The sequence below is a fragment of the Schistocerca cancellata genome, chromosome 1, assembly GCF_023864275.1.
Source record: "Schistocerca cancellata isolate TAMUIC-IGC-003103 chromosome 1, iqSchCanc2.1, whole genome shotgun sequence".
NCBI classification, from domain to species: Eukaryota; Metazoa; Arthropoda; class Insecta; order Orthoptera; family Acrididae; genus Schistocerca; species Schistocerca cancellata.
In genome coordinates this window covers 772,436,772-772,725,129 of record NC_064626.1, presented here as the reverse complement: position 1 = coordinate 772,725,129, position 288,358 = coordinate 772,436,772, and the positions used below count along the sequence as shown (strand labels likewise).

At 40.3% G+C, this 288,358-nt stretch overlaps 2 protein-coding genes across 3 annotated transcripts; one reads left to right on the top strand and one right to left on the bottom strand.

Moving 5' to 3' along the window:
• Positions 1 to 60,205: 60,205 nt before the first annotated feature.
• Positions 60,206 to 225,934, bottom strand: LOC126187120 (synaptonemal complex protein 3-like). 2 transcript variants are annotated; one of them, XM_049928270.1, is made up of 5 exons: positions 225,510 to 225,934; positions 158,448 to 158,593; positions 158,235 to 158,348; positions 60,571 to 60,715; positions 60,206 to 60,452 (listed from the first exon to the last, which is right to left on the bottom strand). In XM_049928270.1, the coding sequence occupies exons 1-5, from the start codon at positions 225,814 to 225,816 to the stop codon at positions 60,439 to 60,441; spliced, it is 726 nt and encodes a 241-aa protein (XP_049784227.1). In that variant the 5' UTR covers positions 225,817 to 225,934; the 3' UTR covers positions 60,206 to 60,438. The 2 variants fall into 2 exon arrangements, with proteins under 2 accessions (XP_049784227.1, XP_049784225.1); XM_049928268.1 differs by having other exon boundaries at positions 60,206 to 60,715.
• Positions 225,935 to 226,084: 150 nt separating this feature from the next.
• LOC126187146 (CCHC-type zinc finger nucleic acid binding protein-like) lies at positions 226,085 to 245,371 on the top strand. Its single transcript, XM_049928271.1, has 3 exons — positions 226,085 to 226,315; positions 231,737 to 231,882; positions 244,212 to 245,371. Exon 3 carries the CDS (start codon positions 244,225 to 244,227, stop codon positions 244,657 to 244,659), a length of 435 nt encoding a protein of 144 aa, XP_049784228.1. The 5' UTR covers positions 226,085 to 226,315; positions 231,737 to 231,882; positions 244,212 to 244,224; the 3' UTR covers positions 244,660 to 245,371.
• The last annotated feature ends 42,987 nt before the right edge of the window (positions 245,372 to 288,358 follow it).

Genomic DNA, 288,358 nt, shown 5'->3' with positions numbered 1-288,358 from the left:
AAAAGTGAAATACAAGAAATCTGAATAATATATGCTTTTAAGCTGACTTTTTCATCTATTGGAATTTTTGCCCATGAATAAATTTCATTATAGCAACATGATTGGTCTTCATTTGCTAAGCAATTAAACAGCGATGTAATTACAAGAATACATCATACACTGAGAGCTCATTTATTAAAAGTGAAGACAGAATTGGAAACACAATGAGTAATATATATTTGAACTGGTTATATTGATAATTTCAACCAAGTTATCCAGCAACGATAAAAATTTTTGGCTACATCTCCTGAGATATGGACAACCAAAGCACCCATGATGAATGGCACTACATGTCATTCAGAGTATAGAAGGTTGGCAGTTGTCATTGAGGTTGCAGGCCGATGAACTGCATGAAGCAGCATGCAGTATCAACAGTAACATGATGCTAGACAGCAAGCAGCTTTACAGCCATCCACAAAGATGTGCAAAACACTGCAACTCAGTGGGTTCAGATTTTTTTCTTCTTCTTTTCAAAGTGCGGAGATGTGACCACATGAATACAGTGATTAAAATTAAGTATTTTATTATGATGACCTCTGTGAATAAAGTTGATTACAATCAGGTCACTGTAACATTCATAAGTTTTATAATTCCATTGAGTGCTGTTACATACAGTAAATTACAACTAGGTCATTACAGCAAACATACTTACATCCATTCCACTATTATGAAAACTTACATAGGATATAGTTCACTACAGATACATTATTACTGCACATAGATATAAATTTGCTTTAGTTTGGGAGTAATATAATCACCCATGTAGACTGCAGAATGACAACTGAAGAGTTAATGCCATCAGTTTTACAACAGTTGGCTCACTTAAATGACATAGTTATGCAAATGGATGATGAGTTCACCCAAGTTCAAATCAGTCTTACAAAGCTGACACCAGCCTCATGAATTAAGAAACATAGTTTAATGAATTCAGATACATTGGAAACAAGATTGAACATGGGCTTTGATCTTATTTCTGAAATAGATAGGTGGTTAGACATAAGGGAAATTAAAAAAGATGTTACCTTAGAGTGTATATGTGTTATCGAGGTACAAAATGACAAATTAGGATGAAGGATTTTGAGATGTTAGTAAAAGAACTGATAAATACTAAAACAGTGTTTCATATTTATACTAACAAAAATATTGATGTTTTCTCAGTAATAATCAAGGAATTATGACTGGAGTTACAAAATCTTGAATTAAGTAAGGATGTACATTGGACTGGAGTACATGCTAAAACTACAGAATTTGTAGATAAGGAATCTACATCTACAATGACTACATGTTCATTGTCAGGAATACCAGCAGTTCACAGCAGCAATAGTTTTAGTACAAACATGACACCAAATAACACACTGAGCTTAAAGGAGGCAAGGAAAGAATTAATAAAAGAGGTAGAAGACCTGTTACTAAAGAACAAGATAGTACCTAACAACTGTGATGATTTTATCACAATACTAAACACAGGATTAAATCAGAAATTCCCCATATTTTTGCCTTCAAGTTTTATTCATCCAGTTTTATTTCTAAAATAATTTAAGGGAATGTTACCCAATTCCTGGTCAGATTCTAATGAGATACAATTTGTGATAAGTCACTTGACAGGCAATGCTGCACAATGGGGGTATATTCCAACTAGAAGAGTTTACAACTTACATTGATTTCAAAACAGTATTTAAGTCCAACTATTGGAGTGAAGGAGCTCAAAGGAAGCTAAAATTTGAAGTTTTAGGATCCAAACCCTTACAATAACAGTTCATTGAATGTTTATAGAGATTCTGGGGAGTGGAATCTTAACAAACCAAAATATCTAGATGATCCTTTGAGAGATGAACATTTATTGGAAGTTACCATTAGGCGATTACTATGGCATATAAGGGACAAATTATTAGGAAATAGTTGGGGAAAAGTGGACAACTTATTGGAATATCTACAACAGGTGGGCACAGTGGAAAAGGAAGCAAAATATGACACACAGGCAGTGCTATGAGCAATAACAACCAACACATTAATGATAACAGAGGATCTTGTACTGCTAGAGAGGTGCTACAAATAGAGGAAACAGGGCACACAACTGACATGATTATGATCATTCAGGTAATACATACAGAAATGGGGACAGTAACAGAAATTACTAAAACAACACATTTAACGGTGCTACTACCATGGAGAGGGAAACCATTATGTTTCTGGGAGGGACTTGATACTCTGAAGCAACAAATCTTTTCTAGCTTAATTAGGTATGTTTATATCCACATTTTGACAGATGTCTTACTACAAGAAGATGATAGGCAAACAATAGTACATATGAAGCTGAAATTGACATGCATTATCAGTAATGTACCTGTGGAAGTTATTTTAGATTTTGGTAATGACATATCAGTGGTAGATTACTACTTTGTACAGTGAATTAATTTGTTGGATGCAATCCTTTGGTTACCAGCCACAGGCATAAATATAACTGGAGTAACAGGCATGACAGGAAAACCAGTGTAATTATGCAGAATTGTTCATTAAATTTACATTAAACACACACACATTCTAGCAAGCAATGTTTATAGTGGGATGTTTAAATGTACCTATGATTTCAGTCATAGATTGGTTGTTTGACATTAATGTGTTGTTAAACTTCCAAAATGGGACAGCAACATTCACATGCAGCAGACAAGAGGACTTGGCTGTCATACATTTTGAACAAAGCAACACAGCCAGCTTAGGGCTCACCTGCCAATGTGATTAGAACTTTTACAATCAGAACCTTCCAGAAGCTGTGCTAGAACAGGATGGCAGGCTCCAATTAGGTGCAGACCAGACATAGAACAAATGAATGAAACAGATATAACTGATAACATTAACAAATCAAATAATCTAAGCTTTAATGAAAAGAAGAGTACGATTTCTTTATTATCTAGACATGTAAAAGTATTTTCAACGTGCCCAGACATTATTGAAGACTTTGTTTGCAGGCTGAAGATTTTTTTTCCGTTTTACATCAGACTCTACTCGATATAGGTACTGACAAAATCATTAGAACAAAAAGAAATGGAAAGAATATTACAGTAGAATATTACAAAAATGTCTGATAGCTTTTAGAGCAATCCCTTAGTTGCTATTAAAAAAACAGAATAACAATGTGCATATATTGTTACATGCATGAACTGTAAATAGAATAACAGAGCCAGAGAGGGATAGGTCCCCTATAATAAAGGAACTGCTACTGAAGTTCGTAGGATTTAAGTACCAGATAGTTATAATTAAACTTTCCTTATTTAACACATTATAAGATGGAAACTAATTTCCATATGAGTACCAAACTTGGTAGCATTGATGTCCAGAGTATGGAGTGCATGTTTTCCATGCATCACAACTCCACTGTTGATTTTTAACTATGGCCACCAGGTGCCATGATCAGTCAACGTGATTTATAGTCTCACACACATGACCAGTCGCAGTACACTTGTTGACATGTCAACATGAGCTTGGACAAAAGGACAGGGCATTTTTCATGAAGCTCTATTACCAAAACAACAGTAATGCTGCAGCTGAACTTCGAGAATATCATTGGCTGAATGAATTGTGGAAGGGTCCTCTTTCTCCAACTGCTGTGCAGAGCAAGATGAAGAAGTTCGGATCAACTAGAGAAATGGGCATTGCTACAGGAGGAGACCAATGACCAGTTGCACCACAGATGGTTGATGAAATCGCTACTGGTATGGTAGACAATGCTGCGCGCAATTCCTGATCATCAGGCAGTGCGCGTACTGTGCCATGTCAGTTGAACATCCCATGGTCCACTGCACAGAATGTGCTTCGGCCCATTCTTAAATGGTATCCATACAAGAGCCATATTGTACAATAGTTTGTACCATAAGATGCACAATGAAGGATTGAAGTTGATGAGGGCTAGACAGACAAAGCTCATTTTTCTCTGACAGGTGAGGTGAAGACACAGAAATGCTGAGTATGGGGATTCTCACTGTGCATAATGTTCCTCTGTATGGTGAACATGTCACCATATGGTGTGGCTTCATGTCTATGTTCATCATTGGCCCATTCTTGTGTGACTGGCCAACATTACTGTGATACTCTTCACCAGCTAGTCATACTCGCCCTACAGGAGAGAGATGCATTGAACTCAACAGTTTTCACGCAAGAAGGACCCCACTGCACATCAGTTGGGAAATTCATCTACTTCTCCAAGGCATATTTGGAAAAGAGTGAATTATCAGCCAATCATTTCCAAATGCTTGGCCGGCATAGTCACCTGATCTCACTCGTGATTTCTAGTTGTGGGGCTGCCTGAAGGACAGGGTTTATGAGGGGAACATTCACACTTGTGCTGATCTGAAGCGCAGCATATCAAGAAAAGTAGCCTGCATACCTATGGACATGTTTTGTTCTGCTTTGCAGAATGCAATCCAACATTTGAAAAACACCAGCAAACATTGGATGAATTTTTCATGAGATTAGGTTACCAGTCACAATGTGCCGAGAACCTGTTAATAAAACACAACTCTGATCATTTGTTGGGATGGTGAGATACTACAGAAAATTCCTTGCCAAATCAGTGCTTAATCCACCAAATGTGACAAGTTTATTAAAACGGAACACAGCATGGAGATGTGATATGAATTGCCATGAAGAATTTTCAAAAATGAAAGAAGCATTGGCAGCATGCCAACTGCAGATTCACCTGAATTTTGCTACTCCTTTTCATATGGCAGTGGATGAACTGGATTATGGGTTGGGCTGTCACATATTGCAAGAGTATGTGACTAATGGTCTTGTGATATGAACAAAATTATAGCATTACAGAAAAGAAAACAATATCAGAAGTGTGGGCATTCGAGATATTTCAATACCTACTAGCAGGACACATAACAGTAATATACTGAAGAGCCAAAGACACTGGTACATGTGCCTAATATCATGTAGGGCCCTCGTGAGCATGCAAAAATGCTGCAACACAGAGTGGCATGGACTCGATTAATGTTTGAAGTAGTGCTGGAGGGAAATGATACCATGAAACCTGCAGAAGAAATTTAAATACCTACTAGCGGGACACAAAAAAGTAATACACTGAAGGACCAAAGAAATAGGTACACCTGTTTAATATCGTGTAGGTCCCCTGCAAGCACACAGAAGTGCCAAAACATGATGTGGCATGGACTTGATTAAAGTCTAAAGTAGTGCTGGAGGGAAATGACAACATGAATCCTGCGGGGGTGTCCATTATTCCGTAAGAGTATGAGGGGATGGAGATCTCTTCTGAACAGCATGTTGCAAGGTATCCCGGATATGCTGAATAATTTTTATGTCTGGGAGTTTAGTGGCCAGCTCAGAGGAGTGTTCCTGGGGCCACTCTGTAGCAATTCTGAATGTGTGGGTTGTCACGTGGTCCTGCTGGAATTTCCCAAGTCTGTTGGAAGGCACAGCGGACGTGAGTGGATGCAGGTGATCAGACAGGATGCTGATGTAATGATCACCTGTCAGAGCCATATGTAGATGTATCAGGAGTTCCATATCACTTCAGCTGCACATGTGTCACACCATTACAGAGCTTCCACCAGCTTTAACAGTCCCCTGTTGACATGCAGAATCCATGGATTCATGAGGTTGCTCCATACCTGTACACATCCATCGACACAATACAATTTGAAACGAGACTCGTCCGACAAGGCATCATGTTTCCAGACATCAACAGTCGCCCCAGGCTAGGTGTAAAGCTTTGTGTTGTGCAGTCATCAAGGGTACACGAGTGGGCCTTTGGTTCCAAAAGCACATGTCAATGATGTTTCATTGAATGGTTCATATGCTGATATTTGTTGATGGCCCTGCATTGAAATCAGCAGCAGTTAGCAGAAGGGCTGCACCACTGTACTGTTGTACAGTCATCACTGGTCTGTTCTCGCAGGATCTTTTTCGGCCATAGCAAAGTTGGAGATTTGATGTTTTACCAGATTCCTGATATTCATGATACATTTGTGACATGGTCGTACTGGAAAATCACAACTTCATCACAACTTCAGAGATGCTGTGTTCCATCACTCATGTGTCAACTACAACACCACACTCAGACTCACTTAAATCTTTATAACCTGCCATTGTAGCAGCAATAACTGATCTAACAACTGTGCCAGACACTTGTTGACTTATACAGACGTTGCCAAATGCGGCACCGTATTCTGCCTGTTTACAAATCTCTGTATTGGAATACGCATGCCTAAACCAGTTTCTTTGATGCTTCAGTGTACATAAAGACCATAACACACTGGTATTTCTACTAAAGAGCAAACTTCAACACATTAGGCTGACACAATGGACTCCCTTTCCACAGGAATTTCACTTTACTATAAAATGTATGAAGAGGGAAATATAATACCTGATGCACTGCCTTGACTTCCTGTAGTTCTTCAGTCAAACAAAAATGTAAAGGAAAGGGGCAAATTTGCTGTTTCTTTTCTGAAGGTAAATGAAACACAGCTTACAGAGATGGTTACTATGCATCATACAAAATAACATAAATTTAATAACTTGGTATATACATTCAGGATATATCTATTTTGGCCTAAAAAAGTGTATCATGCACATGAAAAAATTTTACACTTCAGGAATGTGAATCATCTAGTTATAAAAACCCTGAGATCCTGTGAGATGTGTCAGAAAATTAAGGTACATGCTGTTGGCATGCACACTATGTTGCATCCTACCATTCCACTTAATTTGTGGGATTTATTGGCTGTGGACCTTTATGGTCCTCTGGCTGGGGGTTGGGGAGGAGTGATATACCGTATTTACTCGAATCTAAGCCGCACTTTTTTTCCAAAACCGCCTGCGGCTTAGAATCAAGTGCAAAGTAAGCGGAAGTTCTGAAAAATGTTGGTAGGTGCCGCCACAATGATTTCCATCGTCAGATATATGTAGCGCTGCATAGGCATGCTTTGCCGGCACAAAGATAAATACTAGCGCCAAAACCTCTGCGTCAGTAAATAAATTAAAAAAAAAAAGGATGGAAGACGAGCCTTCTTCTCCACCCCAAGTTTCGATCACTGCATTTTATACATTATCCACGAAGTAAATACAAATTCCGAATTGTTCATCTTCGAATGTAGCAGCATTTCAATGTTGAATGTACTGCGAAAATCCGACTGACAAGACTGTGATGATTTGTCAATATGGTCAACCCTACGTTCTGAATTTTTTCCTACCTGTGAGAAGAGATGGTTGCTAATAGAAACTTTTATGAATTGTGAATCACATACAGTATTCTCTTCACCATAAGAATAATACAAATATAAATATTTTGCCGTGTATTCTTTCGTGTTTGCTGCTATCTCATTTAAATCCTGTCTGCCTAATAAACTACGAAACTAGGGTGAAACAACAGCAAACGCGGAAGAATATACATATCATGTCATGTTTATATTCGTATTATTCTTATGCCTAATAGTGATACAGTCAGAAATGAAGCACGGCAATTGACTCGATTTTTAAATCTAGGATGACTAATTTCTGTGCAGAATGTAATGTACTAAAGAGGCGTCTGCAAAGATTTTCAAACGGAGAAAAATTTTCGCTAAACTCTCGTTCAGAACGCCTTCTATCAAAAGCAGTCTATTATTTGGTTCTTGTTGATCATTATCGAAGAAAGCAGCAGTGTAAGTAACAACAACTAGCAGTCTCTTGCTATTGTTTCGCTAATGAGACAATTCCTCTCTTTTTTTTTTATTGTAAGCGGTGTTAGCGCACACCAAAGCAAGCCATGCCGCGAGCGGTGACAGACCGTAAACACGCACTATCAGAATGCGACAAACAACTCATGACACAGTACAGTAATGCATTTTCAGCTTAGAGTGACGTAAACACCTATAACAAAGAGAACAGCACTTACCAGATCAAAGCAAAATAAGCAATCAATTCAAACCAGACGAAGCACGTGAAAAAGGAAACGTACCCGTATAAATACGGACAGAGCACGTGACGCACAGCAATGGCTACCTAGTAAAGCTTAACTGCTAAGCTTACAACTCGAACCTACTGTAGCTGTATCGTCATTCATTCGACCTAAACTGTGTCTCATATTACAATGGACCAACTTTGTTTCGATTTGGAGGTGTGGCCTAAAACTTTTCTCTCCCCTTGAATTTCGAGTCTCAAATTTCAGGTGCGGTTTAGATTCGGGATTTTTTTTTTTCTTGATTTCGAGTCTCATTTTTCAGGTGCGACTTAGATTCGAGTGCGGCTTAGATTCGAGTAAATACGGTATGTATTTGTGGTACTGAAATGCTGGGCCACACTAGTAAAACTATGCCCATTAAGAAAGGTAACATGTCATAATGATATAATGAAATTAAGAGATCATTTTTCAAATGTGGGTAAACCAAGAACTTTGCTATCGGATAATGGAACACAGTTTCTAACTAAAAAGTTAAAGAATTTTTGACATGGGAAAGCATGAACCATATGTTAATTTCTAAATTTCACTCTCAAAGTAATCAAGCAGTATGGGTCAAGCATGAATTACCCAGGCATTGGCAGACTTATTGAGCAGATAAATGTTTGAAATGGCCACACATGGTGATACAGTATGAAAAGGTGTTAAACTAGTTGCCACATTCAGGTACATTGGTTTCCCCAATGAAAATAGTGGGGGAGTGAATAGAAGGAGAATCACTCCCCAAGTGGATGGAATGGCAACAGGGGGATGCTGGTGCACAGAAATTACTGACTAATGCTGTGAATAAGAGAGATTAAGAGAAGGAAAAAAGAGATGGGGAAAGGATACACCCAGCAAGTACAAACATGGGATATAGTTTTAGTTAAGAGTCATAAAAAGAGTGGAACAAGTGAAAAAAATTATAAGCAAATTTAAATCTTTATATGGGAGGCCATTCTTAACCACTAAGATGCTGCACCCAAAAGCAGCCCTATTAACTGACCCAGAGACAAGAAAGGACAAGAGCATATACAATGTTCAAGACTTCAGACCATTCACTAGTAAATAAGAGAAAAGTGATGATAATCCACATAGTTTCAAAGTTTTCTACTATAATTAGTATTTATATTAGTATTAGTATTAATATTAGATATTAGATACTAGAAGGTATCAGATAAATTATATAATGGTAAGACAGAGATTTAGGAACCAGGTTTTAAATTGTAAGACATTTCCAGGGGCAGATGTGGACTCTGACCACAATCTATTGGTTATGAACTGTAGATTAAAACTGAAGAAACTGCAAAAAGGTGGAAATTTAAGGAGATGGGACCTAGATAAACTAACTAAACCAGAGGTTGTACAGAGTTTCAGGGAGAGCATAAGGGAACAATTGACAGGAATGGGGGAAAGAAATACAGTAGAGGAAGAATGGGTAGCTCTGAGAGATGAAGTAGTGAAGATAACAGAGGATCAAGTAGGTAAAACAACGACGGCTAGTAGAAATCCTTGGGTAACAGAAGAAATATTGAATTTAATTGATGAAAGGAGAAAATATAAAAATGCAGTAAATGAAGCAGGCAAAAGGGAATACAAATGTCTCAAAAATGAGATCGACAGGAAGTGCAAAATGGCTAAGCAGGGATGGCTAGAGGACATATGTAAGGATGTAGAGGCTTACCTCACTAGGGTTAAGATAGATACTGCCTACAGGAAAATTAAAGAGACCTTTGGAGAAAAGAGAGCCACTTGTATGAATATCAAGAGCTCAGATGGAAACCCAGTTCTAAGCAAAGAAGGGAAAGCAGAAAGGTGGAAGGAGTATATAGAGGGTCTATACAAGGGTGATGTACTTGAGGACAATATTATGGAGATGGAAGAGGATGTAGATGAAGATTGTAGATTGTAGATTGTATTTTATTGGTCCTGTTGTCTACATAGCAGCTTATGTATAAGACATTGGACAAGTCAAGTTATAACTATACAGGCTGAAAGTAATTTCAAGACATACATATTTAAGCTTACAATAATACACTTTACACACAAGTATTTATATAACACATTTCATAAATTTAAATATTCTTCAATGGAATAAAAGCAGTGATGCTGTAAATATGACTTTAGAGATTTTCCAAATGTATTGACCTCAGTGATAGCTTTTATGTTTTCAGGAAGTTTGTTATAAAGCTTAACTCCCATGTGAAAAGTACCTTTTTGGCACAGTGTTGTGCTGATTTGAGTCATATGTAAGTTCCTGTTTTGTCTGGTAAAGTGCTCATGTATATCACAGTTTTTTTGTAGCCTCTGGTCCTTGCCTATTACATTTAATTTAAAGAACAAAAGGGTTTCCATAATGTATACACACGGTAATGGGGGAATACCAGATATCTTAAACAGGGGTTTACAAGAGTCTCTAGGCTTGCACCCAAACAAAATTCTAATGGCCCTTTTTTGTAGTTTAAAAGTGCTATTAGCTATTTTACAGTTTCCCCAGAAGGTGACCCCATATCTAAGACGAGAATGAAAGTACGCATGATATGCATTCAATACTGTTTTCTCACTACAGCATGATTTTAATGAACAAAGAAGATAACATGTTCTGCTCAGTTCTGCATTGAAACATTCAATATGTTTATTCCATCTGATGTTACTCTGCAGCCAAAGTCCTAAGAATTTGGTTTCAGTACTGTTACCAACTGGTTCGTCATTGATAGAGACTGATGGGATAAACATGTCCTTGTTTGGAACATTGTGGAATTTTAGAGCAACAGTTTTCTTACTGTTTATTACAAGCTGATTACTCTGTGCCCAGGTGCTAAGTTGTTTCGTTACCGTGTTTACTGTCTGCTGTAACTGTTCATCGTCGTCTCCTTTTAGTAGAATCGTGGTGTCATCTGCAAATATGATTGATTTGTGTGCATCAATATTTAAGCTTAGATCATTTATGTACAGAAGAAACAGAAGGGGTCCCAATACGGATCCTTGGGGTACACCACATTTTATTTCTTTATAGTCAGATAAGTGATTAGATACAGTTTTTAGTTCAATATTTGTGTGCTTGACGCACACTGCCTGCATACGATTTGTCAGGAAGGAACTGATCCACTTGTTGGACAGACCTCGAATACCATATCTTTCTAGCTTTGATAGCAGAATTTTATGGTCCACCATGTCAAAAGCTTTTGACAAGTCAATAAAGACTCCTATTGTTTCCTGTTTTTTGTCCATCAGGTTTAGGATGGAATTGATGCACTCATAGACAGCAGTTGTCGTTGACCTCTTATTTCTGAATCCATGTTGTTCATTACATAGGATGCTGTTTTTATTTATAAATTTCATAAGTTTCTCATACATAACTTTTTCCAGTACTTTAGAGATGCAGGAGGAAATTGTGATGGGTCTGTAGTTATTTACATTGTCTTTATCCCCTTTTTTATATACAGGAATAACTTTTGATGTTTTTAACACATCAGGGAAAGTGCCTGCCTGAAGTGAGCAGTCGCATAAATGTGTGAGTACTTCAATTAGGTTTGATGCGCTCTTCTTTAACATTGTTGCAGGTATACCATCAATACCTGCCGATTTGGAATTTTTTAGTCCTTTTATTGCTTTAGCTACTTCATCTTGTGAAACAGAACTGATGTACATTGATCCTCTACATGTACTTATTTTATATTCATTTGCCTGAATGCTCTTAAAGTTTGATTGCAACATATTTTCAGGAACACCTGTGAAAAAGTTGTTAAATGTGTTAGCTACTTCTAAGGGGTTCGTTACTTTTTTATTTTTATGTGATAGTGTTATATTTTTCCAAGGTTGTCTGTATTCTCCACATTCTTTTTTTATAACACTCCACATAGCCTTTGATTTATTAGCTGAATTATAAATGATTTCATCATTATGCATTATTTTTGCTGCTTTTATTACTTTTCTTAATATTTTGGAGTATTTTTTATAGTATGCGCGTACTACAGGTGAGGAATTTTTTGAGTTACATATTTCATGAAGTAGTCTCTTCTTCTGGCATGAAACCCTTATTCCCTTTGTGATCCAGCTGTTTGTTCTAGAGTTTCCCTGTATGGTTAATGTTTTCAGTGGGAATGCAAGTTCAAAGAAATGGGTTAATGTATCAATGAAAGTGTCGAATTTTTCATTTATATCGTTCATTTTGTACACTCCTAGCCATTTTTCTTTCTGTAATAAGTTGTTGAAGTAGTTCACATTATGCTGATTATAGCTTCGATATGCTGTTCTAAAAGACATGTTGTTAATAATACTGCCTTGTACTTTTATGCTTAATATTTGAGCAAGATGATCACTAAAACCTGCATTGAAAATTTTTAGTGAGGTGTTGTATAAACTCTTCTTTACTAGAAACTGATCAAGAGCTGTTTGACAAGTTTCTGATACTCGGGTAGCTGCTTTTACTTCAGCCTTTAAATTGTAGGACGTTGCAAGGTTCAAAATGGTCTCCCTATTTCCACTATTAGTGAGGAAGTCAATATTGAAGTCACCACAGATTATCAATTCACAATCCATTTTATTTACTTTATTTAGCAATGACTCCATTTTGTTTAAGAAAAGTTCAAAATTCCCGGACGGTGATCGGTAAACTGTAGCAATAACCAGGTTGAACTGAGTAATTTTTATAGCTGCAATTTCATAATCCTTTTCGACATTTGCCCTAGTTAAGTCAGGTAGTGTAATAAAATCTACATTATCCTTTGTGTAAATTGCTACCCCACCCTGTTTGCTGTTTTTCCTGCAGTAGTAAGCAGCCAAGACAAATTTGTTTATTTTCGTATTCTGGATTAATTCTGGGTTAAGCCAGTGCTCTGAAATGCATAACACTGAGATATCATTAAGTTCATGTGTTAATAGAACGTTAATTTCATCGATCTTATTACGCAGGGATTGCACATTATGGTGATAAATTTTTAGTTCGGGCGTATTCACGATTTGGTAATTGGGAATCATATTTACAGCATCACATACCTCTAGTTTAAATTAGGAACGTCAGCAGCGTTGTGTTTTCGTTCTTCTTTCTTGTTTATTTTGTTTTCCTCGCTGTTGGAAGGATGTTCAGGAAGCTGATAAATTGTTCTATCCCTTACAAGTCTTTCTTTGATTATTTCACTAACACGATCACAAACAAATCTTTTCCCATCATAGTTCAAATGCATTCCATGCTTCGTGTGCAGATTCCCATGTAGCTTGCTTATATCCAATACATCGCACTTAGTGTATTGAGAACACAGTTTCCTTATTTTAATGTTTGTTTTCCGAATTTCTTTGTTTACACACAAATTATAAATCAGATCATGCCTATGAGGAAGTGTGGCAACAACTGTGTTTCTGCATTTATTGGCTTGTAAAAAATTCTGTAGCGTTTTCACGCAAACCTCTGCTTCATTTTTTGCCACATCGTTTGAACCCATTATACAGACGATAAAGTCATTTTCTTGCATTAATTTCGTCTGAGAGTTAATGTCTACAACATTTTTACATCCCGCTCCCGGTTTCACTACACTAGTCACTGCTATGTCGCGATTTTTCTCACGGAGCATGCTGGATAGATTCCTGCCATGACTGTCTGTTAGTAATAGTACACTACTCTTTTTCCCTGATGATCTGTGTTTGTTGTTGACATTATTTGAAAAAAACGCTATTCATTTTCAGTTCACTGTCTTTTTCGAGTTCGCGATCATTTGGAGAGTCGTTATCACAGTCACTTGTTTGCAAAACATGATATTTGTTTTTCTCCGAAAATGTGACATTTTTAGCAGACTTTGTTGTTCTTTTTGTAGTTGGAACACTATTTTTGTACGGCACTTTTACCCACTCGGACGATATATTACTTTTGTCTTGCATCACTTCACTTAGTGTTGGCTTCGATCGCAGATCCCGATTTTCTTTCTTGAGTGAGTCAATATCGCTTCTTAAGGAACTGACTATGAATTGTAAGCTAGCAATTCATTCTTTTAGCGTTGTTATTGCAGTGTTACAATTCTTACAAACACCCTTTTTAACAGCATAACTATAACTATTTCTCAAGTTAGATTCACACACTTCTACACTCGCGGCCATCTTGAATCATTTTGATACTGCGTGAAGAGCTTGACAGAGCACTGAAAGACCTGAGCTGAAACAAGGCCCTGGGAGTAGACAATATTCCATCGGAACTACTGACGGCCTTGGGAGAGCCAGTCCTGACAAAACTCTACCATCTGGTGAGCAAGATGTATGAGACAGGCGAAATACCCTCAGACTACAAGAAGAATATAATTATTCCAATCCCAAAGAAAGCAGGTGTTGACAGATGTGAAAATTGTTGTGGTTGGCAGGAGAGCCAACACCGTGTTACTAGGGGAAGCCAAAAGGCACGCGTTTTAGCTCACGCAGACTGGCGTGAGGTCTGGAACAGGACAAGGAAATTAGAATTTAGAAAAAACGGACGTAGCTGGTGGAATACTTCACTTTAATCCGTTAATGGTGAATGTCGCACTTGACATTACATTATTCACAGTATCAATAGTAACTGGTAGTGGCGCCTTGCTAGGTCGTAGCAAATGACGTAGCTGAAGGCTATGCTAACTATCGTCTCGGCAAATGAGAGCATATTTTGTCAGTGAACCATCGCTAGCAAAGTCGGTTGTACAACTGGGGTGAGTGCTAGGAAGTCTCTCTAGACCTGCCGTGTGGCGGCGCTCGGTCTGCAATCACTGATAGTGGCGACACGTGGGTCTGACGTATACTAACGGACCGCGGCCAATTTAAAGGCTACCACCTAGCAAGTCTGGTGTCTGGCGGTGACACCACATTCCTCCCCCGCAAATCGGCATACGGTTGTGGTATAAGGCTTCCGCCCACTGTGGGGAGGCCCCATGTTGACGTATGCGACAAGGTGGGGAGCCTAACAATAGGCGAGGCTGTGCCACCTGCACCCTGCCATTCGGAACGCGGGGAGCTAGGAAACACTTGAAAACCTGCTCCAGGGTGCACGCCAACATGCGGTGTATGCGCCCGAAGAGAGACAGGAGGGGCCAAAGGGTCAACATCCATCGGGCCGGGGCACCCGACGGGCGAAGACGACATACTGTCCGGAGTGGGCAAGAGTTCCATGTCGGAGGACAACTGGTCACAGGAAGCGATTGGTGGTGCATGACCCAGGGAGGCGCCCAGCGGTTGCAGCGACATGTCCACTGCGGGCATCGCCGGTGGGAGAACAGGCGGCGGCGCGTCATCATGGGGCAGAATGGAAGGCAGTGTCGGTAACACCTGGGGCCGAGGCGAGCCAGTAGATGGGTCCCCAGGGCGCTGACCAGACGGCACTGTCACTGAAAGCAGACGGGGAGCGGCAGATATCCCGTGGGACGACAGAGGCGCAGCTGATGGAGATGTCGACGCACCTCACCAGAGGCCCCCAAAACCAGATACATAGCGTGGCCGAGGCAGCGAAGAATGCGCCCTTCGAGCCAACGCCGTGAACCTCGATAGTGGCAGTAGTAGACAACGTCGCCTGGGGCAAAAGCAGGTGTCTGCTGCTGCACAGGAACCTGATGTGGCGGATGTAGCAAAGACATCAAGGTTCAATGAGGGTGACCGTGGAGCAACTCAGCTGGTGAGTGACCATCTTGGGACTGAGAGCGATACGAGGACAAAAAGAGCAATAATGCGTCCTCTCAAGAATGCGACTCTTTCAACTTCAACATCTGTGACTTGAAAGTCCTGACCAATCGTTCAGCGGCACCGTTTGACTGTGGCGAAAACGGCGCGGACGTCAGATGTTGAATATCATTGGCCTTGCAGAATGACTGAAATTCTGCGGACATGAATTGTGAGCCATTGTCAGAAACAATAGTCTGTGGAAGACCTTCAATGCAAAAGATAGCAGATAACGCTTGGATGGCGGCAGATGACGTCATGGAAGACATCCGGACAACAAAAGGAAAATTACTGAATGAATCTACCACAACCATTCATCGAGCATTCCAGAATGGACCAGCAAAATCGATGTGTAAGCGTTGCCAAGGGGAAGTGGCTTTTGGCCATGCAAAGAATTTCCGCAGTGGTGCTGATTGTTGTCCGGCACACACCATGCAAGAAGAGCACATATTCGTAATCGCAGCATCGATTCCGAACCAAGTACAGTGCTGACGAGCAAGTTGTTTCGTTCTCACTATACCTCAATGTCCTTGGTGGAGAAGCTGTAAGACAGAGGACTGTAACGAACGTGGGACCACGACCCTGGACTGATCATTATTAGAACGCAACAGCAAAACACCACGTCGTACAAAAAGTCTCTCCTGGTGAGCAAAAATTCGGTGAACCAACGGATCCCTGATCCATGACTTTGACAAGGGCCATTGCGTAGCAACAAAACACAGAATGGTAGCAAGGACAGGGTCAGCAGCTGTGGCTGTAGCTACACAATGAAAATCAATTGGAAATGATTCGACCACGTCATCGGTTTCCGAATCAATGGGCATGCAAGCAAGTTCGGAGGGATCGAATGCTCTATCCTCAGCAACAGGCAAACGGGACAACACATCGGCGTTTCCGTGCTTAGCAGTGGACCGATACAAGATATCGTAGCGGTACTGCGAGAGGAAAATAGACCAGCAAATGAATTTCTGCACTGTATGTGGAGGTACAGGCTTGGTCAGATGAAAAAGCGATGTCAAAGGTTTGTGGTCTGTGATGATGGTAAAGTGACGACCATACAAGAAATCATGAAACTTTGTAACACCAAATACGAGAGCCAATGCTTCTTTCTTGATCTGCGAATAATTTCTTTGCACAGACAAGAGCAATTTGGACGCAAAGGCAATAGGGCGATGGTGTGATCCATCTTTGTGCGCAAGCACAGCACCGATCCCGAAATCCGATGCATCCACCATCAACAAAAGGGGCTTCTGGGATCGAATGGCGTAAGGCAAGTATTGGAAAGCAACGCCAATTTCAACTGGCGAAAGGCGCGTTCGCATGCCGTCGTCCAGACGAACGGAACACCTTTATGGCATAAGCGATGAAGCGGAGCTGAAATGGAAGAGGCATGCGGCACATATCTGTGATAATAGTTAATTTTTCCCAGCACACTCTGTAGCTGCTTCAAATTCTGCAGCGAAAGCAAGTCTTGTATGACACGGAGGTGCTCAGGACTGGGATGTATGCCTTGGGCATTGAGTACATGTCCCAGGTAGGGCACGTCACGAGCAAAGAACACACATTTGTCCTTCTGCAAGCGAGGACCACTTTGTCGCAAGACCTGAAATAATGTTCTGAGATAGGCTAAATGTTCTTCTTCCGTCTTTCCGGAGATCACAAAATCGTCCAGATAGTTTACTGCAGTAGGGACCGACGCACAAACAGTTTGTAGATATTGCTGAAACAATGCAGGGGCGGATGCACACCCGAATGGCAGTCATTTGAATCGATATAAACCAAGATGCGTGTTAACCACCAGAACGCGCTGGGATTCTTCGTCCACCGGTATTTGCAAGTACGCATCTGCTAGGTCCAACTTCAAAAAATATTTACCCGGGCACAGTTTGTCAAAAAGATCTTCCAGGCAGGGTAAAGGAAAAGTTGCAATCACTAGTTGTGGATTCACTGTTGCCTTGAAGTCCACACAAAGTCTCAATTGTCCCGAAGGTTTTGGCAAAATTACTAAGGGTGATGCCCAGAGAGAAGCCTGCACACGTTCAATTACACCTTGTGATTCCAAATCGTGTAATGTTTTTGCGACCTCATCACACAATGCATGGGGAACATTGCGCGCTCTAAAAAATTTTGGTTGCGCATTTACTTTCAGTTCCAAGTGTGCTTTATAGTTCTTAGCGCAACCGAGGCCCGGTGCAAAAATGTCTGCAAATTCTTCACATAGACGAGAAACACTGTCGGAAGGCACAGTCTGGTTCACTGATAGGACCTGATTTACTATAGACAAGTTAAATAACTGAAATAAATCGAAACCAAACAAGTTCACTGCAGAAGAAGAATGATGGACGTAAAATGACACAAGTTTTGTTTGTCCTTTGTATGTTGCAAGAAGGCTGCACTGTCCTAACACAGGGATCGCCTGACCTGAATAGCTAGTTAACTTAACATTTGCGGCACACAATGGAGGTGTGCCCAGTAGTTTGTAAGTGTCTTGATTGATCAGTGAAACTGCAGTCCTGGTATCGAGCTGGAATGGTATCACTTTGCCGTTAATATCTAAGTCCACAAAAAGTTTATTGCCCTGCTGACGACAAGAGCGACTGTCTCGTGCAACATGAACTAACACTGGTACAAAATCACTTGCGACTTGACAGGAGTTCTGGCGATGTCGATGCACACTATTTGTGGGACGAACACAGTCACTGTAAGAGAGAGTGGCACTGGGCGGAGTGGAATGAACTATATGAATTTCCATGGGCAAAGTTTTGTGACCCTGAGTATCCTTGGTTTGATTCCGATTCTGGCACGAAGCAAAGGGCCTGGAATGATTTTGAGTTTCCGATCTGAGCTTTTTCTGGCAAACACTTTGAACATGTCCTTTTTTATTACAGTAAAAGCAAATAGCTTGGCGTGATGGGCAATTCTCACGTGAATGTCTAGTAGCACACTGCGGGCATGATTTTAGCACTGCATTTGCTTGCCAGCACGGTACACATGGCTGAGAGCCTGGCAGCAGCGGCGCGGCCGGGCGCGAGGTCTGTTTACTGTTCCGTGCAGCTCGCCCGGTGGGCCGGTTAACCTGACACACGGGTGGCGAAGTTTCAAATGAGTCCTAAGCAAAGTCAAGTGTGTCCTGCCGATACAATATGTCCATCACTTGTTGAAGGGAGGGATTGACTAGTTTCAAAATCTGTTCCCTTATATGAACATCAGAAACGTTCTGTGCAATTGCATCATGTACCATAGTATCTGAATAAGGGAGTCCACATTGACACTCAAAAGCACAATCCTAGTAAGGCCTTGCAAGGTTGCAACCCACTCCCAATTAGTCTGACCTGCCATACATTTTGTACGAAAGAAGGTATACCGTTTGCCAACTACATTGACTGAGTCTTTGAAATATGCATCTAATGCAGACAAAATTTCGTCGTAGGACAGAGTTGCTACGTCGCGTTGGGGAAATAATTTGACTATCATACGGTATGTTTGTACGCCGACCAAAGACAACAAAAATGACTGCCGCTTGTTACCTTGAATTCTGTAGGTGGCGAGACAGAATCCAAATTGGCGTCCAGCTTTCCAGTGCAGCATCAAAAGGACGAAAAGTTGGTGCAACCGCGTGTTGTGGCTGCGTTAGCGGTGGAGTGCCCACTGCCGCATCGTTTTGCATCGCACGTTGACCATGGACGAGCTGTTCAAGGGCATCCAGTAAGGCCTGCGTCTGCTGATTCTGTAAGCGATAAAATTCGGACAGTACATCTGGAGATGGTGGCAAAGCCATTACACAAGTAAATCAGGACAGTATAGTTAAGAACGAGGTATTCCATCCTCGTCGCCAATGTTGTGGTTGGCAGGAGAGCCAACACTGTGTTACTAGAGGAAGCTGAAAGGCACGCGTTTTAGCTCATGCCGGCTGGCGTGAGGTCTGGAACAGGACAAGGAAATTAGAATTTAGAAAAAACGGATGTAGCTGGTGGAATACTTAACTTTAATCCATTAATGGTGAACGTCGCTCTTGACATTACATTATTCACAGTATCAATAGTAACTGGTAATGGCGCCTTGTTAGGTCGTAGCAAATGACGTAGCTGAAGGCTATGCTAACTATCGTCTCAGCAAATGAGAGCATATTTTGTCAGTGAACCATCGCTATCAGAGTCAGTTGTACAACTGGGGCGAGTGATAGGAAGTCTCTCTAGACCTGCCGTGTGGCGGCGCTCGGTCTGCAATCACTGATAGTGGCGACACGCGGGTCCGACGTATACTAACGGACCGCGGCTGATTTAAAGGCTACCACCTAGCAAGTGTGGTGTCTGGCGGTGACTTAGAGAAAGCTTTTGACAATGTTGACTGGAATACTCTCTTTCAAATTTTAAAGGTGGCAGGGGTAAAATACAGGGAGCGAAAGGCTATTTACCATTAGTACAGAAACCAGATGGCAGTTATAAGAGTCGAGGGGCATGAAAGGGAAGCAGTGGTTGGGAAGCGAGTGAGACAGGGTTGTAGCCTGTCCCCGATGTTATTCAATCTGTATATTGAGCAAGCAGTAAAGGAAACAAAAGAAAAATTTGGAGTAGGTATTAAAGTCCATGGAGAAGAAATAAAAACGTTGAGGTTCACTGATGACATTGTAATTCTGTCAGAGACAGCAAAGGACTTGGAAGAGCAGTTGAACGGAATGGACAGTGTCTTGAAAGAAGGATATAAGATGAACATCAACAAAAGCAAAACGAGGATAATGGAATGTAGTTGAATTAAGTTGGGTGATGCTGAGGGAATTAGATTAGGAAATGAGACACTTAAAGTAGTAAAGGAGTTTTGCTATTTGGGGAGCAAAATAACGGATGATGGTCGAAGTAGAGAGGATATAAAATGTAGACTGGCAATTTTAAGGAAAGGGTTTCTGAAGAAGAGAAATTTGTTAACATCGAGAATAGATTTAAGTGTCAGGAAGTCGTTTCTGAAAGTATTTGTATGGAGTGTAGCCATGTATGAAAGTGAAACATGGACAATAAATAGTTTGGACAAGAAGAGAATAGAAGCTTTCGAAATGTGGTGCTACAGAAGAATGCTGAAGATTAGATGGGTAGATCACATAACTAATGAGGAGGTATTGAATAGAATTGGGGAGAAGAGGAGTTTGTGGCACAACTTGACAAGAAGAAGGGACCGGTTGGTAGGACATTTTCTGAGGCATCAAGGGATCACAAATTTAGCATTGGAGGGCAGCGTGGAGGGTAAAAATTGTAGAGGGAGACCAATAGATGAATACACTAAGCAGATTCAGAAGGATGTAGGTTGCATTAAGTACTGGGAGATGAAGAATCTTGCACAGGATAGTGTAGCATGGAGAGCTGCATCAAACCAGTCTCAGGACTGAAGACAACAACAACAGTAGTATTTATTAATTGTGGGAGGATACATTTACTATTCGGCCAAGTCAAAAGATTTTGTAAGATCATAAATATTCTCACATTGTGCTATATGGAAGTACTATAAGAGAAAGATAACCATAGGAAAGAGACAATCAATAATATCATCACTGTTTTAGGGCTATGAAGAAGGAATATATTTTGAGAGGAGACCCAGGGAAAGGAGCAGCATGTGGTTTATGCTTACAATATTTAAGGTGCTAATGTTGGTGTTAGTAGGCAGCTTTCAAATGTTATGTTGTGTTGTTGAGTGAACTAATTGAGTTTACTTTAAAATTTGGTTTAAAAGGTTGGTGTGCCCAAAAAGTAATAATTGGTTGTAAGTTTAAGCAAGCATGGTGATAGCAACACTAGGGAGAGATGCTGTCTGTTGAGTTGAAAATGTTTGAATTTTTCATCCATACATTAAAAATGCTAAAGGTGCAGATAGTGATGTGGAGTGTTAATGCACACTGTAAGGATCCAGGTAACAAGGAATAACAGAGCTGTCATTAAGAATCATGAGCAACGAAAATGAATAAAACTTTAACCTTTCTATGGTCTCTTAGCTAAGCAAGACCTACTAATATATCATCAGAAAAAATAATTTTTTTGTATAACGTTTAAGTTTGTAAAATTATGAGTTATAGGGGATTGTTTAGCTCTTTATCAAATCCTGGGGAATGGTTTGAGTCATTTAAAGGTTGCGTTTATGGAACATCGTAATAAGTAAACCTCATTTACCAAATTTCACTAACTGTCAATTCATAATATAGTTTACATTGTACTTATCATGATGTCTCACTTAATAACTGCTGTTATCACATATAGAAGCAATGCAGTACACCAACCTACATTATTATGCATTTTTATTATGTCAACAATGTAGTCAAAATGACTACTGTATCGTAAACTAACTATATTTACCACTGTCCTATATCACACATACAAACAATGTACAAAACTGATTCTTGGACCAATAAATAAATAAATAAATCGAAGTAATTTTAATTTGAATATGCTTCATATGCAAATAGTATTGGTTAAATTTCAATGGTCAAGCAAGTAATATGTCTTCTGATATAATATGGAACAACTACAGTACATTGGGGAAAAGGACTGCATATTACTAACCATTGCATTGGTGATTTACTGGGTTCATTCACCAATGCTAGACAATAATAAATCCACTGATGGTTATAATGATTTTGTGTATGCTGGATACAGACTTTTGATTAGTCTAAAAGGGAGAAACGAGACATTGGCCAGAATAAAATTTATAGAGTGTAATATAATTAATTACAGTTATTTCCATGTTAGGTTATTATAGGTGGAAATTGTTTAATAGTCAAATTCTTATTAATTAATAAGGGGTTTGCAGGTGTGAGGGTACAAGATTTTCCAGAAGTGTTGTAGACAATGATTTGGAAATAAATAATTTTGTTGATTGAGGGTTAAGTCTCCTATTAATTTTGAATATAAATGAACAAGCTTTATTAGCAGAAAATCTATTTGTTTGTTCATTCAGAAAAATTGCCCAGAACTTAAAAGTTTAATTATTATGTAAGAGGCTTCCTTAAGAAGCAATGTCTTCTTTTGTAAGTTCTATTATTTGTCTGAGGTATTCCACAAGGGGATCCATGCCATTATAAGAGCATTAGAGCTGTACATGACATCATGCCATACAAAGTAATTGGAGGTGGCGAAAAATCTTCTGTGAAAACCATAGGTTCAAGGAATACCAATGACCAGATGATTATAACAATAATGTACAATACATGCTGATGAACTGACACTATTGTTTTCCTTCAGAAGTTTGAAGTTTGTTAAAAATGAGTTGTACCTAGATGAGTAACTTCTGATCATGTTTTGTAATGAAAGGCACAATAAAAGCCTTCCTATAAAGCTAAGTGGAAGAGTCCTGGTTTTGGTAGAATCTGAGTTCTACAGACATAAGAAGAATTGAATCAGTCAGTGGAGAAAGGAACTATGTCAGTATTTTTTACTTTTCAGGAGAGACAAGAAACTGTCTTATTGTGAAATTATTTGACAGATTGCATTGAAATTTTCAACATTTGTTGCATGCTAATCATACATACTGAGAATTAAAGTAATTTTCATGTATTCTAAAAAGTATCCTCTGGAAAAAAAACTGAAGATTTATAACATAGTTCCTTTCTCCAGTCAACTATGGAATTCAGTACTTTTTGAGAGTATAACTCATTCAAAATTACACATTTCTGGACTATATCTCGAATTTATTGATTAACTTGTGGAAAATTATCTTCAACTGAACATGAAAACAACTACTTTATAGAATTCAAAGTTCTGGATAATTAATAATTTATCATAGTGAGTTATCACTTGTAGTCGGCCATTTCAATATCTCATCATAAAAAATCTGTGTCTTCTCCATGGATGTACATAAACAATTTCTGAATATTTTCAGTTTTCTTTTTATTGATTCTAACCTTTCCCATCACATAGGCTTTGCAGCCCAATTTGAAACAAGGCAAGTTTAGTTTTTGCCAGATTAAAGGAGTGACTGACAGCTATTTATTAAAGGGTATGCTGTTATGACTTCTTGCTTTGTTGCTTCATAATGAAATTCTTTGAACATTGTCACAAAAAAATTTTGTTTTTCTTGACCCGGTTTCTTGAGACGTCCTGTTTTCCTAGGTTGTATGGTTTATTTGTAATGACAAAGCCGCCATGTGTCAAAGTCCATTAGGTCTTCACTTTCCACAATAATGACTGTAATTCAGAAGTACTGTTTGCTATGATTTCCACATACTCTTTAGAGCTGCAAACTCAGTCACGTTTCCATATTTGTCTCTTCAATGTTGTAAACACATGGTCACAATGGAGAAACAAGTGACCTCTTTCTGGAAATCTGTGGGTTATTTTTTTTAATTTTTCAGTGTCTGTCAATGCAAGGCACATCCTTACTATGGTATTATTTTTATTTTGACCAGGTGCTCTGTCTGAGAACAGGTGTACTTCTATAACATTCTTCGATACATAGTTTTCGATGTAGTGGTACTGGTATGAACAGACCTCATTTGCTCCCTTTTTCACTTCACCTTCAGGACACAAGCACACTTGGAATGCCTGGACTTTATATCATAAATGCAGAAACAGTTAACCCACAGTTTGCCTACCTGCACTGGGATGTTTGGCAGAGCCAAGTTTTGCATGAAGTCAAAAGCTAGTCCAACAATGTCATCCCAGCTCATACATTCTTGCTCAGTTATTTTAATGAATTTATAAAGTGTCCTACTGTGCAACTTGTGAAAGTCCAACTCAAGTATGCAGCTCTTTTACTAATGAAGTTCTTCACATTACCCACATACATCAATTTGGGGATGACCAAAGGAAAACTGTAATTTTCACAAAAATGTTTCCCATAGAAGTTGTACTTCACATTTACTCCTGGATACTTCATAAGGAACATTTTGTGCATAGCTTTCAGATCCAAGCGTGTGTCTAGGTATTTCATTTCCTTCCCAGCCTAGTGATTTTCTCTGAGTGGGAAAGATGTGATGTGGGTGTCTATTTATCAAAAGTATTACATTTTCCAAAGTTTTGGTTGTCCAGTGATTTGTTCCATGCATGTCCTTTGGAATTTGACCTTTAACTGGTAAGTGGCAAATGAAAAATCACGTTTCTTTAATACAGCATGAAGACTGAAAAAAGCACGTTTGCAGACACGAACTCTTTTACCGCAGACAATGGCATGGTAAACAAAGGAATGTTGTTTCTTGATGCTATAGATGCCACTGTCAACTTTTCTTGGCCTTCTTTTTGCAAGGTCACATGTCACAATTACCCCTGTAGATAAATATCCTGACTATTGTTTTTTCCATGTTTAAAAAGTTTGAAAGTATCTTGATGCAATCATCCTCACTGATATGTTGGAAACATTCCATTCAGTATCTGGTATTTATTAAGTAATCACAAAGCACATAGCACATGCTATGGAATTTAAATTACACTGGAATTGTTGAACAGGTAAATGTCAGTACCGATACCTTACTTGCAATCAGCACTGATAGATTTTCCAGGAACTGCTTTCTCACTGTAGTTATTATATGGCAACCCATGAACCCTAGCTTGCTTGATCCTCTTCCTCTTGTGCTCACTTTCATTTGGGAGATGTTTTGAAAGATGGCATTCAATAACTTACAACAACAATCAACACTAACAACAATATTGGCACTAAGTTAGGGTTTCGTTATGCTTTCTGCACCTGTACGCTACAAGCCAACATCCTAGTTTGAAGGTGGTGTAGTAAAATCTCACCAACAGTACAGTCTGTTAGCAGGACACAATGTGTGGCAGAGAAAAGAACTAAGTCACTGACTTGATTCCTTTCTTTCAGCATGTAGCAAATCAACCTCATGTTATTCCCACACCATGAAGCCAAACATAGTTCATTTCATGACAGTAAGGTGCATCTTGATCTGTTTAACACATTTATGTAAAAAAAATGTAAATCACCAAAAAGTGACTTAATTCCTTTCTCCACTGATCGATTCAACTATCTATCAGTTGGGGGACTGCAGACTTCTCAGACCTGAACACCAGCATCTAAGTAATTTATAAATTAACTAAACCTCCATAACTTAAGTTCTCAAACCATAAAACCCACTATAAACTATCAAGTTAATTAATGATAATATTCATTAAGGATGTGTTCAAAGTAGTAAATCTCCCATACAATCACCAACAATTATATAAAAGCTATATAAAAACTATCAAAATTTTCCTTAAAGAAATGTCAAACACATTTTATATTATAATCTTTGTTGGGATGATGGGGGGAGTGGGGAGGGGGGGGGGAGGTGGATGGGAGATTCTCTCCTTTACTTTGGATTCCAATATTATGTATAATTATTCAGTTATACTTTGTTATAAAAGGTCATAAATCTAGAATATTATACATTTATACATACCTTTCCTCTTTCATGTAGCTGGATCACTCATTGTTTTAGAAATCTTGTAATTATAAAAGGTTCTTCAGACAGTGGATAGAACTTACTTATGATGTTCTTGCTCTTAGAGCTAAGTTTACATTTCTTCATCAAAACCAGATCCCCTGTCACAATATTCCATTTCTTTTTCCTTTTTTCTCATTCTGTACTTATAATTCTTTCATATAGTTCATCACCACACTCTGTGAGGATTCATTTACCTCAGGCCATTCTATATATTTTGATGTAGATTCTCTCTCTACTGTTTTAGTAACCAGGTGGAACATCTCATTCAACATTGTTCTTGAAGTCCTCCACCAAATCTCTGCACTTAGACTGCTGGGTTGCGCAAAATGCAACATATCCTGTGTAATTCACATGCAGTTCTTACATATGGATTTACTGGAGGGTGATATTTGGAAATAAATATATGATTTTTCATCTTGCGTGCAAAAAATTCTTTAAATTCTTGGCTGCAAATTGGGTACCATTGGCTGATAGCAAATTGTTCTGTTTCCCCACAAGTTTAACGTAATCACTCTTCAGCTTTGACACAGTGCAGGTGGTTGTGGATCTTCTCAGTGGATACAACTTAACTACCTTTGAGCAATATTCAACCACATGAAAGGAAAGACATATACCATTAGTCCGCATCATTGAGGCAGTGGACAATAAATATCCACAGCCATTAAATCAACAATGCTTTTGGTATTATGGGGTACAGCTTAGTGTGGATCTTCAAAGTCTATACTTTGACTTTCTGTCACATACTACATGACTTCAGGAACTTTCGAACTTGCCCGGACATGTTAATACAATAATAATAATTTCTCATGTGCATTATTCAGTTCTTCCGCCCAAAGCGAATAAACCCCAAATTTATATACCGTGTTAATAGATCTGCTTTACTGTTAGGTACACGTGGTAACCAGTTGTAAAGTGAGACAGGTAAGTTGTCTGGGTGTGGGCTGGGTTCTCTGTGAAAGACAGGGGATGTGGACAGCAGCAGAAGCTGGTTGTGGTGAAGATACGACAACTCTTTATTACTTCTTTTTTAACTGGCACAGTTCAGACATTCTTCTGTTTGTGCTCCATTCTCTGGCATGGTCTGAAGTTCCCTTGTAATATTCCAGCAACATAGCTGCAGGTGTATATGTACAGCAGGTGGCATGCCCAAGCAACTCAGGAGACAGTGCAGTGTGTTATTGTCTCCAGTACACAAGGCGAGCTGGGATGGCAGGATGTGGCTAGCTGCACAGTTACGGACAGCCACTACATCTTCTCTAATGCAGAAGTTTGTGTCATTTCAGTGGCGCAGTCATGGCTTTGCCTGGAGTCAAAGTTTGGAGCAATGGTGAGGAGCGGAGCCAGGAGGATGAAACATGGCAGGTGCTGTGCATGGCTGTGCCTTGCCAAACATGGCATACTCAGCCAAGCCAGAATTTAAATGTTGATGTTTGGTGCTGAATTGCCAGAAGGGCTGCATTTGTGAGCCACTGCAAACTGTCTGGAGCAGGACAATGATCAGGCTCCAGTATAATCATCAACAATGTGGAAGTCAATCAAGCTGGAGTGCTTCTCAAAGGCTTGTACTAGGACATTGACACCAAGGATTGTGTCATGGAAGTCTTGCTGCTAATGAGGGATGCTGATCATACAGGGATGTGGGCCAGTCACAGCCAATGTTGTGGCTTTTGACCGGATTTTGGCACTTGTGGTTCAATGACATGGGAGCTGAAAATATAGTTCAATGACCAGCACCTGCTGCCTGGCTATGGCCCCGTTCCAGTTCTAGGCTCTGACTTCTGCTCCAAGTATTCCTATAATTTTGTCCCATTACAAAGTTGTTAATCATTAATTTATTTTTATGTAAAAGTAGCATTTTATGGAGCTTCCAGTTGTTACTACTGTCATTTGGATTTTGTTCTCAGTAATTAATATAGTTACACAACACATGATCCTTTCATCATTCTGTTTTTAAACTTTCATAAAGTAATCTAATACCTTGTTCACATCTGTTCATGTCTGTTCACTTTTAGTAAATAAATCACAAAGTTACCTCTTTCTTTGAAGTTTACAGTAGGCTTTAATCCTACTGGTAATGTTGGTAGTGTGTCTAACATAATAATTTCTGCACCCTTTAGACAGTGTATCAAAAATTGAAACTCTTTAAACTTCCTGGCAGATTAAAACTGTGTTCCGGACCGAGACTCGAACTTGGGACATTTGCCTTTCGCGAGCAAGTGCTCTACCAACTGAGCTACCCAAGCTCGACTCACAACCTGTCCTCACAGTTTTAATTCAGCCAGTACCTCGTCTCCTACCTTCCAAACTTCACAGAAGCTCTCCTGCATACCTTGCAGAACTAGCACTCCTGGAAGACAGGAGTGCTAGTTCTGCAAGGTATGCAGGAGAGCTTCTGTGAAGCATTTCTTTATTCACATAATTTACAGTACTTTGATGGGTGCAGCATAGTGTCAGCATGCTGCCCGCAGCGTTGTCCCATGAGTCCAGCTGGCTCAGCAACTCCTGGTATGCTGATGCCGCTGCTCCATCATCAAGGCCTCTCAGCTGGAAGTTGGTTGTGCTCGTCCGGTCATCGTTTGCCGAGGCATCGCATCTTGCGCCGCGCAGCTGCCTGTGATTCCAGAGATGGCTACAGTTCCTGGTCCCTGCCGCCCTCCTCCCCCTTTGGCTTGCTCTGTCTGACCATAGGACAAATGTGGATGGGCTGGTCACCCGTGGGCCTCGGGCCACCACTGCATCCAGCACAGGACTGGACTCAAACCTGCACCCTCCTGGACACTGTGCTGCAACCTGCCGCTAGTGGTGCTTGCCGGATGGCAACACCTGCCACCGCCTCTGATGCTGCTGCAGTGCTGCCACATCCCCCGCAGTGTACACCTCCCCCTGGACCCTGATATGCCAGGTGGAAAGTGAACATGGCCCTTCCTGGACCCACTGCAGACTGCTCTCACTGCCCTCCTTCAGGCAGATGTGCAATCTCCAAGTATCCGGCTGCCGTTCCATCCCATCCCGGTGTTGCATCCCCGGAGGTGGAATACAGCCCAAACAAGTACATCGAAATAAAGTACAGGTTTACATAGAATATTTACAACATAGCTGCCAGAGTGGCCCCTATAAGCGTAGACCAACACAGGTCTGACCCGACTCTCAACTGAACTGGTACACCTCTCAAGCCAAAAGTGACTGACTAGTTATACTGCTTTTCCCCTCATTTCTGACATAGTGTCAGAGAGAGACAGAAACTATGGCAGGGGTGAATTCCCATACGTCAGCCACTTACACATCACCCTCCTGGGTCTGGCCTACTGTCTCGCCTCATACATTGCAATAACTTAAAGCAATGCTGCAGTTCCTTGCCTCGCTGTTGCTCCACGCCATGTTTACTCTGCCTGGCCTACTGGCTGCCAACTATTACTACACACTGCCAGTGGCCCCAGACTTCATCGGCCAGCTGCACCTTTACTGAATTTTTAACAAAATTCCCCTTTCCTACAACTAAGACTAATACTAGCACACCACACCCCCCTCCCTTTAACAAGATTCATCCCGAATATATAACAGACATGGCCTGTGGCTGCGTAAACATACCTTGTTCAAAAAATTTATATGCTACAGACTAAAACTAATGAGGAAATAAAAACATTAATGCTACCCCTATAAACTGTTCACACAGGTTACCCATTCTGTAGGCAACTGATGTGTTGGACTTCCTCTACTGGTGCACATTTCCACACTCTCCACAAAGCTATGCTCAAGAAAAATAGAAAAACGGCACACCCTGTGGCTGAAATGCCCACTCATTATTCTATCGGTGTGATGCTGTGGTAACATTCAAACGTTTTCCAATACTTTATTAACCGAGATAGATCCTTCCTGTGCATTAATAAAGGAATGCAACATTTCCAAAAACTCTGGGGTTAATGTGGAGTTTAAATATGTCAGATTCTAAATTGGTAATATCTACATAACCCCTTCCCACTACAAGCCACTACAACATCATATGGCATCCTCAAAAATTCCCGACAGTTCATACTGCCCCTATCAAATTCTCTGTGACCGTAATGCACACGGAACATTATGTGCCCACTGTTGTCCCTCTGCCACAACCTTCTTCTGTTTGCTTTGCCTAGCCTCTGCAATTGGGTAACTTCCTTGTAATTGAGGTAATCCATCCACCATTCCTTTAAAAGGCTTTACTCTACTTATGTGGATAATGGATTTTTTTTTGGCAGCTGCACTCTAACATTTACAGGTGAAGTCATCTCCATAACCTGATATGGTCTGTGGTATTTCATCAAGAATTTTTTCGTCTTTCCCTTAGGTGTATATGGATTTGTGATCAGTACCCATTGACCTACCCTGTACTGTGGTAAAGGTCCCAACTGCTTATTCTGTTCATCATGCCTTTCCAATGCTTTCATATTGGCCTTCTGTGCCCTCTTCCAGACTTCCTGTATTGTCTGTGCAAATTTCCTCACTGCATCCCCTTTTGCTCCAGATTTCGGACATAGAACATCAAATGGTGATTGCATCTTTCTTCCATAGACCCACCTCGAACGGTGACATTCCAACGACTCCCCCCCCACCCGAATGTATTTTGGTGTTGTAACTTGATACCACGTGCAGAAGATAAACATTCCAATTATCATGGTTTCCATTCACATAATAACTCAGCATTTTTGAAATTGTCTTATGTAATAGCTCCGTTCTCCCATTCACCTGCAAATGAAATGGACTGGTCCATAATTTTTTAATTCTTAATAACCGAGACAACTGTGACATTAATTCAGACATGAAGTTCGTTCCCTGATCTGTAATTACGGTACCAGGCACCCCAAACTTCAATAAACAGTTATTGACTAAAGCTTGTGCTACCACACTTGCTGTTGGTCTGGTATTGCAACCATAGCTAGAAACCATGTAAAGTGATCAATTATAGTTAAAATGTAACGATTCCCTGCAGGTGTTTTGTTATATGGTCCGCAGACATCTAGCCCGATAAACTCGAAAGATTCTGAAGTCTCTGGTAACTGTTGCAATGGAATTCTTGAGTGCGTCACATCTGCTTGCTGTGCACACGGTACACAATTTGCTACATATTGTTCCACATCCCTTCTCTGAGTGCACCACCAAAATCATTCTGCTACTCGTCTTTCCATTGCTCAATGAGCCCCATGCCCTAAAAGCACAGGATCATGGGCCTGCTTTAAGATTTCCTCTCTCAAACTCTTTGGTACCACTACGTGTGGTCCACGCCTGGTGACTCTACACAACAAATTTCCCTCCACAATGAGATGTGGATGATTTCTAAAACCCTGGCACTCCTCATCCACTGCTTGTGCCCTTTGCCATTCTGTGACAGTCTTACCCATTACTTCTAATGCATCTAACTTGTGACTTAATGCATCTGCATTCCCGTGTTTCTTCCCTGGCTTATGAATTACTTCAAATTCAAACTCACTTAATTTTAGAGCCCACGGTGTTAACCAACTAGAAGGATCCTTGAGTCCCAGTAACCATCTCAACACTGCATGATCTGTCATGACCTTAAACTTCCTACCATAAAGGTAACAACGAAAATACGTTACTCCATATATTACAGCCAACATCTCCTTTTCCATAGTGGAATAATTCCGCTCTGCCCTATTTAACTGTCTGGAAACATATGCCACCAGATGCTCCTGTCCCTATACCATTTGCCCCAAAATAGGTCCTACTGTGCCATTTGAAGCATCACATGATAAGACGAAGTCTTCTTCAAAATTCAGAAACACCAACACCGGACCAGAAACTAATCTCATTTTTAATTCATCAAAAGCTTGCTGGCATTCCTCTGTCCATTGAAATTTAACCCCTTTCTTTAAAAGCTTTGTTAACAGCTCAGCTATTTGAGCAAAATCCTCTACAAATTTACAATCATATGAGCATAACCCAATATACGATTGTAATTGCTTCATTGTATTTGGTGTCGGAAAATTTTGAACTGCCTCTGTTAACCGAGGATCAGTTTGAACCCCTTGTTCACTGATTACATGTCCTAAATATTTGACCTGCATCTGCACAAAATTACATTTTTCTAAACTTAATGTTAAGTGTGCCGACTGCAATCTTCTAAGAACTTCTTTTAAATGCAGTACATGTTCTGGTATATCCTTTGAAAATACTATAATGTCATCTAGGTAAACCATACATGTCTTTGCTTTCCATCCCCTTAAAATCCCATCTAACAACTGCTGAAAAGTTGCCAGTGCATTCTTCAACCCGAACAGCATACGTCTATACTGATAGTGCCCCCAGGAACAGTAAAAACTGTCTTTGCCATATCCTCTGGTGCTACTTCCAACTGATGGTATCCATCATTGTAAAATACTTACAATGTCCCAGATTATCCAATGTGTCCACCCTACTCTCGACTGACCTGGCACATCTCTCAAGCTGAAAGTGCCTGACTATTTATATATGCTTTCCCCTCGCTTCTGACATAGTGTCAGAGAGAGACAGAAACTATGGCAGGGGTAAATTCCCATTCTTATGACTAAGAATAATACTAGCGCAGCATTGTGAATACACAAGGATACTGTTAGCACTTTGTTTCCTGTTATTAAAATTTATTTCTCATGGACCTACTCCTTGTTGAATACTAATTATCAAACCTTCTCATTCTTATGTTAACTCTTAAGATCTTGCTTCTTATTTGGTTATGAACGTTGGCATGCCATCGGTTTGTCTCACCTTCCATCTCTTACTCTTCTCCCATAAAATGTGGGGTGTGACTAACATGCATCATTTACTTAACCCTAAAAGAATACTGTTGGTCTATTTTCATCTTTACAAGTTTTATATCACTGAATTAAGGATCTTCTTTCACATCTTGTTTTATCCTTGAAGACTAGAGCCCTTATGTCATTGTTGGTGTAGTAGATTAATCCCAAAAAATTGATGGCAAAAATCATTCCCAGTCCTTTACTTCATTTAATATTGCTCATACCTAATGGTAATCATGATACTGCATCAGGAACTATATTGATTCTTTTCTATAGTTAATTTTTACGTGATATTCTTGTAAAAACACAGCCCAATGCACAAGTTTTTGACGCAATAACTTGCTTTCTATCCAAAATGACAATGCTTGATGGTCCGCACAGATAATAATCTATCATCCCCATATCAGGCTCTGGAATTTTTTATTACTCCATACTATCACTAATAGTTCTATCTCTGTGGCTGTATGATTCATTTCATGCTTTATTAAACTTCTGCTGGCAAAGGCTATCATTCTATGTTCCCCCACTTTGGGATTCCACTCCTCCTGCAATAATTCAGTTGCAGTTCCATAGTCCAAGGCATCTGTGGCCAGCTTAAACAGCTCATTCATTACAGGAAGACTGAGAACAGGGGCATCTACCAGTGCCTGTTTAATATTTGTAAATCCTTCCACTGCACCCTCATCCCATGACCATGCAGACTGTTGCTTTAAAATATGTAGTAACCGTTGATCACTCAATTCTTGTTCCTCAATTTTTGATGATGGAATCTCAGTAATCCCACGAATGATTTCAACTGTATTACTCTTAGAGGTTCTGAACACTCCTTCATAGCTTTTATTCTGTCTTGGTCTGGTTTTATGCCCTTAATCCAAACTAAATGTCCCACCTCACTTGCTTAATGTGATGTGATTTTGACAATTTTATGATTATTCCCTTTTCATTCAACTCTGCGAGGTTTTTGTGAGTAAATGATGATGGTCTTCCCAAGCTTTTGATACCAGCAAAACTTCATCTACACTCACGCTCATAAATTACGAATAATGCTGATACATGGTGAAACAGTGCTCTGGTGGGTGGTTTGTGGGTTTAAATCACTTTGGGGTAGGACCATGCGGTACATTTGACCTGCGGTCATTGCACTGTGGTGCTGGCAGCAGTCCTCATATGCAGAGGTGTGTTGGTTCATGTCAGAGTACAGTGCAGCGAGTAAGTGTGCAAACGTTTTCAGACGTGCTAATGGTGACTGTGTGTTGAAAATGGCTCAAAGAACACATATTGGTGACATTATGAGGGGTAGAATACTAGGGCAACTGGAGGCGGGTCAAACACAGCAGGTCATAGCACGGGCCCTCCATGTGCCACAAAGTGTGATCTCAAGATTATGGCAACAATTGCAGCAGACAGGAAACATGTCCAGGTGCTACAGTATGGGACGTCCACAGTGTACAGCACCACAAGAAGACCCATATCTCACCATCAGTGCTCGCAGACGGCCACGGAGTACTGCAGGTAGCCTTGCTCGGGACCCTACCGCAGCCACTGGAACAGTTGTCTCCATACTCACCATCTACAGACGACTGAAAAGACATGGTTTATTCACCGGAGACGTGCGAGGTGCATTCCACCGGCCCCTCATCACAGGAGAGTCCGTAAAGCCTGGTGTCAAAAACGCAGTACATGGTCATTGTAACAGTGGTCCCAGGTTATGTTCACGAAGGGGTCCAGGTATATGCTGAACAATGATTCTCACCGGGTTTTCATCTGGCGTGAACCAGGAACCAGATACAAGCCCTTTAATGTCCTTGAAACGGGCCTATATGGAGGTCGTGGTTTGATGCTGTGGGGTGGGATTGTGATTGGTGCACGTACATCCCTGCATGTCTTTGACAGAGGCACTGTAACAGGTTAGGTGTATTGGGATGTCATTTTGCACCAGTATGTCCGCCTTTTCAGGGGTGCAATGGGTCTTGCCTTCCTCCTGATGGACGATTAAGCAAGGCCCCACCGAGCTGTGATCATGAAGGAGTACCTTGAAACAGAAGATATCAGTTGAATGGAGTGGCCTGCTTGTTCTCCAGACCTAAACCCCATCGAGCACATCTGGGATGCTCACGGTCGATGTATCATTGCACGTCTTCAAATCCCTATGACACTTCAGGAGCTCTGAGAGGCACTGGTGCAAGAATGGGAGGCTATACCCCAGCAGCTGCTCAACCACCTGATCCAGAGTATGACAACCCATTGTATGGCCTGTGTACATCTGCATGGTGATCATATCCCATATTGATGTCGGGGTACATGAGCAGGAAACAGTGGTGATTTGTAGCACGTGTGTTTTGTGACAGTTTTCTCAACTTATCACCAATAACGTGGACTTACAGATCTGTGTTGTGTGTGTTCCCTATGTGCCTATGCTACTAGCACCAGTTTTGTGTAGTGCCATATTGTGTGGCACCACATTCTGCAATTATCCTTAATTTATGATCATGAGTGTACATAAATACTGAGTTCTTGCAACAGTTCTTTACCCAGCACTCCGTTGAGTGCCTGTATGAAAACTGACACTGAAATATTCATACCAAATGGTAATACTCTAAACTCGTAAGATTTTCTATCAAATAAAAATGCGATATCGTGTATCTTGATCTGCCAATAACCCCTACGAGATCCATGGAGGTGAAATATTTGGCCTGTCTGAATTTGGTTGATAATTCCTCTGTACTAACAGGTCTGTCCCTCTCAGTTTCTGTATGATTATTTAATGTACAATCATTCAACACCAAATTATGCCCCCCCCCCCCCCCCCCCCCCACTTTGTAGCCTTTTTCACTGCAAGGAATTTCAGACAATACTTTGATAAATTCATACTACCTCCCAACTGCAACTTCAGACAATACTTTGATAAATTCATACTACCTCCCAACTGCAACTTCTCTAATAAACTGTGCTTAGTACTCTCAGTAGCCTCCCATTGTCTTGTTAATTTTTTTTATGTTCTTCAGCACCTCCCTTAGGAAGAGCATTAGTACGAGGGCAGTTCAATAAGTAATGCAACACATTTTTTTTCTGAAACAGGGGTTGTTTTATTCAGCATTGAAATACACCAGGTTATTCCCCAATCTTTTAGCTACACAACACTATTTTTCAACGTAATCTCCATTCAATGCTACGGCCTTACGCCACCTTGAAGTGAGGGCCTGTATGCCTGCACGGTACCATTCCACTGGTCGATGTCGGAGCCAACGTCGTACTGCATCAATAACTTCTTCATCATCCGCGTAGTGCCTCCCACGGATTGCGTCCTTCATTGGGCCAAACATATGGAAATCCGACGGTGCGAGATCGGGGCTGTAGGGTGCATGAGGAAGAACAGTCCACTGAAGTTTTGTGAGCTCCTCTCGGGTGCGAAGACTTGTGTGAGGTCTTGCGTTGTCATGAAGAAGGAGAAGTTCGTTCAGATTTTTGTGCCTACGAACACGCTGAAGTCGTTTCTTCAATTTCTGAAGAGTAGCACAATACACTTCAGAGTTGATCGTTTGACCATGGAGAAGGACATCGAACAGAATAACCCCTTCAGCGTCCCAGAAGACTGTAACCGTGACTTTACCGGCTGAGGGTATGGCTTTAAACTTTTTCTTGGTAGGGGAGTGGGTGTGGCGCCACTCCATTGATTGCCATTTTGTTTCAGGTTCGAAGTGACGAACTCATGTTTCATCGCCTGTAACAATCTTTGACAAGAAATTGTCACCCTCAGCCACATGACGAGCAAGCAATTCCGCACAGATGGTTCTCCTTTGCTCTTTATGGTGTATGGTTAGACAACGAGGGACCCAGCGGGAACAGACCTTTGAATATCCTAACTGGTGAACAATTGTGACAGCACTATCAACAGAGATGTCAAGTTGAGCACTGAGTTGTTTGATGGTGATCCGTCGATCATCTCGAATGAGTGTGTTCGCACGCTCCGCCATTGCAGGAGTCACAGCTGTGCACGGCCGGCCCGCACGCGGGAGATCAGACAGTCTCGCTTGACCTTGCGGTGATGATGACACACGCTTTGCCCAATGACTCACCATGCTTTTGTCCACTGCCAGATCACCGTAGACATTCTGCAAGCGTCTATGAATATCTGAGATGCCCTGGTTTTCCGCCAAAAGAAACTCGATCACTGCCCGTTGTTTGCAACGCACATCTGTTACAGACGCCATTTTAACAGCTCCGTACAGCGCTGCCACCTGTCGGAAGTCAATGAAACTATACGAGACGAAGCAGGAATGTTTGAAAATATTCCTCAAGAAATTTCCAGTTTTTTCAACCAAAATTGGCCGAGAAAAAAAATGTGTTGCATTACTTATTGAACTGCCCTCGTATTAAATGATTCTAATTTCTCTCTTGTATGGTAGAATTTACAAATTCATGTAACTGTCTCTCCAAATTACATAGCATTTCAGGTTACTTCTGTAAATTCTTTGCATTGTTCTAAAACCTTTACACACTCTTTTGCTTCTGAGATTTGCTCTTTACCTTGGTTGATTTCTCTAATGGCAAGTTGACCTACTTTGTTAATGTTACCATACAATTCTTTGAATTTCTGTTTACTTCCTCACAAACTAAATCACATCGGTTATTGCTTTCATCTGCCTACTCCTGAGGCAGCTGGATCAAAGTATTTGCAGTGTTACTTAATTATCTTCTATTTCCTGTTTGATGTGTTGTGTTATTTCTAATTTTAGTTCTTCTTTCATATTTTCTACCTTGGCAGATAGTTCATTACTTTTAGACTCTACTTTGTCAGATAATTCCTTCCTAGTGTCACATAATTCATTCCTAATGTCAGAGAGTTTCTTATTTCTTGAATCTGTTTTGTCAGATAATTTCTTAAAATTAGAATTTATTTCATCAGACATTTGTTGTAATAAAACTTTAAACCATTCTAGAGCCTATGTGGCCATTTTTCTAGAAATAACAGACATACATTGCAAATATTCTCTATTATATTCCCTCTAATATGCTAATAAATGGTTACTGCACATTTTTCTTGAGCATGACAACTCTAAAACAATGTATCATGGTCTAGTTGAAAAAAAGTTTTCAAAGTGGATTTCTGCATTTTCTGAACAGCTCACCCTTTCCAGTGAACTACACTCTCTCATTGAGTAGCCGATGCAACCATGTGTACATGGCAATTTAGCACAATGATTTGCACTGCCCAGAAAAGCTGATGTCTCAAACACAGCAATAGGTGGACTGCACTGTGTCATACAGCAGCATCCTTGCAGAGTTGCTCAGCTACTACTGCATCCCCGCTGATGTCAGGATTTGAAATCTTCTCTGAACCCACTGAAAAATTCTTCTTCTGCAAACCCACCAAGAAAGTACTCTGTCATAATTACAACATATTTTTATTCATATGTCAATGTTGTTTAATGGACACATAAATTTAATTGAAGTTGCCATAATAATTGTACCACAATTGTATAAGTATGGTTTGTCTTCAGATTTCATAAATTGTTCGAATATTTCCTTCTGCTTTCTTGTTAATGGATTTGAGGAGGATTACTGGGTTGGTTGCACCAATAATCACACCCATTTTGCAATAGTTCATTTATTAACCTTAACACATACAAGGATCACAAAGAACTGAACTGAACATGATGGAACAGCCAAAGATAATCCTTAGAGTCCAAAGATGAATGCATAACGATGTTGGTGTCGATTTCATTGGCGCCACGGAGTATGGAGTACTCTTGAGAGGCGGGGGGGGGGGGGGGGGGGGGGGGGGGCGGGGGGGGATCGGGGGGTGATTATGGCATTGGCAGGGGTGGTCTGCAGGAGCCGGACCACGGTCAGCTTGACAGCATCGTCGGGGAGCTGTGTGGGTAGATGTCATGAAGGAAGGTTCAGTCATTGAACGTGGAAGTTGTTGAAGCGAGCCGGGCATCGTACTGGGCATGCTGGTCATGCGGCAACAGGTAGGCCGGTGGTTTGCAGGTGGAACGGAGTGACAACGACGATGTCTCCGGTGGGCGTGGCAAGGGGAGTGGGAGGGGAACACATTTCACTAGGTGGCAGGGAGTGGCGGAGGTTGTGACATGAGCACTGGATGAAGAGAAACACACGACAAACAGTATATAATTGTGCAGTATTATTGAGACGACGAGGATTATGTCCGGGGGGGACAGGCACAAACACATTGAGTGAGGGCACGTTCAAGACCGGGGGGTGTAAGAAACCTCGACAGGGTGAGGCAGGCGATGGTGGAGAGATCGAAGGGACCGGCGAAGGGCCCGGCAGCGAGGGTGTGATTGTAGGTAAGCTCGACATGGGGAGCATTTGGTCACTCGACGGACTGCATGAGACTGGAGTACAGGGTGAGGTCCGAGGAGAGCTCGATGATTGGAGCTGCAAGTTACTCGACGGAGTGTGTGAGACCGGGGTAGAGGGCAAGGTCAGAGGAGAGCTTGATGATTGGAGCTGGAAGTCCCTCGATTGAGTGTGTAAGTCCGACATGGAGGGAGTGGTCGGAGCGTTGTGAGCCATGCCCGGAATGGCGTGGTCGTGGCCTGAAGGGGGTAGAAGAAAGCTCAACATGAGCAGGCTTAAGTCTGTTGAGAGAGACTGTAACAGCTGAATCTTTCATCTGGATGTCATAGGTGTTGGCTGAGTGCCGGAGAACTTGGTACGGGCCTGTATATTGGGGTTGGAGGGGATCACGGACAGTGTCATCTCGGAGCATGACGTACTCCAGAGATTTCGGGATGTGAACCTTAAGGCAGGAGTGGTTGGCGGGCGGAGGGATATGGAGGTTGACGAAGTGGCGTCTGACGCAGTGAAAGGTGACTCGTGAAAGGAAATCAGCAAATATATTGTCAGCACCCTTTCTGTGTCTGACATCGGTGGTGAATTGAGATATGAAGTCCATGTATCTGAAGCGGCGAGGAGGCGGGGCAGCTGGCGGGTTTGTAATGGTCGCAGCCAGGGGTTTGTGGGCCGTTAAAACATAGAAAGGGCATCCCGCAATGTCAGTCTTAAAATGCTTGATTGTTTTGTAGACCATGAGCAACTCCCTATCAAACACAGAATATTTCCGTTGTGCTTTGGTGAGCTTGCGCGAGAAGAACTGCAGAGGTGAAGTTTGCCCCTCGATTGTCTGGCTATGGACAGTGCCGATGGCAGTATCGCTCGTGTCTGTAGTGATAAAAAGCTGCACATTGGGATGAGAATGCGTGATGGTGCAGGCCTTGGCAAGAAGATTTTTGAGGGCAGTGGAAGAGTCAGTCATAGCAGGGGTCCATGGAACAGGCCGAGATCCAGAAGTGTTGGTGCCTGCCAAGGCGTCCGTCAGCGGAGCCTGATCTCCGCAGCCCGAGGTAGATGTTGGCGATAATAATTAACCATCCCCAGAAAGCGCCAGAGCTCTTTGAGTGACGAAGGTATGGGTAGGTTTAGTATTTTTAGTACTTTCTCAGGGGGCAGAGAAGTGCCATCGGCAGAGACCCAAAACCAAGAAAAGTGACAGCGGGTTGATGTAGCTGCTATTTGTCTTGGTTGGTCTCAATGCCTGCTGCCGAGAGAGTGTTCATAATAGTTTGCACAAGTCGAATGTTGTCCTCAATGGAGGAGCTGAACACAAGAATGTCATCAAGATATGCAAAGCAGAATTTTAGGTCGAATAGCACTTCGTTGATGAAGCGTTGCCAGGTCTGGGTTGTGTTTTTCAGACCAAAGGGCATGAATCTAAACTGAAATAATCTGATCAGGTTGGGGATTGCTCTCTTCTGGATGTCTTCAGGTGCCATGGGGATCTGGTGGTAGGCCTGTTCGCAATCAACGACAGAGACTGTGGTCGCACCTGCGAGGGAACTGGTAAAGTTGCCAATGTTGGGTATGGGGTAGGTGTCTTAATTGTTCGTGCATTTAGTCGATGGTAGTCTCGTACATGTGCCAGGACCCGTCTTTCTTGGGTGTCATATGTATGGGCATAGACCAGCTACTGGCAGAGGGTTCAATGACGCCAGAGCTTAGTAGTTCAGAAATCTGCTTTTTAAGGTCAGAGAGGCGCTCAGGACAAAGTCGACGTGGTTTACTGTAGATCTGGGGACATGGCGTGAGGCAAAGCTTGTGAACCGTGCTGTTGGTGATGATGGAAATGTTGCCAGCAGCATGGGAGGCAGTTTGTTTACAATGTGTGGTGGGCAGAGCAGGCAAGGCATGGTCGTGGTGTTCGGAACCACTCGGCGGATCTGAAGGGAGTCAAGGCAGCGAGATGTCCCAGGAGTCAATGTGACAAGATGGCCACTGACCCAAAGCAGTGGCACCGTGGTCAGGTGAGCTCAGTAAAGCTCTTGAGCCATTAGTGAGTCCATTGCCCGAGGGCTCGGCCTGTGGCAGCACAGTCACAGGCGAACCGCTTGGCGCGACTGCACTGTTTGTGTTGACAGTGGCAGTTCCACAGCGATGCGCAGGAGCTGAAATTGCATAGTTTGAGGTGCTGTCCACGAGGGGCAGGGTAGGAGCCGTCTGTTTGGGAACACTTGACTCTCGTCACGCATGCGCACTTGTGTTCGGCCGACTGTCAAACACTGCCATGTTAGGAGGGTGTGGCCCTGCAGAACTGTCAGTACACATTATGGCAGTCTTGATAGCACAGTTACGAGGGCTAGTGGCAAGTAAACACACGGAGGCTGGATTGCTGGGATTTCAAGCAATTCGGCACACTTACTGACCTTGTTTTGTCCTATCTGTGGTGTCTGTAATTCCTTTGATGCATCGGAGAGCTGGAACTGTGTTTTGTGGAGCCAGAGGAAGAGCTCAAAGTTTTCCTTGTGTAGGCGAGTGACATCTTCAAACTCGACAAGGCACTTGTGCATGGTTTCTTGAAAGTGTGTGGTGTCACAAAAAGTCAATGCCTCGTATAGGTTCGTCAATTTCACACACAAAAATAGTCCACTCGAGTCTGCAGTTTGCGGAGAGTGAGACGACGTGGGAAGCTGAGCATTATAGTTTAGTTGAATTCACGGCTTGCAGTGAAATATGATGTGGGTGGATGCCTGGCATGCCGGACAACAGATTCCTGTGGCATTGATTTTGGATTGTACGTCTCAGTTTTGTTAGCATTTCACAATATAAGTCAACTTTAATTGTTGAGCCACAGTCCATGAAATCAATCAAAAGGTTTGTCAATTTGAGAACAGAGATTGCCTAAACTATTTGGTTTGGGTGAATCTGAATGGTGCCACTGCGTTGACCGTTGTTTCGATTCTTCATTGTTGTGTGAAATCCATGTCTTGTTACCCATAACATTATGTAGAAACATATCATCTCCATCTTCTCTATAGAACTCCAAAAAACTGTCATGCACTATGAATTCTTTTCTCTTTGTACTGATCAGAGAGCATGTTTGAAACCCACCTAGCACACAGTTTGTGATATCCAAGCTGTTCAGTGACAATCCTATAAATTGAGGTCCAAGCAACATTTTGGAATTCATTAGTCAGACCACCAATCATCAGTCATCAATTGCTTTGAAGTTTTTGGTTCACTTGATCAACAAACTCGGCCTGAATACTGGGCCTGCCACTCTGCTGTTGTTTGTGAACATTTGTGTGGCCATTTTGAAATTCTTGACACCATTTTTGAACTTGCTGGTCACTTATTATTTTATGTCCATACACTAGGCGTAATTCACAATTGCTTTCAGTAGCTGAAGATCATTTTGCTAGCAAAAATCTAATCATACTGTGCACTTTACAACTGCCAGGATCTATGATTGTCTTGACCATTGTGATCTGCTCTTACCAACTGGCAAACGATTACTGAATCAAATCAACACTGCAGTAGTTTCCTAAATAGTTGGTTGATAGTGCTGCATTTGTGAAACTCCATTCAGGCCTACATAAATACTGATCATTAGACCGTAGTTTTGGAAAATGCCTTGTATATTGGTGGCAGTAGAATTGTTCTGCAGTCAGTTTTACTTGCTGTTTCTCTATATTTCCTCAGTAGTGTTCCTCAAAAAGGACGTACGTTGCAGTAGGTACTGATAGATGAAGAAGCTTGCACAGGATAGAGTAGCATGGAGAGCTGCATCAAACCAGTCTCTGGACTGAAGACCACAACAACAACAAAAACAACAGTAATAATAATAATGTGATTACAAAAGTTTCTTTCAAAATTAAACTGAACAAAACTTTTCATATTTTGAAACATTTCCTTATTATACATCTCAGTATATTCATATCTAAGTGCAATAATTTTCTGTATTTTATGTAATCACAGCTAAAACTAAAATTTATGTGATTTCTGAAGTACGAGTATTTTTGTATATCGGGTAGTCTGGTGTTCCAAGTGTATCTAGTACTGTACGTATTTATGTTTACTGAGTGCTTCAATTGCTTGTGTGAATCACATGTTCCAATTTGCGGTGAAAATAGGCTCATTGAGCTGTTCCGTTTGAGCATGCATCTAGATTTGTTGTTGGTAGATTCAATCAACATGCAAGTATTACTCAGAAGCTCCATGAACTCAAATGTGAGTCTCTGGAGGGAAGACAACATTCTTTTCATGAAACAATAACCTGTAGATTTAAAGAACTGGCAATTGGAGTTGGTTGCTGAACGATTATCCTGCTGCTAATATACATTTTGTTTAACAACCAATGAAAGTAAGGGAAGAGAAATTAGGGCTTCTATGGAGGCATATAGACAGTAGTTTTTTCCTCACTCTATTTGCAGGTGGAATAGGAGAGGAATGACTAACAGTAATACAAGGTGCCCTTCACTATGCTTTGTGTGGTGGCTTGCAACATATGTATGCAATAGTAAATGTAGATGTGTACAACAATGAACAACATTATGCCCATACAGCAGTTCAAACAGTACCATACAGCAAAAAATGGTGCAAATAGTAACTTTATCTCCAACACAATTGCAGATAATAATGGATAAATTTTTTCACAAAGTCCCAGAGTTTCATTACCAAGACAAAAGTTATGCATGTGGTGTGCCGTGTCTCAACCATCCTGCAAAGCAAATTATATATCCGCCATATTTACCAAGCAACCACCATTATTGTTAATGTGTTGTAACTTAACTTTTGCTGAACATGATGTTGTACATGATGAAATGCAGTTTATACTGACAATTAATACCTTAGACTCTCATACATTGGTTTTAGTGTCAGACATTATTATAAATACACCAGTGCAAGACAGATACTAAACTCAAAGCACTACCTTATTCAAAGGGGCCTGCAAATTGCTAGAACAACACATTCAGGGTGTGTTAAACAGTGAGCATGTTGGTGATAAAGCACCATATGATTACCAGTGCCAGATACATGCTATTGTTGACAAGTCAGAGATGACAGATATAATGTTACATCACATCTGCTGAAACAGCAGTTATAACATGGAACGAAAAAAATATTCATTCACTGGTAGAAATTACAGAGAAGATCTGCTGCTTTCTTCAGCATGAAAAAGTGTGGATGGTGACACGGTCCCAAGATTGTGTCACCATCGAACAGGAATATCAATTGATAGTTTATGAGCAACTTCAGACTCTGCAACACAGTTTCGATGCATGAAAATAACAAATTACTGAGCATGAAGACAAGGCAAGAGCCTGTGCCACAAAGGAAGACAGCCACATTTCACAATTCAACCATACCAAGTTCCATGAAGGTAAGAAAAGTTATGTGAAGCAATGCTTGCCCTTGTGCTAGTGCCAAGGCCACTTTGGCACACAGGTTAGTGAGTGTGTCACACCTTGCATTAACCCATAAGCATGGCTGCCACAAGAAAGCCTACAAGCACCTACTGGTAAAATGTAAATGTTGTGTGACTAGGGCCTCCCGTTGCGTAGACCATTTGCCAGGTGCAAGATTTTCGATTTGACACCACTTCAGCGACTTGCGCATCGATCGGGATGTAATGATGATGATAATGATGATGAGAACAACAAAACACCTAGTCCCTGAGCGGAGAAAATCTCTGACCCAGCCGGGAATCAAACTCGGGCCCTTAGGATTGTCATTCAGTCGTGCTGACCATTCAGCTACCGGGGGCAGACAGTCACTGCACACAATGCTACCAGTGACACCAGTGATAACCACTTCAAAACCACCATCCTATCGTCCATCAAAATGAAGTAGCAGCCAATTAGCAATTTTTTTGAGCAGCATCTATCAAACAACAATGACCAGTCTGAATGTGGCTGCTTGTCCAGGCTGGTGTTATTAAGGATCCAGACTATTGTATGTACATGACAAACAATTGCCTTGTACGTATCTAGTGGACTGCAGTTCTGACATGACCATATTGCTGGCAGTGCAGCATCAACTTATGAAAGACTCTGGCATACAGGTTACCTACAACAGCTAACATTTCACCAATTCGCAAAACTACAGCGGACTTGGATTTTTGTCGGTCCTTAAAATACCCTTTTGCACTGGTTTATTTTTCTGAGCCTATATTGGGTGTGGTGTCATCTGAAGAGTGAGGTCCCATGTTAAAGTTGGAACCCCATGATGGAACCACAAGCTAATGGCAGTCACTGTGAGACAAAACCACACATGAGATGTCAACAAAGACCTGCCCTGAAGAGGTTCCATAGCCACAATTCTGGAAGTCTACTTATGTCAGAGTGCAGCACTGCTCACCTCACTCTTCAACAGCCCACTTTGATAGCCACTCTGATATCAGCATCATTGTAATTAAGATGCAGGAGCAAGCATCTCTCATTAGTCAGGCTGTGTGTCAAAGTTCATAGTTAAATGTAAAGTGATATTTGACTGTCATTCAGTGCAAGAACTAAACTGTTATCATTGTGCTCTGCAAGTGTATCAAATGTATATAGTCCCTCATATGAATGTCGGATGTCTACCAAAGTTAAGTATCCCATATTAAAATGTTTTACTGAAAACCAAGTTAATGTTTCTTATATATTCTAGCAACTAGTTGACCTCCTCCAGAAACAAAACTATTGAACTGTCATCTAGGCTTGCTACAATGTATAAAAAGGCAAGCATATTCTGATGTGTGTTCAAGTGTGTGTCCTCTCGTCCATCATACCTACATAAATACATACATGATGATGAATAATTTGGCATAAACTTCTGCCCTTACCTGCCTATGAGGATGTGCTTGTCATACCACAGCCACACCAGCAATGTTTTGTATTATTGTATCTGATACAAAGTAGAGTTTTTAACCATGTCTGAGTCCCCAACATGAACTACCCTTATACAAAGCTGCTCAGTTTCAGGTGTAACAGATTTAATGCCTGCTACTCATTGTTCAACAGATGATGAACTTAACTGTCACAATGAGCAGCTCCACATCCAGTATGTGCGCACCAGTTTCACCAGTTTAATTACAAGAAATAATATTGGTTGGAATACTGCACTCAACTGAAATCTCATTTCACCACTTAAAGCATTAAAAGTATAGCGTGCATTGCATTCTTTCTGTCCACTGTCAGAGCCACTGTCCATTGTCTGTGTCCCAAATTGTTTTCTGGCTCTTGTCTGTAAGATGTTGATTATGACAGACTTGTTAGGAAAACCAAGTAGCATTATGAGGCACAGCTTCATGCCACTGTGGCGAGATTTTAATTTTTTCATCTTAAAAATCACCCTGAACAGTCATTAAAACCATGGATTGCTGGACTTAAAGGGCTAACAAGATATTGCACGTTCAAGTGTTCTTGTGGACAAAATTATGGTGATGTTACGCTGTATGATGCAGTGATACAAAACAGGTCAGATCTGGGTCTGAAATACACTCCTAGAATTGAAATAAGAACACCGTGAATTCATTGTCCCAGGAAGGGGAAACTTTATTGACACATTCCTGGGGTCAGATACATCACATGATCACACTGACAGAACCACAGGCACATAGACACAGGCAACAGAGCATAACAATGTCGGCACTAGTACAGTGTATATCCATCTTTTGCAGCAATGCAGGCTGCTATTCTCCCATTGAGACGATCGTAGAGATGCTGGATGTAGTCCTGTGGAACGGCTTGCCATGCCATTTCCACCTGGCACCTCAGTTGGACCAGCGTTCGTGCTGGACGTGCAGACCGCGTGAGACGACGCTTCATCCAGTCCCAAACATGCTCAATGGGGGACAGATCCGGAGATCTTGCTGGCCAGGGTAGTTGACTTACACCTTCTAGAGCACGTTGGGTGGCACGGGATACATGCGGATGTGCATTGTCCTGTTGGAACAGCAAGTTCCCTTGCCGGTCTAGGAATGGTAGAACGATGGGTTCGATGACGGTTTGGATGTACCGTGCACTATTCAGTGTCCCCTCGACGATCACCAGTGGTGTACGGCTAGTGTAGGAGATCGCTCCCCACACCATGATGTCGGGTGTTGGCCCTGTGTGCCTCGGTCGTATGCAGTCCTGATTGTGGCGCTCACCTGCACGGCGCCAAACACGCATACGACCATCATTGGCACCAAGGCAGAAGCGACTCTCATCGCTGAAGACGACACGTCTCCATTCGTCCCTCCATTCACGCCTGTCGCGACACCACTGGAGGCGGGCTGCACGATGTTGGGGCGTGAGCGGAAGACGGCCTAACAGTGTGCGGGACCGTAGCCCAGCTTCATGGAGACGGTTGCGAATGGTCCTCGCCGATACCCCAGGAGCAACAGTGTCCCTAATTTGCTGGGAAGTGGCGGTGCGGTCCCCTACGGCACTGCGTAGGATCCTAAGGTCTTGGCGTGCATCCGTGCGTCGCTGCGGTCCGGTCCCAGGTCGACGGGCACGTGCACCTTCTGCCGACCACTGGCGACAACATCGATGTACTGTGGAGACCTCACGCCCCACGTGTTGAGCAATTCGGCGGTACGTCCACCCGGCCTCCCGCATGCCCACTATACGCCCTCGCTCAAAGTCCGTCAACTGCACATACGGTTCACGTCCACGCTGTCGCGGCATGCTACCAGTGTTAAAGACTGCGATGGAGCTCCGTGCCACGGCAAACTGGCTGACACTGACGGCGGCGGTGCACAAATGCTGCGCAGCTAGCGCCATTCGACGGCCAACACCGCGGTTCCTGGTGTGTCCGCTGTACCGTGCGTGTGATCATTGCTTGTACAGCCCTCTCGCAGTGTCCGGAGCAAGTATGGTGTGCCTGACACACCGGTGTCAATGTGTTCTTTTTTCCATTTCCAGGAGTGTAGTTCTGTGAATTTTAGAGTGTCAAAAATGTTGTGGACACTACATAAGTTGATTTGGAAGCTCCATCTATTTCTCTTGTTCAAAACACATTAGGCAATTAGGCTGCAGTTAATGCTAAAGTGAATAAAAACAGAGCTGCATTAAAGGTAAAATCTTTTGGTCATGGGGAACATGAGGTGTGCTTCCATATAATGTGCAGAAGTCTTGTCTGCAGTGTTTTTCTATTCATGATATGAAAGTATATCCTTGTCACAAAACACAGTGCTTCAAGTGTGGTAAGCAAAGTCAGACTGTCTGTTTACAATGCCCCCAGGCACAGTGCCAGTCAGGCAAAGCCACAGAGCAGTTATCAGCATGTGAATGTCACAGCCTGGCCAGTACATCTAGCACAAATAAAGTCTCACTTTTCAGCTTCACAGAAACCTTACACTGTAGACCACAGAAAGAAAAACAAACTTTCTGTCCTTGTAAGTGTGACTCATAACACAATGAAATGTCAATTGAACACAGGATGTCTGCTTCCATAATCAATAAAGATATCTATTATATGATTGGTAACCATGGCTACAAAAGCCTATTTCCATTTTGTCTGCTTATAATGGACATAAAATACCAGTATTTGGCATGTGCAGTTTGCTGGCAACTTTTTGTGATGTTACAAAAGTGTTTCTTTCCAGAGCAAACATTTTTGGTTTTGATTTGTTTGACCTCTGAATAAAAAGACAATGTGTTACAAATCGGTGGGGAAGTGCCTCATACTCATGTTCCTGACTTGTGTAGTAAGTACATTGAAGTTTTGCAACCAGGATTAGGAAGGCTAATGATTTTGAGGCACAAATTACTGTTAAAGTCAATATGCAACCATGATTTTATCATGCTAGACCTGTACGCCTTGCTGTTCTTGATATGGTTGCAAAGGAATTGCACTGGTGGAAAGACAATGGGATGGGACAACCTACTTCTAGAAGCCAATGGGTGACCCTCCTGGTAATACTTAAAAATCTGTCAGGAGTCATATGTCTGTGTGCTGTTTTCAAAGTCACAGTAAACCTACAAACTGTCATGGATTCTTTTCCTCTCCAAAACCTGGAGGAATTAATGGACAGGATGGAATAGGGCAAATACTTTTTGAAGACTGATTTACATGATACATATTTACACTTACCACTGGACAAGCAGTCCAAGCAATATTTTGAGATCAATCCTCACCTGGGATTGATCCAGTTTCAAAAACACTGCCATTCAGGAGTGCTTCAGTTTCTGCTACTTTCCAACATTTCCTGTAACAATTAGCAGGTAAAGTCCTTCATGTACGAACTATTTTAATGATACAGATGTTGTGGATCATCTACCTGTTGAGAATTTGACAAATAAAGAGCGTTTATTTCAAATTCTCACTGAGGCTGACTTAAAGAGTAACAGGTAGAAGTGCTTCTTCTTCCATGAATGACCTGAATATTTAGGAAATGTCATAAATGCACAAGGCACACATCATGCTCTTTCACATTTGTCTGTGATTAAAGAATTGCAGCAGCCCATAACATCAAGGAGTTAAGGGCTGTCATGGGGAAATTATATTAAGCTTATTGCAAAAACCGTGCAAATTGCTGCTCCACTGAACCATTTGTGCCAGAGAGGTGTTCCCTTTGGGTGCTCCCAAGAGTGTCAGCATGCATTTCCACAGTTTAAGGACTTTTGTTAAGTTGTCATTGTTTAATTCATTTTGATCCTGCTAAACATATTATGTTAGCTGTAAATGCACATTCTTACTGGACTGGAGAAGTACTCTCCTACAGAATTGATTCCCCTGATGGGCCAATTGATTTTGTCTTACAAACTTTCAACAAAGCACAATGCAATTATAGTAAACTTAAAAAGGAGGCACTCCACCAATATTTGTATGGCTGGAAGTTCTATTTGATTACAGATCATTGGCCCACTGCACAACATTCGGATGCTGACTTGTTGTCTCACTTACCATTTGGTACCAACACAGCATTTGATTTGTCTCAGGAATCATAGCAAATGCATGCCATTAGGAGTCCCGCTCAACAGTAGATGAAGATACATCTGCTTAATGAACCCACCGATACCATTCATTTTTTATCTATGTTTCTTCCAAATTTGTGTATTTTATGTTCATTGACGGTGCCTTTGGGATTGGTTTGATGTTTGGGAACATTTATTTGAAATTTCTTTGCTTTTTTATTTATCTGTAACTTTTAAGAAACCCATTCTTTTAACTTTTAAAAATATTAACTATTCTATAAAATTGCATCTTCTTCTTTTGTCAGTAACTGGCAGGTATTTATGTATTTAAAGTTATTTACATACCAAAACTTCACTACAAAAATGTGTAAAAGATCATTTTATTAAATTGTGACTATAAAATTTGTTTATCTCTTGATTATAATTTTCCAGGTATATGTGAACTTCAACTTACTGTAACAATACATCACTGACACACTGCATCAATGAGGCATAATGCCTTTGTTTACTGCATGATTATGGAAGTCTTTGTAGAGTCATTGTTGTGAACAGACACAGAGAAGGAAGGAGTAGGACACGTTTTTATGTAGAAGCAGAAACATTGTTTCTCGTGCAGTAGAAGTGGTCAGAATGACATTTAAATGAAAATTTTAACTTCTGTGGTGAGAAGAAATACAAATTTGTAATTGTGTAACCACTGTTTATTTCAAAAGTGATCCTTTACATCAAGTCTATTGTATGTTAATTATGGGAAGTGGGTGCATACTTACGTTGAAGCTAAAATTATTCATCAACAGTTCAGTTGGAACACAAAAATATTTCTCCTGAAACACATAACAATCATTTCTCAATGTGTACTGGACAATGAGCTGAGCCACCAGTTTCACTGAATTAACTATTAACTATCATCATCATCATCATCTTGTATGTCATGCAACAAACAACTCAGGAGCATCTGTAGATTAAATGAGCACATTTACATGTCTGATGGTCTGGATGAAGAAAAGCTGCTACAAAACTTAAATTTTAGTATTTTATTATCTTTGGATTGTTAAAACTGAGGGGTCAGGTGTATTTGATTTGGAATCTCAAATCGTGATCTTTTGTTGTTGGAAAGATATTAATTATGCTTTGTTTTGCAGATGTGATAACGAGAAACATTTTGTTTTAAAATGTCTCTTAAAAAAAAAAAAAAAGAGGGAGAGGGGGGAGAGAGAGAGAGAGAGAGAGAGAGAGAGAGAGAGAGAGAGAGAGAGAGAGAGAGAGAGAGAGAGAGAATGATTGGATTCTGGAACACTGTGGACAATGCTGGTTTCAAGAATAATCAAGATGATGAACAAAAATTAAAAAGTTAACAGGCTGCTTGGAAACAATGAATCAGGGCAGAAATCAAGATAAGTACAGCAAAAAGATCAAATCATCACATTTCTGGCTAAAGTGGTCGTAATTAAGTTATCATAAATGACAATTAACGACGACTATGTGAACCATGCATTTGGGGTGGGGGGTGGGGATTTGAGGAGGCAGAGTTTAGACAATTCGCAAGTTGACAAAAAACGTATGGGCAATTTTAAGTCCATTAAGAGAAACAAAAACCAACAATGTCCAAATGGAATCTAGAATGTGGGTGGGAGAGGGGCTTAGAATCAGTAGTGAAAGCTGACAATGAAGCTTTAAAATTGTAACTGATAGGTACCATGAAATCAGCCATGAAAACCAAGAGTGGACTTTAAAAATCTGAAATGCTAAAGAACAATGAGCAAATCAATACTCAAAACACAGAGCTAAAAAACAAAATAGAAGCTGGCTTCCAGCATATGAATTGCAGAATAGATATAGTTAAGAGCAGAGTCATAGTTTTAGAAAATAAGTTTGTCAAAGAAAGTTCAAGGCAGGGAAAGGATATTGAAGAATTAAAATCTGTTAAAAAATCAGTAGAAGCGAATGTTACAGTGGTGGTTCTGTTACTGGCAGGGGCGGGTTCAAATTCAAAAGTAGCAGTAACCCAAGATCAGAGTTGCCCTGTGACATGATGCTTCACTCCTTGTGTTAGCACTAGAATGGTGGTGTAATGTGCTATGCTACTTGTGAAGCCCAGTGTGGCAAGCACTAGCTAGATGGTGCGAGAATGTGATATTGGCAATTGCTCAGTTTGGTATGATGTGCACTGTCCGTTTGGTTGTGTTCCTCACTGACAGGTGGATACCACATGTACCATGGGTTTTGCTAAGAATGGAGGGTAAAACGGGTGGGAAAATCATGGGAACAATGTAACAAAAAAATGTCGGGATACTAAACAGTTCCTTTATTGGGATGTTAATATGCACAGTTAATTGCAGAACATATTTACAAAGTAAGTTGCCACAAAAATGTCTATGAACACAAATTCTCAATTGAGTTGGTCCTGTAATCCCCATCACTCCATGAAGGTGTTATTAGCACATATGAGGGGTAACCACCGTCTGTGTGTGAGCAATCAGTTTAGACAAAGTTCTAGACAACATGAGAAACATTGTTAGTGTTTTTGAGGTATGGTCAACAGGGGTAACCTAACAGAGTGATCAAGGAAATATGAAAATACAAATAAGTGAACTTGGAGGTACCATGAGTGTAAGTAAACTAACAAAGTTATCAAAGCAAAACAAATACACAAGTAAATGTACTTGATGAACCATAAGTGAAGATAATCTACCAGAGTGACTAAAGCAAATATAAAATACAAATTAACAACCTTGAGGTACTGTAGGTGAAGTTACTCTAACTCAGTTGTGAATTTCAGTCTTTAACAGCCATAGGTGCGATGCTGCAGTTTCACTAAAAGAAATTGGATGCTGACACCCTCAATACAATTTAACAGGCTCTGTAAAGTGGATGCTCCATGCAAGCTCAGGACATGAGAGCTGAATAATGTTGCACTGAAGTATGGCATCAGCCTCACTTACAAGTTCTCCATACGTGTTGTAGGAGCCTGCAGTACTGTTCATATTGTAGACACACAAAACGGGTGAAAACAGTCATGCAGCACCTCAGCATCGGCATGGGAACTGCCAGGAGTTGGGGATGCTCCCTGAAGCTTCTTTTTTCCCGGGCTGCTCATCTGCAGACATATGGTGGGCACAAACATGTAGACATATAGTAGTGTGTCACCACACTATTCCCTCCATGGGAGAAGGAGAGGGCAGGTTGAACGGATGCAGGGGCATGGATTAGCAGACTGCAACAGGCAGTGGTAGGGTATCAGTGGCGACGGGGACAGTACGGCAGCATTGATGGCATGATATGCAGCGACCTCTGGGGCATCACATCATGATCTCAGTATAGGGGTAATGTCCTACCACACCACCAGCTGAGGTGAGGTGTGATGATGCACTGTGGTCAACAGGCAAAGTTGGGTGTGCTGTGGTGCAGGGGGATCTGGCAGAGGGCATGACAGTGTGCTGGTGCTCAGGCAGGTCACGCACAGTGTGTGACACACAGTGTGCCCCACACATGTTGCATAACGTGTGCTGTCCTGAGCCAGCAACATAGGTGGCACTCAAGGTTACACATCGCAGCTTAGGCATTTGCACTGAAAGACTCGCTGATAGCATAGCTGGAGCATCAGAAATGCAGTGCACATGTTCACTATTTTCATTGGAGGAATGCACTGACGTGCGGGCCTTGCAACTCCTCCAGCACCTCTGTGCACTTGCTAAACCAATGATAATTTCTGGAATGCTGCTACTCGCCTATTGGTTTGCGCATCTGCTTACCACACACCACATGGCATTAGCTATGAACTAATATACAAACAATGATGTGGCAGCTTTACTCCACACTGCAACCATCACTGCTGGCGCACAGTGTCATGCTGTCCCATCACATAATCTCCCACACGTACAGCCAGTCCCATCACCCACACCTTCCATGCCCCACAAACCCTCCACGAACATAGTGCAGCTCATAAACTGCATAACTGGCAAGATGTGCAGGCTCACCTCCAACCTGGAGCATGCACAACCTCTGCCCCCAAGCCAAACCAATCCCTCCCCAGCCCTGTAATGCCTACAATAGCCAGGGTGCATGCCCACACAGGCACACACCACTCCAACCAGCTAGTGGCAGCCAGGACTTTCGGGTTACAGGTGACCTTCACTGGTATCACAAGTGTTTTCAGCAGCAATGTTGCAAACTGCCAGGCACTGTGTTCATGATCTCCAAACATAGATGGCTGCTGACAGTAGATGCGCCTGGCTGCTGCGCTATTTCTGAGTGAATGTTTGTGTATGATCATCAGAACCCCTCCTTCCCAACAACCTACCTGCTTGACAGTGACTCTGATCTCTCCATCTACCCCTGTGACCTGTTGCCCTTTTCTGCCCCCCCCCCCCCCCCCACCATCCTCATGGTGGCAAATGGCTTTGTAACCAGGCTCTATTGCTCCCATGCCAGTTCGTTAACCTGGGTCAGACTCGGAAGACATGTCATTTGGACCTTTCAGCAGCAACACCACAAACTGCCAGGAACCATGTGTATGGTCCCCAAACACAGGCAGTTATCAGTAGTAGGTGCGCCTGTCTGCTCTGCTATTCCTCCATGCCTGTTTGTGTACTGTCATTGGAATCCCTCCTCCCCAACAGCCTACCTGCTTGACAATGGCTCCTCTCTTCCATCTGTCCCCACTAAATGTTACCCTCCTCTGCACTCCCCACATCCCCACTCCTCCTCAGTGTGGCAAATGGCTCTGTAAACAGAAACTACTGCTTCCACATCTGGTCCACTGACCTTGGCATTGGCAGAGATTTGGCATGGACCTTTACCATGGCTAACATTACATATGCTATCTTTGGTACTGACTTCATTGTCCACTATGGCCTCCACCTTGACTTGACAGATTGGCATATCATTGATGGCACATCCCTCCATTCTATTCCTTGTTAGATCCCACACTGTCACCCATTTTGCCATCAGGAATCATCACATTCTAGCTCCTTTGCTGATCACCTTCCAAAATCTTCACTCCTCACTGACCCTTCCAGAAACATCCAATCTCACCCCCTCACCTGAGAGGTACACCATGATATATTACATTACAGCCCAATGATGTCACCCCCCCCCCCCCCCCTCCCCCGTTATCAGCCACCTCTGCCACCTTCCCCAGGTAAGCAAAGAGCAGCGCAGACCAAAATTGAGGCAGCAATCACCGCCAGTGTGTGTCACCCTTTGAAGTGCCTCGAGTCCATGGGATTCCACCCTACAGCTCATCCCCAAAAAAGATGGCACTTTCAGGACCTCAGTACCAGGATAGTCCCTGACTGCTACCCAGTGTCCCTCTCATTCAGCTACAGTGATGACCCGTCCAGCGCAATTGTCTTCAGGAATGTAGACTGTGCAAAAGCATTTATGCAGATTCCAGTCATAAAGGACATGTAGAAGACGGCAATATTCAACCCATTTGGTCTTTTTGAAAGTATCTTTCCTATGCTGCACCTAGTATTGTTCCACCTACCTGGATGATATCTTCATCTACTTGTGTGATGTCTTGGAGCTCCACTGGTGCCTCCAGGAGGTATTTTCCTGCTTCCAAGAGGTGGAAGTTATCATCAAACTTGAAAAGTGTATCTTCTGTGTTTTGGAGATCGACTTCCTTGGACAGAGGATATCATCTGCAGGCTCCCACCCTCTGGATGAGAAGGTCCAGGTTGTTGCTGAATTCCTACAACTCACAACTCTCAAAGAGGTGCACAGGTTCCTCAGGATGATGAATTTTTTCTGGCACCAATTGCAAATGTGCAAGTACAGCTTACTGCTGCAGTCCAGCGTGACTATACTAAAGGTAGCAGTCCATTCTCTGGGCAACACAAAGGACAGAGAGTTTTGAACAAATGAAATGTGAACCCTTGCACGCTGCCCTCCTCACCCAACCCTATCTGACCAACCTACTCATGATCATTACTGACGCCAACCAGTCTGCCCTAGGTATCATACTTCAATAATGGACTGAAAGTCCCTGGCAGCTACTAGTGTTCTTTTCTGTGAAGCTCTCTGTGGCACATCAGAATTGGGCCATGTATGACAATGAGCTTCTAGCCACCTGCAAGGCGGCGAAGTACTGCTGCCCCTTGGTGGAAGGCCACACCATTGCGGCCTTCACTGACCAACACCCCCTTACAACAGGATTTTGTCAAAAGGAAGGCACACAGATATCCCCTACACAGTTCCAGCAGCAGCAATACAGAGAAATCCACAGTTGACATATACCATGTGGCACACATTCAGAATATCATCACGGATTGCCTCAGCCACTCCTATGCCCTCAGCACCCGCCCTTGACTGCACTTCACTGGCTGCGTTGTGGACACCAGCCAGCTACCACTCTGCCTGCAGTACTCAGACCACACCTAACGCTCAAGCACAGGGAAAGACCTTTCCTGCATGGCTCTATAGAGTTGCCACCATAGTACCCATTGATCAGTTGAACCCAGTATATATTAGAGATGGATCGTTCGCAAACTAACGGGTCCAAAGGAACGGTTCACCAAGATGAACGGAATGAGCGATGAATGAATTCTAAGGCACAGTCTTTCATAGTTCACTTCGGTCGCGGCTTTCTACTTATAGCTTCTGGGAACAGCAAACGGTCGGTCTCATTCACGCAACGGCACGTTGGCCAGTCTCGTTCCAGCCTCGGTCCCGCTCCCGTCGCTCTCGGTTATGGCTTTCTACTTATAGTTCCCGCAAATGGGAAACAGTTGGTCTTGTTCCCACAACGATACATCAGCCGGTCTCGTTCCAGCCTCGGTCCCATTCCCATCTGTCTTGGTCTCGCTCGGCCGGACTTGACCTCCTTCGCATGGCCACTCATTGCAGTTCCACTGCCGACTGCTCATAGTTCAGTATAGAGTTGTTCATTTCATTTGCTGGGCACACCAATTCGAGGTCTTTTTCAACCTTGAATGAGATTTTCACTCTGCAGTGGAGTGTGCACTGATATGAAACTTCCTGGCAGGTTAAAACTGTGTGCTGGACTGAGACTCGAACTCGGGACCTTTGCCTTTCGCAGGCAAGTGCTCTGCCATCTGAGCTACCCAAGCATGACTCACACCCCATCCTCACAGCTTTACTTCTGCCAGTACCTCATCTCCTACCTTCCAAACTTTAAAGAAGCTCTCCTGCAAAACCTTGCAGAACTAGCATTTCTGAAAGAAAGGATATTGTGGAGACATGGCTTAGCCACAGCCTAGGGGATGTTTCCAGAATGAGATTTTCACTCTGCAGCAGAGAGTGCACTGATATGAAACTTCCTGGCAGATTAAAACTGTGTGCCGGACCGAGACTCAAACTTGGGACCTTTGCCTTTCGCGGGCAAGTGCTCTGCAATCTGAGCTACCCAAGCACAACTCACACCCCATTCTCACAGCTTTACTTCTGCCAGTACCTCATCTCCTACCTTCAAAACTTTACAGAAGCTCTCTTGCAGTTCGCAGGAGACGAGGTACTGGCAGAAGTAAAGCTGTGAGGACCGGGTGTGTTTCAACCTTGTCTGAACTCTGAACTTCTGGTTCTTCTCGTATTCTATTCAGTGTCCATGACCAGTAATTAAAATGTATTTTATAATTACATAAAATTATGTGGTATGTAATACACACGTCTTTTCAGGTAACAAAATGGCATATCAGCTTGCTTCACTATTTTGATAAACAGCAGAAGAAATACTTGTAAAAAGGCAAGATTTTTTTGTTATTGCACATGCAAAGGAAGTTGGCACAGCACACAGGAGTGGCCATTTTATGTCTTTTTTGGATCCAAGGTAAAAGAGCATGTTAATTCTTATGGAAGGCAGACCGAATTACAACCAAAAGAAGCCCGTGCTCCATAATCGAGTGTCTGGTCTCATATTTTGTAAAGAGAACATGATAACTTCTACAATATTATATCAGTGGTACAGGGTGGAGCACGAAAAATCAGCTCCAAGTCTTAGACTGCTCAGTCTCACGTACCAATCGTTATCTGTTGTTTCGAAGTAGTTGTTTGCATTAGCTTATTTGTTATTTATTCACTGCCTAATTATTATGTGTTTATCTATTCTGCTCATAGTGGTCAGCAAACCCTGCATAATTGGTGAGCAGTCTGTACTTGGGGCCAGTTTTTCATGTGCTACTTTATATTATTTCACTGTGATCAGCCACATAACGTTACAGTTGGCTAAATGAGAGGTTTTGCAGAATCACGAAAATTACAAGTGTGTGAGAATTTTGTTATGAATAAAAACTATGTACTTCAGGGCAGAGGCAAGTGCTCCCTCTTGGTGCCTTCCATCTTCAGTCACCTATGCTACTAATTTTCAATTTTTCATAAGAACCATATACCAAGCACAAATGAACGATGAACGAGTAAAAATGAACAGTTCCCAAAAAAGAGCGATCACCAGTGAACTAGTTCCCAAGGGTGAACAAATTTGCCCATCTCTAGTATATATGCTCATCCAACCGAGCCCTTGCAAGCTGCCAATCATTGAAATAAAGGTGACAGGGAGCAATGAAATCGGTGCCCTGAATGATGATGCCAACCCAGCAGGCAGCACTCATGACCTGACAGCAAAGGCTGCCCCAACATCCACAACACCACCTGCTCCAGCAGTTGCTCATGACACCCACCACCTCGCCCCTCCACTGGACCCGTCCTCTGGTGCCATGTCCAATTCACAAGGTGCCAACATTACATGTTCGACACTGAGGCCTCTGTCACCACCTTTGTGCTCTGTGCCTTTGGTGGCATGGTCTGGTGAGCAGTTGTTCCGTGATAGGGAAATGAGACATAAGTGTGGCTGGCCATGGTTTGGAATGTGGCATGGGGAGGGGATACCATTTCCTTTATTGGAATGTTAACAGGCACAGTTAATTGAAAAATGCATTTAGAAAGTCACCACAAAGATATCTATGAACAAAAATTCTCAGTTGAGTCAGTCTGGTAATCCTCACCACTCATGAACGTGTTACAAGTACAGTCGAGGAGTGCCCATTGTCCATTTGTGGTGGATCAGTTTACACAGACAATGTGAGAAAAATTGTTAATGTCCATGAGGTATGGTACACAGGGATAATCTAATACAGTGATCAAGGATATGTGCAAATCCAAATGAATTAACTTGGAGGTACTATGAGTGTATCTAATCTAATACAGCAATCAAATCAAACTGCAATTACAAATAAATGAACTTGAGGTACTGTGGATGAAGCTAATCTAACACAGTGATTAAAGCAAATATAAAACACAAATAAATGAACTTGAGGTAGTATAGGTGAGGCTAATCTAACACAGTTGTGGGTTTCAGTCTTCAACAGCCACTGGCATGGCATCACAGTGGTCTGTGTACAGTGCTGAATAATGTACCCTGATGTAAGGTACCAATCTCGCCTACTAGTTCTCCATAAGCATTGCAGGAGCTTGCAGTGCTAGTCACTCTATAGACACACAAAACTGACACACTATTAATGCCTTCATGGGTTGCATACTTCCACTTACCTGGTAGCACTATGGCAAGCTATTAATTTCTGATAATGAAATAACTTGAAAATAAACTTAACCCCGCAGGAATGTTAAAGTAATATGGACTAGTAACTGACTGTGCTATAAGGACACACATCACGTTTTTTTAAGGTTTTATGATGAAATGTCTAATAGTACAAGACACATAAATCACATGTTGTAATTGGGGTCTTCAGTCAGAAAACTAACTTCATGTTACTTTATTCTGTGCAAGCATCACTATATCTGCATAACTGCTGCAACCTACATCTATTTGAATCTGTTTGCTGTCCTCAAGCTTTGGTCTCCCTCTATAGTTTTAGCCCCGACATTTCCTTCCATTGCCAAACTGGCTATTTCTTGATGCTTCAGAGATCATCCTGTCAACCAACACACATTAAATAAAGTGCTTTAAAAACCCCTTATAGTCATATTTGCAGTACCATAAGAAGATTCAGTTACTTCTTTTTATGTTTTGACTGTACTAATCATATACTGTTTTGATGTATAAGCTAAGATTTATACAGTATCTGAAATTTAATTCACTTACACACTAGATGCATAAATACATTAAAATCTAGTATTCTCTATATTTTTAGAATGAACAGCAAAAAGTCTTTACACTAATTTCACAAAGTTTGTATTTAATAACCATATTCAAATACACAGAAAAAACAATTGCACTTTTGAGCACTATTCTAAATTAAACCAATAATACATTGTTTTACCTTAGATTATAGTAACACAGAATATATACATTTTTTATAATTTTTTTCCTGTAGGTATCTACATGAATTTATTTTGGGATTGTTGAGAGATCGCTGTGACATTATTTCACTGATGCATTACTGTACTGTTTGCAATTCATGGACTTCACTTCTATTAACTTACACCAGTCAATGTGACTAACTCGGACAGAAATTAATCTTAAACTATAGGAACTAGAAAGTTGTAGGAAAATGCATTAATGACATGACAGGCTTATGATGTGATTCACTTCACAGTTTCATTTAGCACATATATTCAGTGACTAAAGTTACATTTAAAGAAATAACATACTTTTTAGTGAGTTTTGCATGTTTGCAATTTCATCTTGCTGAGTTTTCAGTAACATTTTATTCTGCAAGTCAATTAATTCTTTCTCAATTTGCACATATACTTCATTGCAAGTCTCTTGATCCTTTTCGTCTTGTTCATGAGTGCCCTGAAAATCAATTATAAATTATTAAATGGTCACTGGTTTGATCAATGATGCAAGTAAACCCTTCTTTGGAGTTACATTAAGCGCAAGCAGACAGAATTATTTTCTAAGCTTCAAATGTCCATGATTCTGGACTATTTTAAGGACACACAGCTAGTTGTATTGTTTTTACTCTAAGTTATGATTTAAACATTTGCATAATTTACTCATAAAGCAGTGTATCTCAAATAAATAATTAGTAACACACATTCCCTTTGGCTTTACCTAACATTAGTGAGGCCGGACAGCAGTTAAAATTCTGGACAGATATCACAAGGAGTAGGGTTCAAATCTCTGTCCAACCATCTTGATTTGGGTTTTCTACATTTATATTCTGTGAATTACAGTGTGTGGTGAAATGTACTTTTTATTATGCTATGAAATATGGTTTATTTCTATTCTACTTATAGATGGAGTGTTGGGAAGAAAGACTGAGAAATTGCTTGCATACCTCTCTACAAGCTGATGTCAGTTCAAATTTTTCTTTATAACCTCTGTGGGTTCGCCACGTAGGGACCTACAGATACTGAGTTTCCCTGCTGAAAGCTAATTGTTGGCATTTTTGAAGCAGTTTTCACAGGATATACAATGTCTTCTGTCTAGGTTCTATTAGTCAAATGCCATACCATTCATACTGTCATTCTTCACCTACATTCAGTGTTCTCTGTTAATCTGACTTGATATGGATCCCACCTACACAGTGGAACAATATTCCAATACGGATCATGCCTGTATTTTGTCGGTGATCACTTTGAAAGTCAGACTAAAGTTTCCCAGCAGCATACCACTAAATTAGAACCTTCCATATATGTCACCTACATTGTAACTTATTTGGCTGCTTAACATCATATCTCTACACATTGTAACACACAAATATTTGTATAACATGACAGATTCTAGCTGCAACACAATAATCATTCAATCAGAGGGTACTATATTTTATTTTGTGAAATGCACAGTTTTACAGTTCTGTACATTAAGAGCTAGTTGCCAGACTTCCCACAAAGCTGATATTATAACACAATCTAATTTTATATTGCTACACTTTTTATTAGATGCAATTTATTTATATTTTTATTTTATTTATTTATTCATCCGTAGACAACTTGTGTTGTATGGATGTCGTCAACTGTATACATGGAATGAGTATATACATAATAGTACTTCTGGTAGTACATATTTCTATGGTGCAACTTAATCGTTTGTACACAAAACAAATACACACCAATCTTAGTTACAAAGAAATATAAATTTACAAATGTATTCTTGCATGGATTAAAAAAAAAAAAAAAATACACACGAATCTTAATTACAGATAAATATAAATTTACAAAGGTACTCTTGCATGAATTGAGGTGAGCACGTCATTTACAGTATTCTTTGACAGTATAGTAACATTTATCTGCTAAATAACATTTTGCAGCTTTCCTAAAGGCATGTATTCCAGTTTCAGCTTTGATCTCCTCTGGAAGTCTATTATACATTTTTATTCCATTAAATAATAAACTATTTTGGGTTTTTGTTCTGTTTTTTCGTATGAGATGCAAATGGTGGCAGGATCTAGTCCAGTGTTGGTGTATAGATCTGTTTTGTGTGTACTGGTCAATGTGTTTCTTTATATATATCACACTCTGAAAGATGTATTCACATGGTACTGTCAAGATTCCCATGGTTTTGAATAAATCAGTACAGTGAGCTCTCTTGCTGCTTTTTGTTATTATTCGTACAGCTCTCTTTTGCAGCTTGAAAATTGCTTGTATGTTCTGCACATTTGTACCCCAGAAGGTTATGCCATAACTAATTATTGAATGCACATATGCAAAGTATGTAGTCTTACCACATGAACTATTACATACTGACGTAATTATCCGGAGTGCATAGCAAGCAGTAGCAATTTTCTTTTCTAGTGCTGCAATATGGTCAGTCCAGTTAAGCTGTGAGTCAACATGCATTCCTAGGAATTTTGTGTTTGTGACACGATCTATAAGTTCATCTTTAACTTTTAGGCCTATGCTATTATGTTTTTTATTTATGTGGAAATTAATACTGTTTGTTTTTTTAATATTGAGGCTTAATTTGTTGCTTACTACCCACTTGCATACATGATCGAGAGTTTCTTCAGCTTTGTCTCTCAATTTGTCTGGTGACTCATCACTGATAAGGATGCTGCTATCATCTGCAAATAGTATTGGTTCCCCGTATTTGACACTCTGGGGAAAATCATTGACATATATTAGGAAGAGTATTGGCCCTAACACGCTTCCCTGAGGGACTCCTATGTTAATATGTTCTGGTTTGGAAATGTGTTTTGTCAATCTGCTGAACTTCGTTTGTGAGATCTCTACACACTGTACCCTATTTTCCAAGTACGATTGAAACCAATTATTTACTGTTCCCCTTATTCCTAGTGCCTCCATTTTGTTTAGTAGTATTTTGTGGTCTACCGTGTCAAATGCTTTGCTAAGGTCAAGGAATATGCCTGTTACATGTTCACCTTCGTCAAGAGCTGCTAAGACAAAATTTGTGAAGTGAGCTACTGCTGAACCTGTGCTTCTTCCTGGCCTGAAACCAAACTGTTCTTTACACAATAGGTTGTACTTGTTTAGGAAATCCATTAGTCTCTTTTTCATTATATTTTCTATTACCTTGGAAAAGGATGAGAGTAATGAGATGGGCCTATAGTTTTCTATATTTTCTGGATCGCCTTTCTTAAATAGAGGCAGGACTTTTGCACATTTTAAGTACTCTGGGAAGCAGCCTGCAGTGAAAGATTCATTTATGATGTGTGCCAAAGGATGTTGTATGCTGTCAGTGCAGTCCTTCAGTAAGCACACTGGCACTTCATCTAAACCTGCTGATGTTTTATTCTTTAGATTCTTCACAACCATCCTTACTTCTTCTGTAGAAGTTGGTAACAGTAACATTGAGTTATCCATATAGTTCAATTTTTGTTCAGGCTGTTTTTTGCCAAACTTTTGCTGTAGCTTGGTAGCAACACTGCTGAAGTACTCATTTACGGTATTTACTAGTGTGTTTGGGTTATGTATAATAGCACCATTATGTTTAATTTGAATGTTTACTGCTTTTAATTTATTATTGTTTGTTTCCTGTTTGGTAACAGTCCAGGCTGCTTTAATTTTATTTTCTGCCTTTTCTATAATACTGTCATTGTGGGCTTTCTTTGCGTCTCGTAATACTCTTCTGTATATTCTTTTGTATGTTTGGTAGTAGTTTAGGAAACCAGGATCACTATGGTAGTTTTTTAACCTGTTCAGTTGTTTGAGTGTTGCAGAGGATTTCCTTATTCCTTTGGTCACCCAGGTATTTCTTTTCTGTGAGTGTACTGCAGTTTGCACCATTGGGAATGCTTCATCAAATCTGAGTTTAAATAGTGACATGAATTTAGAAAATTTCTTATTTACACTAGTTTCGGCATACACTTCTTCCCAAGTTATACTGTTTATTTGCTTGGCAAATTCTAATCTGTTTGGTTTGGAGAAAACCCTTCTGTATGTGTATGTTTTAGATGTGTTGTCTATATTTATGTTTAATTTTAGGATTTGACAGGAGTGATCAGAAAGGCCAAGGTTATCTACAATAATTTCACAACTTTCTTTGTCTATGTCTGTGATGATGTGATCAATTGTTGATGATGAGTTCTTGGCTATCCTCGTGGCTCTGTTAACTATTGGTGATAAATTATAACAACACAATATATTCAAGAATGAGTTACAGAATTTATCTGGGTTTTGTGTGTTTATATTTAAGTCTCCACAAATGAGAACCTTCCCTTTAGAATTCGAAGCCATGTCTAGAATCTGGATTAGTTTTGCAGTGAAAGTATCTATATCACCACTGTGCCTCATCTGTCTTGCTTATCTCTATGGCTGATATTTCTATGTGTTTTTCCTCACTTACAGAATTAATATCATTTCTAATTTTATAGGCAATTCCTTGCTTAACATATATACATGATCCACCACCTCTAATGGTGGTTCTACTATAATGACATGCTAGTATATATGAGTTTAAATTTATTAGTGTTATTTCAGTTCCTCTACACCAATGTTCAGTAATGCATGTGACTGAACTGTTTAAAGTTTGTAGTTCCACTTCTAACTGTTGCACTTTGTTTCTGATAGATTGTATATTTTGATGAAAGACTGAGAAATGAGCACAGCTTACCTTGCCTGTATCTTTTGTTTGCATTTTGTTGACAGTGACTGATGCTTTGTGCCGGTTTGTCCCAGTTTTTTTCTCCTCTTGGTGCTGAACCATAAAAAATTCTCCTTTGGAGTGATGTACTTTCTTGTCCTCTGGCTCCTTCTGATGGGGTGTGGTTTAGCTGGTGGCTTCTCCATTGGTACTGTCGTTTCTGGTGCTACTGCTGTTGTTGGCTTTGCTGTTGTCTGTCCCACTGTTGCTGTGTCTCCTGTTCTTATTGTTGGTGGTGGTGGTGAAGGTTCTGCCAATGTCAGTTCTGCTGCTGATGAGATGACTGCCTTTGTTGATTTTTCTTGTACTGTGGAATGTTCTATTACTGATAGTGGTATAACAGTTGTTTTTGAGTTGAAGGTGTTTTGAAGTAGTTTTAATTCCTTCATTATCATGTTCGCCAGATATTCTTTCCCAATACTGTTTAAGTGTAGTCCATGTTGTGTATGGAATCTACGACCTATATTATTTATATTAACACATTTAACATTTTTAAAACGTCTACAGATTTTGGCAAACTGATAGTTGGCTTTTTGTATTTCTGTATTTACACATGATTGGTCATCCAGATCGTGTCGATGTGGTGTATTCACGATTATCACGTTTGTATGCGTGAGGTTCTTCAGACACTGTTTCAGATAACGTGTAGCATTTGCAGTTTCATTTTTATATACATCGTTTGAACTTCCGATGAGTATTACACAGTCTTTATCGTGTAGATTTTTAACCTCTCTAGATTCAGTCGTTTTTATTATTTCCGCTAGTGGGGCTCCCGGTTTTACTATGCTACACAAACTTCTATTAGTTTTCTCTTTAATTTTCTTTGCGAGTCCACGGCCATGACTATCTGAAAGCATGAGTATTTTATTATGCGAGTTATCTGTTACAATGTAATTTTCGCGCACAGGAATATTATGAACACTTGAACCTGTCGCCATGTTGTATTCTACTATCCTTGTTGATAATAGCATCATCTTAAAAAATGCTGAGACTGTGAGTAATACTGTCAACTATGTCATTAATGTATAATATTAATGGTGGTACAGCAGAGTCCCACTAATCCGAACACTCGTAATCTGGACTTTCGGTTAACCCGAATATGAAAATGTTAGTCTAAGTATGGATAACTGTGTGGTAAACTGCTGTACATACACACTATTTTAATTTACGCAGTACAGTAAACATGTATTAGAAAAATTGGCAAGAAAACATTAGGTTTAAACAATGCATAATAATGAAAGAAAATCTGTCAAACTTACTAAAATACAGTGGACATTTTATCCCTACTTTTTAGATGACAAAAATTCAGTCATTGTTTTTTTGCATAATGAAGTCAGCCTGTTATATGACACATAGTTGCGTCATCATCTCATAAACATCAAATCAGCATGTGTAGCTGTGGCCTGTTGCTCAAAATAACGTAGTGTGCAGTCAAGGGCTTCTGCTGCATCACTGTGTGGTACCAGCTCTTCTTTGTCGCTTTCAGACTTATTATCACTTCCGTCAAAGCAGTCCACTTCTTCCTGGTCTTGAGTCACAGCAGCAACTAAATCAGTGTCAGTGAGGTTCTCCACATATGCCCCATCCACTGCCATCCACTCATCTACATCTCCTTCACTAGCTTCTTCACATCTATGGATTTTCTGTGTCATTTGTAGTAGATTTTCCTCTTCATTTTCAACTAGGTTGTCTTGAAATTCAAGAGATGTCCACAGTTTTCTCCACAATTTTCTCAGAGTATTTTTTGAAATATTGTGCCATGCCTCAGTGATGCAATAAACAACATCCTTCACATTGGTCTTTTTTATTTTCTCATCCACAAAGACCTAAGCTGTAGGGAAGGGACCGTTTGATATGGAACGGGTGGCAGCTGTCATAATGGAGATACTGTTGCTTGTTGGTCGGTTTGATGTGGAAGGATGTGTGAAGCTGTACCAAACATTGGGTTGGCAGGCAACTATCCTCCTGACCTGGTACAGAAGCAAATAACCAGAGCCACTTCCTCATCCCCTCAAACCCAGAACCTCCCACAGAAGAATCCCAAAAGTGGCCCACTTGTGACAGGATACTTTCCGGGACTAGATCAGACTCTGAATGTGGCTCTCCAGCAGGGATACGACTTCCTCAAATCCTGCCCTGAAATGAGATCCATCCTTCATGAAATCCTCCCCTCTCCACCAAGAGTGTCTTTCCGTTGTCCACCTAACCTCCGTAACGTCTTAGATCATCCCTATGAAATCCCCAAACCACCTTCCCTACCCTCTGGCTCCCACCCTTGTAACCGCCCCCGGTGTAAAACCTGTCCCATGCACCCTCCCACCACCACCTACTCCAGTCCTGTAACCCAGAAGGTGTACACGAACAAAGGCAGAGCCACGTGTGAAAGCACCCATGTGATTTACCAACTGACATGCCTACACTGTGAAGCCTTCTATGTGGGAATGACCAGCAACAAACTGTCCATTCGCATGAATGGACACAGGCAGACAGTGTTTGTTGGTAATGAGGATCACCCTGTGGCTAAACATGCCTTGGTGCACGGTCAGCACATCTTGGCACAGTGTTACACCATCGGGTTATCTGGATACTTCCCACTGACACCAACCTATCAGAACTCCGGAGATGGGAACTTGCCCTTCAATATATTCTCTCTTCCCGTTACCCACCAGGCCTCAACCTCCGCTAATTTCAAGTTGCCGCCTCTCGTACATCAACTGTCATTCAACAACATCTTTGCCTCTGTACTTCTGCCTCAACTGACATCTCTGCCCAACCTCTTTGCATTTACATATGTCTGCCTGTGTCTGTATATGTGCGGATGGATGTGTGTGTGTGTGTGTGTGTGTGTGTGTGTGTGTGTGTGTGTGTGTGTGTGTGTGTGTGTGTGTGTGTGTGGGCGCGCGCGCGCGCGTGTATACCTGTCCCTTTTTTCCCCCTAAGGTAAGTCTTCCCGCTCCCGAGATTGGCATGACTCCTTACCCTCTCCCTTAAAACCCACATCCTTTCATCTTTTCCTCTCCTTCCCTCTTTCCTGATGAAGCAACCTTGGGTTGCAAAGGCTTGAAATTTATGTGTGTGTTTTTTATTGTGTCTATCTACCAGCGATTTCTCGTTTGGTAAGTCACAGCTTCTTTATGGAATGTTTCCCTCTCTCTCTCTCTCTCTCTCTCTCTCTCTCTCTTGCTGAGTCTACGAGTAGTCAGCATTAAATATCCAGTGCTGAGGATGAAGATATGGGGCACCAATAGATAAAATCCAAGAACATAATCCAATATGCCATAGACAAGTATGTTACAAGCAAAGTGTTGGGTGATGGGAAAGACCCATCATGGTTTAAGAGATGTTTTAGAAAACTGTTACATAAACAATGTTTTAGAAAACTGTTACATAAACAATGTTTTAGAAAACTGTTACATAAACAAAAACAGCTTCATGTCAAAACTAAGTTGACAAACAAAAGCCAAACAAAGTGAAAATGAGCATAAGGAGAGCAACGAGAGTAGTAGACAGTGACTTTGAAAGTAAAATTTGCCCAATTTATCTGACTAAAAACCCTAAGAAGTTTTGGTCTAACATAAAAATCAATAAGCAGACCAAAATAATCTCTTCAGTCTCTCATTGACAGTAATGACACTGAAATGGAAAATGACAGAGAAAAGACTGAAATACTGAATTTTGTATTCCAAAATTGTTTCCCCATGGAAGACTGTACAATGGCACTCAGGTATGTTATCTCCCCCCTCCTTCCTATTATTCCAGTTATTGTCTGCAATAAGTAAAGTCTTTTCTGATGATTTGAGAGGAGTAAGATTACAATAAACTTTTTAGTTTTCTTAGCTTTTCTTATAGTGTTGGCTCCGGTTCTTGTTTAGGGGTCTGATTCTTGAAGCTAAAATTCTCACATTTTAGGTCCTCATGGCTGAACTGACCTAAATAATCTTAAAGATTGTTGTTGCAGAATTTTTTATGCTAGTATATTTTGGCACATTTTAGTATAACATAAAGTCTGTTGAATTTTCACATTAACAAAGCCAAAATTACATTGTTCACCCAAAATACAAAAATACATCCAATCACATCAGAGACATACTTACTACTCCTTCACTCTGCAGTAATAACCATATTCCACAGGGTTCACAGATTTTCTTTACAAGCGAATTTCTATTAATTTTGATTATTACTCCATAAATGAATCCAGAAATAAACATAGTAAACAGTACTAGACTGTGTAATTAATAATAGAAATTTAAAGTGTGCCAAATAATACGTCATTTCAAATGTTTCTAATAAAAATAATTTTAACTGTACATTCAGAGCTAGTACTTATTGATTGTAACATCAAAAATAAAGTAATTCCTTTTCTTAAATTTTAGCTTGAAATACAACATATTGTGTATAAAATTATGCAAAAAATTTCAGAAAAGCAGCTGTGATAATACTGACTTGTTCAAAATTTGAAGAATATTACTGGTATCAACAACTTCTGTTGAGAAAATGTCATACCATAGGAAGACGTCCCATTAAAATAACTCCTCCCATAATAAGGAAACAACGTGTTTGCAATATTTTGTGACCTACTATAAGGTTTGCCAAATGGTGTACAAAATGATACCAAAAGATAGAATACAGATGTACAGAAGTATCTGATACATAACATATCTACTATACAAGTCAAAATCTGTACACCTATGAAGACATGACATTCAGATTTTGAGATCTGTGGAACATTCTGTCTCGAGACAAATGATACAAAGTCAAAACCCTAATATTGCAGCACTAAACTACAGAAATAACTGCAGAGGCAATGTAAATTACTAGAATTAAAAATTGCAAGTTTACACCTATAAAGTCACACCTTCAAAATCATCAAAAGAGAAGAAAAAAATGCAGAGCCTAAATGTACAGTGAGTGAGCTGACTCGAAAAACTCACGATGACAGTTACAGACCAGAAAAATATATACAATTACTAGTAGGAGCATAGCACAAAATCAATCAGCCACATGAACCAGAGTATGTACAGATATGTTGACTGATGAAAGGAGAAAATATGTGGGGACCGATCCATGAATCCAAACCACACTGGATACACACCAGCAGAAATGTTTTGACACAGCAAAATAGATATGAAGTTTGAAAGGCGGGAGCCAAGGTACTGGTGGAAGTGAAGCTGTGAGGACAGGTCATGAGTCGTGCTTGGGTGGCTCAATCGGTAGAGCACTTGCCTGCGAAAGGCAAGGGTCCCGAGTTCGAGTCTCGGTCCAGCACACAATTTTAACCTGCCAGGAAGTTTCAGAATGAATAAAGTTCATAATCATACATCAATAAGTTCAATCATATGAAAAGAATAGTTAGAGGAAGCATCTAGCCTCAATCAATAGTTGCACACTCTCATTGAGTGCACACACACAGTCGCGATGACCACGAGTACCCGAAACAGATTTAAGCATGAGTTTGTATACAATTCAAGTTCCAATGAGATACAGTAATGCAGTACTTGGGATAAATACAGGTAATCAGAGTCATAAATAGCTTTGAATGATGACATAATCGAGTAGGTAGAGAACCAAAATCAGTGTGTGAAATCAGAAAAGTATGCATCTTGTTATTCAGTATATACTCAATTTGTGATCACAATCATAAATGTCTTCCACACTATTTGCTGAATGTTCATTCAAACTAACCTATGTACATAGAAGCCTAGAATATTCATTTACAATTGATAAAAAAAACATACTGAGCTTTGAGATAATGAAATTCATTAAAATGTATGACTACTAACCTAATAGTGCCTAATTTTATCAGATTCTGATAATTATTTGCAACATGGTTCATAGAATGTGCTCTTGAACTTTTTAAGGTTTCCTATTTCTGTGTTGAACATAACAAATCATCAGTCAGAGAACATCAACCTTCCACAGCATTATTTAACGTTACATAATGTATTGGGAAGTTAATCCTCCAACTTAAAAAAAAATTACATTTATGTTGAATAACACTGTCCATAGCAGTGACTACTTTTCTAAACAAATACATGGTGTACATGCGGGGGGAAAAAATAATCCCAGACTTTTCCCGGTTCTCCCTGTTAAAAACACAGTTTTTCCCACATGAAAATACACAATTTTTTCTCAGAGCTCTAAAAACTTCAATCCTTTGAATGGTAAATGTTTTATACACCAGCAAGAACTTCCCAGCACGAGACTCGGAGGGGGAGGGGGGTGCACCAAACACAGCACATTAGTTTCCAAAGCACTGAAACAGAGACTGCAATGCACTATTGTAAGCCAATCATAGCTCATGTTACATGATCTCATCAGCCAATCACAGCAGATATTCAGCGCATAGAACATGTGATGTAGTCAGCCAATAGCAACATCACTGTTAAGTAAGTGAATGCACAAATAGGAAAAGTTAATGGTTTAAATTAATGTACATAGTGTAGCTACAGGTAAAGCTAAGCTTTTGCATATAATACTGGTCTTTAAGAGTAATAAGCTATGAGAAAAGTTAAGCTTGCAACTTGGTCTTTTAAGATACATCACACAAATGTGCCAGTCAAATTTTAAAAGTGACATTAATGTCTAGTCTTCTGGGCTCGAAATTATTCCAAGTGGCCGATACTGAAAGTTTTAAGTTTTAAATGAGAGTCAAATGCTCTGTGATTTAAGAAATTCATTGCACATTCTCATATGTAACATAGTTTATCTTGCGTAAAAGAAATTTTCCTTTCAAAATAACACTTTTTCAGGAACCATTCGTAATATTTTCCTGTCACCTCTTAGACATGGGTTCATTTCAGCAGCTGCCAGAGAGCACCAGAAAACAGGCCCTACTGCGCGTGGGCAGCTACGATGACATAGGAAGCCTGTATGTCCATACATATACAGCATTAAGATATCTCACACGATGTCATAAAAGAAATAGGACATCAGAGGATACTCCAAGGGCATAGGAATTTCGCAAACCATACTAAAATGCATAATTTGGCTTAAAGAACACATTTATATGTCTGGATTTGCAATGACATAGGGGCCAATCTGATATTAAGCTTTTTAGTGCTCCTTTCGGGATGCAGATTTTCTTGGAGTACCAGTACTATATTGTTTCATGTTTGATTCTTTATTATGGCATAATGCCATCCATGCATGCCACAAAATGTAAAGGTGCACTTGAAATTCAGTGAACAGTTGAAACTAGCCAACAGTATGGAATGAAACACTTATTTCTATTAATTAATTCTAGAAAATTACTGGGTTTCTTATAAATTGATTGCATCTGCAGAAATGATTAATAAAAGCCACATTTATTTAGCAAACCGACAAAAATAACTTCATTGTTGTGCAAGGTGATTAATGCTTGATGGCCAAAAATGTGGAAATAAAATCACTAAATACAAACATCCCACTAAAATCCAGACTGTTCTGCGCCTGTGCAAATCTGGCAGTTTCGGCACACGAGAAAAATTTTTCTGTGTAGCATGACTGCTTCTTGCTACTACTGCAGCCACACTTCAGGTAGCCAGAAGTGGGACAAATCACTGCTCATATGCAACTCAACTGTGCATGCACATGAGCCTGCTGTCAACTGCTCAAAACAAACTTAATGTAAACAGTTGTGACATCACACTCATCGGAAGCAGTTTGCTGTTATGAAGTATTCCATAGTCTTCACCCTACAGCCTTTGACATATTTTGCTGTGTGTCAATTGTAGAAAATTTCCCCAGTTTTCTCCCAGATAAAAAATTTCTGGGTTTTTCCTGGATTTCCCAGTTGCCCCAGTATATATACACCCTGAAATAGTTTCACAAATTCTTCATATAGGTTAATTTCTTGGTTAACAATTTAAAAATTTCAGTCACAAGACTGATGTAGTTGACAGATGCTTGAGTACATTATCTCCCACAAGTCAACTGGACGAACAAGGGTGCAACCATACAGGAGTGTGAGGGTTGATCCACCAACATCTTTCAGTTTCCTCCGTAGGTTTCTCATCACACGCTCCAACAGATAGGTAACTTCCTGTCTAGCTTTCACTATGAATTCTGAAACATTGTTTTGTGTACTAAGTATGCTGCTCAATACCTCCCTCACATTACATGGCATATGTTTTGCCTATCTATAATAATAATAATAATAATAATAATAACATACAGGGTTCACATCAGAGTGGATTAAAAAGTGTTCACATAAATGGTACATTAATAAACAGAGCCAAAATGCAATGAAAAAAAATGAACTAGTAAGGTAATATACACATATATACTAAAGATATCTCAAAGTAACATTTACTTTGCAGTTATCAAACTAGAAGAAATTATGTACACAAGAAAGACAAGTTGGAATGTACTGATGCAGCATCCAACAAATGCCAACAAAATGAGGTATGGACCATAGTCCACAATGTACTGACATAAGAATTCTGTGTTTAACATATATATGTCTTTGGTTCGCACATATGAAACTTTAAGATACTATTCCTGATATTTACAGTACACATGAATAAAGTGAGTCTTCCACTCAGTTTCTCACAACACCCATGACTTTAGCCAAAAGAGTTCATGACAATTAAATTTAATTATTCTCTGCACAGTACATAGGAATAACAACAACAACAACAATAATAATAATAATAATAGCATTCTAAAATAAGAAATTTATTACTAGATATTTAATGGGATTATCCCATTTCAAAATTGTAAAAAGATCTACCCATTTTGTCACATGGCATATATGTATCAAATTCTAAAGCACAAATCTATTACAAAACAGAATTAAATAGTTGTATGGACCTGCAAATATAATGTATATCTTCCTGTAGATTAGGGATCACTAAGCATCCATGTTCAAAGGTCTTGTCTTCTATACTAAAAGTTAAAAGTACCTAAGATTTTACCAATTTGTTTTGCTTGCCTGTAGCTCCTCTTAGCTTTACACGTATAATGGGCATTTCCACAAAATTATTACTATATTTCATCTTGTCACTAAATTGTTCAGATATACCACAAATTGGGCTACCTAAATAAATCAAACAGTCGCCTTCCCATTGATCAATCTTAACTTTAATATAAGCACAGCCAAAACCTGAATCACCCTCACTGTTGTTAGACACTTCATGCAAAAGATCACTTTCAATTTCATCAAATGCTGCATCCACACTGTTTTCACGAGGTTTTGTCAAATTTACAGATATCATAACATTACTTTGATTACTCATGTTGTCAGGTAAAGTTTGAACACAATGAACAGATCCCATGGCACAACTATCATCACTTGTTACAGAAGGAACACAAAACACATTACTGCCAAAATTAAAATTCCTGCTTAGATCCTCTTTCACTTCAGTCCACCAACTGTGATAAAACTTCTGACTAACCACAGATAACTTATTCCAGAATGCACCTTTATCTATGTTATCACCAATCTGATTCTGAATGAAGTTCAAAAAAGTTTTCATCTTTATTCTCCAGGCCCACAGATAGCTCAACTTTATTGTTTGGACCATTACTCTGCATGAAATTAATGAAAAACTGTTTTGACTGGACTGGTATTCCATGACCCTCACCAACAACATCACTTACCTTACCTGTATTGTCAAAATCATTTACAAATAACTCTGAAACTTCATTATTCTTAAACTCCACAAATACCTAATTCTCATCATCATCATCATATTCCTCCAAAATTACTTCATCAACATCACTAACAATACAAGTCTCATCTCCATCAAAGTCACTTACCTTGCCTACATTCATCTGCAATAAGCCACCAGTTTCAGACTTACCAGCCTCAGTTACTTCACAGCTCTTATTCACATCTACAGCAAAAATACCACCTAGTTCAGATCCAGTACAGTCATCACCTGATTTACATACATCAATAACACTGTTTTCCACCCAAGAGGAAAAATCATTAGTACATACCACATCAAAATTCTCACTGCTCTTTCGTTCTGGTTTGTGATTAGCACCTACTTTTTCATTCACACTTTTTAACCCCTTTGACAACCAATTTTTAACTCTCAAACTTGTTTACTCAGTTGAACTATCTGATGTAAGCTGTCCATTTTGCTGTTGTTTTCAGTTCTTATTTCAGTTAACTGATCATTAACTGCAATAAATTTGCTATTGTTATCTGTCTTCATTTCCTCTATTTTTGCCAAAATTAACTGCAATACATCAGTATTTACTGTTTCTTTACATTTAAAAAATGACGACCATGCCACTTGGGATCTGTGGACTGGTACATTAGCTTATGTGTTGGAGTTGTAAATATTTGTCATGTGTTGTTGTTTTTCTGACATGTTCTACATCCTGGAGGACCTCCTCACTATGGATCAATTGGAATGAAAGTAAATCTAATCTAATCTAATTTATGATTTCACTCGGCTCAAACATGTTCTGACTGCATCCTGCACCTTTCATTTCTACGTCACTTTTTCTTTCATCCCTATTCATTTTGTTAACAAGCACACGAGTCCACAAACAAATTAACTTCACAAATAGTTTGTGCTTATCTTTCCTTTTTGATGTCCCTGGTTTTAGTTATAAAGTCTTCTTTATTTTCATTCAAGCTGGTCCATCACTATTGGTAGTACATCGTCACTGTTGGGCAAGCTTCAGTTTCTGGTCCATGTGATCAAAAATTCATCCATGCATAAATTTCAAAAATTAATAAAATAAAGCACTTTCTGCAACAGACCAAACTTCATTATTAGTCAATAAATCCTGGATGAGCCCCCACTTGTAATCTGCCCCTCCTTCCTATTATTCCAGTTATTGTCCACAATAAGCAAAGTCTTTTCTGAACATTTGAGAGGAGTAAGATTACAATGAACTTGTGGCGCCAATGAGATCGACACCAGTATCGATCTTAGTATCATCTTTGGACTAAGCAAAACATTATCTGTGTGTAGTCGATTATGTCGATTTTGCCAGATGTTTTCGTGCCTGCAACAATAAGTGAGGTTAGGAGTGTGCATCACTCTGGCTATCAGACGCCTTTGTTCCCTCCACATGTGCCCTCCATCATCGACGGTGCAGCTACCTCTTACAGATCTCCATGCAGTGCAGGATCAATGCCGATTTCTGCAAATGCTTTGTTGGATAACCTACCACCACCAGGACAACAGTTTGCCACGCCGCAATCCGTGCAGTACAACACGGATTCCTGCCTCATGGCTGGCACTGCTTTGTTCACAGGTCCATCTCCTCGGCAACCGAGCATGCCCACGCCTGCCCCAGTTCAGCATCAGCACATACCTTCCTGCTTCAATACCTCGGCCTGCAACAGGAACAATGGCTTGTTATCTGTGCCTGACCTCCATCTCTGTCCTACTGCTACACCTCAGTGTTTTGTGCCACGATATTCACCTTATCCGCACACCGTTTTGAGTGAAGTGACTATGAACAGTGAACATTCACACATTCTGCCCAACGTTCAACATCATTTTTCTCACTGTGCTTCTGGACAGCCCGCAGCCTCCCTGCAACACATGTGGCTCTGACTCTGATCGCACGTCGAGTTTTCTGCGGACCGGCACGCATTTTCAAACTTTGAACTTTTTCTCACCTATCACCCCCGCGCCGGCTCCAGTCAAACTTCTGCAACCAAAATTGACACATTACGGTGTCTCACCTGCGTCGGCCTTCCGCGCTGCGATGGATCGCACTCAACCACAATGCGTCACCTTCAAGCTGCCACCCAACCAGCTGTCATCACCACATAGCCTGGAGACACACTCTCCTGGAGTACTACAGCAACAACAGCTCGTTTCAGGCAGTGCCCCGATGAATTCCACTCAACCTGTTCTTCCGAACGTTCTACGATGCTTACCAATGCTGCCGCTGTTCAATCCCGACAGGGCAACAACCTGGTTCAAAATTGTGGATGAAGTGATCGACCATTTCAAACTCGATGAATCAACCTGGTTTCTGTGCCTTATCACCCACCTGCATGACCAGGAGGACTTGATTGCTGACATGGGACCTGGTCGACACCCTGGACTCTGCTACCCAGTACACTCTAGACAAAAAGACAATTCTACGTCGACTTGCGCGCTCAACTGAGTCAGCAATATGGCAAGCACTCCACGTTGAGCAACTAGGCAATGACAAACCTTCACAACTCTGGAGACGGCTACGGGCCCTGGTCAGTGACAATCTACTCTCTGACACACCTCTCCTCGCCATCTGGTCAGATAAACTACCTCCTCACATCCGCTTTACTCTGGCTCAGAGGTCTCCCGAACCTGTCGAGCAACGAATGACAATTGCTGACAAACTAAATGATGCTTCACTGCTCTATTTTGCCAGCCACTGCCTACCTGGCAAGTCTCAGGTTCAGGCTCCTCGTCCCATGTCGACTCATAGGTATCGCTTTTCGGATGTCCAGCTATCATCACAACTGACCAGGGCAGACAATATGAGATGGCCCTGTTCAAAAATATTTGTAACATCTGCGGCATGCGGCGCATCCATACCACAGCATATCTCCCACAAAGTAACGGGCTAGTTGAGCGCTGGCACTGCACTTTAAAGGTGGCTCTTCAATGCCACGACTCTCTTTGGACGGAGGCCCTTCCCCTTGTGCTACTTGGCATTCATGCGATTTGTAAGGAAGACCTCAAAGGCACAATAGCCGAGTTTGTATACTGCCTGAACATTGTTCTCCCTGGCGAACTTGAGAGCCCTTCCGCTTCTCTCCCTCATTCTGACTTACCTTCCTTCGTGGACCGCGTCAGACGCCACTTCGTCAACCTCCATATCCCTCCGCCCACCAGCCACTCCTGCCCTAAGGTTCACATCCTGAAATCTCTGGACAATTGCGAGTACATCATGCTCTGAGATGACACTGTCCGTGATCCCCTCAACCCCCATATACCAGCCCGTACCAAGTTCTCTGGCGCTCAGCCAACACCTATGACATCCAGATAAAAGATGCAACTGTTACAGTCTCTCTCAACAGACTTAAGCCTGCTCATGTCGAGCCCGCTTCTACCCCCCTTCAGGCCACGACCACGCCACTCACTGTCGTGGCTCACAACGCTCCGATCACTCCCTCCACGTCAGACTTACTCACTCAGTTGAGTGACTTCCAGCTCCAATCGTTGAGCTCTTCTCCGACTTTGCCCTCTACTCCGGTCTCACGCACTCCGTTGAGTGATCACATGCTCCCCACGTTGAGCTTCCCTATGATTACGCCCTCGCCACTGGGCCCCTCCCCGGTCCTTTTGACCTCTCCCCCATCGCCTGCCTCGCCCTGTTGAGGTTTCTCACGCCCTCTCATCTTGAACGTGCCCTCACTCAAGGTGTTTGTGCCTGTACCCCCAGACATAATCCGTGACATCTCTATAATACTACACGATGACACACTGTTCGTCGTGTGTTTCCCTTCATCCGGTGCTCATGACACAACCTCCACCATTCCCTGCCAGCTGGTGACATGTGTTCCCCTCTCGCCCGACGTCAACCTGGACATGCTTCGTGTGTTCGCCACGCCCACCGGAGACATCGTCATCATCGCTGTGTTCCTCCCGCAAACCGCCAGCCTACCTGACACTGCACGACCAGCAGGCCCCATACGATGCCCGGCGCACTTCAATGACTTCCAGGTTCGGTGGCCGGACCTTCCTTCACGACATCTACCCACACAGCTCCCCGATGATGCTGTTGAGCTGACCGCGGTCCGGCTCCTGCAGACACCCCTGCTGGCACCTTAGTCATCCCCCCCCCCCCCCCAGCCTCTCAGAAGTACTCAGCACTGCAGGGGGGGGGGGGTCTATGTTGCGCCGATGAGATCGACACCAGTATCGATCTTAGTATCATCTTTGGACTAAGCAAAACATTATCTGTGTGTAGTTGTGCCATCCAGTTCTGTGTAAGCCTTTCTTGTGTGAAGATGTGAATATATGAACCCCCGATTATAAGGTGTTGTTTGGTGTATCTCACCCGAGCATCCACCTCAAACTTTTTAGTTTACTTAGCTCTTCTTGTACCGTTGGCTCCAGTTCTAGTTTAGGGATCTGATTCTTGAAGCTGAAATTCTCACATTTTAGGTCCTCATGGTTGAATTGATCTAAATAATCTTGAAGATTGTTGTTGCAGAATTTTTTTCTATTAGTATGTTTTGTCACATTTTAGTGTATCATATATTCTTTTGAATTTTCACGTTAACAAAGCCAAAATTACATTTTTTGCCCAAAACACAAAAATACGTCTGATCACATCAGAGGCATGCTTACTACTCCTTCACTCTGCAGTCGTAATAACCATATTGCAAAGGGTTTACAGTTTTTCTTGACAAATGAATTTTTATTAATTTTGATTATTATTTCATAAATGAATCCAGAAATAACATAGTAAAAAGTACTAGATTGCATAATTAATAACAGAAATTTTAAGTGCAGCAAATAATTTGTAATTTCAAATGTTTCTAAAAAAATAATTTTAACTGTACATTCAGAGCTAATACTTATCGATTGTAACACTGAAAATAAAGTAATTCCTTTTCATAAATTTTAGCTCGAAATGTAACATATTGTGTGTAAAATTATATGAAAGTATTCGGTAAAGCAGCTGAGATAATACTGACCTGTTCAAAATTCGAAAAATATTACTGTTGAGGAAAAGTAATGTTATAAGATGATGTCCCATTACAGGTGACGTCTGGGAAGCATCTGACACTGACCTACATTGCCATTAGTGTAAAAATAAAATGAGCTTGCTGAGTATCATACCACGTTTGCAACTGGACTTCCTTGCAGATAGAACTCAAGAGAAATAAAGAAAATCAACAGATCTGAAGGTAAATTTAGGAGTACCCCAAGGAAGCTTGATAGGCTGTTACTGTTTATAGTATATTTGTAAATGATCTAGAAGATAATGTCAGCCGCTCCGTAAGGCTGTTAGCGGATGGTGTAGTAGTTCATAAGATGGTAGCATCATCAGAAGAGTGTTATGATTTGCAGGAAGACCTGCAGAGGATTGACGAATGGTGCAGAGACTGGAAGCTGACCCTAAATGTAAATAAATGTAACATAATTCAGGTACATAGGTACAAATAAACCCTACACTATTGATGACAAATTACTGGAAACATTATCTTCTATAAAGTATCTAGTAGTAACCATCTGGGGTGACCTTAAGTGGAATGGCTGCATAAACAAATTATAGAAAAAGAAGATGTCAGACTGAGATTCATAGGAATAACCTTAAGGAAATATATTTTATCCATGAAAGAAGTGACTTATAAAATGCTTATCTGACAGATTCTTGAGCACTGCTTGTCAATCTGGAATCTTTATCAGGTTGGATTGATTGAAGAGATGGACAAATCCAATGAAGAACAGCATGTTTTGTGAAGAGATCATTTAGTTGGCATGAGAGTGTTACAGAGATGCTCAAAACTTCAGTAGCAGATGCTACAAGAGAGGTATTGTATAGAGAGGTTTGCTATTAAAATTCTGAGAGTGTATGTTTCAGGGAGAGTTGGACAATGTGTTGCCTCCTTCCATATACATCTCATGAAATGAGAAAATTCAAGAAATTAGAGCTAATACAAAGGTTGACTGACAGTCATTGTTCTCATGTACCATGTGCAAATAGAACAGGGAAAGGGGGACCAATGCCCTCCACCACACACTGTCAGATGGTTTGCAAGGTAAAAATGTACATATAGATGTAGACATACACTCCTGGAAATTGAAATAAGAACACCGTGAATTCATTGTCCCAGGAAGGGGAAACTTTATTGACACATTCCTGGGGTCAGATACATCACATGATCACACTGACAGAACCACAGGCACATAGACACAGGCAACAGAGCATGCACAATGTCGGCACTAGTACAGTGTATATCCACCTTTCGCAGCAATGCAGGCTGCTATTCTCCCATGGAGACGATCGTAGAGATGCTGGATGTAGTCCTGTGGAACGGCTTACCATGCCATTTCCACCTGGCGCCTCAGTTGGACCAGCGTTCGTGCTGGATGTGCAGACCGCGTGAGACGACGCTTCATCCAGTCCAAAACATGCTCAATGGGGGACAGATCCGGAGATCTTGCTGGCCAGGGTAGTTGACTTACACCTTCTAGAGCACGTTGGGTGGCACGGGATACATGCGGACGTGCATTGTCCTGTTGGAACAGCAAGTTCCCTTGCCGGTCTAGGAATGGTAGAACGATGGGTTCGATGACGGTTTGGATGTACCGTGCACTATTCAGTGTCCCCTCGACGATCACCAGTGGTGCACGGCTAGTGTAGGAGATCGCTCCCCACACCATGATGCCGGGTGTTGGCCCTGTGTGCCTCGGTCGTATGCAGTCCTGATTGTGGCACTCACCTGCACGGCGCCAAACACGCATACGACCATGATTGGCACCAAGGCAGAAGCGACTCTCATCGCTGAAGACGACACGTCTCCATTCGTCCCTCCATTCACGCCTGTCGCGACACCACTGGAGGCGGGCTGCACGATGTTGGGGCGTGAGCGGAAGATGGCCTAACGGTGTACGGGACCGTAGCCCAGCTTCATGGAGACGGTTGCGAATAGTCCTCGCCGATACCCCAGGAGCAACAGTGTCCCTAATTTGCTGGGAAGTGGCGGTGCGGTCCCCTACGGCACTGCGTAGGATCCTACGGTCTTGGCGTGCATCCGTGCGTCGCTGCGGTCCGGTCCCAGGTCGACGGGCACGTGCACCTTCCGCCGACCACTGGTGACAACATCGATGTACTGTGGAGACCTCACGCCCCACGTGTTGAGCAATTCGGCGGTACGTCCACCCGGCCTCCCGCATGCCCACTATACGCCCTCGCTCAAAGTCCGTCAACTGCACATACGGTTCACGTCCACGCTGTCGCGGCATGCTACCAGTGTTAAAGACTGCGATGGAGCTCCATATGCCACGGCAAACTGGCTGACACTGACGGCGGCGGTGCACAAATGCTGCGCAGCTAGCGCCATTCGACGGCCAACACCGCAGTTCCTGGTGTGTCCGCTGTGCCGTGCGTGTGATCATTGCTTGTACAGCCCTCTCGCAGTGTCCGCAGCAAGTATGGTGGGTCTGACACACCGGTGTCAATGTGTTCTTTTTTCCATTTCCAGTAGTGTAGTTATTAAAGAAACTGACTCATATCTGAGAAGAACAGGGTCCTTCAAATTTCCTTCCAGTTGTCAAGATTTACATTTTCCATGTTATCCCTATATCAATTAAAATGAATGTTGTGCACGTTCCTTTGAAAAGGACATTTTCCTTCCACAGACTTGTCTCATCCAAGGTTTCAGTATGACTCTAAGGACCTCACTACTCTTGGGGCATTAAACCCAAATCTACATTGCCTGAATTTACACAAGTGTCTCCAATATTTACATTCACCAAAGTCTGGTGATTTAAAAGAGTTTTGTGTGTAGGCTGTGACATAGGGCTATCACTGTCTGCCAAGCAGTGGTCAAATTTACACAGTCTGCTGCAACCATCTTCCTTCTACAACTAGACAAATAATGTCACCTTGCAAGAACATTCAGAACTCAAAGAATTTCAGACCATAAATTAATAAAGGCCTTAAAATGGAAAGGACAAAAAATGAAACAATCAATTCTTTAATAAATATGTTAATTTCAAGAGAAGATTAACTATTTATATAGACTTCGGATGTAGTGACAGACACTATACTATACCATATTATGGTATGATATGGTAGCTGGCTGGATTGAGGCATGATACTCGTGTGTGTGTGTGTGTGTGTGTGTGTGTGTGTGTGTGTGTGTGTGTGTGTGTAGAGAGAGAGAGAGAGAGAGAGAGAGAGAGAGGGAGGGTGGAGGGGGATAGCTACAGGGGAAACTGCTGTCCAGAGCCTCTTGACAGACAAATGAACTACAAACACTGAGACATGCTAGAGACCACCGTGAAAGCAACCATGCAGTCTGTTAGAGGCTTCAAGTTCCCACTGCTGTATTCTCGACAAATTTATTCCCCTCTTACCAGTGAAATTTTCATGTCACCAAAAATGGCGCCCTCACTTTACACTTTACTGAGCTGTTATCCCATAATCAGGCTCTTTAACTTGTTCAATGTACATATTTCAACTACTTCCTTGATGGTGGACAGACTATAATGTGGCAGCTCAAGACTATCTTGGTTACTTTGTTGTTTATATAATGTCATGTATCTAGAAATTGGACAGCAGCAGCAGTTTTTTCTGATATGTTTATTGCATCCATCTTTTTACTATGTGCCACACCTAGCTGATGTACTATTTGCAGCACTAGCACAACCTCTAATTGGACTTATGATTGTGGAGATATCTGAAAGATTCCTCTTGGTTTGAAGGATAGCAGACAATGAAATATTGGTCTGATTACACCAGATATGCTGCGAACAACAGCTTATCATGCTGTGTTATGGATGCAACATTGTGCTGAGTTGGGAGACCATAATGATATAAACAGGCCACAACCACCATTATCATGTGTTTGATAATTCCTCTCCTTTTCCTACATCCACACCACATTCTAACTGCTTAGAGTATCATATTTTTGCCTAGTGACAGAAAGTGCAACTAACATTTTTCCAGCATAATCCACAAGTGCACTGATTAATGAACAAATGTATGGTGTTTTGGTGTTCTGCGATGTATGTAGTTTGCACTACAATGCTCAGAACCATTTAGTACATAAATGGTCTGATGGACAGGACGAGCAGCAGTCTGTGGCTGTTTGCCGATGATGCTGTGGTGTTCAGGAAGGTGTCATCATTAAGTGACTTTTGGAAATACAGGATGACAGACAAATTTTCTGGTTGGTTTGATGAATAGTACTAGCTCTAAATGTAGAAAAATGTCAGTTAATGCAGCTGAGAAGGAGAAACAATCCTATAATGTTAGAATACAGCATTAGCAAAGTCACACTGATTAAATACCACAGCATAATGCTGCAAAGTGATATGAAATGGAACGAGCATGTAAGGATTGTAGTATGACAGACAAACGGTCAACTTCAGTTTAGAGGGAGAATTTTATGAAAGTATGGTTCATCTGTAAAGGAGACAGCCTATGTAATACTAGTCTGACACATTCTTGAGTACTGCTTGAGTGATTGGGATCCCCATAAGGTCAGATTAAAGGAAGACATCAAAACAGTTCAGACGTTGACTGCTATTTTTGCCAATGGTAGTTTCAATCAATGTGCAAGTACTACAGAGATGCTTTGGCAACTCAAATGGGAATCCCTAGATGGAAGGCAACATTTTTTTTGAGAAATGCTATGGAGAAAATTTAGAGAACCAACATCTGAAGATGACTTTCAGAATGATCCTACTGCTGCCAACATACATTTCGTGTAAGGACCACGAAGAGAAATGAGGTCTCCTACTGAGGCATATAGACAGTAATTTTCCCCCACTCTATTTGTGAGTGGAACAGAAAATAAAATGACTACTAGCAGTGCAAGGTACCCTCAAGTTCACACTGTATGGTGGCTTGCGGAGTAAGTCCCACCCTAATTTTGAGGGACAGGAAAAAAATGTTTTTTTTTGTTTTAATTTGTTTTATTTAAAAAAATTATTCTAACATAATGATGTGTTCAAAATTATATATAATATCAATTGGTTTGAAGAAATGTGTCATAATCTTCACATGCTGTTGTACAGGTTGATAAATCATCAAAACCTAACTGATTCAGTGGTGTGTAGCTGACCGGCCAGCAGGCATGCCAGCTGGCCAGGGAACATTACCCCCACCAGCTGCGACTCTAGGCCTACCTACAATAAAAGGGGGGATAAATGCAAAGTACCATGTTTAAGAATGCTCCCTTACCTCTCTATTCATCATCACTTTCATCATCACCTCTAACGGGAGAATAATTCTTGTCATCATCATCTCCCCACAGAGTGTAGTCCTCTGTTCAATCCAGTGAATTTGTGATACCACATTTTTTGAAGGATTTTTCCACCAGTTGTTGCAAAGTGGAGTCCCATGCACTTTTCACCCACTCACAAATCTGGATCAAATCTGGCCGTTTGAATTTTCCACTCAGTGTGAACTTGTGGTTTCTTTCAGCCATCCATTGCATATATCACTGTTTAAGTGCAGCTTTGAATGGGTGATTTATACATATGTATGATGGTTGTAGGATGTATGTTAGGCCTATAGGGACAATGATCAACTCAGTTTTCCCTTTTTGTAATTTGTCTCGCACTTCTGTGGGAGCTGTCCAGGACCAACATGTTATATAAATTCAGTAATGCACCAGGACAACGTTGACAAACATGCGTCATCCAGCCAATCACAATGTCATTGTCCATCGACCCCTTCAGATTTGCTCTCACTAATACCTTTCTGATATTTACACGATAGTTTTCCTTTTAAATATCACGTAAGGTGGTAGCTTTCGTCCATCTCCAGTTACACACAACATCACTGCACACCTTTGCTTCTCACTGCTGGCAGTTCGTATCACGATGCTGGATTCTCCTTTCCTGTTCATGGTGTTGTTGAGCGGTATCTCAATATAGACAGGCATCCAGTCCAAGATAATATATAGGACTGTTCATGTTGCAGATTTATCACGTAATGATGAAAATGCACTATTTTTTCCTCTTAATCGCCTGGAAGCTGTTGAGTGATGGTAGTTTTCCTTTGGAATCCTAATCCATTATGGTTGAAAAATCTTGATAGCCATCTCTGGCTAGCTTTGAAACTGATAATGCCTAGTTCTTTGGATAAAGCCAATGGTTTAAGTTGGCAAAGTATACTCATCACCGTGCATCTGTATTGTTGCTTCTCATCAACATAAACACAGCACCTTTTTTCAAGATTTGGATGCTTTGCTTTTTGGCCATGAAATGCCCATCGATTACTGTTAGTTTCTTGAAGCCGCATTTTTTCTTCTTCTTCTTCTACTTCTTTTCTCCCCCCCCCCCCCCCCCCCCCCCCCCCTACTGTCAGTCATGGGTACAACCCTCACTCACATCATACTTTCTTCCCACTGCATGGTTTCCAATGTTCTCGGCTTCTTCAATAATTTTCAGTTTTTCTTTAGCAGTGTACAAGAGATAATGACGACTTCTTGCCATAATTAACCAGTTTGAGGCCACTGTTAATACTTCACCTCTAACGTGCTGCTGACACATCACAGACTGAGGCCACAATAATGCAATAGTATAAAGGGATCTATTGTTGGAGGCAGAGCAGTGCCAATCTTGTTTCGAATAATCTGCTCATCCCAGTTTTTCATCCTTGAATGCGGGAATAAACATACATGGATTACTCAAGTATATGCAATATATAGATGCAGATGTAGATGAAACCACATTGAAGCAGTCTTGTTACAGTTTTTGTGGGCAATCTTGTTCCCATTCTGTACCAATATAATTCATGAATATACTGGATAATCTCAGTCAAATCTGTCAAGCTGTTTATTATGTAGTTAGTCCGCCTACAAAGAAAAAGATTTCAAGTTGCTAGGGTGAAAAACTGCAAGCAACAAGTTTTATTAAACATCAAAACGATATCAGAATAACTATTATACACCCACCAACCAGGATCACTTACACCCTCAAAGTTAAGTAAATGTGGGAGTGTAAGCATATCATGCTCTTACTGAAAGCTGGGTACATCAGACAACTGACAGGGAATTTTAAAATGTGTTATGACTAACACACAGAATTAAGAAGAAAAAATATATGGGATATAAATCCACATTTGCAGCTCACCTCATACAAAATCACATGGTGTGCAGTATCACAAACAACCTCGTAATTTTTCATACAATGGAGAACAGATTTTTATGGACATACAGAAAGAAATAGAAATGTATGCCCATCTGAAAAAAATCCAAGCAAAAGACACTGAACCAGCAGTCCACACCAAGAAAAACAAGTTTCCGGGTCATATGCTGCCCATTTGTTGGCAACATCCTTTAAAGACACTGTAATTTTGTACCTCCATCTAGATGATAGCAAACATGTTCTTGTAAGCAGTTCATGGTGTGTCCAAGACATGCTAGAGCTATGTGCAGTTCCCTGTGCTATAGCTTTTGCCTGCACACAGTAGAGGATGTGTAGCTTTACACTTGAACTGAAATATTTTATACTGGTATTAACTCTAAGAAATTACCTTTTGCCTTTGATTGGCTGAAGTTATAAAGTTGGAACATGTCAGCATATAATTCCTTTTAAAGCATTGAATTGCCCGATCATTACAATCATGACATTCCCATTTTTCCTACACTATTATTGGCTATATCACTCTTAAATCCACCCCACTTTTAATTTCTTAATCATTTGTTGTTTGTTCACCACAACACAATATAAGATATGCTCAAATTCTTACAATGAAAGTTGCAGGAAACTCAAAATTCCAAGAAATAAGATGCACTGTAAGGAATTTCAGTACAAAAAATATGGGCTATATTTGTTTTCTCCTGAAGGGTAAAACTTGAATGATGTATACAACTGTAATGATACCAATGAAAAATATGATACAGTTACGGTCACATTTAACCATTTTTACAAAACAACTTTTCCCAAAAAAGAACAACATTTAAGTGTGTACAAAGAAACAAACAAGTGAATCACAAAATGGGTAAGGATATCATGTCAAAATAAGAGGAGTTTGTATGAGTACTTTGAGCAAAATACTATTCCTGATTTTACTACCTATTTCAAAAAGACACAAACAAATGCTAACACATTTTATGTTAAAAAAAGTGTAATTTCAATAATAAAACTAAAGCAACCTGCAAATTATAAGAAGAGAAACGGATGCATGATCAGTTAAACACAACAATGTAGAGCTTATTATAAATAACGGTAAACTAACAGACTCCAGATAAGTGGCTAATGCTGCCAACCATTATTTCTCAAAAATAGCTCAGCAGTTGATAAATACAAATCATGACAAACGGCCAGACAGTAAGAGATTACAGTCGTATCAAAAACTGCATGCAAATACATTTGTGATAATTCCTAGTCTCACAATGAATTGATGGAGAGAGGAGATCAACATACAACTGAATGCATGGAGAAATTACTTTATTAACATTAGCACCATACAATAATTTGAGCAACATAAGCCTTGACAGTTGTAACCAATTAAGACGAAGATCATCTCACAAAGTATACCACAGCAATTCTTGTTACAATTTCTCTTTATGTGTTTAATGTTGGTGGTTGCCACAAAGCCTCCTTCCCCTGGCAGCGCAGAGCATGGGGGAGGGAACGAAGGAGCATCAATAAGGCGACATGTCAGTTTGTCGGCATCAGGCGACGTGTGGCAAGGTTGCATGACAAACCACATCACGACCTGCTCAAAAGGGACCGCAGCTGGACCATTTCTCAAACACAGGAAGAGTGTGGAGCTGTGTAGGTCCAAAATGACATAGTCTTCAAGCCACGCCAAGGGTGGAGTGAATGACCAGCACAAGAGATGGGACTGATAGGTTCTGTGTCATGGCAGCGTTGTGTGCAACAAGGGGCATGAAGATGAAACAGTGGCTGTGGCTGCAATTGGGACAGTGATTCCATTTTCCTGCACATTGGGAGGAAAGGTGAAGGTGTCCAGGAGGTGACATGATGCGTAGAGTCAGTGAGTGTGCAGAGGATGCATGGAGCATGAAGAGAGAGCCATTGCTTAGCTGTAAGGTGAGGCCCTTGACCGAGAAAGTGGAAGCATTAAGATTAAAAAGTGCGATTCACAGGGGAGAAAGTGATGTGGGAAGCTCGAAACAAATGCTGGTGGTATGTGTGCCAGAGAGGAGGAATGTCACATGCAGTACCCGGAGCACATGGATAATATGCACTGCCAATGCTGGGGAAGTCAGACAGCGAGAGTTCAGTGGTGTGAGGACAAAACTTTTTAGCTGGATAAGATGCCAAATTATCAGTGGGAGGGAGGTCATTATCAAGCATCCAAGTTGGTTTGAGCCTGTTGATGAAGACAGTTTGTGGCTTATGCCATAAAAGGATATTGTAAGTGTGAACAGATCAACTAAGCACTTTGTGGATGCCAGAAGAAGACTGTTGGAGAGCAGACTACACAGTGCCGTGATGGAGCATCATGTAGTCACAGTTCTTTCAGGTCTTATGAGCAAAGACACGTGGGGCAGTGTGGGCAGGTGGAGGCGGAGCACGAATATGAGCAATGGTGAGCACGGACACACTCGACCAAAGTTGAGAGCTCAGAAGGTGGAGGCTGTTCAGAATCTTTAACGAATTCAGCATGCAAGAACAGAGATTTGCAGTGAATTATGTCACCCAGTGATGCCTGCAAGTTCTCCTCAAATGTCATATGAATCCCAAGCAGAACCCAGGGGAGGGCCTTGGAAAAAAAGGTGGAATGACACTTTAGCATTGCTTGAAGTGTATGGTGCCAGCATTCAAATAACTTGCTACTTTGGAGGTGAAGAAGACTTGCGCATAATACGCACAGCTTTCTGGAAAGGATGGATGTGAACTGTACACTTCTGATTCATAGTAATCGAAGAGCTACACATGAAGTGGGCAATCCAAGATGTGATAATTGCATGAGCGACAATATCTGCTGTCATGTCTGGGAGAGGTACAGCCACAACACACCTGCTGATATGGGCGGTAATAGACAGTATGTATTTGCAATCATCTGAGAGGGGAAGAGGGCCAATGAAGTCCAGATGAACATGTCAAACTGTCCCTTGGGGACGCCAAATTGACTCAATGGAGGGTGAGTGTGGCATACAACTTACTACATTGACATGGGAGGTACGTCTATGTCCAGGCACGACAGTCCAACTTAACATCCGCCCAAATGAAACATTCGGTGACAAGGCAAGTAGTGGCCTTAATGCTGGGATGAGTGAGGTCGTGAATCGCCGAGAAGACTTTGCGGCACAGACAGGTAGGAACAATGGGACGGAGGGTACCTAGGGAGGTGTCACACAGCATAGCGTGCAAAGAGCCAGGTAGGCTGTATGACTCAACAGTTAATGCAGTAGTATCATCTTGTTTAAATGGCATGTATCTGGATTATCTTGTTGCAGGCGTGCCCATATGTCCAAGTCTAAAAGTGATGACATGGTGTGGATGCAGAACATGTAGTTGGTGATGATATTATCAACTCCTTTGATATAATGGACATCAGTAGTGTACTGGAAATTAAAGTCCATGTGTTGAAAGTGCCAAGGTGGCAAGTTGATAGCGGGATAATGGATGGCATTCGTGAGCTGTCTGTGATCTATATTGATAGTTGCAGACCAACCTACTAGTCTTTACAAAAGTGACTAATTGCCTCATATGCCAGAAACAATTTGCTGTAAAATGTGGACCACTTACATTGTGAGGCAGAGTTCTTGGAGAAGAAATGAAGGGGCTGCATCGAGTCACCCACATGCTGTTGTAGGATGCCACCAATTGAAGACTCACTTATGTTGGTAGTGGTAGAAATGTGCACATCAGCAACAGCATTGGCCAGTGCAGTTTTAAGCACATTGAAAATGTGCCGCATTTTGTCAGATGATGGTATTTTGCAGGCGCTGGAAGTGTTCTTGCCTGCCAAAGCATCTGTCAGAAGTGCTTCTTGGAATGCAGTGTGAAGAATATGATGCCAGAAAAAATTAGTCATTCTTAGGAAGCAATGGAGGTGCAAATCATCTTGGAAAAAGGCAAATCATGGATGAACACATTTCTGTCAGACATAAGGCAAATACCATCAGCAGAGACAGTATGGCCCAGGAAAGTAACACTGGTAACACATAACTGACATATTTTGTGGATTATTTCTATGTCATTCTTAGTGAGTGCTTTGAGAAAGCAAGATAAATTGAGCTCGTGCTCTTTAGCAGAAGGGGACTGGGTGAGAACATCATCAAGGTTGCGCAACAAAAAAGGAATGGGAATAGAATAGTCAGTAACTTGTTGCCACATCTGCGTGGATTTTTGAGACTGTATGGCTTGTAGCAGTATTCAAATAAGCTGAACGGCATGATAATGGCTGTTTCAAGAATAATGTCACTGTGCATGGAGATTTAGTGATAAGCCTTTTGACAGTCAATAACACTGAAAATTTATGCACCATGCAGTTGTTGCACAAAATCCTGGATGAGCAATATCAGATAATTGTCAAGGATTGTCTGAGCATTGAGTTTAAGATAGTCACCGCACAATGGAAAGGGCTGTCTTTTTTAGGTACAAGGTGTACAGGGGACAACCAGTTACCATCTGAAGAGTGTACAATTCAGGAACCTAACAGTTTCTGGGTAGCAGCTTTAGTGTGGCAGAGTTTTGTGGCACTGAGGCAGCTAGTCTTATATGCACAGGAGGGGTGGGAGGCTAGTAACTAGTCTTTGGCAGGTGCCATTCGTAATAGTGCCTATAATAGAGGAAGGTACACTTGGAACAATACTGGACAATGGAGTTGGGACACATGATACATTGTCAGTTGGATTGTCAAAGACCTCTGGAGATTGCAGTGAGGGTGAAGATGGTGGTGGGTCAGGAGTAGGGGAAGCATCGGAGAAATCGCATTGCAGCAACACGCTGAGGTCAGAGACTGTGCAGAGAGCATGTGCCAGTTTGACTAAAGCATCAGTGACCAGCTCATGCAACCCATTCTTGTTAGAGTCGAGGCTGGTGATTCTTGACATATAGTCATAAGCTGAGCCAGCAGGTTGATGAGATCTGCCATTACACACGAATGCTTGGAGGTAGCGTGGACAAGCACATCACACTGAGCTGAGGAGGATGTGAATGAGGGTGGGAAAGGGACCTAGAAGGCAGGAGCCTGATGCAAGATGTTGGAGGTTCAGAGAGAGACCAAAATGTTTGAGAAAATCAATCCCGAGAACAGGGCAGTTGACGTCAATGACCTGGAACGACCAAGAGAAGAGTAGGTCTGCCAAAAGCCAGAGATGAAGAGCAGCTAATCTGTGGACAGATGCATCAGAATCTTTGACTGCACAAAGAAACAGTCAGGCAGGAAGAAGGTGTAAAGGAGCACACAGTGGTGTGACGATGCTGCATCAGTACGGGTGTCAATGAGGAAACAGTATCCTGGTAGCATCAAAAACATAGAGCCTGCCTATGGGATGAGATCAGGTAACTGAATAGAGGAAAGGCACCCAGCAGCATTGTCTTAAGATGTGGCACCTAGACAGACTCGCAACCGGAGCTCAGGTATGTGCACAGGTGACAGCAAGACCATGCAGTTTTGCCAAAAATAACAATAGCTATGTGGGATATGGCATCTGCTGTACATTACCTGGGCTGCTTGGTGCACTGCATTGCTGCTCAACTAGAGGAGAAGAGTGGGAAGTGGTTGGTGGCAGCAAAGGTAGTGCCAGAGGTTGGCCACAAGGTGGCATGGGAGGTAGCTACTGGAACTTTGGGTTGTGTGCGTGACCTCTACCTACTGGGTGAGGAAGCACCTGTACTGGAGCAGAAGGAGTGTTACCAAGCTTTGAATTGATGTGAGAGCTCCCAAAGGAAAGCAGTTGGCAATGTCAAATAATACTGAAGGCCTCATCAGTGAGACAGAGTTTCTCTTCCAAAACAGCAGAGTTGTGAGCCAGGAGATGTAGTTGTAGATCAGGCTGTAATTTATCCAGCTTTAGCAGGAGTGCACGGTAGTTGCTCAGTAATGCATGCCCAAGGTGTTGCATATTTTTCTAATGATGGTGGACTCAGCAGCAGGTCTCTAATGAGGTCTGGCTTGTCATGTAATTGGCTAACCAAGCAATGTCAATGAGGAAACAGTATCCTGGTAGCATCAAAAACATAGAGCCTGCCTATGGGATGAGATCAGGTAATTGAATAGAGGAAAGGCACCCAGCAGCATTGTCTTAAGATGGGGCACCTAGACAGACTCGCATTGTTACTCAGAATTCCTTGAATGTCCACCAAGTTATCAATCAAGATGAACCACATTTTGGGGTTCTGTTTCTGTAAGCAATGTAGCTTAGGAAAACATCCAATAAGCACCTCTTGCAGCCCAACAGGAAGAAGCGAGAGGTCATGGCAACACAGACACAGCAAGTAGTGCATCACTGCAGATTTGCAAAGAGGCCATAGGAATACACTGTCCACACAAGGCACACAGTGAGTTGATGCAGATAAACGTTTGGTTGACACAGATGCTGCAGTGGTGGTCACTAATGAGCGAACCATAATGTTGTTGATACAAAAATCACATGAAAGTACATGTCCATCTGTAGTGGAAGGTGGAAGAAAGACCATATTACGTATGTACATCTGGTGCAGTGGCACTGGGGAAGGCAAAGACACTTCTTATTTGATCTGGTGTGGAATGAAGTTGGGGTATTATGACACGTTGTGAAGGTGCACATATTGTCCTGTGTGCGGTTCCTGCCAAATTTGCTGCAACCTAGAGAGGTTAGGGTTCATGTTTGTGGTCAGATGCAGTCTGGTAGGCACACATGAGTACAGAATTTGGATACCCTGAACAGCGGGAATGTCACTATTAAAAAAACACTCTGCACCAACAGCAGATACCATATCACAAAACTGCTTCCGGTCCGTTGTGTAGGTATGGACACGAGGATGTAAATGTGTCATGCAAAACATGGTCAAACGAAAGACATCAGGGTTCACCCAGTGTGGCAATTCCTAGTCCCATAATGAATTGATGGAGAGAGGTGATCAGCAGCGTACAACTGAATGCATGGTGAAAGCACTTTAGTAATGTTAGCACCATACAATAATTGGTGTAGCACAAGCCATGGCAGTTGTAACCCAACTGAGTTAAAGATTATCACGAAGTACCACAACAGTAGTTCTTGTTACAACCAATCTTTACATGTTCAATGTTGGTGGTTGCCACACATTATTCACGTACCTAATGACACCTGAGGAATTGTCAAAAATCATTAAAGGATTGCCTAACAAATATTCTGTGGGTGCTGATGAAATACCAGACGCAACATTTATTGTGGAACCACTAGCAGACATAGTCAATTCATCATCTGAGAGTAGTGTATTTCCAGACACTCTTAAAACTGCAAAAGTAACACCCTGCATAAGAATGGTGGAAAAAGTGAAAACTCTGATTATATGCCATTATCAGATTTTTCAGGGTTCAGCAAAATTATGCAGAAAATGTTCCTTAGAAGATTGACAGGCTTCTTAAATAAAGAAAGGCTGATAAATAGCTCACAAGATGGGTCCAGAGCCAGAAAGTCAACACAGTCAGCAATTTTTGCCTTTTTAAAAGTAATATTAAAAGCATTGTATGATAAGCAACATGTATCTGGAATATCTCTTGATCTTAGTAAAGCCTTTGATGTTACTGATTATGATATTCTCTTGAATAAGTTAACTAATTATGGAATTAGAGGCTAGTCTGAAAGTTGGAAAAGTGAATCCAATCATACGTCAATAATCAACCACAAATTACAGAAATAAAACACAAAAAATTCTAGTTTTTGCAGTAATGAGCAAAAGATCAAGTATGGAGTCCCAAAATGGTCAGCTCTGGGATCTGTCCTATTTCGGCTGCATGTAAATGACTTGGCTGATCAAATACTTGATGAAACCACAGTACCCTTTACAGATGACACTAATATTCTCATTACATCAAATTTGAGGAAAATCCATAGGAAATTGTAACATCGGCTATGCATAGCTTAGAATAGTAGTTCAGAATCAATAGGCTCATCTTAAATTCTGAAATAACTGTAACAGTTAATTCTCACATCACACAGAACTTCTATCGTGCAAACCCTCTTTTCACCATAGAAGAAAAAATTTCTTAAATTTTAGTCACACAAAATATTTAGGCATACATATTCAGGAGGATTTCAAGTCAGAGATGCACATTAACATATGCTCTTAAGATCTTCACTCAAAATACAAGCTGCTTATCATGATGACAATGTATCAAGGTAGTATACAGTCACTACTGATGTATAGAATAATTTTTAGGCGAACTCTGCAATTAAAAAGAAACAAATTAAAACACAGAAAAAGATTATCAGGATTATAATGAAACCTAAATGCCAGGATTCTTGTAGACACATTTTTAAAAGTTTGAAAATACTGCCTCTGCCTTGATCATATGTATATGAAATATTTATGCTTACAAAAGAGAGCATCTTAAAAAAAATAAAGAAATCCTAGTCAGACATAACTATAATATACACACATATGAAACTAGACAGCAGCTAAACCTATACATAAACACAGCATGTACAAACTTATGCAAAAGAGAAATGTACCATACTGGAGTTACGCTATATAGCCACATCCCTTCTTACCTAAAATGCTTACCAACACTAAATACATTTAAGATAAAGCTGAAATAGTTCTTGCTTGACCACTGCTTCTAATCTGTCTACAGATTTATGGAACAACATGGTATGTAAACCTCATTTACTAAATATTGTTAATTATTTATTATATCGCTTCACACTATTGAATCACAGCAACGTTGTGCTATCATTGGGTCCTCTAATTGACTGATGCCCCAGTAGGAGGTGTGAGTGCCACACTGATTTGCTAAGTTTATCACTGTTTGCGTGAGTTGTTGTTGGTATGAGGTGGCAGCAGCTATGGACTAAGGGTCCAGTCCGTTGACATGGTGGCTGTTGGTGCCTCTTAGTATATTCAGAATCATATGCACAATTGCAGCCATTGTGACTGATTTCTGGGTTTTGGTGAGAGAATTTTCCTTCTGGAATGTTCTAGATATGTTCAGTTTGGATGTTGGTCTCCAGAATAGTGGACTACGGGTCCAGTCTGTTGACATGGTGGCTGTTGGGGCCTCTTGGTGTATTCAGAGCCTTATGCACAATAGCATCCATTGTGATTGATTTCTGGGTTTTGGTGAGAGAGTTTGCCTTCTGGAATGTTCTCGCCATGTTCGGTTTGGATGTTGGTGGCCGGAATAGTGCTTTGGATGATGCCATATGGAATATTAAAAATGTTATAGTGTATAGTGTATTTATTCCCTCACTGACCTTCATCTGTGGGGTTTGAAAAATGAGGTTTTCTTGCAATTACTATTTGAAGCCATGAGTGTAGCTTTGCTGATTTGCTTGGTAATTTCTATTTACGTGTGTATAAGAAATGTTGTACAGGCAGCTGGCCTGTTAGAATCTCTGAGTTAGTCTCTGGTTACATGAATGTTTACTTAGATGGGTCACTGAGTGAAGGGATGAATTTGTCTTTGAAATGTTCTGCTCCAATTCTAATCGCTTGTTGTTCCTTCGCTCTAAGTCATTCCTTACATCTTGTAAGTTTTGAGTAGTAAAGGAATCAGGTTTTGATGTTTTAAACTAAAGTTCTTTTAAATTTGTTTTAGATGGGTTTAAATGTTGAGGGTCTGCAACCTCAGTCATATCTGTAAATTTTGAGCCTAAAGTTGATGCCAGGCAAGTGAGCTTGTTTCTGTTATTCTGTAGTTTCAAAAGAGCATTCAGTGCCTGTTGGTAAACCTGCTATTGGTAACCACAAGTGTCTTACACTTTATATTAGTAATTTTAGCACAGCAATTGAAATTTCTGTTTATAATGAAACGGTTTAAGCCTTACTCACTTAACTTAGAGTTAAGTAATTGCTTAGCAAATGTTAAGTTACTTTAAGGGCTTTATTAAGTCTTGAAAGAGCTGAAGACCTTACTGCCAGAGATCTTGACTTTTGTGTCAAAATATGTATGCTATTTGTTGGTGGCCTCAACTTCTGAGCCATGACATTGTAATTGATGCAGCGCTTACCCGTATGTACATACTCCAGTATTTCAGCCTATGCCCTTGCCCAGACGATGTCTCTGGTGGCTGTTAGCTCCTGCTGGAATTTTGGTTCCAGCTGCAGCTGTTAAGCAATTTAAACTTTCAGGATATTCTGTTTGATGGGTGGTTTTAAGTAACTGCCTTTTTGAGCTTGCCCTGTATTATGATTTAACATAATGAACCTAAGAATCTATTTTCTGTACTTGAGTTTATGAACATTTACTGTACTTTAGTTTTTGAATGTTTAAACTCCATCTGTAGTTCACTGTTTTTGATAGCCAGCTTGGCCTAACTTGCTTGCACACTTCTTGTAACTCATTGGATGATTACCAGGCATAAAGCTGTAAATTTTCCCTCTTTCCCAATGAACTGATTCTTGTTCTTGGTTATTGCGTAATTTAGATTAGGAACCTTTACTTAATTTCACTGTTATACTTGTGTAAGAGAAACGTCCTGTCCATTATTATACACTCCTGGAAATTGAAATAAGAACACCGTGAATTCATTGTCCCAGGAAGGGGAAACTTTATTGACACATTCCTGGGGTCAGATACATCACATGATCACACTGACAGAACCACAGGCACATAGACACAGGCAACAGAGCATGCACAATGTCGGCACTAGTACAGTGTATATCCACCTTTCGCAGCAATGCAGGCTGCTATTCTCCCATGGAGACGATCGTAGAGATGCTGGATGTAGTCCTGTGGAACGGCTTGCCATGCCATTTCCACCTGGTGCCTCAGTTGGACCAGCGTTCGTGTTGGACGTGCAGACCGCGTGAGACGACGCTTCATCCAGTCCAAAACATGCTCAATTGGGGACAGATCCGGAGATCTTGCTGGCCAGGGTAGTTGACTTACACCTTCTAGAGCACGTTGGGTGGCACGGGATACATGCGGACGTGCATTGTCCTGTTGGAACAGCAAGTTCCCTTGCCAGTCTAGGAATGGTAGAACGATGGGTTCGATGACGGTTTGGATGTACCGTGCACTATTCAGTGTCCCCTCTACGATCACCAGTGGTGTACGGCCAGTGTAGGAGATCGCTCCCCACACCATGATGCCGGGTGTTGGCCCTGTGTGCCTCGGTCGTATGCAGTCCTGATTGTGGCGCTCACCTGCACGGCGCCAAACACGCATACGACCATCATTGGCACCAAGGCAGAAGCGACTCTCATCGCTGAAGACGACACGTCTCCATTCGTCCCTCCATTCACGCCTGTCGCGACGCCACTGGAGGCAGGCTGCACGATGTTGGGTCGTGAGCGGAAGACGGCCTAACGGTGTGCGGGACCGTAGCCCAGCTTCATGGAGACGGTTGCGAATGGTCCTCGCCGATACCCCAGGAGCAACAGTGTCCCTAATTTGCTGGGAAGTGGCGGTGCGGTCCCCTATGGCACTGCGTAGGATCCTATGGTCTTGGCGTGCATCCGTGCGTCGCTGCGGTCCGGTCCCAGGTCGACGGGCACGTGCACCTTCCGCCGACCACTGGCGACAACATCGATGTACTGTGGAGACCTCACGCCCCACGTGTTGAGCAATTCGACGGTACGTCCACCCGGCCTCCCGCATGCCCACTATACGCCCTCGCTCAAAGTCCGTCAACTGCACATACGGTTCACGTCCACGCTGTCGCCGCATGCTACCAGTGTTAAAGACTGCGATGGAGCTCCATATACCACGGCAAACTGGCTGACACTGACGGCGGCGGTGCACAAATGCTGTGCAGCTAGCGCCATTCGATGGCCAACACCGCAGTTCCTGGTGTGTCCGCTGTGCCGTGCGTGTGATCATTGCTTGTACAGCCCTCTCGCAGTGTCCGGAGCAAGTATGGTGGGTCTGACACACCGGTGTCAATGTGTTCTTTTTTCCATTTCCAGGAGTGTATATCAAGTTCTAGATAAGATTGTGGTTTTAATTATCATTCCAATTGTTGGCATATTTTGAAATAAATTTGTAATCTCTTAAAGAAAAATGATGTACTCAGCCTGGATTTGCCCTTCCATTTTGTCATATTTAACTAGCATGGAGATAAGAAAAGTAGTTTATCACAGCTATTTTGAAGCTGTTATAAGGTATGGCATTGTCTTTTGGAGTAATACAAGAAACATCATTAGAATATTAAAATTACAAAACTCAACTGTTAGAAATATGTGTAACGCAAGACCAAAAGAATCTTGTCGCCCACTGTTAAGGAATATAAAAATATTAAGTGCCTCTTTTTTGTAAATCTATGAACTGATTATTTTTGTATACAGTAATCCTACGTTATTCATAGAGAAAAATTTTAAGCATCAATACAGTTCTAGGAATAAGACAAACTTCACAGGTTAAAGTTATATGCACAAAACCCAGAATATATGGGCACGGAAATCTACAACATGCTAAAAAAGAAACAAATAAACAGCATAGAGCTAGGGGAGCTGAAACCAAAGCTACACAAGTTATTAGTGGAGAAATGTTATTACTCTGCAGAAGAATTTATGAATGATGATGTGGAAGTCTCACCAAGGAAACATCACCTGTAAATTAAGCTTAGCAGTTTTGTGGCAAATAAATGATTGTAAAAATATGTTCACTACCTAAATGCTGTTGTTATATATATTACTTTGTAATATATGTAAACTGGAGTGTTGATATATTGTTTTTGTAATACTGTATACACAAATTGTAATTGTAATGTAAATGTCCCCCCATGAACCATTGAGCTTGCTGTTGGTGGGGAGGCTTGCGTGTCTCAGCGATACAGATAGCTGTACCGTAGGTGCAACCACAACGGAAAGGTATCTGTTGAGAGGCCAGACAAACATGTGGTTCCTGAAGAGGGGCAGCAACATTCTCAGTAGTTGCAGGGGCAGCAGTCTGGATGATTGACTAGTCTGGCCTTGTAACACCAACAAAAACGTTCTTGCTATGCTGGTACTGCGAACGGCTGAAGGCAAGGGGAAACTACAGCCGTAATTTTCCCCGAGGGCATGCAGCTTTACTGTATGGTTAAATGATGATGGCATCCTCTTGGGTAAAATATTTTGGAGATAAAATAGTCCCCCATTCGGATCTCCAGACGGAGACTATTCAGGCTGTCATTATCAGGAGAAAAAACTGACGTTCTATGGATCAGAGCGTGGAATGTCAGATCCCTGAATTGGGCAGGTAGGTTAGAAAATTTAAAAAGGGTAATGGATAGGTTAAAGTTAGATGTAGTGGGAATCAGTGAAGTTTGGTGGCAGGAGGCACAAGACTTCTGGTCAGGTGAATACGGGGTTATAAATACACGGCTGCAAAATACTAACACGAATTCTTTACAGACAAATGGAAAAACTGGTAGAAGCCAACCTCAGGGAAAATCAGTTTGGATTCCTTCGAAATGTTGGAATACGTGAGGCAATACTAACCCTATGACTTATCTTAGAAGATGGATTAAGGAAGGGCAAACCTATGTTTCTAACATTTGTAGTCTTAGAGAAAGCTTTTGACAATGTTGACTGGAATACTCTCTTTCAAATTCTGAAGGTGGCAGTGGTAAAATACATGGAATGAAAGGCTATTTACAATTTGTACAGAAACCAGATGGCAGTTATAAGAGTCGAGGGGCATGAAAGGGAAGCAGTGGTTGGGAAGGGAGTGAGACAGGGTTGTAGCCTATCCCTGATGTTATTCAATCTGTATATTGAACAAGTAGTAAAGGAAACAAAAGAAAAATCAGAGTAGGAATTAAAATCCATGGAGAAGAAATAAAAACTTTTCAGGTTCACCGATGACATTGTAATTCTGTTAGAGACAGCAAAGGACCTGGAAGAGCAGTTGAATGGAATGGACAATGTCTTGAAAGGAGGATATAAGATTAACATCAACAAAAGCAAAACGAGGATAATGGAATGTAGTCCAATTAAATCGGGTGATGCTAAGGGAATTAGATTAGTAAGTGAGACACTTAAAGTAGTAAATTGCTATTTGGGGACCAAAATAACTGATGATGGTCGAAGTAGTGATGATATAAAATGTAGACTGGCAATGGCAAGGGAAGTGTTTCTGAAGAAGAGACATTTGTTAACATTGAGGATAGATTTAAGTGTCAGGAAGTCATTTCTGAAAGTATTTGTATGGAGTGTAGCCATGTATGGAAGTGAAACATGGACAATAAATAATTTAGACAAGAAGAGAATAGAAGCTTTCGAAATGTGGTGTTACAGAAGAATGCTGAAGATTAGATGGGTAGATCACGTAACTAATGAGGAGATATTGAATAGAACTGGGGAGAAGAGAAATTTGTGGCACAACTTGTCTAGAAGAAGGGATTGGCTGGTAGGACATGTTCTGAGGCATTAAGGGATCACCAATTTAGTATTGGAGGGCAGCGTGGAGGGTAAAAATTCGTAGAGGGAGACCGAGAGATGAATATATTAAGCAGATTCAGAAGGATGTTGGTTGCAGTAGATACTGGGAGATGAAGAAGCTTGCACAGGATAGAGTAGCATGGAGAGCTGCATCAAACCAGTCTCTGGACTGAAGACCACCACAACAACAATGTAAATGTAATGTTGACAAGTCTCCAGTACATCAGATCTGTGACTTGACATTGTATGTTATGGAATAATAAAAATTCTGATTCTGATTCATTCCAACATTTCAACTATAATTTACTTTTTTGTTTATCATGTAGTATGATTTAATAACCACAGATATTAAATTTGAAAGTAATGTAGTATGTCAGGTTATATTAGTATGCACTTTGTGTCAACAATGTAGTCACAATGACTACTGTAATCATAAATTAATTATGTTCACCCTTGTCATATATCATGTGTATAAACAATATAATAATAATGGTTCTTAGACTACATAAGTTGAAAGAGAATATATTTTTTTCCTGTGCTTGTAGTGTATATGTATAACTTAGTTTCTTATGTCCTATTATGTTGTTGTTACTGTGGTCTTCAGTCCTGAGACCGGTTTGATGCAGCTCTCCATGCTACTCTATCCCGTGCAAGCTTCTTCATCTCCCAGTACCTACCGCAACCTACATCCTTCTGAATCTGCTTACTGTATTCATCTCTTGGTCTCCCTCTACGATTTTACCCTCCACGCTGCCCTCCAATACTAAATTGGTGATCCCTTGATGCCTCAGAACATGTCCTAGCAACCGATCCCTTCTTCTAGTCAAGTTGTGCCACAAACTTCTCTTCTCCCCAATCCTGTTCAATACTTCCTCATTAGTTATGTGATCTACCCATCTAATCTTCAGCATTCTTCTGTAGCACCACATTTCAAAAGCTTCTATTCTCTTCTTGTCCAAACTATTTATCGTCCATGTTTCACTTCCATACATGGCTACACTCCATACAAATACTTTCAGGAATGACTTCCTGACACTTAAATCTATACTCGATGTCAACAAATTTCACTTCTTCAGAAACGCTTTCCTTGCCACTGCCAATCTACATTTTATATCCTCTCTACTTCGACCATCATCAGTTATTTTGCTCCCCAAATAGCAAAACTCCTTTACTACTTTAAGTGTCTCATTTCCTAATCTAATTCCCTCAGCATCACCCAACTTTAATCGACTACATTCCATTATCCTCGTTTTGCTTTTGTTGATGTTCATCTTATATCCTCCTTTCAAGACACTATCCATTCCGTTCAACTGCTCTTCCAAGTCCTTTGCTGTCTCTGACAGAATTACAATGTCATCGGTGAACCTCAAAGTTTTTATTTTTCTCCATGGATTTTAATACCTACTCCAAATTTTTCTCTTGTTTCCTTCACTGCTTGCTCAATATACAGATTGAATAACATCGGGGAGAGACTACAACCATGTCTCACTCTCTTCCCAACCACTGCTTCCTTTTCATACCCCTTGACCCTTATAACTGCCATCTGGTTTCTGTACAAATTGTAAATAACCTTTCATTCCATGTATTTTACCACTGCCACCTTCAGAATTTGAAAGAGAGTATTCCAGTCAACATTGTCAAAAGCTTTCTCTAAGACTACAAATGCTAGAAACGTAGGTTTGCCCTTCCTTAATCCATCTTCTAAGATAAGTCATAGGGTTAGTATTGCCTCATGTATTCCAACATTTCTAAGGAATCCAAACTGATTTTCCCCAAGATCAGATTCTACTAGTTTTTCAATTCGTCTGTAAAGAATTTGTGTTAGTATTTTGCAGCTGTGAGTTATTAAACTGATAGTTCGGTAATTTTCACATCTGTCAAAACCTGCTTTCTTTGGGATTGGAATTATTATATTCTTCTTGAAGTCTGAGGGTATTTCGCCCGTTTCATACATCTGGCTCACCAGATAGTAGAGTTTTGTCAGGACTGGCTCTTCCAAGGCCGTCAGTAGTTCTAATGGAATGTTTCCTACTCCGGAGGCCTAGTTTCGACGCAGGTCTTTCAGTGCTCTGTCAAACTCTTCACGCAGTATCGTATATCCCATTTCATCTTCATCTACATCCTCTTCCATTTCCATAATATTGTCCTCAAGTACATCGCCCTTGTATAGACCCTCTATATACTCCCTTCTTTGCTTGGAACTGGGTTTCCATCTGAGCTCTTGATATTCATGCAAGTGGTTCTCTTATCTCCAAAGGTCTCTTTAATTTTCCTGTAGGCAGTATCTATGTTACCCCTAGTGATACTCGCTTCTACATCCTTACATTTGTCCTCTAGCCATCCCCGCTTAGCAATTTTGCACTTCCTGTCGATCTCATTTTTGAGACGTTTGTAGTCCTTTTTGCCTGCTTCATTTACTGAATTTTTGTATTTTCTCCTTTCATCAATTAAATTCAATATATCTTCTGTTACCCATTAACTTCTACTAGCCCTCGTCTTTTTACCTACTTGACCCTCTGCTGCCTTCACTACTTAATCCCTCAGAGCTACCCATTCTTCTTCTACTGTATTTCCTTCCCCCATTCCAGACAATTGTTCCCTTATGCTCTCCCTGAAACTCTGTACAACTTCTGGTTTAGTCAGTTTATCCAGGTCCCATCTCCTTAAATTCCCCACCTTTTTGCAGTTTCTTCAGTTTTAATCTACAGATCATAACCAATAGATTGTGGTCAGAGTCCACATCTGCTCCTGGAAATGTCTTACAATTTAAAACCTGGTTCCTAAATCTCTGTCTTACCATTATATAATATATCTGATACCTTTTAGTACCTCCAGGATTCTTCCATGTATACAACCTTCTTTTATGATTCTTGAACCAAGTGTTAGCTATGATTAAGTTATGCTCTGTGCAAAATTCTACCAGGCGGCTTCCTCTTTCATTTCTCTCCCCCAATCCATATTCACCTACTACATTTCCTTCTCTCCCTTTTCCTACTACCGAATTCCAGTCACCCATGACTATAAAATTTTCGTCACCCTTCACTATCTGAATAATTTCTTTTATTTCATCATACATTTCTTCAATTTCTTCATCATCTGCGGAGCTAGTTGGCATATAAACATGTACTACTGTAATAGGCGTGGGCTTCGTATCTATCTCTGCCACAATAATGCATTCACTATGCTGTTTGTAGTAGCTTACCCGCATTCCTATTTTCCTATTCACTATTAAACCTACTCCTGCATTACCCCTATTTGATTTTGTGTTTATAACCCTGTAGTCACCTGGCCAGAAGTCTTGTTCCTCCTGCCACCGAACTTCACTAATTCCCACTATATCTAACTTTAACCTATCCATTTCCCTTTTTAAATTTTCTAACCTACCTGCCCGATTAAGGGATCTGACTTTCCACGCTCCGATCCGTAGAATGCCAGTTTTCTTTCTCCTGATAACAACATCCTCTTGAGTAGTTCCCACCCGGAGATCCGAATGGGGTACTATTTTACCTCCGGAATATTTTACCCAAGAGGACGCCATCATCATTTAACCATACAATAAAGCTTCATGCCCTTGGGAAAAAATTACGGCCGTAGTTTCCCCTTGCTTTCAGCCATTCGCAGTAGCAGCACAGCAAGGCCGTTTTGATTAGTGTTACAAGGCCAGATCAGTCAATCATCCAGACTGTTGCCCTTGCAACTACTGAAAAGGCTGCTGCCCCTCTTCAGGAACCACACGTTTGTCTGGCCTCTCCACAGATACCCCTCTGTTGTGGTTGCACCTACGGTACAGCTATCTGTATCGCTGAGGCACGCAAGCCTCACCACCAACGGCAAGTTCCATGGTTCATGGTTCATTATGTAATATATTTATATGTCCATTATATTATGCATTAACAAAGACAGTTTCAGATCCACTTGAAAATGGCCTGGATGTGAAGGCTTACTTAAATAAAGGATACATCAGCAACTAGAGTGGCATTTCATTAATTTACACATTTGGTTAAGTGCTCACCTAGAAATATATCTATTGATATACTGCTTTCCTTCTGCAATTATGTTGGGAAAATCAGCAACCGAACTCGAGTTCTAAGAGTTAAGTAGCTATTTCAAATAATTTCTTTTATCTGAATCTTCCAGAAAATTAATACTAAAATCCAAACAGACCATAATTTTCTTCCCTTTTGTCCCTAGCATAATAATGACTCAAAGCGGCTAGAAATATTTGAAAATTTTCCACGCGTGGGTCTATATAATGTAATAATTATAAACGAGTTGTCTGGTAACAGAATTCACAAGCACAAATTTAGAATTTGTTAACCCCAAAAGAAACTTCTGGTTTCAACAGATTTGAACTTGATTTTGTTAACATATGTGACGTTGTTGTTGTTGTTGTGGTCTTCAGTCCTGAGACTGGTTTGATGCAGCTCTCCATGCTACTCTATCCTGTGCAAGCTTCTTCATCTCCCAGTACCTACTGCAACCAAAATTATCAGAAGTTGAGTGGGACAGAGTATATAATTGTAATAACAACGGTAATGCTTTTAACTTATTCATGAACATACTAACAAGCTTAGTTCAAAACTGTTGCCCACAAATAATCAAAAAGATGAAAACAGATGGTGCACCAAATAGAAAAAAGAAGCACAACTGGTTCACTCCTGAACTGCATGACCTGAGAAACACACTTATTGCCCTACATAAAATGGCTAAAACTGGTAACCTAGAATCGAAGCAGAGGTATAAAGAAGCCAGGAAGAATTATAGAACTGAAATACAGATGGCAAAGCAGAGAGCCAATGATGCTTTCATTGAAAACTCCAGCAACAAATGCAAAGCAGCCTGGCAGGTAATAAACAAAATAGCAGGGAAGCATAAAAACAGACAAGAAATTCCAATAGTGCCAGGAAAATTAAATGAATTTTTTGTTAACAGTACTAAGTTGGAAGCTACTGCTACCTCTGCGCCAGATGATGCAACTTCTGAAAGTTTTACCCACAACATTCCTGACCTAAATAACTTATCCTTTAAATGGAAACAGGTGTCCTGCCAAACTGTATACAAAGTCGTCACAAACCTACATGGCTCATACAGTGAAGATCTCTATGGCATCTCCAACACCATCTTGAAACAAATAATTGACATTATTGTTGCCCCTCTTACCTTTCTGATCAATAGTACTTTTACAGCTGGAAAATTTCCTGAGGTCCTGAAGGCTACTATTGTTATCCCAATCTATAAAAAAGGAGAAAAAAACAAACCTGAAAGTTACCGTCCAATATCCCTCATACCTATATTATCCAAGATAATAGAATGCTGCATTAAAACACAACTTTGCAACTACTTTGCTGAACAAAATCTTTTTTCCTCCTCGCTCTTTGGTTTTAGGCCAGGATTGTCTACAATAAATGCAGTAGAAACTCTTGTGACAGACATACTTGATGGCTTTGAGAACAATTCTATCACTTGTGCTGTACTACTAGATCTGAGTAAAGCATTTGATACTGTATCCCACGAAATACTAATAAATAAACTAGAGTGCTATGGTGTAAAAAATAACGAACTGGCATTAATCAGATCATACCTGACAAACAGAACTCAGGTAGTTATAGTAAATAGCCAGCAATCAAATGCCCTACCAGTTGTAAGAGGCGTGCCACAAGGCTCAGTGCTTGGACCTTTTCTCTTCCTGGTATACATGAATGACTTGCCTACTTTCATGCTTCACAAGTCAATAATATATGCTGACGACACAACCCTGATTACCTCAGATAACAAATTGGAGGAAGTGAAGAAACAAACAAAAGCAATGCTTGAAAAGTCTGCCATATGGCTCCACAGTAACAAGCTGATACTCAACAGTAGCAAGACAGAAACTATGTATTTCTTCTTGCACAATCTACAGGAAAAATTAAATGAGTCTGACTCTGTAAGACTTCTAGGAATCCACCTGGACCCGAAATTAACATGGAACACCCACACGGAACTGTTATGTACCAGACTTTCTAGAGTAGTCTTTTTGTTAAGGAAACTAAAAACATTAGTTAGCAGAAAACAACTTTTATCTTCTTATTATGCGTTCTTTGAATCTCACTTACAGTACGGAATAAAATTATGGGGCAACTCAACTGGTGCTCAGACAGTGTTCATGTGGCAGAAGAAAGCAATTAGAGCAATTACAGGTATTAAAAGCCAAGAATCATGTCGAAAGCACTTTAAGGAACTTAACATCTTAACATTACCTTCTCTGTATATAAAAGCATGTCTTCTTTCCATAAAAAAACAAATACATACCTTAACGTCCAGAACAGATGTTCATTCACATGATACCAGATATAAAAACAATCTTCATGTAGACTTTACTAGGCTATCTAAGGTCCAAAGTAGCTTTCAGCAAACAGGATTAAAATTATATAACAAGTTACCACAATCACTGAAAGACCTACAAGGAGATGCCTTCAAGAAGCAGCTGCACAAATTGTTAGCTGATAAGTGTATTTATGATGTAAAGGAATTAGAATGTAGTAGAGAGTGAGAGTAACTATGATGTCAAGGAAGTGGAATGTAGTAGAGAGTAACTATGATGTTATGGAATTATAATGTAGAGAATAACTCTTTATCCTCATGTAATGTAATCTGAATGTACATAGTTTCCCAATTTTAGATTCACTATCAAATGTAATGTCAAAACTGTCTATTTCAACAAATGTTGGCTAATGACAAGTAATAAATAAATAAATAAATAAATAAACCTACATCCTTCTGCATCTGCTTAGTGTATTCATCTCTCGGTCTCCCTCTACGATTTTTACCCTCCACGCTGCCCTCCAATACTATACTTGTCACATATGTGACAACTCCTCATTATTTTCCCAATAGAAATAGTCTGCTAATTTATAACATAACACATCAACTTCCTTTTGACATTATAGATCATGGAAGCAAACACAGTTACTGACTTTGAATTTTAGGTTCTAATGTTCTGCTAAATCATAGTAAGCTTATTCAAACAAGTTTCTTGTAGTGTGCAACAGTTCATTTATCTGAGTTTCTTAAAGCAGTCTGTCTGAATAGAGTATTTAGCAAAGGCTCACCTCACACACATGTAATCACAGGTAATCTACCACTGATGACAGTGCCATCCCTATATTTTTGTTAATCTATTTTTCCACCTCTTGTTAATGCATAGGCCATATATAGTTAATATCCCTCTCCCAATAGCAGCAAATAACTCACTGATGGGAGTCTCACATGAAGTCAGCAGCAACTTGAACAGTTACTACTAACTTAACACTAAAAATAACAACAACAACAACAATAATAATAATAATAATATATAATAATAATTGTAATAACACAAGCAGCTGTTCGCACCCATAAGGTTACAATCACTATAGATCACTTTATGGGGAACAAATATGGATGATATGCTCACCACCTGATATTGCATACAATATGGTGAGTTAAAGCATGCTATCCTTTAAATTTAAAGTATTGTGAATGACACAAAGTCTGACTCATTGTGAAATAATGATAGTGAATGACGATTTCGGGGATCTGTTGGCACATGGTCAGGATACATACTAATCATGTTGAGCTTAAGCACAGAGATTCAGAAGCACTGTTGTTTTGACTGAGAATGCTGCAAAAACAACTCTATCAAGGTTTAGTATTGTTCACATATATTGTCTAAGTATTTAGGCTCTGGTGGGCTAGTATTCCATGGGAACATTTGTCAAATATCTGAATGATATGTGTGAGTTCCTGGGACCTCAGTATTCTAGCCCAAATGAAGTAATATTAGGAGTTGTAAGTGGAAGAAACTCAGCTAATGACTTCAGACCACAGGACATGCCTAGTTACTTCTGCACCCAAAGCTTGTTCCATAATGTTTGGTTACATAAATAGTAATATGAACCTCAGAATCCAAAATTCTTCAACTACTATTTATTTAGGGGCAATAAATATCATAACTTTTGGATCTAAAGGTAGGTTAGAGACATCAGAAGAGAAAATAAATAAAATCAAGTGAGATATAGGATAGTTATCAGAAGTGAGGCATCAAAATGAAGACCAAATATAATTAAAATCAGTGCATAATTTTTACTACAGACTATAGAGGAACAAAACAGGGAGGAAATTAAGATGTAGGCTTTATTGCAAACAAGAAAATGGAAAACAATATTGCAGATGTTATGGAAATCTCACACTTAAAGGTAAGAAATAAACAAAGGTATTTGATGGGAATCATAAAAGTGCTCACACTCAGATGAAAAGCTATAAAAATTGATAAAATTACAACATATTCCATTACAAGAGGATAAGGGAGGATTTCAATGCAAAACAATCCAGTAACTAAATAATAATTCTTCAGGTGGTAGTTTGGATATGATACTAGAAATGGTAGGGTAACATCTTAGAAGAATTTGCCACAAAAAATATATTTGTTCTTAACGTAGTCTACCAGGAGGAAAAACCAGAAAATGGAACTTTGCAAGGACCTATTGAATCTGACTAAATCCTGCTAAACAATAAAGAAATTACATATATACACACAATTATTTAATATAGGTTTTTGTGTAAAAAAGTTTGCTGGCTGAACACACAATAGTAAGATTGTAATTTGGCAGGTTGACTGGGCTGAATGTTTGTGTCATGTGGGATGGGTACAGGGAAAAAGAGGTGAGAAGCAGGAGGAAAGGTGTGACTTGGAGGGAGGCAGCAGGTATGCAGAACAGGGATGTGAGAGGGAGAGTAAGTGGTTGCGCAGGCACCAGAGCCAGTGAATTCATGCAGCACAAAATGATGTTGATAATGATGAGAAGGCATGGATTGGTGGGGGGGGGGGGGGGGGGGTGACAGGACAGAGGAATGGAAGAATGTTGGGTAGAGGGTGTGGGTGCAGTGACTTAGTACAGACTGAGGCCAGGAGGATTACAAAAATGAAGCATGTGTTGCAAGGATAACTGCCATCTGTAATTCAGAAAAACTGGTGTTGGAGTAAGGATCCACATGGCACAGGTTGTGAAGCAGCCATTGTACTTGAGCATGTTCTGCTCATCAACTCTGCTCTTGGCTAAAGTTAAGCACTGGCCATTCATTCTGGTGACACACTTGTTGGTAATCATATCCACATAAAAAGCTATGCACAAATTGTATCAAAGTTGGCGTATGATATGGCTGCTTTTAAAGGTGGCATTCCGACTTTCTTTCTATCTTTTCTTTTCTTCTTCTTCTTCTTCTTCTTGTCCATAGTCTCCTTTATAGATGATCTACACTTTCCCAAAGTTCTCCCCATAAACTGAAGTCCATCATTCATCTTCTCTAACCAGTCTTTACATGCTCATTCCATTTCATGTTGCTTTGAAATGTTACACCCAGTTATTTAATACATATAACTGTGTCAAGATCTCGCCATTAATACTGTATTTGCACACTTAACTTATATTTTCCCACATTTAAAGTAAGGTGCCATTCATAATACCAAAGAGAAACTCAATCCAAGTCATCTTGTATCCTCCTTTTTGTCATCAGTCTTCTGACTGGTTTGATGCGGCCTGCCATGAATTCCTCTCCTATGCCAAGCTCTTCATCTCAGCATAGCACTTGCAACCTACATCCTCAATTATTTGTTGGTGTGTTCCAGTAGTTTTATTAATAATTTTAAAAAAAATTATTGTCATTCGGCTGATTACAGCATTAGACAAAGTCAAAAGCATATATTTCTACATAAACTACTATGATTATGCAAATTGGTTTACATAAAATAGGTACACATTAGAATACAGTATTTTCATCCTCAAAAAATTCGTCAATGGTGTAAAATGGATTATTCACTAATAGTTTGTATAATTTCATTTCATTTAGTAAGAAGCCATTAAATTTGAATCATAATGAGGACTGAGCAAGGGTATTTTCAGCCAGTGTTTTGAGTGTACCTAGATCAGAGCTTTTATGTAGAAGAAGTTGTGTGATCAGCATACAATCTTGCATGAGAATTTACAAATGAGGGCAGGTCATTAATCATTAGTATAAACATAAAGGTCCAAGCACCGACCCTTGAAGCACTTCGTACCTAACTGTTATAACGTCAAGTTTAACACATATATTTCAGAACGACACAACACATATAAGTCACAGAGTAAGTTGACAAGCAAGACATGTGTACACATTAGCATTCGAATGAGCACTGAGTCCCAGTCTAGCAGCCGCTGCTCGGCTGGCCACTTAGGTGGCGCAGCTGCTGCATGGCTGACAGACAGTGCCGCAAGTAGAGGACACGCGTAATTGCGCAGCGGCGCTTTGAATGATCGGCGAGTCACAACACTTTTCCCCCCTTTGAAATTGTTGCACTGGTCTTGGTGGAGGTGTCCTGGAGATGGCTAACGTCCATAGGTGTTGTTTGACTCGCCGTAAAGTCTCGAGGAGGAGGCTTCCCGTACGGACGGAAGTGTCCCCGATGATAAGGGGTCGAGATGACAGGAGACGTAGGGGTCGAATCTGCTGGGGCCCCATGCACTAATGTGCCCATTGCGGCAAGTCCAGTTGATATGACAGGAGACATGGGCAATGTGTCGGCATCAGTTTGAGGAGGAGGCGAGTAGATTTGCTCTGACAGAGGATGGTCATCCGGTTGCTGCATGGGCACATCTCCTGGTGGTGTCCGTTCTTGTGCTGGCATCGCGATGATGGTGAGAGGGCTGCGTTGTGAGTATTGAGAGATGCCAAGATCCCGAGCATCAGGTAGAGCCAAAGGTGGTGTAGCGGCATTCGGAACAGGTGTTGCTGGCACAGGAGGCCGAAGCTGGTCTGAATGACACACTGCAACACCCGTGTCCGTTTGGATTTCATACAGGCGTCTGCCACGGTGTCTTAAGATGCGGCCCAGGCTCCATTTTGGCCACCTGCCATATCCCTGTACCCAGGCAAGGTCATCGGCGGTGAACCGGCCAAGTGAAGGCACCCACGGCCATGAGGTGGAAGGCCGCAGAAGATGAAGTAGCGTGCAAGGCTGTCGGCCATGTAAGAGCTCAGCCGGGCTGTGGTCGACCATGGGGGTGAAACGGTATGACGCCAGAAACTGGAGAACCACATCATCAGCAGCAGAAGAAGTCAGAAGTTTCCGCATCTGAGCCTTAAATGTGCGGACCAGTCGTTCAGCCTCACCGTCGGATTGTGGATGGAACGGCGGGGCCGTCACATGCATAATGCCGTGACGAGCACAAATATCCGCAAATTCGGAAGAGGCAAATTGTGGACCATTATCAGTAACAAGAGTAGATGGGAGGCCTTCCAAAGAAAAAATTCGGGCGAGAGCACTGGTGGTTGCCGCGGTGGTAGGCGACGTGCAATGGACAATGAAAGGAAAGTTAGATTAGGCGTCAATTACGAGGGGCCAATAAGTACCTAAAAAGAGTCCTGCAAAGTCAGCATGAATGCGCTCCCAGGGCTTCTCAGGCAAAGGCCACGGTGACAAAGATGACTTCGGGGCAGCGGCCTGTGACGCACAAGGGCCGCAGGCAGCGACGATGTGTGCTATTTCAGAGTCGATGCCAGGCCAGTACACATGACGGCGCGCCAGAGATTTTGTGCGAGACACACCCCAGTGCCCTTGGTGAAGAAGGCGCAAGACCAAAGCACGCAAAGACACAGGTACCACAACACGCGGCGAAGCATTGTCAGTGGAGAGGAGGATAACACCATCCCTAGCCGTGAGGCGGTAGCACAAAGAGTAGTACTTCCTCAACGGATCAGAAGTCTTAGCGGACGGGCGATCTGGCCAACCCTTCTGAATACAGCGTAAAACCTGGGAGAGGGTAGGGTCAGAACCCGTAGCAGCCGCCAGCCTGTCCCAAGTGATGAGGAACCCATCCACAACTCACTGCTCGGCAACATCCAGGTGGAAACACAAAAGTTAGTCCCTATCGAATGCCTGATCAGGACCCATGGGAAGGCGAGACAGAGCATCAGCATTTGAATGTTGAGCCGTTGGCCGGAAATGAATCTCATAATTGAAACGAGACAAGTAAAGAGCCCAACGCTGGAGGCGGTGTGCAGCCTTGTCGGGAAGTGACATTGATGCATGAAACAAGGAAACAAGTGGTTTGTGATCCGTAACAAGATGAAATTTTGAGCCATAGAGAAAAACACCAAACTTATGAAGAGCATAAATAATGGCCGAAGCTTCTTTCTCAATTTGAGAATACTTTTGTTGGGCATCCGTGAGCGTTTTGGAGGCATAAGCAATGGGTTGTTCCGAACCGTCAGAAAAACAATGTGCAAGGAGTGCACCGACCCCGTATTGAGAGGCATCTGTGGCAAGAACAAGATGTTGGCCAAGTCGATAAGTAGCCAGGCATGGGGCCTGTTTCAGCGTAGTCTTCAATTTCTGGAAAGCCGCTTTGCATGACGCGGACCAGTGAAAAGGCACGTTTTTATGCAACAGGCGATGCAACGGCTGAGCCACCGAAGCCGCAGATGGTAAAATCTTGTGATAGTATGCTATTTTCCCCAAGAAGGCCTGCAGTTCCTTAACAGATGTAGGGTGAGGAAGGGCATCGATCGCAGCGACAGTTTGCTGAAGCGGACGAATACCATCCCGAGAGAGTTGAAACCCCAAGTACGCGATATAGGAAATGGCCTTTACAAATGTCTGCTTGTGTCTGTGTATGTGCGGTTGGATATGGGTGTGTGTACGAGTGTATACCTGCCCTTTTTTCCGCCTAAGGTAAGTCTTTCCACTCCCGGGATTGGAATGACTCCTTAGCCTCTCCCTTAAAACCCACATCCTTTCGTCTTTCCCTCTCCTTCCCTCTTTCCTGATGAAGCAACCATTGGTTGCGAAAGCTTGAATTTTGTGTGTATGTTTGTGTTTGTTTGTGTGTCTATCGACCTGCCAGCACTTTCGTTTGGTAAGTCACATCATCTTTGTTTTTAGATATATGTACATTAAGAGTTTCTCAAGTTTCTTGAGAAAGATATGGGGGTCACCACTAGGTGGCCTGTACACTACTACTGTCATTAACTTAAGAGTCTCAATTACTAGACCTGATATTTCAAAATGCATTTCATCACAAAGGGCATTGAGATCTATCCTGCCACAGTTTGATGCAAGAGGTGTTTTTGCATATATTGCTACCCCACCACGTAAGTGCTGTTTTTTGCAATAGCAACTAAGTAGTGTGTAATCATCCACTACTTTGTACACAAGCTCATCCTCTTTCCACCGATGTTCACTTAAACATAGAATACCTACCACATTTTCATTTGAAAATTCGTTTACTATTAATTTTTAACTGCCATGCCCTGAATATTGAGGTAGCATATTTTAAACTCTACTTTATGCATTTCTTTTTTTGCACATTCTCTTAGTTGACACAACCTAATGTTACCACATGAAAGTTGACCAGGTTGTGTCCTTATGTTACTAGAACAACCAGCCTGGTCTATGCATACAAATTTTTTGTCATCTCAGTTGAAACATAATCCAAACACATTACTAGTCTTTTTCCTTCTCTAGCTTATCCAATACTATTCCGAGAATTGTATCACTTAAAACACGTTTACCTAGAGTATTGAAATGCTGACCATGCTTGGTATGCCATTCTCTGCTGCAACTACTGGTGTTAATTAAGGAAACATTCTTAAAGTGCTTACAGATAGCTTTGTACTCCTTGTTGGTCTACTCCATTTCCTTATGCACACATGACCACTGGGGCAAATCATGTCGATGAGGCACATTAACGACAATCATATTGGTGCGGGTTAACACTCCGAGAGTCTTCTTCAGTGTCTAAGTAGCTATCTTGCTTTCGTTTCTGCTGACGTCATTTGCCCTGGCCATTACCACTACAAAGTCTCTGTCCATGAGGGCTGTGCCTTCTTTCTTGATTTACGTTGAAATGTCTTGTAAAACAGCTCCTGATTTAATGGTACCTTTTATTTCAAACTTGTTAATCACACGAGGTCCGCTTTCCATTAACCTAAGATAGCTGCTAATCCTCTGGTGTAACTGTCTGAATAAATCTTGATTTTACGTTTTTTCTTATATCTTACTTGCTAAGTTTTGAGTGTCCTGCACCACCTTATCAGATGAGTATGCTGATACAGTTTTTATGTCATCTGTATTTTGAAGCGAATTATATTTGTTATTTAATGGTAACACAAAGTCCTGCCTATGTTTATTGTTAATATGTTTGTAAGAGCTCCCCTTCGATTTTACAGTTACCCATCTACAGCTAGGCCTGTTTGAGCCGTTTTAGTCGTAGCTTCACTTTCTGGCAATCCTTCCATGGGTTTGGAGATATTAAGACATACCCGATGATCACTCTCTTCCAATTTAAGCTTGAGTCTTCTGTTTTCATCACTCAAGAGTTTTTGTGTCCTCTTGTAGCTCAGCAATAATTAACAACAGATCTTTTCGGAGGATGAAGCACCGATTTTCACATCTTTGGTCATTGTTTTACCACGCCATTGCTCCGACTTGTGTGGATTTGATTCATATTTCTCGTACAGTTTTTTTTTTAAATTTGTCCTGCAAGAGTCCAATAACTGTAATATATGATAGGTTTTTCCTTTTTGATACTGTCGGTCTTCCTTGCTGCATCACAAGTAAACATTTCTTGATCATTAAGGGATGCAGCCTTTTGTTTAAAATCAGCACAGTTCCACATAGCCGCACAGTTATTGTCGATTCTCAGGCAAGGATCAACCTTTCCACAACAAAAATGAAATTTATGGTTACACTGGACACAGATGAAGCCACTTTTAACAGGTTTCATGTACTTTTTGCAAGATTGACACTGTATAACATTATTTTTTACGAACTTCTATATTCAAAACTTCCACAACTGACGCCATCTTGACTTACTTGCAGTCTCTGTCTTCCTCTATAGTTTTTGCCCTCTTACAACTCCCTCTGGTACCACAGAAATCATTCCCTGAAGTCTTAACAGATACCCTATCATCCTGTCCTTTCCACATATTCCTATCCACTCTAATTCTACACAGAACCTCAATATTCCTTACCTTATCAGCCTACCTAATTTTCAACATCCATCGGCAGCACCACTTCTCAAATTCTTCAAAACTCTTCTCTTCTAGTTTTCCCACAGTCCATGTTTCAGTATCATACAATGCTATGCATTAAACGTACATTGTCAGAAATTTCTTCCTCAAATTAAGGCCTACATTGATACTAATAGACTTCCCTAGGCCAGGAATGCTCTTTTCACCAGTGCTAGTCTGCTTTTGATGTCCTCCTTGCTCCATCTGTCATTGGTTATTTTGCTGCCTAGGTAGCAGAATTCCTTACCTTCATCTACGGCATGACCATCAATCCTAATGTTAAGTTTCCCACTGTTCTCATTTCTGCTACTTCTTATTACATTTGTCTTTCTTCAATCCATATTCTATATTTATTAGACTGTTCATTCCATTAAGTAAATCATGTAATTCTTCTTCACTTTCACTCAGGATAGCAATCTCATCAGCAAATCATTGATATCCTTTCACTTTAAATTTTAATTCCACTCCTGAACCTTTATTTCCGTCATTGCTTCTTTCACATAAAGATTGAACAATAGGGGCAGAAGACTACATCCCTGTCTTACACCCTTTTTAATTCAAGCACTTCATTCTTGGTTGTCCATTTTATTATTACCTCTCAGCTCTTGTACATACTGTATATTATCTGTCTCTCACCCTAGCTTACCACTTTTTTCCTCAAAATTTTGAACATTTTGCACCATTTTACATTGTCGAATGCTTTTTCCAGGTCAACAAACCCTATGAATATGTCTTTATTTTTCTTTAGTCTTACTTCCACTTTCAACTGCCACGTCAAAATCGTCTCTCTGGTGCCTTTACTTTTCCTAAAGCCAAACTGATCATCATTTAACACATCCTCAATTTTCTTTTCCATTTTTCTGTATATATCCTTGCTGGCAACCTGGCTGCATGAGCTGTTAAGCTGATTGTGTGATAATTCTCACACTTCTCAGCTCTTGTTGTCTTCGGAATTGTGTGGCTGATATTTTTTTGAAAGACAGATGGTATGTTGCCAGACTCATATATTCTACACACTAACATGAATAGTTGTTTTGTTGCCACTTCCCACAATGATTTTAGAAATTCAGATGGAATGTTATCTATCCCTTCTGCCTTACTTGATCTTAAGTCCTCCAAAGCTCCCATAAATCCTTATTCTAATACTGGATCCCATATCTCTTCTAAATTGAATCTTGTTTCTTCTTCTATCACATCAGACAAATTTTCATACTCATAGAGGCCTTCAATGTACTCTTTCCACCTATCTGCTCTCTCCTCTGCATTTAACAGTGGAATTCCTGTTGCACTCTTAATGTGACCACCCTTAACTTCAATTTCACCATGTTATTTTGAATTTTCTATATGCTGAGTCAGTTCTTCCAACAATCATTTCTTTTTCGATTTCTTCACATTTTTCATGCAGCCATTTCATCTTAGCTTCCCTGCACTTCCTATTTATTTCATTCCTCAGTGATTTGTATTCCTAAATTTCCCTGAACATTTTTATACTTCTTCCTTTCATTGATCATCTTAAGAATTACTTACGTCAACCACAGTTTCTTCACAGTTACCTTCTCTGTACCTATGTTTTTCTTTCTAACTTCTGTGATTGTCATTTTTGGAAATGTCCATTCCTCTTCAACAGTACTGCATACTGAATTATTCTTTATTGCTGTGCCTACAGCCTTAGAGAGCTTCAAGCATATCTCATCATTCCTTAGTCATTCCAATCCCACTTCTTTGCATACTGATTCTTCCTAACTAATCTCTTAAACTTCTGCCTCCTCTTCATCACTACTACATTGTGATCTGAGTCTTTATCTGCTCCTAGGTACACCTTACAACCCAGTATCTGATTTTGGAATCTCTGTCTGACCATGATGTAACCTAACTGAAATCTTCCTACATCACCCAGCCTTTTCCAAGTATACCTCCTCCTCTTACGATTCTAGAACACAATATTTGCTATTACTAGCTGAAATTTATTATATAACTCAGTTCGTCTTTCTCCTCTCTCATTCCTTGTCGCAAGCCCATATTCTCCTATAACCTTTCCTTCTAATCCTTCCCCTACAACTGCATTCCAGTCCCCCATCAGTATTAGACTTTCAACTCCCTTTACCTACTGTATTACCCTTTCAATATCCTCATATACTTACTCTATCTCTTCATCTTCAGCTTCGATGTTAGCATGTGTACCTGAACTATTATCATCGGTGTTGGTTTGCTGTCAATTCTGTTAAGAACAACCCTATCACTGAACTGTTCATAGTAACACACTCTCTGCCCTACCTTCCAATTCATAATGAATCCTATACCTGTTATATCATTTTCTGCTGCTTTTAATATTACTCAATACTCAGCTGACCACAAATCTCTGTCTTTTTTCCATTTCACTTCACTGACACCTACTAAATCTAGATTGACCTTTGCATTTCCCTTTTTGGATTTTCTAGGTCTTCTACCACGTTCAAGATTCTAAAATTCCATGCACCAACTCATAGAATGTTATCCTTTTTTTAGTTATTCAATCTTTTCCTTGTGGCCACCTCCCCTGTGGTAGTCACCTCCCAGAGATCTGAAATGGGAGACTCTCCCAGAGTTCTGAATGGGAGACTATTCTGGAATCTTTTGCCAATGGAGAGATCATAATGACACTTATATTTTCAATTACAGGCCACATCTCCTGTGGATACACTTTGTGTGTCTTTAATGTAGTGGTTTCCATTGCCTTCTGTATCCCCATGCCATTGATTATTGCTGATTCTTCTGCCTTTAGGGCAGTTTCCCACCCAAAGGAAAAGAGAGTGCCCTGAACCTCTTTCCAGTCCTCCACCCTCTTTGACAAGGCCATTGGCAGTATGAGGGTGACTTCTTATGCCAGAAGTCTTTCGCTGCCAATGTTTATTATTAATCAAAATTTAAGAGTTGGAGGTTTTGAACCCGGGACTGAGGACATTTTGATTACTAATCAAAGACACTATCCCTAGACCACTTATGGAATAGGATAAGTCTGTGACAGGACTAGAATGGGAGAGTAGACTTGCTGAGTGGATGAAACAGACAAGTCTTGAACCTGGGACTTCCACAGGGACAGGATCCCTATGGCAAGGCATTAAAAGTAAGAATGTCATAGAGACAGACCAGGATGTTGTGTAAGGTGGGTGGGAAACAGAATATCACTTTAGGAGGGGTGGGACAGATTGTGTGTAGGATGTCCCTCATTTCTGGACATGATGATAGATAGATTAGACTTTTGTTCCATTAGCTACATTATGAAGAGACCCTCCAGGATGTGGAACAGGTCATAAAAAAGAATACACAATAAATATGAACAGAGAAAACCTAATATTCTAATGCACCTTCCGCAGATCCCAAGTGAAATGGTCCTCACTGGTATAGAGTAAATATATTAAAAAACATAAATGAATCTCAAACACATTTTTATTTAAAAATAATAAATAATTTGTCACAAAATGTGTAAATGCTCAGCACACAGAGGGGCATATGATAATTCTTTGGCTATTGTAGCCAGGCATCGCCAAAGCCAAAGCCAAAGCCCTCAGAGGACATGGTTCAGTTGCTCCAGCCCAGTTAGCCACTGTGTCAGATAATAATTAATTGTTGATTTTAGAGATTAATTAAAACCCTAGTGTATCCAGTTATCTAAGTGCCAGTGCTTTGCAGTTAGTGATACAATGCTATCTCGAAATGTCTGATTGAATATGAAAAAGCTTTGATGTTTATATGTTTTTCCCTATGGCAAGTGTGGTAGCTCTGTGTATTATGAGAGTACCAGCTCTTCTTCTGTGTAAGCAGCCTACACAAGCTGTGCTGAGCTGATGCAATGGCTCACAGTCAGTAGAACCAGCTGCAGTTCAGCAGAAACAGCTGCAGTTGCAGCTGACAGCATGTCGTGCATCTCATGTATGCCATATCAGCTGTATGGTGCAGCATATCAGTGAGTGTTATGTTGAATCACCTGCTTCAGCCACTCTCAGTACAGCCCATAAGTTGGTATGCAATTTGCAACATGGCACACAAGGACACTGGAGTGCTGAACAATTCACATTCCTCTCGGTCAAGTGACATGAGTACTGAGGTGAGATAGCAGCAGCTTTCCCACTTCCTGGATGAGAAATTCAGTGTTGGACAGAAGATAATGGCAGCTAAAATGTTAGTGCTTAAAGACTGCCTATCATTGTGGGCTTTAGCACAGGCAAAACATGTTGGCATGGTGGAGCATATGGAAAAAGTCTTACACATCAGTGGGAGCAACAATGTTCTCATGATATTGGGCCATGAAGGAAAATATAGAAAAGGCAGTGGGAAAGCAATGCAAATTGAAGAATGGGAAAGACATCAAGAAAGTCCCAAATTTTATTCAGTATTTCCTCATTAGCTACATGATGCACCCATCTAATCTTCAGCATTCTTCTGTAGCACCACATTTCAAAAGCTTCAGTTCTCTTCTTGCCTGAACTATTTATCATTTACATTTCACTTACAAGCAAGGCTATACTCCAGATAAATACCTTAAAAAGCATTTCTAACACTTAAATCTATATTTGATGTTAAGAAATTTTTCTTCTTCAGAAACATTTTTCTTGCCACTGCCAGTTTACATTTTATATCCTCTCTACTCTGCCTAGCATCAGTTATTTTACTGCCCAAATAGCAAAACTCATCTACTATTTTAATATCTCATTTCCTAATTTAATTACATCAGTACTGCCTGATTTAATTTGACTACATTCCATTACCTTTGTTGTGTTTTTGTTAATGTTCAGCTTACATTTTCCTTTCAAGACACTGTCCATTCCGTTAAACTGCTCTTCCCAGTCCTTTGCTGTTTCTGACAGAATTACAATGTCATCAGCAAACCTCAATGTTTTTATTTCTTCTCTCCGAGCTTTAATTCCTTTCTCAGATTTTTCTTTGGTTCCCTTCACTGCTTGCTCAATGTATAGACTGAATAACATTCGGATAGACTACAACCCTGTCTCACTCCCTTCTCAACTACTGCTTCCCTCCCCTGCCCCTCAACTCTCCTAGCTGCTGTCTCATTTTTGTACAAATTTTAAATAATCTTTCACTCCCTGTATTTTACCCCTGTTACCTTCAGAATTTCAAAGAGGGTATCCCAGTCAGCTTTCTCTAAATCTACGAATGGTATAAACATAGGTTTGCTTTCTCTTAACCTATCTTCCAAGAGAAGTTGTAGGGTCAAACATTGCCTCGTGTATTCCTACATGTCTCCGGAATCAAAACTGATCTTCCCTCGGGTTGGTTGCAACAAGTTTTTCCATTCTTCTGTAAATAATTCAAGCTAGTATTTTGTGACCAGGACTTCTTAAACTGATAGTTCAATAATGTTCACACCTGTCAGAATCTGTTTGCTTTGAACTTGGAATTATTACATTCTTCTTGAAGTCTGAGGGTATTTTGCCTGTCTTTTGCATCTTCCACGCAAGTTCTGTCATGGTTGCCTCCTCCAAGAACTTATTCCAGCATGCACATTTACCTATGTTATCATCAATTTGGTCCCAAAAAAATTTCAAAAAATTTTCACCTTTATTCTCTAGGCTTTCAGATAACTCACCTTTACTGTTTGGATCATTACTCTGCAAGACATTTGTGAAAAACTGCTTTGACTGGACTGGTATCCCATGACGCTTACTCACATCATCACATACATTACTTACCTGACCTGTATTCTCAAATAACTCTGAAACTTCATTATTCTCAAATTCCACAAATACCTGATACTCCTCAACGTCATCATCATCATCATCAACACCACAATTCTCATCATGATAAAAGTCATACACCTCACCTACATTCATTTGCAATAAGTTACCAGTCTCAGACTTACCAACCTCAGTCATTTCACAGCTCTCGTTCACATCTACATCAAAAGTACCACCAATTCAGATCCAATACAGTCATCACCTGTTTTGCATATATCAATAACACTGTTCTCTGACCAAGAAAAGAAATCATTAGTACACTCCACATCAAAAGTCTCATTACTCTCACATTCTGGTTTGTGATTAGTATCTACATTATTATAACGCCGTAACTACCATCTGCTTCTCATTTCCTGTGCAGCAAGCTACGTAAATTTAAGTATTAACTGTAGGTTTTCTTACTTATCACTTCTTTTTCCGTGTGTTTTTGCCTTTAGCAAGCTTTAATTTTCGAATACTACTAATAGTATTCCACAGATTTCATGTTTGTTTTGAATACAGTCCAGAGACAGTGCTTATTTTCATTGTTTCCAACAAGAAGTGTTTAGTAACCACAGTTTAGTCATCTACATCTACATCCATACTCCGCAAGCCACCTGACGGTGTGTGGCGGAGGGTACCCTGAGTACCTCTATCGGTTCCCCCTTCTATTCCAGTCTCGTATTGTTCGTGGAAAGAAGGATTGTCGGTATGCTTCTGTGTGGGCTCTAATCTCTCTGATTTTATCCTCATGGTCTGTTCGCGAGATATACGTAGGAGGGAGCAACATACTGCTTGACTCTTCGGTGAAGGTATGTTCTCAAAACTTTAACAAAAGCCCGTACCAAGCTACTGAGCATCTCGTCTGCAGAGTCTTCCACTGGAATTTATCTATCATCTCCGTAACGCTTTCACGATTACTAAATGATCCTGTAATGAAGCACGCTGCTCTCCATTGGATCTTCTCTATGTCTTCTATCAACCCTATCTGGTACGGATCTCACACTGTTGAGCAGTATTCAAGCAGTGGGCGAACAAGCATACTGTAACCTACTTCCTTTGTTTTCGGATTGCATTTCCTTAGGATTCTTCCAATGAATCTCAGTCTGGCATCTGCTTTACCGACGATCAACTTTATATGAACATTCCATTTTAAATCACTCCTAATGCGTACTCCCAGATATTAACTGCTTCCAGTTGCTGACCTGCTATTTTGTAGCTAAATGATAAGGGAACTATCTTTCTATGTATTCGCAGCACATTACACTTGTCTACATTGAGATTCAATTGCCATTCCCTGCACCATGCGTCAATTCGCTGCAGATCCTCCTGCATTTCAGTACAATTTTCCATTGTTACAACCTCTCGATACACCACAGAATCATCTGCAAAAAGCCTCAGTGAACTTCCGATGTCATCCACAAGGTCATTTATGTATATTGTGAATAGCAATGGTCCTATGACACTCCCCTGCGGGACACCTGAAATCACTCTTACTTCGGAAGACCTCTCTCCATTGAGAATGACATGCTGCGTTATGTTATCTAGGAACCCTTCAATCCAATCACACAATTGGTCTGATAGTCCATATGCTCTTACTTTGTTCATTAAATGGTTGTGGGGAACTGTATTGAACGCCTTGCGGAAGTCAAGAAACACGGCATCTACCTATGAACCCGCGTCTATGGCCCTCTGAGTCTCGTGAACGAATAGTGTGAGCTGGGTTTCACACGACCATCTTTTTTGAAACCCATGCTGATTCCTACAGAGTAGATTTCTAGTCTCCAGAAAAGTCATTATACTCAAACATAATACATGTTCCAAAATTCTACAACTGATCGACATTAGAGATATAGGTCTATAGTTCTGCACATCTGTTCGACGTCCCTTCTTGAAAACGGGGATGAACTGTGCCCTTTTCCAATCCTTTGGAACGCTAAGCTCTTCTAGAGACCTACTGTGCACCGCTGCAAGAAGTGGGGCAAGTTCCTTCGCATACTCTGTGTAAAATCAAACTGGTATCCCATCGGGTCCAGCAGCCTTTCCTCTTTTGAGCGATTTTAATTGTTTCTCTATCCCTCTGTCGTCTATTTCGATATCTACCATTTTGTCATCTGTGCGACAATCTAGAGAAGGAACTACAGTGCAATCTTCCTCTGTGAAGCAACTTTGGAAAAAGACATTTAGTATTTCGGCCTTTAGTCTGTCATCCTCTGTTTCAGTACCATTTTGGGCACAGAGTGTCTGGACATTTTGTTTTGATCCACCTACCGCTTTGACATAAGACCAAAATTTCTTAGGATTTTCTGCCAAGTCAGTACATAGAACTTTACTTTCGAATTCATTGAACGCCTCTCGCATAGCCCTCCTCACACTACATTTCGCTTTGTGTAATTTTTGTTTGTCTACAAGGCTTTGGCTATGTTTATGTTTGCTGTGAAGTTCCCTTTGCTTCTGCAGGAGTTTCCTAACTCGGTTGTTGTACCACGGTGGCTCTTTTCCATCTCTTACGATCTTGCTTGGCACATACTCATCTAACGCATATTGTACGATGGTTTTGAACTTTGTCCACTGATCCTCAACACTATCTGTACTTGAGACAAAACTTTTGTGTTGAGATGTCAGGTACTCTGTAATCTGCTTTTTGTCACTTTTGCTAAACAGAAAAATCTCCCTACCTTTTTTAATATTTCTATTTATGGCTGAAATCATCGATGCAGTAATCGCTTTATGATCGCTGATTCCCTGTTCTGCGTTAACTGTTTCAAATAGTTCAGGTCTGTTTGTCACCAGAAGGTCTAATATGTTATCACCACGAGTTGGTTCTCTGTTTAACTGCTCAAGGTAGTTTTCAGATAAAGCACTTAAAAAAATTTCACCGAATTCTTTGTCCCTGCCACCCGTTATGAACGTTTGAGTCTCCCAGTCTATATCCGGCAAATTAAAATCTCCACCCAGAACTATAACATGGTGGGGAAATCTACTCGTAATATTTTCCAAATTATCCTTCAGGTGCTCAGCCACAACAGCTGCTGAGCCAGGGGGCCTATAGAGACATCCAATTACCATGTCTGAGCCTGCTTTAACCGTGACCTTCACCCAAATTATTTCACATTTCGGATCTCCGTCAATTTCCTTCGATACTATTGCACTTCTTATCACTATAAACACGCCTCCCCCTTCACTGTCCAGCCTGTCTCTGTGGTATACATTCCAATCTGAATTTAGGATTTCATTACTGTTTACGTCTGGTTTCAGCCAACTTTCTGTCCCTAGCACTATATGGGCGTTGTGACAGTTAGGTCATCTATCAGCCGCCTTTAGTGAATTAGCAGTCTAGTTAAAAGTTGATTACTTAACTCTCTACAGTAAATTGTTGATTTCTTAGGATGGATAGGATGTGTGACTGCTGTGTACGGACGCATGAGGAGCTGGCCACTGTTCACAAACAGCTGAACGTTCTGATGGCCATGGTCAGCCATCTTCAGACTGTTGCCTCAGAGTGTAGTGGCAGTGGGGAGCCTGGTGCGTCACATGGAACACCCCAGGTGTTACATGCTTCACCCACGGTCCCTGCTGTCGAGACATCTTTTCGGGTACTGGGCACAGTTAGGCCACCCTCTACCCAGGGTGGTGGCGGGTTCAACAGCGTTCATGTCGCACGAGGCAGAGGGTCAATGAGGAGGTTTGCCATGTGGCATCGCCCACTCTGCCTGTGAGTCGACATGTGGCCACTCCTTCATCAAGGTCTGAGCAGACACATGGGGGAAGGGGTTTATTAGTGATAGGGAGCTCCAATGTTAGGCAGGTGATGGAGCCCCTTAGGGAAATAGCGGAAAGGTCGAGGAAGAAGGTCAGTGTTCACTGTCTGCTTGCCGGGGGCTCTCATCCAAGATGTGGAGGAAGCCCTGCCAGCGGCGATAGAGAGCACTGGGTGCACCTGACTGCAAGTTGTTGCTCAGGTCGGCACCAATGAATCCAGCTGTCTGGGTTCAGAGGTCATCCTCAGTTCATACAGGCAGTTGGCGGAGATGGTGAAGGCAGAACCCTCGCTCATGGGGTGGAATCTGAGCTAACTATTTGTAGTGTCATTCCCAGAATTGATCGAGGTCCTCTGGTTTGGAGCCAAGTGGAAGGCTTAAACAAGAGGCTCAGACAATTCTGTGGAGATCTGGAATGAAAATTTCTCGACCTCTGCTATCAAGTGGAGAAATGTAGAATCCCCATGAATAGGTCGGGCGTGCACTACACGCAGGAAGCAGCTACAAGGGTAGCGGGGTATGTGAGGAGTGCACATGTGGGCTTTTTAGGTTAGAGAATTCCCTCCCTAGGCCCAACAAGACGCCTCCTGAGGCTCAACAAGGTAGCAGTCGGCAAAATGCAACAGGGAATGACAATATTAACGTGGTAATAGTAAACTGCAGGAGCGTATATAGAAAGGTCCCAGAACTGCTCTCATTAATAAATGCCCACATACTACTAGGAACGGAAAATTGGCTGAAACCAGATGTAAACAGTAATGAAATTCTAAACTCAGATTGGAATGTATACCGCAAAGACAGGCTGGATAGTGAAATGGGGGAGGGGGGCGGGGGCGGTGTTTATAGTGATCAAAAGTGCAATAGTATCGAAGGAAATTGACGGAGATGCGAAACGTGAAATAATTTGGGTGAAGGTCATAGTTAAAGCAGGTTCAAACATGGTAACTGGATGTCTCTATAGGCCCCCCTGGATCAGCAGCTGTTGTGGCAGAACACCTGAAGGAAAATTTGGAAGATATTTCGAGTAGGTTTCCCAACCATGTTATAGTTTTGGGTGGAAATTTTAATTTACCAGATATAGACTGGGAGACTCAAACATTTATAACGGGTGGCAGGGACAAAGAATCCAGTGAAATTTTTAAGTGCATTATCTGAAAACTACCTTCAGCAGATAAACAGAGAATCGACTAGCGGCGATAACATATTAGACCTAGACCTTCTGATGATCATGAACAGACCCGAACTATTTGAAACAGTTAACACAAAAGGGAATCAGCAATCATAAAGCAGTTACAGCATCGGTGATTTCAGCTGTAAATAGATATATTCAAAATGTACGAAGATTTTTCTGTGTAGCAAAAGTGACAAAAAGCAGATTTCAGAGTACTTGACGGCTCAACACAAAAGTTTTATCTCAAGTACAGATAGTGTTGAGGATCAGTGGACAAAATTGAAAACCATCGTACAATATGCATTAGATGAGTACATGCCAAGCAAGATCATAAGAGATGGAAAAGAGCCGCCGTGGTACACCAACCAACTTAGAAAACTGCTACGGAAGCAAAGGGAACTTCACAGCAGACATAAACATAGCCAGACAAACAAAAATTACACGAAGCGAAATGTAGTGTGAGGAGGGCTATGCAAGAGGTATTCAACAAAATTCACCGAGGATTCAGCAGTATATTGCTCCCTCCTACGTATATCTCACGAAGAGACCATGAGGATAAAATCAGAGAGATTAGAGCCCTCACAGAGGCATACCGATTATCTTTCTTTCCACAAACAATACTAGACTGGAATAGAAGGTAGAACCAATAGAGATACTCAAGGTACCCTCCGCCACACGCCGTCAGGTGGCTTGCAGAGTATAAATGTATATGTAGATGTAGATAATTAAACACAGTTTTCCAAAACTTTTGATCAAAACATAAATGAGAAATCTGATATTCCTTCTGTTCAGCTTCAGATACATGTGCCACATTATTAATATTGTTATTATTGTCTAAATGCAAGTGTAAATTGGGGGTCCTGTACTTGTATTTCCTCGCCCCAAAACTGTGGGCCTTCATTGAGGCAGTTTCCCGAATGGCCACCTCTATGACTGTTTCTCCTATTAAATTGCCCATGGTTATCCCCATTGTTTCTGTTCTGCTGATGTTCAAAGTTTCTGTCCCTATTACCATTTTGGCCCTGATTGAAGTTACCACTATTTCTGTTTCTGTAGTTGTTACCATTTCGGTTATTATGGTACATGTTTTTTCTACTGTTCTATCCAGCCTGCCTACATGTCATAAATATTGTTCTAGACAGTGGTCAGGTCCATGTACTAAATCCCACTGCAACATTTCTGGTAATTTCCTTTTGAGTGCATCAATAAATGTCATTTCATCAAACGATCTGTCAAGGTGTGCTAATTTCTTAAGTTGATTCTTACAAAACTCTTTCAGTGTACTGTCCCTATTCCTATAATTTGGACCATTGATAAATTCACTTCTAATTATCCCTTGTTCAGCTTCTGACCAAAATTAATTTAAAAAACTTTTTTCAAAACTTTGATATGTCTCCCATTTAGATTTACCCAGACAGAGCTTCACCTTCAAGACATCTTTTAAGAAAATTAATCTTTTGGCATCAATCATGCCTGACACAATACTATCTCTACAGTGGTGAAGAAAATCTACTGGGTGTAAATTGTCTGATGGAAAATTTTTGATTGGAATGTTGGACCATGCAATACCATCATTTGAATACAAATTGTTGTGAATACAATTTTCCTGAACTACTGATTTTTTTGATCTAAAACATTTACATTAGTTAGCATACTGTTTTCAAAATTTAAAATTTTTTGATCTAAACTACTGAAGTTCTGTTCCATTCTTTCTGTTACGGCTTTCTGTTCAACTCTGATGTCATCAACATTCTTCACTTGTGCAGACTGGGCCATGAACTCATTTTCCAAAACAATAAATTTATCTTCTAATACATTGACTTTTTCATTCACACTTTTTGCTCCCTCTGACAACCCATTATTCAGTTCCGAAACTCAATTACTAAGTTAGTCTAGTTGGTATTGTACCCTGTTCATTTTATTATTATTTTCAGTTTGTATTCCTGTTAACTGATCATTGACTGCACTAAATTTGCTATTGTTATCTGCTTTTATTTCTGTTAACTGATCATTAACTGCACTAAATTTGCTATTGTTATCTGCCTTTGTTTCCTCTAATTTTACTAAAATCAGCTGTAAAATATCGGTTTCACTGTTTCTTTGCTGATGACACTTTCACTTGGTTCAAATATATCTTGGCTGGGTCCTACAGCTTTCACATCTACATCAGCACCCTCATTTCTATTCATTTTGCTAGCAATCACATGAGCCCACCAACAAAAATTAATTTCACAACTGGTTAGTACTTATCTTTTCTGATGCCCTTCGTGGTAGTTGTAAAGTCCTCTTTCAGTTCACACTCTGGTCTGTCACTGTTGAGATTATCTCGTCACTGTTGATCTGACTTTGTTGGGCAGCTTTCGGTCTTCTTTCTTAAAGTGATTGGAGTTTTATAACTGTAATTGACATAAATTACTGTTCCTTCTTCTTCTGCAACAGACAAGACTTCGTTACCAGTCAACAGGTCATGGCAGATGCCCACGCTTGTAATCTTACCCTCCCACACATCACTCCTAAAGCTCTGTTCCTGTCAAAATTACAAAAGCTTCGAGAGGAATAAGATATACAAAAGAAAAACTTTTTACTTATCTTGATTTTCTCTTCTTGTTGTTGGCTCTAATACTTGTTGCGTCCAGGGGTACATTCTTGAGGCTGTAATTTCTATAACATTATAGGTTCTTGTAGAATTAAATAACTGATGAAGATTTGCCTGTTGCTATGAATATCTTTTTTTTTTATCCCATTCTTCTAAATCACATCGACTTTACAGTCTTCACTTCTGTCACACCACAAATTACATTATTGGTGACACAGTCAAAAACACAGTTTCAGCAACAAGAGAAGCAGTGCAAAACTGGATTGCGAACTTCACATTTCTCTTACTACAGTTGACTTACTTGAAATGTTTAGGCGATCCTCTTCTCTGGATACATGGATGCGTCAATCTTCACAACTTCTTCTCCAAAGAAATAATGTTAGTTAGAGGAACCAAAAAACGACACACTCTCTCTCTTTAAGTAACTCGGTACCCTCATACTTTCAGTTCAGTTCAGCTATATTTTCATTTCCACAAGTTTCACATAAGCATACAAACTCTTGCAGGTCAACTGCATCATTAACCATTAGATACTATTAAATATAATTACAATGTGGTGGGTTTAATAACCACACGTACTTCAAAGACAGGTCTTGCATCTAGCAAGTCTAACACCAAGATTAAGCAAGAGTCTCTAACCGAAACATGTTTCAATTGTCTATAACAATTACAATTATTCGACCGCCAAGGAATAACACATAATTACTCCTTGTACTTTGCATACAGGTTCTATGGTGCGAGCAACAAACACTTGTCAGCATCGCTAGTCTGACGCAGCTCCTGTCCTCCCATGACCAACGTCCATCCTGCACACACAGACATGTGTTGCACAGTAAATAGGCTCTCTCTCACACTTATCTTTAAAATACTGTGTGTTCGAGGCGGCAGAAGGTCAAGTGGTTCCAGAATTTACATGCAAATTCTCGTATCACTACATAACCCCCCCCCCCCCCTCCGATCGAACACATGGTATTTTATACATAACCATTATGTACGTTAAGAACATACCTAGTAACAATCCACATTTCAAAAGTAATCATTTACTACATTAGGTTATATACACAATTTTTTTTCATAAATCCTTGTACTTCATACAGCAGGCTTCTGATTTTTGTCTTTCCATTAATTCTTTACTCTACTTTGTTTTTAGAACATAAGCCTCTATTTATGATTTCATTTTGCATTACCCGTACTTAGGAACGATGAGGACTCTCTCTTCAGCTCCAGTCGTTAACTCCAGGTGTCGTGGACCCTTGAAGATTTCATTCTTTATTCTAATTCTCTGTACTACCTCTTTAGTACGTAATGGCCTCCTTACTTATAGTAATCTGTAGTCTGGAGGAACTCTGGCCAAAATAAAAGTGTTCCTATTGACACTCATAAAACATAATAATGCTAGTGAAATATAGAATTCAAACTTACCCGAATAATTCCTACAAAATGTGTGACTTCTGTCACGATACTGTCCTTTTCCCTCAGATCAGCATCTATACCTTACACGTGGGTTGACCCTATGAGTGCCCATCCTCCTTCTGTTTCGGTAGGTAGGCCCCTTTAAATTCCTGTTCTCCTGTGGTACAGGTCAATCCCCTTCTTGGTGCCCCTGTCCGCACAGTATAGGTGAGCCTTAATGAGGTCTGCCTAGCTGCCCTTTACATCCAATAAATGCTGGGTGTGCCCTCCTTATCCTTTATGAGTAGGCCTCTAGGTTCATTACCCGAGTATACATCTTTATGTATACTATAATTAAATATCCTCTGGTAAAAATACATAACCTATTGCACACTGCACACTCAGTTTTTAATACTTCATTTAGTACCCTAGAGTCCTCCTCTACTTTTCATCTTTTATACTCTTGGTATATATTCCACCTCTATACACTACAATATTTATACAAAATGTGTTTACTTGTGTTATAAGAGTCCCACTATCCTACCAGTCATCAGAATATTTGTCAGACTTACCTTCCTTAACAATTATCACAAACCCTTCCTCTCCAGCTTATCTCTCCTTAATTACTCTTGCTTCCTACTTAGGTATACTCGATGTAAAATAAGCACAGTTCTTCTATACTTATGCACATAGGCAATACGGAATGACCGTGTGTGTGTGTGTGTGTGTGGGAGGGGGGGGGGGGGGGGGGGCACGTCCACACGACATAGAACCATCACAATAAACAACAATGTGTGCATACTTCACAATGTACACATACCTCTTCCCCCACAATACTTGACGGTTCTTACATCATTTCAATCTGTCCCTTCACTGTTTGCGTCTTCATGTTCCGTTGTGTGATTCTTCGGCCTACTTATATGAAATAAGTTGAAGCTTATTGGGAACCATAGAAAATAAGGAGGACTTCAGCAATAGAAGTATACAAATATGTAAAAAAGGGAAAGATAGAAAGGTACTCAAATGAGAAGTAAGAAAGGAAAAAGTAGACATGGTTGCTAAGGTTGAAGAAGAGAAATAAGACAGCTCCAAAGACAGGAAACCCTTCCCAGCCCCCTTCCCCAGGATCCCTACCTCACCAGTACTTGAGTGAGAAGCTGGAGGAGGTATGGTGATAATTGTCTGCTACAGAACGGACATTCTCATCTTTGCCCTTGAGGTCCCCAAAGAAAAATCTTAGCAACCCCTATGGAATGGCAAATGGTGAAGAATCAGTCACACTTGTCTGCGAGGGTTGTCTGGAAAGTGTGATGTGTGTTTAGTATCAGTCATGATTTATCTGTTGGTGTAAATCATGCTATTACTTACACTACCCACCCCTTTCAAAATTGATACAAACCGTCCCATTTACATCACATTTTATAAAAGGTAAAAAACATTCTGCATTAAGCGTTAACTTATGTATCATATTATCACAATTATGTAATTATTCATATAATATCATATCTTCTATTAATCTAATATCCTTCGCAGTTTATTAAGACTTCTGCACCCATAGACAAACTGGTAAGACATTACTTTCAAAGAATAGCTTAGGCAAAAATACGACCTAACTATAGATGGATGGTGGGAGAGACTGACTGGCTAGGCAAAAATAAGACCTAACTATACAAGGAGACCACGTCAGCTGCTGTCAACATTACAATCGAGACCATGGGAGGTAATGGCTGGCTAGGCAGATTTAATCTTTATCACATGTTGCCACCTAGCAAGTCAAAATAAGTTGAGACAATGTGGGACGAGTCATGAAGACAGGCAGGGGCACCCCTGGAATAACCGAGGACAACGCCATAAAATTTCCTAGCGGGCACATCTCCCTACTCCCTAACCACTGAAGATGACTTAAATACTTCACGGGCACAATCCTCCAACAACCGAGGATGACTTCTTCCAAATACTTAGCAGGCACAATCCTCCAACAACCGATGACAACTTAATCACATTTCTTAGTGCGCACAATCCTCCAACAACCGAGGACAACTTAATCACATACCAGGAGCAATTTTGGGTGACGTTATCACAATTCCAAACTGATATGTTTCTCTAATGATGGATAATAATATAGTGTAAGTAGTAGGTGGCTACTGTAAGAAGTAGGGGGATAATGTAAGAAGTTGGGAGAATTCTGTGCAGGAAAATTTTATTGCAGAAGAAACAGCGGAAACAACTAGGGATCAGACGGTTGTCACTCCACCCGTTAACACAGAACGTTAACATCCCTGGGAGACAGATGTGACTCCACCCGGATTCCATGGATCTGACATTAACCTCACTCGATTACTTACGGACCAATACTTCTTGTTAAATTTTGTGTGCAAGCCTCCACACAACAAAACAATTACCACTTTACCAGAAAACACAACATTAAGTAAAGTTATTCTATTTTTTACTCTGTCATGGACAGGTTTGAATTCTTCGCACAAGTAGTCTATAACACTGCTATTATCCTTAAGTTTGGAAACAGCAACAGTCGAAACGTTTCAGGAGATTATCCTCATGGCAACTTTTCTATCGATTATTTCCTCTACCTTTTCCTCCAGATTACTATTTATTAAGTCTGATGTGACTATTTTCTCCTTAAAGTCACGTTCAACACTATCCACTCACGTGTTAACGCCTGCAATTTGTGACTGGACTATAGGAATTAGTTTGTCCTGCTTTTCAACACTTTCCTTTAAAGTGTGAAAGCTTTGTTTAAGAGCATCAAATGTAACATTGCATACACTTTGAAATGATCCTAATTTTCACCAAGTTCAGCTTCTACATTATTACATTTATCTTCAATATCAAATTCTAACTTCTGGGTCAACTTCTGAAATTAGTCATTCTGCTTTTGGCTAAGTTCAGTAACCATTTGATTCATCTGAATAGTCAAGGAATTACTTAATTCATTTTTTAAATCTAACTGCAAACTCTCCATTCTATCATTTAAGGCCTCCAATTTAGAACTTAAAACCTCACTCTGTGCTTCCAGCTTTTCACTCAGAGTTGCTGAATCAGGGTGTTTTGAGATTTGATTAAATTCAGCACTTCAGACATGTCTGGCATTTCCCTACTCACTGTCATGGCCATGACTGGTTCTGATATTTCCTCAATTTTTTGAGTATTATCCATATCCTTCTTACTTTTAGATCTAGTGATCACTAAAAAAAATTAACCTCTGAGTATAATAACTATACTAACAGTTTATTAGTGAACAGTGTCCTTAACTTCACACTCAAATAATTATTGTCTTTCGTTCACCAGGCGTAGAGTTTTACGCTGTGTCGGTGAGCAGGTATGGAATCAGTGCCAGTGAACGGCACAGGTATCGGCAATGTCAAAGTTTGGTTTCAATGTTTGTGCCAGTGAATGAGTTTGTAGTCAGCACCGGTGAGCAGCAGCTGGTGCCATTGGTGTCGGTTGCTGGTTACGGCATCCATGCCCCTGTGATGTGTGTGAGGGCTGCTTACTCTCCACACTGGATCTTCATCATCGAATAGATCTTGTTGTAACTTTTCTTAGTCTAAACTGTTGAGATTTTCCTTATGTCTTCTCTTGTACAGTATTTATTAATTTTCACCCCTTTTTACTGTTTATGCAGAATCCAACTCTGTGAAACAATTTCCCTGTCTTGTTACTATTGGTTGCTATGGCAACTCACAATATCTTCTTATCTTGATTTTGTTTCAAAATTCCTCTTTCTTTGAGTCCTGATCACGTCAGTCACCACATTCTAATGTTTTCAGCAACAAGAGAAGTGGTGCAAGACTGGATTGCGAACTTCACACTTCTCTTACTACAGTTGTCTTACTTGAAACGTTTAGGCGATCCTCTTCTCTGGATATGCGGATGCGTCAATCTCCACAACTTCTTCTCCAAAGAAATAATGTTAGTTAGAGGAACCAAAAAACGACACTCTCTCTCTCTTTAAATAACTTGGTATCCTCATACTTTCAGTTCAGTTCAGCTATATTTTCATTTCCACAAGTTTCACATAAGCATACAAACTCTTGCAGGTCAACTGCATCATTAACCATTAGATACTATTAAATATAATTACAATGTCGTGGATTTAATAACCACCTGAGATTCAAAGACAAGTCTTGCTTCTAGCAAGTCTAACACCAAGATTAAGTAAGAGTCTCTAGACAAAACATGTTTCAACTGTCTACAACAATTACAATTATTCCATCACCAAGGAATAACACATAATTACTCCTTGTACTTTCCATACAGGTTCTATGGTATGAGCAGCAAACACTTGTCAACGTCGCTCGTCTGACGCAGCCCCTGTCCTTCCATGACCAACGTCCATCCTGCACACATAGACATGTGTTGCACAATAAATAGGCTCTCTGTCACACTTATTTTTGAAATACCGCATGTTCAAGGTGGCAGAAGGTCGAGTGGTTCCAGAATTTATGTGTAAATCCTCGAATCACTACATTCTGATTCCATCACAGGTGTGACCACTACTCCTAACTTTCTGCAGTACTCACATTATTCCAAATAGATTACAAAGAAAGGATAGTTTACAAACTTTCCTTGCCAAAGAAGAATCTTTGCTAAAATATATCATTATTTTGTAAATCAATCCAGAAACAAACTTGATAATTAGTGTTAGATTGTGCAATTAATAACATTAATTTTAAGTATGCCAGAAATTTTGTAATTTCAAATATTTTTAAAAGAAGAGTAATTTTAACTCTTTGTACAGAGTACTAACAAATTAATTTATTTTTACATATTTTAGCTGGAAACATAACACATGTATACAAAATCGTATGAAGTTCATTCAGTTAGACAGCTGATATAATGTTCACCTATTCAAGAATCAATAGTATACATGGTATCAGTTATCTCTATTTAAAAAAAGGTAATGTTACAGGAGTGTGATCTACTATAAGGTTAAGATCCCAACACAGCAGCCATTCACCCTAAATGATGGGGAAAAAAATCAGCATACTTTATGCACTCAATAGCGTTAAAAAGTTGCATTATGTAGTCACGTTGTGTGGTGTCCTGGATAGGATAACAGCTTTGCATGCAGGAGATTGTGTGGTCATATCTTGTCAGGTGCAGTAAGGATTTTTATTTCAATTTTTAAATCTCTATTGACATTACCTTGATCATCATTTTCATTCAATTAATTGATTTACATGTATCTGTTTAATTCCATTCTTTTATCACATAATTATAATATCAACTGCTTCATTTGCTCATTTTTTTCTTCAATCATTCTTCCTCCAGTTGAAATCTTTGTTCATGTGTTTTAATTAATTTTACATATTTATTTCGATTTGATTTCTTTTGTTTTATCATCCTGTTTCTTCATCCACATTATTGCGTTCATTATATCTTTTTCTCATTTTACCTGAATTTTATTTTACTTATAAACCTGTCTTTCATTTAGATTTTCATCTACATTATTTTGTCCATAGTGCAATAGATATTTATGTTACGTTTTAAATGTTTTTATAAGGATTATCATGCAAAAAAAAAAGTTGTGCACCTGACATAATTCAAAGCCACAACCTCCTGCTTGTGAAGCTGATATCCCATCCATTATACCACATACCCAAACTATACAATGCAACTTTTTTAACACTACTGAGTATCCCACCAAATTCTGATTTTTTTTTGTCAATTACTCGCAAACGAGGGCCCACCCGGGTGAATGGCTGCAATGTGTGATACCTGGTGTCTTAACCTACATCACCATGTAGATATTTTCAAAACAATGATCACACTGCTGGAGACCTCTCCTCATGAGTAATAAGGGGTTTGTCACCAAATGTTGTTATATCAAATATGGGAACAACCAAATACAGAAGGGTTATCTAAAAAGGCATTTATGTCATTTTGTAGTGAATTGGTGTAAATGTGAACTTTCTTACAGCCTTTGACCATCTGTAGATGGAAACAAAGTCCCACAGCACAGTTGCATAGCAGGTCTACTGCATCAAGAAAACGTGAGAAGGTGGCCATAAACATTCAATAAGGTAAAAGTGCTTATGAACAGCTTCAAGGTGACATATCTTGAGTGAAGTAGTTGATTTAGTTACAACCTATAAACAAATCCCCCTTATAAAGAACTTCCTTTGGCAACCATGACAGGATGGATAATTAACAATCCTCCATAGTTATTATTATTAAAAAAAATATTGGTAAATGGTATGAGATGAAGGGACAGCAGAAACTTTTCAGAGTATTAAAGAAGCAGTAGTCAAAGTGGCTATACTGAATCACCTTGTCATCTTTGAACGATTTACATTAGCAACAGAAGCATCAGAATAAAGACCCATGGCACAATTATTCCAAGGAGAATGAAATCCAGCAATTGGTGAATATAAGACTGCCCCTTTCACAAGTAGGAGCCGTAACAAGCACAAATTAAACTACACTGCATTAGAGAAGGAGCTCCTAGTTATCATTAGGAGTTTATAACAATTCCTGATATTAATTTGGGGATCAAAGATAATTATCTATTTGATGCACTGTCAAGATTACCTTTTGGTACGTAATGAAATGTAATGAGGAACTTAGTGTGATTTTTGTGATAACATAATTTCTTAACTTCAAGTTATGCCAATAATGAGGTAAGAACACCAGTCACAAGAATAAAACAAGGAATAAAGACATATGAATACTTTAGGGTCAAATTTCAGCACAACATTAATGCAGGAAGGCTACCAGACAAGCAGGAACTGTGGACGAATATTGATAGTATTTCATTCTGGCAATTAGACAACATTGCATACAGATGCAAATTATGAAGACCTCAAAGTGTGGAAGAAGATTTAATATGGCTTATCCATAGGGGCTACGGACATTTCGGAATCAGCAAATGTATTCATTATTAGACCTGCTCCTGCATTACCAGTACTTGATTTTGTATTTTTAACCTTGTTATCAGGAGAAAGAAAACTGGTGTTCCATAGATCAGAGCGTGGAATGTCAGATCCCTTAATCGGGCAGGTAGGTTAGAAAATTTAAAAAGGGAAATGGATAGGTTAAAGTTAGATATAATGGGGATTAGTGAAGTTTGGTGGCAGGAGGAACAAGACTTCTGGTCAGGTGAATACAGGGCTATAAATACAAAATCAAATAGGGGTAATGCAGGAGTAGGTTTAATAATGAATAGGAAAATAGGAATGCGGGTAAGCTACTACAAACAGCATAGTGAGCACATTATTGTGGCCTAGATAGATACAAAGCCCACGCCTACCACAGTAGTACAAGTGTATATGCCAACTACCTCTGCAGATGATGAAGAAATTGATGAAATGTATGATTAGATAAAAGAAATTATTCAGGTAGTGAAGGGAGACGAAAATTTAATTGTCATGGGTGACTGGAATTCTATAGTAGGAAAAGGAAGAGAAGGAAATGTGGGATTAAGGAATGAAAGAGGAAGCCGCCTGGCAGAATTTTGCACAGAGCATAACTTAACCAAAGCTAACACTTGGTTCAAGAATCATAAAAGAAGGTTCTATTCTACATCTACATCTACATCTACATTTATACTCCGCAAGCCACCCATCGGTGTGTGGCGGAGGGAAGTCCAGTTCCCGCCATCTTAAAAACCTTTGTAATACCAACTTTTAAATCCTTTTCTTGAAAGAAAAACATCTGACTTCACTAAAATTTTTCCTTCATTTGAGAGCTGTGGGAAAAGGTGGGGGGAGGTGGGGGGGGGGGGGGGGGCTGAGTGCCTGATAGAAGCACTTCGTTACAAATATTGGTCTCCATTTACATTCCATGATAAAGTGGGGAAATAGAAGTGCCATTTGTTCAAGTAATTCTCACACAACTACAGTACAACTGATGGTACAGAGGTTGTCAACTAATGACTATTTTGTTCCAACAGTTATCCACACTAATGGCACATACCTTACACTGTGGATGAGGGATTTTTATACAGTTTCGTTCCGTCTTTACTATCCAGTTGGTTAAGCTAAGATACACATTCTAAATGACACAACACTTAACACATGGATCAAATGGCCATTAAAGCACAGAGGACTGGTGGCTTATACTAGGCCCCTGTTAAGGAACACTTGGTATATCAGAAACAAAACCAGCTAATTCTGACCAGACTCGTCAATCTGCTGCCATGTGATGTATTCAACTATTTTTAACAGTACACCATTTATGTAAACAAATAAATAATTTTTTTCCAAGAAACAAATATTCCTGTTATTTTTTGAAAACACAACTGACTACCCTCAAATTTGGTCATATTCTTGGGACACTGGCTCCTGTAATGTGGGCGTGGTGAATAGGCAGGCCATACTTCTGGATCTCCTCGACCAATTCATTGTTCCAGAACAAACTTGTCACTTTGTATGGCTAAGCCATGTCTCCGCAATATCCTTTCTTCCAGGAGTGCTGTTTCTGCAAGGTCTGCAGGAGAGATTCTGTGAAGTTTGGAATGTGGGAGACAAGGTACTGGCAGAATTAGACCTGTGAGGAAGGGTTGTGAGTCGTGGTTGGGTAGCTCAGATAATAGAGCACTTGCCCGTGAAAGACTAAGGTTGTATACATGGAAGAAGCCTGGAGATACTGGAAGGTGTCAGATAGATTATATAATGGTAAGACAGAGATTTAGGAACCAGGTTTTAAATTGTAAGACATTTCCAGGGACAGATGTGGACTCTGACCACAATCTATTGGTTATGAACTGTAGATTAAAACGGAAGAAACTGTAAAAAAGGTGGGAATTTGAAGAGATGGGACCTGGATAAGCTGAAAGAACCAGAGGTAGTAGAGAGCTTCAGGCAGAGCATTAGGGAACAATTGACAAGAATGGGGGAAACAAATACAGTAGAAGAAGAATGGGTAGCTTTGAGGGATGAAGTAGTGAAAGCAGCAGAGGATCAAGTAGGTAAAAAGATGAGGGCTAATAAAAATCCTTGGGTAACAGAAGAGGTATTGAATTTAATTGATGAAAGGAGAAAATACAAAAATGCAGTAAATGAAGCAGGCAAAAAGGAATACAAACATCTCAAAAATGAGATCAACAGGAAGTGCAAAATTGCTAAGCAGGCATGGGTAGGGGACAAATGTAAGGATGTAGAGGCGTATATGACTAGGGTAAGATAGATACTAACTACAGGAAAATTAAGAGACCTTTGGAGAAAAGAGAACCACTTGCATGAATATCAAGAGCTCCAATGGAAACCCAGTTCTAAGCAAAGAAGGAAAAGCAGAAAGGTGGAAGGAGTATATAGAGGGTCAATACAAGGGTGATGTTATTGAGGACAATATTATGGAAATGGAAGAGAATGTAGATGAGGATGAAATAAGGTATATGATACTGTGTGGAGAGTTTGACAGAGCACTGAAAGACCGAGGTCGAAACAAGGCCCCGAGAGTAGACAACATTCCTTTAGAATGACTGACAACCTTGGAGGAGCCAGGACTAACAAAACTCTACAATCTAGTGAGCAAGATGTACGAGACAGGCAAAATACCCTCAGACTTCAAGAAGAATATAATAATTCCAATCCCAATGAAAGCAGGTGTTGACAGATGTGAAAATTACTGAACTGTCAGTTTAATAAGCTACGGCTGCAAAATACTAACATGAATTCTTTACAGATGAATGGAAAAACTGGTAAAAGCTGACCTCGGGGTACATCAGTTTGGATTTCGTAAAAATGTTAGAACAAGGGAGACAATACTGACCCTACGACTTATCTTAGAAAATAGATTAAGGGAAGGCAAACCTACGTTTCTAGCATTTCACAATGTTGACTGGAATACTCTGTTTGAAATTCTGAAGGTGGCAGGGGTAAAATACAGGGAGAGAAAGGCTATTTACAATTTGTACAGAAACCACATGGCAGTTATAGGTGTCGAGGGGCATGAAAGGGAAGTAGTGGTTGGGAAGGGAGTGAGACAGGGTTGTAGCCTATCCCTGATGTTATTCAATCTGTATATTGAGCAAGCAGTAAAGGAAACAAAAGAAAAATCAGAGTAGGAATTAAAATCCATGGAGAAGAAATAAAAACTTTTCAGGTTCACCGATAACATTGTAATTCTGTCAGAGACAGCAAAGGACCTGGAAGAGCAGTTGAACGGAATGGACAGTGTCTTGAAAGGAGGATATAAGATGAACATCAACAAAAGCAAAAGGAGGATATTGGAATGTAGTCAAATTAAATGGGGTGATGCTGCGGGAGTTAGATTACGAAATGAGAGGCTTAAAGTAGTAAATCAGTTTTGCTATTTGAGGAGCAAAATAACTGATGATGGTCGAAGTAGAGGGGATATAAAATGTAGACCGTCAATGGCAAGGAAAGCATTTCTGAAGAAGAGAAATTTGTTGACATCGAGTATAGATTTAAGTGTCAGGAAGTCGTGTCTGAAAGTATTTGTATGGAGTGTAACCATGTATGGAAATGAAACGTGGACGACAAATAGTTTAGGCAAGAAGATATTAGAAGCTTTGGAAATGTGGTGCTACAGAAGAATGCTGAAGATTAGATCACATAACTAATGAGGAGATATTGAATAGAATTGGAGAGAAGAGAAATTTGTGGCACAACTTGACTAGAAGAAGGTATAAGTTGGTAGGGCATAACCTGAGGCATCAAGGGATCACCAATTTAGTATTGAAGGGCAGCGTGGTGGGTAAACATCATAGAGGGAGACCAAGAGATGAATACACTAAACAGATTCAGGAGGATGTAGGTTGCAGTAGGTACTGGGAGATGAAGAAGCTTGCACAGGATAGAGTAGCATGGAGAGCAGCATCAAACCAGTCTCTGGGCTGAAGACCACAACAACAACAACAACAACCTTGTACTCACCTGAACAGAAGTCCTAATCCCTCTATACCTAACTTCAACCTATCCATCTCTCTTTTTAAATTTTCTAACATACCTGCCACCCAACTATGGGATCCAACATTCCACATTCCAAACTACAGAAATATCAGTTTGGTTTCTCCTGATGATGGCATCCTCTTGAGGAGTCCACATCTAGAGATTCAGATGGGGAACTATATTACTTCTGGAATATTTTGCACAAGAGGATCCCATCATCATTTAGCCTGCACTTTGTTGGCAGAAAAACTTAGAAGATACGACAAACCCACTAAAGAGATAGCCTACATTAGACTTGTCCATCCCCTGCTGGAGTATTACTGTGTGGTGTGGGATCCTTACCAGGTAGGATTGATGGAGGACATCGAAAAGGTGCAAAGAATGGCAGTTCATTTTGTGTTATCGCTCAATAGGGGTGAGAGTGTCACTGATATGATATGCAAGTTGGGGTGGCAGTCACTGAAACAAAGGAGGTTTTCTTTGTGGCAAGATCTATTTACTAAATTTCAGTCACCAACTTTCTCTTCCGAATGCAAAAATATTCTGTTGACACTCACCTAAGTAGGCAGAAATGATCATCACAATAAAATAAGAGAAATCAGAGCTCAAAAAGAAAGATTTAGGTGTTCCCTTTTCCCACGTGCCATTCGAGAGTGGAATGGTAGAGAAGTAGTATGAAAATGGTTCAATGTACCCTCTGCCAGGCACTTAAGTGTGAATTGCAGAGTAACCATGTAGATGTAGATGTAGCCATAAGGAGAGCTGCTTGCCCTCAGAAAAAATTACAGCTGTAGTTTCACCTAGCTGAAAAGCCATTCACAGTACCAACACAGCAAGGTCATGTTAGCTGCTGTTAGAAGGCCATCTGTCTCCCAGACAGATGTCCCTGCACCTACTAAAAAGACCGCTGCCTCTCTTCAAGAACCACATGTTTGTTTGGCCTCTCAACAGATACCTCTTTGTTGTGACTGCACCTGTGGTACTAATATCTTTACTGTTGAGGCATGCTAGCCACCCCATCACAACAAGGGCCATGATTCATGGCAGGTTATTAGTCCAGCAGAAATGAAGTTTTATAAGTTCTTTCAGAGCTTCCAGAAGTCCAAGCTGTGTCTTTACTAAATACCTGTTCCTATATTTCACAGAGTAGGGTGATAGTTTTCTCTGGGCATAACTTGTTAACGGATCCCCAAATATTAAAAAGTTATTATACCATAGCATGGACTAAAAGTGATTTAGCTGGTCAGATGCACCACATTTTGCTCAGGTTGAAAGCAGCCACTATCGAGTTAAGAGCAGATGTCCTGTTTGCCATTCATTCTGCCAAATGAAAGCTGGACCCCTTGCCAGTCAGGAGTGAGTGATGGTGATATAAGTGCTAGTCTGTGCTCTACGTCAGAAACAATGTGAACTTAGAAAATTTCTAAACAGGCTAGATTTCTGACTCCACAGTTTTCTCAAGTAGTTGGAGAATAGTAAATCTTATAAACTGTTTCTTGCATAATGTCAATGTATATTACCATGTGACAAGTGGATTCATTTAAGATTGTTATTGTTGTTGTGGTGTTCATCCCTGGGACTGGTTTGATGCAGCACTCCATGCTACTCTATCCTGTGCAAGCTTCTTCATCTCCCAGTACCTACTGCAACCTACATCCTTCTGAATCTGTTTAGTGTATTCAGCTCTTGGTCTCCCTCTACGATTTTTACCCTCCACACTGCCCTTCAATACTAAATTGGTGATCCCTTGATGCTTCAAAATATGCCCTACCAACCGATCCTTTCTTCTAGTCAACTTGTGCCACAAATTTCTCTTCTCTCCAATTCTATTCAATACCTCCTCATTAATTATGTGATCTACCCATCTAATCTTCAGCATTCTTCTGTAGCACCACATTTCCAAAGCTTCTATTATCTTCTTGTCTAAACTATTTGTCGTCCACATTTCATTTCATTTCCATACATGGCTACACTCCATACAAATACTTTCAGACACCACTTCATGACACTTAAATCTATACTCAATGTAAATAAAATTTCTCTTCTTCAGAAACGCTTTCCTTGTCATTGACAGTCTACATTTTATATCCTCTCTACTTCGACCACCATCAGTTATTTTGCTCCCCAAACAGCAAACCTTATTTACTACTTTAACCCTTTCAGACCTGGTGGTCACAATTGTGTACATAAAGTTTGTTCACTAATATTTTGCTTACAAGAAATGTCAGGTGCATCCAAACCCACTGTGCACATTTGTGTATGTTTCTTTTAGCCATTCTCCAGCAGCTGCTGCTGTCTTGTGAGCAGTCTGTGAACCACATAGTAAAATATTCTCTCTGTTGTTCTCTCTATTTGGGAAGACATTACTCGTTGACTTTATTGCTATAATAGTCACATTGTGGGTTTTGCTTATGAATGTTTTGTGTGGTTTCCTTCTTTTGGAAACATTAGACCTTCTTTCAGTGGAATTTTCAGCAATTTCATTCAGTTCATATTTGTGTTATGTATCAGGTAAGATTAATGTACACATTTGTGTACAACAAGTCCTTAATGGTGCAAAATAGGAAAAATAACCTAAAATGTGTCTCAACTATATTTGCATGCCTGTGGTAGTTATGTGTGGTAATTTTTCCATTAATTTCAGTAACAGCAGCAAGGAGGAGAATAACTGACTTATACATATAATTTTATTTTATATTGCTGTCTTTTGACTTACAAATATGGATACGGAATATCTTTCCGTGGAGAAAGATTGGGACTTGATTATGGACATAACTGAAAAGGGTGGCGTTTCTGACATTAGTTTGAGTGGAGATGAGGATGACAGTGTACCACTTATTGAAATGCAAGCTCCACAAATAGTAAAATGTGTTGGAGCAAATAAAGTGGGCATGAATGATGTGTGTAGAGACACCATATCTAAAGATGAACATGATGGAGAGGTGGTAGATGCTGAAATGAACTTTTTATGCAATGAAAACAACCCAGAAATGAATAACCTGTGTGACAACATAATGGTGACACCTAAAGAAACCATAAAATGGAAACAAAAGCCTCTAAGTACCATTGCATAAACATACAAAGCTCCAAATTTTGAAGAATCTCTTGTGTTCTCCAATGCAATACTTCAAAAGATATATACTAGATGATTTGTTCACTAGCATAGCAGCACATACTCATATTTATGCATTACAATGAGGCAAATCCTCATTCAAGCAGAAAACTCAAGCACTAGAGATGCTATTTGGTTTGCATATATTGATTGGCACCTTGAAATTTCCCAGATTATGAATGTATTGGGATACAAGCCTGAAGGTAACTGTGTTTTGGGGAAACATGTCACGAGACAGATTTGTAGAATTATGAACAAATGTACACTTGGTGAACAATCTGGAAAAGCCACCTGAAAATAAAGATAAATTGTACAAAGTCAGGCCAATTTACTCAGCCATTCGAAAACACTGCAGTGAACTTCCTATAGAAGAAAATGTTTGTGTCAATGAAAGAATTATTCCTTTCACTGGGAAGTTTTCTGCAAAGTTGTATGTCAAGGGGAAACCAAGTCCATTGGGAATGATAGTCTTCATGTGAAAAGAGTGGAATAGTGCATGATTTCCTTTTGTATCAAGGTGCTACAACTGAACTAAATGCCGCATACTGTAAAGAATTTGGATTAGGTCCTGCTGTTAGTTTAGAATTTTCTGTTCCACTCTCAAAAGGTAAAGGTCATAATTTATACTTTGACAACTTCTTTTCACCTTATCACCTGTTTCAAGTTCTGAAATCTCAAGGCATCAATGCAGCAGGTACTGTCCATCAAAACAGATTTGGAAAGAACTTGCATTTTTCAGATGATAAAACAATAATGAAACAAACCAGAGGTTACTGAGAAGAAATCACTAGTGCTGAGGACATTACCTTGTGTAAGTGGTTCAACTATAGGCCAGTTGTATTATGTTCAAACTTTGTTGGTAAAGCTTCAGTGGATGAAGTTGAGTGTTGGGACAAAAAACACCATAAATATGTGAAAGTAGAAAGACCTGAAATACTGAGAAGATATAATCATGCAATGGATGGTGTGGAACTATTTGATCGAATGATAAGCTACTACAGAATTTTCATCAGATCTCAAAAATGGCCTTTCCATATGATTTTTCATGCTGTTGAGTGCCATGGTGCAAAGTTGGTTGACATACAGACGAGATGCAGACAACCTGTCTGTCTCAAAGAAGAAGCAAATGGACCTTCTTTCCTTTTGTATCAGGGTAGCAGATGGATTGATACTGTGCCACTATAAAGTGACTGAAAAGAAGAGGGGGTGTCTGTCTAATGAAGGACTGGCTTCAGACATGATAGTCATACCAAGAAAAAGAGGAGAATTATGACCAGCTACAGAGATACAGTTCGATTCCATTGACCATTTGCCTTTGCATGATGTAGGAGCTCCAAGTCGCTGCAAATTTCCAAAATGTACAGGACAATCTAGAATTCAGTGCAGAACATGTAAAGTACATTTATGTCTCCAAAAGGACAGAAATTTTTTTTGCTGTTTAATACCAAACCTTAAAATCAGTGTTTTAACCATTGTTGTTTAAATAAGAACTGTAATTTGGAATTATTTTTATTGTTTCTTTTGGTTTAAAGTGAAATAAAGAGTGGCATACTTGATCCATTGCGTTAACCTCTGTAATGTATGATATGAAGCTCGAGACCTTATGAACACAATTGTGTACATTAAATAACTAAAAAACTAGAGGTCATATGAAATTTTTTCTCAGAAAAATGTTGTCAGGAGACTCACCTGAATGTAAAAATGAGGTCAGATATTTTTTTAATAAGTAAATAAAAATTCAGGTCTGAAAGGGTTAAGCCTCTCATTTCCTAATCTAATTCCCGCAGCATCACCCGATAAATCTTGACTACATTCCATTATCCTCATTTTGCTTCTGTTGATGTTCATCTTATATCCTCCTTTCAAGACACTGTCCATTCCGTTCAGCTGCTCTTCCAAGTCCTTTGCTGTCTCTGACAGAATTACAATGTCATCAGCAAACCTCAAAGTTTTTATTTCTTCTCCATGGATTTTAATTCCTACTCCGAATTTTTCTTTTGTTTCCTTTACTGCTTGCTCAATATACAGATTGAATAACATCAGGGATAGGCTACAACCCTGTCTCACTCCCTTCCCAGCCACTGCTTCCCTTTCATGTCCCGCAACTCTTATAACTGCCATGTGGTTTCTGTACAAATTGTAAACAGCCTTTCGCTCCCTGTATTTTTTCCCTGCCACCTTCAGAATTTGAAAGAGAGTATTCCAGTCAACATTGTTAAAAGCTTTCTCTAAGTCTACAAATGCTAGAAATGTAGGCTTGCCTTTTCTTAATCTATTTTCCAAGATAAGTCGTAGGGTCAGTATTGCCTCATGTGTTCCAACATTTCTACGGAATCCAAACTGATCTTCCTCGAAGTCAGCTTCTACTAGTTTTTCCATTCATCTGTAAAGAATTCGTGTTAGTATTTTGGAGCCGCAGCTTATTAAACTGACACTTCGGTAATTTTCACATCTGTCAACACCTGCTTTCATTGGGATTGGAATTATTATATTCTTATTGAAGTCTGAGGCTATTTCGCCTGTCTCATACATCTCGCTCACCAGATGGTAGAGTTTTGTTAGGCCAGGCTCTCCCAAGGCTGTCAGTAGTTCTAATGGAATGTTGTCTACTCCCGGGGCCTTGTTTCAGCTTCGGTCTTTCAGTGCTCTGTCAAACTCTTCACACAGTATCATATCTCTTATTTCATCTTCATCTACATTCTCTTCCATTTCCATAATATTGTCCTCAACAACATCACCCTTGTATAGACCCTCTATATACTCCTTCCACCTTTCGGCTTTCTCTTCTTTGCTTAGAACTGGGTTTCCATCTGAGCTCTTCATATTCATGCAAGTGGTTCTCTTTCCTCCAAAGGTCCCTTTAATTTTCCTGTAGGCAGTATCTATCTTATCCCTAGTGATATGCGCCTCTACATCATTATATTTGTCCTCTAGCTATTCCTGCTTAGCCATTTTGCACTTCCTGTCAATCTCATTTTTGAGACGTTTTTATTCCTTTTTGCCTGCTTCATTTACTGCATTTTTATATTTTCTCCTTTCATCAATTAAATTCAATATCTCTTCTGTTACCCAAGGATTTCTACTAGCCCTCGTCTTTTTCTTACTTGATCCTCTGCTACCTTCACTATTTCATCTCTCAAAGCTACCCATTCTTCTCCTACTGTATTTCCTTCCCCCATTCTTGTCAATTGTTCCCTAATGCTCTCCCTGAAGCTCTCTACAACCTCTGGTTCTTCCAGTCCATCCAGGTCCCATCTCCTCAAATTCCCCCTTTTTGCAGTTTCTCCAGTTTTAATCTACAGTTTATAATCAATAGATTGTGGCCAGAGTCTACATCTGCCCCTGGAAATGTCTTACAGTTTAAAATCTGGTTCCTGAATCTCTTTCTTACCATTATATAATCTATCTGACACCTTCCAGTATCTCCAGGCTTCTTCCATGTATACAACCTACTTTTATGATTCTTGAACCAAGTGTTAGCTATGATTAAGTTATGCTCTGTGCAAAATTCTACCAGGAGACTTCCTCTTTCATTCCTTAATCCCATTCCATATTCATCTACTATGTTTCCTTCTCTTCCTTTTCCTACTATCGAGTTCCAGTCATCCATGACAATTAAATTTTCGTCTCCCTTCACTACCTGAATAATTTCTTTTATCTCATCATACATTTCAAAAATTTCTTCATCATCTGCGGAGCTACTTGGCATATAAACTTGTACTACTGTGGTAGGTGTGGGCTTCGTATCTATCTAGGCCACAATAATGCATTCACTCTGCTGTTTGTAGTAGCTTAGCCGCATGCCTATTTTCCTATTCATTATTAAACCTACTCCTGCATTACCCCTATTTTATTTTGTGTTTATAACCCTGTAGTCACCTGACCAAAAGTCTTGTTCCTCCTGCCATCGAACTTCACTAATTCCCACTATATCTAACTTTAACCTATCCATTTCCCTTTTTAAATTTTCTAACCTACCTGTCTGATTAAGGGATCTGACATTCCATGCTCTGATCCGTAGAACTTCACTTTTCTTTCTCCTGATAACTATGTTCTCTTGATTAGTCCCCACCTAGAGATCCGAATGTGGGACTATTTTACCTCCGGAATATTTTACCCAAGAGGACGCCATCATCATTTAACCATCAGTAAAGCTGCATGCCCTCGGGAAAAATTACGGCTGTAGTTTCCCTTTACTTTCAGCCGTTCACAGTACCAGCACAGCAAGGCCGTTTTGGTTAGTGTTACAAGGCCAGATCAGTCAATCATCCAGACTGTTGCTCCTGCAGCTACTGAAAAGTCTGCTGCCCCTTTTCAGGAACCACAAGTTTGTTTGGCCTCTCAACAGATACCCCTCCGTTGTGGTTGCACCTACAGTGTGGCTATCTTTATTGCTGAGGCACGCAAGCCTCCCCACCAACGGCAAGGTCCATGGTTCATGGGGAAGGCATTTAAGATTAAGGAACTGTAATTGAACTCCATATTTACCAGAATACACTTTATGGTGAGCTGAGAAACAAAATTTTCCGAGATAAATTGCAAGTTCTCCATAAATCTATAAATCTATGGTGATGCAAGCTCTTAATGTTAACCATGAGGAGGGAATTCTGTTGGATTACTGTATAAATCACATGATCAAGTTATATGTTTTTGATGAGTCTGTTGCAAAATATATATGTAAAGCTCTACAGAATTTAGTCAGCTCCCGTGACATTAAATCTATTTCACAGATGAAATAGAGGAGTAGTCATTTACTTAGGGGGACACATGCAGAGTCCCTGCTTTATCCCAGTATTTTCAGGTGGCAATAACATCCATCTAAGCTGCCCCTGTAGAATAGAATGGAGAGTTCTTGTTGTTGTTACTAATGAACTAACAATGAGATCCAAACTAACCCTCGCAAAAGTTGGATGTAGATGAAGATGCCAATCACACTTTCACTGAACGGAAAGATGTAATACAAGGCACCCATGAGCAGCCATGCATAAAGAGTTATATACTGTACGTGCTAATATTATGCAGAAATGGTGTACTAGTTTTAGGAACCACATAGATTAGAAAAATCTATTGTTTGACACTGTGCAAAAAATGGGAAAGTCATCTCAAAGTGTACAGCTGGAAACTACTGCAAAATTGAGCCATTGTCGCAGCTTGTGGTACAGCATTTGTTAGTAACTTCAGTATAAGCTGTATTTATGAACTGTTGGAAGTTCACTTATTTTGATATGCAAGGGAATGTGTACCTGAAGTTCATACAAGAGTTTATGTCTGTCAGTGCAGGATCAGATTTCTTTTATTATGAAACATCTGAAAGAGGATGCAGTTTGCTGGACAAATGAAATTTTGCATACATGTAAAGATTTTAAATAATTTAGGAACTAATTTCTGCATTGATGTTGTTCCACAGAAATTCAGCAGGAATTGATAGTTGATTTTTGGGATGGAGAATGACGTCACTTGGAAAATTTTTTTCAGTATTGGTGGAAGTGCATTAAATACACTGATGCAGGAATGGACACTAAGGTGATTTCCACTGGTATAGAGAAAATGATTATTTCTAAATCCAGCAAGACTTAATTATTGCACCTCAGGATACTTAAGAAAATTATGTAAGGTTTTTCAGACGGGTAGAATGTCTGCATGTACAGGGTGTTTCAAAAATGACCGGTATATTTGAAACGGCAATAAAAACTAAACGAGCAGCGATAGAAATACACCGTTTGTTGCAATATGCTTGGGACAACAGTACATTTTCAGGCAGACAAACTTTCGAAATTACAGTAGTTACAATTTTCAACAACAGATGGCGCTGCGGTCTGGGAAACTCTATAGTACGATATTTTCCACATAGCCACCATGCGTAGCAATAATATGGCGTAGTCTCTGAATGAAATTACCCGAAACCTTTGACAACGTGTCTGGCGGAATGGCTTCACATGCAGATGAGATGTACTGCTTCAGCTGTTCAATTGTTTCTGGATTCTGGCGGTACACCTGGTCTTTCAAGTGTCCCCACAGAAAGAAGTCACAGGGGTTCATGTCTGGCGAATAGGGAGGCCAATCCACGCCGCCTCCTGTATGTTTCGGATAGCCCAAAGCAATCACACGATCATCGAAATATTCATTCAGGAAATTAAAGACGTCGGCCGTGCGATGTGGCCGGGCACCATCTTGCATAAACCACGAGGTGTTCGCAGTGTCGTCTAAGACAGTTTGTACCGCCACAAATTCACGAAGAATGTCCAGATAGCGTGATGCATTAATCGTTTCGGATCTGAAAAATGGGCCAATGATTCCTTTGGAAGAAATGGCGGCCCAGACCAGTACTTTTTGAGGATGCAGGGACGATGGGACTGCAACATGGGGCTTTTCGGTTCCCCATATGCGCCAGTTCTGTTTATTGACGAAGCTGTCCAGGTAAAAATAAGCTTCGTCAGTAAATCAAATGCTGCCCACATGCATATCGCCGTCATCAATCCTGTGCACTATATCGTTAGCGAATGTCTCTCGTGCAGCAATGGTAGCGGCGCTGAGGGGTTGCCGCGTTTGAATTTTGTACGGATAGAGGTGTAAACTCTGGCGCATGAGACGATACGTGGACGTTGGCGTCATTTGGACCGCAGCTGCAACACGGCGAACGGAAACCCAAGGCCGCTGTCGGATCACCTGCTGCACTAGCTGCGCATTGCCCTCTGTGGTTGCCGTACGCGGTCGCCCTACCTTTCCAGCACGTTCATCCGTCACGTTCCCAGTCTGTTGAAATTTTTCAAACAGATCCTTTATTGTATCGCTTTTCGGTCCTCTGGTTACATTAAATCTCCGTTGAAAACTTCGTCTTGTTGCAACAACACTGTGTTCTAGGCGGTGGAATTCCAACACCAGAAAAATCCTCTGTTCTAAGGAATAAACCATGTTGTCTACAGCACACTTGCACATTGTGAACAGCACATGCTTACAGCAGAAAGACGACGTACAGAATGGCGCACCCACAGACTGCGTTGTCTTCTATATCTTTCACATCACTTGCAGCGCCATCTGTTGTTGAAAATTGTAACTACTGTAATTTCGAAAGTTTGTCCGCCTGAAAATGTACTGTTGTCCCAAGCATATTGCAACAAACGGTGTATTTCTATCGCTGCTCGTTTAGTTTTTATTGCCGTTTCAAATATACCTGTCATTTTTGAAACACCCTGTACATGATGGAAATAATCAACAATAACAGCCCATACAAAAGGCAAGCTTGTGATAAGCCTTTGCAGTTGATGCATGGTCGAGGCAGGCATCCAAATCCCAGTAGCACACACTACAATTGGAGCCATTGTGAGTTGTTGTTGTATGCTATCAGAGCAGTGAAAGTAGATAATGTCTTGGTATGGAATTGACTAGAGACAATGATTTTTGAAGTCTGAAGGCTTATGTCAACTTTAAAAGTGAGGAAAAAGGTTTTAAAACCAATTTAAAGTAAGTGCGAAGCACTTTGAGTGCTTTTGAGTGATTTTTGAGTGTGGAGATGAGTACATAGGGATCCACCGGCCTGGACCCTGCAAAGAGAGACCACCTTGTTGATAGTTCCACCAACCCCTGACATTAGCAACAGGATATTAACCTTGATGTGTGGAGGCAGGGTGTGACACTACAATATGATAGCTGAAGGCAGTCAGCATGAACCATCTAGTGGCAAAAAGGTGATGCTAAGTTGTAGTATTAACATAAAATAAAGTCAAGAGAGGGCAGCAGGGAATGGAGACCGCCAGCGAGAGGCATCTAGCGCCTTAAAAAAGAAACGGTACTGCTAGCCTTACCTGGGGGACAGTATTCCCCCTTTGAAAATATAAATAGTGTGTAAGAAAAATATATAACAAATAACTGAGTAAAAATAACAATTAAGCTGTACTGCTGGAAGAAGAATAGATAAACGTAAATAGACTATATGTAATGAACCAGTAATTTTACAATAACTACAAGGGGAGTCCCCTCCCCCCTCCCCCCCCCCCCCCCTCCCCCCCAAGGTTACCCGGATGGAACAGTGTGGCCAGCAGGCAGGAAAAAGAACAATGATCAGAGTCAAGTCGAGGTGGCTCATGGCAGCAGAAGTTTCGCACGTGAAGTGGCGAGGCCTTAGTATGCAGTGCATTAACTTTGGTTAATTATTATAAAAGACAGCACCGAGATGACGTCATGTGGATTGGAGCAGTGGCATATACATGTTAAAAAGGGTCGCAGAACAAGGAGAAGTATATTTCACTGATAAGGGCGTCATTGTGCAATACGGCAATGATGATGGCAACCAGGTATAGCCACGGCTTTGGACTCCGCTATGGTATATACAGAGGCAGCGGTAAAGAAGAAAGTTGTTAAGTGCGCTGTGTTGGGCCAAGCTCGTGAATATAAGATGTTCCCAGCACCGTGAGTGATTGTAAGTGCGAAACCGCACCTTAGAACAAAGACCAAAAACAAACAAAAAAGTATTTGTTTTTCCAGTGTAAAAGAAGTATATGTATATATATCTATTGTGCTACAAGTGAAAGAGTATTAAATCAGTGCTTACCCCAAATAGTGGTCCCAGTGAATGTTGTTTGAGTGTTAACCTGGGTTCTTCACCACCTGGTACATGGCTTGGGTACAAGTCATGGAGTACACAAAAGGTTGACAGGAGCATTGGCAGTCGCACTAAGGCAGAGAATTTTGCTGGTGATAGTTACTCAGAATTGACACCTGTGGATGTCAACGAGCTGGAGGGATCAGAAGACACTACAAGGTACTGTACTTGCAAGTTCCGGATGCTACGTTATGGGTGAAAATGAGTGAGCAGAGTAACTGTGTGAAAGTTTCAAGTGACTCAAATTGAAGGATTAAGGATAAGTGCCGTGATTAAATCCAGAAAGATCATCACAGCTCAGTAGCCTTATCAGTAGTTAGTGTAAAGATATTAGTAGATTAGTAGATGTAATATTCTAGTAATAATCCTTGTGTTGTGAAGGGGAAAGGTGTATGACGGGATAGAAAAAGCGAGGGTCCTTACTGAAGGAGATGTGTCTGGATAAGGGAAGATTAAATAAAATAGAATACCTCAAAGGGAATCAACCCAAGAGTTACTGCGTGAAATGTTGCCAATTATTCCCCATTATAAAACTCTTGTATAATATAAACAGAGCACGAGGATTGTCAACTACAGGCGTCACGAAGTGGGTCGTGGAGGGCAATCTGTCAGGCAGGTGTGCAGTCGCAGCAAACAAAGTCTGATGGAATAATCCTGGGGAGGGCACGACCGCCACAAGGGTAGTCACAGTGTGAGTGACTTAGGCTCAGTACAGAGTGATCCCCTTGATAGTAGTTCCAGATATGATATTTTTGATGAAATAAAAGAGGACCAGTTTGCGTTTGTTCTACAATATCATTTTTATTGTTAACCGGTTTTCAGCTTACAAGGCCATCTTCAGACATTTACTGAGTATTATCATCAAAGAAGTTAAATGTTAGCAGACAACATTGGAACAGAAGTAACACATGTAGACTGAAGTAGAAACATACAGTAAATAACATCTTTGCAATGAAATAGTAAAAACTGAACAGTACATAAACAACAATGGAGTTGACAAGAAAACCTTTAGCACAAAATAGGAATAGCACGCCTACATAACAGTTTCTATTAATAAACAAAACCAATAAAATAAAATAAAGTTAGTACTAGACAAGGCTGCATCAGGAGGTATGAAACATGGAGAGTGATACACAACCAATTAAAAGGAGAGACAGTTGTCAATGTAAATACAGAATATATAATGAACTTAAGCAATATCAACAAGATAAACAGGAATTAATAAATGCAGGAAAATGGAGGTGTCTGAGGGAACCTACAGTTTGAGAGTGTGGTGGTACTGCATTTCAACATTAACATTATAATCAAAGCAGTGGCTGTGTACCAGTTTTCATTAAATAAATGAGCAAAGTAAAATATGAACAGTATTTGATGAGACAACTACAAGGGGTGTTAAACATTGACAGTAATACAAGTGTCAGTTAAAAGAAAGCCTTAACTATTGAAACTACAGTCTATGTGGAATACAAAGACAACTTCAACAAATAAAACAACTTAATGAATACAGGAAAATGGGAATATGTAGGAAGAGAGAGTGGGAAGTAATGAACAACAAAGATGATTGTATGAAGTTTAGAAGAGCGGAAGTGTTGAGTTGTGTCTGGTCATTTAGGATGAGATCTGGACTGTGAGCAAGATGTTTGTAAATTTCCAGGGCTTCCAGCAGGTTGAGTTTATGGCCTTTGTTTGCTAAGTGAAGTACATGGGACACTGGCTGGTAGTTGTGACCCTCACTCAGTACATGCTCGGCAAATACAGAGTCTGAATTCTGCAACCTCCAGCTGCATTCATGTTCAGCCAGCCTAGTTGATATGTCTCTGCCTGACTGACCAATGTAAAATTTTTCTCAATCAGAACAGGTGATTTTGTATACCCCACTGATGGCTAAAAACTGGATCTTGTCTTTGCTATTAAAAATACACTGGGCTGTCTTGTTCCTGACGTAGTAGGAAAGCCTATACTTGCAGGATTTCAGTGCTTTGGCTACAATCTGTGATACCTGACCTAGAAATGGTAGTGTACACCATTTCTTGCAGACAGTGGATGGGGAAGCAGGTGGGGCATAGAGGGGGGGGGGGGTATAATTTTCCGTTTTTGTTTCCTGTGCAAGATGTGGTCAATAAGGACTGGATTGCAGCCATTGGCTGTGGCAATAAATTTTATTGTATCTATATTCTGACAGAGCTGATGCACAAGCCTAATGTCAGTTCTGTGGAATTGAATGACTTGAGACTGGCCACACAGGCATGCCTCACACAGAACTATTTCCAGTTCCAAGGGACTCTTTATAAACAATTAGATGGCTTAGCTATGGGTCCCCAACTGTCTCTTCTTTTAATTGGTTGTGTATCACTCTCCATGTTTCATACCTCCTGATGCAGCCTTGTCTAGTACTAATTTTATTTTATTTTATTAGTTTTGTTTATTAATAGAAACTGTTATGTAGGCATGCTATTCCTATTTTGTGCTAAAGGTTTTCCTGTCAACTCCAACTGTTTAGTTTTTACTATTTCATTGCAAAGATGTTATTTACTGTATGTTTCTACTTCAGTCTAGATGTGTTACTTCTCGTCCAATGTTGTCTGCTAACATTTAACTTCTTTGGTGATAATACTCAGTAAATATCTGAAGATGGCCTTGTAAGCCGAAAACCAGTTAGCAATAAAAGTAATACTGTAGAACAAAAGCAAACTGGTGCTTTTCATATATTATAATGTTGTTCTACCAAGAACCAATGCAAGATTCTGTTAATAAAATAAAAGAGGATTATATTTTTGGGATTGCAATTTTAATAAGTGAACCTGAACAAAATGTGGTGAGACAAAAAGCCAGTGCAACAACATTTAATTGACAAATTTGGGATCCCTGGGCTCTGAAAATTGACTTGGGAAAGGGTATGGTTGCAAATGTGCCCATGAGACATAGCTCAGAACCTAATAAGGTGGAACAATTGAAAAGCACAGAAGTACCTGACAATGAAACAAAAAGTATATACAGATTTGTGCTCCATGGGAAGTCTGAATGGAAACTGCCCTTCAGGCTATTAAGTCATGGAGGCTTGGGTGGGGGTTATAATTTGCAAACTGCATAGGTTTTATGTAATTGCATTTAAAAATGGAATTCGTGTTCCAAAACTGGTCATTGAAATAAAGAAATTTTATCTGTGGTGACAGGAAAGATATGTTCCTACCCATTTTCCATCACTGTATATGATAATACTGTTCTATGATGGGATTATGTAACAACATTGCAGACAGGTGTCAAAAACTGAACTTCACGAATAATACAAATGAGCTTAAAGGCATAGGCAACTCAACTGATAACAATTGTGTTACAACCAGGGGTAATACAATAAATATATCTGCATTCTATGGTTTATTGACATAATACTGATACAAATAATTCTGTTACCAAGCACCAAGTTGTAGATGGACACTTTACGAAAAATTATACAAATTGATGGCAGTTATACCAATGTCCAGGAAGTGCGAGTGAAATTCAGAATTCTGGCAGAATCACAAGTCCGTTGACATACTAACCTAGAGAATACTGAAGCCCAAGTTCCAATACAGCATTCAGATTCTAAGTTCAGAGCACAGCCACATCAACATCGAGCAGCAATAACACTACAAAGCAGCACTTCCAAGTTGTGGAGTAGAACATAGCACGATAAGAACTGGCTTATAGATGTCAGTAGCAGTGTTAAATAAGGCTCCATAGATAATGGAGCCGGCAGCTAGGGTCGCTGTATATTCTGGGCAGCCAATTGCTGAGTTTTATGGGTGGCCAAACGCTGTGGTTTGAAGCATGTGCATGCAAGGCAGCCTACAATGTTAGCAGCATGCCACACACAAAGAAGAGCAACCGATGCATGTAATGGAGTGCGCAGCTGCTGAGTATGGAGCTTTAATATTGGTGGATATGGCGGATATCAAAAGTTGTTGATTGGCAACACTGTACTTTATGCTGCACACTGATGTTGTACATTGGTGCTGTGATAGAAGATGCCTAAAAAGCTGTATTAGTTTCAATAACTTAGACATTTGAAACAACCATGCTGCATTTCCACCCACTGTCAGATTATATCAAACTAGCTGCACAAACATCCTCTCAGAAAAATTCTTATTTTGCCTTCTCTTGAATGGACATACACCCATAAAAAAAATTGTGTGACAGTGCATAAACTCATATTTGCTCATATATGAGCTATTCAAAGGAACCATCCTAACATTTGTGAGTTAGGAAATCTATGGAAAAAAAAAAAAAAAAAAAAAATCTGGAGGCCAGACAGGGATTTGAAAGTTGCTTCTAAGAGTGAATCCACTTTACCAAGTGCCTTTCTTGGTATCTGTTCTTTAAATCTGCCAGTGCACCACCCACCATTCATTTGTAGCTGAGTGGCTGACAGTCTTCATGTTTTCTAAGTTATGTTTGAAGGACTGACCGAAAGTGCTTGGTTCCCTTTCTCTCTTTTTAGCTTGAGCATTACTGAGCAAACATTAATACAAGGTCTGTCTCAAATCATATATCATTGTATTTTTCCATTTCTTAAATGGTTTGTAGGTACTTTGTCAGGCAGACTGTGAAATCAATATTCCATTTTCTTCACGATATTTCAAAGAGGAATGGTGGTATTAAGAATATGTCAGCTCAGATACCTAGTTTCTCTATTCTTGAACCCAGTGAGGTGAGCTGCATTAGGTGCAGTTGAAACAGATAAATTTTATAAACAAACTAACTTTTTTTGCTAAAACAATTAATCTCTTGTACTAAGTAACAGAGCTTTGAATTACAATGTACGTTTATTTGAACAAGGTAGCAATAATGGAATGAGAGGACCACTTTCAAGAAGAAAAAAAAAAGTTTTGATTTTTATCAGCAAAGGAACAATAAGGTCACCACAGTGAAACAATTTACAGAATAATTTTAAACATACCTTGAAAAAGTCTTCATGCAACTGTTTCAACATTTCAATATTTTCTTTCATAGTATCATATTTTTCTTTAGCTGCCTTCATGTGTCTGTGAAGTAACGTAAATAATTTCTTTTCCTGATGGTACAAATTGTATACATAAATTAAAAAATGAAATAGTTTTCAAAATTCTGTACAATATTGGCATTAATGAACAGAAGTCTTTAATTTCCTTACTTCTTCTTTAAAACTGTCTAGATTTGATTCCCACTTCTGGCGAACTTTTTTGACGTTTTCCTGAAAATCATTCAAGTCGATCTTCCGTTTCTCACGCTGTGCTGTCCAAAGCTGTGTAATTTTGTTTTGGATGACTTTTATTGGTCCTATTAATAAGAAATTATAATGTTACTTATACATAATAGGAACAATGAAATTAAATTGCTGGAACTAAATAATATGTATTGCCCAATAAACACCTATAATCATTGAATTTCCAAAATTTTGGATAATTTTTTTAAATTTTCTTCTCACTGTGGCATATAAGTAAGAAAATTAAGTCCTTCAGCTTAGAAAACAAGGGGTTAATCATGTTTCTGTAGGCACTAAATAGTTTTGAAAACTGGGAATACAGGCATCTAAATTCAGTTCATTAATGTTCCATTCTAGAATGAACAATAAAATTCAACATAACAAATAAAAAAAATGAATCTCAAGTTGGAAAAGATAATGATTTAGCATAAAGTGACTTTTTTATTATACTTTGAATAAAATCTTCAACTACCTGAACAGAATAAAACTATTAAGTTTTGCTGTGAGCAAATGTAGTTCAATAAAATTCGCTGACATTGGTTTGTGAAATGTGATCATAAATTTCATTGTATTTCATATTTAAGAAACATAAGGCTTAAGCTTTTGCATTATGTGCGCCTTCAGAGGTAATGCATAACACCTGTTGTCTCCTGAGACCATTGCAAGTGAGACAGCAGAATTTGGAGACAATAGTGACTCTATCTTGAGATTGAGTTAGTTCATAAGGAGAACTTCATCCATAAGCTAAGCAGTTTTCATAATTTCTACATTATGCCCACATCCAACACTCAGCACCAATCATTTAGTGCATAATGGTCTATTCTAACGAATTTGGGTGTTTTTTTTCTGACATCAAACAAACATGTTGTGCACAACAATGTGTTCTTCTGCAGCAAGTCATTGTTACTCTTGACCACAGTTTGACAGTGGCTGATCACTTGTATGAACAGCTAGTTGATGTCCATGTCCACATAAAAGTCAGTGCATAAGTTACAGCATAGCTGCAGTATGACAGTACTGCTTTTGCACTTGGTTCTGCCTCTGATAAGGTCTGGTCTGCCTGTGAAGGGTGCACAGGACAAGACTTCAGTAATGTATGAATATAAACTCAAGAATTAGAGATTTCAACTGTGGGGATTGTAATGGAACTGATAAATAGACATAATTTTGTTATATTATACACTAAAGTCGTGTTAAAAAAGCTTTTGATTAAGACAATACTAAGTTAGGTGTTGTGATCAATAATCGATTTTGAAATTGTATGTTCTTTGTAGCTTATGACCGTGATCTTTGGTCTATAACGGGTTTTCGGCACTTGAGTGTTGGCCGCGGTTGAGTGTAGTTGTTTATCTAGTTTTTGTTACAAATAAACTGTGGAATACTGCATCATGATTTTGATAGTCCAGTGATAAATAAAAAACCCGCACCTTTTCTTGGACTCAGAGCAGCAGAGGAATCATCGCCTAGACAACCACATAGACAACGCAGACTCAGCAGCATCAACAAAGGAGACATCATGGCCAGCTCTACTAAAGTACTATACAGCCATTAGCCACACCATAATGGTGACCTTATGGAGATAATTTTTCCAGCACAGTAGAGAGGGTTCATGACAGGATGCCCCTCAATTTTGAACAAGTTAAAGGTTTGCTGGACTAACTATAACTAGAAATGTAATTAAAGACAGACCTTAATATGTGAGGCACGATCAGTGTCACTTGGATATGTGAAACCATGTGAACCACTTCTGATCACTTTACACCAACTAAAATCAAAAGGCAGAAACCTGTTGACTTCACAATACCCATACTCTTGACCTATACATGTGTAATGTGGGTGTCAGAAAGGGTACTATTTTACCTGTTCATAAGGTCATTGTGGAGAAAAAAAAATCAACTAAAACTTTCACTGTTTTAAGAACTGTCCTTTCCAAAACACTCTGCCCATAAGCTTTAGAAATTCAATTGGCAGGAAAGAATAATTCCTGTATTTTCTCTTAGAAGTTAACTACAGGAATAGATGTATGAATTAAATACAACAGAAACACTCATTGGGGGTCATTACAAAAGATGTGAGTCCATTGTATTAAATACTGAGTCAGCTCTCTCTGTTAATCATTCGGCATTCTGTAGCATATCCTAATTGGGGTGTACACCGGAAACTAGTTGGAACTCAAGACTTTTGAGCAGTGGCCCTCATTGATCATTATTAACAATGTGCTGTGGATGTCTTCTTCTTAATAATGACATCATATCATTCCTATCTGGAGTTTCCATTATTTGTCTGCATCCATATCTTATTTGGTATTATTTTTACTCTCTTCAAGTTGAGCTTTTGCGATGTTACTGAATCTCTGTTACGCGAGATGTAAGGGTTATGTTAACACTATACAAAAAATATGTAAACATTCAATGTCTTTAAAGATGCATGCAATCCATTATCAGGTGCTGGATCATAAAAGGATACATTCTGGCAGCAGTATATATAGTGACATTAAATTGGTGCTTACACATACTCCTACTGATTTAGGGGAAATAAAATCACTTTTTTAGATTTTTCAACAACCACAAGCAACTATTACCTACATCTGTACAGATCAGCTGTAAATATTCATAAACATCACAAAAATTTTAATAGGAAGGAAGATGACATGGTGCTCAACAAGACATGAACAATAGTTCCGAGAAGCTGGTGTACACAGTCAAGGATAGCTATCCGTGATCACACGATACCTACATCTGTATTCATACTCTGCAAGCCACTGTACCATACATGTCAGAGGGTATATCAGACCTATATTATTGATATTTTTCCTATTGCTCTCCCATAATGAGGGAGGGAAAAACGACTGTTTGTATGCGTTTGTACATGCCCTAATCTCTCTTAACTTATCCTCATGACCACTATGCATGATATACAATGGTGTCAGCATAATGGTCACACAGACTTCTTCAAATACACATTATCTAAATTTTCTTAATAGGGTTTCATGAGAACTGCACTGAATTTCTTCCAAGGATTCCTATTAAAGTTACCTGGGCATTTCTGTTACACTTTCATGTTGGCTAAACCAATCTGTTGCAATCTTCACAGTGTGCCTCTGAATCTAGTTAATGTCTGTTGTTACAAGCATCTTAAGGACTCCTAACAATGGCACAATACTCTAGAATTGGTAATCTCAGAGACTTGCAGGCAAATCCTTTACAGGTGCATTGCATTGCATCATTTCAACAAACCTAAGTCTTCCACTTGCTTCCCTAATACTGAATTTACATGATCCTCCCATTTCATATAGCTTATTAGTATCACCCCTAAATACTTATATGATTTGATGAGCTCAAGATGTTCACCACTTACACTATATTTCCAATTATTCGGGGTAATGTGAGGGAGAAGATGCACAAATAATTGAAAAACATTAATAATAAAGGTATTTTCAAACATGTATTCTTTATTTGAACATTTTTCCAAATTTTGCGCATAGGTGCTGTAGGCCTGTTTATTTCCTAAAATGGACTGTGATGTTGGTATGCTTCTTTTACTTTTTCTCTTACAGCATTTAAAATCTTTCTTGCAACAATAATGTTACTGTGCTGAAACCCCCTCTGGCCCACATAATCTACAAGAGCATCAACACATTTGAATGTGGTACAGTGACAGACAAAGTCACTGTCTTCATCTGCACTTTCACATTCACTGTCATCTTCTTTGTTTTGTTGTACAGCACCAGCCATAATTTTGGCAGCACTCATACACTGGAGGTCAGGTTGACATGCACCGATCTTCAGCCTCTCATTCAGATTTTCTTTGACATCTTCAAAACTATTTAAACCCACTGCCAGATTCATTATGTGTGCAGCTGCTATTTCTTCATCAGTGAAACCTTGAAAATCACTTTCCTCTATTTCTGGAAGAATTTTCCTCCACGATCAAACTAGAGCATGTGGCTTGACTTCTGCAAGGCATCAGTAATCCTGAGTATGGCATCTATAATAGTCAGTTTCTTCCAGAAAACCACCAAATCAATCTCATCAACTAGCATTTAGAGCAGACCAGCATTTAGTGCCTTTTAACTGATGCAATTACACCTTGGTTCATTGGGTATATAATTGCAGTCACATTATGAAGTAAAAACTTAATTACAATGAGACCATCATCAGATACAAGAATTTTCTCATTTGGATGTGAAGGAGCATTATCAAGCAATAAAACAGACCTTCCGTGGCAATCCTTTCTCTTCTAGAAGTCACCAGACTTGTGGTCTAAAATGCATGTGGAACCAGTTTTTGAAATTTTCGCTATTCATGCATGCTCTTTTTTGGTTGGAATAATGCACAGGGAGATTCTTAACTCCGATAACCTTAAATTGTTGCTGCCTCCCCCCCCCCCCCCCCCCCCCCCCAACACTAGTAGTTTCACATTGTGATTCCCAGGAGCATTAGTGGTACACAAAATCATAATATATTCTATAGACGATTCAGGCAAACACAACCCACACACACGACTGTAGTTTCCGGCAACTGGGGGGAGGGGGAGGTCTTGAGTAGTGAGGTTTATGACTACGTTACTGTTGATGTTTTAGTGAGAGGTAAGTAGACACAGCAAACTGTTATTACACGTGGAATGTAAAACAGTTTGTTATAGTTTCTAGATAGTGCTAAGGATGATGGGTGATTACTGGTAAAAGTCATTGACAAAAATAGTAACACCACCTTTTACTCTTTCACCACTGTAGACATATACAGGAAGGTTTTACCTACACTAGTACCTTTAGCTCCTGTGGATTGATTCCTCTAACTGTGAGTAAATACTATTTTAAGTAAATATACTACAAGGTCTGATTTAAATTTACATATTTAAAATCTTTTGGTAGTTTATTATATATTTTAACTCCTTTGCAAACAAGTGATATTGATCTTAACTTTATTCTCTCTATGTAGGTATAAGTAACCACTGTATCTTGTCTGGTGTTTGCTACATACTGCTCAAGTTTTTTCTATTTAAAAACTGTAGTTTGATAGAGGTAATCACTTTGAACTGTCAAAATACCTTTTTTTTAACAACTTGATGCAGTGGGCTCTTTTGTGACTCTTTGGGATTATTCTGAGGGCCTATTTTTGCAGTTTGAGCACATTTTCCATATTCTGAACAATAACACCCCAGAACATTATGGCATAACTGAAGATAGAATGTACATGTGCAAAATACATTCTTCTTAGGCATGTGCTGTTACACACTGCAGTTAATATTAGGGCATAGAATGCAGTTCTAATTTTTTCCAATTAGCTGATTCTTTCATCCTGTTTTCATTGCTGATCAACATATATACCAAAAATTTTTGTGCTAGCTATACACTCTGTTAAGAGTTACCTCCATTTTGTTGACCAATAGCACACCACCATAAGTGCCATGTCAGCTCTGATGTCGTACCTGTAATTATTATGTTGCTGTCATCAGCAAACAACACTGTTTAACATTCTTTGACATATAGTCTGAAGTTATTCATGTAAATAAGAAACAGTGCTGGGGCTAACACACTGCCTTGGAGGACTCCAATGTTCCAATATTCTTGATGTGAAACATACATCACTTCACATTTTGTGTCACTTGAAATTTTGAAGATCTCTTCTTCTGTTTGCTAGGTAAGATGTATATCATTTATGTCACACCTCCTTATTCCCAGCACTTCAGGTTTATGTGGAAGTATTTGATGATTAGCTGTGCTGAATGCTCTACTGAGTGTAGGCAAATTTCTATTACATGTTCCCCTTGATCCAGGGCTTCAAAAAGTATTTTTGTGAATTTTGCTACAGGAACTTGTTCCATTTCCAGACCTGACACTAAACTGTTCATTGCACAGAAGTTGGCCGTTATTTAAATAATCCATAAGTCTGTTTTTCATAATAGTTTCCATTATTTCTGAAAAAGAAGACAGTAATGAAACAAGTTTGTAAATCTTTATATTTTGTATCACCTTTTTTGATGGACAGGAAGAACTTTTTCATGTTGTTGGTAATCAGATAAGCAACTAGATGTGAATTACTCATTCCTAATGTCTTTTAATGGTGCTTTTATGCTGCTGATGCAGTCTTTTAGTAGAAATATTGGAAACTTGTCTACATCTGTGGACATTTTACTCTTAAATTTGTGTACAATCCCACTCATCTCTTTCTCAGTGGTGGGTAGCAGCAGCATTTTGTAAGGTACGTTGTTATTTGTGGATGTATGGTGTATTTTTGGAAGATTTTCTTGTAGTTTTGATTGCTGTATTACAAAAGTAATTGTATATGAAGTTGGTCAAGTCCTTAGGGCTATCTATTAAACCAAATTTATTTCTGATTAGTATGTTTATCTGTGTTGGCTCTGGGCTACCAATTTCTTGTTTGATACATTCCAAATTGCTTCACTTTTATTATTTTGAGTTCTGTGTGGTCTTATCATTTTGCTTCTGCTCGCATCCTGAGGCAGTTTACTGTACATCCTTTTGTACTTGAGAAAAGTTATAAGAAACCTGGGTCACTCTCGTTATCTTTGACAGAACTGAGATCTGCAGAATTGGTATTGTTATGTGGATTTTGGCATTGTCAGTGACAGATGGTGGGCGGATGCCCTTCCTGGTGGCACCACTCTCCGCTAGATGTAACTCTTAATAAGCAGCTCAAGCAGTGGCTTATCCAAAAATACCTATGTAACTCAGATTTAACATGAATAATAATGTAAGACAGAACCTGTACCAGAAAAAAGTATAGTAATTGTTGCGTATTGTAAAATATTTGTAATGTGCAACTGTAAAAAATTTATAGTGTTAAGAATGACATGCATGTCAAATTACATGTTGCTGAGTAGACAATAATAATAATAATAATAATAATAAAGATCATTTACAGTAGACCCTTGTTATTTCAAAATCAGATAAACTGGAAACTTGATTACTCCATACTACCTGATTGCTCTGAAATGTATCAGCTTATTTTTATTAAGATTTCAGAGCTAATTTGGATTGCTTGATTAAAGGTTATGTCATTAGGTAGGACCCATGTAAGTGATTTCTCCTATTGAACCCTGTAATGTAGTTTTCAACAACTACATGTCAAAGTACTCACTAATATTACTTCAATCCAGTGATAGGTACATATATTGTCAATTCATTTAAATGCAATTAGGGCTTTTCATTTACAAACAATTGAGTAACAAAAGGGATACCAACTATAATATCATTATAATGTCTGAAACCTGTAACAACTTTATTCATCATACTGTTGGCATACTATGATGTTGGCTAACATAACAACATCCAATTACCTCATATTTATTGTAATTCATAAAATGAAACCAGATTAACAATGTAAACAAAGTGTTTATTTGGGCTGCTGTATTATATGTTGAAATTCTGGTCACACTAAAAAATAATGTACTCATATTTGAAACACAAATCATGACAGGAGTATTTTGGATAATGTAATTTCAGTGTAATTAGCAAAAATGTTATCAGCATTGTTTATTGACATCATTTCACTTATTTTTCTGTGGAAACAAGAAATTTGCAATTGTCTTTATAGCTTATTTTATGCATTTCAACTATAACCACCAGATGATAACATTTCTTGTAATTACTGACAACTCTGTAATTATAATTAGCAAATTTACTATACACAACAAATCAATTGATAGGAAGAGTATATAACACCCACAAGAAATCATGTGGAGAGTCCAGTATGACGTAATATCTTGAGCTGCACTGTGTGACGTAATAAATTGTACACCTGAGACAATAACTAACTTTTCATGTCTTTTGACAACCACAATATTCTCTGGGCTGTCTTCACTGAAGAAACTTACAGGTTGAATCATCTGCAGCAAAGGATCAAATTGAAGCTAAGGTCTGGTCAATGTTTATTATTTTCAACAAACTGAGTTAAAGCCACTCAACTTTAAGAACCTTTATTTCAGCCACTACTGACAAAATTAATATTTCATAAACACATTTACTTTAATTTTTTTCTTTTGATGACATTTATCCCCAGCAAGGCGATTACATAGTAATATCATTGAATGAGCTGGAGTGGTGCTTTAACTCATGTCAAAGATCTGAAATCAATGTTTGAGTTTCAGATGTATCATTTTTAACTTCAAGACTGAAAGACAATTTCATTTGGAAAGCAAAATTTTGGACTGGACACAGAGATATTCTGCAACCAAAAAAATATGTTGATGAGGAAATCAGACTGTAGAACTGTGAGTACCAATAACTCCAATCAACTTGGACATTGCAACAACCAAATTACACCATATACAATTACTTTGTTTTATCTAAGACATTGTCAGCTCGGTAGGCCATGTGAAAAACTTTGAGAGAGAGAGAGAGCTTAAAATATTTTCGTGTTACGTGACAATAGCAGGGTTAGAGAGAGAGAGAGAGAGAGAGAGAGAGAGAGAGAGAGAGAGATCTTAAAATATTTTCATGCTACGTGATAATAGCAGGGTTGGAAATCGAGAAATGGAAGAGGTAGAAAATCTGATACAAGGTAAAGAGGGGGCAGCTGAAAATAATGTCTGTGACATATATAGGGTTATTACAAATGATTGAAGCGATTTCACAGCTCTTCAATATCTTTATTATTTGAGATAGTTTCACAATGCTTTGCACACACATACAAAAACTCAAAAAGTTTTTTTAGGCATTCACAAATGTTCGATATGTGCCCCTTTAGTGATTCGGCAGACATCAAGCCGATAATCAAGTTCCTCCCACACTCGGCGCAGCATGTCCCCATCAATGAGTTCGAAAGCATCGTTGATGTGAGCTCGCAGTTATGGCACGTTTCTTGGTAGAGGAGGTTTAAACACTGAATCTTTCACACAACCCCACAGAAAGAAATCGCATGGGGTTAAGTCAGGAGAGCGTGGAGGCCATGACATGAATTGCTGATCATGATCTCCACCACGACCGATCCATCGGTTTTCCAATCTCCTGTTTAAGAAATGCCGAACATCATGATGGAAGTGCGGTGGAGCACCATCCTGTTGAAAGATGAAGTCGGCGCTGTCGGTCTCCAGTTGTGGCATGAGCCAATTTTCCGCAGGCTACGCGTGAAACTTGCCCGCACGCGTTCAACCGTTTCTTCGCTCACTGCAGACCAACCCATTGATTTCCCCTTACAGAGGCATCCAGAAGCTTTAAACTGTGCATACCATCGCCGAATGGAGTTAGCAGTTGGGGGATCTTTGTTGAACTTCATCCTGAAGTGTCGTTGCACTGTTATGACTGACTGATGTGAGTGCATTTCAAGCACGACATACGCTTTCTCGGCTCCTGTCGCCATTTTGTCTCACTGCACTCTCGAGCGCTCTGACTGCAGAAACCTGAAGTGCGGCTTCAGCCGAACAAAACTTTATGAGTTTTTCTAAATATCTGTAGTGTGTCATGACCATATGTCAATGAATGGAGCTACAGTGAATTTATGAAATCGCTTCAATCATTTGTAATAGCCCTGTAGTGAAAAGACGAAGAAGTAGGTGGATATTCAGACAGTACTTGTTCACAGATTCTATGTTCTGGTCAAGGGGAAGTAGTTGGTGATAGTGGGAATCTTTTTAATATTCTTACAAAACTCATTGGTGAGAAATTAGGTGAACAAAGTTGGAAGCTAGACAGCTGCATTAGGAAAAAAACTTGAAAAATTAAATCATTTAGATAAAAACTCGTCAAAGTCAAGCACTAATGTCAAAGTTCAGGCAGAGAAAACTGCAGAGACAACTAAGGGATTAGAAGTAGATTTAAACGATTTTAAAACACAGATAAACACAGAGCACAGCAAATCTGAAACACGTATTACTGCTGCAGAAAACAGAGAAGGTTGAAAACAAACAAATCAATGAGATAGAGAGCAATGACAGAAGCCTAAAAATCTTAAATTTTATGGTTAAAAATGGAAGTGACAGTATTAGTCTGAAATTGAGAGAAACAAAAAGAATGTTTATCAAAGAAGGGTAAGATGTAAAACATGATGATGGTGCATATCTTAGTAATATTGCAAATGTTATGACAAAAGTAAATGAAATTGAGGAAAATGTTGCATATAATATGTTTGTAGTACAAATGATATATAAACATAAAGAATTTTCTGGGGGGAAACAAAATGCACCCAGTGGACTTCATTTTCCAGTGTAAGGATAATTTTACTAATAGTATGTCAGATTACTCGAAGAATAAATCTGTAAAGAAATTTTTGGATGAGGTGGCACTGTCATGGGCTAGTCTGAAAACACGTACAGATATGACTTTTGCAAAATCTGAGAAATGTCTTTTGAATACATTTTGGTCTGAAACCAAACAAGCCAGGATCAAATCAGAATTTTTGAATGGACCATGTTTCAGAAAAGGTGGAATTCACCTGAATGAATTTTGAGAACAGCAACTTAAAACACTTGTATACTTAGAAAAATCATTTGATGAGATAATACAAATAGATGCATTAAAGAGGAGACTACCACATAAAGGACAGTGAGAGTTAGTATATGGACCAGATGATTCCATTGCACAGTTTTTAAAATATGTTGATAAACTATATATAGGATATGAAATAAATGAGAGACAGAGGGATAGGAAATGAGGACATGGATTTTATCAGAAAGATGGTGGCCTAATAATCATCATGGAGACAGAGAGAGGGCAACAGATAATAGGAGCAGCTACCATGATGATAATAACACGAGAGATAATCATTGGAATGACTGACACAGAGATGGAACAGTAAAAATAATAACTGGAATGACAGATATAGGGACAATCGAAGGAGACACGAGCAAAGAAGTAGATGATGTGAAAGTAATGATAGAAGGTCTGATGAAAGGAATTTTGAAAACAGAAGAAATGGAATGAAAAATGGACCTCATGGGAGTTTGTCAGTTTTGGTGGGATGAACCAGATACCAAAAAGAGGCTAATAATTTTAGGAAATGGAGAGGCAATTGTCAGAAGGGGTTCCACCGTAGAGATCAACATAGTTCACACTAGGTAAATAGCGTAGAGTTCAGCAGGGAATTTTTGGGAATATATATTGAGCGAAATGTAAGAGGAAGAAAACAGAAAGCTGATGATGATGTCTTGACAAACTTACTTGGTGAATCTTACAGCTTTTACAGAGCTTTGATTAAAGATACTGATGATGATGATTGCAATTAGTTTGGTTTTGTGAGGTTAACAAATAATGAAAAATATAGAGAAGAGTGATAAACTTATTTGTACTAAGGTTAAATGTACTGAGACAGAATCCTGTACTAGAGGGGGGGTTGGTTGGTTTGCGGTATAAAGGGACTAAACTACAGGGTCATCAGTCCCTTTTCCCAGATGCAAGCAAGGCTCAAGGTACAAAAACCCAACACCACACCTAAACAGAAAATGAATGGAACAAACAAAAAATGGGGAAAACATACACCACAAGGAAAAGTAGAAGAAGGTATTGAAACCACAGAGAATATGGTCTGGCCTGGCTGATCACAATAATAAAAGAGGGAGAGCCAGTCACTCTGCAACACATTAAAATGTCCACCCCAAAAAGACAAGGCGAGATGAACACATGTAGGGAAAAGATGACCACCAAGATAAACAAATGCAAAGAAAGTGCGACAGGGTTAAAATGAAGGGAGGGTGGCGACCTCAGAGAGAAGGCTAAGTGCCCACCCTTAGAGGGTATGATAAAAAAAAACCTCATGAATAAAACTACCGAAGGTAGGGTGCTGGGTAGATTAAAAGTTTGCCGCACAGACGTGGGCAGTCCAGCAAGATGTGGATGACAGCCACATGTGAGCCACAATGACACCAACGTGGGTCCTCACGACTGAGGAGGTAACCATGTGTTAGCCATGTATGGCCAATGCGAAGCCAGCAGAGAACCACAGAGTCCCTGCGGGAGGCCCACATGGAGATTTTCCACACATTCGTAGTCTCCTTGAGGGGCAATTTGTTATGTGTACTGAGATTATGTCATTCTGTCGGCCAAAGCTGAAAACCTTGTGGTGTAATAATGATCGCAGGTCAGTTACAGGGATGCCGATCTCCAGAAGCGGTTTCCGTGTAACCTATCGGCAAGCTCATTTTCTGGGATTCCGACATGGCCTGGGGCCCACACAAACAACACTGAATGACTGGACTGTTCCAGGGCTTAGATGGACTCCTGGATGGTCACTACCAAAGGATGGCAGGGGTAGCACTGGTCAATAGCTTGTAGGCTGCTCAAGGAGTCAGTACAGAGATGAAACGACTTGCCAGGGCATGAGTGGATGTGCTCAAGACCATGAGAAATGGCCGCAGCTCTGTAGTGAAAACACTGCAGCCATATGTCCTCCATGAACATATGTGAAGCCAATGTGACCATCAGCCATCGAGCCGTCAGTGTAAACCACTTCATGGTCCCGGTACATGTCAAGAATCAAGAGGAAGTGACAGCAGAGAGCTGCGGGTTTAACCGAGTCCTTACGACAATGTGAAAAGTCCAGGTGAAGCTTCAGCCTTGGTGTACACCATGGAGTTGTACATGAATGGACCTCAAGTAAAGGCAAGGATTCCACTTTGGACAGAAGAGATCGGATGTGAACCGTAGTCGTAAGCCCTGACCTGGGCCTCCAATGTGGGAGATGAACTGCCATGGATGGGAAAAGGAGACGATAATTTGGATGCTCAGGAGAACTATGAATGTGTGCAATGTAACTGTTGAGCAGTTGTGCATGCCAGCCTCCAATGGAGGGACTCCTGCCTCCACCAGGACACTGGTTACCGGACTTGACCTAAAAGCTCCTGTTGCCAGTCTAACGCCACAGTGGTGCAATGGGTTGAGTAAATGCAATGCTGAGGGCACCAACGAACCATAAACCAGACTCCCATAGTCAAGGCAGGATTGAACAAGGGCTCTGTAGAGCTGCAGCAGAGTAGATCAATCAGCACCCCAGTTGATGTTGCTCAGGCAGCAGAGGACATTGCGGTGCTGCCAGCACTTCCGCTTCAGCTGACGAATATGAGGAAGACACATTAATTGGGCGTCAAAAAGCAGTCCTAAGCATCGATATGTCTCCACTACAGTGAGTGGATCATCATTAAGGTAAAGTTCCGGTTCTGGATGAATGGTACGATGCCAACAGAAGTGCATGACATACGACTTCGCAGCTGAAAACTGGAAGCCGTTGGGCTAAAGCCCATGACTGAACCTTGTGGGTGGCTTCCTGTAGGTACCGCTCGGCAACACTAGTACTGGAGGAGCAGTACAAAAATTCAGAAGTCCTCTGCACACAGAGGTGAGATCGACAGTCCAACAGCTGCTGCTAGACCATTAATGGCCACTAAAACTATGGATACACTTAATACAGAGCCCTGCAGGACCCCATTCTCCTGGATATGGGGGGAACTATGGGAGGCACCAACTTGGACATGGAAAGTACAGAGCGATAAGAAATTTTGAATAAAAATCAGGTGCGGGCCCTGGAAACCCCATTCATACAATGTGGCAAGGATATGATGGTACCACATCATGTCTTAAGCTTTTCGTAAATAAAAAAAAAAACGGCAACCAGGCGTCGGCGTCTGGAAGAGGCAGTTCAGATGACAGACTCGAGGGAAACTAGATCATCAATGGTAGAGTGACCCTGGTGGAAACCGCCCTGGCATGGAGCCAGTAGGCCATGTGACTACAGGAGCCAACAGAACTGCCAACTTACGTTCTAACAGCTTGAAAAGAACGTTGGTGAGGCTGATGGGCTGATAGCTACCTACATCAAGTGAGTTTTTATCGGGTTTGAGCACTGGAATGATGGTGCTCTCCTGCCATTGCGATGGAAAGACATCCGGTTGAAGATGACAAGGAGATGTCGCTTGTAGTCAGACTAGAGATGTTTGATCATCTGACTGTGGATCCGATCTGGCCCAGGAGCTGTGTTGGGGCGATGTGCAAGAACGCTGAGGAGCTCCCACTCTGAAAACGAAGCATTATAGGTTTCACTGTGATGTTCAGTGAATGAGAGGGCTTTCCTTTCCATCTACTGCTTGAGGGTGCGAAATGCTGGGGGGTAATTCTCTGACATGGTGACTCAAGCATAGTACTCAGCAAAGTGCTCGGCAATAGCGTTTGCCTCAGTAGATAATACGTCATTCATGTTAATGCCATTAACACCTGTCGGGGTCTGGTACCCACAAACACATCTGATCTCCATCCAGACTTGGGAAGGTGATGTATGGCACCCAATGGTGGACATGTACCTCTCCCAAAACTCCTGTTTCTGTTGTTTTATAAGCTGGCGAATGAGGGCACAGGGCCACTTAAAGGCTCTACGTCGGCCAGTAAGCACAGAGCCACCCCACAAGGGGTTATGGGCGTTAAAATCTCCCAAAAGTAGGAAAGGTTTATGGAGTTGATCAACCAGTGCACCCATTGTGTTCAGGGGTACTGCACTGTCTGGAGAAAGATACACGTTGTAGACAGTTATTTCCTGTGTCATCCTTATCCTGACAGTCACAGATTCAAGAGGGGTTTCAAGGGGCACAGGTTCACTGCATACTGAGTTCAGGTCATACACAAACTCCACATGACACTTTATTATAGTCACTACAGTTCTTGTAATATCCTCTATAGCCACTAAGGGCAGGGGTCCGCATTGACGGGAACCAGGTTTCCTGGAGGGCAATGCAGAAAGCAGGTGTAAAGCTTAACAGTTGCTGTAGCTCAGCCAGAAAGAAATTCCACTGGAGGATGACATTATCATGGGAAGGCATGAAGCATGCGAGGAGGGAGGTTACGCCTCAGGGTCACCTGCTGCCACCGATTGTGTTTTTGTATCCATTCCTATTGTGGATGAGGCATCAATGAGATCCAGGTCCTCAGGGGGCACTGATATCTCCACCTTATCTTCAGGTGCATAATTGGTAGGGAGTGGTGGTGTTGGGGCCACTGGAGGGTCCTTTTTCTTAGCAGATTTCTTTGTTTGCTTGCCCTCTCGCTTCTCTTTAGGGGCTTGATGGGAGGACTTCTCTGAAGTAGCTTCAGGCACGGAGAAAGACCATGAAGCTCTGGCGGAAATAAAGCTGTGAGGACAGGGCGTGAGTCGTGCTTGGGTAGTTCAGTTGGTAGAGCACTTGCCCGCGAAAGGCAAAGGTTCGAGTCTCGGTCCAGCACACAGTTTTAATCTGCCAGGAAGTTTCATATCAGCACACACTCCACTGCAGAGTGAAAATCTCATTCTGCAACCATGAAGCTCTTCATGCAGCAGCTTTTGGCTCCTTTAGCCACTGGTGAGTGTCTGCTGTGGCATTAGTGGAGACCTTGGGAGAGAGGGTCCCTAGGGACCCCTTCCGCACAAGAGGAGCTGGAGGAGGCAGATGTATTCTGGAGGCCCAGAGGGCCCACTGTTCATAACACAGGTTGTGGTATGACTGATACTTGTGATGGCGATGGTAATGTAGCAGCAGCATATGTGGATATCAACCAAACAGGGTGTAATCGTTCAACTTTATATTTAGCCTCTTGGTAAGTGAACTGGTCCAGTGTCTTGTACTCCATGATTTTCCACTCCTTTAGGAGTACTGTGCAGTCTGGCGAGCAGGGAGAGTGCTCCTCTCCGCAGTTGATACAAGTGGGAAGAGGCGCACAGGGAGTATCTGGATGCAGTGAATGCCCAAAGTCTCGACATCTCAACATGTGGCATTGGAAGTGCAGCAGGAAGACATGTGCCCCAATTTCCAGCACTTAAAGCACCGTATAGGGGGAGGGGCATATGGTTTAATGTCGCAATGGTAAACCATCACCTTGATCTTTTCAGGCAATGAATCATCCTCAAAGGCCAAGATGAAGGCACCAGTAGCAACCCTGTTGTCTTTGGGTCCCCTGTAAACGCGCCAGATGAAATGAACGATCCACAGTTTTAGATTGGTGTGGAGCTGGTCACCAGGCTGCAAGAGGAGGTCGTGATGGAAAATAATCTCCTGGACCTTGTTGAGGCTTTTATGGTGAATGACGGAAACAGGAATATCACCCAGCTGGTCACAAGCTAGTAACACCCGAGATTGGCCTGGGGATGCTGTCTGAATCAAAACCGCACCGTTTCTCATATTGGACAGTGCTGTCACTTCTCCAAACTTATCCTCAAAATGTTCAACAAAAAACTGAGGCTTCACAGGTAGAAGGGAATCCGCATTCATCCTGCTACAGACTAAATACCGAGGCGAATATGGCTCTTTTCTTTCTGCAGCCCTACATTCCTCCCATGGTGTAGTGAGGGAGGGAAACAATTTAGGGTCATATCTACAGCATTGTACTCAATCTTGCCCTTCTTAGAGACTGCTGGTGCTGTACAGTTACCAGCAAGAGATGACTTAGTCCACTTCATTGCGGATCATCCGCCCTGATGCCACCCACTCCGATCAGGGGCTCTCCCCACAGGTGCCATCCAGCCACAGCAAAGGCCACCTGGCATGATGGCCCTTTGCCAGGAGTCCTGATGCCCCAGGAAGACAGACATCTCTTCCTTGGCATACATGGGAAGTTTACAGCTCAGGCATCAGCAGTGCGATCCCTGTGTTGTCAGAGGGCTACCACCAAATGGGTACATGACAGCCCCAACCCAGCAGACTGCCTACCATGCTGGATATTAGGCGCAGAGAAATCCAATACTGTGATGGGGCCGAAAGAGGACAAGAGACAATGGAAGAAGATGACATACCCCAGAAAGTTTCCTCACCTAAATAGTTCAATTGCAGGTGGAGATGCAAAGCCATGACAAGAGGTTCAGGAGATCGAATCAAAGGACACTGTGGATAACTCATGCACTACATAAGGTGTCCTTCCCTATATGGCCCACACTTCTGTAGAATTTGGAAAGTGGCAGGTCAAACCATAAAATGGGATCTGAACTTATAGGGCCGAAAAGTGTGACTCCTTTTAGTCGCCTCTTACAACAGGCAGGGATACCTCAGGCCTATTCTAACCCCCAGATCCGGAGGGGGAACTAGAGGGGAAAGAAAATAGGATAGACAGTAATGATGATGATGATGATGATGCTATTGATAATGATTTAGGTAATGATGCTATCAATGATGTTTTTAATGTCAAAAGTAATATATGCTTTGTGGAGAATTAGATGAGATGATTTATGTTGAGATTAAAGAAGAAAGATTGTTGAATGATGATGCTAAAAGTACAATTGTAGGTCTTGATAATGATTTAGTAAAGAGTAGGGAAGTACATGATGATTTGTTTATGCCAGTTAATATCAGTAAAATAGTGTTCACTTGTTATGCTGTCAGTAAGCAAAGTGAGCTGATTATTGATGAAGGTTTGAAGGATACTTGTGATTATTTCAATAAAGTTAGTATTGTCATTTACTGATCCTAAGATGGGAATTTCTGGGGAGACAGATATTGTGATCATAAATCAAATTAGGAGGTTAGATGAATTTGCTGATAGAGAATACTATGAAGAAGATGAAGGATACTGTCATGGGGAAATAACTAGTTATTCTTACAGTGAACTTGTAACAAAGAAGACAGGGGAAGCTGAAGCTTTGAGTACAGAGAATAAAGAGGAACTAGATAATTTTTATGGGAATATAGTGATACTTTTGATGAGAGACCAGGTAGAGTGAAGCATTATCAATGTAAACTAAAGTTGAAACCTCATGATCCATTTTTCATTAAGCCTTATGGTGTATCCATCTGTAAAAGAAAAGCAGTTGAAAGGGATTTACAGAAAATACAAAAGTGAAGGACAGTGGGAAGAAGTTGTAGTCAGTACAAGCCACATGAAGTATCAGTTTGTAAAAGAAAAGTTGTGAAAAGGAAGTTATGAAGAAACGAAGAATTAGTAAATTCCCTCATGGGGAGGCACACTCATTTGTGTGTCATGTGCGTTGCAAATGCAAGGACCCTAGCCATGTGACATTTGCTTCTACAACAACACATTTCTGATGTCACATATTTTCTTAGACTGTCCTTTACTTTTGACTTACACACATATGTATACATGCTTGACTATCTGATTTATACAATTTGATCTTTGGATAGGCACACACTTGATAGAAGATGAAACTTTGATTTTGAAAATGCACTTGGTTTTTCACTACACACATGTAATGCTCTTATAATATTTGCACTAGGAATAATTCTGCTTTGTCATGATGAGATGATTTCGCTTACACTATATTATATACATATATATCATCTGTTTACCTAAGTTTTTTTTATTTGTGGACTAACTATACTCTGCCATGCGTCTGGCAAACTATTTGGTTCATCCATTTGAGACCTAAACACCTTTTACCAAAATGATGCACAGTATTGGACCAGCAACCACAAACACAGCCTTAATGCATTCACCTTATTAAGTAATGTGTTTCAAAACTACAATTGTAACAACTTAAAGTTCAGCTTGTATGGAGTAAATTCTGCATACATAATTTGCACACAAGTGGAAATTTTATTTAGCTATGTTCAGCACAAAGTTAGACTGATGGTTATGGATACTGTTTATTGCACTGCACTAGAGTACTTTCAGGAAATGATGCTATGTTCATTTGTTCAGATCACTATTGCATGCAGCTCTCATACTGTCATGGATGATGAGAATTGCAAACACTTTACATTTTGTTTCAGAGGTTTTGAATTATGGTTTATAGTATTAACATACAGGGAAGACACTGATAATGAAGTTGTGAATTACTCTGCTACAATCTGAGATACATACTGTTATGTGGAAGAGAAATTAGAATTTAACAACAGTACTAATCTCTTAGCAAGTCAAAACTGTACCTGACTTCCTAGTGGATTATGATACAACATTGCACATGTTAATGTTTGGTCTAATCTAAACTGTACAAGACTATGCATTGTTTCACATTTCATTTATGTAGATAGAGAGTGTAGGTTTTGTGTTACTGCATGCCTATACAATGGTTCCTAATTTTTGCACAATTAGAGTGAAGGATATGCCTCTATTTTGTGAGTTGCAATGTATATCTTAAACATAGATGACACATTGTAGTTATGTTACATTCATGGTTCGTTTCACCATAAGAAAATGGGAGAATAAAACAGGTATGGACATCTTACACTATTCTTATGATTACATAGTCCATATTTGCTAGTAACTTCAATGAATTAATTTACTTATTAACAGAAACATGTGTTTGCTTTTATGAACAGTATTATTGTCTATGTACAGTATAGATGAGAAGAGATACTGATTATGCCATGGTGAAAAATTTTTTACGTTGGGAGAAAGACCCTATGATACGCAACCAGATGTATAACACAGTAGTATTCACACATCCTTTGATACAAAGTTTATCACTTGTATAATTGCACTACTCTGTACTCATCATTGCACTTTGATGATGCAGGGTCACTGAGAAAGGAAGTGTAGGCTCTGTTATTTCATCATCCATACTATCTGAATTATGTTTTGAGGAATGGAGAGAAGAGGCTTACCTTTGGTTTTGTGTTTGAAACTTGAGCTCTTATTGATTATGTAACAATGCAGCAACATCGCAAAGATTTAGATGGTTCACACCACCACTTCTAGTAATAGAAAACATTACCAAAAGATTTAAACGTAAGAGGTATAAGTTAGTTATATGTATAAGTATAGGCTTAAATTAGAGGTTTATGAAACGATTGTTTTTTTCCTTCTTATCATATTTGGTATGCATCAGCATGGATATGTCAATACACAGAAGTTTTGTTGAATTCAGAATTATCATTTATATGTGCAGTCAGTACTAGCACAACTGGTATGAGCACTACTGACCTGCATTACTTACCGCATACATGAAATTGATAGTAGACATCCTACATTACTATACAAGCTGAGGAGACTTATGTTTACTTAACACATACTGGAATCATTCAGGTTGAAACACACTCTACTGATAATGTGTTACGAATTGTGGAGAGAGAAAGAGAGAGAGGATATTTTACTTGAAATGTCCTATCATAGGAAAAAAGAAAACTTAGAAAGAAAATATGAATTTTAATATAAATGATCTAAATCGAGTAAATATTGATAGCTGATTGTGCGTACTTGTAGCAGTGAGAAGAGACTGATGGTTATTCCACTGAAATTAGAGAAAACATGGAGAAATGATATACTGTAAATTAACTATTTGTTTAGGGAGACCAACGGAACTATCACTATGTGTTATGTTTAAAGTGAAAAATTGACACACAAGTTGTGCTTGCCTACCTCAGCTCATTTTTATTAAGATTTCAAAGCTAATTTGGATTCTTTGAATAAAGGTTATGTCATTGAGACCTGTAATGTAATTTTCAACAACTACATGTCAAAAGTACTCACTAATATTACTTCAATCCATCCACAAGTACATATATTGTCCGTTTATTTAAATGCGAATAGAGCTTTTCATATACAAACAACTGAGTAACAAAAGAAATACCAAACATAATGTATTTATAATGTTTGAAACCTGTAAGAACTCTGTTTATCATACTGTTGGCTTACTATGCTATTGGCTACCATAACATGCAATTACCTCATATTTATTGTAATTCATAAAATGAAACCAGGTTAAGTATGTAAACAAAGTGTTTATTTGGGCTGCTGTATTATATATCGAAATTCTGTTCACACTAAAAAATAATGTACTCATATTTGAAACAGGAAACATGACAGGAATATTTAGGATAATGTAGTTACAGTGTAATTAACAAAAATGTAATCAGCATCATTTATTGATATCATTTCACTTATTTTTCTGAGAAAACAAGAAATCTGAATTGTTTTTATATCTTATTTCATGCATTTCAACTATAGCCACCAGCTGATAATATTTCTTGTAATTATCAACAACTTCTGTAATTGTAGTTTGTAAATTTACTATACACAACACATCAAGCAAGAGCATATAACACCTACGTGAAATCATGTGGAGAGTCCAGCACGATGTAATATCTTGAGCAGCACTGTGTGACGTGCTACACCTGAAACAATAACTGACGTTTCACGTCTTTTGAGAACCATGGTATTCTCTGGCTTGCCTTCACTTAAGAAAGTTACAGGAGGAATCATCTGCAGCAGGGCATCAAAACGAAGATAAGTTCTGGTCAATTTTTATTATTTTTAACAAACTGAGTTACTCTCACCCAACTTTAAGAACATTTATTTCAGCCACTACTGACAAAATTAATATTTCATATACATATTTGCTTTGAATTATGTTCTTTTGACAACATTCATCCCCAGCAGGGTGGTTACACTGCAAGTCCTTGCCAATTACATAAAACAAATCTACCACATAAACCACATTTTGGATAATTTGCCCTATAAACTAAATAAAATCTGATCAGCCGAGTGAGGTGGCACAGTGGTTAGCACACTGGACTCGCATTTGGGAGGATGACAGTTCAATCCCGCGTCCGGCCGTCCTGATTTAGGTTTTTTGCGATTTCCCTAAATAGCTTCAGGCAAATGCCTTGATGGTTCCTTTGAAAGGGCACGGCCAACTTCCTTCCCCATCCTTCCCTAATCCAATGAGACCGATGACCTCACAGTTTGGTCTCTTCCTCCAAATCAACCTAGCCAAACAAAACCTGATCTCCTCATTATACACCTGTTTCAGGTGTATAATTTATTACATCACACAGTGCTGCTCAAGATATTACATCATGCTAGACTCTACACATGATTTCACTTGGGTGTTATATGCTCTTGCTTGATGTGTTGTGTATAGTAAGTTTACAAATTATTCTTTGTCTAGACTCAATAAGTATGCGCATATGTAGTGCTACATACTGCAGTAATTTCTATTATGCATTCCACATAATTTTTCACAATAATGCATCGTAGTGTAATTTTGGAACAATGGCCTGATTATTTGCTTCTCACTTGTCACTTCCACAGCATAAGAACCAAAAATAGCCGGGGAAGAGAGAGGTTCATCAATAGACCACATACAGTGCATGACACACAACAATTCAGAGATCTCTCTGTCTCTGTATGTCATGAACAGTAATTTTTCTTTTTTTTTTTTTTTCTTTTGCTCCTTCACTCGCAGTATGTCACCAGAGCAGAAACAAGCTCATAATTCTCTGCCTTTAAAACAAAAGCACAAAATTCCATATATGGTCAACAGTGGAGGGAAGACCGGTTGGAGAACAATTGCAGATCATGAAGTCTACTCTCTCATCGATAATAAGTTCATGACGGAAAATAGAGGCAAGTATGGCAAGCTGTTCATTCAGTGGCAATAGGAAGCACATGAGGCCAGATAATCATGAAGAAGTGGGGGATTCACTGTTTGAATGGTTTCAACACATGTGCTCACAGCAAATTCTTCTGTCTGCCTCCATGCTTCAAGAAAAGGCTCGTGAAATCACCCAGAGAAAGGGAACTTCAGGTTATGTTTGTTCTGACGGATTTGTTATCTTCAGACACCCAATAGTCCAACAAAAAACAATTAATGAGTTTTTACAAGTTAATATACAGAAGTAAAATATGTAATGGATAAGAACTGTTGTGAACTATAATGTGTTCTGATTAAAACTTAGTGTGTTAAAGTAAAGTACATTAAAGTGTTTCTTAAGATCATCATTTGTTGTCTTACATGCACACTTATTCAACAGCTTATAATATTTCTACATAATATGTATGTAACTGTATTGTATGTAAAAGAAATGATGAAACGCATTTGACAATACATACCTACACTTTCTCAATTAAACAAATGTCAGAAATACTACTGGTTCACATACAGTGTAATTATTTTTATTTTTTCTTATAGATCATAAAAATATAGCACCCTCATTCATAAGCACCCATAACAAGAGAAAAATTCAACTCAACAGACATATATTTTTACAAATATCTTGTTAATTCAAACTTTGTTGAACTGAATTGGCTATTTTAAGGTCCCTTTAAAAGCAGTTAAATAAGGATGTGCTGTACTTCGAAAGGGCAGCGGCCTCACTGCAGTGGATACACTGGTTCCCGTGAGATCACTGAAGTTAAGCACTGTTGGGTGTGGCCGGCACTTGGATGGCTGACCATCCAGCCGCCATGTGCTGTTGCCATTTTTCAGGGTGCACTCAGCCTCATGATGCCAATTGAGGAGCTACTCGACCGAATAGTAGCGGCTTCAGTCAAGAATACCATCATAACGACCGGGAGAGCGGTGTGCTGACCCCACACCCCTCCTATCCGCATCCTCCTCGGAGGATGACACGGCGGTTGGATGGTCCCAGTAAGCTACTCATGGCCTGAAGACGGAGTGCTTGTACTTTGAAAATTTGCACCTTTTTTAGTATAGAATACACCCTTCTGTAACTAAAAACTTTGGTTTGTTTCTTTGTAGATATAATGAGTTTTGCAATTTGACTGAAACGACTGATGCTCCAAGATTTTTAACAGCTGTTTGACAATATCCATAATTGATATCTGGTAGTATGTGGTCAACAACTGAAGCTGAGTGTTTGTGTTGTGACAGTGCCACGACATTTAACAGTGCCGCCACGACAGTAAGCGCAAACGGCGATAGAGGCGCTCCGCAACTCGGCTGAGCGCGGGAGCGCCACCTAGCTACGAACGGCACCGGCCGCATGTCACGGCACGGCAGTCGAATAAGAGATACTGAGTTGTTATCATGTAACCAGCTATTGTTTCTAAGTGAGTGTGTTTGAATATCCACGCGATTACTGGTGATTAAAGGTTATAACACTTTTTCACGACGAGGATGGGATATTTTCACTGCGTTGTGTATTTGTGCGTTCATGACGGGGCAGACATGGAACAGCTTATGCAAGTGCTCATTGAACAACAAACACAGCTGACGGCTGCTATTCAGGCGTTGTCGACGTTGCTTACTCATCGTCTGTCTTCCTCTTCTCCGGCTCCATTCCCTCCTTATGACGAGGCCGCTGAAGACTGGGAGGATTATGAGAAGCATTTGCGGCAACACTTCTTGGCTTTCGGCGTTGTTGACGCTCCTATGTGTAAGTCGTTATTTCTATCTTGGATTTCCCCACGGATCTATCAGCTGCTATCTCAGTTAGCCCCTCTGTGGGAACCTGCCTCTCTGTCCTTCCAAGAAATGTGTGACTTATTGTCTAACTATTACCAACAAAACACCCACGTCGTTGCCACCTGTGTTACGTTCTACCGGTGTCGTAAACAGCCCCAACAATCTTACCGGGCTTGGGCGGCGGAACTACACGGTCTGAGTAGGAAATGTCAGTTTGTCACAGACACTCATCATGAGTCTTATGCTGATTCAATGGTTAGGGATGCTATTCTATGGCTTGCTCCTGATAAAGAAGTTCGGCAACGTGCCCTACAACTGCCAAACCCGTCGTTGTCAGAAGATCTAAGCATCGCTCAATCCTTTGAAGTATCTCACGCTGCTGGTGCGCAAATAGACGTGTGGTGTGATGTAGGCGCTGTACAGTCAACTTTCGACACGGACAATTTGCCTGTTTCACAGGAGAACGAAGATGTGGCGGCGGTTCACTCGCGGAAACAAAGTCGCGTTGGGCCACAACGCTCGCAGCGAAAACAGCAGCCACAGAAGCAGGTTCATACCGCACTTCCTTCTTGTCCACATTGCTTCGTACAGCATGACAGGGCTGCGTGTCCAAAATGTTGGGCCACGTGTAATTCATGTAGGAAAAAAGGCCACATTGATTCTGTGTGTCAGTCCCCTAAAGTTCCTGTCGACGAGGACGAGGCATCGGACATGGATGTTAACTGTGTGCTTTCTCAAACAAATAAGTTGTTTGTTACTGTCTGTGTTCTGGATAAAGACATTCGCATGCAAGTGGACACTGGCTCTGCAGTAACTCTCATTAATTCTCGCACGTATTTGTAGTTGGGCTCCCCACCCTTGTCTCCAGTTACGCGAACTCTGAGTACTTATAATAAACAGAAAATTCCTATCATTGGCCAGTTTGATGCTTCCACTGCCTACAAGTCTGTTGTTAGGCCCCTCACGTTTTATGTGGTGGATCATGCGGGCACTGAAAACCTGTTCGGTTATGATGCTTTCCAGTTCTTCGGGTTCTCCATTGATGATGATGTGCATCTCATATCTGAGGATATTCCGTATCAACAGCTGGATGGATTGTGTTCTGAATTTTCGTCTGTGTTCTCTGCTGGTCTGGGTCGTGCCAAGGATTTTGAAGCCCACATTACTCTTAAATCTACAGCTTGCCCTAAGTTTTTCCGGGCACGCCCTATTCCGGTGGCATTGCGTGCACCTGTCAAGGCTGAGATAGACCGGTTAACAGCTTCAGGGATTCTCCTTCCTGTTACCTCCAGTGAATGGGCATCGCCAATCGTGGTGGTTTCTAAACCAGACGGGAGTCTGCAATTGTGTGATGATTTTAAAGCCACTGTCAACGCTCAGAGCCTCATTGACACTTATCCTCTTCCCCGTCCTGAGGAGTTATTTACCAAGCTCGCTGGGGGCCAGTTCTTTTCCAAACTTGACTTATCGGAGGCATACCATCAGTTGCCGTTGGATGCTTCTTCCAAGGAATTTCTCGTCATCAACACTCCTTGTGGGTTGTATCAGTACCAGCGGTTACCATTTGGCGTCGCTAGCGCGCCGGCCATTTTTCAGCGGTTTTTGGAACAGCTCACGGCTTCCGTTCCCGGCTGCATAAACTATCTGGATGACATTGTTGTCACGGGGGCCTCCACTGAGGAGCAGCTCCGCAATTTGCGTTCACTGTTTTGGGTTTTGCATTCGGGTGGAATGAGGTGCAATCTGGACAAGTCACAGTTCTTCCAACCCTCCATTGTGTATCTTGGTTTCCACTTGTCCCGTTAGGGTATACGTCCTCTACGTCAGCACATTGCGGCCATTAACACTCTACCCCGGCTGCCTACGGTCAAAGAACTTTAGGCGTTTCTAGGCAAGATTGCTTATTATCACAAATTCATTCCATCCGCGGCGGCGGTAGCTCATCCTCTGCATCAGCTGTTACGCAAAAACGTCCCTTTCTGTTGGTCCAACAAGTGTGAGCAGGCTTTTGTCCGCCTGAAGGCTTATTTGCAGTCAGCGCCTTGTCTTGCCACATTCCGTCCGGGTCAGCACTTGGTTCTGGCGACTGACGCGTCACAGTATGGCCTAGGGGCTGTTCTCGTCCATCGGTATGAGGATGGGTCAGAACGACCCATCGCCTATGCTTCCAAGACCCTCAACGATGCGCAACGGCGTTACTCTCAAATCAAAAAGGAGGCGCTCGCTATCATTTATGCTCTAAAAAAGTTCAGCGTTTTTTTGTATGGTTCTAAGTTTCACCTCATCACCGACCACAAGCCGCGGGTCTCTCTGTTCAGCCGATTGGCGTTACTTCTGGATAAGGCAGCTCACCGCCTGCAATGTTGGGCCTTATACTTGTCTCGTTTTCACTATGAGATTCACAATCGCCCCACGGCCCAGCACGCAAACGCTGACGCATTGTCGTGATTGCCGATGGGCCCCGACCCGGTTTTTGATCGAGATGAACTACTCTGTTTCCACATTGATGAGGAAGAACGTCGTGCGGTCAAGGGTTTTCCACTTACAGGTTCGCAGGTTGCGTCGGCTGCTGCGTAGGAACCCGGTCCTGCGTCAGGTGATCAGTTTTGTTCAACGGTGTTGGCCGGACAGGACCAAGGGCCGGGCATCACATCCCCTTCGCAACTACCATGCCTTGTGCCTTCGTCTGTCTGTTTGTAATGGTGTTGTTCTTCTGGTCACGGATGGCGCATCTTCACAGGTCATGGTGCCAGCCTCTCTTCGCAAAGATGTTCTCAAACTGTTGCATGAAGGCCATTGGGGTATTTCTCGGACTAAGTCCCTGGCCCGTAGGCACATTTATTGGCCCGGTATTGATTCGGACATTGCCCACATGGTTGCTGCATGTGGTCAGTGTGCTCAACAACTGGCTGCACCTCGTACAATGCCCTCTCCGTGGCCTGATCCGGAGCAGCCATGGGAACGGGTGCACACTGACTTTGCCGGCCCCTTCCTCGGTACTTATTGGCTACTGTTGATTGATGCCTTCTCGAAGTTTCCGTTTGTTGTTCGATGTCCGTAGCCCACCACTGCGGCGACGACGCTGGCTTTGTCCAAAATCTTTGCGCTAGAAGGTCTTCCATCCACGATCGTCACGGACAATGGCCCTCAGTTCTCTTCCGTGATTTTTGTACTGGACAAGGGATTCATCATGTTACAGCACCGCCCTTCCATCCGCAGTCGAATGGGGAGGTCGAGTGCCTTGTCCGCACTTTCAAAAGCCAGATGAAAAAATTCCTTAGTGATTTTTCCACAGACAACGCTCTGCTGCAATTTCTGAGTTCTTATCGCTTCACGCCTCTGGGTGATTGCAGCCCTGTTGAACTCTTGCATGGCCGCCAACCGTGCACTCTACTGCACCTGCTTCACCCTGTCAGGCCTTGTGCTGTGTCCCCTAGTGCGGGAAAATACTCGGTGGGCGCCGACGTGTGGGCACGAGGGTATGGATCTCGCCCTAAATGGATTCCAGGGGTGGTCAAGGCTCTTTGCGGCCGCCGGCTTGGTGAAATACATACGGACGACAGCATGGTTGTTCGCCATTACGACCAGATGCGCCCACAAGTGGTGGCCACGCCGGTGCCACCGCCCCTTCCTTCGCCTCCACCAGCCCGAGAAGCCAGTCCTGTCGCTGCTGCCAATCTACCGTACGTGTTGATGCAGCCGACGTCGCTACCGCTTCCTAGTACGCCGGAACCGGCCCCAGTCGCGACGCCTCCTTCTCCGGGACCCATCTCGCTGGAGCACCCCCCCAGGTACACGACACCTATGGATGCTGCTCCAGAGTTTTCACCCATCATCTCGTCTAGGAGGCACGTTCCACGCATGAGCTTCCGTCCTGGACATTTTCGACCATACTCTCGTGTCTCTCCGCGGGATCTTCTCGGGGCCTCACAAGAGGCCATGGATGTCTCCACACTGTCCTTGTCTCCAAGGAAGTGAGTGTTTTTTTTTTTTTTTTTTTTTTCCAATGGGGGAAAAGTGTTGTGACAGTGCCACGACATTTAACAGTGCCACGACATTTAACAGTGCCGCCATGACAGTACACGCAAACGGCGATAGAAGCGCTCCGCAACTCAGCTGAGCGCGGGAGCGCCACCTAGCTACGAATGGCGCCGGCCGCATGTCACGGCACGGCAGTCGAATAAGAGATACTGAGTTGTTATCATGTAACCAGCTATTGTTTTTAAGTGAGTGTGTTTGAATATCCACGCAATCATTGGTGATTAAAGGTTATAACAGTTTGCCATTCCAAGATACCTTAACTGTGCATGAAATTCAAAAACCTGTTGCTGATTTCCTTCATTTTCATCATGTTGATATTTAAATTTCCAAACATAGCAATATGTCGTTTCGGAATACCTGCCTTGTCCAACACTTACATTAGTTTTGTGAAAAAGATATTGACATCACCAATACGAGACCCATATCAGCACAGTAAATCATAACTGATTGTGGCAATGTTGAATAAGTTTAGGAACCATGATTGTGTGGAATAATTGTTTGTATATTTCTCTAAACAGTCACATTAATTTATTTTATGTTTCATTTAATGTATTGGATTGTGCTTCAGTAACGTTTTGCTCTTCACCAAGCATTTATGCATACAGATATATGCTGCTCAAAGATAAAATGTGTTAATCTAAATAGTGCTAAATACTGTTTTGTCACTGTTCTGCTGCTGGAATAGCTATTGGGGTACTTGGGAGGAGAGGGGCAGTGGGTGGCCAGAAAGCAATTCCAATGGTGTCTTCTTCTGGCATGGAGCTGTGCCTCATTGTTTATTGCCATTGGCACCATTGCCATTGTGGAATGCATATAATATTGCATCAGCTGTTGTTGTTGTTGTGGTCTTCAGTCCTGAGACTGGTTTGATGCAGCTCTCCATGCTACTCTATCCTGTGCAAGCTTCTTCATCTCCCCGTATCTACTGCAACCTACATCCTTCTGAATCTGCTTAGTGTATTCATCTCTTGGTCTCCCTCTACGATTTTTACCCTCCACACTGCCCTCCAATGCTAAATTTGTGATCCCTTGATGCCTCAAAACATGTCCTACCAACCGATCCCTTCTTCTAGTCAAGTTGTGCCACAAACTTCTCTTCTCCCCAATCCTATTCAATACTTCCTCATTAGTTACGTGATCTACCCACTTTATCTTCAGCATTCTTCTGTAGCACCACATTTCGAAAGCTTCTATTCTCTTCTTGTCCAAACTAGTTATCGTCCATGTTTCACTTCCATACATGGCTACACTCCATACAAATACTTTCAGAAATGACTTCCTGACACTGTTATGGTGTGATAATTGCAGGAGTATGGAACTATGCCTCATTCTCGGTTGTGATTGACACCACAGCCTGTGTGGATGCATAGAGTTTTGTATCAGCTGTTATGGTGCAATGATCACTTTGTAATTAAGGTATGAAACTGCTACATGATCAATTTGAGTCCCCTATGAATATATGAACACGTGAGGCAATACTGACCTTACGACTTATCTTGGAAGAAAGATTAAGAAAAGGCAAACCTACATTTCTAGCATTTGTAGACTTAGAGAAAGCTTTTGACAATGTTGACTGGAATACTCTCTTTCAAATTCTGAAGGTGGCAGGGGTAAAATACAGGGAACGAAAGGCTATTTACAATTTGTACAGAAACCAGATGGCAGTTATAAGAGTAGAGGGGCATGAAAGGGAAGCAGTGGTTGGGAAAGGAGTGAGACAGGGTTGTAGCCTCTCCCCGATGTTATTCAATCTGTATATTGAGCAAGCAGTAAAGGAAACAAAAGAAAAATTCAGAGTAGGTATTAAAATTCATGGAGAAGAAGTAAAAACTTTGAGGTTCGCCGATGACATTGTAATTCTGTCAGAGACAGCAAAGGACTTGGAAGAGCAGTTGAATGGAATGGACAGTGTCTTGAAAGGAGGATATAAGATGAACATCAACAAAAGCAAAACGAGTATAATGGAATGTAGTCAAATTAAGTCGGGTGATGCTGAGGGAATTAGATTAGGAAATGAGACACTTAAAGTAGTAAAGGAGTTTTGCTATTTAGGGAGTAAAATAACCGATGATGGTCGAAGTAGAGAGGATATAAAATGTAGACTGGCAATGGCAAGGAAAGCGTTTCTCAAGAAGAGAAATTTGTTAACATCGAATATAGATTTAGGTGTCAGGAAGTCGTTTCTGAAAGTATTTGTATGGAGTGTAGTCATGTATGGAAGTGAGACATGGACGATAACTAGTTTGGACAAGAAGAGAATAGAAGCTTTCGAAATGTGGTGCTACAGAAGAATGCTGAAGATAAGGTGGGTAGATCACGTAACTAATGAGGAGGTATTGAATAGGATTGGGGAGAAGAGAAGTTTGTGGCACAACTTGACTAGAAGAAGGGATCGGTTGGTAGGACATGTTCTGAGGCATGGAGGGATCACAAATTTAGCATTGGAGGGCAGCGTGGAGGGTAAAAATCGTAGAGGGAGACCAAGAGATCAATACACTAAGCAGATTCAGAAGGACGTAGGTTGCAGTAGGTACTGGGAGATGAAGAAGCTTGCACAGGATAGAGTAGCATGGAGAGCTGCATCAAACCAGTCTCAGGACTGAAGACCACAACAACAACAACAACAACATGAATATATTGAGTGCACACCAATTTTTTTTGTTTATAAGGGTTCTTTTTAATATGTGTTGACATGATTTTAAGGTTAAAATTTCTGCACATTGCACCAAGTCTTTGGGCATTTTGGTTTGTCCATTTATGTGCAGGATATCTACCCACCATTTTCTTATATTTCTTCTCTTTACCTAATTGAACATTAAAATTACCCATTAAAATTTTAACACGGTTTGAGGGAATTTTTGAGATGATGCTTTCTAATGTTTCCCCAACTTCATTAACTTCTTAACTTGTTCAGGTTTTTTACGGTTATCCTCATTGACTTCTATATGGACATTACTTAAAGTGTATGTTTTATTTGTGCATTTTAGAGAAATATCAAAGGTGTTTGAATGTTAATGTTACAAAAAATGTATTTGTTTCGGTTTTAAGTTTGCAGACGGCTCTTGACTTCCTCCATTGAACCAGACTGCATTTTAACCTGGCCACCCCAGAATCCAAAAGACCAGTTGCGCCAGTAATACTGGCCCTGGATTCACCACTTGGGGTAATATTGTGATTATCAATATGTCAAAGTTAGGACATGTATGTAGTTAGGCGACACATATGTAAACATCCTGTCTGATCACCTGCACCCATTTATTTATTTATTTATTTAGCAGCTTATGATGTACATCTATGGAGTAAGTCCAAGTCCATAATTGCTTTGTCAGTTTTCCAATAAAATACATTACTTTTACTGATTCTAACTATGGTTTTGCTAAGATAGCTAATAAATTTTAGCCACAACATTTCTGGAAATTAACATCATAGTGACAAAATTTTAGATACTGTAAACTGAACAAATTTTATGAGGCATACATAATCTATGTCCATCATTTTATATAAACGGTATAATACAGTCACATAGCACATACATATTCTAGATCCCGTTTTGTTCACATTCATAAAAAAATTTAACAGCAATAACACTGTACAAAAACAAAATATTTAGATAAAACAACGCTGTTAAGAAGTTAACACATTTTACTTTTTCTATATACCTGTGTACATTTTTCTTTTAGTGTACTATGCCCGTTTGCTTCAGTTATTTTCATTTGAAAGAAATTCTCTGATTGAATATAAAGGGGTTTCTAATAGCAGTTGTTTGATGGACTGTTTAAACTTATCCTTTGATTTGGCATTAGTGATGTGTGGTGGTAAAGAGTTGTACAACTTTACTGCCATGTATCCACTGCTTCTCTCATATTGAGTTGTGTTATGCTGCGGAATTCTTAATTTCTTGGTGTTTCTGGTGTGGTGGTGGTGGTGTAAATCTTCATTTTTGTTGAATTTATCTTTATGATCCCAAGCAAGGAGCAGAAAACACAAACACAAACATACACACAAAATTCAAGCTTTCGCAACCAACGGTTGCTTCATCAGGAAAGAGAGAAGGAGAGGGAAAGACGAAAGGATGTGGGTTTTAAGGGAGAGGGTAAGGAGGGCAATCCCGAGAGTGGAAAGACTTACCTTAGGGGGAAAAAAGGACAGGTATACACTCACACACACACACCCATATCCAACCGCACATACACAGACACAAGCAGACATTTCTGCTTGTGTCTGTGTATGTGCGGTTGGATATGGGTGTGTGTGCGAGTGTATACCTGTCCTTTTTCCCCCTAAGGTAAGTTTTCTGTTCTGCAGAAATGACTTTATGATATCACAGGGTGTATACGTGGACAAGGAAAAAAAATTCCCGGATTTCCCGGTTAAAAATACAGTTTCTCCTGGGTGGAAACATAGTTTTTCCCTGTTAATTGACAGTATATTTTCTCTCGGAACTGTATAACTTATCAATCCTTTGAATGGTTATGGTTTTATACATGCACGTAGAATTTCCCGGCGCTTTAGAAAACGAAACATCTTTCGGAAAGATTCCACCAAGCAACGCGTGTTACTTTCCGAAGCATTGAAATCGAAATTGCGATGCGTATTTGTAAGCTAGTCATAGTTCATGTCACGTGATCTCGCCAGCCGATGACAGCATATATTCAGAGCTTCGGACACATGGTGTAGTCAGCCAATAGCAACAACACTGTTAAGTAGCGCGAACACATGAACAGGAAAAGTTAATGGTTTAAATTAATATACATAATGTTGCTACAAGAAAAACAAAGCTTTCACCAACGGTTGCTTCATCAGGAAAGAGAGAAGGAGAGGGAAAGACGAAAGGATGTGGGTTTTAAGGGAGAGGGTAAGGAGGGCAATCCCGAGAGCGGAAAGACTTACCTTAGGGGGAAAAAAGGACAGGTATACACTCACACACACACACCCATATCCAACCGCACATACACAGACACAAGCAGACATTTCTGCTTGTGTCTGTATATGTGTGGATGGATATGTGTGTGTGTGTGCGAGTGTATACCCGTCCTTTTTTCCCCCTAAGGTAAGTCTTTCCGCTCCCGGGACTGGAATGACTCCTTACCCTCTCCCTTAAAACCCACATCCTTTCGTCTTTCCCTCTCCTTCCCTCTTTCCTGATGAGGCAACAGTTTGTTGCGAAAGCTTGAATTTTGTGTGTATGTTTGTGTTCGTTTGTGTGTCTGTCGACCTGCCAGCACTTTCATTTGGTAAGTCACATCATCTTTGTTTTTAGGTATATTTTTCCTTCGTGGAATGTTTCCTTCTATTATAACCATATATATATATATATATATATATATATACACAATAATTTATTTTAGTTTAATATTAATATTCACTTAAAGAGTATAAACACTTGTCAATCAAGAAATGTTTCAGTTTCACTTTGAATAAGTTCCCTTTGTGGCACCTTATAGAGCTCGGTAATCTGTTGTACCATATTTGACCACTAATGCATGGACTATGGTCTGTTGTTTTTAATTTTGTTCTTTGTCTGTAGTAGCAGTCTTTATTTCTTGTATTATAGGCATGCATATCAGAACACTTTGTTTCTTTGTTTTGATGTGTCACAAAAAATTTAATTAATTTGTAAAGATACAGTGAGTAGACTGTGAGGTATTTATGATGAACAAAGATTTCCCTGCATGAATCTCTATACCCTAATCCATAGATAATTCTGATTGCTCTTTTCTGTAGGGTTAATATTCTGTTCATATGTATGTTGGCAGCACAACCCCATATCTCTATCCCGTAATTAATCTGTGCAAAAATGGTTCCATAATAAATTGTTTTTAATGTCTGATGCGGAACTACTTTTGATAACTGGCTGATTATATGTAATGAACTGCTGATTTTATTGCATAAAAATTTGATATGGTTTACCCATCTTAGATTTTCATCTAGGTGAATACCTAGAAATCTGCAGCCTTCTGTGTCCACTACTTCAATTCCACCTATGTTACTGATGGAGGTTTGGTGTGAGTTTGTAAGTTTAAATGGCAATAACTGAGATTTACTGATATTTACTTTCAAACCTTGATCTTGGAAATAAGTAGTTATTTGCTGTAGTCCCTCAGTTGCTACCAACGTTAACTCATCATTTTGTTTACCAAGAAATAACAGTGAGGTATCGTCTGCATAGGTTACCAATTGGGAGCTGAAAGGTTGCTCTATATCATTTATGTACACTAGGAAAAGGAAAGGGCCCAAAATTGAGCCCTGGGGTACACCTTGTGTGACTGTCTCATATTTGGACTGGAAATTAATGATCTGATTATTGATTTTGTAAGTCAGCTTTGTACACTGCATGCGGTTAAATAAATATGTAGCCAGCAATTGCATGGATGCAGCATTTACATTGTATGACTCAAGTTTACTTAAAAGTAACTCATGGTTTACCGAGTCAAAGGCTTTAGTAAGGTCTAGAAATATGCCAGCTGTTTGCATTCCTTGATCAAGGGCACCATACGTTTTGTGAAGAAATTCCGTAGTTGCTGTGATAGTGCTATGATCTTTTCGGAATCAGAATCAGACAGTGGTTGGCTTTCTTTTGTTCGGCTATACTCTGCTCAGCTCGTATAGCCCCCTTTGTCTGCAGGAAAGTTTATTTCTAGATGTGACGAGGATCCCACAGACAGAGACATCATGTACACTATGCACACATTCACAAATCAACTTATGATTCATTCAGAAATCAACTCAGAATGTGTTCAACAATGTTCACAAACCGACAGGGGCACGTTTCAAAGTCATACGAATAATCGATAGATCAACGTGAGGTGGATGCTAGGCGCTTTGTGAAACAAGTTTTATATGAATTTGCTCCCCTCCCACCCCCCTCCCCCACACTCCGAGATCCAGGGCTGCTGCGCAATCTGGCAGCTAGGGCACACCAGAAAAATTTTTACCAGTAGCACCTAGCTGCTTTTTTTTTTTTTCTGTAGCCGGAAGTGGAAGAAGGTACTACTCAACTGCGCATGCACATGATCCCACTTGTAACTGCTAAAACAAATCTAATGTTAACAGTTGTGACGTCATGCTCATCGGAGGCATTTTGTTGTTACGAAGCATTGCATAGTCTTCCAAAAGCATTTGACACATTTTGCTGTTGGCACACACTTGTAAGAGCACTGTGTTTTGTTGCTGTATATGGCGCATTTCCTTTGCAATTTAAGTTTTATTTTAGTTTTTTCTCTCGTTCATGATTTATCGCTGTGGTATTATTCTGCAGTAGCAGGATACAGTTATATCCTTTGTCAGAGTATTGGTTCTTACCAGTCAAAGTAACAAAAATTTAACTGAGAACAAAAACAATGAAAAAATTCCCGGGTTTTTCCCGGTTTTCTCCCGAATGAAAAAATTCCCTGGTTTTCCCCGGAATTCCCGGTTGTCCCAGGTCGTAGACACCCTGTATCAAGAGCAGTTCCTTTAATTCCATAGTGGTGTGGCTTCATTATTAATATGTGGTGACTGACAAGATCAAAAGCTTTACATAAGTCACAAAAAACGCCAACTGGGATTTGGCCTTGATCTAGGCCTGCAGATACTATATTAATAAGTTCAAATGCAGCTGACACTGTAGATTTTTCCTTCAGGAACCCAAACTGTCTACCATTTATGATAGAGTTATAATCAAAAAATTCATTCTTTCTAGGATCTCTGACAAAATGGGAAGGAGGTTAACAGGCCTGTAATTATCTGGGCACATGTGATCACCTTTTTTGAATAGTGGTAGTACTCTGGCAATCTTCATCTTTCTGGGAAGATTCCTTTTTCGAGACATGAGTTTACTAAGTGACAGAGGGGTTAGCAATTTCCCTAGAAGTTAGCTTCAAAATTTTATTTGACAGATCATTTATGTCTGTGGATGCTTTATTTTTTAGATTCTCTATTACTTTTCTTATCTCTTGTTCAGTTGCCGGATACAGGTAACATGAGTTACTGGGTGACTTTTGTTTATTCTCAACTAGTTTTTGGGCTTGCAGAGAATCACTATTGTTACCCTGTGTAAGTTGCTGGCAGATACTGGTAAAATATAGAATTTTTGTTAGCAATGGTAGATTTCCTCACTTTTTCTTTATTGGCTTAGTTTTGGTTGGCAAACACTCTTCAATGATTTTTAGATAGATATTTGGAAACTGTTATACTTATCATTAACACTATTAGATAAGTACATTTCTGGCCACTTTTCATTTTGTAGTTTTATCTTTAGGTCTGTTATCTTAGAACTTCTCATACCTCTGTAAGGGATAAAGCTGAGTGAATCTAATTTCCCTACTTCTTTTATTATTACTATCTGTGAGTTGTGATCTGATAAATTCATGTCTTCTATAAGGCAATTATATCTGCCAGACTGAATATTTGTAATTATGTAATCAATGGCAGTTTGAGCATTCATACCTATTTTCGTATAGTTTGGAACTGTGTTTTGTAAACCATACATTATAAGTAAGCTCTCTTGTTCAGTTTTATATTTTGATTGGGAGTCAATATTCAAGTCTCCACATAAAATTAACTTGTTCTTCCAAAATTGTGATAGCAGCCTAGCAAGGTTTTTTATGAACACACTGAAATCACCACTGGGAGCTCTGTATAAAGACATTATTACATAGGTTACATTTTGCAGATCAGTACTTATACCAATACACTCAAAATGTTTTTCAGTTGCATACCTTTCCAATGGAATTGCAGTTACAGGGCAGGAGATGCAATCTCTAACAAATATGCAGCTACCACCATTTTTTTAAATTCTCTCTGCAAAAGCATGATACTAACTTATAATTGTCTAAGTTTATACACTTCCCCATGAACCATGGACCTTGCCATTGGTGGGGAGGCTTGCGTGCTTCAGCGATACAGATGGCCGTACCGTAGGTGCAACCACAATGGAGAGGTATCTGTTGGGAGGCCAGCCAAACATGTGGTTCCTGAAGAGGGGCAGCAACCTTTTCAGTAGTTGCAGGGGCAACTGTCTGAATGATTGGCTGATCTGGCCTTGTAACACTAACCAAAATGGCCTTGCTGTGCTGGTACTGCGATCAGCTGAAAGCAATGGGAAACTACAGCCATAATTTTTCCCAAGGGCATGCAGCTTTACTGTATGGTTAAATGATGATTGCATCCTCTTGGGTAAAATATTCCGGAGGTAAAATAGTCCCCCATTCGGATCTCCGGGCGGGGACTACTCAACAGGATGTCGTTATCGGGAGAAAGAAAACTGGCGTTCTACAGATCAGAACGTGGAATGTCAGATCCCTTAATCGGGCAGGTAGGTTAGAAAATTTAAAAAGGAAAATGGATAGGTTAAAGTTAGATATAGTGGGAATTAGTGAAGTTCGGTGGCAGGAGGAACAAGACTTTTGGTCAAGTGAATACAGGATTATAAATACAAAATCAAATAGGGGTATTGTAGGAGTAGGTTTAATAATAAATGAAAAAAATAGGAATGCAGGTAAGCCAATACAAACAGCATAGTGAATGCATTATTGTGGCCAAGATAGACATGAAGCCCACGCCTACTACAGTAGTACAAGTTTATATGCCAACTAGCTCTGCAGATGATGAAGAAATTGATGAAATGTATGATTAGATAAAAGAAATTACTCAGATAGTGAAGGGAGACGAAAATTTAATAGTCATGGGTGACTGGAATTCGAGAGTAGGAAAAGGGAGAAAAGGAAACATAGTAGGTGAATATGGATTGGGGCTAAGAAAGGAAAGAGGAAGCCGTATGGTAGAATTTTGCACAGAGCATAACTTAATCATAGCTAACACTTGGTTCAAGAATCATAAAAGAAGGTTGTATACAATGAAGAATCCTGGAGATACTAAAAGGTATCAGGTATATTATATAATGGTAAGACAGAGATTTAGGAACCAGGTTTTAAATTGTAAGACATTTCGAGGGGCAGATGTGGACTCTGACCACACTCTAATGGTTATGAACTGTAGATTAAAACTGGAGAAACTGCAAAAAGGTGGGAATTTAAGGAGATGGGACCTGGATAAACTGAAAGAACCAGAGGTTGTACAGAGTTTCAGGAAGAGCATGAGGGAACAATTGTCTGGAATGGGGGAAAGAAGTACAATAGAAGGAGAATGGGTAGCTCTGAGGGATTAAGTAGCGAAGGCAGCAGAGGATTCAGTAATTAAAAAGATGAGGGCTAGTAGAAATCCTTGGGTAACAGAAGAGTTATTGAATTTAATTGATGAAAGGAGAAAATATAAAAATGCAGTAAATGAAGCAGGCAAAAAGGAATACAAATGTCTCAAAAATGAGATCTACAGGAAGTGCAAAACAGCTAAGCAGGGATGGCTAGAGGACAAATGTAAGGATGTAGAGGGCTTATCTCACTAGGGGTAAGAGAGATACTACCTACATGAAAATTAAAGAGACCTTTGGAGAGAAGGGAACCACTTGTATGAATATCAAGAGCTCAGATGGAAACACAGTTCTCAGCAAAGAAGGGAAAGCAGAAAGGTGGAAGGAGGATATAGAGGGTCTATATAAGGGCGATGTACTTGAGGACAATTTATGGAAATGGAAGAGGATGTAGAAGAAGATGAAATGGGAGATACGATACTGCACAAAGATTTTGGGTTGGGTTGGTTTGGGGAAGGAGACCAGACAGCGAGGTCATCGGTCTCATCGGATTAGGGAAGGATGGGGAAGGAAGTCGGCCGTGCCCTTTGAAAGGAACCATCCCGGCATTTGCGTGGAGCGATTTAGGGAAATCACGGAAAACCTAAATCAGGATGGCCGGACACGGGATTGAACCGTCGTCCTCCCGAATGCGAGTCCAGTGTTTAACCACTGCGCCACCTCGCTCGGTATGCGAAGAGTTTGACAGAGCACTGAAAGACCTAAGTCAAAACAAGGCCCCGGGAGTAGACAACATTCCATTAGAACTACTGACGGCCTTGGGAGAGCCAGTCCTGACAAAACTCTACCATCTGGTGAGCAAGATGTATGAAACAGGTGAAATACCCTCAGACTTGAAGAAGAATATAATAATTCCAATCCCAAAGAAAGCAGGTGCTGACACATGTGAAAATTACCGAACTATCATTTTAATAAGTCACAGCTGCAAAATACTAACACAAATTCTTTACAGACGAGTGGAATAACTGATAGAAGCCGACTTTGGGAAAGATCAGTTTGGATTCCGTAGAAATATTGGAACACGTAAGGCAATACTGATGTTACGACTTATCTTAGAAGAAATATTAATGAAAGGCAAACCTAAGTTTCTAGCATTTGTAGACTTAGAAAAAACTTTTGACAATGTTGACTGGAATACTCTCTTTCAAATTCTAAAGGAGGCAGGGGTAAAATACAGGGAGTGAAAGGCTATTTACAGTTTGTACAGAAACCAGATGGCAGTTATAAGAGTCGATGGACATGTAAGGGAAGCAGTGGTTGGGAAGGGAGTTAGACAGGGTTGTGGCCTCTCCCAGATGTTATTCAATCTGTATATTGAGCAAGCAGTAAAGGAAACAAAAGAAAAATTCGGAGTAGGTATTAAAATCCATGGAAAAGAAATAAAAACTTTGACAGAATTACAATGTCATCGGCGAACCTCAGAAACAGCAAAGGACTTGGAAGAGCAGCTGCATGGAATGGACATGGTCTTGAAATGAGGATATAGGATGAATATCAACAAAAGCAAAATGAGGATAATGGAGTGTAGTCGAATTAAGTCGGGTGATGCTGAGGGAATTAGATTAGGAAATGAGACACTTAAAGTAGTAAAGGAGTTTTGCTATTTGGGGAGCAAAATGACTGATGATGGTCGAAGTAGAGAAGATATAAAATGTAGACTGGCAATGGCAAGGAAAGTGTTTCTGAAGAAGAGAAATTTGTTAATATCGAGTATAGATTTAAGTGTCAGGAAGTCATTTCTGAAAGTATTTGTATGGAGTGTAGCCATGTATGGAAGTGAAACATGGACGATAAATAGTTTGGACAAGAAGAGAATGGAAGCATTTGAAATGTGGTGCTACAGAAGAATGCTGAAGATTAGATGGGTAGATCACATAACTAATGAGGAGGTATTGAATAGAATTGGGGAGAAGAGGAGTTTGTGGCACAACTTGACAAGAAGAAGGGACCGGTTGGTAGGACATGATCTGAGGCATCAAGGGATCACAAACTTAGCACTGGAGGGCAGCGTGGAGGGTAAAAATCATAGAGGGAGACCAAGAGATGAATACACTAAGCAGATTCAGAAGGATGTAGGATGCAGTAAGTACTGGGAGATGAAGAAGCTTGCACAGTATAGGGTAGCATGGAGAGTTGCATCAAACCAGTCTCAGGACTGAAGACCACATCAACAACAAGTTTATACAAGTTATTTCATTGTTTTTTAGCCAATGTTCAGTTACACAGAGAACAGTAGGTCTTATATCACTGCTTTCTAAAGCTACTTGTAAGTTTAAGAGTTTGTTTTTGATTGATTGAATGTTTTGATGTGTAATTATTAATGTATTGACTGAGGTATTTACTCCTCCTGTACTTAAGTTCTTGTCCTTTTTGAGGCACCCATCAGAAAAAAATCACTTAAGTGAGCTGGAGTTACTGCATTCCTCTTCTGTAGCTGAATCATTGTGTCTTTTGATGCTGAGCACTTCACTTCTGGTGGAACTGTTGTCTTATTCGTCTTCTGTTGCCCAGGATTATTTGATGTTTTTGATGTCAGATTCACATCTTGAGTGGCATTGGATTGGTTTATATTATTTGAATTGTTTTCTGTTTATTTTGTTTGCTCCAATGAAGAATGACTTTGTAGTTTTGATTTGGAGTCCGTTGATTTTTTTCTGTGCACTTGAATTGAGAGGGTAATGCTAACAAAGAATCAGCTTTTTATCACAGGGATTTTTCTGCCTTTCTGACACAATATTGGCTATTTGTTTGGCTATCCCCAAAAAGTTAAGATGTAGGCCATGCACAGTATGAAATCTTCAACCAATATTGCTAATGACTATAGTCAGCACATTTGTGAAATGCTTACATACTCCTAATAGACGTTTATTTGCCTCTGCAATTTCTTTGTTCTCACAGGACCATTTTGGTAAGTCATACCTATGTGGAATATTGCATTCAACCACATTTGTGTGAGTAAGGTGGCTTAAGCATCTTTTCAGACTTCATATGGCCTTTTCAGTTTCATTTTTATATACATCGTTTGACCCTCCTAATAATACAACAAAAGCATTTTGATTAAGACTGGTACAATCGCCATTGTGCATTCCAACAGACTTGGGCAATTCCAGCAGGGCAATGCAATAGCCTCATGTCCAGAATTGCTACAGAGTGGCTCCAGGAACACTTTTCCGAGTTTAAACCCTTCCACTGGTCACCAAATTCCCCAGACATGAACATTAATGAGCATATCTGGGATGCCTTGCAACATGCTGTTCAGAAGAGATCTCCAACCCCTCTTACTCTTACGGATTTATGGACAGCCCTGCAGGATTCCTGATGTAAGTTCTCTCCAGCAATACTTCAGACATTAGTCAAGTCCATGCTACATCATGTTGCAGCACTTTTGCATGCTCGTGTAGACCCACATGATATTACGCAGGTGTACTAGTTTCTTTGGCTCTTCAGTAGTAGATCATTGGAAAGAGATGGAGGCTCAGGAAATTACATTAAGAGAGGATTTCAGTTCATAGTTAGAAGTGATTTGATTTCTTTGAGTGTAAAAAAGAAAACGTTTTGAGCACTCAGTGGTAGAGTTAAAAGAACAAAATACACTTAAAAACTGACTGTACTGTTAATTTATATTATTCGGTTTCCAGTCACAGATATTTATTTTGTGTTTAACATATTGCAATATGTTTCAAGTGCGTTTTGCTCATCAGGCGTTTATGAACACATATATATGTTACTTAAAGATAAAATGTCTAAATCTAAGTTAACATATAATTATTATTCAAGTATGGGCCTAACAGGACTACTCGAGTTACAACCAATCAATGTCAGTTTTGATGGTTGGCCTTCCTTTGTGTCCAAATTTGTTTCATCCTTTCAGAATGAAGTCTCTTTCTTTCATCAGACCATGGTGTTTCATTCCGTTATCTAATTTCGCTCTGACCAACTTTCCAATCAAACATCTTTTGCCCAATGATGTTTCTCTATCTGTAATGTCTGCCTGAGTTATACTGGCTACTTTAAGTTCCTCCTTAATTGCAGCGATCCATTTAAATGGCTCAGTTGTGGTCTTACTTCCGTTTTCATAGAATTGTACTATTTGTATTGTCAACCCAGTGGGTGCCATTCTTTTAATGTGCACATAAAATTCATTTTCTCATGTCACTATGTGTATGTGTATTATTCTATTTCATTATTACTTCTCAACCTGTAAGTTTCTTCATCAGTAATTTTGGGGCCTAATATTGTCCTAATAATCATTCTTTCTTTCATATTTCTTCAATATCCCTCTTTCTATTAAAAATTGAAGTTTCTACTCCACATTGAAGTTTGATTACAGAGCTGCAAGGCCTAAGTTTACTGAATTGTAAAGAGATTTTTTTATTATAAATATTTTGTGTTAATCTAAAAGCAGTTGCCATTTTTTGACAGTGAACTTCGTTTGCAGCTTTTTACAGACTGTTTTCTTGTATGATTTGCCCCAACTATATAATTTGAGAAACCCTTTTTATACTTCCATACTTTGTTTTCAAAAACTGTGGTGCTTGTTTGTTACATGTCATATATTCTGCCCCCCCCCCCCCCCCCAAAAAAAAACGGATATTTGCAGTCCTCTTTTTTCTGCAACTTCTTTAAGAATTTCAATTTGTTTTTTTGAGATGTGGTAATATCCCTAGTTAAAACTACCAGATCATCTGCAAAGGCAAGGAAATCTACTCTATTACTACTTCTACCTAACTTGATTGATTGATCTATATTTTGCCTCGATTTTTGCTCTTGCCATTCTGTCTTTACCCTTCTCAAAACTGTTCAACAGCAATGGGGAGAGTCCTTCTCCCTGTCTAACACCAGTCTTTATGTCAAATGGTTCAGAAATTTCTCCCAAGAATTTAAATTTAGAGCTAGTGTAGTTTAACATTTCCTTCATCAGTGTTAGAGTTTTATTATGTAGCCCTTGTTCCTTTAAGATCTAGAAAAGAAGTTCATGATCAACTGAGTCGTAGGCCTTTATAAAATCCACAAATGTACATACAGTATTGTTACTAGAACTCCTTTGATGTCTGAACATTAGTTTTAAATTAATAATTTGTCCTGGATCTGTCTGGATCTGTTTGGTCTAAAGCCTGCTTGTTATTCACGAATTTTAGGTTCTAACTGTTCTTGAGCTTGATCAAGTATACATTTCGCTAGAATTTTGTATGTGACCGGGAGAAGAGAGAATATTAACATTTCTTCTATCCCCTTTTTTATGCAATGAATGAATTAGGGCAGTTTTCCAGTCCTCAGGTATTTTCTCAGTTTGCCAGATATGTCCTGTTAGTTGAGTGATCTCTTTTACAGTGTTAGGGCCAGCTAATTTTAGTAGTTCTGCAGTTATATTATCTTCTCCAGATGCTTTATTGTTTTTAAGTCTCTTAATTTGTTTAGTCATTTCAATTTCATCAGTTTCTTTAGAGTTAGGTTTGGCGTTATTAGTTTGCTGTGTTTGGAATTTATTTGCTGGTTCTGAACAGTTTAATAGTTTTTCAAAATAATTAGGAAGTACCTCACAATTTTCCTGGTTGTTAAGAGCCAAACTGTCATTTTCACTTTTGAAGCAAAGTCTTTGAGATTGGTAACCAGTCAGTTTGGTTTTGAATGTTTTATAAAAGTTTCTTGTATTATTCTTTTGGAAGTCATTTTTGATTTCTAAAAGTTGGGCTTTTTTTTGTCTGCAGATTAATTTTAAAGTTTCTTTCCTTACAGTTAGAAAGATGATGTATGTATTTTCAGTTTTCTTACTATTCCAATTTTTGAATGCCTCATGCCTAGACTTAACTGCGTTTCATGATCTGCATTCCACCAAGGGTGTTTTCATTTCTTTCAAAGTGGAATTAAATCTTGTGCTTTTTTGGTGAACTTTTCTTTTAGACTTTGCCAACTGCTGAATTGTTTTTTGTCAAGTTCACTTTTTAGAGTTGGGGCTATTTTAGCAGTGTCAAATTTTGGGATAACATTTTTTGTTTTGAAGAGTTTTTGAGGTTTAAGTTTTACTTTTATTCACACTAAATAGTTTGGTAGCTTCCACATAGAGACTTATAACAAGAGTGGTGGTAAACACACTAGTGATCAAACAGAGTCCACAGTGATGAACTATTTAAGGTTGGTGGGGGGTGGGGGAATGGGGGTGGGGGGATGGGGGTGGGGAGATGCAAGACCATGCCCAAATTCAGGAAAGTCTATCTGATCAAATATGCTGTAAATGTTGTGTGTGAGGGGGTGAGAACAGTGCATTGGCTTAAGGAGATGATGCCCACGATATCTATGTAGGAGGACACGAAGGTGCTGGTCAAGACAGCAGTCGAACTTCTCAGGACAGCAAAGATATCATTTTTGGTACTTAAAATTCGTAAGGATGATCTTCCAAAGACTTTGTTCAAGAGTTGCTGAACTAGAAGGTATGAATAGAGGACTGGAAAGTAATCAACCGGCAGGTTCTGTCTGACAGCCAAACCGTTATCATGGGAGTTGTTGCAGAATCAATTAGGGCAATGTCAGAACATGGATTGGAAACATATTTAGAGTTCTTGCAGGTTACTGTCACAATAACTGATTACAATGAAGTGAACATGGCAGGAAGTTGTTGGCTGCAGGTGATGCAGGTAAACCTGCAACACAGTAAGGGCAACTGCCACACTAACTCATCTTCTGAGAAGATGGGAGATGGACTTGACCCTGATCCAGGAAGCCTGTTTATGTAAATGGGAAGTATCAGTCCTCACAGGAACCGGAGGTAATTTGCTTCATGCTAGAAATAGAAAAAAAAAGATGCATTTATGTCAATAACGCAATTTTATTCATCCCGATGGCAGACATGGTGACCATCAAGATGAAACAACGTAAGGAAGGACATACAAGGGAAATTGTATTGGTCTCAGATTACCTTCCTTATGAGGAAGGCTGGTGCACAGCTGTTCACAGCGAAATGTACTATGTTGGTTGGTTTGCTGCTTCAGGAATAGGAGGAGGGAAGAAGTAACTGGCATAACATTTGGTTCCATCTCAATGGTCAGTTATGTCAAACAATGCATAAGGCATTGGAGTCATCCTTATCTGAGTAATTGTAGATTAAGTTTTAGGTTGAGATGGGTGTTGAAGAGACCATGGCCTATAGAAATCATAGGAAAACAAACTGGAATTCATATAGGACAGACCTAAACTCATGCTTAACTTCGATAAGAAACCCAGTAGATCTTGAGGAAATGGCAGACAATGTGACGTCTGCCATTAAGAATGTACCTCGATGAAACAACAATCTGGAACTGCAAAGGAAGCAGTTAAGAATACTGTTCAATATTGCAAGATGGAAAGGATGGTATGCAAAATATCAAGAGGCTCTTGCCAAATACAACCTTGCGACTAAGCAAATAAAACTATGATCCTGGGAGATATTCTGTGAGGGAGTGAAACGTACAGCTATTATTGTTGGCCATACTTCATAAAAATCATCATTAGAATACCAGCTAATCCAGGATTCACTATAAGGAAAGAGGAGGGTGGGGATACAATGCAATGATAGAGTGTAAGATTCTGGATGTGTTGCTCAAGATTCACTTCCCTCAGTGAACTCTGGTAGATAATACAGACCGAGATTCAGTCCCGGGGGGAGGTGCTCTGTTACAGGTAACCAAATAGAGAACTGAGAATCTGCAAGCGAATGTGTCGATTCCAAAAAATAGAAAAAAAAGAAAGAAAGAATCCAGTGGGCAGTAGGAACTTCTCAACTGTTCAAGTCACCAGACCCATATGGAATCTTTCTGGTTCTAAGAGACAGATCAATTAGATTCCTATGCAGGCTCTTTACATCAGCGTAGCAGCAGGAGTGACTAATACTTCGAGCACAGTGAAAATTGTTTTCATTCCAAAGCTAGGGTGAACTGATCACACCAAAGCTAAGGGTACAAGACCAATCATTCTGTTCTCCTTTCCCCAAAGACATTAGAGAAACAGGTTAATGTACAAGTTAGGAAAAGGAGGTTAACTGAGATTCCTCTACATGAAAGCCAACATGCTTGTAACCAGGCAAATCATGAGAAACAGCACTTCACTAACTTGTTGGAAAGGTGGAAAAGCTCTACACTTTCAGGACTTTGCTCTGCATCTTTCTGGATACCAAGGGGGCTTCTAGTAATATGACCAAATCCATGATTTGAACTGCAGAAGAACATGACACTGAAACCACCATATACAGATGGGTTAAGACCATGTTACGTAGAAGAACATACAGAATGAAAAAATGGTGATCAGCACCACCACAGGCTGTTTGCGATGAGGGTTTTGTCTCCATTACTGTGCAAGCTAGTAGTGTATGAATTCACTGAAGCATTTAATAGTAGAGCTATTCTGGCAAGACTATGCAGTTGGCTTATTTATAGTAATACTTGTAAAATTCAATATAATCATTATAACAAAGGCACAACACACTCTGAACCTTGTCTACAGGTCAAACCCAAGAAAACTGTTGCAGTACCATTCACAAGAAAGAATATCCAGAACACATACTATAATCTCAAGCTTTTCTGATGAAATTTTGCCAGAAGAGAGGGTAGTGAAGTATCTAGAGGCAACCCAGGATGCAAAACTATCATGCAGCTTTCATGTAAAGAATGTATGTTCCATGACAAAAGGTGCTTTTATGTGTACTAGAAGGGCCTGTGATAAAATCTGGAGTTGAAGTCCCAGGAGTAAGTACTGAGTATATACCACTGTAATAAGATGACAATTCATGGTGCTATAGTGTTGTTGAGTAAAGTAGAATAGAAGGTGGGTGCTAAGAAGCTTGATGTGGTGCAGAGATTAGTCTGTCTAACAGTAACAGGCAGAATTAGCAGCACATCCACTGCTGAGACGGAAGCAATATTCGATATGGCTACATTACTCTTTCAGGTTAGAACAGCAGTGGCAGGATAGGAATATAGGTTACGAACTGTAAATAACTGAAAACCTGTAGACTACACAGAATCCTACACCATTGTAGCAAATGTGTTAAATATGGGAATGATCGGAGAAATGCCAGCTGACTATAGAATAACTACCAATGCTTTAGTACATCTATCAAGGTAACAATTGGAAGTAGGATGCAGTAAAGAACAAACCATGATATTGTTTATAAGACACAGTCTGTTTTACTGATAGACTAGAAACAGATGAAGGTGTGGTGCTGGAACTTCCCTTCTCATTCCGCGTGTTAAGTTTCCTTGACTTGGTGATATGAGTGACCTATCTGTGACTCTCCCCATTTCCTAAACTTTACCATCCTTTTCTTACATTCCTTGCCCTTTCCCTTCAACCATTCTGCCAGAAGAAAGAGCCACTAGCACTGAAAGCTTGCACATTTCCTCATCTCTTATACGTATCTTCTCCTGCCACTGATTTTTATCTATTCAGTTATATTATATTCCAGAATATTTATTGTTTTATTTGCCAGTTTTCGGGTATGCCACTGTCAGGTTCAAAGATAAATGTGTGGGGCTGTAAAATTTGTGCGAGATCTAAAATTTTAAAATAGTGCAACTGCAAAGTATCTCAGTTTGTTTCAAAGATGACAATTTTTTACTCTTGATTTAGGACTAAAATGACAGAATTATTCCTGCAAAATATGATGTAAAACTATTTAGTTAGATAAAATATATAATACATTAAATGATGAACTACATGACAAATTACAACAATGTAAGTAAAGAAAACAAATCACCACAGCTATATCACAATTATTTCAAATGACTAGTTTTGGCGCAACACATATGCCATCTTCAGGTCCACTATAAATCAAAAAGAGTACTTTCATTCCTTGGCCAATGCATCATAGAACCCATATAACACTTCCTGTTGTGAATTACAAACATCAGGAGTATATACCCTACAACATGTTGTCACCATGTGGGTTCTATGATACATAGGACAAGGAATGAAAGTCTCTTCTGCTTTATAGTGGATTTTAAGATGGTGTAAGTGTTCCACAGAAACTAGTCATTTGAAATAAATGTCTTTGACGATACGGCTGTGGTGGTTCATTTTCTTTATTTAAGTCAGCAGCTGCTGTCCTGCATCTGTGAGACCAATTAACTTCCACAAATTATGACAATTGTTCTGAGAAACAAAAGAGTTGAACAGTGTACAGTAAACTTTAATGACATGATGTAAGGGATGACTGAACAAGATAATCTTGTCCTTAATAGGTCTAGTATTACAAACAGATAAAATATTACAAACACGACTAAATGGTTAAATTAAACAACTTAATTATACAAAGTAGAGTTTTGAACACGGAAGGGAAACTACATTGACTGAACTGAAGGAAAAATGGTGCATGCGAGATGGAGTGGTAATTTGCAAAGTGGTCTAGATGGGATAATTAGCAGTATCTGCAGTTTAGATATGGCAAGTAAGTGAACTGTGTCTGATCATTCAGTACTAAGCTTGAATGCGTGGACATATGCTTATTAATTTCCATTATTTCAAGGCAGTTTATCTTCCTTCCTTTGCAGATGTTTTGTAAGATTTCATGTTGCACCTTGTAACTATGGTCTTTTTTTTAAGCAGATGCTTTGCAAAAGTTGAATCACCTTCTCTAAGTCTCCAGTTACTGTGGTGTTTCTTCAGTGATTATTGCCCTGCCAAACTGACATAGATATAACGTGTCACAATTACAAGTGGTTTTGTATATTCCACTCTTTTCCAAAGCTGAAGTGCTGTCTACAGTAGTGTAGGTGCCCCGGTGGTCCCGGTCGCCTACTGTGGACTGGATGGCCGAGCAGTGACCTCTCCAGTTGTCAGGATGCTAGGAAATGGCTGTAGAAGCATCAGAATCGCCAAAGAAACATTATTAATTCATAACACCTTTATTCCTGCCGAGTACAATGTGGCTTGGTGATATCAATGACCTTCCCCGAGTCCTTGCTGACTCGTAGCGATGACACCAGATCCGGGCCGCACAGTCTTGCTAGCGCAGCGCCGCATGCTGTGACGTAGCGGAGGGATGTCCTTACTTCGGCTGCACGTGGGTGGCGGCGTCCTGCTGGCCGTCGGCTCGGCTGCGGACAGCAAACTGCTGTGCGTAGGTGGCTCTGGGTTGGAGTCCCGACGCTGTCGGCACGAGAGGCGTTCTTGTAGTGCTGAGTGTACTCTATCCCACCCCATCTTCTCCCCTGCTCCTCCTGGTGGCTCGCTGTGGTGGACGGGCAGAACGGGATGCAGTACCCCAGCATCGTCAGCTCACCCGGTTGTGACGACAGATGCACAGGGCCTAAGCCCCACATGATCTCGACGACGGCTCACTGATGTGGTCAGCATTGGCGGTGAGTGAGTCTGCCACGATGTCTGCTAATCCTGGGTTGATGATTGACAACGGCAGCGGAGAGGACCAGAGCAGATACTGTCCCCTCACGTCTGTTGCTGGATGGGCCGCCCTTACTGCAACGTCTCCTTAATAAAGATTAACATGTCGATCACTGAGCTGAGCACTATGCAGCGACCCAGTACACATCTAACTGCAAGTCTAACTGCGAGTGTGAGTGCCCTGTGCTATCAAAGCTGGCGTACTTAAAGGAAGCACGAGCGACATCCTGACGTCATGCTCGTTTGCAATGACCGCATTCGTTCCACTTATACTGCTGATTCATCTGTTGTACTCACCCCTTAGGTGTTCTTGCGACAGAGTTACGTGTTGTTGCTGCAGACTTATGCAAAGTTGTGAAATGCAGTACAGCTGACGCTATACCTCTGTCTTGCACTCTACGAAAGTCTCCGTCTAACACAAACCCGCTTGCTAAGCAATTCTCTCTCGCCTGTTGTGTGTAACCAGGCCATTGCCCCTGCGTGACGACACATTCCGATATATGCGCAATCGTCTTAGCTCTTGGCTAACTTACTGCCTCTGGCTCTCGGCATAGGCAACAAAACTTTGACAATATTCCACGTTTCCAACTCTTTACTATTCTGCGACACTACAGTAGGGCAAGAAGTGTCCAATAGTGTTTAGAATTCCTGAATTGAAGTATCTGGCCACATTCAGAGAGACTTTTCCTGAATATGGAACCGTGCACCATTTATTGAGGTCTTGAGGTGGTGGCTCAAGTACGGTCTGAAGAAGAAAGAAGAGCTTTTGTTTTTCATGTATTATGGGATCCACCAATGCAGGACTGTAGCCATTGCTTGATGCTATTTGTTTAATTGCATTTTATTTAGTATGTGAGTTGTCATCAGTCTTGAGGATGGATATTCGGCAATGTTCATGGAAGTTCCATGGGTCACACTGTTTGATTTATGTAGTGTACTAGGTTTTTTTTCTTTTGATGATGATAATGGTGGTGAGGTCCTATACTCTGAGGAGCACCGCCGTACTAGGCAAGGTCCTAGCAGAGGTGGTTTGCCATTGCCTTCCTCCAAGCATAATGGGGATGAATGATGATGATGATGATGACACAACAACACCCAGTCATCTCGAGGCGGCGCAAGAAGCGAGAATGCTACCGCAGGACCACGAGTGCGGACTTTTTTTTTTTTTTTTTTTTTTTTTTTATGACGCTTAAAAATCCACTTAAGAAAAATTTAGATCAATGTATGAGGACTGTTCACAAAGTAAGGTGACTTTTCAAATTGTGTTTGCAATGTACATTCTATTACCGATTCTTTTTGTTATCTTGGTACACATGTCCCGAACACACATTCACAGTTTCAAGTGTACAACACACTTTCACTTGTTTTTGACAGGTAGAAAAGTTCGACTTGTTTAGTGTGCTTAGCGATTTTTGATTATTATAAAAAAATGGAGCAAAGAATTTGCATCATATTTTGTGTGAAAAATGGAATCCAGTGCTCTAAAACACTTGAAATGTTGAAAGTGGCATACAGTGAGTCTGCTCTACGTAAAAAAAAATGTTTCCTAGTGATACAAGCTCTTCCAACGTGGCTGAGAAGATGCCAATGACGAACCTCACTCTGGACGTCCCAGCACATCAACAACATATGATAACGGTTGAAACTGTGAGGAAAATTAGTTTGGAAAATCGTAGAATTAGTGTAAAAGAAGCTGCCAAGGATGTTGGCATATTGGTCAGCTCATGTCATGCAATATTTTTGGATGTTTTGGGGATGAGATGTGTGTCAGTGAAATCTGTTCCAAAACTTCTCAAGAGCTGTCGCATGAGCATCGCTCAGGAGCTCTTGAATGACATCAGTGATGATTCTGATTTGCTGAAAAGGGTCATAACTGTTGACAAAACATGAGTTTAAATTTAAGACATCAAAACCAAAGCCCAATGGAAGCACCCAGAGAGCCAAGACTGAAAAAAATGTACATCAAGTTCGTTCAAATGTCAAAGTTTTGCTCACTGTTTTTTTTTTTCCAATTACTGTGGTGTGGTGCATCATGAATTTTTGCCTCAAGGTCATATGGTCAATAAGGAGTATTACCTTGATGTTATGCACTGTTTACGAGAAGCAGAACACGAAAAACGTCTGGAATTGTGGAAAAACAAATCATGGCTTTTGCATCATGACAATGCACCTGCGCATTTGTCGTTGCTTGTGAGAGGTTTTTGGGCAAAAACAACACGACAATCATGCCTCAGTCACTATATTCACCAGATTTGGCCCCCTGCTACTTTTTCCTGTTCCCAAAACTGAAGAGGCCTATAAAAAGACGAAAATTTTCACCAATTGAGGAAATAAAAACTGCATCGCTAGATGCAGGCTGTACCAAAAAGTGCTTCAAGGATTGGAAGAAGCATTGACACAAGTGTATTGTATCTGAGGGGGATTACTTTGAAGGGGACAAAATGAATATTGATGAATGAATAAATATTTTTTCATAAATATGTAAGTCACCTTACTTTTTGAACAATCTCATATTTATTTCTAGGTGCTCAAAGCTTCATTGTGTTATTGACATACCTACAAATTTTTAAATTACTTCCTCTGCATTTTAGAAAAAGTAATACAGAACCTTTTGGGGCACATAACTCTCTCTCTCATTTGTCAGTATTTGGAGAAGCAGTATTAACAGACTCAAAGGCTCAGGTAAGGTCACAAAAGCTTTCTGATACACACATTATGTTATCGAAACAACTGCTAACTTTTAGACCAATTTATGTATTGTACAGGTTGTGCAGCAGCCTTTTCTTAAACCACGCTGGCTGCATAAAATAATGTTGGGGGATGAATTATAAATTTATATCCGACGACATGCTGCTCTTTCAAATATTTTTGAAAAAATTGGTAACAATGAGAGAACTATAGTTTCCCATTTCATCTTGTTTGCCTTTTTTATGAGTTGGCTGAACTTCAGCATATTTTAATTGATCTGGAAAACATTCCTGTTCAGAAGACTGACTGATTATGATGAAGCATGGATGTGCAATGTTATGACAGACGATTTTTACTATTCTAGTGGGAAACTCATACCAACCCACTGAGTTTAAATTTTTAAGGGACATTATGATATTGATTACATCAGAGCCTGAAACACAGGAAACTTGAAACATGAACATTTTCTCTCTGTCATACTACAATTTGTACTTGGTGGTAAGCAGTCACTTATTACAACTAATTCACATATAGCACTGGGATCTGTAACAGCTCTACCATTTATTATTATTATTATTATTATTATTATTATTATTATTATTTTGGAGGGGCATTTTCTCTCCATTTCATTGTCAACTTCACTTCTTATAACAGACGAAGCAGCTTTTGATTTCTTTTTACCGTTCGAAATTAATCTGTTGTTTGCAATATGCTTTGCTATTTTAACTACCTAGGCAAATATTTCTTTGTAAGTGTATATATATTTAAGAAATTTAGAGTTTAAGTTAACTTTCAATGCTATATGCAGTTTCTTTTCTTAATGCTAAACATTCTAATTATTTTTGCTTCCCATGATTTACTTTCATGAGACCCAGTCCATAGTGTGACAAATGGGAAGCATTTGCTGAACACACCTATGAATTTGGATGGAAAGTTATTGTAATTGTCATGTGGATCAGTCCCTGTGAAATCTACCAATGGTCTGGTTCTTCCCATCTAAGATTTTGATATTTTTTGTGTGAGTAGTAGGAGTTGTTTGCGTGAAGAATCTCAAATTCAATTTTTTTTTTTTTTTGACCATTCGTTTTTGAGTTAATAATTTTTGAAGATTCCAAAGTTATGCAATTTTTGTCACCTTCTGATTCCTTAAAATGGCTGTATCACGAAAGCTACTTGCTTTACAGACCTGAGATTTGTACAAATTTATTCAGTTTCTTGTAAGATTAAAAATATGTGCTACTTTACTATGTTCATAAGAAATGTAAATTTTCCAAAACATATTTTTTTAAATTCTTAAAATTTCAGAATCCAAATTTTGCTTGTTTTAAAATGGTACATAGTACATACCAGTATACACTATTTGTAAATGTGTATGCCAAATTTCATGATGGTGTACCAATGGGAAAATATTAAAATAAATTGTCTCTTACTAGTAAGTGCAGCTCCCAGGAATAGTCAGTAGGACTGCATACTTATTTAGAAGTTGTAATGGAAACTTTAAATCACAAGCACAATATAAGTTTGTCAACTCACTGTTATGTTTCATTTAATGACAGTTTATTGTGTTATTAGAATTTAAAGTTTGTACTGATCTTCCCAGGTTAATAGTGAAAATATTTGAACATACAACATAACACAAGGTGCTCAAGAAACACTACAAATAATTTACTTGACTGTACCTGTCTTTTACAAATACATATATAGTAACTAATATTAGTAATTAAACACTCGTGTAGCTGTTACTGTTTAACAATGAGTTGTTCAAAGGCCTTTCAGTGAGAAATTTTATACTCATCTTCAATCATAAAAACATTATAATGGTCTAGTTACAGCCATTATACTATAAGATAATTATTGTATTATTCTTTTACAGTACATTACCTAGTCCTCTAAAGCAAAAGTGACAGATTATTGACACAACAACATATTCTTTTGCAACATAATCTGCGAGGCTTTTCGCAACTCTTTGTTTAATAGTCTGTATGTTCTTCCAGTGGCAGTTGAAAGACGTAATTTACAAAGTATGAAGTTCTCTCGGACAGACAACTCATCTGGTCTTCTTAAATATGAAAAAGAACAAGCTGTTCCACAAGGATGCATAAATAATAGGTTTACTTCTGCTTCTTGTTCATCTCTTGACAGCACACAACCCGTTCATCATTTGTCTTCCTAAGCACAAGTAACAAATCCTGTAATCTGTTCAAAATGCTTGTCATCTGCTTCTAGATACACCTGAATTTTAAGAACATCAATGTCTTCAAAAGCAGAAACAACTTTCGCTTTAACCTTGTCTTTGTTCAAAGAAATGAATGCATGGTATTTCTTAGTCCCTGTGGCTGTTACGGCTTCATAAAATCTTTATGCCCATATTCTTTCTTCTGCTGCATGCTCGCCAACACCTTTACATGCTTCCTTTCCATGTGAAGTAGTGTAAAAATGCTGTTCTGCCTCAAATCCTTCAAAATCTTCAGAATGCTCACACATGTTGGAAGATTTTTTTTAATTCTTATATTGAGCTGCTGAACCACCACTGTCATAATATTTTTTTTCTCAAATTAGGAAGAAAATCAAGTTTTATAAACTCTATACACTTTTTTTTGGAACACAGGTATCAGTACTATGTCTTGTGTCAAACTGTCTCATCTAAAAACAAAACTTTTGTTGATGAAGATATTTCTTTCTTTATTTCAATTTTTCGTCTCATAACAAACAAAATGCTCTGTGGCCACAAAACTGTTCCAATGCAACCCTTGGGTTTCATCTTGAAGCACTATAGAATAATTTTCAGCAAAATCACATGCAACAACAGCTTCACTCTGCATAAATGAGGATTTCTTTACATAAAAAAGCATAAACAGTTTTGTTAGCTGTGTACAAAAATCTTATATGAGCTGCTCTCATGACAGTCTGAAATAAGCAGCAGTCAACAGTAATCCACTATTTGTAAAATTTGTTTTCTATCATTTCCTCTTCAAGTGCAGAAATCAAGGCATCTTTATAAAGGTGCTTGCATCAATGCATTACTCACATTCATTTCTGAACCACTGAGTATTTGGTGGGTTGCACATAATTTTGAACATGCAGTGTTTGTATGAGGGAAGTGTGCTTTCATATTCTGGTATGGTGACCTTGCTCAAAGTTTGTGCCAGCTATTATTAGTTTCACATTTAGATAGTTGCACAAATGCGGAGTGTCTCCCATTTCCTCCAAATATATTGCAATTTTTTGGTCTTAATTAAATAAATTTTGAGAATCTAATTTAGACCTGTGTGTAATTTGCTTTGTAAAATTTATACACTTTGATTAAGTTTCCTAAAATTAATCTTTTTTGAGAGAGCATAGGCTTGGCATATGCTACAATTTGGTTGTATCTTTCCATAAGATTCTTTGCTCTGCGTTAAAACCAGTTCAGGTTTTCTTTCTTTAGATAATTTCAGCCTACATCAAATGTAGATTTTCATTTCTTCTTCAGTACCCAAGTTTCATACATCCAAGAAGTTCCATTTATGAGCTCCTTATTCAACCAGTGTGAGTTTCTCTTTAAAGTATTACAATAAAATTTTGACCACTTTTTACCCAAAATTAGTTTTCTTCTTAAGAAACAAATGACAGATAAATCACAGGCATAAAAAAGATGAAACCTACAAGATACATGAAAATGTAAAATTGATTAGTTAAAAATTATATTAAAACATTAATTGCGAAGAGCAAAAAAAGATAGCACTTTTTTTTAAATAACATTTTACAAACTTAGGAATGTAGTACAGTGATGATTAGTGCTGGTGTCCTCAGATTGTAGCAAAACTTATTGCATTCTGTGTAAAATGCCACTACTACTATTTCAGAGAGGCTGCTTGTGTGTGTCTGACTCATGCATCACATGTACTGCATTCCAGCAACTTCCTCCTCTTTCCCCCTCCAGTGCACTGTTAAATTTGTTACAGCAGCTGATTTTTATTGAAGTACATTATTGTGTCAGTAGAAGTGACTGTTTTTGTTTTACTGTTATATATTGGTATTATTTATTTTCTATTGTGTTACATCTACATCTATATCTCTATTCATACTCTACAAACCACCATGAAGTGCATGACAGAGGATATGTCCAACTGTACCAGTTTTAGGATTTCTTTGCACTCCATTCACATATGTAGTGCAGGAGGTATGATTGTTTGAATGCCTCTGTGTGTGTGTGTCTGCCAGTTCAATTTCTTCAGTATCTTTGTGACATTCTCCCATAGATCAAACAAAACTATGAGCACTCATGCTGCCATTCTCTGTTACGTTCAATAACCCTATGTTAGTCCTACATGGAATGGGTCCCACACACTTGAACAATATTCTACAATCAGTCACATGAGTGATTTCTAAGCAATCTCCTTTAGGAAAGATTGGGCTTCTCCAGTATTCCAACAATAAAACAAAGTCTACCAGCTGCTTTACCCACAACTGGACCTAGGTGATCGTTCCATTTCATATACCTACAAAGTGTTACACCTAGCTACTTGTATGGCCTGGCCAATTACAACAGTGACTCATTGATATTGTAGTCATAGGGTGCTATGGTTTTTTTCTTTTTCTGTGACAAGTGCAATTTTACATTTTTTAACATTTAAAGCAGGTTGCCAATCTTTGCACCACTTTGAAATCTTATCAAGATCTTACTCAATATCATGCAGTATCTTTCAGGCAGTACTTCATTACAGGTAACCGCATCTCTGCAAAAGGACTGAGGTTAGTATTAATATTGTCTGCAAGGTCATTAATACACAATATGAACAACAAGGATCCCAACACTCTTCCCTGGGGCACATACGAAGTTATTTCTACATCTGATGATGACTTTCCATCCAATATAACATGCTGTGCCCTCCCTACCATAATGTCCTCAATTCAGTTATAAATTTCACTTGAGACCCCATGTGATTGTACTTTTCACAGTAAAGTGTAGGTGTGGTACTGAGTCAAATGCTTTTCTGAAATCAAGAAATACTGCGTCCACCTGACTGCCTCGATCCAAAGCTTTCAGCAAGTCGTGTCAGAAAAGTGCGTGTTGGGTTTCACATGATCAGCATCCTGATTGGCATGGAATAAATCATTCTGTTTGAGGTATTCAAGATACCTCCTTATGTTTAAGCTCAGAAAATGTTCTAAGAATCTACAACAAATTTATGTCAAGGATAGTTGGCAATGGGTTTGAGGATCACTTCTACTACCCATATTGTAGGCGAGTGTGACCTGTACTTGTTTCCAATAACTGGCCATGGTTTTTTGTTCGAGGGATCTCCAATAGTTCATAGTTAGAAGAGGGGCTAATTCAGCCACAAATTCATTGTAGAATGTGATAGGGATTCCTTCAGGTCCTGGAGATTTGTTCGATTTTAATGATTTCAACTGTTTCTCAACACCACTGACACTAAGTTATATTTCACACAACTTTTCAGTGGTACAAAGATTAAATTGGAGTAGTTCTCCTGGTTTTCCTTTGCAAAGGAAGATTTGAAAATGGAGTTAAGCATTTCAGATTTCTCTTTGCTACTGTCAATTTCAGCTCCTGTCTCATTTGGAAGAGGCTGGACATTAGCACTGGTGCTTTATTAATGAGCAGAATTTCTTTGGGTTTTGTACAAGATCATTTGACAATATTCTGTTATGGTAGGTACAAAAAAACACATATCGCTCTCCTGACAGCCAAATGCATCTCTCTGTCTATAGGTCTTTGCTTTGTTTTTACCTATTATTCATTCAGTACTATCTGTTTCTTTAAATGTTTCTTCACAGTGACTGTTTACCGTGGAGGGTCCCTCCCATTATGAACTGTTCTGCTGGGTACATATCTATCCAGTGCATGATCAATTATTACCTTAAATATTCTTTTAAACTTGAGCCATAGTTCCTCTACATGCTACTGCTCTATGCTGAAAGTTTAAAGTTCCTCACAGAGATATGACACTACTGATTTTTTATCTAGATTACTGAACATACATATCTTTCTGCTTGATTTAGTTGTCCTTTATACTTTGGCAATCATTGTGACCACAACTGTGCCATGGTCACTGATACCAGTTTCAATGTGGATGTCCTCAAAGAGGTCAGATCTATTTGTTGCCATTAAATCAATTACATTTCCATCATAAGTGAGCTTCCAAACTAACTGTTCTAGGTAGTTTTCATAGAGGGCATTTAATAATGTTTCATATGTTGTCTTACCATGCCCACCAATAACTGTAATTTTCCCAATTGATTATTGGATGATTAAAGCCTCCACCAATAATTACAATATGATTGGGGATCTTACATAAAAGTGATCTGAGGTTTTCTCTGAAGTTCTCGGTTACATCAAGAGATGAGTCTGATGGACAACAGAAGGACCCAGTCATCATTATATGTCCACCCCTGATACTGAGTCTTGCTCGAACAATCTCACACGCAACTTCAACTCCTGCCTCAGTGGATCTGAGTTTCTTCTCTACAGCAACAAATACACCACCTCCATTTCCCAGTTGCCTACCGTTCCAATATATACATAAATTTTCCCTAGTAATCTCACTGTTATCAATTCCAGGTTTCGACCAGCTTTCTGTACCTAGTATTATGTGAGCTTCGCTGCTTTTCATGAGCCCTTCAAACTCTGGCACTTTGTTGTGAATCCTTCAGCAGTTTACAATTAGGATTTTAATACTCTCACCCATGGGAGGCATTTCTTTCAATCACATGCTGATACTTCTGGATTTCCTACAGCTATTGTAATCTGGACTGGATGGAGAGTCGCCTAATCCAAAATCACATTTGTGTGAATCCCCACACATTCAGCTCCCTGAGTTGCAGCATTTGATATGTAATGCACACCTGACCTGTAGAAGAGAAGCCTACAGTTCTCAACCTCGTGGCCCAAGTCCAGGAAGTCGCAACCTAGCTTGTCACAGAACCTCCGAAGTCCTTCCACTTGACTCAGAACACCCAAGTATAAAATTGGTGCCCCAATGACAAGCAACATTTGTTCCAAAGTGCACCACAATCTGCAGTTGGTTGCACCCTGTTCCCTCAATGGCTGTTGGAATAGCCTCTGCAACATGTTGAAAGAGACCCCCAGGAATATACACTGAGTACACCTGGTGTCCTCTGCACTCCCTTGCTGCCATTTCCCTAGGGGGTGTCATCATTTTCTGTGTGTCTGAACTGTTGATGATTAATAGGCCCTACCCTTTTGTGTTTGGCTCCTCTTGACACCAGACAAATCAGGTTTCACCAAAAAAATTCTGTGAAATCTTATGGGACTAAACTGCTAAGGTCATCAGTCTCTAAGCTTACACACTACTTAACCTAAATTATCCTAAAGACAAACACACACACACACACCCATGCCCGAGGGAGGACTCGAACCTCAGCCAGGACCAGCCTCACAGTCCGTGACTGCAGCGCCTTAGACTGCTTGGCTAATTCCGCCCCAGGTTTCACCAAAACAGTGAAGTGAATCCCACAGGCTCAGTTTCAGTGAAAGACAGCACCTCAAACTTGTTGGTTAGGAGTACTGGTAAAATTCCCTCCCTGGTCTGCATCCACCTTGAACATGACACCTAACTCTGCCACTGAAACACCACTTGCAGACAAATGGATGACTAATGACACTAATGACAGATCCCATACTTTCTGCTGAAGTGACAGGATGTACAGGAGTGGACAGTACTTGAGCCACCTTTGGTACCAGCAACACAGGCACATAACTCTCACGAGCCCTGTCAACCATCTCATTCCGTGTTTGAGAACAGCATTCATGGTTGGTCTGCATTTTAACTGGTGCCATGTGTTACAGAGCAATGAACAAATTACTTTAAATTAAACTTCCTGGCAGATTAAAACTGTGTGCCATACCGAGACTTGAACTCACAACCTTTGCCTTTCACGGGCAAGTGCTCTACCAACTGAGCTACCCAAGCACGACTCACGCCCCGTCCTCACAGCTTTACTTCTACCAGTATCTCATCTCCTACCTTCCAAACTTTACAGAAGCTCTCCTGCAGGAGAGCTTCTCACAGCTTTACTTCTACCAGTATCTTGTCTCCTACCTTCCAAACTTTACAGAAGCTCTCCTGCAGGAGAGACGAGATACTGGTATAAGTATAGCTGTGAGGATGGGACGTGAGTCATGCTTGGGTAGTTCAGTTGGTAGAGCACTTGCCCGCAAAAGGCAAAGGTCCCGAGTTCGAGTCTTTGTCCGGCACACAGTTTTAATCTGCCAGGGAGTTTCATATCAGCGCACACTCCGCTGCAGAGTGAAAATTTCATTCTACTTTAAATTAATCTGTTGAGCTAAAAAGTTCCAAAGTCCCTATAAGAATTGAAACAAATACACAAAATGAGATTAATATTAAGGCAACAAAAAACTATGGTAAAAATTACTAGTATCCTAAAATATTTTGAGGTTAATTATTGTTGTTAGTAAACTGAAAAACAGAGTTAATTTACTATTAATGTAGGTAATATATAGGGCTACTTCTCTTCAAGAGAAAACTAGATGTAACACAATATGTTAGAACATTAACTAAACCACAAATGCTGATTTACTAAAAAGTAGATTCTGCAGAAGACAATGATAGCTTCCGAAAAAACCCAAAAAATGCCTTTTTATTTGTGTTGATATACAACAAAATTCAGGAGTGAACTATTCTTTGGCAGTAAATGTGAACCACAAATGCTGACTTACTATGAATTAAGTAAAAAATAGGAAACAAAATTAAAAGTTATATAAAAAGGAAAAGACGTAATATGACTTACATTATTTAGGTGCTTGTATTGTATTTTTACCACATTGTAAAAATCATAAACTCTAGTCTGTTTAGTTAGTACACAAGAATTTAATTTTAAATTGAGGAATGTAGTGTGCTATTGTCGAGAAAGGTGGCGGATATTTGATGAAGCCCACACCAGACGACAGCAGACCAATCTTAGCCGACGCCAACTCCGGGACGACGAAGATGAACAAGAAGATGAGGGGGCAAGACAACGTAGGTCACCATCGCTACAAGCTAGCCGCTGGAGAGGAAGCTCCACAACATGCTAATCAAGGTCTCCATCACCGTTTAGAAGCTCCAGCCAATAACCTAGCTGCCGCAACCTGGAGAACTAAATGGTGCGACCTTCCTTGGAGGTGAGGCCGCTGAAGAGAAAAATCCTCCGCCATTGATCACTATGGAAATGATAGGAAACTGTCGATATCCTCATGAATGGCCAACCAGCCTAAGCTCTTGTGGAGAATGGAGCATCATACTCAGTCATTTCGGAGAAGTACTATTGCCAGTTGCAGAAAACCGTATTCGTCGACAACAAAACATCTCTGCTGAAGGTGGCTAATGGGAAATATGTAAAACCTAGAGGAAAATGTGTCGTTCATGTGGGTATAAGTGGCCATACACAGCCATTAGAATTCATCGTCTTACAAGAGTGTAGTAATGACGTCATTCTCGGATGTGACTTTTTGAAAGCTTCTCAAGCAATTACAGATTGTGGTCACTCGAAGATTATGCTAGAAGAGATGAGATACTGTGGACAGGAAGATGCGCATCCAGATGTGTGGAGACTATGTGTGCTGGATGAAGTGATCACTCCTGCAGTCAGCGCTAGAAAGTTACTGACATGTGTCATGCCATGCATCAACCCATGGAACTTTTAGTGGAATGTAAGAGAAGCATACCACTGAAGAATAACTTGGTCACCCCAGCCTCTGTCGTCTCGTTTAAGAATGGATTCGGTGAATTGTGGATAGCTAACTGTCGCCAAGAACCACAGATCCTTCCAAGACGCATGTGCATAGCAAACGCTGAACCATTAATTGCAGAACAGCTGAGCATCATAAAAACCTCCCATGCCAAGTCTATGGACAAAATTAGCACTACCACTACAACACAAGATCTAGCTTGACTATCACCAGATCTCACTAAGAAACAACAGAAGAAGTTACTTGCCATTTTCAAGATTCTCTGAATGCTTCAATCCACAAGTGAAGAGCAAATTAGACAAATCAACCAATAAGTCAGAGAGCATACCATGTGTCAGCAACAGAACGTCAAATAATTTGCGACGAGGTAGAGAAAATGATGAAGAATGACATCATTCAGCCTTCGCAGAGCCCATGGTCATCACCAGTGGTTCTCGTCAGGAAGGACGGCATTTGGTGCTTTTGTGTTGATTACAGGAAGCTTAATAAGATAACTAAAAAGGACATTTACCCTCTTCCATGAATTTACGATACACTAGATTGTCTGAAGGGGGCTAAGTTTTTCTCAACCATGGACATGTACTCGGGATACTGGCAAATCGAAGTAGATGAGGCTGATCATGAGAAAACTGCGTTCATCACCTCTGATTGCCTGTATGAGGTAATGTCATTTGGTTTGTGTAATGCACCAGCAACTTTTGAAAAGATGATGAAAAATCTTCTACTTCACCTGAAGTGGTTGATGTGTCTTTGTTATTTAGATGACATTATAGTGTTCTCAGAGACATTTGATGAACATATAAAAAGACTGAGGCCTGTTCTTAAGTGTCTCCAACTAGGCAGACTGAAACTTAATCCAAGAAAGTGTCTCTTTGGAGCAAAAGAAATCAAATTACCTGGACACATTGTGTCAAACGAAGGTGTGCAGCCAGACCCAGAAAAGGTGAGCTCTATAATGGAATTTCCTATTCCTAAAAGTATTAGAGATGTGAGAAGCTTCCTTGGATTACGTTCTTATTACTGTCGTTTCATCAAAGACTTTTGTATCAAAGCCAGGCCACTCCACGAGTTGTCAAAAGCCGATGCTAAATTTATCTCGGGTGGTGCTCAACAAGATTCTTTCGATCTGCTGTGACAAGCTCTGACAACTGACCCTGTACTTGGTCTGTATGATGAGAGAGCACCTACAGAACTACACACAGATGCCAGTGGGTATGGGATCGGTGCTGTTCTGGTGCAGATTTCGGATGGAAAAGAGAAGGTTATAGCCAATGCTTCTTGCTGTGATCTGGACCATGTGCAAATTTCGACAGTATCTCTATGATGATGATTATGATGATTTGATTGTGGAGGGCTCTACTGTGCGGCTATCAGTGCCCGTAGAAATTCCCTACCTTTGCTCATCCCAATCTCGCCACTTTCATGAATGAGAATGAAATGATTAAGACAACACAAACACCCAGTCATCTCGAGTATCTCTATGGAAGGCCATTCACAGTTGTTACAGACCATCATTCACTTTGTTGGTTGACAGGTCTTGAGGATCTAACAGGACGACTTGCCAGGTGGCCACTACATCTTCAAGAGTATGACATTACCATACTGTACAAAAGTGGAAGAAAACACAAAGATGCCTACTGTCTCTCAAGAAACCCTGCACAAGACCATCAAGATTTTGATGAAGATAGTGACCGTCTCGCTGCACTCCAGGATCTCTCTGTTGAGCAGAAGAAGGATGGCAAGATATCTCAAATTATGTTTGCCTTAAATCGGTCAGGGGGATGTGAAAGGACAATTTAAGGAAGTTAATGGATAGCTTTGCAAGAAAAACTTTGATCCGTTTGGAAAGACGTGGCTACCGGTGATTCCTAAACACATGAGCTTAGATGTTCTACAGAAAAATCCATGACACACCTGAGGCCGGTCGTTTAGGATTTATTAAGACATACGACACTGTCCACAAGAGATTTTTCTGGCCAGGTTTATTTAGTAGTGTCTGTCACTATGTGTCTCACTGTCAAGAATGCCAGAGGAGAAAGGCAATTCCTCAGTAACCACCTGGCCGAATCATACAAATTCCATCAGCCGAAATGCCTCTCCAGCATGTTGGGATTGGCATCTTCGGATGATTTCCAACGTTTGCTAGTGGCAATAGATGGATTATTGTTTGCACTGATTATCTGACACACTATGCCATTACAAAAGCCATTAAAACAGCCGAAGCTTTCGAGGTAGCCAAATACATTGTAGAAGACATTGTATTAAAACACAGTGCCCCAAGGTCGTTAATTACTGGATGAAGGGAAAGTTTTTCAATCGAATCTTGTGACAGAGATAAACTGTCGGTGCAACATAACTCATCACATGATGACTGCCTACTATCCACAAAGTAACGGGCTTACTGAAAGCCTTAATAAGACCTGGGCCGACATGCTATCAATGTTCGTTAATGTTGAGCAGAGCAACTGGGATGAGGTGCTACCTTTCGTGACGTTTGGCTACAACACCACCAAACAAGACACCACAGGATTATGCCATTTTCCCTGGTACATGGGTGTGAGGCGACGACAACGATGGACACTGTTTCCATTACATCCTGATGACATGGATGACGACTACATCGGCCAGGTGTTAACCAGAGCGCAGCAGTTAGTTTTATTCTGCATGCTGCAGGCTCAAGAAAATGATCGCCAAAGGTATGTGCGAGCCACAGCCCTGTTGTTTACCAGCCTGGTGACCTCGTCTGGATCTTCACTCCTGTTCGGAAGGTTGGTCTCTCAGAGAAACTCCTCAGGTGCTACTTTGGACCTTACAAGGTTGTAAGACAATTGTCTGATGTTACTTATGAAGTTGAAGATTTCAACCCCCCCCCCCCCTCCCACACACACACACACACACACACACACACACACACACACACACAAGACGACAAAAGATCAGAGATACGGTCAATGTCCTTCGAATGAAGCCCTATAAGGATCCTGCAACCCAAGGTAAATTCGAAGCTCCAGCGACAGGCAACAAGCAGATAGGTGATGAAGAATGTAGTAGCAAGGGAAGTTCTAAGAAGATCACCGCCAGGGCAAACATCAGTCATCGGGAGTCGGAGTATGCAGGACTGATGACTCGTTCCTGGACTAGGAGGACGTAACACCTAGACGCTGTTCTCTTAAGGAGAGAGCAATGTCGCAGAGGAAGCTGAGTAGCACAGTCGCCATAGTGTAGTGGTTATATACTACACTGTTGCATGGAGGGTTGCGAGTTCAAAACTCACCTCAACTGTAAAATATTGATTTCTATATTCGGTTCAAGTACATTCTAGAAGTATCAACAAATGTCAAGAATCATTGTACTGGAATGTTCTGTAGCTGTATATATACAGTACGTGTTTTGGCCAGAGGCAGTTCACTCTTGTATGTGCAAGTGCTGAATAAACCTTTGTTAAGTGAAGTTAGTGTTCAAATATGGCAAAAATCACAAAAAATTGGGAAATTCAAGAATTTCAAACCCAAAAACAAAATTCCAAAGCACCTACAATTTTGGATTTTACCTAATTTTGATAAGTAGAATAAAATGACAAAAAAATTACAAAATTCTAAATCAACCAGGTTGAAATTTATTTTTTTATTCATTGATTTCACATGGATTGACCCATCTGTTGAAATGTGTTTACTGACTGGCCACATGGTGAGGCTTAGGTTTTTAATAAATACCCCCGCACTTTCTTGATTGAAGTTCCTACATCTTTTGTTGTGCAGCAGGAATATAATTTTGATAGTGATACAAATAAAGCTGCATGGTCTAATACTCCTAAATCTAGAACAAAGTTTTATTTTATACTGCACTTGTAACTACTTACAATAGCATCAATTCATGTTGTAGCAGTAGGTGTAACTCCTGTGCATTGATCAAAATTTAGATTTAGTCAATTTCTGGCTTTAAATATGGAGCAGATTTGTCATCACTTCTTATATCTATATTGAAGTCAGCAGATATATAAGTAGTTTCTTAGATTTTCAGTTTTTATTTTATGTAACAATGTTTCAAATGTATCCATGAATACAGAGCTTATGTGGTAACCAGGGATACAATACATACTGACGGATAACTTTCAAATGTAAGTTCAATATCAGGTTAAGGACTGGACTAATAGGAGACATCAAATCTTTCTGAAAGTTTGTGGCAGATTAAAACTGTGTCCCAGACTGGTCCTTGAACTTGGAACATTTGCCCTTCATGAGAAAGTGCTATCGAAGCACGACTCATGATCCACTCTCACAGTTTTACTTCTGCCAGTATCTCATCTCCTACCATTCAAACTTCACAGAAGTTCTTCTGCATACCTTGCAGGACTAGCACTCCTGGGAAAAAGGATACCGTGGAGACACGGCTCAGCCACAGCTCCAGAACGAATTTTTCACTCTGCAGCAATATGTGTGCTGATATGAATCTTCCAGCCAAATGCGCCCCAGGTATGAGTCCTGGTTTAGCACAGTTTTAATCTAACAAGAAGTTTCAAATCAGTGTACACTTCGCTGCAGAATGAAAATTCATTCTGGAGTCAAAGTCTCTCTCACAGGAAATAGGCAAGAAACTGCTTATAAAATTGTAAGTACTGGCTTTAGGATCGAATTAACACCCACGCCCCACAAAGAACAGGAAATATAATTTCGGCTTAATAACAATATGCATGTTGGGTATAGTTAATCATTTTTTTTCCATTTGCATCTGTGATTGGAATATGTGACGCAATAAAATGTGTCACCGTTGTGTACTTTACAGTGAGTCACAGACCATCATAATTGCAGATGTTACCGAGAGCTTTTCTTATGCATAAAAGTAAGCTATTACCCAGACTGAACGTTATAGCTGGTAACGTTCTTTTAGACGTGTTTAGCTTACAGTAGGTCTTTAATCCTGTTTAACGGCAAAATTATTAAGCCTACGACCCGTATAGAGTAAAGAAGATGAAAATCATTTACCTGATGCAAATTCTTGTAGGCGTTTTCTCTTCGCGTTTAATGCACGCTGCATACCCGATTCGAATGATTCTAACATTTTACTAACTTCATCATCCAAGTTTAAATTTAAAGTATCTTCGTCAGCTTGTATGGGATACGTGTCCTCCGCTGCTCTTTTTCTCACAGGCCTAACATTTTCCATCGGTTTTATGGGCATCTTGACTGGCTTTGATTCCAATAAATCATCGTCTGAGAGATCACTGATCGCATCTGAAACTGCAGACTTCTTTTGAGGGAATGACGCTTTTTTAAAACCAGCTTTCGGCATGTTTCCTTCGAATTTTTCAAACTTGCCGCTACGATTTACCCTGCAATCCAAAGATCAAAGATGTATCAATGTTCAAAATTTCAAATCTTTGAAAATGCGTTTCATGTAATCAGAGAGAATCGAGGTAAATTTGAGGAATTAAAAAAAATAAATGAGTCATATCTAAATTTTTGAACAATGATATGTTTTAGGGTTTCTCAATCATAACTGAACCCTATGTTATTTTGGACTTTTTTTTAATACGTCGCGTGTTTTAGTAATGTGTAATTTTGAAAACTATAAGTGGAATTTAAGAAAGTATAAAGGTTCTAGGATTTCTCTGTAACCGTTTCTCGTGCAACTGCACAAATTCGTATTTAGTTTAATAACCGAACTTGTTCCAGAGATACAAATGCTTGTTGGCGGCACAAGTTTTATGGACAGCTTGGACAGAGCCGGTTTGAAGGTGGATTTGAGTGATCGTGTAGTACTGTAGTATGGGTGAAGTGGTAATTATTAGGTAGTATCACAGTAGATTAGTTTGTAATTAACTGTATTCGTATATATTATGAATGGCTTGAGTTACGTATATGTAATTTTGCTGCCTTCGAAAAGGCGGTTTTATTGTGTAATGTCAATAATGGAAACTGCAGTAAGTGGCATCCTGTAGTACTGTTAAACAGAGAACATTTACCTACAGGGCTTTATAAACTGGTTCATATTCGTTCAATTATTTCATCGTTGCATTTTATTTAGAGATCTCTCATGTGTAATCGTCCATTTAGTCGCTACTTATTGTATGAAATGGAGATCTTCACACGTTACAGATCACAATATTATTTGTTAAACATAAATCGTATTAGTTAAGTTTCCTCATAGTGCTACCTATATGTGTTTTATTCTGTTGTAGTGCATCCTAAAGCCTTCACAGCCGTGCAAATCGGAATGGTAGTTATAAAAGGTAGTTAATTTTTCGAAGTTGTATGCACACCTCAGCAGATAAGCGGTAGTGCATTTTATTTCTACTGATCAGCCAGACTGATATCGCGTTTGGAAGCACGCGAAACGTCCAGAATTGCCGTAAACGATGTGTGTTTCTCAACGTAATATAGTTTTCTTGCAATGGCATTGTCATAACGAGAATGCGTATGTTCATGAGAATGGGTGCTCTCAATCCTAGCTGACATGAAACGCTGATTGGAAACTAATGGTATTGCACACGAGGACTCGGTGATATAAGAATTGCATGGGAAAGCATTAATTTCTCGTGCCCCATATATGATGCCTAAGTACTGTAACAATGTATATTGCATTTCTAAAGTGGTAGCCTGACCAAAGGAGCACATTTCAAGTTAACAGGAATTACTTGTACCGGGGAAACTATTGGAATCTTAACAATTTGTGTGAAAATTTCAGTGTTTCCTCCTGTTTGTGTAATGTGGAGGAAAAAATTCTTACGGGTTCTGGGTGGGGGGGGGGGGGTTCATTAATGACGTGTAACTATATGCGTTTAATAAAATCTAGAGCAAACAATTGGTAATAGCTGTTTGCAAGTCAACTGTGCTTCTGCCTTGAGTTGTTTTGGGAATTTGTGATTTGATCCTTGCCCCCCTCGTTAATGAACTCAGTGTCCTAAACTATTGAATCCCCATGTCCAGACAGCATAGAAGGAACAAGTGGTGAGAGTTATAGAGCACTTTGTTATTGTAATACAGTACTTTGTTGCAACCAGTGTACAGTCATTCTCTCCCAAATATGATTAAAATAGAATCGACATAATGATTATGAAATTAAAATGGGATGTTTAAGCTTGCAGAACACTGTGATAAGGTTTCTCAGTATTTAAATGAAGAAGAGAGTTGAGAGGGGATGGGGAAGCAGTGGACATTTCACGTTTGTTGTGCTATTTTGAAACTATTAGTTCATGCTTTAAAACTTGCCTAGATAACTGTCTGGAACCTTAATCTAAGGAATGTCTTTGTAAGCTTTAATAGTTGTGTTGTAGCAGTAGTTCCATGGTCAGTGCTGCTGTAACAGTAATAATATTGTGTAGACCTAGCATTACACACTAAAAACTGAGGTCACGATTTAGTTTTGAACATTTATTAAACAAATGGTGTAGGTCAGCGATCTCGTGTTTTGAATGGAAACCAAAAGTTTTTGACCAACTGCTTTGTGGAATGGGATTATGCTTGCAACATCTTACAGTATCTGTGTATAGGCTTCTGTGCGGTTTGAATTGCTTGCAGTAGACCTATTTATTTATGATTCCAGTTTTTAGGCCTGTCATTGAATTGTCATTGTGGGTTTTTGTGTGGGCGCGTGCGTGTATGTTTGGGGGGGGGGGGCTGGATGTATACAGAACTAGGGGTAAATGAAATTTGTTCTCAACTACATGGATCAGTTTAAAAACAGTGACGTTCATGATTATAATACCAGAAAAAAGAAAGACCTAACAGTATTCTTTACTCAACTTATCTTTGGCACAGACAGAGGTAAAATATGCTGCTATGAAAGTTCTTGTCAAATTACCAGATGAAATAAAATGTCTGACAAACAGCAGTAATAGCTTCAAAAATAAATTGAAATCACATCTCCTTATGTACTGTAGCTGAATTATTGAATAGGAATAAGTAAATCTACAAATATAGTATATGCATTTTGTGCCATTTAAGGTAATGGGGTAAATAATAGAAATATTAACCTTTAACTCTCTCTTGTTTCATATGTGCATTTCTTATGCACTTGACATGTTCCACATCATAACAGCTATAGTACCATGTGATCGATCAATGGAACATGCAACTAACTAACTAACTAACTAATTAGTTACTTTGGAAAAGATTGTACCAGTTGTGTGACAGTTGCAAATGACAATCTAAAATACACTGGTTGAGGGGGATAGAAATAAGTATTTGAGATAACAGGTAACTAATATGGAAGTAAGGACTTTAGAGTAGCAGATATGTGGAGTCATTGATAGGCAAACTAAAAAAATGGAAGCTGTGCTAGTTTTGAGAATAAATCCTGGAAATACGGAAGATTCAGATCCCGCCCGTCTGCTTTGACCCATGACGTCTCAAATATGGCGGAAACGACCATAAACTACGATGCCAATATGGCGCATATAAAGTCGGTACGTACACATTATGAGAACGAAAATACTTCGAAAACGAAACACACACACTTTCCACAAAAAGCCTAATGACACAAACGGGACAAGTGCGGGATATGGGGTGTTTTTGGGTGGGGGCAAACTAAATATAAACAAATTTAGACACCCACCCCATACAAAACCACACAAAACGACAAAATAAACAGACATCACAAAACTCCCCAAATACAACTAAACACAATATCATTTGGAATCGGACACTTCCCTTGACCTATATAGCTCAACAGCAGCTCCCGATCCCATAAATTAGGATCACTCACTTCCCTTGGCCTATATAGCTCAAAAACATCTCCCGATACCAATATCAACATACACAGCCACACATTGGGATCAAACGCTTCCCTTGACCTGTGCACTGTTAATTTTATCTGTCATATCCATTCCTGAACAAGAACAACAACCGATTAATTTTACTAAAATTACCACATGATGTACAGCGAACAACACTAAATTAACCTTCACACAAAATCGTTAACTCACTGAAACGAATTCCACTACAAACACAGCCGACACTCGAACACTTCTGGATAATGAGCAAAAGCAAACTGAGCCCATTACACCACACAAATGAAAACCCTGAACATACCACCAGAGAGCACAACAAACCATGACACGACTAAGTCTACAAACACGCCACACTCACAAACCAAACTCCGCGCCGTCATGACGTCACACACAACACCCTTACGTCACGGGTCAAAGCCGACGCGTGGGTTCGGACGCTTCTGTCGACCCTAAATCCTTTGTCCTCTTGGTGTGCACATGCCTCATCGCTCTCTTGTGCATAACATGATTATGACATGGAGATATGGATCAGCAGGGCTGACAGGCTGGAGGAAGGAGAAACAGTTAGGTTGAAGATATGGGGACAGTGAGTTAGTGGAGTTTACAGCCAGAGAGTTATGAGAGCCAAAGTATGTTTTGCAATGATAATCCCTTTGCATGTAGTACAGAGTAGCTGGTGCTGGAGTGATGGACACAGATTGCAGAGTAGCCATCGAGATTGAGCATGTTGTGCTCATTTCTGGTTTTACCCAGCTTTCTGTACCCATAACCATTTGAGTTTGTGCTTTCTATTAGGGCTTGGAGCTCTGGCTATTTCCCACCACAACTATGACAATTTAAAACTACAATACAGATTGTTGGTACAACTACCTTAGTGTGTTTTTCCTGCCCCCTTTTAGATGGATGCCCTTTCTGTGGTTTCCTGAGACCCTTTAACCCAAAAACTCGCCCAGTCCCTTCCACACAGCCCCCTCACTAGCCATGTAGTAGTTTCGTGTATGTAGTGTACTCTTGACCTATTAAGTGGAACCTGGAAACCCACCACCTGGTGGTGCAAGTCAAGGAATCTGCAGTCTACACAGTCACAGAACCCCCTGAGACTGATTCAGACCCTCCACTTGGCTCTGCACCAAAGGATTGCAGTCGGTTCTGTCGACGAAGCTGCAGATTGCAAGCTCTGCCTTAATCTCGCAAGCGAGACTGGCAGTCTTTACTGTTTCTGCTAACCACCCGAAACCAGAGAGAATATCCTCCGATCCAAAGCAACACACGTCAGTGGCACTGACAAGGGCCACCACCTGCAGTTGGCTGCACCCTGTACACTTCATAGCATCCGGAAGCACCCTTGCCACATCCGGAATGATTCCCCCCTCCCTCGACATGCACATGGAGTGCACACTGGCTTCCTTCCCCTCCTTGGCAGTCTTATTCCTAAGGGGCCCTATTACGTGCCTAACGTTGGAGCTCCCAATTACCAGCAAAACACACACACACACACACACACACACACACACACACACACACACACACACACACACACACACACACACACTCCTTGCCAGCAGCCTCAAGCTATGCGACTGAAGCCAACACCACCTGGAGCTCTGAGTGAAGGGTCTCCAATTCACCTGTCATCTGTACACACCAATCACAGTTCCTATCCAGTACTGAAGTCGCTCCTGTTTGTAGCTCATAAAAATATGTAAAAAACAAATGGTGTACCCACCTTATTAGTGGCAGGAAGTTGAGGTGCTCTCTAAGTATTATTGTTTGGAGTTTGAATATTTTACTGCTCTTCCTGATCTTATGTTTCACTATCCCCAAGTAAGTGTGTTGGTAAGTTTGTGAAGTGGCACTATGTATTCACAAAACTTGACAGGCAAGTAGAAACACTCATCTGGAGTAAGAGCACTATGTCTGACTCAGGCAGCACAGCAAATCATGGTCAGTCTGTGCATGAATGACTGCAAAGAGAGAGTGAATAGAGAAGGCTTGTCATCTTAGCTGTACTTTAACTTGGGATGTGAGTGTTAATGGTGTGAAACTACCACTGTTTGTCCAATGTCTCTCACAAGGAAACCAGCACACATTAATCTGTGACCCATTTGTCCATCATTGCTCATATTGAATGGTGCAAGAGGCAACATACCCTGGCTAGTCTTGAGCTTGTAATAAATATAAGTGGAGCCTCACCAATTCTGTACTCTAGTTTCTCTATTATTTTTCCCAGAGAAAGGCCTTAGCAACCGTGGTGAAATAGTTTTGTTCATTTAATGACAGTTATATGTGACATGGCTCGGCACTCGCGAAACAGCTAAGTTAACTGACTCCAATTGGAGAGGTCTATGCATCTGTATATAATGTTCATTAGTTTTTATGATCTATGTTGAAATATAATTTTCACATATCAAATAGTTTTGTATGGAGATGTTATGTTGGTTGTGTATTGTTTAACACATATCTGTTGTTCATTTATTTCAGAGAGCAGGCTGTACTGGGAGTTGCTGTGTATTATTTTATTTGGTCATAAAAAGCAAATGACAGACTGAGTGGAGGTGAAACATCAACACACACTATTTCCAGTTGGAGTTACCAGTGAGGCACTGCAAGACATCCAGTTACAATAAGTAAGAACAAAACATGCTCATAATTGAAGTTGGGGTACAGATATCTGCAAATAGAGCTTGTAAACTATTGGGTACTTCATTTTTCTGAAACTGTAGAATTCTTTAAAAGAATCACCTTGCTAAATATGTGGGCCTGGTGATAGCAAACTGCCTGACATAATAGGAAAATAGCATTTTTGATTTACCATGAGAACCAAAATTTGTCATTTAATCACAAGACTTCAATTTTACCAAATAGCTAATATGGAAGTGAAGCAAACCACTGGCATGTTATTTAAAATCATTGTAGAAGTGTAATACACTTACACATGCTAAAGAAATGTGACCACTGAGAAATTTTAGTCTAGAGGATGTCAGTGATAAAACATACAAATCACTTCATTTAGCAAACATTGCATGTTAAAAGAGCAAGTTTGTAGAGGAGTAGTGCAGTTTATGAACAAAAATTATTACTACTTTTGGACAAAACTACCAAATATAAGTTGAACTGGGAAGTGGAAAAAACAAACTGACAGTTTGTATTGCCCTGTTAGTTTTATTTCCTATCAAAATGGCCAGATTTCCTTGGCAAATTAATAGTTATATGGCCCAACTATGTTAATTGTTGTGTGCTACTTTCATCTCAGAGTTTTGAGAATTGCACTAGATTCTGAGATAGTTGTTAGACAAAAATATTGATTTTATTCTCTGGAATGGCATAGAGCAAATGTGAGCCAGTAGTTTGTACAGGGACTCGCTGCACAGTCCCAACTGCAATTATAGGCAGGTGTAGCAGCAAATAAAGAAAACTGGTTAACCCGTCAATCAAGTTCCAAAAGTTCTAGCACTTGTTCTGCAGTATTTCTCAGTTGATTTTAAAGAAACTCGATAGTCAAAGTAGCCTCATACTGGCAGATTGAAATTAGGCGAGTATATGCAGAAATCTTGCATTGCTATTCTAGGTAAGATACTAAAGGTGGTGGTTTGCTTTCCTCCATCCTGTTATAAAGTGTGAAATCTGTATCTGTGTTTTGTGGATGCCTGGTGAGTATTTGTACAGTGTATTTTTGGGTTTGTGTTATTAAGGGAAAGGAGCAGTTGTAAACCGGTGCCAAAGCGTAGCCTACTAGGGATGGGAGAAACCAAAGGGTTAAAACTGATACTGTTATTTTAGTTCTGAATAAAGGATATTTTTTTTTTTTGCTATAACAATTCTTTTATTATTTTTTGTTAATAACTGTGTAAAAAGAACAAAATATTAATTGGCCATAGCAGTGCTAAAATTTGTGGTTCTCAAAAAACCTTCTGTAGAAAGTGAGTAATTTTTATTAGACAAATTTAGATTGCTTTGAAATATTGCTTTATAATAGAAAATGGGAAAAGCAGTCATCCTAATTTAATGAGAATGCTAACAGAAATGAGCAGCAGGCAGATGGGATAAGAATTGGTACAGCAAGGCTGAGACATTAATGTATCTGTTGTCATGTAGCATGGCCTATGGTACGCATGTACATGTAGTGTGCTAAGCTTGCCTCCATGTGGTCAATATGGTGGTTTTTCACTGTCATCGGACACCCATTGTATTAAAGTATGGCACAACTCCTCATCTTGGAAGTATTTCATGAAGTGTGTATCAATGAAGTACAGTGCCCCATTTGCTTCAAAAGATTAAAAACGGCAGCCACAACAAACTTGCGAGAATTTGTTCACACTTAACTATTGAAATAGAAAGTAGCTGAGCTTGTAGCCCTTGAAAACGGACAGATTAACATGAAACCGAGTTCTTCAGTCTCGGTATAGTGAGTAGAAAAGAAAGTGTACTGACTCCCCTTGTTCAGGGGTTCCACCACAAGATATCAGTTGCTCCGTTTGTGACCCATGGATGTATGTGTTACTGCTGCAAAAATAGCACAAGTGCTCATCTGTTCATGAAATTTACAGTGTGCATTGGATTGAGCCTCTGTAAAGTTACACGGAACACACAGCATGTGTTCCAAACCTCTGTCTCGGTTCTTCTGTTGCTAATGTCGAGCAAACATCCGCATTTGGCTTACATGTGATGTCAATGAAAGTTGACATTTATGTTAAGTTTCTACAGGAAGATAATGAAAGTTTTACAGAATTGTACTTGTGCAAGATGAGAAAGTCTATTACTGACAGATCATCACTGCAACTCGTGTACTCCATGATACCAAAACAGTGTTGCTGTACAGAAAATAGCTGGACCCCATTGGATAAGTATTGAGATATTCCAAAGGCATTGCCAGTAGTTAATCTTCGAAGTTGGGGAGTTCATTCAGAAGCAAAGCTGTTAGTTTTTATCGGCGAGAATGCTTCTCCATTTCATTAATGGTTTGTGAGACTCTCTATTTTTGTATACAAAGCATCACTGCAAAAATAAAAGTGCATCTGCCAAGTTGTTCATACATCGAATGAACAGTCCCATTGATTTGCTACTTTTGAATCATTTTGCTTTAATTTTCTTGAAGAATTTTATTCCATTGGCTACTGAGTTACTGCAGGAATGATCTTTCATCTGTTTGTTGAAATTACTTAGGATCAGAGTGAGTGGAAGTTAACTTGGGGCAAACTTTCAATTCTGTGAAAGTATCTTGTCAGTAAAAATTGTAGTTGTCATCATTAAAAAGTAAATCAGTGTTATTACATCAACTGTTTCGTATGCACTTTATGGCATGAATATCACCTGAAAATGCCCATATTCTTCTGGTTTCATCTACTACATTTGATAGAAAGCAGGTATCTATTTTTTATGTCGGTAATTTGTAGCCATTGCCAGACATTTTTATTCAGTTTACTACTGCAAGAAGAGAATGCAGTATGTTTCATTCCAGCTTGCTTTGACTGGTTAATTACTTGATTCAGTGTATGTAAGAAGTCACTAGGAGTGGCCTTGAGACTTGTATGTACAGCAACAGGTTTAATCTTATTATGCAACAGAGCTTAAACGTGAACACTAGCAAGTGATTTGCAAGGTTATTATTACAGTCCAGAATATATTCCCCTGAATCGAAGAAACCACCAACTTCCTGTGAAGTGTTCCTGAAGTGTAACTTTTCTTGGAGCTTAACTTTACCCAGAATCAGCACCCCTTTGTTTTCGTCATGTTCTTCCCGAAAATAATCCTTAATTGCTTCCACAGCATGTGTGTTAATTCTACATGAGCATTTGAGATCATTTGCTAAATTTCAGGGACTTGTTTCAGAATGCTGTTGCAACAATCTGTACTTCAGACAACGTTTCTGTCCATTGGGCTACTTAATTTTTAAGAGCATGCTGTTGAGAAGAAACTCATTTATCATGCCACATTCCTTTGTTGTTTTTCAATTGGTGTTTCCTTAACATAGTGGCAAGTACAATTTCTGTTTGTTACAGACCGTGAGTTTACAGTGGTCTAAGACATTTGACTAAGCCATCTTATGCTTTCCATTCGAGAGATACATACACATGAGATTGATTTCAGCATTCCCTGTTCTTAATTTGTTAAATAACTGCAAAACTTCCTGTTTCTTGCTCTTAGAGTTATTTGTTAACGTAATCACTGCTCCGTCTCAGAACTAATCCATTCCCTACAGTTTCCTCAACAGAATACACTGGACTGACAGACGTCGCAACGGCGTCTTGTTTAATGCCGGATTTCAGGCAAGGGTAGTACACGTCCCCTTACGGCCTTGTCAAGTTGGGGGGGGGGGGGGGGGGGGCTTGGTGAACACGCCAGAAGACATTGCTGAGGTTTTAACTGAACACTTTTTTTATTGTCACCACATAATTCAGATAAGCTCGTGTCAGGTGTTCTGTAGGACTGCGGAGATGAGGAAGCTCAATTTCTTCTTGCATAATGGGGAAGTCTACAACCTTCTCCATGTGGCAAGTGGAATCAGCTTTGTCTGTAGCCAGTGACATTGCTCCAGGACCTGGTGAGATCCATTATGCCATGCTTTGTTGTCTGTGCCCTGAAGCAAAAGGACAGCTCCTTTCTTGTGTGTCAGATTTGGTTTGATGGAGAGTACCCATGATTTGGAAGGAGGCAATATTAATTTCATTCTGGAAACCAGGCAAGGACCGTAATGCTCCTAAAAGTTACCGGAGTGTAGCTGTTACCGTTTGTATGGTTAAGACTGTTGGATGCTCGGTTAACCACCACGTCATCTGGCTGCTCGCATCCCGAGGTCACCTGAGCTGCTCCCAGTGTGGTTTCAGGCATTGTCGTTCCACTCTTGACAACTTCATTCTACTGGAGTCAGCGATATAAGAGTCCTTCTTACGCTGAAACCATTTGGTTTGTGTGTTTTGTGACCTCAAAAAAACATAAACACTACTTGGAGGTAGAACATCCTTCGTCAACTTCATTATTGGAGACTACGTGGATGCCTGCCACTTCTTATCCAATCCTTTCTCGAGGACCAGCATTTTCAATATCGTATTGACGATGGTATTTCTGACTGCTTTGTTCAAAAGAATGGTGCCCCCCCCCCCCCCCCCCCAAGGCAGTGTCACACTGTTTGCCATCGCTATCAGTGGCATTTCCTCTGCAGTCAGGAGCCCTGTCAAATTCTCTTTGTGGACGACTTTACAACCTCCTATTTTTCCTCTGATCTTAAGACGACGACAAGGCAGTTACAACTGACCTGATGCTCATTGAAGTTTTAACCAACCAGTGCTCACAATGGGGGACAATATTTTACAGTTTTCAAAAAATTGTGCACTATTGGAGTTTATTATTTGACTCAAAATTAACTTGGCTCCCACACCTGAAAAACCTATTAGCAAAGAGCTTCCAGTCTGAAAAATCATGAGTAGCTGACAGGTCCCACCTCCTGCAGTTTTATAGGACCTTTGTTTGATCACGTTTAATTTATGGCAGCGTGGTCTGCAGATTAGCCCATACATCCTACCTCAAGACGTTAGACACTGTCCTCCATGGGGCATTTGTATATCGACTGGATCATTTTGTAAAAGCCATGTTCAGAGTCTGTGTGCAGAGGCTGGTGAACCACCACTCTGGATTTGACGACATAGCCTTTTGGCTTGACAGGCAATGAAAATCTCACCATCACCCTGGTCATTGGCGTGTAGTACAGTGGTCCAACTCACCTTTGAACAGCTGTTGAGAAAATGGCCCCATATGGCCAAGCCATTTGTGAAACATGCTACAGACTGTCTCAAGGCTCTGGATCTATCAGACTTCAAAATATACAGCTAGGAATGGTACACATTGCTGCCTTGGTGTCTTCAAAGGCACTAAGTGATTTTAAGCTGGATGCAGTACAACAAAAGTTGTTCTCCAGATTATGTTTTTACTACTGTTTTTGTCCATTTTAAGTATGTACCACAGTTTTATCGTTGTTTATACAATGTGTCCCAGCAAGAGACTATCCTCGGTTGACCTGCTGTTTTTTCTGAAAGGGGTTTGAAGTGTGTCATCCGGAACAATTTACAGATGATGATGCGGAATTACATGGTATTCTGATGGCACTGGAAAGAATTCAGACATCACCATATAAGGTTTCTTGTCTGTTCACACTCACTTAGTGCACTACAAGCACTTCACCAAATGTATCCCGTAAATCAGTTGATTCAGTTCATCCATGACTCCTTATAGCAGCTCCAATTCTGTGGCAAGGAGGTGGTCTTTTGCCGGGTACCTGGCCACATCTGGATACAGGGAAACGACATGGCTGACAAAGCCTCCAGGGACGCATGTTGGGATAGTTTTGTCCATCAATGTCCCATCCCGTTGCACACCAACATCTAATTTTCTGACACACATCATGCATCAGTGGGAGACTGAATGGTTGCAGGTGACAGAAAACAAACTGTGGTCCCTCAAATCAACCACACAGGCATGACTGAATGAAAGGAGGTTCTGCTTACCAGACTGCACATTGGATGTAGCCCTTTAACACACCACTTCCTCCTCTGGTGGGAAGATCCACCACTCTCTGAAGGTTGTGGTGTGCGAATTCAGTTCAGCGTATTTTGGCATCGTGTGTCCTATACACTGATATTAAGGCAGCCCTCTGTCTCAATGGCAATCTGCTCATCATCCTCGCAATACTGATTCCAGTGTTGCGAGAGTGGTGAAATTTTGTGGACTGTCAGGCCTCATCCCTAAATTGCTGGGGAAGGAAGACAGACTTTAATACATTATAATGTGCTCGGCATATGGAGACAGCCTTCGTCCCCACCCATGAGATTGGCATGCTAACATTTCGTCAGGGCTCCAATGACCACGATGTTGAGCTTGAGTGCCCCTCACCTCAAATCATAATCATCATTGATTACAACCAGATTTTTTTAGCTAGAATTTCAAAAAATTAGAAACGGTAGAAAAATAATTGTGATTTCCCCCACCCCCCCTAGTATTCAGCTATTTATCACTTTTTTGATGGAAACAAAAGCAGTGAACGGTGCCTGTTTAAATTGATATTTTGATTCTATAAATCTTGAAACTGAGGCAGTCAAAAAATTTATAGTTATTTGTTTTCCTTCTTAGTTAAAGGAAATAATGGAAATAAAAAACTAAGAACCAGTTATTTCAGGAACTGGTTATTATAGCGGTTTTAAGTCAGTTGAATTCGTGTTAAAAAAACTAAAACTGGTTGTTTTCGAGATAATGGCCTCTCAGTAGTAGCGTACTCCTCGTAAATGGCATAAAGGGGGCAGCCGGGCTTAACGTTCTCATTCATCAACAAATGGGTCGCCGTCAAGTGTGTCGTGTCCTCACTTCATGACACTGTGGAGATTTGGAATTTAATCCAAGATATTAGCACAAAGACTGGTGATCTGAACCTTTAGGCCACCACATCTCCCCCCCCCCCCCCCTCTCCCCCTCCTTCCCAGTCACATACTGACGAAAATTTTCAACTACTAGAATTTGATGAGCATACCTCAGAGTAGAGTGCCTCCCCACAAGCGCGTCTGCAACATGCTTCTGCACAAGCATCTTTTTGCAATGTTGCCTACAGAAGTGGGTTTAAAGAAACTCATCAGTAATGAAGATTCTTTTGAATCTTGCAGCCTCATATGAGAGCTTAATTTTTACTGAATTTTTTTCCAGTAGTGGCCATGATACTTCAACATTAAGTAAACTATCCCACAAAAGATGAATAGTTTGCAATGCAAAATGTGCTCCCTGTGTGTGTCAGAATCATTGATGAGAACCACACTACTTAGCAGCAGCCGCCTTGCTGGTGGAAATTCTAGCCGCAGCTGTCTGTGCACTTCATCATGGATTTGAGCAAATTGTGGAGATCGTAGGATTCTTTACATCGTAGGATTCTTTACATCGTAGGATTCTTTACATCGTAGGATTCTTTACATCGTAGGATTCTTTACATCGTAGGATTCTTTACATCGTAGGATTCTTTACATCGTAGGATTCTTTACATCGTAGGATTCTTTACATCGTAGGATTCTTTACATCGTAGGATTCTTTACATCGTAGGATTCTTTACATCGTAGGATTCTTTACATCATAGGATTCTTTACATCATAGGATTCTTTACATCATCAAGCTGACAGCTGCTGTCACAGTTGATCTGTCATGGATTCTTTAATAATGAAGTTCCAAAAGATGTGGCTGTGGTCAAAATTATTCTTTCCTCGTACCCCATTGAATATCCAGTGGAGGTGCATTGTTTAGCAATAGCAACTTGCTTGGTAGCAAAAGGAGGATGGAGCATTGACGTATGATGTAGTGTTCTTTCACTGATCTACGTAAGCCATACCACAATGGCAAGGTATTTTGTAAATTTCAACCTTTGACAATAACATTGTTATGCATGTTGACAGTTTCAGATGGTGGGTGGAAAATCAGTTCCACTTGAAAATTGCAGAGTGGTTCTTGCTATTCTAAATGGAGTACTGCAACAAAAGGAAGAAAAGCTAAAAGAGTTTGCTGTCGTGCACTCCTCTTTACCCACTTCCTCATTCTTGATTTAACTGGTAGTGCCAGGTTAATTTGTCAGGTAGAATATCCAATTTCTCTTAACTCTGACTTTAGATGGGCGATCTCATTAGGCAAATTGTCTGTATCTGAGACTGTGTGAGGTAGGTGTACAAGTGTTTCAAGCATACTCATTGTTTGACAGATGATAACTTGATTGTAAAGATATCAGTGTATGTGGACTTCTGATAAACTGAATGCCCCCAGAGAGACTCATTTGTCTGTCTCCTAAATACCTAGGAAAGGCAGATAGCCATCTTTCTCTAATTTCATAGTGAACTGGATATTCTTATGGCTGGAGTTGAGATGATGTAAAAACTCCATTAATTGATCTTCTATATGAGGCAACATTGTGAAAAAATTGTCCAAATCTCCAAAATATGGTTTAAGGACTGCTAATAGGTGCTCTGCCCTTAGTTCATAAAAAGGTTGGCTGCCAACAAGACAGAGGGCTACCAATGACAATATTGTCAGTCTGCTAAAAATATTTATGGCTTGAAAATTTCTTTGAACCTCAATGCACCGGGAAATTTTAAAATCTTACACCAAGAGGGAGTATTTTGTCACATGATTAATTTACTTTATCTGCTTCATTGTAAAAGCTGCTACAGTTATTTTCAATGACCAGTGTAATAGATATTCATGAAAAGAGAATTGTTGGTGTTTACAACAACATAATTAAATCCCCAAGCGGTCTTCCCTTGCACCCACCCTGTCTCCCCTCCCTTGGGATTTTTTAAAGGTCAGTTTGGTTTTGCTTTGTTAGCTTTGCTTTGTTAGCTTGCTTTGTAAACTGACAATAAAAATGTTATTTTTCTTGAAAAAATTGCTTGAAAATTAAGGTGCATCTTATAGTCTGTACATCAGTTAACTATTTGACAGTTTTTGTAACAATGTTAAACAAAAACTTGTCTTCATGTAGTATAGATTAACTTGTCTTATCTGCATTGGTTGTTTAGTAATACCTTCTCAGGATTGCATCACAATGCAACTGTATTAACAACTTAGTTAGGTGGATTTCTGCAACTTTTGGTAAAAGAAGCAAAATTTCGTGCAGCAGTAAGAGAAATGTAGGTGTTACTCAGTATTAATCCTTGATGACACTTCTGACAGAAAAACAAAAAGTTTGGCAAAAATAAACCACCAACACCACTGCTGTTGCCATTTTGGCAACAACATAAAAAACCTAGTATAGTACATAAACAGTGAGATTCATCTAAATTATAAACATAGTGAAAAGTAAAAGGAGACACACAGCTTGAAATTTTGCTAAGCATCCCACCTTCAATTTCATCCATCTTAAACTTAAGTACTTGTTTCAAAACATCCACTGTAGTTGAAACTGAGGTTTGGGTGGGGGGTTCCTTGAAAGAAAGATGATACCACTGATATAGATTCATTGTTGCCAGATGTCAGCATTACACCAGACCTGGTTGATAACAGTTGAACCACAGTCATATTTTTAGCAATGTATTAAGTGATAGGGTGAGCTGGGTCACATCACCTGTTGGCTGAATTGCCCGCTATCATCTGCACATTAACTGAATCCTTAACCATCACATGCAGTAGAAGCTTCAGCTCATGATTCTTAACACCTTCTTACAGTCTTTCAGACTTTCCAAAGAAGACTTGGCTGCGTTAATAAGTCAGGGTGTATACAACCTGGGAAAACCGGGAAAAACTCGGGAATTTTTTAGACTGACTGGTAAGAATCGATACTCTAATAAACGATATTACTCTATCACGCTACTGCAGAATAATACTGCAACAATAAAACGTGAACGAGAAAAAAATATGAAAATAAAACATAAATTGCAAAGGAAATGTGCCATATACAACAACAACGAAATGTGATGCTGCTTTTGAACATATCACAAAGGAAGACTTCTTGCAAAGTTTACAGGACATGTATACATAGCTTAGCGGTGCATAGTTATGGGAGGTGACTATTTCGAAGGACAATAATGTAACTGTAGTTAATACTTCATCTACATTAATGTTGCAGGACTATTAACCGAACTTTGTCAGAGGTTGTACATGCACTGGCTTTGTTTTACGGTTGCACTATGGTGCAGACACTATAACGTAAAGTGACAACTGGCTCCGAGCATAAACATAATAGAATTTTTTCTGGCAGAGAGAAGGGGACTGCTGTGGGGAAACAAGCCCTCTTAAAGGGCAGCTGCCCTTGTTTAAAGTTTCTACAGAGGTGGAATTTGACGAATCGAACTTTGTGATAGACCAAGATTAGTTTCTTAACTTATTTGAAAACAAAAAAGAGAACAGTGAACAGCACAGAGCATTTGGTAATGAATACCATGTAATTGCTTGTTAATATTGTCAGTGTCCAACGATGTAGTTCAGGCCTGACCTCTACCAGTACGTGATACAACCGCAGTTCAGAACACCTGCCACCTAACACTGCCGTGTTTAAGTGCCCGTTTTTTATCAACTTTTGAACTTTCGCTAGCAGACACATGGTTCTTTGTTATAACAGGCCAGGTCCCCCTGCTGAGTACTATGTCGCATTCTGTGGTGTATCTGTTGTACAACCATTCAAACGCTCAGAATCGGTGTGACACCAAAGCAAAGCCCACTGACACATTGTTGCATTCATGCACTTTTTTAAGTTGCAAACTCATTCTTACACACAGTCTTGAGAAATTGTGCTTCACTTGATGATTTACAGTAACGGTAATCAAAACTGGAACATTCTCGTTTTTGATATTCATATGCAGAAAATAAAACTATTTCTGATAAAGTAAATCATCTGGGTAGAGTTTGCTATGAAATAGCATTTATTAGATAATTGTGCATTTTAAGGAAGAATTTGCATCTATACTCATTCATCACAAATTGTGTATTTTTCAGAGTGCTAGAAATTATGCAGGTATTGAAGAACTGTGACAGGTCAGTAGTACTTAAGAGTGGAATTCCATTCATCTGAGCCTTGGGTACTGAAATATTGAAATGAATTTACGTGTAGCAGATATAGAAAAATTGTAATAAAATGATTGATTAATCCCAGTCCTTGTGTGAAAAATGAAAACAGAAATTTCAGGTATTTTTAGATGTAATGGTAGGCATGAAATTTGTATTCTGTTAACTGCAGTTATTACTAAGGCTGATACCATAATTGCAGAAGGTCATCAGGTACATAAAACCAGCAGTCATTAAATGCAAGAGGTAATGATAAAAGTTTTAATTATCATCTTGTAAAAAATAGTTACATAATAAATTTTCTTTCCCAGGTACATTTTTGCAGTCCTGGTATGCACTGAAATCTCTGTGCTAAAGTACCACAGCAAAACACTACAGGAGCTAAATCAAAAGGGTATAGGCTATTAATAAAGTTAAGTATTATGGTGTTATTAGTTTCCTGCATTTGAAGGGGAAAAATGCTGCAACGATCTTATGTTGAGTTGGTGAAAGTGTACAGCAACAAGAACACATCATCATATGACATATGCTTATGGCATGGTCATAATAGTCTAAATGGTGAAGAACAAAGTGGCAGACTCCATCTCTGGAGAATGGTAATCATTAGAGAAGTGTAGGCCCTACTAAACAAAGGCAGCAGTGGAAATGTTAACAGCTGTCAGGCAAGTCCAAATGATGTCTTCAACCACCTAATCTCTTATATATGAGATTTGGGTGTATCACTAAGACACAAAAAAGATAAAGACCCAACCATCATCAGCCAAGGTAATGAAGTGTGGTTTTTAGGCCTGCTGTGGCATGGTGCTAACAGATTGCAAAGTGAAAGCTGTCATGGTAACTGCCCCAAATGTTTCCTCAAAGACAATGCCTCTGTGCATTCTGTATGGGTCACAGTCACACTTGCTGCTGCTACTGCTACTGCTGCTGCTACTGCTACTGGCTACTGCTGGCTATCAAATTTTTCTGTTCACCTCCCCAATATTTTCCAGTATAACACCAAATATCTTCATCTGTCCCAGATGCACTAAACATTGCATGCAGGAATTCCCAGAATGAAGATATGGTGATTTTTTTTTTTTTTAGGTGAAATGTTTCGTGAACAGCCAAAATATAGAATTGTACAAGAAAGTGCTGTCAGGGTAGGATGTCACACTGAAAGCTGCATATTTAGAGGTGTAGCAATTATGGAGTTCCATGGTCAGTTATTTTAAATGTTGATTTAACTTTGACTTCCCCTTTTATTTAGAACTGAAACAATAATAATAATAAATTATTATTATTATTATTATTATTATTATTACCTTTTGGGTAATATTTCTGAAAAATAATTGTGGGGAGAGTGTGTACTGACAGCAAAGAATTACTAAATGCTTTGCTTGTTAATACTGTTTAGTACTGTGATTTTATTGTATAGGTAAATTTACTTTCATGGTTGCTGTTTTAGGAGATCGTGAGGTATGAGTTCAAGCGTGTGCTACCGCTGCAATCGGGCAGGACATTTTGCTCGTGATTGCCCAGAAGGTGGATCCGGTGGTGGAGGATATGAGCGCCGTGGATCCAGCAATCAACAGAAATGCTACAAATGCAACCGGTTTGGCCATTTTGCTCGTGAGTGCAAGGAGGAGCAGGACCGCTGCTACCGGTGCAATGGTGTTGGTCACATTGCCCGTGATTGCCAGCAGAGTCCCAGTGAACCATCTTGCTACAACTGCAATAAAACTGGGCATATTGCACGTGAGTGCCCAGATTCTGCTTCATCTGGCCCCTCTTGTTACAACTGCAGTAAAACTGGGCATATTGCCCGTGACTGTCCTACTGGTGGCAGTAAGGCTTGTTATAAGTGTGGGAAAACAGGTCACATAAGCCGTGACTGTGACCAAGATACAAACTAGAGCTACCTCTAATTTGCATTATTCTGAATTTTCTTTGCACTCAGATTTACAGCAGTTGAATTTTTCAGAGGTAATAATAAACGATTTGTCATATGGTCCAGCCATCGGCTTAGTAGGGTAGAATTTGTCAAGACTGGCCCATTTTGAATGAAGCATTTTATGTTCTTGTAGTGGAGTAAGTGCCTTGGGGTGCAGTCAGTTTTCTCCATTGCAAGTTAGTTTTGATGTTGTAGAAAATCTACATAAGCAGGCGAACCAAGTTAAAGATTTTAAAGCTAAAAGTTAAAGCCTATTTGGTGCACTGATGTCATTGATGTGAAATAAGTATATTGTCAGTTGTCTGCAGCTAGGAATAGCTGTTAAAAAGTCAGCACTCTTTCATCAAAATTTTACTTTTACTCCTATTTCTACATTATATAGACAAAAAGGCAGGAAAAATGCTTTGAGTTAGTGGCAGAGGCTAGTTTTGTATTTGGATGTTAACAAACCTGTCTGGTGATGCCTTCTAAGGAGAGTGAGTGGCAAACAATTGGAAAAACAGAAATTATTGTCTATTGCTTTTATTTTCCATGTTACTTGTGTGACAGTCTTAAAGCTTGTCTAAATCATTACTCAGTGAATAGGAAAGAAATAATACAAATTGTTTAAATATTATTCTCTTGGAAGAGAGTTTTGTCTCCATGTGATGTTAATAAAGAGCTTCACAGCAAAATGTATGTTTTAATGTAACAGTTTGTCAACCAACAGGGAGATCTCAGTCCTGATGAGTGTAGCAAAGTCTCATTTATATCCAACAGTGGAGTGCCATAAAACTGAAAATCGAGCAACAGTAGCATCAATCATTAATCAACACACACTGTATTCATAGCGTGATGTGTGTGAATACCTCCATTAAATTTCCACTGGTTGTATGAATTGTGATCTTTTCCCATATTTTAACCCTCTCCTTACGTAATTTGTTGTAATGTGTGTCATTAACGATGTTTTTAGCTTAGATTCTTTATGTACATAATTTTTGGCCAAGCTTCTTCCTTAGCTATCAAATGCAGTCAGTATTCATTTCCTTAGTAGTGTCATGGAATATAAGGCATAATCATGCATATTTGCAATACTTCTTTTGTGTAGATAACTGAATTCTTCTCCCCAGGGTCCCCTCCTCCCGTCAACTTACTGTGTTCCATTATGTTTCCCTGAGTACTGACTCATTTCTAATTATCAAATAAATGTAATGATGTTAGCAGCAACCTGTTCATATGAAGACTTACCTGTTATTTTCCATGCTTGCATTGTGAAGTAACAATGTGTATTAGTTGTAATGTGGTGTAAATAGTTGTCAGGTCCACCAGTGAGTAACGACAGGAAAAATTGTTATAGTCCTTGCAGTACTAGGGTCTTGTGGAATCCCTCTAGTCCCCTTAGAAAAAGTTTTCATTCTGTAGATACATACCGCATTTACTCGAATCTAAGCCGCACCTGAAAAATGAGACTCGAAATCAAGGGAAAAAAAATTTCCCAAATCTAAGCCGCACCTGAAATTTGAGACTCGAAATTCAAGGGGAGAGAATAGTCTTAGGCCGCATCTCCAAATCGAAACAAAGTTGGTCTCATTGTAATAAGAGACACAATTTAAGTCGAATGAATGACGATACAGCTACAGTAGGTTGGTTCGAGTCGTAAGCTTAGCAGTTAAGCTTTACCAGGTAGCCATTGCTATGCGTCAGGCGCTCCATCCGTATTTATACGAGTACCCATTCTTTTTCGTATACTACGTCTGGTTTGAATTGATTGCTTGTTTTTCTTTGATCTGATAAGCGCAGTTTTCTTTGTTATAGGTGTTTACGTCACTCTAAGCTGAAAATGCATTACTGTACTGTGTCATGCATTGTTTGTCGCATTCTGATATTGAGGTTTACGGCCTGTCGTCGCTCGCGGCATGGCTTGCTTTTGTGCGCGCTACCGCCGTTTACAATTTTTTTAAAAAAAAAAAAGGAATCGTTTCATTAGCGAAACAATGGCAAGAGACTGCTATTTGTTGTTACTTGCACTGCTGCTTTCTTTGATAATGATCAACACGGACCAAATAATATACAGCGTATGATAGATGTTCTGAACGAGAGTTTAGCGAAAATTTTTCTCCGTTTGAAAATCTTTGCAGGCGCCTCTTTGGTACATTAGATTCTGCACAGAAATTAGTCATCTTAGATTTAAAAATCTAGCCAATTGCCGTGCTTCATTTCTGACTGTGTCACTGTTAGGCATAAGAATAATACGAATATAAACATGACATGATATGTATATTCTTCCGCGTTTGCTGTTGTCTCACTCTAGTTTCGTAGTTTATTAGGCAGACAGGTTTTAAATGAGATAGCAGCAAACACGAAACAATACATGGCAAAATGTTTATATTCGTATTATTCTTATGGTGACTAGAATACTGCATGTGATTCACAATTTATAAAAGTTCCTATTAGCAACCATCTCTTCTCACAGATAGGAAAAAATCCAGAACGTAGAGTTGGCCATACTGACAAACATTCCAAACAGTCTTGCCAGTCGGGTTTTCGTAGTACATTGAAATGCTGCTACATTCGAAGATGAACAACACGTTATTTATATTTACTTCGTTGGATAATGTATGAAAATGCAGTGGTCGATACTCGGGGCGGAGAAAAAAAAAAAGCTCGTCTTCCACTTTTAAATTTATTTACTGACGCAGAGGTTTAGGCATGGAGGTATAAGGAGGGGAGATGGCACTATGGCCGTCTGCTGTACGTCTGTTTGAAGCCGGTGGGCCGCCATGTTTGATTGGTCAAAACAGTGACAGAGCTCTTGTTAGAATTGCGTGTTCTTCATATTTAGCGTTATGTCTGCGAAATAATTTCAGATAATGAGTGTTACAATGTTTACATGCATAACACAACATCAGAATAGCTTTTTCAGATGTTTTCGTTTTGTTGTTAATGCGTTTTTGCCCCAGCAATACAACTCATTTGGTTTCGTTAACTTAAGTGTTTCTTTTGGATACGATCTTCGAATGATGAAAAATAACAGTGTACAAAGCTCTTTTCAAACTCAAATCACCTTTTACTGTATTTGTGTCGATGTAAACTGAAAGCAGAACCCAAAAGCTATGCTAGTTTACATACCGGATGATATTTCTTACTCGTTTACACATTTATACAAAATTTCATTTGTAAATACAAACATCAGTTGTGCTTTGTCAAGAAAAATAAGCATATGAACCCACAGAGCCCTATGAGCTGCATTGATCGGAAATCTGAAATAAAATAAGAAGAAAACAGTTTCACAAAACATAAACAAGGCCGCACATCTCACGAATATAAACTACAATATTTTACGAACGGGGCCACTTACGCATGGAACGTGATTCCTTTTAACTTGGTAGCACTATTCCAACGGTTAGTACACCCATAACCAACGCAAACCGGCATTTTAAAATGAAAAAATCTTCAGCAGCTCTACACAGTAGCACAATTGGAAACGAGTCTTCTGACCAAACTGCAATGGCGGAGCTCGGTTTCTGTCGGCTTCAAGCTTGTGACGTCATGGCATCTCCCCTCCTTATACCTCCATGGGTTTAGGTGCCAGTATTTATCTTTGTGCCTATAAAGAATGCCTGTGTAGTGCTACATATATTCGACGGCAGAAGTAAGTTGTGGCGGCACCCAACAACATTTTTCAGAACTTCCGCTTGCTTTGCACTCTATTCTAAGCCGCAGGCGGTTTTTTGGATTACAAAAACCGGAAGAAAAGTGTGGCTTAGATTCGAGTAAATACGATAGTTCAGTACTCAGCAGTTTATTAAATAGGATTTACCCATGGCAAAAGAACAGTTACTGAATGTGATGGCTGAATTGTATACTGCTGGCCAAAGCAAATATGACAGTGTCACCAGCAGAGTAAAGATATGCCGCTTCTGATTGTGTGTGTGTGTGTGTGTGTGTGTGTGTGTGTGTGTGTGTGTGTGTGTGTGTGTGTGTGTGTGTTCTTTCTGTAGGAACAAATCCCAAAGGTCAAGGAATTTGTCAGTACATGAAATTACAGCAGTCCAAAAAAGGGGACAAGATATAAGGTTATATACAAGGATTCCTCAACAGACTAAGGTGATCCTTTCTGAAAGCACATGGGTTACTACTAATATTTTGAATTCTTGTGGTAACTTATTGTAAAATGGATGCAGCAGATTATGCACATCTTTCTGCATCCAAATGCTGATTTAATTTATGCCTAGTATTGACTAAGTGAAAGGTGCTATTTCTTGGAAATAAGCTGATAATGTTAACAAGAAATGACATTTTGTGAGAGGCCAGTTTCAGAACACCAAACCAATGAATAGGGGTTGACAAGAGCTTAATGAACTAACACAATTTATTGCCTGAACAGCCTGTTTCTGGACCAAAAATTTCCATTGAGAAAGGGAAGAGTTACCCAAAAAATACCAAATGTCGTAAGTAAATGGAAATACGCAAAGTAGGTTACTTTTTTGTCAAACAATTACTTACTTCAGATACTGTTGTAATAGCAAAAATGGAAGCATTAAGTCTTTGAGCAAGATCTTGATCATGGACTGTCATAGTTTCACACATTTCAGCCCTTATGTGATGGTCCCCTGTAGGGTTTGACCTCCATTCTTCAAAATTTTCCTGAAGATCGAGCCAGTTGGGGAAGAGTGCATTACAAGTGCACCGTGCATCGAGATCTTTAGCCCAAGATCTCGTTGTCGCATTGCTGTCCTGCCCATTCTCCATCTCTTGGGCGAGGACACCTTCCTGGGTGCATTTTCCACCATACACTGTGCAGTGTTGATTCCTGCGTCGACGATGACCATGGACTTATTTGCACCTGATATCCAGCACGGTAGTAGCCAGTCCGTAGCGGTGGGGCCGCCATGTACTCTGTTGGCTGTAGCCCCCCTGACCACACAGGGATCACTCTACTGATGCCTGCACCGTTAACTCCCCACATATGCCTAGGGGTAGATGTCCGTCCGACTGTGGCATCGGGACTCCCGGCAAATGTCATCCTGCCAGGTGGCCTTTGTTGCAGCTGGGTGGTGCCCATGGGGAGGGCCCCTGGTCGGAGTGGGTGGCATCATAGCAGATGGCATGCAATGAAGTGTAGTCCATCATCTGTTGCTGGTGGTAAAACACCAGCAGTTTCTAAGTGATCACAAGCTCAATCCAATGCACAGAAGTACCCAAATCGTTCCCTTCCCTGGCCACACCATGGGAGAAATGTCAGGCTAATGATGGCAGCAGATCTTATTCGTCCCGGTACCTTGTATGTTCAAGAGCTTATTGGGAATCTTGACGATGAAGCCTTATCATTTAGAGGAAAAGTTCGGGGAAGAGGAGGGCTTGTCCAAAATGAGATCTGGGTCAGTCTTGAGCAAAACGGCATCCTCTGCCCAGTCACGGGCATTACTAACCTGTGACAAGTTATGGGATGTTTCTGTTACCATCATGCCCCTTAAGAGTTCAAATACGGTCCAGGGTATTATATTCCACAGAGACCTTCTTTTTCAGTCTGATGACAAGCTGTGCGCCAGTTAGGAGCAGTGTGGCAGTTTTTCATCTGGTGCATTCATTGGGGTCCGAGGGATGATCAGGTTGCCACTGGTGCCTTCGTCTTGGCCTTTGAGGGTGATACATTGCCCAAGAAGGTCAAGGTGATGGTCTACCGGTGCGATGTAAAGCCCTATATCCCTCCTGCAATGCGGTGCTTTAAGTGCTGGAAGTTCAGCCATATGTCTTCCCACTGTACTTCCAGCATCACATGCCAAGATTGCAGACGCCCATCGCATCCCAATACTCTGTGCCCTGCCTCCCATCTGTGTCAACTGTGGAGAGCACCATTCACTCTGCTAGCCTGACTGCAGAATTCTCCAGAAAGGAAGGAAAATTATGGAGTAAAAGACCCTGGACAGACTGACCTACACTGAGGCTAAGAGACAATTTGAACACCTGAATCCTGTGCATGTGACATGGTCTTACGCTACTGCTACAACGGTTCTGGCTCCATCAACTCTGCCAATGCAAGTCACCTCTCAGAGCCGGAAGATTACACCTGCCCCCTTGATGGTGGGGGACATTTCCCTCCCTGTTGCTCCTGCACTACCTACTTCGGGAGCAACAACCCCCCGCCCCTTTGTAAGCCGGAGAAGCGTAAGTCTTCTTCGGTTTCTCTTGCTAGGAATGGGTCCTTAGGTTGCTCCCTTCCCAGGTTTCCTCAAGTGGGAAAGAAGACACTTGCAAGTGGCTGAAGAGCCCAAAAGCAGCTGGTCGTAGGGCTTCATGCTCATCCTGTCTTGGAGACTGAGGAAGTGAAGTCCTCCCAGCCAGGGAAACCCAAGGAGCAGCGAGAGAAATCCAAGAACAACACCTAAGAACAAGGAAATTGTAGTGGCACCCGCACCACCGCTACCTACAAGCTCGGCGGCTGAGGATGGAGTGGAGATTTTGGCGTCCGCTGAGGACCTAGATCTAGCCAGACCCTCAGACACAATAGATATAGACTGCTCAGGCAATAAATCGGTGGCAGCTGGTGACTCTAAGACGTAAAGTGCCTCATTGAATGTTCCATGCCTTCCCAGTCTCACAATGTCATCCTCCAGTGGAATTGCGGCAGTTTTTTTCCACCGTCTGGCTGAGCTACGGCAACTGTTAAGCTTTACACCTGCTATCTGCTTTGCCCTCCAGGAAACCTGGTTCCCAGCAATGCGGACCCCTGCCCTCCGCTCCTATGAGGGATTTTACAGGAACCGTAGAGACTATAATTGAGTGTCAGGTGGAGTTTGTGTTAATGTCCTAAACTTGGTCTGTAGTGAACATGTCCCTTCAAACCCTTCTTGAAGCTGTGGCTGTCAGAATAAGGATGACGCAGGAAATGACTGTCTGCAATATGTATCTTCCTCTAGATGGTGCAGTACTCCTGAATGTTTTAGCTGCACTGATAGACCAACTCCCTAAACCTTTCCTACTTCTGGAAGATTTTAATGCCCATAACTCCTTGTGGGGTGGTACCATGCTTACTGGGCGAGGCAGAGATGTCGAAACTTTACAATTCGACCTCTGCCTTTTAAATACTTGGGCCTCCATACATTTCAGTGTGGCTCATGGTAGTTACTTGGCCATCGATTTGCAGCCCACGAATTCTCACATCTTTCCACGGGAGAGCACATGACAACCTGTATGGTAGTGACCACTTCCCCATCATCCTGTTGCTGCCCCACCATCAGGCACATGGACGCCTGCCCAGATGGGCTTTGAACAAGGCGGACTGGAGAACTTTCACCGCTGAATCACTCCCACACAGTAACATTGATGTGATAGTTGAGCAAGTGACTAGCACAATTGTTTCTGTGGCAGAAAACGCGATCCCTCGCTCTTTAGGATGCCCGAGGCGTAAGGCAGTCCCTTGGTGGTCGCTGAAGCAATTGAGTGTCGGCAAGCTCTACAGCAGCACTTCATAGGCTTCAAACGGCTCTGTGCCCGTGTTCGCTACCTTATCAAACAACGGAAGGAGTGTTGGGAGAGGTACGTCTCCACCATTGGGTGCCACACTGCACCTTCCCAAGTCTGGGCAAAGATCAAACGTCTTTTCGGGTACCAGGCCCCAACAGCTGTCGCCGATGTTACCATAAATGGCGAGTTATATACCGATGCAAACAAGATTGCCGAGCACTTTGCTCGAACCTCTGCGTCAGAGAATTATCTCCCAGCCTTTCGCACACTCAAATGGCATCTGGAAGGGAACGTCCTCTCATTCACTACATGCTGTAGTGAATCCTATAACGCCCCATTTACAGGGTGGGAGCTCCTCAGTGCCCTTCAAAGACCTTGTAAAAATAACTAGACTCACTGATGGCGCTGCAGTCGCGGGATAATTTGAACCTTCGGCTGGACGCCATTATAGTGGTTGTAGTCTGATATGTTGTGTAGTATTGTTGTTTATGAATACCCTGATTCAACGTTGTATATTTGTTGGGGCGTACGTACAGTATTTGTTACTCGTAATTCTACTGTCTGTACATTCCAGTCAAAAGAAGTACAATGGTGAAGAGTTGTGCAGCGATTAATTGTACAAATAAATTCGAGAAAGGAACAAATAATACATTTCACAGGTATGTGAATATTTTAAGTTGTTTTGTATGTCAGTGCACTTGCTTAATAAATGTTTTTGTAACACGGTATTAGCATAATGTCTGTGCATCTATTTGCAGGTTTCCTTTCTCAAAACCACAGCTGTTACAAAAATGGTTACACGCTGTCAGGAGGCAAGATTTCCGACCGACAGAATACCATTTTATATGTTCTGATCATTTTGAAAAAGTTGGCTGATCGGTAGTGTTTTCATGGTCTAGGTTAGGTTGAAACTTGATAATTTGGTCGTAAGTTGCCAAAGCACTATGCCATATATAACGCACTTCTCGTCATAAAATCTAAAGCAAGGTAGAGTCAGAAAATATCTATTAATATAGTGAGCAAATCTTCGAGTATTTTGATGCATTTTGCGTACATGTATTGAAAATGAACTACGAAAAATGCTAGGGGTCCAGTACATAACTTTTAGCTACGGCAGATTCCATGTAGTACGTAAGATAAATTCATAAACAGTGACTAGTTGCTGTTTGTTCATAAATTAAAAAGTATATTGTAGTAATGTAATTAAATGAGGCGTTATGTTTGCGACCTAACTCAAGGGAAGGTATTTTATAACCAAAAGCGATGTATAAACATTCGAACTCCGCGCGTCAGTTTACCACTCTAATGGCCGCCGCCCAGCTATTCAATTTGTCCGCTCTTCAGTCGGCCACTCGTGCGGTTGTGGGGGCCTGGTGCCCTTGCACATTGCCCCGACACACCTCCTGGGCCTGATCGCATCCACAGCCAGATGATTAAACATCTCTCATCTGAGTACAAGCGACAGCTTGTCACCTTCAACCGGCTCTGGTGCGATGGCGTCTTTCCATCGCAGTGGCGGAAGCACCATCATTCCGGTGCTCAAACCCGGTAAAAACCCGCTTCATGTGGATAGCTATCGGTCGGCCCATCAGCCTCACGAACATGCTTTGTAAGCTGCTGCAACGTATTGTATGTGGGCGGTTGAGTTGGGTCCTGGAGTCACGTGGCTCAATGTCAGGGCGGCTTCCGCCAGTGTCCCTCTACCCCTGGTAATCTTGTGTCCATTGAGTCTGCCATCCGAACAGTCTTTTTCCAGTCGGCAACACCCAATTGCTGTCTTTTTTTGGCTTATGTAAAACATATGACACGATTTGGCGCCATTATATCCTTGCCACACTGTACGAGTGGGGTCTCGGAGGACCACTCCAGATTTTTATCCAAAACTTCCTGTCACTCCGTACTTCCATGTCCAAGTTCGTGACTCTCATAGTTCCATCCATATCCAGGAGAATATAGTCCCGCAGGGCTCTTTATTGAGTGTGTGTCTATTTTTAGTGGCCATTAACGGTCTAGCAGCAGCTGTCGGACCATCTGTCTTACCTTCTCTAAGCAGACGACTTAAGAATTTCGTACTGCTGCTCCAGTACTGTTGTTGCTGAGCAGCGCCTCCAGGGAGCCATCCACGAGGCACAGTCATGGGTTCTAGCCCACGGTTTTGGTATCAGCCGCAAAGTCATGTGTTGTGCACTTCTGTCGGCATTGTACCGTCCATTCGGAACCCGCACTTTACCTTAATGATGATCCACTCACTGTAGTCCAGACATACCAATTCCTAGGACTGGTTTTCGACACTATTGGCTTGGCTCCCTCATCAGCAGCGTAAGCAGAAGTGCTGGCAGCACCTCAATGCCCTCTGTTGCCTGAAGAACACCAATTGAGGTGCAGATCGCTCTACGCTGCTGCAGCTCTACAGAGCCCTTGTCCAATCCCGAATTGACTATGAGAGTGTGGTTTATGGTTCAGCAGCGCCTTCAGCATTGCATTTACTTGATCCTGTGCACCACTGTGGGGTTCAATTAGCAACAGGAGCTTCTAGGATGTCCGGTGACCAGCTTACTGGTGGAGGCTGGTGTCCCTCCACTACAGAGCAGACGTGCGCAACTGCTCTCCAGTTATGCAGTACACATTTATAGTTCCCCTGAGCATCTGAATTACCATCTCCTTTTCCCACCTGCGGCAGTCCATCTGCATCAGCGGCCTAGATTGGGCCAACGATTGCAGTTCACGGGCGGTCCCTTCTCTCAGAACTGGAGTCCTTCCCTTTACCATCCTTACTTGCGGTCCGTTCACATACGCCTCCATGGTATATGCCTTGGCCGCAGCTTCGTCTGGACCTTTTGCTTGGCCGTAAGGACTCCGTTAACCCCGCCACTCTCCGTTGTCACTTCCTCTCAATTCTTGACGTGTTCCGGGCCTCTGAAGTGGTTTACACCGACGGCTCAATGGCAGATGGTCACGTAGGCTTCGCATATGTTCATGGAGGACATATTGAGCAGCAGTCCTTGCCAGTTGGCTGCAGTGTTTTCACTGTAGAGCTGGCGGCATATCTCATTCTCTTGAGTATATCCACTCGTGCCCTGGCGAGTCATTTCTCCTGTGTGCAGACCCATTGGGCAGCCTACAAGCTGTCAACCAGTAGTACCCTCGCCACTCTCTGGTAGCGTCCATTCAGGAGTCCATCTATGCCCTGGAACAGTCCCACCATACCGTGGTGTTTGTGTGGACCCCAGGACACATTGGAATCCCCGGCTATGAACTTGCCAACTGGTTGGCCAAACAGGCAATGCAGAAACCACTTCTGGAGATAGGCAACTCTGAAGCTGACCTGCGTTCTGTCTTACACCACAGGGTTTTCCGGCTTTGGGAGGCGGAATGGCATAACATGATGCACAACAAACTGCATGTCATTAAGGAGACTGTGAATGTGTGGAAGTCTTCCATGCAGTCCTCTCGCAGGGAATCGGTTGTCTTCTGCCAGCTCTGTATTGGCCATACATGGCTAACACATGGTTACCTACTCCATCGTGAGGACCCACCTCAGTGTCGCTGTGGCTCTCAAATGGCAGTTGTCTACCTCTTGCTGGACTGCCCACTTTTAGCTGCTCTGCGGCAGACTTTTAACTTTCGCAGCACCCTGCCTTTGGTGTTGGGCAACAATGCCTCCACAGCAGCTTTAGTTTTACATTTTATCTGTGAGAGTGGGTTTTATACTTCTATGTAGGTTTTAGAGTGTGTCCTTTGTCCCTCTGTGTTCTCCACCCTAGTACTTTTAGGGTGGAGGTTTTAATGTGTTGCAGAGTGGCTGGCTTTCCATTTTTATTCTCATGGTTGGCGAGCCACTGTAATCTGCTTTCATGTTTTACTCTCTTCTGTTTCTAGTGTTTCTCTGTTGTTTTCTTGTCCTCTTTTGTTCCTTTTAGTGTTCTTTGCCTCTCCTTCATTCTTGTGACTTTTCCTTTCTTTCCGTTTTGTGTTATATGTTTCGTCCATTTTATTCTCACACCTGTGGCATTGTTTTATTAGGAACAGGGGACCGATTACCTCGTAGTTTGGTCCCTTCTCCCGCCTTTAAACCAACCAACCATGGACTGTCCACTAGCCTACATTTTACTGTCTACCTGAACACCTAGAAATTTGAACTGTTAAGTCTCACTAAGCTTATGCCCATTCTCTGTAATTAAAACTTTAGATTTTGTTGAATTGCTTGTTAGACACTAAAAATTGAGGTCTCTTTGTGTTTTAGCATTTGTTTATTTTCTACAAGCCGTGAACTTATGTCTTGAACGGCAGTATTTGAAACAGTGCCAACATTGTACACAAGCTAGTGTCACCAACAAACAGAAATATTTTAGAATCCACTGTAATACTAGGAGGTATATCTTATGTAAATAAGAGCCGGCCGCAGTGGTCGTGCGGTTCTAGGTGCTCCAGTCCGGAGCCGCGCTGCTGCTACGGTCGCAGGTTCGAATCCTGCCTCGGGCATGGATGTGTGTGATGTCCTTAGGTTAGTTAGGTTTAATTAGTTCTAAGTTCTAGGGGACTGATGACCACAGCAGTTGAGTCCCATAGTGCTCAGAGCCATTTGAACCATTTTTATGCAAATAAAAAACAGGAGTGGCCCCATCATTTCTCCCTGGGGCACCCCATACTTCACTGTGCGCCACTCAGAACCCACATTATAGCAATTCTCAGAACTGTGGAGAATGACCTTGTGCTGTTTTTAAAGTAAGAGGTGAACCAGTTCTGAGCTACTCCTCATATTCCAACTTTTGGAGCAATATTTTGTGATCAACAAAATAAAATGCCTTAGTTAAATCAAAAAAGATTCCTGTTTAATCCATCCAGTGCCTCACAAAGAGAAGAGAGTATGTAGCATTTCCAGTTGTTGAACCACTCTGTTTGTTGTCCTTATATACACAGCCATTTCAATAAGTTATGCAAACAATGAGGGCAGAAAAATGGGTCTAGATTTTACCTCTCTCTCTCTCTCTCTCTCTCTCTCTCTCTCTCTCTCTCTCTCTCACACTATGCACTGCCTGCAGTCAGAGTAAGGAGGAGAAAAAATGATACACACATTAAGTACACACTGCACCATATGGTGCCATGTGAAGTACTTGTGTATATGTAAGTGAAATTACATTTTGCAGAGTCTTGCCTGTTTCATTTTCTATTGAAAGATAAAGCATTTCTTTGTTTCTTGTTGCATCTCATGTGTTTGAGTTGAAAATTTGGCAAGAATCTGTTAGATGCCTTAACAAAAAATGATATTTTTTGAGAGCCCAGTATCAGAAAAGCATAGTAATGAATAGACTTCTCTCTCTGTCTGTCTGTGTGGGGGAGGGGGGATATTGTTGACGAAGACCTTAATTGCTGAAAGCTTTATTTATTTGTGAAAGTCTTTTTGTTGTGCCTATCTGCGACTCAGCGTCTCTGCTATATTGAAGACATGCCATAGGGAAGGGTGACATACAGATTGATGTGATAAATGTAATGTAGAAGAAGAGGGAAAGAATAATTAACTGGGCTTGATCTTTCACTGTGCAACAGAGTTTGTACTGTCGTGCAGCTTACACGGAAGTGTGCTTAGTATTAGAGAATTGATTAAAACTAACAATGTATATTCAAAATATACAGACACACACTGAATAGCTGGCAAGGGTGTTGCAGGGTAGGTTGTTCTGAGAAATATTTTTTTAAGAAACAATGGATACATTGGCAATTTTAAATGCAAATAACTCTGAAATGGTGCAATTAGATTGTTGGATGCACAAATTCAAGCGACTTGCCACAGACACTGTCGTCAAACTTGTTTCTTGATGGTTTTTCTTACCTATCTTAAAGAAGGCACATTTTAATTGGTAAGGAGCATTGGAACAAGTGGTAATTGATAGATCCACAGATGTCGGTGCTTTAGTGCATGCAACTACTTGAATTTTTTGTGCACAACATAATTGGCTTACTTCAATGCTAAATGATTCACAGACAGCACAAATTATTGATTTTTTTAACAATTTTTTTTTTCTCGACACAATCTTTCATGCAACAACTTGGAAAGCTTTTCAAGCTGACCATCTTGTATTTGTGATTAACTCATAAAGCAGACCATTCACAGAAATGCCAACTATTATGGATTGTGTGTAATTGTTATGGATGTATCATTTTGATTAGTGTAGTGGGAAGTTACTAAAGTATTATGGAAAGACATTTTGCAATTTGATTTTAAAAAATCAGGATGGGTTCTGCTCGCATTCATATGCCCCTGAAGTGTTTTATGGATTGTTATTATTTTTTTCATATGTATGCAGTCATTCTGTCAGATTTCATCGGCACAGCTTACTGAGATAGGTTATACTGAATGAGAATTAGAATTTTTCGTTCTGCAGGTGTCGGCTTAAAGGATGGGAATAAAACTGCTTTCCAACCAGGTGATGTCAAGAGGTTCAAAAATGGGTCCAGTAAGATGTATGCGCTCTGTCAGCTGTAGCATGTGACACTACAGATCTTAACAGTTCCAGTGACAGTCTCAGGCAGGAAGTGAGTTACTATTAGGGACCACTTAAATGCTTTGTAGCTGTGTTTTTAGACAGACCCACCTTCTCAATAACATATGACAAAGTAGAGGACTGTCCAGGATATAGCTGAGCATTTGTGCTGTGCTGGTTGTCTGGAAAGTAGTCCATCACATTTTTTGTGATGCAGCTATACCTAGCCATAGCAGTCCAATTGATTCACACAGTGTGAAATAACCACAGAAATCACTGTGGAATGTATGATGGACATATCCTTTAGGACACTGCAGTGAAATTTGGTGTTAATGGACTATGGCAGCAGACAACAGACGCAATTGCCTTTGTAACAGCACGACATTGCTTGCAACAACTTGCTTCGGCTCGTGACCGTATCAGTTGGACTCTAGGTGGCTAGGAAACCATATCCTAGTCAGATGAGTCCGAATTTGTTGAGAAGAGCTAGTGTTAGTGTTAGACGCAGACCCCATGAAGTCATGGACCTGAGTTGTAAAAGATTGTGGTGGCTCCACAACAGTGGGGTCCGTGTTTACGTGGAATAGACTGGGTCCACTGAACTGATCATTGACTGGAAATGGTTACGTTCACTACGAGGAGACCATTTGCAGCCATTCATGTTCCCAAACATGTCACAGGGCCACAATTGTTCATATTTGTCCATGTAATGATAGATCATGAATGTCCCTGTAGGACATGCTTCTGGCACAAAGTCATCCATGTCTAGGTAATTACATTGAAATTTCACTGACTGGTTACACAATTAAAGAGGGGATCCACATCTTCAGTCACTAAATTTCAGATTACTACTTAAATTACATAAAAGAACACACTAGACAAATGACAAGATGAAAATATTAGCTATTAGGCCACACTTTCACATTACTGATATTTGGAGATCAGAAGGAACAAACTAGTGTATGGAGGACGTGAATCAGAATTCTAGTAATCTGTAGTTTATCATAAAATCTGACATTGTTTTAAGTGAATGATTCATGGCTTTGCACAAATCTCATTTGCATTCAGTACATTTGAGCAAAATGCTTTCTTGATCAAGAATTATGAGATGATGTCGAGTACTCTTACGTATTTACATTGAGATATACAAATACAATGTAAAAATACTTTACAAGTAAAACACACACACACAACTACATGCAGTAATAAGACTAATCTCTGCTTCATAAATTTTCTTAGATCTTTGTGGTGATAGCCCTTTGACTTTACACTTATTCAGATACACCAAGAGAAAATCTCCATCATGGGGAATTTTCACAACACAGAATGGACCAGTACACAATACAGGGCTATTACAAATGATTGAAGCGATTTCATAAATTCACTGTAGCTCCATTCATTGACATATGGTCACGACACACTACAGATACGTAGAAAAACTCATAAAGTTTTGTTCGGCTGAAGCCACACTTCAGGTCTCTGCCGCTTGAGAGCGCAGTGAGACAAAATGGCGACAGGAGCCGAGAAAGCGTATGTCGTGCTTGAAATGCACTCACATCAGTCAGTCATAACAGTGCAACGACACTTCAGGACGAAGTTCAACAAAGATCCACCAACTGCTAACTCCATTCGGCGATGGTATGCACAGTTTAAAGCTTCTGGATGCCTCTGTAAGGGGAAATCAACGGGTCGGCCTGCAGTGAGCGAAGAAACGGGTGCGGGCAAGTTTCACGTGTAGCCCGCAGAAGTCGACGAATAAAGCAAGCAGGGAGCTAAACGTACCACAGCTGACGGTTTGGAAAATCTTACGGAAAAGGCTAAAGCAGAAGCCTTACCGTTTACAATTGCTACAAGCCCTGACACCCGATGACAAAGTCAAACGCTTTGAATTTTCGGCGCGGTTGCAACAGCTCATGGAAGAGGATGCGTTCAGTGCGAAACTGGTGAAGTGAACAGACACAATGTGCGAATCTGGGCGGTAGAGAATCCTCATGCATTCGTGCAGCAAATTTGCAATTCACCAAAAGTTAACGTGTTTTGTGCAATCTCAAGGTTTAAAGTTTACGGCCCCTTTTTCTTATGCGAAAAAAAGTTACAGGACACGTGTATCTGGACATGCTGGAAAATTGGCTCATGCCACAACTGGAGACTGACGGTGCCGACTTCATCTTTCAACAGGATGGTGCTCCACCACATTTCCATCATGATGTTCGGCATTTCTTAAACAGGAGATTGGAAAACCAATGGATCGCTCATGGTGGATATCATGATCAGAAATTCATGTCATGGTCTCCACGCTCTCCCGACTTAACCCCATGTGATTTCTTTCTGTGGGGTTATGTGAAAGATTCAGTGTTTAAACCTCCTCTACCAAGAAACGTGCCAGAACTGCGAGCTTGCATCAACGATGCTTTCGAACTCATTGATGGGGACATGCCGCGCCGAGTGTGGAAGGAACTTGATTATCGACTTGCTGCCGCATCACTAAGGGGCACATATCGAGCATTTGTTAATGCCTAAAAAAACTTTGAGTTTTTGTATGTGTGTGCAAAGCATTGTGAAAATATCTCAAATAATAAAGTTATTGTAGAGCTGTGAAATCGCTTCAATCATTTGTAATAACCCTGTAATTGCCACTTCTTGTTCTGTTTCTTCAGAAGAGGTAGCATAGGATCAGAACATAGCACCATCTAGTGTAAGTCAAACAACTGCATTCGGCCTAGCTTTTTTATCATACATTGTCTTTCGAGCCAGTGCTGGCATTCAAACATATGAGCACTTGGCGTGTTTTTTTTCTTCCCATGAGATGCCACGTCGTGGGGTGAGTGGAAGTGTAGCCCCCCACTCACTTGTCTCTTCTTAAACATAATTTTGTTTGGTGTGTGCCCTGTGGGAAAAATGTGGAAAATCATTCACGATTTCCTCAAAGAGGGTGTCAAAGTTAAGACGTTTATGCGGAGCATGGGTTCAAAGAAAACTGTTTAATTCCGTGTCAATTTTGTCCATGCAATCAGTTCCCAGATGGAAATGTGAAATTAAAATCAGCTTGATGCTGTGCCCATGGCAAAATGACCACCCAGTAAAATTTGAAGTGTTATTGGACAGTATTCCGTCAAACTTTCAGAAGTGAGGGAAGTAATCATTCTTCAACATCTTGACTATTGGTGTGGCATATATGGACTTTGCAACATATAATCTGACACCGTGTATTGCAACCAGATATTTAATACCTTTCCTTCCTGAGGATATGTACCAATTATGTCAGTGAAGGCAATTTCTCCAGATTTTGTCATCAGAAATAGATGCAAAGGAATTTTTCTAGGCAGGTTCATGAGATTAGTTTTCTGACAAAGTGTGCTCACAACAAATGATGCACTCACCTGTGCAAATTTGGCACGTACCAATAGGTGGCAATTTTCCATTCACATTTTTCAATTGCCCAAGTTCCCCAGGCCACGTGTGTGTAACTGATCAGGTAATTGTGGTAAGCCAGATTTACACACATGCATTAGAACTCATTGTCACTATTGCTCAGATGGATTAATACATCATTATGCAAAGTGTAGAAGTGGCTGAACTTGTGACTGATTTGGTTGAAGCACCAAAACACACTCAACCTCAGACCATTTAGGATCTACATCCTGTAATGCTTGGATGTTCTTACACATTGCCAAATAATGTCGGTGAACATTGCCCTTTATTAATGACAATTTGTAATCTGTCACCTATTCCACAGGTTCACCAAGCTCAGGCAAACCTGGGTAGTGCATCAGTGACAATGTTTTCTCTTCCTTGGATATAGACAATTTCAAAATCGTATCCTTCCTGGAAAAAACCCCAACTTTGTTGAATCTGTGGTGGAGTAGCTGGCAAGTTAAAAGAAAGCTTAAAGCTTTGTGCTTGCAGAAAACTTTCTGACATATCAACAGCGGATGCAATAATTAAACTTCATAAACGACCACAATGCTACAAGGGGCATCTAGCTCCATTCCCAGGTATGACCTCACACACTCAAAACCCTGCTGGCGAAACTGAGGACATGGACTTCTGCCATCAGTCTATAATTTGTGAAAGAAACAGGATTCATGTTACATGTATGACACATCTGAGTTAATATAAAAATATTTACCTGTATCTGGATGGTGCAAGATTTCTGCTTGGCCAGTGCATCTTTAATTCTGTCGAAAGCTTCCTGACACTGGAGAGATCAGGACCAGGGAGCCTTTTTCTTTAACAAATCCAGAAGATCTAGGTTGTTTAGAAGTGAAACATCTAAAGAATGACATCATGCTCAGAAATAGTTTTCAACTGTATTGTAGATGTTGCTGAGGGACAATTGACTGTTGTATCTTATGTGGCTTGGGCTCAATACCAGCCATAGATACATGTCCTACAAACTTGATCTGTTTATCAGATTTTGACTTCCCTTAATTAGTGGTCACCCCTGAATCTAAATAGCTTTGCAAAACTTGTAGCAATAGTTCTATGTGCTCTTTTCAGGAAGGTGCAACTATTAACAAATACTCAACATAGATGGTAACTTTGCCCAACAAACTCACCTGGGAATAGTGTCAGGACCTGTAATAGACATGCCAGACCTAATGTTCAGACCAAATGGAAGCACCTTCAACTTACGCAAATGTCCAGTGAAGACAAAAGCAGTATTCTTGCTAGAATCCTTTGACAACAGGATCTTCCAGAACAATGATCGGAGATTGTCATTAGGAATTTCATTCCAGAAAACTTGAAAACTCTTGGTTTGACAGGCACAATGATTTTGCTTAAGATCTGAAGAGCGTTTGACTCCGTACCAAATCTGCGCTTATTGTCAAAAGGAGAATCACATGGGATTCAAGTGAAATTTGTGACTGAAATGAGGACATTTTGGTAGGGAGGACACAGCATGTTATCTTGGATGAATAGTTATTGTCAGATGTAGAAGACACGTCAGTGTGCCCCAGGGGTGCGTGTTGGGACCTTACTGTTTGTTGTACATCAGTGAACTTTCAGACAATATTAATAATAACCTCAGACTTGGTGTAGATAATACAGTGATTCATGATGAAGTATTGTCTGAAAGAAGCTGCATAAATATTCAGTCAGGTCTTAAGATTTTAATGTGGTGCAAAGATTGGCAGCTTGATTTGTGTGTTCAGAAATGTATTGTGCACATCACAAAATGAAAAATATTAGTATCCTATGTTTATAATATCAAGGAGTGACTGACTGAAGGCCAACAACACAAAGGCCCGACTTGCGAGAATAATTTTCTCGCAGGAGACACAGGATATCACCCAAGCTAAGGTTCTTTTCTTCCCCACAGAAATAGCATTTTATGCTTACACTGCTCAACATGCTGAGCAAGGAAAGATCACCAATGGAGTGGCAGCGACAGTGACTGTTGAAATTAGCCAACTCGTACAAATAACTGGGTGTAACTCTTTTGAGGGATATGATATGAAATGGAATGGCTATCGTGGGTAAAGCAGGTTTATTGGTAGAATACTAGGGACGTGCAATTAGTCTACAAAGGAGATTGCTTATAAATCACTCGAGCAACCTGTTCTAGAATATTGCTCAGATGTGTGGGACCCATATTAAGCAGGACTAACACACACAGAAGAACTGGATGACAGTTGAAGATACACACAACCATTTTGAGAAGTTCATTAACGAAGTTCCAAAAACCGGCTTTAAATGAAAACTCTAGGAATATACTACACACCACTTATTCGAAATCATGATGATAATATTAGAATAATTGCTACACTCATAGAGGCATTCAGTCAGTCATTCTTCCCGCACACTGTACGTGCATGGAACAGGAAGAAACTCTAATAACTGGTACTCTGGGACATACCCTCTGCCGTGCACCTCATGGCAGTTTGCAGAATATAGATGTAGAGGCAGATTTTTGCTTGTCACATCATTTACATTGTTGCCTTGGCATTCCTTTTCTCTGTGGCTGCAGAATGCCCCCAAGGTCAAAGAACAAGTGGCCCCACATATGTAACTCGCTCTCCCACCTTTTAGATTATATGCACACGTCTTTGATCACATCTACACCTATCACAAACCATTTCTCTGACACTGAAGTCCTAAACTAAACTAGTAATAAAATAAACTTTATTCAAATCTCTCATCACTATGAAGACGCGAGAGGCTTTATCAAAATTGATGCCATCTCTCATATCCACCCATTGAGATGTTGCAAAAATTGTCCACCTAAACCCTGCCCCTCCCCCCGCCCATGAACCATGGACCTTGCTGTTGGCGGGGAGGCTTGCGTGCTTCAGTGATACAGATGGACATACTGTAGGTGCAACCACGACGCAGGGCTATCTGTTGAGAGGCCAGACAAACGTGTGGTTCCTGAAGAAGGACAGCAGCCTTTTCAGTAGTTGCAGGGGCAACAGTCTGGATGATTGACTGATCTGGCTTTGTAACACTAACCAAAACGGTCTTGCTGTGCTGGTACTGCGAATAGCTGAGAGCAAGGGGAAACTAAAGCCGTAATTTTTCCCGAGGGCATGCAGCTTCACTCTATGGTAAAATGATGATGGCATCCTCTTGGGTAAAATATTCCGGAGGTAAAATAGTCCCCCATTCGGATCTCTGGGCTGGGACTACTCGGGCGGACGTCGTTATCAGGAGAAACAAAACTGGTGTTCTACGGGTAGGAGCGTGGAAAGCCTGATCCCTTAATCGGGCAGGTAGGTTAGAAAATTTATAAAGGGAAATGGATAGGTTAAAGATATAGTGGGAATTAGTGAAGTTCGGCAGCCGGAGGAACAAGACTTCTGGTCAGGTGAATACAGGGTTATAAATACAAAATCAAATAGGAGTAATGCAGGAGTAGGTTTAATAAAGAATAAAAAAAGTAGGAGTGCGGGTAAGCTACTACAAACTGCATAGTGAACACATTATTGTGGCCAAGATAGACATGAAGCCCACGCCTACTACAGTAGTACAAGTTTATATGCCAACTACCTCTGCAGATGATGAAGAAAATGAAATGTATGATTAGATAAAAGAATAATTATTCAGGTAATGAAGGGAGACGAAAATTTAAGTCATGGGTGACTAGAATTAGAGAGTAGGAAAAGGGAGAGAAGGAAACATAGTAGGTGAATATGGATTGGGGGTAAGAAATGAAAGAGGAAGCTGTCTGGTAGAATTTTGCACAGAGCATAATTTAATCATAGCTAACACTTGGTTCAAGAATCATAAAAGAAGGTTGTATACATGGAGACACTAGAAGGTATCAGATAGATTATATAATGGTAAGACAGAGATTTGGGAACCAGGTTTTAAATTGTAAGACATTTCCAGGGGCAGATGTGGACTCTTGACCACAATCTATTGGTTATGAATTGTAGATTGAAACTCAAACTGCAAAAAGGTGGGAATTTAAGGAGATGGGATCTGGATAAATTGAAAGAACCAGAGGTTGTAGAGAGTTTCAGGGAGAGCATTAGGGAACGATTGACAAGAATGGGGGAAAGAAATACAGTAGAAGAAAAATGGGTAGCTTTGAGAAATGAAATAGTGAAAGCAGCAGAGCATTGAGTAGATAAAAAGCCAAGGGCTAGTAGAAATCCTTGGGTAATAGAAGAGATAATGAATTTAATTGATGAAAGGAGAAAATACAAAAATGCAGTAAATGAAGCAGGCAAAATGGAATACAAACGTCTCAAAAATGAGATCAACAGGAAGCGCAAAATGGCTAAGCACGGTTGGCTAGAGGACAAATGTAAGGATGTAGAGGCACATATCACTAGGGGTAAGATAGATACTGCCTACAGGAAACTTAGAGAGACCTTTGGAGAAAAAAGAAGCACTTGCATGAATATCAAGAGCTCAGATGGAACCTAGTTCTAAGCAAAGAAGGGAAAGTAGAAAGGTGGAAGGAGTATATAGAGGGTCTATACAAGGGCAATGCTCTGGAGGACAATATTATCGAAATAGAAGAGGAGGTAGATGAAGATGAAATGGGAGATATGATACTGTGTGAAGAGTGTCGCAGAGCTGTGAAAGACCTAAGTCGAAACAAGGCCCAGAGAGTAGACAACATTCCATTAGAACTACTGACAGCCTTGGGAGAGCCAGTTCTGACAAAACTCTACCATCTGGTGAGCTAGATGTATGAAACAGGCGAAATACCCTCAGACTTGAAGAAGAACATAATAATTCCAATCCCAAAGAAAGCAGGTGCTGACAGATGTGAAAATTACCAAACTATCCGTTTAATAATCCATGGCTGCAAAATACTAACACGAAATCTTTAGAGACTAATGGAAAAATTGGTAGAAGCTGACCTCGGGGAAGATCAGTTTGGATTCTGTAGAAATGTTAGAACACGTGAGGCAATACTGACCTGACAACTTTATCTTGGAAAATAGAGTAAGGAAAGGCAAACCTACATTTCTAGCATTTGTAGACTTAGAGAAAGCTTTTGACAATGTTGATTGGAATACTCTCTTTCATATTCTGAAGGTGGCAGGGGTAAAATACATGGAGCGAAAGCCTATTCACAATTTGCACAGAAACCAAATTGCAGTTATAAGAGTTGTGGGACATGAAAGGGAAGCAGTGGTTGGCAAGGGAGTGGGACAGGGTTGTAGCCTCTCCCCGATGTTATTCAATCTGTATATTGAGCAAGCAGTAAAGGAAACAAAAGAAAAATTCGGAGTAGGAATTAAAATCCATGGAGAAGAAATAAAAACTTTGAGGTTTGCCGATGACAGTGTAATTCTGTCAGAGACAGCAAAGGACGTGGAAGAGCAGTTGAACGGAATGGACAGTGTCTTGAAAGGAGGATATAAGGTGAACATCAACAAAAGCAAAACGAGGATAATGGAATGTAGTCTAATTAAGTCGGGTGATGCTGAGGGAATTAGATTAGGAAATGAGACACTTAAAGTAGTAATGGAGTTTTGCTATTTGGGGAGCAAAATAACTGATGATGGTCGAAGTAGAGAAGATTAAAATGTAGACTGGCAATGGCAAGGAAAGCGCTTCTGAAAAAGAGAAATTTGTTAACATAGAGTATAGATTTAAGTGTCAGGAAGTCGTTTCTGAAAGTATTTGCATGGAGTGTAGCCATGTATGGAAGTGAAACATGGACGGTAAATAGTTTGGACAAGAAGAGAATAGAAGCTTTCGAAATGTGGTGCTACAGAAGAATGCTGAAGATAGATGGGTAGATCACATAACTAATGAGGAGGTATTGAATAGAATTGTGGAGAAGAGGAGTTTGTGGAACAACTTGACAAGAAGAAGGGACCGATTGGTAGGACATGTTCTGAGGCATCAAGGGATCACAAATTTAGCATTGGAGGGTAAAATCGTAGAGGGGCACAAAGAGATGAATACACTAAACAGATTCAGAAGGATGTAGGTTGCAGTAAGTACTGGGAGATGAAGAAGCTTGCACAGGATAGGGTAGCATGGAGAGCTGCATCAAACCAGTCTCAGGACTGAAGACCACAACAACAACAACTTATTAAAACAACTTTCAATTCATTGAATACAAATTAACATAACACTAATGCTTATCCATATAATTCTCTGTAATGACATGCATATAACTTCCATTCGCATCCATAAACTAAGACAAGCGCGTGGCTTTGACACTTACTAACAGAATATTCTTTCGCCACTGTTGTTTCTGGGTGCCTTCTCTACAGAACACTAATTTAAGAATTTTTCATTTAAATTTTTTTTACTGTGTGTACCATAGTCTCTTCCTTTGGGTTAAGTATATGAATTCTTAATTTCTTCATAAATATGATTTCCTTTAGCTTAGATGTTGTGTGGTAAACATCCACTGCTCTTTCAAAAAAAGTGTAATTCCTTTAACAATACATACTTTTATTATCTTATTCCCGTAGCTTAAACACCTTAATTATATAGGTACCTTATCTATGTAGCCTACATTAGTTTTAAACCCGCATTTCCTTGAGTTGGTTTCATTTCATACAATACTTAATACACAAAATTTGTGGGGAGCCTCCACTTGGCTTACTTTATTTTCGTTCTATTCTTAATCTGTTAAAGGGTACAGATAGGAAGGGAAATTAAGCAGTTCATTGTACTTTTCCACTTTACATTCACCACGTATGTGTACAATTTCTTGTAAATGATGTAATCATAGTTGCATTTCATAAGTTTTTGCACCCATATACTTGATTTTATCACACCCAAGGAGCTACATGATACAAGGTATTCATAACCCAATATTGCTAACTGCACATTCCAGACATGTAGTATGTCAAGAATCTGTCATAAAACAGCACTAACCAGGTAAATCTCTTAATACTATGTCAGTCCGGAAAATTCATTAAGAGTGAGCACTGCAATTACATCAAATTCTTATATCCATGCCGTATGGTGTAGCCAAGGGACAGATAACCCCAGCTGTTTGGTCCCATAGGACCTCACCACAAATTTCCAAAAAAATTTCTTATATCCACAAGAATTGCTATGCTTCTTTCTATGGGGAAGATACTTCTCAGTCACCTGTCATTCTTCTGATTCTATTGTCCTTCAATTCCTACTCAACTAATACAGGGTGCCGTATTTACTCGAATCTAAGCCGCACCTGAAAAATGACTCTCGAAATCATGGAAAAAAAAATTTCCCGAATCTAAGCCGCACCTGAAATTTGATTCGAAATTCAAGGGGAGAGAAACGTTATAGACCGCACCTTCAGACCGAAACAAAGTCGGTCGATTGTAATATGAGACACAATTTAGGTCGAATGAATGACAATACAGCTACAGTAGTTTGGTTCGTGTGGTAAGCTTAGCATTTAAGCTTTACCAGGTAGTCATTGCTATGCGTCAGGTGCTCTGTCCGTATTTATACTGGTACGCCTCCTTTTTCACGTGCTTCGTCTGGTTTGAATTGATTGCTTATTTTTCTGTGATCTGATGAGTGCCATTCTCTTTGTTATAGGTGTTTCCGTCACTCTAAGCTCAAAATGCATTATTGTGCTGTGTTGTGCATTGTTTGTCACATTCTGATAATGAGTGTTTATGACCTGTCGCCGTTCGCAGCATGGCTTGCTTTTGTGCACGCTACCGCCGCTTACAATTAAAAACAAAAAAAGAGAGGAATCGTCTCATTAGCGAAACAGTGGCAAGAGACTGCTATTTGTTGTTACTTACACTGCTGCTTTCTTTGATAATGATCAACAAGAACCAAATAATAGACTGCGTATGATAGATGTTCTGAACGAAAGTTTAGCAAAAAATTTTCTCGGTTTGAAAATCTTTGCAGATGCCTCTTTAATACATTACATTCTGCACAGAAATTAGTCATCTTAGATTTAAAAATCTAGTCAGTTGCCGTGCTTCATTTCAGACTTTATCACTATTCAGCATAAGAATAATGCGAATATAAACATGACATGATATGTATATTCTTCCACGTTTGCTGTTGTCTCACTGTAGTTTCATAGTTTATTAGGCAGACAGGATTTAAATGAGATAGCACGAAACACAAAGGAATACATGGCAAAATGTTTACATTCATATTATTCTTATGGTGAAGAGAATACTGCATTTGATTCACAATTCAGAAAAGTTCCTTTTAGCAACCATCTCTTGTCACAGGTAGGAAAAAATTCAGAACGTAGAGCTGGCCATATTGACAAACATCCCAGTCTTGTATAGCGCTACATATGTTCGACATCAGAAGTTAGTTGTGGCGGCACCTACCAACATTTTTCAGAACTTCCGCTTACATTGCACTCGATTCTAAGCCGCAGACGGTTTTTTGGATTACAAAAACTGGAAAAAAAAGTGCGGCTTAGATTCGAGTAAATATGGGGGTCCTCCCTTCCATGGATTCATCTCACCTAAGCATAGGCCATCCCTTTCATGGGTTCAGCTACCCTTTCCTCCCCAACACACAAATTGTATGAGATATACTGCATCCTAAAAACCAATAATAATCAAAGCTGTTACCCTTTCCCATATTAATTTATTTGAGGGGGGAAAAAAAACCTCCTTGATGCCTATAAACTGGCATTTCCAAGCCCCTCTATAAACACACTTTCATCTATACTTTCTTTTGTATTTTTGCAAACTTATAACCATTACATTAATGTACCTATGATCTCCTTCTCATGGTACTGTGTGGTAAATTTTTCAACGCTTTTTCTGCAGTTATCTCTGCAGTTTACTCATTACTTTCATAATTTAAGATAAATATATATTACACTAATCTTGAATGCTTCCTAGCCAAATATTGTGTTTATATGTTCCTAATGTGTACATATTGCTCCTCTTCAATCCATTAACGAATTGTCGAATACGAAGGAATTGCTTCATCTAATCTCAAACTCCCTTGGATTATCGACCTGTGACATAATTTATCATTTCCCAAAAGATCTTATAGAATATATTTCTGTTAAATAGCTTCTCATTAAGTATTTCCATAATGCCTAAGTATAATAACCACAAATGTGATACCTCTAAAACTTTCCTGCCTTGGTTAAAAACTCACTGTTTTCTCAATATTCCCATTTTAAAATATGTGACTATTAAGCTTATTCACATGTGTGCTCTCACCAGGGATAACAACAGTCTTATCGTTACCTTATGCCTAATTTATAATTGTGGTAATTACAGGTTGTTGCAGAATGAATACACAGGTTTTATTGCTTTGTACATTTATTATACTCAACTTACAACTATAAATTGTACATCAAGTAAAAGAGCAACTCGAACAGTTTTGTTTGTATATCTTTGCGCAAAGGGGAGAGTATGGAATAACAAAGAGTAACTGAAGAATGTGTTGAATGAGTGAGAGTATTTCACGCAGAGACCCAAGAAACCCCTTCGGAAGGCTTGTTGTGAATTAGCAATTCCAGTGAGTCCGTGTGGAAACTTTTAACACAATTATTAAACTATGTCCTTATTGTTTTCAGTTCTTAAAAGTTCTAAAGCCTACAGACTATAGTTTAAGTGCCAACTTTGCAGCATCAAAAGAATGTAACTTCTGCATCTTATTTTAACTATTGCCATGGCATCACTGTCTAATTCATTAGGGGTCAAGTATTCGTCCAGAAGTTTCCATCATCAAATAAGTACTACATGGAGAGTTGTCGTGTTCTAAATCATTACTAGCTTCTTTGAATGGCTTGAGAAACATAACAAGTAAGTAGAGTATGCTCATCCATATTCTGAAGTGTGCTTTACCTTTTCCTGGTAGCAATTCCTTAACCTCGATTAAAGTATCACCTACTGAAACTAGCATCTCTAGCAAACTGTTCCAGCAGACTTTGATCTTTAGTTTCCATGATTTCTCGAGTTTTTTTGAAAAACCAACTATCTTACTATATGCCACTAGTTCTTTATACGAGTTTATTGTCTCTTCTACACGAGTTAGTTTTGATTACGATATTAAAAACTCTGACGTGCCTTTGCATGTTTGAGCAAAATGCTAAGACTGTGACAAGTGCAAGGAAGTCTTGTGATGTCTTTCAGAGCTGCTGTAATATTAGAACCTTGATCTGTTACTAAAGGTGCTTATTTAATTAAGAACTCAAAATGACAAACAATCTCCTATAAAACATTAACTTCTGTCCCCCTCCCCCCATCGGGAAGTACTCTGTTCTCCACATGTTACATTTTACTAATAGTAGATACAGTCACTGTAGCCATGTATCCTCCATCCACATATCAGTTTGGCAATAGCAGCAATAACCCGTGGAACCAACACTTTTTGTAATAATGTACATAATTGCAATTGTTTATTAAACTGGGGACCCAGAAAGGCTTCATCCCACTGTAGCCCTCAGTGGTTCACAACCCCACAGCAGTCCACCCTCACCCCACCGCTGCCCCACAGCAAACCCAGGGTTATTGTGTGGTTTGGCCCCCAGTGGACACTGTCTCATACCAGATGAGTGTAACCTCAGATGTTGGCGTGGTAGAGTAATTACAGTGTTTGTGCAGCAATCGCCGACAGTGTGTAACTGAGGCGGAATAAGGTGAACCAGCCCGCATTTGCTGAGGTAGATGGAAAACCACCTTAAAAATCATCCATAGGCTGGCTGGCACACCAGACCTCTACACTAATCCGCCAGGCGGATTCATGCCAGGGACCGGCACGCCTTCCTGCTCAGGAAGCAGTGTGTTAGACCACACGGCTACCTGGGCGGGCTTAATTGAAATTACTCTAGTCCTAAATATAATCAGATGAGTTAGTATAGTCTCCACATTGTCACAACCCATTTTAGCTCCTACAGATGTTAGTGCTTGTGCTACCTTTTTGAAATCGGAGCCACAAATCATACTGAATGGTCTAATATTGCAGATTTGATTACCTATCATCATGCCCCGAAATGAGGGACGTACAGCCTGAGATACTTCCTACCCCATCCTAAAGAGGTATTCCATTGCCTACACAACATCCTAGTCCATCCCTGTGCAAACCACAGTCGCAACCTCTTGCCATAAGGATCATATCTCTGTGGAAGGCTCAGGGTTCAAAACGTGCCCAATCCAGCCACCCAGCACATCCTGTTCCAGTCCTGTCACAGATTTATCTTACCCCATAAGGGCCAGGCTCTGCTGCAATCATGGCACAGCCTTTTATATTGGTATGATTACCACACAACTGTCCACCAGATAAATGGCTAAGCTGTGGCCAAGAGCAAAGTAGACCACCCTGTGACACACCATGCAGCTGTACATAACACACTTGATTTCAATGGCTGCAAGCCATTCCTTCCCTGCACCATCAGCTTTTCTGAACTGCACAACACATTCTCTGCCCATGCAATTATTCTGGCCTCAACCTACGATAACATACTGTCCCCACACCCTCCAATTAATTTCCATCCCTTCTATCCTTCATCTCCTCTCCATTCTCATCTCCCACCCTGTTTATTTCTAGCCCTCTGCCAATGCATCTCTGCCCACCTTTCCTGCTTGTCTCCTTTGTTCCACATATCCTGATGCTGCACCTCTTGTCAGTCAAGTCCCTGCACTCTCCACCAGACAGTGTTGGTCTCTCCCCCCACCCATACACTACTATCCCTTCCCCTTCCAGATTGCTGCTTGCATCCCATATGATGTTACATTCTGACTGGAGATGCTCATTCTGACTGGAGATGCTCATTCTGACTGGAGATGCTCATTCTGACTGGAGGTGCTCATTCTGGCTGGAGATGCATCATTCTGGCTGGAGATGCATCATTCTGGCTGGAGATGCATCATTCTGGCTGGAGATGCATCATTCTGGCTGGAGATGCATCATTCTGGCTGGAGATGCATCATTCTGGCTGGAGATGCATCATTCTGGCTGGAGATGCATCATTCTGGCTGGAGATGCATCATTCTGGCTGGAGATGCTGGAGTTGGCGGTCGTGTGTTGTGTGTGTGTGTGTACCCTTTACTGACAAAGTTTGTGGCCAAAAGCTACATGTTAGTATCTTTTAATTGTGACCATCTGCAACTTGATGTCTTCTTTACAGTAAGTAACACTCTTTTCCTACATTGTTGCTATTCCCACCTGGAGTTTCCATTTTTTTGATCTCTTCTTAAATTATTTGATGTTAATGTGTATTGTGTATGTAAATCGGTTCGTAGAACTACCGCGTGTGTATACTGCGATGTTTTTTCTGTTCTTGATATTAGTTGTTCAGAGCACTTGCCTTCCAATCGTGTAGATGTGATGCACCCATGTCTTTCATCACACCTGGACATACGACAAACCATTCCCACAGTGAGAAGTCCAAAACTTAACTATTTAATAAATAAACTTGATTCAAATCTCATGAGCATCTTCCACCATTATGAAGGCCAGAGAGACGTGATATATCATTTTATCATAATTGCAATGTCACATCTTAACAGATGCAGGCCACAAATGTCACATCTTAACAGATGCAGGCCACAAAAGGTTGTGTCCTGGCTCTCTCCACTATGATGGTTTTAGTTCACGTTTAGTGGCAGCCAGATCGTGTTCAACTTTGCTGTGCCCATATGTGGATAAAGCAAGACAAGGGTAATTGGCTGGATTAGAAAGGTGTCAGCATCTCAGGAAGACATAAAGTTTGTTGATGTCTATATAGAATAACCAGTTTTAAAAGTGTAGAGTTCATGAACACCATAAATTTCCCTGGATGCTTGCAGATCATTTGCAACCTGGTATGGGTGCTGGACTTGAACTCCAAAGGATCGTAAACACTGACTGGAACCACACCATCCTTTTAAATAAATCAATATTTAGCTCCATGAATGAGAGTTAGTTAGTCTGCAGGCCATAGGGAGCAAGGATGGACCTACAATACATGGTGCAACATTCACATGGTGGCCACATCACAGTTTCGTGCTGATAGGAAATGATCAAATGGGGCTGGGATACTGTATAAAATTTGTGATTGTCTCGCCAAGGATCAGTATGTGCACATCATGAGTTAAACTTTGTGCTGAGTGTGAGGATGCATTATCCCAAACTATCCCATCATCACCATCTGGATGACAGTTCAAATCATTCAGCAATGGTTTTCGCAACAGGCTGACATCCTGGTTGACCCTGTTCGACGTCCGGACAAGAACCCCACTGAAAGTTTTTGGGTCTATAAGAAGTGTAACATGAACTGACACCGGCTCCACTCTCACTAGACCAATTGGGATCCTAGTGTTAGATATACGGAAGAGTCTCACAGACAATGTGACATATTTGCCGAGGCTGACTGCCTCAATGCCTTGTCAGATGAGGCAGGTAATTGATGCCAATGATGGGTGGATCTTGTACTGGTGTCATCCCTGCTGTAAAAGTTTCCTCCATTCCACTTTATATTAAAACACTTGTCAATTGGAAATCTGTATAAAATCATGGTACTTGAAATTTTGTTTATTGGCTTTGTGCTACTTATCACATGTAACTTTGGGAGACAGACAGAGAGAGAGAGAGAGAGAGAGAACACGGGTGCAACCACAACCGAGGGGTATCTGTTGAGAGGCCAGACAAACGTGTGGTTCCTGAAGAGGGGCAGCGGCCTATTCAGTAGTTGCAGGGGCAACAGTCTGGATGATTGACTGATCTGGATTTGTAACACTAACCAGAACGGCCTTGCTGTGCTGGTACTGCGAATGGCTGAAAGCAAGGGGAAACTACAGCCGTAATTTTTCCCGAGGGCATGCAGCTTCACTCTATGGTAAAATGATGATGGCATCCTCTTGGGTAAAATATTCCAGAGGTAAAATAGTCACCCATTCGGATCTCTGGGTGGGGACTACTCAGGAGGATGTTGTTATCAGGAGAAACAAAAATGGCGTTCTACGGGTAGGAGCGTGGAATGTCAGATCCCTTAATCGGGCAGGTAGGTTAGAAAATTTAAAAAGGGAAATGGATAGGTTGAAGTTAGATATAGTGGGAATTAGTGAAGTTCGGCGGCAGGAGGAACAAGACTTCTGGTCAGGTGAATACAGGGTTATAAATACAAAATCAAATATGGGTAATGCAGGAGTAGGTTTAATAATGAATAAAAAAAGTAGGAATGTGGGTAACCTACTACAAACAGCATAGTGAACACATTATTGTGGCCAAGATAGATATGAAGCCCATGCCTACCACAGTAGTACAAGTTCATATGCCAATTAGCTCCAAAGATGGCGAAGAGATTGATGAGATGTATGATGAGATCAAACAACCTATTCAGATAGTGAAGGGAGATGAAAATTTAATAGTCAGTGGTGGCTGGAATTTGATAGTAGGAAAAGGAAGAGAAGGAAACATGGAGGGTGAATATGGAATGGGGTTAAGGAATGAAAGAGGAAGCTGCCTGGTAGAATTTTGCACAGAGCATAATAAAGTAATCATAGCCAACACTTGGTTCAGGAATCATGAAAGAAGGCTGTATACATGGAAGAAGCCTGGAGATACTAGAAGGTATCACATAGATTATATAATGGTAAGACAGAGATTTAGGAACCAGGTTTTAAATTGTAAGACATTTCCAGGGGCGGATGTGGACTCTGACCACAATCTATTGGTTATGAACTTTAGATTGAAACTCAAGAAACTGCAAAAAGGTGGGAATTTAAGAAGATGGGATCTGGATAAATTGAAAGAACCAGAGGTTGTAGAGAGTTTCAGGGAGAGCATTAGGGAACGATTGACAAGAATGGGGGAAGAAATACAGTAGAAGAAAAATGGGTAGCTTTGAGAAATGAAATAGTGAAAGGAGCAGAGCATTGAGTAGGTAAAAAGACGAGGGCTAATAGAAATCTTTGGGTAATAGAAGAGATAATAAATTCAATTGATGAAAGGAGAAAATACAAAAAATGCAGTAAATGAAGCAGGCAAAAAGGAATACAAACATCTCAAAAATGAGATCAACAGGAAGTGCAAAATGGCTAAGCAAGGTTGGCTAGAAGACAAATGTAAGGATGTAGAAGCATGTATCACTAGGGGTAAAATAGATACTGCCTACAGGAAAATTAAAGAGACCTTTGGAGAAAAAAGAAGCACTTGCATGAATATCAAGAGCTCAGATGGACCCCAGTTATAAGGAAAGAAGGGAAAGTAGAAAGGTGGAAGGAGTATATAGAGGGTCTATACAAGGGCAATGCTCTGGAGGACAATATTATCGAAATAGAAGAGGAGGTAGATGAAGATGAAATGGGAGATATGATACTGTGTGAAGAGTGTGACAGAGCACTGAAAGACCTAAGTCAAAACTAGGCCCCGGGAGTAGACAACATTCCATTAGAACTACTGACAGCCTTGGGAGAGCCAGTTCTGACAAAACTCTACCATCTAGTGAGCAAGATGTATGAGACAGGTGAAATACCCTCAGACTTGAAGAAGAATATAATAATTCCAATCCCAAAGAAAGCAGGTGCTGACTGATGTGAAAATTACCAAACTATCAGATTAATAAGCCATGGCTGCAAAATACTATCACAAATTCTTTAGAGACTAATGGAGAAACTGGTAGAAGCTGACCTCGGGGAAGATCAGTTTGGATTCCATAGAAATGTTTTAACAGGTGAGGCAATACTGACCCTACAACTTATCTTAGAAAATAGAGTAAGGAAAGGCAAACCTATGTTTCTAGCATTTGTAGACTGAGAGAAAACTTTTGACAATGTTGACTTGAGTACTCTCTTTCAAATTCTGAAGGTGGCAGGGGTAAAATACAGGGAGCGAAAGGCTATTTACAATTTGTACAGAAACCAAATTGCAGTTATAAGAGTTGTGGGACATGAAAGGGAAGCAGTGGTTGGCAAGGGAGTGGGACAGGGTTGTAGCCTCTCCCCGATGGTATTCAATCTGTATATTGAGCAAGCAGTAAAGGAAACAAAAGAAAAATTCGGTGTAGGTATTAAAATCCATGGAGAAGAAATAAAAACTTTGAGGTTCGCCGATGACATTGTAATTCTATCAGAGACAGCAAACGACTTGGAAGTGCAGTTGAACGGAATGGACAGTGTCTTGAAAGTAGGATATAAGATGAACATCAACAAAAGCAAAACGAGGATAATGGAATGTAGATGGATTAAGTCGGGTGATGCTGAGGGAATTAGATTAGGAAATGAGACACTTAAAGTAGTAATGGAGTTTTGCTATTTGGGGAGCAAAATAACTGATGATGGTCGAAGTAGAAAAGATTAAAATGTAGACTGGCAATGGCAAGGAAAGCGTTTCTGAAAAAGAGAAATTTGTTAACATAGAGTATAGATTTAAGTGTCAGGAAGTCGTTTCTGAAAGTATTTGTATGGAGTGTAGCCATGTATGAAAGTGAAACATTGACAATAAATAGTTTGGACAAGAAGAGAATAGAAGCTTTCGAAATGTGGTGCTACAGAAGAATGCTGAAGATAGATGGGTAGATCACATAACTAATGAGGGGGTATTGAATAGAATTGGGGAGAAGAGGAGTTTGTGGAACAACTTGACAAGAAGAAGGGACCGATTGGTAGGACATGTTCTGAGGCATCAAGGGATCACAAATTTAGCATTGGAGGGTAAAATTGTAGAGGGGCACAAAGAGATGAATACACTAAGCAGATTCAGTATGTAGGTGGCACTAGGTACTGGGTGATGAAGATGCTTGCACAGGTTAGAGTAGCATGGAGAGCTGCATCAAACCAGTCTCTGGACTGAAGACCACAATAACAACAACAACATGGTGTGCTTTTACAAGAAAGTATAGAAAACAATACTGACCAATGTAAAAACAGGGTAATGCTATAATAATAATCCTTTCCGTATTGCTTCTTCATTATTTTCTGCCTGTTATTGTGCAAAAGAAGTGGAGTCAGTCTACAAAAACTCTTTCAAGTTAGCATTTTTTTTGAGCCCAAGGATAGCATTCCCCGCACTGTGCCTATTTCTCTACGTTAGCCTTCATAGAAGACCACTGCAGAATATGCGTTCAGTGTCTTCAGATTGCACATCGGAAGCATTGTTCTCTAATTTGTATCAGATTGGAAGATTGTTTCTCCCATGTTTTTCTCTTTTAAGAACAAAACATTTCTCTTCTGTCTCCTCTCATTCCATTACAGCTTTCTTCTCTTTGAAGTGTTTCAGGTGGTATCTGTATAGAAATTATGTTAGATACCAGTTGGTTATAATTAAAATTCAGCTACTCATTAAGGTCCAGTGTGGGCTGTAATTATTGTATGGCAGTGAAACGAGGTAGATATGTTAATGTGGAACCAATTCACAATGGAAAAAAGTTAGTTTAAATTTTGGCCACTGGGTGCAAATCTGGAACTGCAGATGCAAGAAAGGCATATAGAAATGTTTCCATATGTAATGGATTAGGAACGAGACGTTGACAGAAATGGTCAAACAAGTGTGATGGGCGTAATGTTGATTTTATAGGTAACCAGCACGTATACAGATTGTTCAGTATGAGTTCTGGGGACGTCAAGGAGATGCAGCGTCTACGAAATGATAAGATCAATAGTTGGCTTGCTGCATTTCAGGTGGAATATGAGCAACATGTTCCTGTATATGGGCTTTCAGATCATGCAGAGACCAACCATGTCCTTGGTAAACATGTTCTTTTAGATCTCCCCAGAGCCAAAATTCACATGGATTCAAATCAGGATGTCTTTCAGGACATGCGCCTGGAAAATCTCTGGAGATAATATGTTCATGGTATGCTGCATTAAGCAGATCTTTCACTGGGCAAGCGACATGAAGTGTTGCTTCATCTTGCATGAAAATAGTGGTCTCCACTCAGCTGCGCTCTTAGGGAGCAGAAATCACATTCTGTACAAGGTGGTGCCAATAATGTGCAGTCGTTACTGTACACCTGACAGGCCCCCAGGGTGTATTCTCTCCAAAGAAGAATGAACCAAGAATAAAGGTGCTTGTGAATCCACGCCATACAGTCACATACGGTGACTCCAGTGGTTCTTTGTACACAAGACACAGTTAAACAGTACCCCAGTTTGGCAGTTCTTTGTATTCTCAGCACCCTATGGTGTAAAATGTGCCTCATCGCTCCATAGAAACTTTGATCTATCCCTGAATGCCAGAAATCGAAGAGCAAATCCAGAATGTTGCTGCAGTTCATGAGGTTTCAGTTGCTGTATCTTGTGCGGGTACCACGATACGGAATGCATCTGGAGCTACAAAAGAAGCAGCGTTTTAAGCATGGAATGGGGTAATAAATAGATGGTATGGTCACAGTTTTCTCTTGTTTGTCCATCTCCCAAATGTAATATAATGCCCATGGATTATTAGCACAACAGGATCATTACCAGACAGTGTCACAAAATTGTCAAACCACTTAGTACAAATATGAGCCAGAATTCAGCTACTGTGGTGGCAAGCTGAAGTTATCCTAATATGACATAGTGTCCTAATATGTGATGTGTCGTCTTATTAGGAGACCCATGGTGTCACATTAGCAAGAAGTCACCTTGTGCTAGATAACTAGCCTCATGGTTAAGCTGCTTGGTTTGAAGCGCAGTTCATTGTAACAATTGAAAAAGTACTTTGTGAAGAATGTAATCATATGAATATGTTACAACAGCTACTTAAGATATTAGTCTACAAGCACACTCTCTCAGTCTACAAGCACACTCTCTCAAAAAACTTGAAATTCAACACTCTGTCATGGATTCTCATCAATGTCAAGCCCCCATAATTATTTTAATGTCACTGCTCTACACTGTGAGAACTAAAGTCTGATACTTCCCAACACAGCTGAGCATTTACTTCAGTCAGGCTCTAGCTGTCTCATATAGCGTACTCTTTCATTATAGGCACTTCTCCCATGCATTCAAAATTATTTTCATTAATGTTGTATTATTTGGATAGCTTACAATCAGTGTCCAATTCGAACATAAATAGTCATTTTCTCAAATTATTTTATCTGCAGTAACTCAAAAGTGTAGTACATTCTGCCACCTGGTGTCTGTAGTTTCATACCTGCAGACCACAGAAATTATTGAGTTCTATTTTCATTGAAAATTAGGGGGAAATGAACCATAATTTCCATTGGAAAACCATATTCTATGCTTGTCCTGCCAGTTGGAATGTCATATAATTTTGTACCTGCTTTTGAATTATCATACATGTCCAACCAGATTTCCATAAATATTGCCTGATAGAATTTCAGTGTCTTATTCAGACTCACTATGCTGAATAGTTGAACTTGTTTTTCTCAACACTTTTGTAATCTTCCAAAGAGATCAAACTTTATGAGCTCTTTGTTAAACACTTATTCTCTCTTACTCAGTTTCATCTTAATGATTTTTCCTGCCGCGTCTGCTTTCCTTTTCTGTCTGCTGCTTCTGTGAATAGTTTTATGGGTACAGATGAAACTTTATCTTCACCATCTTAACTTGGACTTGATTGTTGTTAAAATTGAGTGTCTGGAATGAAAGGGAAAAAGAATTGCTGTTGATCATGATGCTTGCATTGGAGTGCGTAATTTGAAAAATATATCATTACCAGATTCATTCGTGTCAAAGAACTGAATATTTATTCGATTAATTACTCTCTCCTACATTTGAAATACAAGCTTCATCAAAGATAAAAAAAATTTCTAGAAGTCAGATTTATTTATAACCACTTACTCAACAACATAATAATATTCTCTCACACCTATACAATGAATGCCCTTAAAATGACTCACATGAATTGAGCTTAAAATTTTGTAAGACTGTGATACAGTTTTTGGTAGCTTGTACTACAGTAGTTCTCTTAAAGACTACAAATAATATATGAGGGGCATTTGAAAAGTCCGTGCAAAAATAAAAACTACTTATGTGTTTGGGGTTAACCTTTTTTTTATTTTTTTTAATAGCCTCCTTTTAGACTTATGCACTTCGTCCAACACTGTTCTAATTTGTTGATCCCTTCCAAATAATACGAAATGTCCAAGTCTGCAAAATACGTATTAGTTTCTGCAACCACCTCATCATTTGAATAAAATCTTTTCCCTACCAGCCATTTCTTCAAATTGGGGAACAAATAGTAGTCCAAGAGAGCCAAGTCTGGAGAACAGGGAAGATGTGAAACGAGTTGGAATCCTTTATCCAATAATTTTGCGACCACAACTGTTGAGGTATGTGCTGGTGCATTGTCGTGATGGAAAAGGACATTTTGTGGTCCAATCGCCAGCGTTTTTCTTGCAGCTCGGTTTTCAAACGATCCAGTAACGAATAACATGCAACTGTAATAGTTTTACCCTTTTCCAGATAGTTGATGAGGATTATCCCTTGCAAATCCCAAAAGAGAGTTGCCATAACCTTTCCGGCCGAAGGAACAGCCTTCACCTTCTTTGGTGCAGATTCTCCCGTGGTAACCCATTGTTTAGATTGCTGTTTGGTCTCAGGAGTATAGTAATGTATCCATGTTTCATCCACAGTGACGAAACGATATTTAAAGTCCAGCAGATTCTTCCTGAACAGCTGCAAACCATCCTTGCAACACTTCACACGATTCCGTTTTTAGTCAAGCATGAGCAATCTCAGAACCCATCTTGCGGATAGTTTTATCATGTCCAAATGTTTGTGCAAAATGTTATGTACCCATTCAGTCGAGATGCCCACAGCACTAGCAGTCTCATGCACCTTAACTGTTCTGTCATCCATCACCATATCATGGATTTTATCAATGATTTCTGCAGTCGAAATATCCACAGGGCGTCCAGAATGTTCAGCATCACTTGTGCTCATATGAACACACTGAAAATTTTAAAACCACTTATAAACTGTTCTAATCGAAGGAGCAGAGTCTCCTTAATTTTTATCAAGCTTCTCTTTAGTCTCCTAAGGCGTTTTGCCTTTCATGAAGTAAAGTTTAATCACCACACGAAATACTTTTTTCATCCATTTTTTGACAATCGCTCGACTTCCTTGATTCACATGTATGCAAAACACATAGAAATAGACCAATATGGCTGAAACTTGGTGTGCGTTCTTTCCAAAGATGCTACTAACTAAAAATAACCACAATACACGCTGGTGGTGCCATCTCTCAAACTTTGCACAGACTTCTCAAACGCCCCTTGTACACCTTTACTGTGGTCATCAAAACAAGATAAGTTACCACAGAAAGGACATTAGCACCTATCACGATGGTGGTGTATAAGAAATATTAGCCAGATGGCGGAACAAAACTCGATTCATTGATTAACAACCAGGCATTTTGCCCTTTTTTATTTAAAGCTGTTATTACATACCATGTTTGGTGGAATCAAGGCCATAAACCACCTACCACAAGGTCTGTGATCAAACATTGGAGCCTCTCATGACATCTGTTTGGTCATTAAGCTAATGAATATGTTTTGAGAAAAGTGATTGCCATAAGTATGACCAGACATGTTCACTATGAGCTAGTTACAGCAAAGGTAACACTTCTTTTGCACCACATCTAGAGCTGCTGAACAAATCGCTATGTAATTTGTGATTGCTCTTGACATCCTACACTTAGGCGTATAATTTTTAATTGGTATTAATTTCCATTGTTGGGTATAGTACATCTTGCTGTTATGATGATATGTTGCTGCTATAACCCTACTTGGGATTTAGTAGGGCAACATTGTTGCCACAATTTGTGACATGACTGTACGTGCAGAGAATGCCCAATGTGGGACTTGGCCATTTTCTGTGTGAACAATTTTGTTTTATAGAATTGTTTAGAAATATGTTTTATAGAATTGTTTAGAAATATGTTTTTTTTTTCTCGTTGAAATGAGAAGGTAGAGCAAGTATGTAAGTGAAAATGCCCCTACCCAGAATGAATGAAAACATGTAACTGACATAACCATAAAAGACTTTGGGCAGTTGGTTGTCTCATATTAAGTGAAATCACTGAAAACCGGAGAGTGAGTGAAAACATTCAAAAAGCTGTTGTGACCTTAGATACTAGTTTCATTGGGTTGTTTCAGTTGACCTTACAAAAAACAATCAGCTGACTATTCAGTTGTTAAAACCAGTTGCTTGTCCAGTCACTAGCTTTATTGACAGACCGCTCTTGCTTCAGTGGTTATTCAGTACGTGTAACAGACCTTCGGAGAAATAGATCTTCATGTATTGAATGCATCATCCATTCATTCACACATCCTGTCCCATAAATAACATTATGAAGCAGGGCTGTGGAACCAATTAGAAGTTATCTGAGGCAGCCACTGCAGACCATATTGATAATTATTGGACAATCATTTTACGATTATAAAGTAATGAAAGAAAAGCTCTTCTCTTTACACTACCTAGAAGCCCTTTGTATCTATTACTTCATTCTAAGTATTAGCAAGTGTAAATATACTGAGATAATTAAAGCCTGTTCATATGAATGTCATTGTTAACTGGATTTTAAATCCAAATATTGTAATAAATAAATCATAGGAGTGGCTAATATACCCCTCTTATACCGTAGTGCTGAATATCTAGGTAATTTCCTGCACAGTTTGTGCTGACAACTTGTTAATTTTGTATGTTCCAGAATATGAAACTCCACTACAGCCCTAAACTGGGTCAAACAGTTTGTGTAAAAATTGTTTTTGCTTTTAGTGTTGATATTGTGAATTTCACATTTCATCCTGAATTCATTCTTTTTGTCAACCACAAATTCCATTAGGGAATTTGAGATGGTGGTACTTGTCCATCACCAGGGTGTGGAACAGGAATGGAACAGCAGACAGGTACTTAAAAGTAGACTGCTAGATTTTTTGAGCAATTAGACAAAGTCCTTCATCAGACCAAGAAACATGGACAACACATTGCCAGTCATCTCCAGTGCTGTAGCACCACAGCACCAAGTTCTGATGTTAGCCGGACAAGTAGTGGGGATAGATAAAAGGTAAGGGGAAGATGCAGAAGGTGCTGCCTGCGGGAGCATGGAAGGTCAGGGCACAAGACCAGGATTGTGGGCTGGGAGACCTGTAGTGTAGGTGGTGGGGGAAGAGAAGCAGAGAATGAGAATGACTATGGAGGGGGGATAGTGGGATTAGGGAAACTGATAGTAGCAGTGGGAGGTTGAGGCTACAGGAATGAAGGATGTGTTGCAGGGGGAGTTCTCACCTGCATATTCCTGAAAAGCTGTTGTTGATGGCAAGGATTCAGGTGGCATGGGCACTGAACCAGCAAATGCTGTGTGGCATGTTCTGTAACTTGGTGGTCCAAATGACTCTTGACCATCGTTTGGCAGTGGCCTTTCATGCAGATGGTGAGCTTTTTAATGGTCAAGCGCACATAAAATGCCACACATTGGTTGTAAATAAGGTGGTAAACTACATGGCTGCTTTCACAGATGCCACTGCCTTTGAAGGGATAGTATATTGTCTCTGTGTCTTGTTTGGTATTAAAATGTTTTGATTTTAATGTATGATGTGGTCAGGATTGTTTGGAAAAAGGTGTCACGTATATTCTGCACACTCGTAAATGCGGCTTGCGTACACTGGTATCCAAAATTTAAGCAACAAACGGAAATTTTGCTAGGTTTCTTTTATTTTGCCACAAAACGGTATAATCAGGTGGTAGTAAAGTAGAAACAATGCAAAGAATTCAGAACGTAAATGAATGCAACATGCATACCGATAGACAAAAATGTTCTTAGTGTTTTCCAACTGAACTGATTTGCACAAACACATTCCGACAACTGGTTAATGTGCTCAGTATGGGGTGTGACCCCCTTCTGGCAGCAATATAGGCCTGACAGTGTTGGTGCATGCTGTAAATGTCATGAGTCTCATGTTGAGTTAATAATGCCCATTCTTCCTGCAGAGGTGCTTGCAGTCTTGGAGAGTGTTGGTGGATGCTGATGTGATGCAAGCCATCTCCCTAGTGCATCCAGACATGCTCTGTGGGATTCAAATTGGGCGAGCGAGCGAGCAGGCCATGCCACACGTGCAATATCTTTAGTTTCCAAGAAAACATCAACCACCCATTGAGCATTATTGTCCATCAATATGAAGTCTGGGCCCATAGCAGCTCAACTGCAAATGAGGTCCCAAGTATTCGTCGTGGTACCTGACAGCAGTTAAACCTTGACAGTTCACTCATATAATTTCATGAATAGGGGTTTCAATTGGTAAACATAACACCTGGCCACACCATTAGGGATCCTCCTCAAATCAGTCCCTTTCCACAATGTTTGGGTCCCGAAATCGTGTTCCACTTTCTCTCCAGATGCAAATCCATCAAGAGTCACTCTACAGACTAAGTCGGGACTTATTTGTGAAAACAACATTGGCCCACCGTGGGACTGCCCAGGTGGCATATTGATGACTCCACTCAAGAAGTGCCCTTCTGTGAAAAAATGTCAGAGGTAGACATACAGCAGGTCTCTGACAATAGAGGCCACTCTGTCGAAGCTTTCTGCACACCATTTGCCTCGATACAACATGTCCAGTGGATGCTACAAGGTCTGATGCCAGTTGCTGCACAGTACTAAGGCGGTACCAGTGTGCCCTTATAACCAAATAATGGTCTTCACTTTCTGATGTCATATGTGGTCAGCTCTGTAAACTGTCACCACGTCTGAGAAACAACAGAACGATTCACATTAAGCCATCAGGCCACATCAGTTTGTGACTGTCCTGCTTCCATATTTTCTAGATCCGTTCACTGCAGAGAGTCTGGTAGGTATCAACTCTGTGGCATACTACACCACCTGTGACTGTGTACACAGCGATTGTGATATTTGACAGAAATAAATTTAACGGCATGCTTTTCGTGAAGCAAATCTAAGGCTTGTTGTTTACTGCAGGTAATTTTATCAGTGCAATTCTGTAAAAATTCTAATAAAATGAACTTTAACATTTTCAAAGTTTGAACATTATTATCAGCATTCAAAATATTTATTATGGTAACTTAAGGGTGAAGCCCAATATAAATATTTTAATTAAATTGCATGCAAAAGCTGTCTGTGCTCCATTACGACAAAAGAAAGATAGATGGGCACTCTACAAAACTCACTTTAAATTATTATTTTCACTTAAATATTTCCACAGGGAGGGAGAGGTTTTGATTAAGAACAGGAGAATTTTTTCTTTTACTGTATATTGTCACAGAAAATATAAGGGGTGTTCAAAAAGAAACAAGCCAGAGGCTTAATTACAGAAACCACTACCTGTGTGTTAAAGTACTGACCCTGGCTATTGAGACACTTGTCCCACTGTGACACAAGCTGGTGAATGGCTGTCTCATAAAATTCCCGGGACTGCGATAACCAATTCCACCCATGCACATGGCTGTGGCTAAGCCATGTCTCCGCAATATCCTTTCTTTCAGGAGTGCTAGTTCTGCATGTTCGCAGAAGAGCTTCTGTAAAGTTTGGAAGATAGGAGACGAGGTACTGGAGGAATTAAAGCTGTGAGGACGGGGCGTGAGTTGTGCTTGGATAGCTCAGTCAGTAGAGCGCTTGCCCGCGAAAGGCAAAGGTCCCGAGTTCGAGTCTCGGTCCGGCACACAGTTTTAATCTGCCAGGAAGTTTCATATCAGCACACACTCCGCTGTAGAGTGAAAATTTCATTCTAAAATGGTAGATATCGAAATAGACGACAGAGGGATAGAGAAACAATTAAAATTGCTCAAAAGAGGAAAGGCCGCTGGACCTGATGGGATACCACTTCGATTTTACACAGAGTACGCGAAGGAACTTGCCCCTCTTCTTGCAGCGGTGTACCGTAGGTCTCTAGAAGAGCGTAGCGTTCCAAAGGATTGGAAAAGGGCACAGGTCATCCCCATTTTCAAGAAGGGATGTCGTACAGATGTGCAGAACTATAGACCTATATCTCTAATGTCGATCAGTTGTAGAATTTTGGAACACGTTTTATGTTAGAGTATAATGACTTTTCTGGAGACTAGAAATCTACTCTGTAGGAATCAGCATGGGTTTCGAAAAAGACGGTCTTGTGAAACCCAGCTCGTGCTATTCATCCACGAGACTCAGAGGGCCATAGACATGGGTTCACAGGTAGATGCCGTATTTGACTTCCGCAAGGCGTTCGATACAGTTCCCCACAGTCGTTTTATGAACAGAGTAAGAGCATATGGACTATCAGACCAATTGTGTGATTGGATTGAAGAGTTGCTAGATAACAGAACGCAGCATGTCATTCTCAATGGAGAGAAGTCTTCCAAAGTAAGAGTGATTTCAGATGTGCCGCAGGGGAGTGTCATAGGACCATTGCTATTCACAATATACATAAATGACCTTGTGGATGACATCGGAAGTTCACTGAGGCTTTTTGCAGATGATGCTGTGGTGTATCGAGAGGATGTAACAATGGAAAAT

Bases quoted from the DNA above. Each gene is read 5' to 3' on its own strand.
- LOC126187120 (XM_049928268.1), bottom strand. From the start codon at position 225,816: ATGCCGAAAGCTGGTTTTAAAAAAGCGTCATTCCCTCAAAAGAAGTCT. The intron at 158,594-225,509 runs GTAAATGATTTT...TCTTATTAATAG, and splicing joins CCTACAAGAATTTGCATCAG to GACCAATAAAAGTCATCCAA. The intron at 60,716-158,234 runs GTATGTTTAAAA...ATTGATTTTCAG, and splicing joins TGCATGAAGACTTTTTCAAG to GGCACTCATGAACAAGACGA.
- LOC126187146 (XM_049928271.1), top strand. From the start codon at position 244,225: ATGAGTTCAAGCGTGTGCTACCGCTGCAATCGGGCAGGACATTTTGCT.